We start from the raw sequence: 285,992 nt of genomic DNA on the forward strand, positions 1-285,992 counted from the left end.
TGTCCCAGAAAAAAAAAAAAAAAAAAAAAAAAACCTAACACAACACACACACAAACACTTACACAAAACATGAATGAATGCTGTCAGCAGCTTTAATGGCACTGCACTTTTGCAAAATATTATCTGAGGGGAAACTGGGTGGTATGCGTGGGCTGTCTCTGTACTGTGTCCGTACTGTGCCTGTCTCTGTACTATGTCTGTCTCTGTACTGTGTCTGTCTCTGTACTGTGTCTGTCTCTGCACTGTGTCTGTCTCTGCACCGTGTCTGTCTCTGCACCGTGTCTGTCTCTGTACCGTGTCTGTCTCTGTACCGTGTCTGTCTCTGTACCGTATCTATCTCTGTACCGTGTCTGTCTCTGTACCGTGTCTGTCTCTGTACCGTGTCTGTCTCTGTACCGTGCCTGTCTCTGTACCGTGCCTGTCTCTGTACCGTGCCTGTCTCTGCACCGTGCCTGTCTCTGCACCGTGCCTGTCTCTGCACCGTGTCTGTCTCTGCACCGTGTCTGTCTCTGCACCGTGTCTGTCTCTGTACCGTGTCTGTCTCTGTACCGTGTCTGTCTCTGTACCGTGTCTGTCTCTGTACCGTGCCTGTCTCTGCACCGTGTCTGTCTCTGCACCGTGTCTGTCTCTGTACCGTGTCTGTCTCTGTACCGTGTCTGTCTCTGTACCGTGTCTGTCTCTGTACCGTGTCTGTCTCTGTACCGTGTCTGTCTCTGTACTGTGTCTGTCTCTGCACTGTGTCTTACAGCAGCATGTGAATCTCCGACCATTACAGTAATATGTTAGAAACAGGCACTCTTCATTTTGCATGATTCTGATATACAGTAGTGTCAGTGCCAGGGTTGAGTTAATTAACACCTGTCCCCCAACCACATGGCTGAAACTTAATTTACCACGGCACATTAAATGTAATTAAGTGCACAGAATACAGAGTGTGCTGCTGGGTTTAGCCCACACATCGCTACGTAAAGAACTGACGCAATGATGACGGGTGACGAATCCCATCACTTCAGCCGACGTCCCTCAGTGGAGGCTCTCTGCACCTGCTACTTGGTTCACACCCACGAGGCCAAGCGTGTACGTCAGCTGCCCTCTTATCTCTTACTGAAACGAAGCAGAAAAAGATCAAAATAAGCCCAAGACAAAAGGAAGGAAGAGCAAAAAAACCAATGAAATTGTAAACAGAAAAACAACAGAGAAAATCAATGAAACGGAAAGTTTGTTCTTTCCCCCCAGCTCTATTGAGATACAATTAACAAATAAAAATTGTATGTATTTATGGTTTGTAACATAGTGTTTTGACATAACTTGATATGAATGTATTTAATTTGTGAGAAAAACAGTTGATTCTTTGAAAAGATCAGTGAATCTGACAAATTCTAGAAAGACTGAAAAAACAGTGAAGAAACAAATTGCCACTATCAGGAATAAAGCAGGGAATATCACTAAGGACCCTGCAAACATCAAAAGGGTAATCAAAGGATGCTCATAAACAACTCTCCACACAAATTTTACAACTACATGAAACGGGCCAGTTTCTTGAAAAGCACAAATTACCATAATTCGACCCAACATGAACGAGATCATTGATTATTTCTATACCTATTAAAGAAGTTGAATTTGTAATTAAAAATTGTTGAAAAAGAAATTTACAGGGAAGATTATTCCACTGGAGTCTCCTATCAAAGGTTTACATAGGAATTAACACCAATTTAAAACAATGTTTCCAGGAAAGAAAAGGTAAAGAAACACTTTCCAAATCATTTCAGGAGGCTGGTATGACCAGACACTAGGTAATAGACAAAGACAATACGGAAAATAAAACAAAGGCCAACAACCTTCAGGAACATAGAGACAAAGTATTAGCAAATAGAACTCATCAATACCGGGGCACGGTGATGGGGAAGGGAGAGTATTTAAGGGATGTAAGAGCAGCTCTGAGTTTGAAAATCAATCAGTGTAACCCATCACACTGTTAGAGAAGCGACACCATTTCAGTTCAGCTCCATCTGGAGACTAACAAGGCAGCTCCTCACCCGTCACGGTCCATGGTCCTAAGATGCTTGCAGTTGAGGAAACCACCTAAAAATACCTCCAAGGACACACTCCTCCAACAGTGAAGGGTCCAGACATCCCGGTACCCATAACAACATGCGCTTTCCAGATAATAACAGTTAGCTTTGATGTACTCACACGCTAAAATGTCAAGGGTAGTTTCTTTAAATCAATAGAATAATAAATTTGGTTGCGCAGTCTGCTCACCATCACGTAGCCACAGCTTACTCTTTACAAAGACGAGACCCCATATAAGAAAAACTCAAAAGAAAGACGGTGTGGGCCGGGCGCGGTGGCTCACGCCTGTAATCCCAGCACTTTGGGAGGCCGAGACGGGCGGATCACGAGGTCAGGAGATCGAGACCATCCTGGCTAACACGGTGAAACCCCGTCTCTACTAAAAAATACAAAAAACTAGCCGGGCGAGGTGGCGGGCGCCTATAGTCCCAGCTACTCGGGAGGCTGAGGCAGGAGAATGGCGTGAACCCGGGAGGTGGAGCTTGCAGTGAGCTGAGATCCGGCCACCGCACTCCAGCCTGGGTGACAGAGCGAGACTCCGTCTCAAAAAAAAAAAAAAAAAAAAAAAGAAAGACGGTGTGTTCCTCTGCTTGCTTTCTGAGGGTGTCCTCCTCTACAATGAAGGAGTTTCTAAGAAGCCTGCTCCTTTCACTTCTTTCACTGGCCTGGAATTCCTTCCTGCACAAGATCCAGGATCCCTCTCTTTGGGTCTGCCCTTTTCGGGTAACAACACTAGTAGATTAAAGAATGAGGATATGATCATACCAACTGATTCAGAAAAAGACCCAGGAGTGGTGTTAGGAACTGTGTCCTCTCAAACTTCGTATGTTGAAACCTAACCCCCACGGTGATGGTTTTAGGAGGTGGTGCCTTTGGAGGTGAATATGATGGCAGCAGTGACTTTCTGGAACAGGAGCACCTGTGGGAGCAACAGTGGTGGTGGTGGGACCCCTGTGTCCTGTGTCCTCTGAGCACCATTCCCACCCTTGCACGGCCAGGCAGGACCTGCCCTCAGGCTCAGCGCCTCCACTGCTCCGGACCCTGGCCCTGCCTCACCACTCTCGCCCACCCTACTATGAGGAGGAGGCCTACAGTCCCCAGAGTCCACCCCTGGGAGCCCCCCAGAGCCTACTACCCTGGGGACCACTGCAATGGGGACCAGGCCAAGTCACCCTCCTACAGGCGAGCAGCACGGTCAGGCACTAAGGGGCCAGCAGAGAGGGTCCCCAAGGCAAAGCTGGGCTCAGAGTGGTGCTGCGCGTGCACACGCAGCGTGCCGGGGCTGGGCCCAAGGCGTGAGCTGGGGCTGCACTTTGGGGGCCTGGAGTGGGAAGTGGGAGTGGCACCCATGTCAGGGACCCAGCCAGTGGCATGGCCACAATGCTCACCCTGCCAAAGGTGCTGGATTCCTGCATCTTGGGAGGCAGCTCTGTGCAGGCCACCCAGGGCTGTTTCCCAGGGGTCCAACCCACATCAGGGGGGCTGCCAAGCCGGATGCCCCCAAAAGGCTGGGCCCGGGGTCCATGATCCACTCCTGAAGACGCCCCTTCCCAGGCAGAACCACAAGTCACGCAATGGGGAGCCCCTGGCCACCCCTGAACACTGGGGCCATGGGAAGAGCTCACAGCCACATGCTCCTGCCCTGAACCAGAGAGAACCTGGAGCTACCACCTCAGGCCTCAAGGGAGCACAGTCGGGGCTGCACGCTCCACAGAGCCAGGAGAGCCGGGGACAAACGGGGAGCCCCTGGGTGCAGCTGCAGCTGTCCTGCCACCACCACAGACCCAGGCATTTCTGCACTCGCAGGGGCCTAGGTAGGTCCCCTGCCCCACTGTGGGATGGAGGTCACCTGCTCCAGCTGCTTGATTTCTCCTCACTGTCAGCACCTGCTCCAATCTCAGAGCAAGGTCGGGGCTGAGCTGGGCACTGTCACAGCCGAGCTAGGTGTGCACATGCTAGGGAAAGCACTGACACACCAGCCCCTGTTGCCCTGGACCCCTCCAAACTTTGGGTGCCAACAAGAGCAGCGGGGAAGCCAAGTCGGGGGCTGCTCGGCCCTGGCTTGCACGTGCTCCTTGACGTCAGCAGCCTGGGTACCATGGACAGTGACCAGAGGCAGAAGACTCCTGGGAGGAAGGGGCCCCTGGTGAGGGCCTGAAGGCTGGGGGCCGGGCTGCCAGTCCCATGGACCCAAGCGGGAACTTGTGGTGCCTCTTCCAGGCCAGCCCATGGCTGCCCATGGACCAACTGGTACACGCTCACTCCTCTCTCTGAGGCCCATAAAAGCCCCAGGCTCAGCCAGAGCAGAGCAGGCAAAGGGACGACCAGCTGCAGACAGGAGCTGCCTCCCTGCTGACAGCTGAACACTCATCGGGACACCCCGGCTGTGGAAAGGAGCTGCCCCTGTGGGTCTCTTCTAAGCTGTTCTATTGCTCATTAAACCTCCTCTTTGTCTCGCTCACCCTCCACTTGTCTGCATACCTCATTCTTCCTGGTCACAGAACAAGAACTCAGGACCCGCTGAAAGGCGAGGCTAAAAGAGCTGTAACACACACAGGGCTAAAACATGCCCCTTGCTTGCCACATTGCGGGCAAACAGGAGAGAAAAGCTACAGCCCTCAGGGACCCCAACCTGGGAGCTCCCCACATCAGGGCTATGACGCCCTCTTTGGGGCCCTGTGGTTCTTGGTGTCTCCAAGCTGCCAGTCACCACCACATTCCCCCGTGCCAGCCAGGGAAGCTGCTTGTGGTGTGCCTGGTCCAGCCGCAGCTTCACAGAGAGCTAGCCCCCATGCCAGCACCTGAAGCTGCCTGCCCCGCAGCAGCAGCCGACATGTCTGACTGCACAGTGGCCAGACCCCACACTCACTCACACACCCCTCACCGCTCCATGCCTGACTCGAAGTCTCCCTTGGAGGCCTGGGATCCAGGCCGGGAGTGTGAGCCAAGTGCCGTCTGCCAGGCTGAGTGGGTGGAACGAGCCCAGCAGGCCCCAAAACAACTCAGGCAAAGGCACTACCAGCCACAGGTTTCTGGCCAGAAAAGTGACACCCCTAAGATCTCGTGACAATTAGATCATGAGCACTGAGCCCTCATGATGGGATGAGCAACCTCCTGAAAGAAGCATCGTAAAGCTCCTCGTCCCTTCCTCCTCGGGAGGACATAGCGAGATGGCACCGTCTATGACCTGGGAAGGGTGGGCCCTCGCCAGATACCAAAGCCCTTCATCTTGGACTCTCCAGCCTCCAGAACAGTGAAAAATAAGTGCTTGGTGTTTAAGTCATCCAGGCTATGGTATTTTTGTTATATTAGCCCAAACTGACAAAATGAATACAATGGAATGGAATGAAACGGAACAGGATGGGATGGGACGGGACGGAACGGAACAGAACGGAACGGAACGGAAACGACCCTTGCAGCATACTTCTGTGATATCACTTCTATCCATGGCATATGTTGGGATTCTCTTTAACAACTATCTCGGTAAGATCACAACCTTAAAGTCAACAAGCATTTCGTGAACATGTTTGGCTCTGTGAGTTGCTTTTTCAATAAGTGCAACAATAGTCACACGATTTCTGTGAGTATAATTACTCCCTCAATCAGGCAGGAAGAAACTTTTAAATTTTTATTTATTTATTTATTTATTTTTAGAGACAGGGTCTCGCTCTGTCACCCAGGCTAGAGTGTGGTGGTGTCACCACAGCTCACTGCAGCCTCAAACTCCTGGACTCAAGTGGCCCTCCTGCCTCAGCCTCCCAAATAGCTGGGACTACAGGTGAGCACCACCACACTTGGCTAATTTCATCTTTAGTATAGATGGGGTCTCACTATGCTGCCCAGGCTGGTTTTGAACTCCTGGACTCAAGCAATCCTCCTGCCTCAGCCTCCCAAAGTGCTGGGATTACAGGCGTGAGCCGTCCAGCCCAGAAGGAAACTCTTCTAAAGTGAGTAGGTCGTGCACATCCACATTACCAGTAACGTGGTCATTCTCATTCATGGAAAAATAAAAATTCAACGTGGAAAAGAAGTGGAGTTACGATGCAGCAGAGCAAACCTAAGCTCTCACACGTGTTTCTCTAGGGAAAAGGCGTTGCTTCACTCACCATCAGGGATTACACAAAAAAACTGAGAATTAAACTATTTACCCCCACTTCCCAAAAAAGCCTCTCTCCTCTAACCACACGCTTTCTATTCAGAGGAACACTCCCAGTTGCTGCACAAACCATATGAAAGCTTCAGTCTGGCTTCAGATGCTTTTTACTGAATGCCAATACCCTGAGACCAGCCCTTATCACCAATTGCGGGGCTTCTGTGCCACAGATCGAGAAGATGAAAGACCTCCTGGGGGAGAAGAACAACAGTTCAGGCCAGCAGCACCACCATCAAAAATTCTTTCTAAGATCACATGGAAAACAGGCTCAAAGAGAAACTCACCTACGTGTGCGTGAGATGGCTGGTGATAAGGGAAGCACCTCATAAATTCTGGAAGAGCTGGTTGGTGGTGATTCCTTCAGAGAAACACGGTAACTGGTTGCAAGCACTACATAGCCGCTCCAATTCACTGCCTCAGCAATCCTTGGAAATAAAAGGGAAATTATTACAAAATGGCAAAGGAGGGCACTCAGCTAGAAACTGGGTTTGGAATTTAATATTAAAGTTCAAATTATTGAGAGAGTGATCTCTTCTGGGTGAAACGTTCAGTGCTGTTATTGAATACCTACTCCACTTAAGCCTCTATTCTGGCACCTGTAGGGGATACCAAGAGGCTGAATTATACTTGACCACAAATAACAGACACTCTAAGTTGAGGCCCAGCAGGAAGGCACAGGCAGCTGTCAGGGAACAGAAAGGGTCAAAGCAATGGGGAACAGAATCTAAGCAAAGGAGCAGGCTTCCAGGAAGCACACAGGGACACCCCACGGAGACAGCACTGGGGCCCCTGGCCACTGGTTCACTGGGGGACTGGACTCAGCCAGGACAGTAGCAGAGTCCAGAGCCCCTGAACAGGCAAAGCCCCTCATCCAGCCCAAAGCCAGGCTGTTTAGCAAACACTCCTAATGATTAAATATTGTAAAACCATCCTTTGGAGTTACCCAAGCCAATATAAAGTAAGCTAATGAGTTGTCTGGATTCAGGAAGGTGTCCTTACCCTCCACCCCCAGGGCAGATTCACATGCTTAAAATGTACATTCCCAGGCCCTCACATTCCCCTTCTGTAGGTCCGGAGGGGGGCTGGACGCTGCACTATTTTCGCAGGTGCTTCTGATGACAGCATACTGAGGACACACTTTGAGAAATGCTAGCCCAGAGCCACCCCTGCAGGAATAGGTAGGACAACCTGTGGTCACATCTGCAGGCATCAACTGGTTCCTGAGGGCTGGAAAGTGAGCACTGCGGTGTCACAGTGGGTGTGTCACAGGGAGGACCCTGGAGGGGGGGATGAGAGAGGCAAGACTGGCCTCGCCTGGGGAGATGAGCTGCCGCCAAAACCAATTCAGGTGAAGCAAGCCAGCTTATGTTCCCCGATGGTCTCCTGCAGGAGATGTGAGCACTGACACTTGCTATATAAACTTAGAACAGAAGGGCCGTGGAGTACCAGATTGTCTCACGATACCTTGGAAAAGCAGGTTTAGACCAAGTCGACCCCAGCTGACACTAGGAACCCGATTCTGCCCCATTGATTCCAGAGACACTTGAAGGAGCTGCTGCTTCTCAATTCCTACCCTGGTAGTCACACAACATGAACTTGGCTCCCAAGTTCCCAGGAAATGTTTACCGGATCCTGAGTGCACACCATGACCAAACATACCTGCCGTGATTCTAACCAATGCCTTTTCTCCAAAATGTGGCTTTGCATGAAGAATACATTACGAAAATGGAGAGACTGATCTCAGCCAATGATGTGTGAGGCGCCTGTGTCAGGGTTGGGGTAAGGAACTCTGACCAATAGCCGTTTTTTCTCAGTTAATCTCCTCCCCTCTCTCTACCTGCCCCTGCCCCCTGCACACCTGGGGCTCAGAGGATGCTGAAGACAGTTCCTCCCTGCTGGGAGGAGGAGACCTGGACAATCATCTTGGGCTCACTGCAGGTTGCTGCCTGGAGACACACACATGACGGTGTTGACCACTTCAGTCAAGCCCAGCACAACAGGACTGCCCTGAATAACAACTACAAAAGACTGAAAATCACACTTGCTTCAGAATCACAACAGCTGGATGCACTGAATGCATGAAAATAAATTTAAAGGTTTTGTCCACATCCCGCTGAAGCAAACAAAAAGAACGAACAGCGGCATTTATTATGCGTGTGGTGTTTACCGCGGGTCAGGCTCTGCGCTCCCAACGACCAGATGACGCGGGGGATGTCTGCACCACTTTCTCAGGTCAGGAGGGGGCCACAGAGGAGTCACACAGCGCAGTTACCAGGACCATGCGGCTCCACGGCCTCTACACTTGGGTACTGGGGACCAAAGGGTTCAATCAGGACCTGATCCCAGCTCCAGTCCAACCTTGGAAGCCAAGTGTTGGGAAGGAGGCATCAGAGGAAAGACGGAGCCAGGGCCCCTGGGTCACTGCAGGAGGACACCCCGCTGAGGGGCCGGTCTATTTTCTCCTGCAGCAGCCCTGGGGCCGGAGCTGCCAACACCAGGGAGACGCGTTTTCTGCACTGACTCCTCTGCTCCCTAGGAGCAGAGTGGACATCCCTAGCATTTCTGTCTCCACCCGCTTTGCACACACCCCGCCCCCGCCAGATACCCCCAAACCCACACAGGGTCCAGGGGCACCGCCCTGGCCTTGGCTGTGGCTGTTGCACTCGCCTGTCTGGCCTTGGCCCCGAGTCCTGCCAGCTCGGCTCTGTCCCCGCCCCACTCCCGGGCTCTGCCAGCCCTGCCTCTCCCACCACACACAGCTCAGGGGCCTGCAGCTTGCACAGGGATACCTTCTAGGACGTGGACTTCCGGAAGATTCTTTCCCAGCCAACACTGCCCCACCCTTCCGGTGGGAACCCCCAAGTGTACAGGCAGGAGAGGAGCTTCCTTATGATTGGCTGAGCCATCCAGCCAATCCCACTCCCCTTGGTTAGTGATTGGTCCAGGGATGGTCATATGACTCAGCTAAGCCCAATGAGATGCGAGGGGCTATCTGCAAGAGGAACCATGAGAACAATGTACCCTGGTAAGGAGGAAGGCCCAGCCCACCGCTTTTTCTTCTGCTGGCCATTGTGGGTGGGGGCAGGTGCTGGGGGGCAGGTGCTGGGGGCCTGCAGCTGGGTGGAAACGGTGTGGCTTTACCTGGGACTGAGTTCCCCCAGGTGGTACTTCCAGTGCTAAAACCATAATTCCAGACAGACCTGCAAATGGGCCCCGGGCAGGAGGCAGAGGCTGGTAGCAAGTGAGACCCTGCCCCACCCCCAAGGACTGGATTCAGGCCTCCCTGGAGTCACCTGCTTCTGGGCTTCTTGTCAGGCAGAGTGAGCAAATGACCTAAGCCTGTTTTAAGCATATTGTCCCGTTACTTGCAGCCAGAAGCATCTAAGACCTTATGACTTATGATCTAACGATCCCCTTGTCACAGGTGTTAAAACAGGTTTGCAGAGATAAATAACTTGGCCGAGGATACAGACCTGGGAGTGATGGAGCTGGGAGTTAAACCCAAGGCTTTCTGACTCCAGAACCACTGGACTCCCTCAGCTCCATGCACGGCCCTTTGCAGCACTTCTCAGTGTCCTGCCTTTGGCCTCAACCCTGAACTTCTTGAGCCTCTTCAAAGCAGGAAGTGGTGCTTGGTCGTCCTGAACCCCCAGAACCTAGCACGTTCTATGTCTAAATGAGTGAATGAAACCTGAGCAGTCTAACTAGCTTCCCTGGCCTCACGGAGGGAGGTTTATGAGTGCCTCTCACCACGCTGGGCCTATTGAACGCATGGTTCGTCATGTGTTTCTTTGGATCCATCTTCAGCGAGGAAAACAGGAGAGAAAACCCTTAAAAAGTGTTCATTTGTGTGGCAGACACTGATCTATGCCTTTTACACTTAGGGACCCATTTGATCATCACAATAGGCAGATGACATTTGGGATTAGAATGCATCTAGACTGGGCTAGGAAAGGTGCAGGGAATATGCTCCCCTGGGGATGTCAGTGTTAATAGAACTCTCTCCTGAGTCCCCCAATAATCGAACATCACCTTCACCAAGTGCAGGGACTGAACTGCGTGCATGATTGAGTAGCAGAAGCTTCCTGAAATGCTGCATTGCGGAGAGGGCACTGAGGCTCTGTGTCCTTGAGCCGAGATGTCCCAATGACAAGGGTTTGCTGTGACAGTTACACAAACCAGAAACAATGGCACCTCTTCCCAGTGTTATTAAAACAGTAAACTATCAGGAAAGGATTTGAGACTTTCCATAACACAAATACAGGTGACATCTTGGTCACAAAGTGACAATTCTCCAAATGCTAGGCAATAAAATACAGTAGATTGATATCCGGTTTTCTTTTAAGGACACTATATTTTGCTCTTATGTCACTTCTGTGAAAGGAAATGAAATCTGTTTTTCTCAGTGGAAGCTGGAAAATGAGAATGTCAAAGGCTATAATGGACACATGCTGCCTCTCCCTGCCAGAGGCTGTTCCCTCTTCTGAGACTAGTATCTCTGGTCCCTCTCTGAGGAGTCCCCTTTCCTCCACATCTTTGGGATGAGCCTGACTGCAGGACCATGTCAGAGGTGGATTTTGAACCAGGCTCACACCAACCAGCATCTACATTTCATCCCACCTCTTCCTCCCCAGTCAAGGTGACTGGCTCATGGAAGACACACGGGCAGTTACTGACAAAGCTGGACCCCCAAAAGATGGGGCCTTTCCCTGTTAGTATTGGGTGTCACTAACCCAATAGATGAAACTGAAAGTGTCAAGTAGTACAGGTGTTATTCGATGGCCATGGAATTGACAAACGGAAGCATCACTCACAGGTCAACTTCTTGACAAGTGAGGAATGAAGGGGTTAAAATATAGGGTTTCTCTAATGAAGGGGTTTGACATTAAAAGCCAGAGGAAGGCTGGGCGCGGTGGCTCATGCCTGTAATCCCAGCACTTTGGGAGGCCGAGGTGGGCGGATCATGAGGTCAGGAGTTCGAGACCAGCCTGGCCAACATAGTGAAACCCCATCTCTACTAAAAATACAAATAAATAAATAAATAAATAGCTGGCTATGGTGGCACATGCCTATAGTCCCAGCTACTCAGGAGGCCAAGGTGAGAAAATCACTTGAACCCAGGAGGCAGAGGTTTCAATGAGCCAAGACCATGCCATTGCACTCCAGCCTAGATAACAGAGTGAGACTCCATCTCAAAAAAAAATAAATAAGCGAGAAGAGGAATATTCAAGTCTTTTCCAAAAATGGGCAGGGAACGTCCCAGAATGAGAGTGCCACCTTCTTTTTGTGCTTTTATGGTTTCTTCTGGTCACTATCATGGCGATTGTCAACTGTCATGATACTGGTGGGCATATCATTGAACATGGAAATGAGATGATAATGAAGCCTGAGGTCTTTTTGAAGTTGTTTGGCTGGCTATCTTTGTTCTAACCAGTCTCAGCTGGTCTGGTTACAAAGGTAAATTTTTATCGATGGTGTCCTGTTTCTTAAAGATAAGCAAAGTTAGGGCAGTGTGGAAATTCATCTACATCACATAGGCATTACACCACGTAACAGACCACTTTAGCCAGTAAAGCTGAGGCCCAGCCCTTCGTAGCAGCAATTGGAGAAGCTCTCTACGTCCTGCTGAGGCTGCTGAGAAGCAAGGATAGAAGCCAGGAGCACCTAGCAGGCCTCTCAGCTCCACAGAGGAGATCACCGCCCCCACCCAACATAGTACTGCTTAGAGGAAGGAAGGAGAATTCTCTGGTGATGTCATTTGAGCCCTTGGAGGAAGCCATGCCAAAAGCAACCTCTTCCTTTTTCACCTAAGTCATTTTTCAGATAGGTTTCCTGTCACTAGAAACCAAGAGTCGTGACTCAAGTTCAGAACCTGAGCAAGGGCGAGCCAGGTCTGGAACCCAGGCCTCCTTCCACCTCCTGGCCTGAACTTCCCCTGTTCTTCTGAATGTCAGAACAGCAGGCTTTTTGGCAGGTTAATGCATGTGGAAATTAAGAAGCAGTATCAGGGTTTTTTAAATATATGCATTTATCGCTGGTGAAATTAAAACGGAACTGTCGGAGCAGAGAGGCCTAATTAACAGAACCACAGCTGCACTGAGTCCTGGGCTGCTCTGCTGGGGCCTGGCATGCAGCCTCCCGTTGTATTTTCGTAGACCCCATGGTGGGGCCGGACAGCCTCCTTACTGCCATTGGGGGAACTGAAACCTGGAGAACCGACAACTGACTTCCCAAGTCCCATCGCTCTTCCTGGCAGGACAAGGATTTGAACCCAGGGCCACCTGCCCCAGGCCACTGCTAGGAACAGCCATTGGTACTGAACAGGAAGAGGCGTCCTTTGGGCTCTCCAAGGACCCATCAGAGGGTCTGGAATTCAGGAGGCTCCAGGTAGATGTTTGTGGATCAAACGAGGTAATAAACCTAGAATGTTTGCCACCCAGAGCCTTCCGTCATCATCTGTCACACACACCCTGAGACCCTGCCACCCCCAGGAGGATATTCATCCTGGTGTCTCAGGTAGGTTGTTGGTTTCTCCATTAGGGAACAGGTGTTCCAGTAAAATGACTGTTTAATGAAGTTCATTAGGACGCAGCTCTTGCCTGCAGTCCTGATGGCTATAACAGGAGAGCGGGAAGATGAGAAATGCTGGGAAAGGGGGGAAGATACCAAGGTGCCCCCCAGGAATGTAGCCAGCAGATGTGCCCCAGCCCTTCATCCCTTACTGACCAGCAGCAGCTGTGAAGTACATGGTGCCCTCATCCAGAGGTAGGGCCATCCCTGGATGTTGAACTCATCCAAAGCTCTGTTATCATAATGCTGGGTCCGGTCCTGCTCAGTTCCCATCACAAGATTGACATCAGGATCCCCATAGGCATGAGACGCTTTCCCTCTTGTGTCACAGGTGCTCAGGGTCCCATTGGCATAGACTCTCAGACCCGTCTTGGGTGTCCACATGGCCTGTAAATGAATCCAGTAGGAGCCTGGGAAATCACAAAGATCACTATTCTGAGTGCTGTGGGAATGAGCCCACGGAATCTGGTGTTTCTGCCCTTTAAGCACGTTCCCCTTTCTGAAGAGGATGGGTCACGGTTGACCTTGTTGAGTCCTAACGTAGGTCACGTTACAGGCCAGACTTTTCCCTAACCTTTGTGCACAGGAGAGACATTGCCCTTTACCCACATCCCACAGTCTCAAAAGCAGTTCAGACAGTCCTGGCTATTCTAACACAGAGGCACAAACTCAAACACCAACAAGCAAAGGTGATGATCAAAATATCTGAGAACTGGCAGGGCACAGGTACTGGCCAGTCAGGCTGGAACCAACACATCCGTGCTCCCATGCCCAGAACCTGGAATGCAGGGGGGAGGCAGAAGTCAACACGAGGATGTGGTCTCCATGGTGACAGTGATGCTGACGAGCACCTGAGGACCCTGGGGGCAGCCAGAGTTCAGCCCGGCTGCTGTCATCAGGGGAGAGTAAACCCTGCACACCAAGCAGTACTATTCCCAACAGAAGCTCAAAAATTCTGATTCTTATGTGGGATTTCCTAGTTGGGAGTGTTCACCACTAATTCAAATGTATGAAACAAACAGCCAATGCACAGGTTGAGGCCGTGCAGGACAGTAAAACCCGTCTCTGAGCAGCCCCTGCTCTGTGTGACGTATGTTCGATGAGCCTTATGTGGAGGGGCCAGGAAGGGCAAGGCCAGGCTCAGCCTCACTGGGGACTCTCCATCAGTGAGCTTGGCTGTTACTCTTCTGTCCACCCAGAGCGCTGTGCTCATCAACAGAGAAATGAATGATCATCCGACTTCCACGGCAGCTTCCGCCATGAAGGACCCCCTGGATTTTGTGAGCTTTTATGTGCAGACCTTATCATAGACTCGCTGCTGGAAAGAACAAGGAATCTTTTTGGAAGGCACACACCATGGGCCTCTCTGCCAGTCACCCTAATCGCCCAGCAATTACATTGGAAATCTTGCTCAGGAATGTGGAACTTTCTAGTAATGTTGGGTGTCTGAAGAGACCTTGGGTCCTAAATAGGTCCAGATAGAATTGGCCTTGATTCTGGAAGCAGGAGCAGCAAGGATCCCTCCAGTATACGGTAAGGAAACATTGCCAAGCGGAACTGTTTTCCATGCTTCCAACTTCTGGGTGAAAAATTCAGCAAGAGCTTAGCAGAGTTCACCCCAAAATATGTTCTAGGAACCTGCCAGGTGCTGGAAATGTAGTCTGGCCTGCCAGCTCCAAGAACAGATAGATGGCTCCATCCCAGGATCTCTGACACCAGGTAGCACTTAAACGCCACAGACAAGACACCACTAGCTCTGGGGATGGGGAGACAGATTGTCTCCGGCCTCAGGATCAGAGAGCAGAACAAACAAGACCCAGTCAATGAACTGCACGTTGGACAACCTCTAAGCGATACCACCCCCAGCATGGGCTGGAGAAGGCCCCCCTCAGAGCCGGCAGCTTCTGCTGGAGGCGCTTCTCAGACCCCACTGGCCTTCTGTCTTGGTTCCAGGCATAACAGGGCCTCCCCCAGAGCCTCCCGGGAACACTGCATGCCCAGTCACCTCCCAGCTGCCCCACAGCTTCAGGCCTCCTGCCCCAGCCTCTGACTTCAGTCCCACAGGTGACCTGGTCCCCACTCCATGGAGAGAAGGGAGCCCAGCAGGCAGAGCTCCGCCCTCCTCACCTCAGCTCCACCCTCCTCACCTCCTTCCTGCCCGTCACCACATCTGCATCCGGGGCCACCAGTCCTCCTCAGGCACCTGTGCCCCAGCCCTCCACTCCCCTCCTGGGGTGGGGCCCTTCCTACCGAATCTCAGCCACTCCTCCCTGCATCTTTCCCATCAGCCTTTAAAGTCTCCCACCCAGATCGCTTGATCTCCTTACCGAGTAGTTCCAGTCCTGTCTGAAGGGATTCCCCGCAGGCATGTCAGATCCAACATTTCCAGGATCGAATTCATCAACTCCTGTGCACAACTAGAAGGAAACCCTTTCTCTCCTTCACTCTAACACTGAGCCCTGAAGGCCCCCTGCCCGCATTTCTCACTCTGTTAGTTGCCTTCTCTCCATCCCTGGAGCGACCCCTGGTGTGAGCCAGCACCGCCTCTAATCTAGGTCACTGCCGCACCCTCCACCCCGTGCTTCCGCAACACCATGTACCATGAGTGTCAGGGAGCTCGAGCTGGGTTCCGATCCAGACTTCCGGGTCCTGCATTTCTATCGAGCTGGGTTCCGATCCAGACTTCCGGGTCCTGCGTTTCTATCGAGCTGGGTTCCGATCCAGACTTCTGGGTCCTGCATTTCTAACCACCCTGGTGTGGCAGTGACACTGGTCCAGAGATGCCCATGGAGCAGTGAGGTTCTGACCCATCTCCTTGCCTATGGCATTGCTCACCTCTGGGTGCATGTGCACACACACACACAAACACACATACACAGACGGCATCCCAAGAGCCCTTCTGGTGTGCACGCTGGGTCACAGCCCTCTCTGCCCCGGAGCCCCTGGTGTCTACTCAACACACGCTCTGCTCTCTGGAAAAGCACCTCTGCTGTTGCCCTGCTCAGAGCGTCCTTCCTCCTCCCTCTGTAGGGCTGACTCCTCTGTGTCCCTGAGGCCTCCCCTGATGTCACCTCTTGGAGCCTGCACTGGGCCCCACCCCCAGGATGGTCAGGCGCCCCCCGCCCCGTGTCCATGATGCCGTCCATCACATTGTACTGCAGGGGCTGTATTACGGGTCTTTCACCCCAGAGAGACACTAAGCTCTGCAGGGCAGGCGCCCAGCCCTGCAACGCCGCCTGGAGCAGAGAGGGCCTTGCTGTGCTGGTCACTGCGGAATGAGCAGAGAGGCCCTCACCACACGGTTCACTGCGGAATGAGCAGAGAGGTCCTGGCCGTTCTGGTCACTGCGGAATGAGCAGAGAGGTCCTGGCCGTTCTGGTCACTGCGGAATGAGCAGAGAGGCCCTGGCCATGCTGTTCACTGGGGAATGAGCAGAGAGGCCCTGGCCGCGCTGTTCACTGCAGAATGAGCAGAGAGGATCCTCGCAGGGCATCTCCTGTCCTCACCTTCACTCTTCCTTTGGCCTGAGATCCAAAGGAAGGCCTGGGGCCAAATTCAGTCTTTCCCTGAATCCATGCACTAGGCATTGTCAGCAGGAAATAAAATGCCCATTTTCCTAATTAGCTAGCAGAAGCAGGAGCCTCCCGGTTACCCCACCTGCAGACTTCAGGCTCCAAGGCTCAGAGCAATATCCCTGATTGCAGTTGATGCTAAATGTAGTAAATTATATCATTTCAGATGAGTCACACTTCATCCCACTAAGTTTACTTGAAGTAAGCGGGTCGTTATGAAGTACTTCTGATAAAGGAAAATAGATACACGTGAAGCCGCTGCGTGTTTGCTCCCGTTTGGGTCACAATTATTCACTCGTTCAGCAATGCATTTTGAGCACCTGCTGTGTGCCGGGAAGGCAGCGGCGAGCAGAGCAGATGAGGTGTCTGTCTGGGGAGGTCCACCTGCCAGTGGGGGTGGGAGACAACACCGTTGGATGATGTGTTGCCCCCTCCAATGCCCGCTGCATCCGTCCTGCCACAGTGCTGCCTCCCCACCCCTTCCTCGCCCTTAAGTCAGGGCCCTGTCAACGGTAGCACCCCCACTCTCACAGCTGCCCCGTAGAAAACACACCGTGGGCATCGTCAGGAGTGTGGCAGGGCTGCAGTGAAGGGAGGACCCCACGGGCACCCCCAAGGCTTGTGGTGGTCATGGGAAATGGGGTCATTCATGTGTCATAAAAGTGCTGCAGCATGGCCTAGGTCAGGTACCCCAGAGTTTCCACAGGGCCTTGGGGCCTAGATCAGCGTATTGATCTGTTCTCATGCTGCTAATAAAGACATACCCAAGACTGGGTAATTTACAAAGGAAAGAGGTTTAATGGACTCACAGTTCCACATGGCTGGGGAGGCCTCACAATCATGGCAGCAGGCAAAGGAAGAGCAAAGTCGTGTCTCACATGGTGGCAGGGAAGACAATGTGTGCAGGGGAACTGCCCTTTAGAAAGCCATCAGATCTCGTGAGACTTATTCACTACCATGAGAACAGCACAGGGGAAACCGCCCCCATGATTGAATTCTCTCCACCTGGCCCCACTCTTGACACATGGGGATTATTACAATTCAAGGTGAGATTTGGGTGGGGACACAGCCAAACCGTATCAGTCAGTCAGCCCCTCCCAAATCTCATGTCCTCACATTTCAAAACCAGTCATGCCTTCCCAGCAGTCCCCCAAAGTCTTCATTCATTTCAGCATTAACTCAAAAGTCCACAGTCCAAAGTCTCATCTGAGACAAGTCCCTTCCACCTATCAGCCTGTAAAATCAAAAGCAAGTTAGTTACTTCCTAGATACACCAGGGGTACAGGCATTGGGTAAATACAGCCATTCCAAATGGGAGAAATCGGCCAAAACAAAGGGGCTACAGGCCCCATGTGAGTCAAATCTTAAAGCTCTAAAATGATCTCCTTTGACTCCATGTCTTGCATCCAGGTGATGTTGATACAAGACGTGGGTTCCCACAGCCTTGGGCAGCTCTGCCCCTGTGGCTTTGCAGGGTCCAGCAGCCCCCGTCCTGGCCGCTTTCACTGGCTAGCATTGAGTGTCTGGCTCACAGTGCAGGCTGTCAGTGGATCTTCCATTCTGGGGTCTGGAGGACAGTGGCCCTCTTCTCACAGCTCCACTAGGCAGTGCCCCAGTGGGGACTCTGTGTGGGGCCTCCAAGCCCACATTTCCCTTCCACACTGCCCTAGCAGAGGTTCTCCATGAAGGCCTCACCCCTGCAGCAAAATTCTGCCTAGACATCCAGATATTTCCATACATCCTCTGAAATCTAGGTGGAGGTCCCTAAACCTCAGTTCTTGACTTCTGTGCACCCACAGGCTCAACTACACATTGAAGCTGCCAAGGCTTGGGGCTTTCCCTCTCTCCAGCCATGGCCTGAGCTGTACCTTGGCCCCTTTGAGCCATGGCTGGAGTGGCTGGGATGCAGGGCACCATGTCCTGAGGCTGCACACAGCAGGGGGGCCCTGAACCCAACCCACAAAATCATTTTTCCTTCCTAGGCCTCCAGGCCTGTGATAGGTGGGGCTGCTGTGAAAGTCTCTGACATGCCCTAGAGATATTTCCCGTTGTTTTGGTTATTAACATTTGACTCCTTCTCACTTATGCAAATTTCTGCAGCTTCCATTTCTTTCCAGAAAATAAGGTTTCCTTTTCTATCACATCTTCAGGCTACAAATTTTCCAACTTTTATGCTCTGCCTCCTCTTGAATGCTTCGCTGCTTAGAATTTTCTTTTCCTAGAGACCCTAAATCATCTATCTCAACTTCAAAGTTCCACAGATCTCTAGGGCAGGGGTAAAAAGCCACCAGTCTCTTTGTTAAAGCATAGCAAGAGTGACTTTTACTCCAGTTCCCAACAAGTTCCTCATCTCCATCTGAGACCACCTCAGCCTGGACTTCAGTGTCCATATCACCATAAGCATTTTGGTCAAAGCCATTCAACAAGTCTCTAGGAAGTTCCAAATTTTTGCACATCTTCCTGTCTTCTGAGCCCTCCAAATTGTTCCAACTCCCGCCTGTCATCCAGTTCCAAAGTCACCTCCACATTTTTGGAAATCTTTACAGCAGCACCCCCACTCCACCGGTACTGATTTACTGCATTAGTCTGTTCTCTCACTGCTAATAAAGACATACCTGAGACTGGCTAATTTATAAAGGAAAGAGATTTAATGGACTCACAGTTCCACACAGCTGGGGAGGCCTCACAATCATGGGGAAGGAGAAGGAAGAGCTAAGTCGTGTCTTACATGGCAGCAGGCAAGAGAGCTTGTGCAGGGGAACTGCCCTTTATGAAACCAAGAGATCTCATGAGACTTATTCACTATCATGAGAACAATATGGGAGAAACCACCCCCATGATTGAATTATCTCCACCTGGCCCCACCCTTGACCTGTGGGAATTATTACAACTCAGGGTGAGATGTGGGTGAGGACACAGCCAAACCGTATCAGTCAGCTACTCCAGCACTTCCACATGGTCTTGGGGCCCAGGTCAGGCACTCCAGTGTTTCCACACGGCCTCAGGGCCTGGGCCAGGTACTCCAGCATTTCCACATGGTCTTAGAGCCCAGGTCAGGCACTCCAGTGTTTCTGCACAGCCTTGGGGCCTATTTTAGGGGTCTATGTTGTATACAAGTCGTCACAAACTTAGCAGCATAAGACAACACATTTTCAGTCAGGTCTGAGTCCTGACCCAGCCAACCCGGTCCTCTGCTCATGCCTCGCGAGGCTGAAACCAAGGTGCTGTCTGGCCTTGTTCCCATCTGAAGGCTCAGCTATAAGACCTGTATACAAGCCTCCCAGGATGTTGGCAGAATTCACTTCCTTGCAGCTGTAGAGCTCACAGCAACTTCCTTCTTCATACCCAGCAACGGGGAGAGACTGCGGCTTTGAATCTCCAACTCAGGGAAGGTCCAGACCTTTATTTTCCTTTTATAACAGCCATCATTGGACCTGTTAGCTGAGACACCTACTTGTGGCCTCTTCGAGGGCCTGAATTTGCCCATGGCCTGGAGGCTCCGTTCCAGGAGTGAGTTGTACCACTTCCAAGGAGCTCATCTGATTCGACCAAGAACACACAGCATAATCTCTATTTTGATGAACTCAAACTCGACTGATTAGCAACTATAATTACATCTGAAAAATCTCTTCTTTGCCAAAAAAGCCATAACCTAATCACAAGAGTGAAATTGTATCCTGTTCATAAGTCCTCCCACACTCAACAGAAGGGGATTTCGCAGGGCGTGTACACCAGAAAGCGGAAATCTTGGGGCCAGGCTTCCCAGCCTGGATTCATTCCTCCACAGCACTCCAGGGAAGATCTGGCAGCTCAGGCTCTTTAAACGCAGAGTCTCACTTTCAGTCACCCAAGCAAGAAAGTGGTTACAGCCTCTGCCTGCTGCAGCAAAGACCCTGCTCCCATGCTCCAGCTCCCCGAGCCCACCCTCCTGACAGCCACGGAAGCCTGCAGACAGGACTGAAGCCCAGGATCTCCAACCCACACCCCTGCCTGCCTGGCACTCTTACACTGCTGAGCCCGTCACAAAGCCCTGTGCCCTCCCACTGTCCCACCATGCCTCTCCACTCAGCATCAGCCAGCTCTGCAGGGGCCCACCACAGCTCGCTCTGCAACTTTTCAGAAAGAGTAAAAACAAATCCTGGTGAGATCCAGAGAACCTCAGCTGCATTTAAGAATTCCTACTATACCCTTCAGTATGACATTCTGTCTCATCCAAATAGCCTGTTGCCAGGGAAAAAAAATTAAATTTTAAACACGAGCTGCAGAGTAGGTGACGGTGGATGACAAGTAATGGAAACCACAAACAAGGCTGTGCATCGTCGTCAGCCCGAACTGCAGAATAATTGCTTCTGGTGGAGGAAGCAGCTTAGATCTAAACATCAACTCAGCTCCAACAAAGCCTCGCAGAAATCCAGAGCTGCCTCTGGGATCAGAATTTTGAGGAACTCTGCTTCCTGCACTTGGAAGATTCTTAACGCAAAGAACAAAAAAATTTAAAAGTCTGAGAGAAGAAGGAATAAACCCCACCTTCAGAATTTTCTTTGATTTTTAAAAAATTGTAGTGTTTAATCCTAGTTCATCCAAAATAAAAGTGAGAGAGGGGTTTTCTCTGCATATCAAAATTTCTAGAAGGCTCAAGAGAAAACATGGCTGTGGGTGGGCACTGAGAACCGTTTGCTGACCCACTGGGAGCGGGGACCTGTCACTCACTCACAGCCCTTCTGTTACCGGAAAGGGGTCCTGATCCAGACTGCAAGAGGGTTATTGGATCTCGTGCTAGAAAGAATTCGAGGTGAATTCATCAAGTGAAAGGAAGTTAATTAAAGTGAAGGAATATAAGAATGGCTACTCCATAGGCCCAGCAGTAGTGTGGGCTGCTCTACTAATTATAGTTTTTTCTTGATTATATGCTAAACAAGGGGTGGATTGTGGTCTAAAAGTCAGGAGAAGCCCTCGGTTCTGGAAATTGCTCACCCCCTTCCCGGAAAACTCATGATTATTCACGGCATTTTAAAACTATCATGTCACTGATAAGCGAGAAGGACGACCCCAGAGGTCCCTCGTAGCCATCTTGGTTTTGGAGGGATTTGGCTGGTGTCTTTACTGCAACCTGTTTTATCGGCTGGGTTTGTGACCTGTATCTTGTGCTGACCTCCTCTCTCATCCTGTGACTCAGAACACCTTCACCATCTGGCAATGCAGCCCTGTAGGTCTCAGCCTCATCTTTCCCAGCCCCTGTTTAAGATGGAGTCGCTCTGGTTCCAATGCCTCTGACACTTCCCTCACCTTTAACCCTGGACAGGGGATTCCCTGCTGACCCCACAGAGCCCACGCCGAGTTCAGTTGCCTCTTTCCTTCCCCTGCTCTACTTTGTTATTTTTAGAAGAGCAAACCTCAGAAACAAGAAAGTCCCTGCACCACCAACAATAATATTTAAAAACCTCAACTCCAAGCAACTTTTCAAACTTTTCATCCCCTTCTTTTCCCAGCGAGACTTTTCTAAGGTTCGAAAACAAGCGCAAAACAACCACAGAAATCATCATCATCTCCAGGGTTTTTGTTTTGTTTTTCATTATTCTCCTGGAGCTTTCCCGTATCTAATATTTTCCAACTTTTTCCTTAAGGACATTCCCCCGGGTTTCGGGACAGAAGCATCTCAACAGGTGAGGGAGGTCTTTTCTGCTAGCGAGTGTAATTTTGGAACTGCGCTCACATTTCTCTCCCCTCCGGGCCAAGGTCTCATTCAGATGCATAACTGAAAATCTGGGTCCGCTAACAGTGCCTGTGATCGTCCAGTGGATTCTTCCTGCTCACTGCACAAATAAAGACCATGGCATTGCAGTCAAGAAAGAGTCTCATTGACGTGAGGCCAGCCGCGCCGTGTGGGAGACGGAGGTTTTACTCAAATCAGCCTCCCCAAAAATTCATGGATTAGGGGTTTTAAGGATAATTTGGTGGGTAGAGGTTTTGAAAGTGGGGAGTGCTGACTGGTAGGGTCAGAGATGAAATCATAGAAAGTCCGGCCGGGCGCGGTGGCTCAAGCCTGTAATCCCAGCACTTTGGGAGGCCGAGACGGGCGGATCACGAGGTCAGGAGATCGAGACCATCCTGGCTAACACAGTGAAACCCCGTCTCTACTAAAAATACAAAAAAAAACTTAGCCGGGCGAGGTGGCAGGCGCCTGTAGTCCCAGCTACTCGGGAGGCTGAGGCAGGAGAATGGCGTGAACCCGGGAGGCGGAGCTTGCAGTGAGCTGAGATCCGGCCACTGCACTCCAGCCTGGGTGACAGAGCGAGACTCCGTCTCAAAAAAAAAAAAAAAAGAAATCATAGAAAGTCAAAGCTGTCATCTTGTGCTGAGTCAGTTCCTGGGGAGGGGCCACAAGACCAGATGAGCCAGTTTATTTTTCTGGGTAGAGCTGGCTGGTGCATCAGAATGCAGGGTCTGCAAACTATCTGGAGCACTGATCTCAGGTTTTACGGCAAGTGACCATAAACCATAATTTCTAATCTTCTAATTTGTAAGTCCAGCAAAGGCAGTCAAGTCTCTAGGCAAGAAGGGGTTTTGTTTTGGGAAAGAGCTGTTATCGTCTTTGTTTCAAAGTTTACGTTCCTTCCAGAGTAAGCTCAGCCTACGCCCAGGAATGAACAAGGACAGCTTGGAGGTAAGAAGCAAGATGGAGTCAGTTAGGTCACATCTGTTTCACTGTCGTAATTTTCTCAGTTCTAATTTTTGCACAGGCAGTTTCATGCCCAGACAGAGGAACATTTGACATTGCTGTGCAACCTAGAATACTGTTGTGAAACTGTTCTTGTGCCTCATTTACCAACTGCACAAGTTCACCAACTTTCTCAAACTATAGTCGTTCCTCAGTCCTCCAGAGGTTGGTTCTGAGGCTCCCGTGGATACCAAACTCTGAGGATGCTCAAGTCTCTTCTATAAAATGGTGTATTATTTGCATATCCTCCTGTATACATTAAATTGTCTCTGCATTCCTTGTAATACTTAATGTAACATAAATACCATGTCAATAGTTGTTATCACTGCTTTTTTATTTACTTTTTATTGTTTTATTGTTATTTTTAATGGGTTTTGTTTGTTTGTTTTTTGTTTTTCGAGACAGAGGCTCACTCTGTTGTCCAGGCTGGAGTGCAGTGGTGTGATCTTGGCTCACTGCAACCTCCACCTCCCAGGTTCTAGTGATTCTCCTGCTTCAGCTTCCCAAGTAGCTGGGATTACAGATGCCCACCACCACATCCAGCTAATTTTTGTATTTTTAGTAGAAACGGGGTCTCACCATGGTGGCCAGGCTGGTCTTGAACTCCTGACCTCAAGTGATCTGCCCACCTTGGCCTCCCAAAGTGTTGGGATTACGGGCGTGAGCCACACCACCCAGCCCTGGGTTATTTTTTAATATTTTTGATCCGAGGTCCAAGGATGTGGGGCCCACGGACATGGAGGGCCACATCCATCTGTTTCCCCTCTCAAATTCTTCCCAGTCTTCCTCTCAAACTTGCCAATTAGTATTCTATTGCAGTTTAACTCTGGCATTAACTGTTCTCAACCTAACCTCAGTGGAATCATAGAGGTACATTTTGGATCCGACATTACCTGGGGAGTTCTGTGGGAGTTAAGAGGAAGAGAAGTGAGTGTTTGTACATCCACTGACGACTATTCCTGTTCTGCCTGTGTCTTCATTGTTTTGAATTTCTGTTTCATCTTCTATTTTTAGGCACGTCTTGAGTCAGTTGAAATAAGATTAGCTGTCCTCTGAAGTTCCTTCCAGTTCTGAGAATCTGTGATTTCATTTAATATTAAACAGGCTTGTGAGCAAACATGATGGATGGGGAAGTATTTTATGAACTATAAACATACCAACACCAGTATGAGATTACTAATTCAAACTTTGTGTGTCTTGTGTATTCACACGGAGTGCAGGTGCCCCAGGGCAGGGACTCTATGGTGTTGGGTCACTGGTTTCGATGTATGCTCAGTGTGACGGCCATAAGATCTCCCTTTGCATGCGGTGGCTGGTCGGGTCTTGCATCTGTGGTCACACTGGACCAGGGATGCCTGCAGGAAGGCTGTCCAGACCTTAGAGAAGCATCTTCCCCTGCACACAGAATTCCTTTTCTTTCTCACCCACATGGTCCTTCAAGTTGTTTTCCTGACTCTTTTGTGTATAGGCCACAGATTCCAGCAGTGGCGGAGGGTGAGTCACTGTCACCCGTGGTAATTTATCATAGTTACCACTTTGGGAGGTTAGGAGGGGCTGGTTGTCTTTCATTCATCCTCAGGCTGTTTTTGTGATTTATCTCAACATCAGTAGGTTGGGGGTTTTTTTTGATGAATTCTGTTTGTTTGTTTGTTTTTCTACCTTCCGAAAGTCTTTGTGGGATACTTCATTTTGGCCTTTTCATGTGTCTGGATGGTCTGACATTTTTGTTTTATTACAAAATTGAGTGGTAGAAACTATAAGTGAAGAATTTCATTCTTAGAAATGTTCAACAAAGATCATTTAAATAGATGAATAAAGAATTGAAGGTCCTCAACTAGTAACATTACAGTCCGAGCATAAATTCTTCCTTAATTCTATGATGGGTTAGTTCTGATTACAAATACCACTGGGGCTTGAGATTTTTGCTTCTCTTCAGTTGCATTCGATATCAATTTTGTTTTAATTGTTTTATTTGCATTTCAGAGGAAATCAATGCAATGGACAAATGAGAGAGAAACAAAAACGTATTAATGGCATTTGTTTTTGCCATGTGACTGTTTTAAGCAATTCTGGGAATAAACAGTTTAAAATCTGTTACTGTTTAGAATTAAATACTTTATATTCGGCATGTACTGCCTTCGTCTGATTTCTGTGTTGTGTCCATGGAAACGCACATAATTTATGTTAAAGCACAACACCATGTGTGATCACTTATGTTTAAGCCCAGTTTAGGATATTGTCTCTCGTTTCCCCACACCTCCTCACCACTATTTTGTCTTTGGTATGGAGCAGGTGTTGGCTAATGCAGGAACATCATTAAGGCAAATTCCGCCATAGACAACGCAGATATTTTGCCTGGGAAGTTTCTACATTTAAAATCTTTGGGGGAGCCAAGCCAACACCCCATATTCGCACTGAGACGTGGCTTCTGTGGTTCTGAGAGCAGAACCACGCAGTTCCGTGAGGGGCCTCCAGGGGGAGGCTGGGGCCGCCCCTCCTGCTCAGCCTGCAAAGGACTCCTCTGGCCAGACAGACTGTGGTCGGAGACCTAACAGGCAAATCAAATTTGTTGATTTTCAAAAAAAAAAAAAAAAAGAAAAGAAAAATTTTTGGTTTGTTTTTTGTATTTTACAGATTTTTTTTTTTAATTTCAGTCGTATTTTGGTGGTTTTTGTTACCTGCATGAATTGTGTGGTGGTGAATTCTGAGATTCTGGTGCCCCCGTCACCTGAGGGGTGTCCACTGTACCTAGCGTGTAGTCTGTTGATCCCTAGCCCCCATCCGGCCCTCCTCCTTCTGAGCCTCTCAAGCCCGTTACGTCACTCCGTATGCTTTGCATAGTCAGCCTAGCTCCCTCTGACAAAAAAGAACATGTGGTTTTGGTTTTCCACACCTGTGTTCCTTCACCCAGAATAATGCCCCTGGCTCCATCCGAGCTGCTGCCCATCGGCTACTGAGTGGATAAAGAAAATGTGGTGTCCATACACCACGGGGTCCTACTCAGCCACTAAAATGAATGCAATCCTGTCTGTTCCGGCAGCGTTTTGAGCAGGGCTCGCGCACCTAGCTGATCCATTTGAAGCCCAGTGCAGTGCTCTGTTGTCTCAAAAATCAGTACTTGGAGGCAGGAATGTGGCTGCCTGCAGCAAACCATGAGAGACCCTGGGGACCTCGCTGTGGGGTTTTGGTGGGCAGGCCACCCTGAGCCCTCCCTGGCTCCTTGGCAGCATTGCAGGGCATCCCAGGGAAGCAGCTGGTGACGCTGGCACCTCTGATCATGAGAGGAGGGTGATGGGGCCATCATGGAAAGCTTTAGAGAACTCAGCTCCAAAACAGGTGCCGTGGGCCTTGTGTTCCTGTAGCCTTAACTCGAGCAGCATGAAAGAAACAGCCGTGGCTTCACCTGCCCAACGGGCAGGGGACAAGGCGTAAAAAGACAACACTGCCGCCCTGTTGGTGGAGGTCGTCTCTGTCTTCGTCCACGAATGTGAAGCTTCTGACGGTCAACCTCAGAAATTAATCAAGCGCCTGCAGAGCTGCAGTGGGACGGGAGCGTCTCCACTGCTTTACGGCCCATGGCAACACTGGGTCTGTTGGAGCAGGTTTGTCTGAAGGAGCTGGAAAGTGTCTGCCCGCAGTGGTCCCAGATCCCACCTGTCTGTGAGGAGGCCCCACCCTCCAGGGCACAGTTGACTGGACCTTTGGTGACCCCTGACACAAGTAGGCCTCTCCCCCTGGCCACCTGGCCTGGGAGCCAAGAGTCTTGCTTCGGGTTGAGCCTGCCTCGTAAGCAAGATAAGAGGAACCTCAGGGGCTGTGTGCTGGGCGGGGAGCACGTTCTGCCTTATGGACAGAGGTGCAGAGAAGTCAGACCAGCAGAGGAAAGATGACAAAGCCACCTGCAGGGGAGAGCGGGGGCAGCCGGCCGCCTCTTCCCAGCACCCTCTCTTTTCTTGCCTTTTCTGTCGTTAAACTTTCCTGGTTTTCTCCCCTGTCTCTGGACGCCCCTCGGGCCCCCTTGCTAGCTCCTCTGCCTTCTTGTTTAAACAGCATCCCTTCCCACACCATAGCCTGCTGGATAGAGTCCTGGGGCCCTAAGATGGGGACAGGATGCAGGAAGCAGGCAATGTCCCTACACACAGCTCCAGCTCCAGAGCGGAAGCTCAGCGATTTTGCCCAGGAGAGGGTAAAAGTGAGGGCTCCAGGTCTCTTCCCAAGGGAACTAACTTCATTTGCAGCACAGTATGGAGAAGTTGAAGCCCAAGGATGCTCCCAAGAACAGTGGAGGTGTGGCCAAAGGGGCCAGTGGACAGCAGATTCCTGGAGACGTGAGCCACACTGCAGGCTGGCCAGTTCGCAGGTCGGGCTGTGGGCTGTTTCTTGGAACAGGAGCATCATGTGGGCAGGGCAGAGCCTCCGAGGCACCTGCTACAGCTGCAGCAGCCTTCACAAGGCAGGCTGGTGTGCCTGTGGAACGAGGGCAGGTGCCTGGGCTCGCGTGTGCACAGTGGAGATGGGAGGGAGACAGTGTCTGGGACAGGAAGACCATAACGAAGCCATCTCCTCTATTTCACTCATTAAAAATAACCTGGGTCTCAGTTCCTCTGCAGCCAACCAAAGTCTTGGTGCTTTGGGTAGGTGGGTATTTGGGGTCTAAATGAGCCTCTGCTTTCTGCAGATCTAGCTCTGGGGCTCAGTAGAGCGGAGGCTCCATGCTAGTTTGTTCAGTTCATGCTGACTATGCCTCGCATGGGCTGGGGCAGAGGGAAGCCAACCAGAGGCCCTTCGGCCACACGGGGGGGTGTGGGGTTCCGTCCAGCCTGCACCCAGCTGCCCAGACACGGCTGTGATGTGGGCTGAGTCCACTCAGGGGCCCTTTGTTCCAATCCATTGTACCGGCAGGGGTGCCTGCTCGCCTTGCCCAGCATGGCGCCACCCACCTGCACAAGAAGGCCCAGGCTCCCTGTGCCCTGGCTCTGTGCCCCCAGGCCCTGTGGCCATGCCGCATGATCCATGGTGCACTTGTTTCTGGCTCTGTGCCCTGCCAAATGGCCCACCAGCCCAGGGGAAACGCAGGGCCACGTGTTCCAAATCGTGATGGCGTGAGCCTGCGGTGCTGTTGAGACCCTGGAAAAATCCCCCGGGGTGGGGCCCCCCCTCAGTCTCCCCCACCTGGCGGCTGACATCGTGGGGGTCCTGCCCCTTCCCTGCTCCGCTGGAAGCCGCCCACCCCCTCTTGCCACCTGCCTGAGTCTTGAGTCATGACACTTTGCAGAATTAAGTTACTTTGCCACTGGCTCTCTTCTCGAAAGTAACCTCTCTAATTGTTCATTTGGGGACCAGACCTGACCCTCTCTTGCCTGGGGCCTGAGGCTGCTATGTTAGCAGAAATCCAGCGTCTATGTCCATGTATCCTGTCTGCACACGTACACACAGCCCAAGGTGTCCTTCCTGCCACAGGCACCGTTCTCTTTAGGGTCCTGCTGCGGGGCCACTGGCTCTCTGGTTACCGCTGGGCTGGGGGGATCTACAGCACGGGGGGAAGATTTTCTCATTTTGCACTTCGGGGCCCGCACTCGTCCACACTGTGCTGATGACACGGAGTGGAGGGAAGGGCACAGGCCCTGTGCCCACGCCCGGGGTATGGCACCAGTGGGGCACCTGTGCACCACCCCGAGAAGCCACATTAGAATCCACGTCTGTCAGTGCATTCGAGCCGCTGAAACAAAACCACAGAATGGGTGGCTTAGAAACAACAGAAATTTATTTTTCACAATTCTGGAGGCTGGCAGAGTCCGCTTCTGATGAGGGCCACTTCCTGGTTCATGGAAGACGCCTTCCGGTGACGTCATTGCATGGTGGAAGGGATTGGGAGCTTCCTAGGGTCCCTTTTGGAAAGGCACTAACTCCAGAAAAAGCGCTCAGTCCTCACAACCTCGTCACCTCCCAGAGTTCCCACCGCCTGACACCATCACCTTGGGGGTTAGGATTTCCGCAGATGCATTTGGGGAGACACAGCATTCAGACCATAGCTGGGTCCCTGGTGGCAGCCGCCTGGGGCCTGCTGGGTCTGAACCTCAGGGACAAGCTGGGCCCTAGACCCTCTGTAATCCAGGTTCAGCGACTCACCACTCAAAAGCCAGACACGAGGGCCAAAGGGTGGCGGGAGGGAAAGCAGTTTTCACTGGAGAGCCAGCAAGCCAAGAAGACGGACTGATGTTCTAAAGCACCATCTTAAATGTGCAAATGCGCCACAGGGAGCTGGGAAACGTGACACAGGGGCCACGCGGGGTGCAGGGCCTGTGTGTCTCACCCCAGTGGCTGGTGTTCTAAAGCACCATCTTAAATGTTCAAATGTGCCATGGGGAGCTGGGAAACGCATGGGGGCCACGCGGGGTGCAGGGCCTGTGTGTCTCACCCCAGTGGCTATGCTAGGTGGACGGAGGTCTGGACGGTGCATGCTGACTTGGGCCCGGTGGTGGTGGACTCATTGGTCATGATCTCCCCTAAGCAGGAGAATCCACAATGGGGACTCGGTGCCTGGCTTATTTTGAGATCAGCCTCTAGGATTTCTTAAGCAAGATTCTAATTAGATAAGTGTGCATCGCTAGAGGGGAGTGTCCAGAGAGGGAAGGAATGAGGGGTGAGAGGGAGGGAGGGAAGAAAAAGAGAGTGTGTGATTTTTAAAACTGAGGTCCCTGGTGTTAAGTTTAGCCTAAAGCTGGCTCCTTACGTATTTTAAGTTCAGCCTAAAGATTTTTCTGTGCGTAGAGAACTGAAACCTAACTGGATGTGTAAACAGACTAACCTACTCTCGTGCCAACCACCGAGTTCTGGCCAATTAAAAATAAGGCAAATGGCCAGGCGCGGTGGCTCAAGCCTGTAATCCCAGCACTTTGGGAGGCCGAGACGGGTGGATCACGAGGTCAGGAGATCGAGACCATCCTGGCGAACACGGTGAAACCCCGTCTCTACTAAAAAATACAAAAAACTAGCCGGGCGAGATGGCGGGCGCCTGTAATCCCAGTTACTCGGGAGGCTGAGGCAGGAGAATGGTGTAAACCCCGGAGGCGGAGCTTGCAGTGAGCTGAGATCCGGCCACTGCACTCCAGCCTGGGAGACAGAGCGAGACTCCGTCTCAAAAAAAAAAATAAAATAAAATAAAAAAATAAGGCAAATGCCCAGCTGCAGCCAACGCCGCGGGTTCCGTCCCAGCTGCAGCCAACGCCGCGGGTTCCGTCCCAGCTGCAGCCAACGCCGCGGGTTCCGTCCCAGCTGCAGCCAACCCTGCGGGTTCTGTCCTCACTCCCTTTTCTGTGGTCACTTTCCTTTTATTCTGTCCATAAATCTTCTTCCACCACGTGGCTGCCCTGGAGCCTCTGAGCCTACTCTGGCTCTGGAGGTGAGACCCAATTCACAACTTGTTCTTTGCTCAGTTAAACTCTGTTAAATTTAACTTGTCTAAGGTTTTTCTTTTAACGCTGGTTACACTTCCACACAGAGCGGCTGCCTGTGCTACCTCCAGGCCAAGTGAGAACGTCACCCTCCAGCAGCAGCAGGCCTGTCGTCCACGGGTGACTTGGTCTGGGAAGCCATGTGTTCACTGCTGACCTCTGTCAACCAAAAATAAAATTCTGAGGCCCCCAACCAACTAGTGAACCCCCCATCTCAGCCACGGGCTTTCCAAAGTCAACCTGAAACACTGGCTCAGGCCCTGATGGAAGGGGGTTCAGACAGGCTTCATGAGACCCTCCTCCCTTTGAATTTCTGACACAACTGACCAGCATTAACATTAAAACAGAGATTTTAAGACTGACCAAACAGACTCTTTGTAACAATAAGAATTTCCAGGCCGGGCGTGGTGGCTCACGCCTCTAATCCCAGAACTTTGGGAGGCTGAAGCGGGTGGATCACAAGGTCAGGAGATCAAGATCATCCTGGCTAACACGGTGAAACCCCATCTCTACTAAAAATACCAAAAAAAATATAGCCGGGTGTGGTGGCGGGCGCCTGTAGTCCCAGACACTTGGGAGACTGAGGCAGGAGAACTGCCTGAACCTGGGAGGCGGAGCTTGCAGTGAGCCGAGATTGCACCACTGCACTCTAGCCTGGGAGATAGAGCGAGGCTCCATCTAAAAAGAAAAAAAAAAAATTCCAACCCTAATCTAGTAAATCATCACATGACAGACAGCAGGCCCTGAAAGAAATCTAAGTATTTTACCCAAAAATATGTTTCTTTAATAGATTTTGGTGTGGCCTTGCACAGCTGTTTCTTGTGCAGGGAATTTGCATTCTGTAGAGAATCCCGTTCCCTTTCCCGGTCTTTTCCAGAGAGTCTAGCATCTTTTAAAGGTCTGAATAGGAAACATTTGCCACCTTTTGCCTCTAAGGGTGGTCATCTGTGAGACTTCATCTATGTAATAAGAACCTTGGTCTCCACAGCCTCTCATCTCCACCCATATATTCCTTTCTATTGATTCCAAGTCCTTCAATAATAACCTCAGTCTCTCAATCAAGTGCCAGTCAGAAAATTTTGAACCCATCTATGACCTCCTATAGCCCCCCAACCCTGCTTCCAGTTGTCCCACCTTTCAGACTAAACCAATGTACACCTCACATGTATTAACTTATGTCTTATGTCTCCCTAAAATGTATAAAACCAAGCTGCAACCCAACCTCCTGGGCACACGTTCTCAGGACCTCATGAGGCCGTGTCATAGGTCATGCCCTCACATTTGGCCTGGATAGATCTCTTCAAATATTTTACAGAGTCTGGCATTTCTCATATGCACCTCTGAGCCTCCTGGAAGAGGCTGCCCCATGCAGTCCTGAGATCTGAGCTGTTGCCTGGGCTCTCAGGCAGAGCCATCTACACCAGCAGAGAACTGCAGAGAATGCTGGAGGAAATTAAAATACTTGCCCCCAAAATACATTTGCTTGACATAATTTGAAACAGCTGCCACTGGCCTCTGATAGAGAATCTTCACTAATGCAGCCAGGCCCCCTCCACTTTCCATGCCTTTCCCAGATCTGGGAGAGATTGAGAGTCTGACACTGTTAAGAGTCTGAAAAAAAAACACTTCCCATCTAACCTCTCCAAGGGAGGCTTCGTCTCCATAGCAAGGCTGCCTGTGCTAGCCAAGCCTCTTCCTTTCTCCCGCTGTTTCCCTGTCTTGTCACTGAGCCTGACTTTGCAGCGTGACCTGTTTCTGGCAGTGCTTAGAGTCCTCTGCCTTCCTCGCTGTGCCTCAGGATGGTGTGGAAGCTTCCGTACCTTATCATTGGGTTGGATCCTTATTCCGAAGACTCCCAGGCATACATTTTAAGTAAATGTGTGTGCTTTTCTCCTGTTACTCAATCTTCCTCATGTCAGTGACTTTCCAGTGAACCATTAGGGAGCCAAGAGCCTGTGGTCCCACAACACCTCTTTGTCGTAAGTATGGGCTTTGCAAGCCAGCCCCAGGCTTCCCCAGATGTCAGGTGAATTAAATGAAGCTCACGGCGGCCCTTACTCCCAACGCTGTCCTCAGAGAGGGCGTTGGGCCTGCAGACCCAGTGACAGCTGAGGGGACACGCTGTGCTCCTGGCCACCTTCCCAGCCCCTTCCAAAGCACACCTGGCCTCACTCTTGTATGTCAGCATCTCCTGCCTCGCAAATAAGTGAAGTCACTGATAAAAGAGTTGCATTAATAATTGTCCATTTCTCAGCAGCTTTTTAAAAATATATATTTTTCCTCCCTGAAAGCCTTAAGATAAATGGCACGTCGACTGTGCCGGCTCCCGCTCCGGGGCTCTCTGTTAGGAGCGGGCTGTTTATCAACTGCCAGTCACCCCGGCCCGGCACAGCGGGGAACAGAGGCCGCACCCCCACGATGTGCTCTGCCCAGGCTGCTCCCTTTCAGCTCAGAACGATGGAACGTGTGTTTCTGCCGCGCGTCGGGTGTGGGCTCCGTTCACCAGAAACATCCAGCTTCACAGTAGCTGGGAAACAGACCTTGGTATAGCTACTCGTGGGTGCATAACTGGAGTCATAAACAACTCCTTTGCGAGGAGACACAGACCCATCCAGGGCCCTCACGGCTGCTGAACCTGCATCTGCCCAAACCAAACTCGTGATTCCTCCACAGACTTGTGTCCTCCTGTCCTCCTGTCCTCCCTCCAGAGAAGGTGGCACCAGCAGCTTCCTCTGCAGCTCAAGCCTCCCAGCCAGGAGTCACGTGTCCCACTCCTGGAACCCGCCCTGTCCAACTCCCAGCCAGGAGTCACGTGTCCCACTCCTGGAACCCGCCCTGTCCGCCTCCCAGCCAGGAGTCACGTGGCCCCGTCCCACTCCTGGAACCCGCCCTGTCCACCTCCCAGCCAGGAGTCACGTGGCCCCGTCCTGCTCCTTGAGCCCACCCTGTCCGCCTCCCAGCACACAGGCTCCTCGGATGTGCCCTGCCCTTCTTGTTCCTCTGTTTCTCATGCCGGGCATGGCACGTGGCATACAGTAGGTGCTCAGTAAATACATTTTAGTGAAATTATGAATCCCTTGGGTTGGAAACTCATCTAAGTTCTGAGTAGCTTTATTGGAAATCCCACAGGAAGGAGCTCGCTCTGTCCCGGGGAAGGGGAGGTCTCCATACAGAGCCAGGCACCCCCTTGCACAGTGGCTCAGATAAACCTTCAGGGTCCTGAAGGCCCCCACTGCCAAGACCCTGGAGTGTCTTCCAGCCCCTGGCTGGTGTCCTGCTCGTCCACCTGTGTACCCAGCTCCTTCCATGGAAAGTTCCTGAATGCACGGCCTGGAGTGGGCTTTCTCCTGACCAGTTAGCCATGTCCTTCCTGGAGTCACAGCTTCGTGGGACAGAGCACCAAGTGGGGGTGGGGATTAGAGTGGAGGCAGGCAGGCAGGAGAGGGCTGAGATTGCAGTGTGGTCTCTGGCTGCACCCCAGGACTGTCGGCTGAGGACCATGGCGGTCCCGCTTGCGTGAGAGCTCCGAGAATGTTCTGGGAATGGAAGGCACTGGGGCAGGAAGAGGATAGATTGTTTGGGAGCCTCATAGATTTAAAGACATCGTTGACATCCTATGGTGTTGGCTACATGGAGGAGTCAGGTCCGAGACTGTGAGGATGAGGGGGGCCAAGTGCCATGTCCTGGGAGCAGCTACCTGGCGACTCACGGGATCCTTCGCAGGGGGCCAGGGCCTCCCCTTACTTTCTCACCAGCACTGATGCCCTCGTTTCTGATATCAGCCCAGGGATCCTCCCATGCCCCTGGTCTCTAAAGTTCAGGTAGGGCTCAGGCTTCCCTGTGCACCCTCACACCGTGGCAGGCACGTGTTCCAGGACAGGCAGTCGGGGACACAGTGGCCAGAGCGAGGGGGCCACGCCCCAGGCATGCAGGGAGCCAGGCTTGTCCTGTGCACCTCCCAGCTCTGGGTCCTGTCCCCAGGGCCTCTGATTGGCCGTTTGTGCTGCTCTGATGATTTGGTGGGTCCAAGTATGATGGAGAAATTCTGGATGCCATCCATGACTGATAACGGGGCAGTGCACTTGCAGGATGCGGCAGCGCCTGGTGCCATGGCCGCCTCCCACACCAGCCCCTGGGGAGTGGAGAGGCCTCCGGCAGTTGCTTCTGCACCACGCTGTTCACAGACCTGTGGCCTGGAAAGCAATTCAGGTTTGCTCTTGGTGAGCCTCGGAATTTCCAGGCAGCCACTAGATTCTCAGACGTCGCCACCCACAGACCTCCTGGGTTTTGCCATCTTGGCATAAACAGCCTCGGTCCCGCCCCCTGCCCTTTATTAAGCCCTCTTCAATTAACCCGTCATGTCCCTTCTGAGTGCTGGGGGACTCCTATGGATACAAGCTGTCTCCTCCACGGGAAGGTGAATGCTGTGAGTGCGGGGCCCTGGTTCAGCACCAGAAACAGTGCTGGCACCTGAAGAGACTCAGTGACGTTTGCTGAACGAGCGAACGGGCAAACGATGCTTCAACTGCGCAGATGCCATCAGCTCTTTCAGGATCATGGCCTTCCCACTTTAGTGACCGTCTGAATCACGTGGGAGGCTGCTGAGACGCAAGTACCTGGGTCTCTCACGCTCCATATTCTGATCCCAGAGTCTGGGCTGGGACCTAGGAATTTGCATTTTTAACTAGGATCTCATACAGGCTTCTAATCTGACAGATAAAGTCTTCAGAAAGTCAGTCTCTGAGAGACAAGCGCTATCCTCAGAGAACAGTGTACACAAAGCTGAAAATAATTTCCCTTTCTGCCTCCTCCAAGGCTCAAGGCTCCTGAAAAACTGCTCAAAATTTTCCCAAAATGTGTGCACTATTTTCCACTCTCCTCCCCTCTCTGCATTCCATTCAGCCATCCCAAGAGATCCACATGAGACGCTGCTCCATCGTTTCCTTATTCTGGAAACTCCTAAGGCCTCCTCTCTACACTGATGATTTTGCAGAGCGAATGAGAAACAATAAACACCTTCCAGAAAGAATTTCTCAGTGACGGCAAATCAGGAGTGAGATTCGCATTCGGGGAGGCCGTTTGCCCTCAGTGTGGGGGGTCAACAGTGTCAGAACTTGGCAGTGAACCTGAGGACGAGGCCAGGAGCAGATGGGATGTTTGACTTCACCTCCTTTTTTCTCCCTGATGCATTCCAGTGCAGGTCTGCTGTGCTGCACCAGCTGTGTGGCTGAGGAGAGACGAGGAGGAGGTTCTTGGGCACAGGAGGAGCGGGGCTGGGGTGAAAGCAGCCAGCCAAGTGCGGGGGTGCGCTCAGCAGGGGAAGCCAAAGTGCGTGGAAAAGAAAACGAAGTGCTCTCCAGGACCAGCCCTGCCCACGGCCTCCTGGCCCTCAGGGGGACTCACAGAACTGGCTCCACAGGTGCACACACATGTGCATACACACGGGCACACAATGAATGTACACATATGTATGCACACACAGAGACCCACACATGCAGACCTAGACATACATACGTGAATGCATAGGTACAGACACGTGCATGCACACACACACACACACACACACACACAGAGTACTGGAATCACCACCACCACCATGCCACCTGCTTAATCCTGTTCGAAAGGGCTTTCCTTGTCCTCAAGTTTTTCCACACTGGCCACACACTGCAAACCTCCAAGAAGCCAGGCCCCCCCAATTTGACAATGTCTGGTTCCTCCACAGGAAGCTGCCATCTGGACAGCATCTGGACAGCTGTGGGACTCACCTTCTGGGGAACCCTGCTCTCCTGCTGCAGGGGGAGGACTCCCCAGACCCCAGAGCGAAAGTGTAGGATGGCGAAGGCTGTAGAGCCCACACAATCCGATGTCCCAGCGGAGCAGGGTCTGCTTCCTGGCTGCTGCAGCCACTGCCCAGCTCTCCTCTGCCCCTGCCCAGCTCTCCTCTGCCCCTGCCCGGCTCTCCCCTGCCCCTACTCCACATGTGTTATCTGGGCTCTCTTGGAAGCAAGTGACAGAAGGTGCTTCACCAACCCCCTCCCCCGAGCACCATAGGAAGGGGCTGGCAGCATCAGGACAGGTCCAGGCTCAACCTGCCCTCAGACAGAAAGCAGCTCAGCAGTTCCCCAGCTCAGACTCTGCAGCCAAACTCAGTGCTCAAGACCCAGCTCTACCACTTTCAAGCTGTGTGGCTTTGGTTGCGTTGCTTAACCTTTCCAGGTCCCACTTTCCCCGTCTGTGAAATGACCATGGTGAGGTGCTGCGGCGCTCTGATGAGATTGCCCACGCCGGTGCACACACAGCAGGACTTTGTGGACGACTGGCACCGCCCCGGCGTCACCCTCACCCAGCCCTGGGCATCGGCTCCCCATCCTCATCTCAGGCCCCCTCCCGTACAGCGGCAGAGACAGACAGAGCTGCCCTGTGGCTTCCATGGGCCCTGGGCCCTTTGGCATTCGTGGGCTCCTTCCTCCATAAAATCACCTTTAAACTTCTATTTTACAACTGGTACAAAGATGAGTAGGTTAATATTTTATATTAAAATGCTTTCTTTGACCTAAGAGCTCATATTTTCTTCTAATTTTAAAAGAAATTAAAACATTTTTGTAGCCCTGGAAATGCTCAGGACTCTTGCACTTTGCCTGTGTCCCTGATGGGGGAAGGCGGCCTGGAAATGGCCCTCAGAGAGCTCCTTTTTTTTTCTTTTTTTCTTTTTTTTTTTTTTTTTTTTTTTTGAGAGCTCCTCTTAACTGAGCAACTGCGAGAAAAGCCTCCCTTTCCCAGGGGTTTCGGAAAAAGTCCCAGGCACATTCTGATTGGACCAGCTTGGGTCACATGGCCATTCCTGAGCCAATCCCAGGACCACAGCAGGAAATATGCTGATTGGAAGGCGTGGCTCCCCACCTCTGAATCACGTGCACCAAGTGGGGGTGATCTGGCAGAGAAATACAGAGACAGGCAGGTGAGTGCTGGATGGACCCAAGGGACATCTGTTGTGCCCCTCAGGACCACACAGCAGAGCATGATACGGTGCCTGTCCACAGCCCAGGGACCCTTTTCAGGGGATGGCAGAGCTGGCTGTCCGGGGATGGGGCAGAAGGTCCAGTCTGGTGCACGGAGAGCTCCATTCCTTCACTGCAGCCCTTCGGGGGCGTCCTCAGCCCTGTCCAGAGCCCCAGGGCTGAGGCCAGACTTAACCACTGGGACCCAGGCCTGCCCTGGGGCCACCTCCCAGGCCAGGCTCTGTTACTCACTGGGACACTGTCCCTGGGGGAGGCAGACACAAGGGCCCTTATTGTTCCTGGAGGAGGAGGTGGCGGGGAGAGCTGTGCAGTCACTGTGGACTGAGCCAGCACTCTCCTTCCTCCCCAGTCACTCCCAGGATGGCCAGATCCCTCCCAGGCCTGGAAATTGCTCCTCGGCCTCTCCTCGGGGCAAGGGAGAGGGGTCAGGGCTCCCCTGGACAGGGAGGCCCAGCATGGCCATTTCCGCTCATGTACCCACTGCACGATTAATGCACATTGCAGCAATTTCCAGTCTGGCGCTCACGAATATGCTGCTAAGAGCACCTTCTGGTGAACACACATGCCCCTGTCTGTGGTGTAGACACCCCAGAGTGGAACTGCTGCATCCGGATAAGTGGATCTTCAGCTCTGGGCAACGCTGCCAGGCTGCTTCCCAAGGGGTCCACTCCACTGGCCATTCCTGGTCAGAGTTCACGCTCCACCACACCCCCAAGGGGTTCCAGCCTGCAGCGGCGGCAGAGACCCACCACTCTGCTGTGTACCTGAGAACGCACACAGGCACATGCACTCACACGCACACTTTTCCTGAATTCACACTCATGATATGTGGGCGGAGGCTGTGTACACACACATGCATATGTGCACACACAAGCACGCACGTGTACCCTCACATTTCCTAAGACCACACCCGATACGTGGCCCAGGACTGCATACAGCCGGCGTCTCTGCTTGGCTGGGCAGCAGCCACAGCCTCCTCCCAGCTCTCCTGCTGCCACAGCTCCTGCGCTTCACGGGGCCTTGCCTGGCCACTCTCCCTGCACGGGGCAGCTCAGGGGCCTCGGCATCTGGGAGGAGAGGCTGCAGGGGAGGGACTGGCAGGCGGCTGGGGTCCCTGTAGTCCGGCTCTTTTCTCCTCACACACTGCTGTCTGCTCCCTGCTTGACTGGCCCCGAGGCGAAGGGCCCAGGGGTCACTGGTGAGGAGGGGCTGCAGCTGGGCTGTCCTGGGGGAGGGAAGAAGATTATAAAAGGCCCTCAGAGAGCTACACAAGGCGGCCTTGTTTGGGGAACAGCCTCCCCCAAGCTCAGGGTTCCCTCCCACGTGAGCAGGAAGGGGTGGCCCAGGACCTGTGGTCAGGAGGCCTGCACTGTGTGGCTGGGGTGGGGGTCACTGTGGGTCTATTTCTAGCTCTGGCCTCTGCCCCGCAACAGGGGGTACTGGGCGAAGCCGTTTGCAACCTGAAGCATCCGGCCCCCCGGCCTTCCCTGCAGCTGTGACCTCACCAAAAACAGAGGCCACACTTCCTAGGGCGGGAGGGACCGGAGGGCCCAGCTGTGAGGGTGGACGTGGCTGAGGCCTCAGCTCCCTGGGGGACCTGGGACAGGATGACCTTCCTCTATAACCTTCTGTGGCTCCCCATTGATGTGCAGAATAGTCCATGCCCCTCCTCACCCGGGGTTATTGGTGTCACTGCCACCCTCAGTCCTACCCCTCTACCAGCACCCCCACCACCTTGCCCTCCCTCTCTGGGCTGTGACCTTGCCCACCTCCCCTGCGCCCTGGTGGAGACCAGCAGCCTCCCAGGGCAGGGCAGGAGGGCTGCCCTTTGTACCTCGGTGCCCAGAGTAGGACCCGGCAGGGCCCTCACCCTGCAAAGACGGGCACGGTGAGTGCACAGGGTGAGGACGATGACACCTACCCTCGGGCATGCTGTGAGCACCCATGCCTTCGAGCCTGGAAAGTGCTGGCCACGGTTCCTGAGCGGTCAGGATGCAGTGGGGCTGACGGCCCTGGGGAGTCAACTTAGCCCAGCCCAGCCAGCAACAGGCTCTGCCCCAAGGCCCGAGTTCAAATCCCCTCCACGCTCCAGTTGGGAGGACGGCCCACTCAGCCTCCCGGGCCTCAGGGACCTCGTCTGTGAAATGGGAGTGAAAGTCACAGTGGGCGAGCCTGGGAGGGCTGCTGCGAGGTTGAATGAGGGACCAGCTCCTGGCACGATGCCCACGCCCCCCAGCCGGTAACCGTCACAGGGCGTCAGCAACAAGGACCATTCCCCTTCCTCCCACCAAGCCGCAGAGGGCCTCTGAGTCACAAAGGAAAGGAACGGAGAAGACGGGCTGTGCTCCCGGTGACAAAGTGTCAGCTCTAAAACCCAAATCCGCTTTACAGACTGGAAACAACCACCACGGGCTGCAGGCGCTGATCCTCAGGCCTGTGATGGGCCGAGAAGCCCAGGGACTCTGCAGGGAAACGCAGGGCCCATGGCCCTGGCCTTGGCGTTGAACCGCACGCTTTGCCCGGGTGCGTTAACACCCAGGGAGGCTGAGGGCGAGGCCAGACTGTCCCGGCACTCACTCCTGGGCCTCGGGAGGTGAAGGAGGCATCACCCCACTCTACTCCCTCTGTCCCTCCTGCGCCTGGGCTGAGAGGCGGGGACGTCCGTGGGGCTCAGACCCCAGCATGGCGGCCAGGAGCCGAGTGACCAACAGCAGGGCCAGCAGCAGACGGCAGGACTGATCTCATGTGTCAACAGCAGCAACCCAAAGGCTCCCAAAGGCTCCAGAGACATTTCTGGGGAGGAGGCCCCTGTTGGGGAGCAGGGTCCCAACATCACACAGGAGGAGAATTCAGCACCACATCACTGTCCTTGGGTGGCCACAGGTGGCTGCACTGGGTGTGAGAGTGTCCACATCCACCCTCTTCTACAGGCCACAGGGGGCGCTCAGGAGTCAGGACTCTGGGGGTGACAGAAGCCCCAGACCAGCCCAGGCACCAGAGGAAATGCATTGAAATCCTCAGACCAGGACAGCTTCAGGCACAGCGTGATCCTGCAGCTCAGGCATGACCTCAGGGCTCTGGTTTCCTGTGTCCGGGGCCCTCCCAGGCCAGTGTCTCCTTGGGGCTAAGTCCGCTGAAGCTGACTGACTTCTCCAAGCAGGTCCAGTCAAGTGCCCACCCCTGAACCCATCGCCCAGGCCATGGGAATGGAATGTTCTACTCTCATAGGTCTGGATCACAGGAGCACACCTGACCTGGGGGTGGAGTCAACCCCACCCAGACCAGACCACGTGGGCAGAGTGAGGGAGCCAGGGACTCCCAGATAAGCCAGGTATGTGGCCTGCAGCAGAGACAGCCCCTCAGCTGTTCCCTCCAGGACTCCCAGGCTGCTGTCACCAGGGCTCATCCAAGCCTCTGGCAGATGGGAGGCCCCACCCAGCACCCGTGATGCCCACTGAGCTTCTCCTGGCACCGTGCCAGGTTCCACAGGGAGGACGGTGCCAGGAAGCCCAGAGCAGGGAGGGGCTCGCAGATGCCCATGGGAAGACAGCTGGGTGCACCTTGCTCCCACGGGATGTGGACGTGTCCCCTGTGTCCCAGGCTGTGGGTCCATTTGTGTCACTCGTCACCCTGGCCTCATTTTCTGAGTGACTGTTCCTCTCCCTAGGAGCCCTGAGAAGAGACAGCCAGCACGTGCTGCTAATTCAGGAGGCTCAGCTGGAATCAGCTGTTTGAAACTTAAAAGGCTGTTAATGGGACTTCTAATTTCCGGAGGTGGAAAGAGTCAAATTGTATTGCGAACCAGTCCTATAATCCAAGATGTTTTCTGATTCTGCGTTTTGTTCTGGTAATTAATTGGATGGAAGCTGTCCAAGTCTGTGGATGAAGCAGAGCTATTGCAGGTTTCACTGAGTCTCTGGAAGATTCAGTTACTTTGTCTCCCCGGGGAACTCCCAGAACCGTCCACATTGGTGCTGTTTCAACAACAAAGGGCTGAGCAGCTTTCAGAGCGTGTGTCCGTTGCTTTCTAATTCCAGAACCGTGGAAGAGCAGCAGGCTGTGTCTGCTCAGAGCAGGGCTCTGGGCTCACCCAGCCTGGACTCCAGGACCCCAGGACCCAGGAGCCCCGCTGAGGCGCTGGCTGGGGCCTCGGGCAGGTCCAAGCCTTGGTTTTCTCATCTGGAGAAAGGGGCTGAGGGCGGCGCCTGCTGTCTAGGGTCTCTGTTGGCTGCAGGAGAGAGTCCAGCAGGTGTTTGGTCCCAGGCCCGGCACATCCTAAGCCTCACAAATGTCCAGGAAATGACCCCGTGGGTGAATCACCACTCCTCTGTCACAGCTTGTGATGCCTTCCCACTGTCCTGAAAGTTCCAAAGTCCCAAACCTTTAACGCTCCACAGAACAGTCCCCAGAAGGCAGGCGAAGGATGTGTTTACGGAACCGAAAGTGGAAGAAGTTTTTAAATAGGGAGAGAATCTGTGTTTGGGCTTTCTAAAGAGTGTGGTGCTCATGAGAGATTCGAACTTCACTGGGCTCCCGAACCTTCCCAGGGGAGGGACAATCGTCTTTGGTTTCAGTAACACAGGGGGCCCCACAGCCTCAGCCAACTCAGACCTGGCAGCCTGGATCCATCCAGCCCTGTGGGACCAGCCCCACCTCCCATATCTGCTGTCCTTCATCCTCCGGAGACCCTGGGTCTGGGCTAGGGCGGGCTCCCACCCACCACAAGGTCCCCCACAATCAGCCACCCCCCAACTTCACCTGCAACCCCTTTAACTGCTGCTCCTGTCTTGCAGGATTTGCCACCTGTGCTTGGAGGCGCCCCTACCACCTCCATGCTGGTGGGCTTTAAACCATTTCCATGAAGTCTCCACCCCCTCACTCTTATCTCCTCACTTGTTCACAGCAAGTATTTTCATTTAAAATGTAAAGAAATGGTTGCAGAAACGTAATTCCCCGTGTATTATAAACTGTGATATTTTAGGAACTGCCCCGGCCTCTGTGTCCCCAGTAACGCCGAGACCACAGCCACTCCCTTCTCACCATCCACATTTACAAGTACAGCGGGAAAACCCCAGCGTCCTTTCTACTCAGATTCTCCATTCGCTGCGTCCCGTTTCTCCATGGAGTGAGTACTCGATGCCTGGAAGTATTTGCTAATTGCCAGATTACATTCCCCACAACAAAAAAACGTGTTTGAAATTTAAATAGCAACGTAATTGTTGTGTCTAAAGAGCTCCAAGTGTTAACATGCTTTTCTGGATCCAGTTATGGTCCCATTTTTAGTAATAGACAATTCTTCCAAACAACATGAAGGGATCAAATGTTTCTATCATGTCATGTGTCCATTTCCGTCGCATATACATGCTTACATCTGTATAAATATATGGCATAAGTCTATTTACATAATGCATGTGTAAATATTGACATATGGGATATGTAATATGGTGTATGTTATGTATTTATGTAATTAATATATCAAACTTTTTTAGAGTTATTTTAAAGGAAATGGATTGGAAAACTTCAGGAGTCTCATTTGGAGGGCGCCCGGGGTCTCTGCTCCCCCTCCCAGGACGTGCCTCTGGGGGATGCGGGATGGGGGGTTGTCCTTCCTGGGAAAAACAGGAGCTGGGAAGCCATAACGGGGAAGGGGAGACCAGGGAGCCGACCGCAGGCTCCTTCCAGGCAGGTATTTTTAGGACTTCAGGCAGCCGTGCTGATGCCCTGGGTGGTCCCTGAGGGAGTGCCCACCTCGGGGTCCCGCAGACTCAGGGGCCCTGGCTGAGCCATGCCTGGGATTTTCCTGCCACGTCCATGGTCTCCTTGGGCTCCTCCCCGACTGTGCCCTGCATTTCCTGTCCTCATCCCACACGCAGCCTGGCCCCGAACACCGTGGGGCTTTTGTTCAGGGGCCCTGCACACCGGGCCTCAGGATTCCATCCTCCCAGAATCATGGCCACAGAATGAGGTCCACAGAGACAGGTACTGAAAGCATCTCAAACACCGGGGGGCGGACAAGTGAGGAGCCGGCCTCTCTCCACCCTCAGCCGCCCTCCAGCCCGGCCTCCCTCTATCCTGGATGCCTCGGCCCCTCCTCACTCTGCACCTGCGGGTCCTCGGCCCCTGGGTCCCCCCCTTCCTGTGCCCTCCCAACTCCACACCAGCAGTGTGGGGCTGGGGGCTGCAGGACCACTCTACCCCCAACCTCATGCTGTGAGGGGCTGAGGGGGAGCCGGGTGCCCTTTGGCTGCACCCCATTTGTGGTCAGAGATCCCATGTTCTCCCTGGCTGGGCACATGGGCTCTGTGGGGTGTGTGAGTCCATTGAATTTGAACACCAGGTCCCAGGACTTAGAACTCAAGGACAGCCCTGCCCAGTGCAATGCTGAGTGGTGCCTGGGGTATTGAGGAAACAGCTCCCCTGAAGGCCAGACTCAACAAGGTCCCCTAGGGTGACCTGCTGATCCCAGGACCCCGCTCCCTGGGAAGCCCCCCAATGCAGCCCCTGCCCCTCTGCTGACACCCCTTGATCTCCACCCTGGCCTTGGCCCTGTCCCTGCCTTGTTGACAGCTCCTGGGTCATCTCAGAGGACCTCAGACTCATTGAGTCCCAGCTGCACTCGTGACTCTCCCAGAACGCTTTCCTCTTCCAGTGTCCTGCCTCAGCCTCCCGACGCTGACACCAGAAACCTGGGACATGCTGGACGCCCATCTCCTCTCCCCATCCAACAGTCACTGAGCCGCAGATCCTGCGTCCTGAAGGAACCTACCACCAACCTTGTTCCCCCGTCTTCACAGCTCCACCTCCTTCCTGCAAGGCTTCCAGACCCGCCCTCCCTCTGCCCCCTTCTCTAGCACTCAGTGAGGGGCCGGTGCTGACCCACTCTGTGTGGCCACCTGTGTGTGAGGCCCTCACACGACTTCTCCCCACATTCAGAGACCCCATGACCTCTGTCATAAACCCCAGGGCTCTGCCACACCCCACCTCATGGGGCCTCCCCACTCACCTCCTCTCTGTTCTCCCCACACCATGTTCCTGCCAGGCCCAGGGACTGGGCACCTGCAGTTCCCCGGGTCCGGAAGCTTCCTGAGCCAACTCCTCCCCTCCTCCCAGGTTTCTCCACACATCACGTCCTCAGAGGAGCCTCCCGAGGCCAGCCCAGGATGGGTGTCCTGTACCGACCAAGGAACTTATCAGACTGGGGGCTTGAAGTTAATTCTTATATCATATGGCAAGAGCCACAAACACACAGGATGTCCCCACACATGTGTTTGTGGCTGCTCTGTGTGTGGTGGCTGAGAACTGGGAATAGTGACCCGATGTCACCCTTGGGAGGGCAGGCGAGACGTGGTGGTCCATGGGCACTGCGGGATGTTCGGCAGCTGCTACACAGAATGAGCAGAATTCCCGGGCCTGGGAGCCTGTCCCGGACACACAAGGGGTACAGTGAGAAGTGAAAATGTAAACTACAAATTCAGATGCTCCTCGACTTACAGTGGGGCTGTGTCACGAGAACCCATCCTAAGTTGAAAATATCATAACTCAACATGCATCAATGCACCAAACCTATGGAACAGCATGGCTTTACCTGGCCTACCTTAAATGTGCCCAGAACAATCTCCTGTAACTTACTGAACACAGCACGGAAAATGAAAGGATGGCTGTACAGATAATCAAAGTACAGTTCCTACTGAAAGCAGATCATTTTCACACCATCGTAAAGTCAAAAGTTCCTGCATTGAACCATCAGACCATCTGTTTGTATTTATGATAATGGTACAAACTTGTTACAAAGCAAATGGTCCCGTGGACAAATATTACAAAATAATATGGACAAATGAAATTACAAATCTGAGGCCAAGCGCAGTGGCTCATGCCTATAATCCCAGCACTTTGGGAGGTCGAGGCGGGTGCATCACTTGAGGTCAGAGGCTCGAGACCAGCCTGGCCAACATGTTGAAACCCCATTTCTACTAAAAATACAAAAATTAGCCAGGTGTGGTGGCGCACGCCTGTAATCCCAGCTACTCAGGAGCCTGGGGCAGGAGAATTGCTTGAACCTGGGAGGTCAGGGACTTTGTTTTTCTTCCTAAGGGCTCTATCCCCAGCTTCAGCAGACAGTCTGGCCCACAGCATGTGCTCAGTGAACTGGATGAAAGAATGGGTAGGTGGGTGGATGGGTGGAAGGATGGATGAATGGGTGGGGGACAAGAGGTGGACGGGTGGAAGGATGAAACAACGGATGAATGGGTAGATGGGTGGAAGGATGGAAGAATGGATGAATGGGTAGATGGGTAGAAGGATGGATGGATGGATGGATCCAGGGATGGATGGATGGATAGAAGGGTGAATCGGCAGATGGAAGGATGGATGGATGGGTGGATGGATGGATGGATGGATGGATGGATGGATGGATGGATGGAAGGGTGAATGGGTGATGGAATGATGGATGGGTGGGTGGAAAGATGGATGGATGGATGGATGGATGGATGGATGGATGGTGGATAGGTAGGTGGGTGGATGGATGGATGAATGGATGCTGTTGGCCTGGTCAGGGGATCACTGACCCATGCTGGGAACCTACGTATTTCCTGCTCCTACAGGTCAGCCCTGTGCTGACCTTTAGAGCTGAGTAATCTTAACCTGCATGTGTGGAACCGGGATGGCTCCTTGGATGCCTGGGCTGAGGCTTCTTCCTATAAGGTTGGCAGGAGAATGGCAATTCTCCTTAGCTGCAGCGTTACAGGCTGGAGCAACAACTGTAAAATACATTTCCTTTTGAACAGACAAAGCATGCTCCAACAGTTCAAAGGACACTCACTGACAAGCGGGTCTCCCACGCCCTCCCTCGGCCTCCAGTTCCCTCCCCAGATGCAGCTGGTGTTATCATCTTCGTTCATCCTTCCAGAGAATACTGTGTCACTAACAAGGAAACACACGGCTATGTCTCTTCTTCTCACACAGATGACGGCGGTCTGTGCGGCTCTACATCCCTTTCACACATGGGAAAAGTCCCTGTCAGTCATCCGTGATCTGCCGCATTCTTTACCCACGGAATGGAGGATTCCAGGCCTGGAAGCTCCAGCCTCATTTAACCCGCGCCGGCAGCGGGTCCCTCACAGGCTCCCCATCCTTTGCTAAGACGCTCGTGTGGGTGCGTTCGTGGGAATCATTCCTGGAGAACTGCTTGGTGGAGGAGGAAATGCATTTTAAAATTTGTCTTCTAATTTGCATGCCCTCGTTGGCGTGCGGTTCTGTGGGTTTGGACAACTGCCCAGACTCATGCGAGCACCTCCAGAACAGCCCCGTCACCCCCACATCCCTCACACTCCCCTTGTCCTCGCCCCTCCCCTCCGCCCTAACGCCTGGAACCCACAGGCCTCTTCTCTGACGTCCAGAGCGTCCCATGAAGGGGCTCCTGCAGCGGGTGGGCTCCCGGCCCTCAGCCCGGGTCACTGAGGGTCGCCCGGCGGCTGTGCGCGCCCACGGCCTGCCCTGCCCGGCCCCGCGGAGCGTGTCCACCGCACGAGGCCTGACGGCCGGTTCTGCGCTCGCTGGTGGGGGCGTTTGCGTTGTTCCCAGTTGCTGCAATTACAAATAAAGTCGCTTGGAACGTTAACCGGCATTTTTCTGTGCGCACGTGGCTTTTCACCCACGCGAGCGGGTCCCCGCGTGGGGCTGCGGACTCCCGTGGTGAGCGTGCGGAGCGCTGGGCTGGAGGAGCCGCCGCCCTGTTTCTAGAATGAAGTGGCCGCTCCGCTTGCTCCGCAGCCTCAGCAGCGCCTGGATCGGTTCCTTCTTCTTCCTTTGCTTTCCTTTTTCTGTTAATTTTAGCATCCTAATAGGTGTGTGCTGTGACCTCATCGCGACTTTAATTTGCATTTTCCTAACAATTCGTGACGTTGCCCATTCTTTTATGTGCTTATTTGCCACTTTTGTATATTTTATTTGGGAAAACGTCTGTGTACATTTTTCCTCATTTAAAAAATATTGTGTCCTTTGTTTTGTTATGGTTGAGCTTTAAGAGTTATTTACATATTCCAGATATAGGACCTTGGTCACATATATGAATTGCAAATATCTCCTGCCAGTCCGTGGCCGGTCTGAGCATTGTCTCAACTCTCTTTTGCAGAGCAAAAGGGTTTAATTTTGATGAAGTCAAATTTATAGATTTTTTTTTTTAAGGATTGTGCTTTTGCCATTGCCTAACCCAAAGTCACAAAGCTTTCTCCAATGTTGCTTCTAAAATGTTTATAATTTTACTTTTTACACATGGGTCCCCGATACACGCTGAGGCAGTTTCTGCGTGAAGTGGGAGGTGTAGGTGGAGCTCACTGTTTTGCTTGCGGACCTACAATGGCTACAGCCTCATCTGTTGAAAACGTGATTCCTTCCTGTTGTGTCGTCTTTGTGGACAGATGCATTTAACATTGTAGTGAGTAATCAAAAGCCCTCTCCAGTCAACACACATTTATTCCACTGTGAATGAATGCACTGCGGGCGGATGGGGCTTTGTCATCCTGGCGCTCAGTGCACGGGGTGGGGGAGGGGGATGGGTTCTGTCTGTGGGGGGAGGTGTGGGCCTCTGTGGGGGAGGCAGAAGGTGCCCGGGAAGGTGGTCACCAATCAGTTGCACATAGTTACCCCTGGGGTCTGTGCTGAGTCCCACACCCACCTGCATCTCTGGGGGTGGTCTCCAGGCACGAGCATTGTCTCAGGCTCCTTGGGTTCCAGAGTGCACCAGGATTGAGAACCCCTGTTCCTGGGGCAATGCTGCTGACACGGCTGCTGCTCAGGCCGCTGGCTGGCCAAGGTCAGGGTCCAGGGGCCTCTGAGTTGGAGGAGGGGCTCCTTTTCCCAGGCAGCCGCGCTGTCCCAGCCAGGGCCCAGGAAGCCAAGGGTGGTCCCCACTCACTGCTGCTCCAGCGGCTGGCTGGGTGGGCCTGGGTCCTGCCACTGCTCCCCAGGGAGCTGTAATTAGGCTTCCCATGCAAGGAGTTGATGGAAATGGCATGTCACAACACTAATGAACTTCTGCTTTCTCTCCAGAGCCACTTAGTCTATTTAAAATGCAAATTGAAATCAATAGGAAGTGGCTTGTCTGAGTTCCATCCAGGGATGTGGTAGGTTTGTGTTGGAGGAAAGACGGGCTGTGGTTCCCCTGAGGGAGAAGACAGGAATGTTTAGACCTGTCTGTGCCTAGGGCCAGCTCAGCATTGCCCTCTGCAGGGGAGGGGCTCCCTGGGTCAGGACCTGCACAGGGATGGGGAGGGGAGCGACCCAAGGATCGTGTCCCACCAGAGCCCATGAGGCCCGAGTCCTCTGGGTTCTTGAGTGGAGTTGTTTTTATCCCAATTATCCATGTAACTGCCCGAATTCCTCCCCCGTGGCCTGTGTAGGTTCAAGTCACCACCCACGTGTGGGCTGCCTGGGGCATCCACACCGCTGGCCGGGTTGGCTGACCTGCTGACCCAGGTTGTGACCCCCTCATTCCCTGACTGTCTGAATCGATCGGAGAAGTGGTGGAAACAGGAAGTGTGGGCTGCTGGGAACAGCAGGTGAGGATTAATGCACCACCTGCGTGTCTCCTGGGAACGTGATGACCCTAAGATTTAAGTCAAACATTCGCTCTCAAAGTTGTCATTTTTGTGTATGTCCATCCACCTTCTCACTAATCCATCCACCATCCATCCATCTGTTCATCTGTCTGTCCATCCACTTATCTGAACTTATACTCAGTTTACTATCCAGTCTTCTCTCTTCCGTCTATCCATCCGTCCATCTGTCCATCCATCTGTCCATCTGTTCATCCACTTATCTGCACATATGCTGAGGGTACAATCCATTCTTCTCCCTTCATCCATCCATCCATCCATCCATCCTTCTGCCCATCCACTTATCTGAACATATACCCAGGTTACTATCCATTCTTCTCTCATCCATCCATCCATCCTTCCATTCATCCATCCATCCATCCACTTATCTGAACATATACCCAGGTTATTATACATCTTTCTCTCTCTTTCATCCATCCATCCATCCATCCATCTGCCCATCCATTTACCTGAACTTATACCCAGGTTACTATCCATTCATCTCCCTTCCATTAATCCATGCATTCATCCTTCCATCCATCCGTCCATCCACTTATCTGAACATATACTCAGGTTACTATACATCCTTCTTTCTTCCATCCATCCATCCATCTGTCCCTCTGTCCATCCATCATCCATCTACCTTCTCATCCATTTATATACCTATCCCCCATTTAACCAATCATCTGGATTTTAACCAATTATACCATTTGTCCTGCAATTATCCAGTCATCCATTGCACACCCATCCCTGTTTGCACGAATTCTCCATGTATTTGTCTGCCCACTTGCTCCTCTGTTGCTTAATGACCCCGTCATCCATCTCTGGTTGCCTCTGCCCATCACCTGACAGCACCAGCTATTTCCCTGGAGACTTTACCAAACACTGGAATAAGGATGGATTGATGAATGCATGGTACCTGGCCAGCATCAGAGGGAGCTTGATGAGTATATTAGGGCTAGGACGTATCTGTCCATGTTTGTCACTGGCCTATTTCTTACCTTGACATTTCCACTGGAGGGAGCCTGGAAAAGAAAGTGAGATTTATGCCTCCTGGTCTAGGAGCTACTGTCCTTCCATGATAAGAGAAGCAATATGGTCACTTAATCAGATGCCACTTTGTTTAATTGCCACATGATCACACCAGAACCACTGTTCCTCCCTGGACCCAGCCTCTGCTCCCCAGGGGAGTCAATGAGCCGCCTGAGGGGCACCCGACACATGATGGGCAGAGATGGGAGGAGACGCGCAGAGCAATTTGCTTTACCCTGGGGCTGGGAATGCTGTGAAGTCTGGCTAAGGGTTTCTGTCCACTGATGGTGCTTTTCACACGATGCATGTGGTTCTGCTCCTGCCTGAGTCCGCCCTGAGTCTGCCTTTCTTCTACACCCGGAGCCCCTTCCATGCAAATGTGCCTTTCCTGACAGCCAGGCTCGTGTGAACAGAGGAGAACTAAGCAGCCACATACAGGGTGGTGGAAACATGTCTTCTCTGGAAACATCAGCCTTCGCCCCCACACCAGGGAAGTGCTTTGAGTTTCACTGTCCTAGATGCCTTGCTGTGGGCTGTCCGCAGGCCTCTCTCTGATGGATAATACATTAAATCGTTCTTAGAATAGGCCCCAAAGGGATTTGCTCGGATGAGAAAGAAACACCAGGGGGGCTGGGAGGGTGTGCAGACCTGAGAGGTGAATCTGAGAATATTCAGGAGCTGCCACTCCCCCTGCAGGGGCGACCACGGGAGGTGCAGGAGGGGACCACGGGAGACCAAGGAAGGGACCACGGGAGACCCAGGAGGGCACCCCAGGAAAGCCCGGGGCTGGAGGTGTGGGTGAGGAGTGAGTGCAGGAAGGGGCTGAAGGTAACCATGGAATCCTCTTCTACTTTCTTCCAGGCCCTCTTGGGCCCTGTGTCTAGGGCTCTGTACCCAGATCGATGAGAGGAAGATGGTGCCATTCATGGAAATAACAGGAATAGGTGTGTGAGGAGGAGCTGGCAGGGTGGGAGGTGAAGGCTCTGTCTGGGGAATCCACTCAGTGAGGAGCGCCTGGACATGGCCTCAGCTCCCACCCTCCGGACACCCACTCTGTTCTACCAAGTTGAAGGTAGAGACACCTTTCTCTTGGCAACAGGAGGTCCAGCAGGGCTTTTTCTGTTACTGTAACCCCCGTACACACACACACATACACACACACACACACACACACGGCTTAAGAAGAGATGGAGACGGACCCAGTGAGTACAACAATCACTCACTCTGGGCCTGGACAGGACCGGGAAGGGCAGGCACGGACAGGACCAGGGAGGGCGGGCACGGACAGGGGCATTGCTTGCCTGATGGGGAGGCTGTGTAGGAGTGAGTGCTGACTCAGCTAAACACAGTGAGGGTCTCTTGGGGATCCTGTGTGAACATCAGGGTCCCTGCAGGAGAAGGAGACCAGTATCCCACCCCATGCTGGACGCATGATGAGCAGAAGAGCCACAGGCCACCTGCGGCCGGCAGCCCTGTGCCAGGAGGGCTGGGAAGGGCTGCACAGTCGTCCTCTGAGGGGTCAGCCTGAGTCTAGAGCTGGTGCCAGCTCCCATCTGTAGACTCAGGAGAGGTAGACCACACGGCAGGCCCTGAAGGACCCCAGTGTGCGGGACCACCCTCCACCCCAACGTGCCCTTGGGTGGCCACAAGGGGATCGTCCAGCACAGCCCCAGGCAGCCCGAGGCCGTCCCTGGTGGACACACTGGAAGGCGGGTGGGCCTGGAAGCAGCCAGTCGGTGACTATCTCCATTCTGCAGCAGCGTCTGCAGAATAAGGGTGGTGAGGGGACAGATAAGGGCGGTAAGGGGACAGATGAGGGTGGTGAGAGGACAGATGAGGGTGGTGAGGGGACAGATGAGGGTGGTGAGAGGACAGATGAGGGTGGTGAGGGGACAGATGAGGGTGGTGACGGGCTCTGAGAGCACTGTGCATGACCAGCAACAGACTCTCCAGTCCCTGGGTTCATGTGGGGACATTGATGGTGCTCAGCTCTTGTGTCTTCCCTCTAGGAATCCACCCTGCAGGAAATACACCTGTGGGAGCTAAGGCGTGGACTACAGGATGTCCTCCCTGGCTCTGTGGGGTTCAGGGTCACATTGAACTGCCCTGGATTCCATCAGCAGAAAGCAGATTAGGTGAACGACACCGCATCTCTACCACAGAACGCTGGCAAAAAAAAAAAAAAATCGATTAGTTTTAGGGGGGTTCTGTGTGCTCTGATGTTGAAGGATTCCATGGGCTAAAGCTCCACCTGGGAACTGGACTTGACCCATCAAGCACTGTTTGCAAGCCCTGCCCAGGTGGCGGGGCTGGTGACCCTGCTGCTGCATCGACCCCTGCAGTTCTAAGGGGACGCGGACCAGCCAAGTACTTCTCGGTGAGGTAGAAACAAGTCCCGGCAGGTGTTACCTTGCTGGAGAGTGGGCAGGAAGGGAAGGGCATCTCTAGCTCTGAAGACTCCACAGACAGGTGAGGGGTGGGCACAGGGGGTGGGGTGGAAGGAAGCTCTGATGCAGGTGTTTTCCTTGGTTCTGTACCAGCCAGCCCTGGGGGCATCAATCTGACTCCGTCCCCAGGGCTCTGCTAGCTGGTCAAGGCCAATGTCCAGCCTTCTGGATCATGTTCAGGCTTTCACCTTCATCCCTGCCGTCCTCACCTCACCTGTGGAAGCCTTTTCACTCAGACCTTGGGTGAAGTGGTCCCTTCTCCACCCCAGTCCCTCCAGTGGGTAGGACCTGGGGTGTCTGTGCTGAGCTGAGGAGCCCGAACACAGAGCCTCCTGGGAGGGCATTCTGGACACATCCCTCAGCCGTCCCTGCCGTGGGCAGCAGCTGCTTCCGTGGGTGGGTGCTGGGAGGAAACTGGGAGGGGTCTCCAGTCTGGAGGTGCTCCTTGTAAACTGGAGGTTTGTCAAAGCATCTCCGTCTCCCCCTCTGATGTCTTCTCCATATTTAGGACTCTGTGGTTGAAGGAGACAAAAAACTCAACTCAAGCCAACTGAAGGGTCCAGGGTTGTGCACTTTCAGGTACAGCTTGATGGAGGGACCCGGGAGAAGCCCCCAGGACCTCTCTGTCTCTCTGTGTCTGTCTCTCTGTCTCCTTCTCTCTGACTCTGCTTCCTGTCTGGCTCCTCTCCTGGTTGAGCTCAGCCACGTGGGGCCAACCCCTCCACCTGCAGTGCCAAGCCCACTGCCCTCCTCTCAGGGACATTTATGAAGAGATGCGTCTTCCCAGTCCTCTGTCAAAGCCCAGATGTGGGTCCCTGTGGCTTTCACTGTCTGGGGCTTGTGTCTATCCAGCATCAGGTGCCCTGATCAAGATGCTGTGATTGGCCAGGTCTCATCAACATCCATCCCAGAGCTGGGACAGACTCGTGATCTGAGAACTGGGGGTGTCATTTCCATGGGAAATCAGTGCGCTGTTGGTGGAATAAGAGGGAAAGGTTCTCGGGGCACCATAAAAAGCAGATGCAAGCACTCGGTGACATTGAGAGCTGGGTTGAGTTCCCTGGCAGGTTTTAATTGTAAAAGAGCTTCCGAGGGGCAATGCTTACCTAGAGGAGGGGAGGTGTGCCCCTGGGATCTGGCACTGTACTTGGTTGCAGAGGAGACATTTTGGGGTGGGTACAGGGGAACTCCAAGTCTGAGAGTCGCTCTGTGAAGGGGAAGGGTTGAGTTGAGCTCAGGCTGGGGAGGGGCCTCTCAGCTGCAGAGCATAGTGTGAACACAGTTGCATATCATTATAGGATTAGAAAATGAGATTCCAGAACCAAGCAGCCTTCCCTCTCTAGGTGCCAGCAGTGAGCGTCTGTTACTGAAGCAGTGATATGGCCCTCGGCACAGTCAAGAATTGTGCCATTTGGGAGGCAGGAAATCGTTTCCAGGAGAGTGCTCCATGCAGATGGCTAAGCATCTGGCCCTGGAGAATCTGCAAATGCTGAAAACTTCAGGATTTAAAAGAAACCCAAACTTGTTCCCAACCCTTCCCTGAGCCTTTTCTCCTTAGAGACAATGGAATGGGCTAGAATGTGCTCAAGGATGCAGAATGCTGAGCAGGAATCTTCAGGATGAACAGCAGAGAGGCGATGGGGTGGGGAGAATTTCCCAGCCATTTCCAAACCTGTGGGAAGTTCCAACTGGTAACATATTTCAGATATGTTCAGAATTGACCACAGACCACACAGACTGGAGTATGGGCCATTCAAGATGAAGGATTTGCCAATCAGGATGGAGCATAGATCAATGAGGATGGATCATGAACACAAAGATGGATCATGAGCTAATCAGGATGGAGCATGGGCCAATCACAATGGAGCACCGTCCAATCAGGCTGGAGCATTTTTCAATCAGCATGGAACACGGGCCAATCACAATGGACACCTGTCTAAAGACCCAGCACGCAGGGAGCACTGTGTCCAGCTGAATGTCCCTCCTGGTGCTGCACTCACCAGGCCCTTCCCCTTCTTATCCCACCACCCCAGGCTGTGGGTCAGGAGACAGAGGTGCCTGGAGGAGACAAGACCAAACCCCACTTCTGCCTGTGCAATGGGACACCCACGCAGAGAGAGGACAGTGGGGGACAGAAGGACAGGAGCCCAGGGATGCGCTGCGTCTGTCTGTCCAGATATCTGTCTGTGCAGGAGCCCAGAGACCTCAGGCAGCCTCAGGCCTCCAAGCTAGCATTTGTGCTTCTCAGATCTGGGGTCGACTCCAGGACAAGCTGATACTTACAGAGACAGAAGGCGATTTAAATGTGTCCCCAGGAGCTGACAAGGTAGTCTGGGGTGAATTCATTTGTAAGAGTCTGTTGACATTCATTGTAAAAGATGCGTACTTCTCACTGGTCCTCACATGTCTCATCCCTGAGACGGAGAGGGAGAACATCATTTTAGCCATACGGTATGTGTTTCCTGAAGACTTTATGGCTGCTTTGCAGTTTACCATCGAGGGGTAGATTTATAGCACTGTCTGCGGGTCCTTGCCTGTGCTGGGCTCGTTGTCAGGTTGTGGGTAAAATGGAGAGGGTCTAAGGGGCGCGCCTTTGCCACCCAGGCATCTCCAGAGCTGACCTGCGGCTCAGGGCCAGAGGCAGGCCAAGGACAGTTCAACCAGCGGTCAGAGTCAGAGTCCCGGCCTTCCAGGCAGGTCCAAATCCCAGTGCGACCCTGACAGCTGTGCTATGTGACCCCGGAGCCATCCTCACCACTGACATGGTTCCCTCCTCTCTAAAGCAGGGAAACTGATGCTCTCCCAGGGACACCACTCGGCAGCCATTCCCCCAGTGCCTGGAACAGGCCGCTGAGGACCGCCCTTCACCCAGCCTCAGTCCACGTGGTTCGGGGACATCCCCAGTCCAGGGACAGATCACATGACCGAGTCACAGCCAATCAACACACGGCTGTCCCAGGGCACGTGATTGGCTCAGGCATAGGGGTGTGACTCCATCAGAGCCAATCAGATGCAAGGAAACGGGCTGAGAGGCTCTGGCCTTTCTCATTGCCTGTGACCTGTGGGGGCGTGGCACAGGTTGCTCCCCTGGGACCAGTGGACAGAGCCTGCTTGATACTGGAGTCCACGTGGAAGAAGCAGAGCCAGGGGTGGAGCAGGCCTTGGTGATTGTGACCTGAGCCCTGGATACACCCAGACCTCAAATCAGGTGGCTCTGCCCCTCCCCTAGATTCAACCATTCATCCCCGTTTGGGGTTTAGGTTCTTCCAGTGGGGTTTGTGTCACTAACACCAATGAGGACAAGATACGTCTATTTCAGAAACAGGAGGTGATGAGGGTGCCTGGCCACAAGAATTCTTAAATAGGGGCTTCTGTTAGTATACGGAGCTCTCCTGCTGCCGGGGTGTCCCTCATTTCCCCGAGACAGAGCAGGTAGAAGGACCCCCTTCAGCCCCATGATATCCGGATGGAAGTGCGAGTCTCCGGTGTGGGCGTTGTCCTCCCCAGTGCTGGTGTTGCTGCACTGCCCCCGGCCCCAGCCTGGCCAGGGTCCTCGTAAGGCTCCCACCGGGTCTCCTTGGTGGGCGTTCCTCTTCCTGCCAAGTTCATCCCAGGCCTCCTCCTCTCCACCTGCTCCCGTTCCCCAGGAGTCAGCTCCTGTGGCTCGAACACCTTCTACTGCTGCTGACCACGCATCTGAAGGAGCCTCGCCCACACCCCTGCTATATCACGCTGACTTTCACCTATTTCATTTTTTTTCCCTTATCACCACCCAGTGCTTTACCGCGGATTATTCTGGTTACTCTTTGTCTGCAGCACAAACAAGCCCAAAGAGGGACAGGACTTGGTCTTGGTCTGTCTCAGTTGTCCCCTATTTGTTGAATGGAGAAATGGATTGATGAATGAACAAAATGACTGATGGATAGATGGATAAGTGGGAGGATGAATTAATGGATGAATGCATAGGTAAATGAATGAATGAATGGATGGATGAGTGGGTGAATGGATGAATGGACAGATAAAGGAATGGATGGATGGATGAGTGAATAATGGAAGAATAGACGAATGGATGAATGGATAGGTGGATGGATGGATAGACGAATTGATAGGTGAAAGAGTGGATAGATGGATGGACGGATGGATGGGTGAATGAATGAATGGATGAGTGAATGGATAGATGGATACAAATTTGCAGAGCTCAAATTCTCCTCTCAAATGAGTTTTCTAAGTCCTTCCCACTCTCACTGGCTCGTGGTCACCTGCCCAGTGTCCTGTCTGCTGTGTCCCCACAATGCCAGGAGGACCCTGTGGCCTGCACTGGTCAGCGAAGGCTTCTTGGAGGAGGGGACTCAGGCAGAGTATGGAGGAGAGAAGAACTTGGGGGTGGGGTGGGGACACAGCCAGCAGATGGTGGGGAGGGGGCTCCATTCCCAGGTGGTGGGTGGGGTCTCACAGCCTCGCTGTGGCTCTGTTGGATCTGTGAGAGTGCTGGTAGCTAAAAATGCTTTTTCCCAAAAAGTCTGTAACTGGGAGACAGAAAGTAGGGCAGGTTCACAGTCCAGCAGGAATGAGGCCAGGAAGAAAACAGGATCCAAACCCGAGCATGTGCTGCTCATTTGCATATCATTTGTATGGAATTGTTAGTGCTCCTCCTCTCCCCACCCCCTCCCTGCCACCTTCTCTGGGACTGAACTCACAGCGGGGCTTGTCTCAGCCCCATCAGACACCAGAGCAGGCACAGGCAGCACCATGAACACAGACGGGTCCCCAGTGAGTGTGGCCCTGAAGAGAGGAAGGGCCTCCTGGGGCTGGGCCATTTCCCAGTGGGCTCAAGAAGACAGAGGGGGCCTTGGACTGGGGACAACCAGCAAGCCTGGTATGCCCCTGCTGAGACTGCCCTGCTGAGTCTATTGTTAGGGTACCCTTTGTTTGCCTGACCACGGGGGGCCTGCAGGACAGGAGGGTCTGGGGACAGCCTTAGGACAGGAGGGTCTGGGGATAACCTCAGGACAGGAGGGTCTGGGGACAATCTCAGGACAGGAGGGTCTGGGGACAATCTCAGGACAGGAGGGTCTGGGCCCCTTCTCCACTTCCTTCCTTGAAGTTTCTTGTGTGAGAAAGGAAAGAGCTACCCAGGCTGCACCACAGGAACTGTGAGGCCATAACTGGGGCTGCAGGGGTGTGGAAGTTGTGGTGCAGGGACAGAACCTGGCCCAGCCTCTGGAACAGAGGATGGGGAGCTTCCTGGGCCCTCTCCTGTCCCTGAAGTCCACAGCCCATGGGTCAGAACAGGTCACAGGGCACAGGCACAACCCCCTGCAGGGATCAGGGGCCCTGGGGAGCACACAGGCCCTTGGGGAGGACAAGGGCCTCCTCTGCTGCCATTGAATGGCACAGGTTCTGTAGGGCAGGTGTAGCCCCTGTGGGGCACAAGCAGAGAGTGAAACCCTCTAACACAGGCTGGGGAGGGACCCCAGGCAGCTGTGTGGGGAGTGTAAGGCCTGGGTGCAGGCAGCAGCCTGGGGTGTGTCCCGCAGGACCCCAAGGAGAGGCCACGAGTGCGGAAAAGAACCCCAGGGCAAATTGAAGAAGAGCGGCACTGGGACGTGTCTCCCGCTAAGGTTATTCAAAGGTGGAAGCACAGGGACATCCTGAAAAGCTGCGCAGGAGCTCCAGGCTTGGGCTCGGCTGCCTGGAAGAAGGGAGGTGCTCCGTGCTTGGAGGCCAGAGGATGAGGGCGAGGCAGGCTAAGGAGGAAATCATGGCCCAGCCTGAGCCTGGGGCAGGGCCTGGCTGGGGAAACTGCTGGCTCAGGAGCAGAGCATGGGAGGAGAAGTACAGCCGGCCCCTGCTCTTGAAGCCTCTGGGAGGTCGGGAAGTGCATGAAAGCACCGCTGAGCCTCGGGTTCTCCATCTGCACGGTGGGCAGGATGATGCCGGGCCCTTCTTCCCTAGAAGGAACTTGTTAGGCACAAATGAGGAAATAACATAGAAAGACTTGGAGGCTTTGCCAACACAAGGCAGGAGACCACTCCAAGGTAGGATGACTGCTATTTTAACTGGCTGTAATCGAATGTAATGTCTCATTTTCATGATTTGGATTGGAGGTGGAAATATTAATTTACGAATCATCTATCCTGCAGCCAAGGGACCTCCCTGATGGTGGCTTCTCCCGTTCCCTGTAACTGCTGTGACTGATGAGCCGTCAGCAGGGATGGGAGGGATGGAGCCTCGGACATCATGTACTCCCTTCCGCTTGTGAAATAACTCAGGACCTGGGGCTGCTTCTCGGGCCTGGGCCGAGTCTCCCGTGCCCAACGTGGTGCTGGGCGTATCTGCTGTCTCTGGGGAGACAGACACAAAGCAGAAAGGCAGGAGAAGGAAAAGGTGTCAGCCCAGGCGCTCCTGTCCCACTCCGGCCTGCAGGCCACCTCCCTCTGCCCATCCCAGAAGGACGTGTCTTCCTCTTAAACACCTGAGCCAAGAGGCTGGGGTGCACCTTCCCCTCCGCCCTCGTGCTCAGCTGCGTGGCTGCGTTGAGGGGGTTTTTCTTTCTCTGCCATTAAACAAATCCTGGCAGGTTAATTAGCTACGGGAGGTTTCAGGTGCTTTCGTTTTCAGAAGAAATCAAAACAAGCACATATTATGCTTGGAACAAGCCTCGCTTTCTAATGAAAAGAGACTGCAACTGGATCGTCAAACAAATGTAAACAAACAGATCAATAAACATGCGTGCACACACGTGTTCACAGTGGACGATTTGAAGGTGGAACGTGAAATGAGAGCCCGCACGGAGGTCCAGCCATGAGATGTGCGGGGGCCAAGGGCGCAGGGCCAGGGCCAGGAGGATGTGCAGTGGAGCCGAGTTAATGTTACTGCTGTGCCCTAAGAAATGGGGAGGGGAGGGGAGGCAGGTCCGGAACCACCTAGGAGGCAGATTTGGCTGATTTGTTTCAGGAATCCTTTCTGCCTTGTGATTTAGGAGTCAACGTTTCCTTCTCCTCTTTCTGCTCCTCCTCCCTCCAATAAATCAGTGCACACACAGGTGGCACTGGCTCAGGGCCCATCGAGGGCCAGTGTCCTGGGCCCTGCAGGGCATGTCTGTGGGAGGGCCACTAGGGTCAGGGGACAGGGTCGTGGGGAAAACCTGCCCCGTGGACGGATTTGACGGCAGCCACGCTGTTCTTCTGGGGAATCAAGGCGGAGCCTTCCCTTGTCCCTGGGACAGCAGGGCCTTCCCCGGGTGGTGGCCTCTCAGAGGCCCCTCCCCAGCGTGCTTCCTGCCCTCCCACTGCTCTGATCAAGTTCCTCCCGCCCACCTGCTGATTTCATTCCTGTTCCCCTCATCGTCCTGGGGGGGCCTTTCTGAGCTGCTCCCCTAACCCTGAGGAGCTTGACCAGCCACTGGTGCCTGGCCCTCTCCAGGGTGCTGAAACCTGCTGCCGCTTCCTGGGTGGCGATGGCGTGACTGTCCCAGGATGAGCAGATGTGGGACCCCGTGGCAGAACTACAGTTGTTTCTATGTTTCCATCGTGCCCTAAGTCCAGCCAGAAGCAGCGTGAAGATACCTGGTGCGGAATGTCCGGCCGACAGCACGCTGCCAAGCAGACGCCCGGGAGGAGCATCGTTACCCTGGATGGGCTCAGAGGACCCTCAGAGTCCAACACACACCTCTCCAGAATCCATTCAGGCGTCTGCAGGCTGGAGACTGAGGGCAGAGGAAACAATGCCCATGGGATCATCACCCAGCTCAGCAAATGCTCATCAACCCCTTTCTGCACACGGCACTGCGCTGGGCACCTGGGCGCTTTAGAGGGTGAGATGTGGCCTTTGAATCTGGAGAGTCATCGCTTGGTTGTGAGCCACACCATAGCCACACTATAGAAACAGTGAGGAGGCATCATCAAACAGAAGAATCTCGAAGACGAGGCAGGAGCATTGAGGTACCGCCACCGCCTCCAGCCAACTCTCGCCGCAGCTGATAAACGTGCAGTATTGGCGTTGTCGGGAACGGGCTTTCTGGGGCCTCTGTCACCTCCCGTCTTGGCGGAGCTTGTGATTGAGCCTGTTCGCAGGACACCTTTGTGCTCGACACAGTTTCCTGTTGTGATGCAGAAACTCACTGAATTTAATCTAAGACTGCTTTTGTTGCGAGTTTCTTGGGGCTTGGGAGAGGATAATCAGGAGTGGTGCTGCTCTCGGGGAAATGAGAAAACTGTGTCAGTCCGGGCTCAGCTTCAGCTTAAAGTGGCAGAAATGCGGCTGGCACTGGTGTAGGTCAGGGAAGTCCACATGAGGGGAAGAGCGAGGTGTGACTGGGTCTCTGTGAGGCTGGAATAGGGAGCGGGAGCTCAGCACGGCGCTCTTGCGTCTTTCTCTGTGCAAACTTGGTTCCTCCCCTCACACTGGCTGAGCCTCACACTGACCACTGTGGACCCCATTCCTCTGGCATAACAGATACGTGGGTAACCGACTCCAGCATTCCCTCCATGATGTCTGTTCACTGTCCTTGTAGATCTCAAAAGAGCTAGAAGAGAAGAATGTGAATGTCCCCCACAGAAAGGAAAGATAAATGTTTGGGGTGATGGGTATCCCAAGCATCTTGATTTGATCACTACGAATTATAGGAATGTATCAAATATCACACGCACCCCCAAAATATGTACATCTATTTTGCTTAATTTTTTTTTTTTTTTTTTTTTTTTGAGACAGAGTTTGGCTTTTCTTGCCCAGGCTGGAGTGCAGTGGTGTGATCTTGGTTCATTGCGACCTCTGCCTCCCAGATTCAAGCGATTCTTGTGCCTCAGCCTACCTAGTAGCTGGGATTACAGGCACACACAACCACAACCGGCTAATTCTTGTATTTTTAGTACAGACGGGGTTTCACCATGTTGGCCAGGCTGGTCTCGAACTCCTGACCTTGTGATCCGCCCGCCTAGGACTCCCAAAGTGCTGGGATTACAGGCATGAGCCACCACACCCTGCAGGCCAATGCTTCATAGGGTGTAAACAATCGGAGGCCTCTAAAGGGCACCTGGGGGTGTTAGCAAATTCTTTTAGCTTAATAAAAACCCTGAAGAACACTGTAATTGGGGCTCTTGAGCAGCTTGCGATCCCACTCCCCCTCTGTGGAGTGTACTTTTGCTTCAATAAATCTCTGCTTTTGTTGCTTCCTCCTTTTGTTACTTTGTTCTTTTGTTGCTTTGTTTTTTGTTGCTTTGTGCTTTTCATTTAATTCTGTGTTCAGTGTGCCAAGAACCCGGACAACTCACAGTCAAGACCTTCCATCTGGTAACATCTCCTTCGAGTTGTTTCGTCGTTGAACTTGAAGCTTGCCTCTAAGAACTTGCGTCTTCCTTCAGCATGGACACCCATGGCTGCCTGCAAATCGTTACACAGATTCGCATAAACTGCAGCAGGTTCACATAGTGGCAGCCGCCTCTCATGAACCACTGCTCACCCCCGCCACTTGTGTCATAGGAAGAGACAACATGTGACCCTTGTTCCTTGAAAGGGTGACCATGCACACACACATGCACACTCATTTACACACATGCTCACACTCATGCCCACTCACATTCATGTGCACACACTCATCCACTCATTTACACACCCTCACACCCATGCACACTCAGTTATGCACACATACTCATTTACACACATGTGCTCACACTCGTGCACACACTTTCATCTCATTTACACATGCTCACACTCGTGCCCACTCACACTCATGCACATGCTCACACACTCATTTGCACACACACATGCACACTTGCATGCTCACTCACACATGTTCACATTCATGCCCACTTGCACTCATTTATACATGCATGCTCACACTCATGCTCACACATTTTACACACACATGCTCACAATCATGCCACTCACACTCATGCACACACTCACACACTTATTTACAAACCCACACTTATGCACACTTGCACAGTCATTTACAAACTCACTCATGCATGCGTGCACATTTGCACACATGCATGCTGACACTCATGCCCACTCACACTTGTAGACACATGCACACTCACACAGTCATTTACACACTCATACCCACTCACACACACACTCACGTGCACATTTACAGGAACATGCTCACACACATGCCCTCATGGCCACTAACATTCATGCATGCACTCACACTCATTTATACACAAGCTTATACCCATGCCCACTCACATTCATGCCCATATGCACACACTCACACACTAATTTACACACACGCTCACACTCATGCCCACTCACACTTGTGCCACACATGCACACTCAAACATCCTCACACACACTCACATACATGCACACTCACACACATTCAGGCACCCTCACACATATACACTCACATTCACTAACACAGCATGCACACGCACAATCACAACCACATGCACACTTACACGCTCACTGCCCTGCACACTCTCACACACGCTCGCACCCACACACTAACACACGTGCACACTTACACTCTCACTCTCACAAACATGCACACTCACACGCTCACTCATCCCCGTGCTCACCCCACACACACACACACATAGGTTTGAGAAGTCGCCTCCCATGCTCACCCCCCCACACACACACACAGGTTTGAGAAGTCGCCTCCCATGCTCACCCCCCCGACACACACACACACACACACACACAGGTTTGAGAAGTCGCCTCCCATGCTCACCCCCCCGACACACACACACACACACACACACACACACACAGGTTTGAGAAGTCGCCTCCCATGCTCACCCCCCCCCACACACACACACACACACAAACACAGGTTTGAGAAGTCGCCTCCCATGCTCACCCCCCACACACACACAGGTTTGAGAAGTCGCCTCCCGTGCTCACCCCCCACACACACACACACAGGTTTGAGAAGTCGCCTCCCATGCTCACCCTTCCGACACACACACACACACACACAGGTTTGAGAAGTCGCCTCCCATGCTCACCCCCCCTGACACACACACACACACACACACACACACACACAGGTTTGAGAAGTCGCCTCCCATGCTCACCCCCCCCCCCACACACACAGGTTTGAGAAGTCGCCTCCCATGCTCACCCCCCCACACACACACACACAGGTTTGAGAAGTCGCCTCCCATGCTCACCCCCCCGACACACACACACACACACACACACACACACACACACACAGGTTTGAGAAGTCGCCTCCCATGCTCACCCCCCCCAACACACACACACACACACACACAGGTTTGAGAAGTCGCCTCCCATGCTCACCCCCCCCCCACACACACACAGGTTTGAGAAGTCGCCTCCCACGCTCAGCCCCCCGACACACACACACACACACACACACAGGTTTGAGAAGTCGCCTCCCATGCTCACCCCCCCCCACACACACACAGGTTTGAGAAGTCGCCTCCCATGCTCACCCCCCCGACACACACACACACACACACACACACACAGGTTTGAGAAGTCGCCTCCCATGCTCACCCCCCCACACACACACACACAGGTTTGAGAAGTCACCTCCCATGCTCACCCCCCCCCCACACACACACACACAGGTTTGAGAAGTCACCTCCCATGCTCACCCCCCCCGACACACACACACACACACACACACACACACACACACAGGTTTGAGAAGTCACCTCCCATGCTCACCCCCCCCACACACACACACACAGGTTTGAGAAGTCGCCTCCCATGCTCACCCCCCGACACACACACACACACACACACACAGGTTTGAGAAGTCGCCTCCCATGCTCACCCCCCCGACACACACACACACACACACACACACACACACACAGGTTTGAGAAGTCGCCTCTACCTCCTTGCTTCTCCTCCATGTGTGCTGCCTTCTCCCAACATTTCCTCGTGGAGCCGGGCCTCAGCCACTGGCCCATGTTTCTGCACCTGGAGGAAGCAATAACCTGGTTGGATGGAAAGAAGGTAATTTTGATCAGGGGAGACATTCTTCCTTCTGTACAACATCCCACTATTTGGGTTGCAACTTACTTGCCCTTCCCAAGATTGGCCTCTGTTGTGAGAATAACACTGCACAGGCAGCGTGATCTGGGAAAGAAGAAATTCCCTATTGTGTGAGTGCCCAGCTCTCTGGGCCACTACTGAGATTCTGGGGTCTTTGGACCATTCTATGATCCACCCATCCATCCACTAATTGCGCTCCCATTATGTGCAAGGAAATGCTAGAGTTTTGGGTCCCCCAAAGAGGAGAAGAATTAGAGGTGCAATAGTCAGCATCAGCTAAGCTCTGCTTCAGTGACCAAAAAAAAACTGCCTTCGGTGGTGTAAAAGCATAAAGCTTCTGCCTGACGCATGCTGCACGGCCACCACATGCCAGCAGGGAGGCTCTGCCCACGGCAGGAGGACTTATGAACCCTGCTGGCTGCTGTGCCTGAAGGAAGGGGTGTCCCACGGAGTCTCACGTGGACAATTCGTTGCTTTGACATGGATATTGTGGTGTCATTTCCACTCAACACTCATTGGTCAGAGCCTGTCGCTGGCCCCACCCAACCACAAGGAGCCAGGACATGCAGTCTTTTCCTTGTGCCCAGAAGGGTGAGAACCAAACGTATCTGACGAGCATCACTGCTGACAGCATGTGGAGAGGCGGGACCACGACCACAGCTTCCCCACTGGGCCTTCCAAGGTACGCACCTGGCTCAGACTGGGAGCCCAGAGCTGGGAGCATCTTTCTACACCTATAGTCTCATCCTGAGACCCTTGCCAGAAAATGGGACCTGATCCTGCTCCCTCTGTCTATCCACAGGCCTGTGGGGACCACATGGGGGTTCTTGTTGGTGATCTACACACAATGGGCCACTCACTTGTGACGGAGAGGTTGGCAATGCTCCTCACTTGCTCCCATGAGATAAGACGCCCCTGAGGGCCACAAGCGACTGCTTCCCCCTGGGCCAAGTAGTTGGTATTAAATGACTGGGATGTCCACTGACCACTGTCTGCATAGCCAGGACAGTGACCATGGAATAATCTTGAGGTCAGCATCTCAACTGCAATGAGAGAGTGAACTGAAACCTGGAAATCGCTTTTTAAACGTTTTACTTTTATTACTTTTTTTTTTTTTTTTTTTGAAACAGAGCCTTGCTCTGTCACCCAGGCTGGAGTGCAGTGGCACAATCTCAGCTCACTGCAACCTCCGCCTCCTGGGGTCAAGCGATTCTCCTGCCTCAGCCTCCCAAGTAGCTAGGACTACAGGCATGTGCCACCACACCCACCTAATTTTTGTATTTTTAGTAGAATACAAGAATCCTCTTTCACCATGTTGGCCAGGTTAGTCTCAAACTCCTGACCTCAGGTGATCCACCTGTCTCGGCCTGCCAAAGTGCTGGGATGACAGGCATGAGACATCGTGCCCGCCCACTTTTACATTTTTTCAAATCATACATTCTTGGTTCATGCTCCTCTAAAACACTAGGGAGAAATGTGTCCCTTGCTGCTCCACCAAAGTGGGAGCCTTGTGACTGCACCTCCCCGCTCCTCTCTGTCCTCCTCCTCGCCATTATTTTTGCTTCTCCACCAAAGCAGTAGCCTTGTGACTGCACCTCCCCCCTCCTCTCTGTCCTCCTCCTCACCATTATTTTGGTGGATGCCCTGGTGCCTGGGTTTGTGTATGGTTCTCTCCATGGGAACGGCACAGGAGTCGCTGAACTCCTTGTCTCTCAGACACATAGCTTCCCCTTGGCTGGGCAGTGGCCTTGGCCAGTCCCATGCAGGATTGGGTGTGACAAGTCTGGGCCTTCACCAAGAATTCCCTTGGGTTCTAATGATAATGTCTTCTAATGATAATACTCAGTTATTTTCCAGAAATGTTGCCAGACACTCAGATTCCTCACTTACCTTCTACCCAGTGGTGGAAAGAATCGTGATCCAGGCAGATGTGGGTTCCTTCTCCACAGCTCACTGGCCGCGTCTTGGCTGAATGGTTGAACACTGTGGAGACCAAGGTCTCTCATCTGCACAGTGGCCTTACAGCAAGTAGCTCCTGGGCTGTGGGGTGAGGGGCAGCAGCCGGTCAGCACGAGCAGAATTCAATTTGTCTTCCCCGAGCTCTGACCACGTTTCCCCCTAGAGGAGCCCCGGAGGCTGTGAGAGCTTGGAGTCCTCCAGAATCCTCTTTAGTTCCTTTCCCCAGGAGCAAAGGCCACTCCTTCCTGCCCAGAGTCAGGAACCTCGCTGGGATTGGGGGAAGAAGCTCTGGTTTGTTTTACTCCAGCATCCTTCTGGTCTGCAAGGAATTGGATTATAATTTTGAAACCATTTTTTGGCACTGAACAGGAATACAAACCAGGGTATTGTAAACATGCAGCATTCAGAAAACTGGGAGAAAATGGTTATTGTCACGTGTCATTTAGAAATATCGGATGCTGGGCCAGGCATGGTGACTCAGGCATGGTGACTCAGGCATGGTGACTCATACCTGTAATCCCAGCACTTTGGGAGGCCAAAGCAGGTGGATCGCTTGAGCCCAAGAGTTCAAGACCAGCCTGGCCAACCTGGCAAAACCCCAGCCCTACCCAAGAAAAAGTACAAAAATAATTAACTGGGTGTGGTAGTGGGTGCCTGTATTCCTAGCTCTCAGGAGGCTGAGGTGAGAGGATTGATTGAGCCTGGGAGGTTGAGGCTGCAGTGAGCCATGATTATACCACTGCACTGCAGTCTGGGTGACAGACGAGACCCTGTCTTAGAAAAGAAAAAACATACCAGAAGCTGTTCCTTTGACGTCAAGAACATAGTAAAGATGCCTGATATCACTGTCACAAACAGTATTTAATATAGGTCCCCCACCCAGGCCACAGTGTTTCTCTGGAAATGAAGAGGAATGTGGTGAGCAGGAAGGAAAGGACGGGGTGGAGTCAAGAATGACTTTCACTTTAATCTACAAATGCACAGTTGATATTTGCAATGATCTTGAATCCATGTATGGGGAAAAACAGCAAAAACAACGTCTTTGCTCTAGGGGATGGTGTGTGGCTGGGAGATTAAGGAAAGGGTCTATGTGAGAAGAGGGGCAGGGCAGGAGGAAATGGGGTTTGAAGGATCAGGCAGGATTTACCCATCACCCCTTTTTAGTAGTTATTTGAGGCATCACTTACACTCAGTAAAATAACAAATCTTACGAGCACAGATGGATGGGACTTCACATATGTACAGGCCTTGTGACCACTCCCAAGTCGAGGCACAGACATCACCACCCCCAGGAAGCCCCTCACGCCCTTTCCAGTCCACACCCAGAGGTCACTGCTCCTGTGATCGGTTTCCACACAGTCTTGCCTGCTCAGAAACCTAAGTGACATGAACTGGATATAAATGGAATTCTGTGACGTGTAGTATTTCATGTCTCCCATTTTTTTTTTCTCAACATAATTTCTTAAGATTTCTCCCTAAAGCTGTCGTTCTCAGGAGTGATCGTAGAATAACATTGCATTGTATGAAGATTCTGCTATTTGTTCTACATTTGCCTGGGTTGTTTCTGGGTTTCACTATTTTGAACAAAGCTATTGTGTCATTCTTGTGCAATTGCTTTTTGTAGACATATTTATGTATTTTTCTTATGTTCCCAGAAATGGATTTTCTGGGTCATGGGGTTGTTCTATGTGTAATCTTCTTAGAAGCCATCCAAGAGGGTGTCTTAGGGGTGCACCATTGCACACTCCTCCCTCAGAACCCATCAAAGAAGGTGTCTTGGAGATGCACCATTGCACAATTCTCCACAGAACCCATCCAAGAGGGTGTCTTAGGGGTCCAACATTGCACACTCCTCCCCAGAAGCCATCCAAGAGGGTGTCCTAGGGGTGCACCATTGCACACTCCTCCCAGCTACACACAGGAGTTGCAAGGGCCCCACTTGGTCTTCAGCAGGAGGTCAGCTGTTCCAATTCCAGCCATTCTTGTGGGCATGTACTGGAGTCTGGCTATGGTTTAATTTGTACTTCCCTGATGCCTGTCGATGCTGCACAACTGTCCCTGTGCTTATGAGACATGTGAGAATCCTCTTTTGTGAATTGGCTAATCTAAGTTTGTTTTTTTTTTTTTACCAATTTTAGTCATCACCTTAAAGCATCTAATTAATAGGGTCTCAGGTCACACACTCATGATTCTAAAATCTGGACAGAGCAGAGTGTAGAGAACACTTTCTCTGTTCTGTGAGTTTATCTTTGCTTAAAGCTGTGTCTGTTTAAGTCTGCGTAGCTCCTCCCCTCTCCCAAACCCGGTTTCCTCTTGTGTGAAATAGTGCAGGCCATGACTGAGTGCTGCTCTCCTGCAGCATCTGGGCAGGTGTGGCTCCCCTGGCTGGGCCTTGGAAGCCTCTAGAGGCTCTGGGTTGATTCCTTTGCCTGTCAGTCAGTTTGCTGAAGGGCAGGATTGGAGGTGGGAGGGGCACTCGGCCTCCAATTGCAGAAGGAAGGTGCCCAACCTCCCTGAGATGCCATGAGGCTGAATCAGGAGAGTCTGCGAGTCCTTCAAGAGGTGGCCACGGTGCAGAGAGTTGAATTCCAGGAAAAATCCCATTTCCTTCCCTGGCTCAGCCAGAGAGCAGCCAGAGGGCAGGGGCCTGAGATCTCTTGGTGTGTGCAGTGCTCAGCCTTTTGTGCAGTCAGGGATTCCGTGGCCCCCTCACCCTTCACAGGGGAGGAGCAGACATTTGACTGCAGATGTGAGTAAAGGGTTGCTGGGTTGGAGGTGATGGAGCTGCTGTCCCCACTGAGAGATGTATCCCATCCATGGCCCTGTGGCCAGGTTCATTGTGGGGTGATCCCCTGCCCCCATGGTGCCTGTGCACTAAACACATAAACTTCTCTGCCCAGGATGCCACAAAGCCCATACCCTCATTTTGGAACTCAGCGTCTTCTCATCCCTGTCCTGGGACTCAAATTCATTGCTCACAGAAGTTCAAGGCAGAGAGAGATATGGGTGAGGATAATGGCGGTTTAAGCTCCCATCTCTGAACACATTTGACATTGTGATGAGGCAGGTTCAGCAATACACTGGAAGTGATTGATATCAACAGGAGAAATTCCCGTCTTCCAAGCCAGCTCTGCACTCTTATCCCAGGTACCACATCAGCAGCAGGAAAACAAAGAGAGGCACAGGCAGCCCGGTGCCACATTCTGGGGGTGAATCCAATGCAGGAAATGTTGCCACAATTAGCTGAGAAACCATACAGGTCTGTCCCTGGGGGTCAACCGGGGGCTCTGCAGAGAGGACCCTGAGCAACAATTAGTTATGGGACAGAAGGGACCCTCCCATGGCCCCTAAGCAGATACCTCTCATGGTGAAGGAAAACAGGGAATTGGAGCCCCTAAAGCTTTGCTACTCTGGGACCAGCAGCATCAGCATCACCAGGAGCTTCTCAGAACTGCAGACTCTCAGGCCGTCCCTCCATATCTGCCCCACCTGTGGATTAGAGCCCCGCGTGGGATCTGGACCCACGGATATCCAGAGTGAGGACAATCTTCCCCAGCTCTCCTTGTGGCCTTGTGTGACCAAGTGACCCATTTCTGACCAATGCACTAAGATAAGAGGCCATGGGAGCCACTTCCTGGTCATTTCCTGACAGAGGTGAGCCCTCCCCTTCTCCTCCTCTCCTCCACTTCCTCAGCTGTGACATAGGAATGATGATGATGGTGATGATGGTGATGATGATAGTGATGATGGTGATGAGGATAATGATGGTGTGGTGATAATTATGTTGATGATGGTGATGAGTGTTATGATTATGATGATGATGGTGTTGGTGGTGGTGATGATGGTGATAACGATGATGGTGATGATCATGGTGGTGATAATGATGATTATGATGGTGATGATTGTCATGACGATGATAATGATGATGGTGGTGATTATTATGATTATGATAGTAATGATGGTGGTGATGATGATGGTGATGATGGTGGTTGTTATAATGATTATGGTGGTGATGGCGGTGATTATAGTGATAATGATGTTGATGATGATGGTGATTGTTATGATTATGATGATAATGGTGATGGTGGTGGTGATGATGGTGATGATGGTGGTGATGGTGGTGATGATGGTGATGGTGGTGGTGATAATGATGATTATGATGGTGGTGATGGTGATGATGATAATGATGATGATGATGATGATGGTGATGGTAATGATGGTGATGTTGGTATCTCAGAGAGAGAAGAGGATGTGGTGAGATCAGGACAAGGTTCAGAGCACAGACAATCCCACCACAAATGCTGTATGAAATATACTTATTATTGCTATAATCATCTCAAATTATTAGGTATGTGGAGACATTCCCCTCCCAGGGGCTCCCTCTTTATAAACAGAAGCTGAGCTCCCCTATAGAAAACTTCCCTTCTGGTCTTCCCCTCAGCAGCATGCCCTCCATAGAGCATGTAAACATCCCCCAGACAAGGAGGAGACACAGGTGGGTCTCCTGACCCTGTACCAAGGGGGTCACTGTGCCTGGCATCCTGGAAAGAGTCATTAATGTAAGGAAACTTGTGTCCCTGAAATAGGCCATGATCAATGGCATTTGAGTTGCGCTTGGCTAAGGGATGGGAGAACAGACATCAGATGGCAGGTGCTGAACCATTTTACTAATGAAGCTTCTGCCTTGCCCACATCATGAGAAGTTTTCCAGCGGCCTTGGAGCTGCCGCTTTTTTTGTTTGTTTGTTTTTTATAGAGATGAGGGGGAGGTCTCACTATGCTGCCCAGGCTGGTCTTGAACTCCTGGCCTCAAATGATCCTCCTGCCTTGGCCTCCTAAAGTGCTTAGATGACAGGTATGAGCTGTTGTGCCTGGCCCAGGGCTACTGCTTTAAGGGAAGTGCAGCTGGTCTCCCCAGGCTGCTGTCTGCACGTCTTAGTACATTAGTGTGGAGGGGGCAGGCAAAAATGTCACAGACCTGCTGAATTCACTGTTTGGCTGATTATTAGTGAGGTGGGACATCTTTTCTTTTGTTTAACTGTTTTTCGATGTTCCTTTTCTGTGAATTACCTGCTCATGATATCTGCTCATTTTTCTATCACTCTTTCTGTTTGTTATTCACTTATGGAAGTCACTTAGATGTTGCATATAACAAACTGTTGACTATTAAGCATAAGGCAAACATCGCTCCTCAATCTCACCTATGTCTTTTCATTTGCGTATGGTGGTGGTGTTTACAGGAAGAGGTCTACAGTTCATCACAAGGCTCTAGAGGGAATCAGCATATGCCAACCTGAGGTACGCCGTTTTGGCATCAGAATTCTTTTGAGCAGAAAGCACTAGAGTTCCTAAAATTCTTTATCTGCCTAAAACCAGAGCCTCCCCAAACAACTCCATTGTCCTAAGTCTCTCCCCAGGAGCAACTGTAATCTCTTCTTGGAGGTGAGAAGCGCCCCCGCCACATCCCGGCAGACATTGTCACAAAGGACCATGTCTCCCATCTGCCCTCCTGAGGGCCCATTTATCTTTCTTTTTTTTCTTCTTCTTCTTTTTATTTTATTTTTTTATTATACTTTAAGTTCTAGGGTACATGTGCACAACGTGCAGGTTTGTTACATATGTATACTTGTGCCATGTTGGTGTGCTGCACCCATCAACTTGTCAGCACCCATCAACTCGTCATTTACATCAGGTATAACTCCCAGTGCCGTCCCTCCCTACTCCACCCTCCCCATAATAGGCCCTGGTGTGTGATGTTCCCCTTCCAGAGTCCAAGTGATCTCATTGTTCAGTTCCCACCTATGAGTGAGAACATGCGGTGTTTGGTTTTCTGTTCTTGCAATAGTTTGCTAAGAATGATGGTTTCCAGCTGCATCCATGTCCCTATAAAGGAAATGAACTCATCCTTTTTTATGGCTGCATAGTATTCTATGGTGTATATGTGCCTTATTTTCTTAATCCAGTCTGTCACTGATGGACATTTGGGTTGATTTCAAGTCTTTGCTATTGTGAATAGTGCTGCAATAAACATACGTGTGCATGCGTCTTTATAGTAGCATGATTTATAATCCTTTGGGCATATACCCAGTAATGGGATGACTGGGTCATATGGTATTTCTAGTTCTAGATCCTTGAGGAATCGCCATACTGTTTTCCACAATGGTTGAACCAGTTTACAATCCCACCAACAGTGTAAAAGTGTTCCTATTTCTCCACATCCTCTCCAGCACCTATTGTTTCCTGACTTTTTAATGATTGCCATTCTAACTGGTGTGAGATGGTATCTCATTGCAGTTTTGATTTGCATTTCTCTGATGGCCAGTGATGATGAGCATTTTTTCGTGTGTCTGTTGGCTGTATGAATGTCTTCTTTTGAGAAAAGTCTGTTCATATCCTTTGCCCATTTTTTGATGGGGTTGTTTGTGTTTTTCTTGTAAATTTATTTGAGTCCTTTGTAGGTTTTGGATATCAGCCCTTTGTCAGATGAGTAGATTGCAAAAATTTTCTCCCATTCTGTAGGTTGCCTGTTCACTCTGATGGTAGTTTCTTTTGCTGTGCAGAAGCTCTTTAATTTAATTAGATCGCATTTATCAATTTTGGCTTTTGTTGCCGTTGCTTTTGGTGTTTTAGACATGAAGCCTTGCCCATGCCTATGTCCTGAATAGTATTACCTAGGTTTTCTTCTAGGGTTTTTATGGTATTAGGTCTAACATTTAAGTCTCTAATCCATCTTGAATTAATTTTCGTATAAGGAGTAAGGAAAGGATCCAGTTTCAGCTTTCTACTTATGGCTAGCCAATTTTCCCAGCACCATTTATTAAATAGGGAATCCTTTCCCCATTTCTTGTTTTTCTCAGGTTTGTCAAAGATCAGATGGCTGTAGATGTGTGGTATTATTTCTGAGGGCTCTGTTCTGTTCCATTGGTCTATATCTCTGTTTTGATACCAGTACCATGCTGTTTTGGTTACTGTAGCCTTGTAGTATAGTTTGAAGTCAGGTAGCGTGATGCCTCCAGCTTTGTTCTTTTGATTTAGGATTGTCTTGGCAATGTAGGCTCTTTTTTGGTTCCATATGAACTTTAAAGCAGTTTGGATAGGAAGAATCAATATTGTGAAAATGGCCATTTATCTTTCAACAAAGTCCTTTACGTTTCTGTAAGTGCGCCTCTGCCCTCCCCACCCCCATTAGGACGAGGTGTGAGCTCCAGAATCTCACTGCTCCTCTGGTATTTGTTTATTTCTGGGACACTCTCATGCATGTGAAGTTTAAAATGTCCAACTGCATGCTTTTTTGCTGTTTTTGTTTTTGTTTTCTGTTTTTATTGAGACAGAGTTTCACTCTTGTCACCCAGGCTGGAGTGCAGTGGTCATGACGATGATGATGATGATAATGGTAACGATGATGGTGATGATTATTATCATCACAGGACACTCGGCTCACTGCAACCTCCACCTCCTGGGTTCAAGTGATTCTGCTGCCTCAGCCTCCCAAGTAGCTGGGATTACAAGCATGTGTCACCATGCCTGGCTAACTTTGTATTTTTTTTCAGTAGAGACAGGGTTTCTCCATGTTGGTCAGGCTGGTCTCGAACTCCCGACCTCAGGGCATCCGCCTCCAAAGTGCTGGGATTACAGGCGTGAGACACTGCGCCTGGCCACTTTCTTCCTGTTAATGACTTTCACCAGTTAGGCCCCCACCCACTGAAGGTGAGACAGTAGAGGAGAAGTTTTTCTTCCCCTACAGTTCTTTGAAATTAGTTTTCTCACCTAAACCTCCACTCTGCTCTCCCAGCAACCAGTGAAGGTTTCTCCATTAAATTTAGTTCAAGACTTTGTAAAAGCAAAAACCCGGGAGGAGAAGAAAGTCTGAGCAAAACCATCTTCCTAGCAGTTTCTGTTTTAATAAATTTCCCCAGGAGATGGGTTTCAGTTAGAGGCCCTTTTAACCAAGTCGATCTTTGCCCAGAGGGTGGGGGGAGATCCGTCCTTGCCAGGTTCTTTGAGGCTCTTCCCAGTGTGAATTAAAGGGTTGGGGCTAGAGCTTGGGAAAATCTCCTGGAGAATCCACGGAGCTGGAGCTGCTGCCAAGGTCTGAGGTGCGGCCTCTGGAGGGGAGCCCTGCAGACCACAGCTGCCCTGGGCTGGGCCTCCCGCTCGGGGCTGTCCTCCCTGCTGACCCACCGCGGTCAGACTCCAGTCTGGGTGGAGCAGCCACAAGACCTATGTCGGTCTCAAAGGCTCCTCTCCTGTGCTCCTGGGGAATAAGGCGGGAGCGGACCCTGCTCTTTTCCTGCCTGGGCCACCTTCTTTACCAGGTGAATGCATCTCTTTAAAGCCTGGGATGGAGGCTGGAGGCTGGGGGATGGGAATGGAGAGGGGACTCCAGGAATCCCTGGGAAGGAGGAGGAGGAGAAGGCCCCGGCCTTCGGAGCCCAGTGAGGCCCCATCCCCTGTGAAGGCTGCACTCACCCTGAAGTGTGCCTGTGCCCCAGAGATTTGTTTCCACGTCGGGATCTCATCTGGCCAAATTCAGGAGCCTCCAGGTGAACCAGGGAACGGGAACCTGTCATGGAGGGGATTCCCCATCCCGGTTAAATATTTCCCACCCCCACGTCCTGAGCTGGAACTGGGGCCTCCTGTCTACGTGGTGGGTGTTCTCATGAGGGGAACCCTCCTCCACTTCCTGCCAATCATACACTTTTTAAAAACAAATCCACAAATTAAAACATTTTGACAAGCCAAAGAGTTGTGCATGTAATGCCCAATGAATGAGAAAAGAAATGTGAAAAATTCAGCCTTATTTCACTCTGTGTCACAAAAATGAATGTGTTGCTCAGGCTCATAAATTTTAGAAGGGAGTTTTTGCTAAAAAACAAAAATTGCAACCTTCAGAAATGTTGTCTACTCCCACAGCTCTGAAACAAAAACACGCCCTCCTCCAAGCAGGAGAGAGCCCAGCTCTGCTCCCGGGCACACCCAGGGCCTTCACCCCAAATAGTGGATCCTGTGGGACCCTTAGCACTGGGGCCCTGGGGCCCTGGGTGCTGGGCCTGCATGGATTTCTCAGGCTTGCTGGAATTCCGTGCTTTGGAGCAAACTCCTTCATGCGGGGGAAGCCAAAGGAGAAGGCCCAGGGAGAATGGGGTCTAGAGAAATGACAGGTGCCCTGTCCTGGGGGAGTCAGGAAGGGGTCCTACAGACCCTGGTGTGGCGCTTCCCCCATGCACAGTCCGAGCCCCCCACGGCTTCTGCAGGGCCCACCTCAGTTCCGGGTCCAGGCTGAGCCAGCGCTCTCTGTTTCCTCAACTGTGAAATGGGTTGCTCAACCCACTTGCAGGGTTGTTGAAGCTCAGGCCATATCCTCGGGGACAGTCAGTTCTGGAAGCCACAGGCTGTTGTCTGCAAATGTGCTCCTCAGATCGCCTTCCCACCCACAGCCCCTCAGCCCACCGTGGTACCAAGTGGCCAAAGTCTAAGGCCATACCACCCTGAACACCTATGATCTCGTCTGATTTCCGAAGCTAAGCAGGGTCGGACCTGGTTAGAACTTCGATGGGAGACCAAATGGCGAAGGCGCTGGGCTTTCTTCCTCAAACCCCACGACCGCAGCGCGATCCACAGGGACACTGTTGGAGGCCACGTGGCTCACAGGCCTGTCCCGGACCCAGCACTTTGGCGAAGGCAGTGGGGATCCCGGTTGGCCGCCCAGGGCCACAGACCCTCCCAGAGCCAGACGCGGAAGGGGAGGGAGCTCTCCCAGGAGCCTCACGCGGGACACTGAGCACAGCCCTCCCCGCACACGCGGTTATGGATAAACGGAGACTTGACACATTCGTGGATTCTGTTTTCCCGGGAGGGTCGCTGGGACCGGTGTGAATTCTCCCGTCTCACCCCACAAATCCTACTAACAGGCATCCGCGAGCTTTCTCGTCTCCACTTTGGACAAGTAAATTGTGTTTTCTCTTTAAAATGACAAATAGCGCGAGCTTCTGGCGCCCGTGTCAGACTGGAACAGACGCTGTCCCACGGGGGAGAGACGCTGGCGGTTGAGAATTCTCTGGAACCCCCAGCGGCGCTGACATCCCAGCGCGGAGCCCGCCCCGCGCCTCCCTCCCCGGCTTCGGTCCCGCTCGGCCCTGCCCGCCCGGGCTGCGCTCCTGGCGAGTCTGCGGCCCCCACGCGGCCCTGGGACCCAGCGCGGGTCTTCTGCGGACGCCTCCAGCCAGCGCCGGGTCCCCGCCCGGAGGACGCTAGTTCGTGTCCTGGAGCAGGAGAAGCAGGTGGAGACAGAGACGCTTCCTGCCCTCCCCGCCCGCCGCCCCACAGCAGCCACCGAGCCTCGGCCTGCGGCTCCCGAATGCACAAAGTCCACGCTCCTGCCCGGGACCCTGAGTCAGGGCCTGTCCCGCCCGCCGCCCCCTCTACGGCCCTGACCCCTCCTGGGCACACCCGGCCCGTCCCCGGAGGCGCCTCGGGCTCTGCCCTGCGGTTCCCCATCCCGCGCGGCTTCCTGCCCTCCGCGGGGGCCGCTCTTCACCCTGCAGGCCCCGCGGCTGGAGAGGCCCTCGCTGGCGCCCCCCAGATGCCCACGAGGCGCTGCCCGGTTCTTCCCTTCCCACCCTCCACGCCTCTGGCTTCGTCTCATCCCTTCTTTAACGGATACACTTATTTCAGGGGAGCTCCAGGAGGGCAGGGATTTTCTTTCGCTTTTGGATCTGCAGAGCCCAGGACAGCACCTGGCACCTAGTAGGTGCCGCAAGAAACGCCTGTTAAAGGAAGGAAGGAACGAACCAACGAGCATTGCAGAAGGACTAAATGAAAGATCAATTCATCCCATGTCATGATAACAGGCACCCTGTTTCCTCCCGGCCCGAGATTGGAGAGTTTGTTTTCATCCTCCTGTTGTCTGACACAGCACAGAGCAATCCTGAGACACAAAGCAGTGAGCCTTTCAAAATTTTTAATAAACATGGAGTCTTGCTATTCTGGCCAGGCTGGTCTTGAACTCCTAGCCTCAAGCGATCCTCCCTCCTTGGCCTCTCAAAATGTTGGGATCATAGGCATGAACCACTGTAACCAGCCTCAAGGCAGGCTTTGTAAGACAAGATTCCGCCTGTCAACTGTAACCACGGAAACCATTCCTTAGTTCATTGTCACCACCATTCCTAACTCTGATGTGAAAATCCCTGCTTTCCTCAACATAACCCAGTTAGGGTCGCACTCATCACAAAGCACACTAATATGTAAAACAAACTGACGGAACTGAAGGGAGAAATACACGTAAATGCAGCAGAAGGCTCAATACCCCATTTCCACTAATGGATAGATCAGCCAGACAGAAGAACAGGGAAGGAGAAGACCTGAGCAACAGTGTAGACCAATTGGGTCTGACAGACTCACACAGAACGGAGAAGACCTGAGCAACAGTGTAGACCAACTGGGCCTGACAGACACACACAGAACACTCTCCAGCAGCAGAACACACATTCTTCGTAAGCACACAGGGAACATTCTCCAGGAAAGATCATATGTTAGGCCACAAAATAAATCATAATACATTGAAGAAGGCTGAAATTATGCTGAGTATCTTTTCCAACAATGGGATGAAACTAGAAGTCAACAACAAAAGGAAAATTGGAAAATCCTACAAATATGTGGAAAACAAACAGCACACTCTTAAATAATCAATGAGTAAAAGAAGAAACACAAGGGAACTAGAAAATACCTTGAGGCAAATGAAAATAAAAACACAACATACCAAAGTTATACATTAGGTACAAATATACAGTACTAAGCAAAAGCAGTACTAAGAGGGGTGCTTACCATGGTGAATGCCAACCTTAAAAAGAGAAAAAAATACCTCAAATCAACAACCTAACTTTACACCTCACAGAACTAGACAAAGAACAAATTGAATCCAAAGTTAACACAAAAAAGAGATAATAGAGATTAATGCCAAAATAAAATAGAGAATAGAAAAACAATAGAAAAAAATCAATAAGACTACTAGCTGTTTTTTGAAAAGATCAATAAAGTCAAAAACCCTTTATTACACTAAAAAAAAAGAAAAAATATTCAAATAACAAAAGTCAAGAATAAAAGAGGAGACATTACAACTGATGCCACAGAAATAAAAAGGATCATAAGAAACTAGCATGAGCAATTATATGCCAACAAATTGGATAACCTGGAAAAAAAATAAATTTCCAGAAACATCCAACCTACCAAGACAGAACCATGAAGAAATAAAAAATCTGAACCAACCTGTAACTAGTAAGGAAATTGAATTAATAATCAAAAACATCCCAAAGAAGAAAAGCCCAGGACCAGATGACTTCATGGAGAATTCTACCAAACATTTAAAGAACCAACGCCAATCCTTCTCAAACCCTTCCAAAAATTGAAGAAGCGGGAACACTTCCAAACTCATTCTATGAGGCCAGTATTACCCTGATACAAAAATCAAAGATACTACAAAAAGAGAAAATTACAACACCAAATATCTGATGAATATTCATGCAAAAATCCTAAACAAAATGCTAACAAACAAAATTTAATAACAGATTAAAAGGATTACACACCGGCCAGGCATGGTGGCTCACGCCTGTAATCCCAGCACTTTGGGAGGCCGAGGCAGGCGGATCACAAGGTCAGGAGATCGAGACCATCCTGGCTAACACGGTGAAACCCCATCTCTACTAAAAATACAAAAATTTAGCCCGGCATGGTGGCGGGCGCCTGCAGTCCCAGCTACTCGGGAGGCTGAGGCAGGAGAATCGCTTGAACTCAGAAGGCAGAGGTTGCAGTGAGCTGGGATCACGGGGCCACTGTACTCCAGCCTGGATGACAGAGCGAGACTCCACCTCGAAAAAAAAGAATGAATAAACCAATTCAACAAAGTTGCAAGATATAAAATCAACATGCAAAACTCAGTGTCATCTCAATATACTAACAATGAACAATCTCCAAAGAAAATTAAGAAAACAATCCCATTACAACTCCATCAAAAGAAAAAAATTCTCAGGAACAAACTTAACCAGAGGCAAAATAGTTGTACCCTGAAAACTACAAAACACTGCTGAAAAAAAATTAAAGAAAACACAAATCAATGGAAAGATATGCTGTGTTCATGGATTGGAAGACTTAGCAGCATTAAAATGTCCATACTACCCAACGCGAGCCACAGATTCGATGCAATCCCTATAAACGTCCCAATGGGACCTCTTACAGAAATAGAAAAATTAGAAAGCATCCTAAAATTCATATGGAATCTTGAAGAACCCTGAATAGCTAAAACAATCTGGTGAAAGAAAACCAAAGATGTGTTACGAAGCTACAGTAATCAAAACAGTATGACATAGGCATAAAGACAGACATACAGACCAAGGGAACAGAATAGAGAACCCAGAAATAAGCCCTCACAGGTGTGGTCAAATGAACAGTGTGGTGTTCTTCAAAAAATCCCTATGATCCAGCAATCCCACTTCTGGTTATTTATCCAAAAGAACTGATCACAGGATCTCAGAGATATCTGCATACCCTCGTTCACTGCAACCTTGCTCACCATAACCAAGAGGTGGAAGCAGCCTAAATGTCCTTTGAAGAGTGAGTGGACAGAGAAAGTGTGGGATTATACACAGCAGAATCCTCTTCAGTCTTCAGAAGGAAGAAAAATCCTGCCGTGCACTACAACATGGATGAACCCTGAGGATATTATGCTAAGTCAATAAGCCAGTCACAAAAAGACGAACACAACATGATTCCACTCATGTGGGATTCCTAAAACAGTCAAACTCTTAGAGACAGAAAGAATGGCTATTGCCAGGGACAGTGGGGAGGGGGAAGAGGAGTCACTCAGTGGATAGAGTCCGTTTAGAGAAATCAAATCGTGTGCTAGCTTGTGCATTTGGTTAACACTGCTATATATACACTTAGAAAAAAGGTGAAGATGATACATTTTATGTTATGTGTCCTTTATTACAACTAAAAAATAAAAAAAGCAACCTCCAGAGAAGAAAGCCAGGCAGGAATGGGGGAGCCGAATCCCACAGCCTGGGAAGATGTCCTGGCCGAGAGGCCCTGCCCCAACCCTGAAATCTCAGCTCTGTGGGCCCTGGAATCCCCCACGACCACCTGAGCCCCTGGGGTGGGCTCCATTACTGTTACCCAAGGTCTTTAGGATGCACTCAGCCACTCAGACCCTACAAGGGAGCCCAGCCCGGACCTTCCGCTGGCAAACCCAGTTCACCTGCTGCCCCCAGCCCTGGCCTCACAGGACCCCAGGGGCCCCTCCTGTGTGGATCAAGAGACCAGCATCTGAGGCTGGTCATGTCATCAATCACTGCTGCAGAGACAGAAAGTGCTGACGAGGGCCACGTGCAAAGACAGAAGGAGCTGATGAGGGCCACGGGGGCCCCGCCTTCCCTTCTCATTAGAGGCCTAACGAGACTCACACCTTGAGATTTCATTTCAGTGAATTATCAGCTCTAATCTGAGGGAGTAATGGCCAAGACCACCCGCCCACAGTCAGAGAGACAGGACGGAAAGAACTCTGCACCAGTGCAGTCCCCAGAGCCGGGATGGTGTCAGAAATGGCGAGAACGGCAGTGGAAATCCTGCCCCGACTCTGCCTGGACCCACGGGTGCTGGGCGTGACGTGGAAAGTGGGGGACAGGAGGGTGAGCGTCCTAAACACCTTGTCCCTTCCCTTCTCAAAGCCTCCGAGGTTTCTCTACATATTCAGAACAAAACCTGGGTCTGAGCCTGGGACACAGAGGTATACACAGGCCATGCAAGTTCGGCTGCTCTGACATCCTGAATTGATGTCCCACGCCCTCCTCCAGCAGGTGCCCCTGCTGTGCCTGGAACACATCAAGTTCCCCTGACCTCAGGGCCTTTGCACCCCCATTCCCACTGCTGGGAAGGCCCTGTTCCGAGTGCTCACACAGCTCCCTCACTTCATCGGGCATCTGTCCAAATGTCACATCCACGTCCCTGCTCTGAGAGGTCACTTTACAGAGGGGCCACGGAGCGTGGAGGGCGGGCACCTGGCTCCTCGCCTCGGCCTCTACTCCTCACTGGCTTCAGGCCACGGCCCGGTCTGAGCTGTCAGCATCCCCGCACCACATGCCGGCCCTCAGATCCTGGGCCTCAGTGAGTCACAGATGCTGTCCTTGCTTTAGATGTAGGGGTCACTTGTGGGGAAAGACTGACTTTAATCATGAGGATCGTGTGGGGAGACGCTCACAGCGTGCAGCGTGTGGACACCAGGATGGAGGAGGAGGAGGGGCAGACCCAGGGCCCATCTCGGGTTCGCTCCTGTCGGGGGCTCCCAGGCCAGAGAGCGGGCAGTGGGTGCTGGGGCTGACCAGTCATGAAACACAGCTGTTGTCATAAATTAAATCCTGTAAACTTACAATGGAATAAATTGTGTGAAAACGAAGGGAATAAACTCTCACAGTGTCCCTGTGATGACTTACTACATTCCACCGTGGTCTCCGCCCTCAGGGTTCCCGGCGTCTGTGGTGTCTGCATGGTGGAAACGGTGGTGCTGGGCTGCACGCCTCTCCCAGCTCTGTTCAGAGACCTCCGGTGACAGCTTGAACCAGTCATGGTGAGAATACCTAAACAGTGGCACTCATCAAATGGTGCAAATGAGGGCCTAATTTATTCTTTTGCTGAGTTTCTAGATTTAAGAAAGTACAGAAGAAACATGTTAATTGTGCAGATTCAGATTAAACATGTGTTGTGTCAGTAGCCAACACACTGTGAGTGGCACAAAAAAATGAGAAAATGTTCTTCCAGTACTGGAAAACCACGAACCATTTCCTTTTTTTTTTTTTTTTTTTTGGAAGCAGAGTCTCACTCTGTTGCCCAGGCTCAAGTGTGCAGTGGTGCAATCTCGGCTCACTGTAGCCTCAACCTCCAGGGCTCAAGCAGTCGTCCCACCTCAGCCTCCTGAGTAGCTGGGAATACAGGCACACACCACCACATCCAGCTAAATTTTTAAAAAATCTTTTGTAGAGACAGATGGGATTTTCCAGGGGCCTCAAACTCCTGGAATCAAGCAATTCTCCCACTACAGCCTCCTGAAGTGCTGGGAATACTGGCGTGAGCCACGCACCCGGCCTGAAAGTTATTTTCTGATTAAGTCAAGAAGCTGCTCACTTCATTGATGACAAGTGGGACTCCAGCGTCAACTTCCGTCTGACCTGAGCCGACGCACGTGATGTCATCTCACTTAGGTCAGTGTAATGAAATTACAGCCCACACGCACGTCAGAACTGCACCCATTTGCCAGTCCTGCGAGTCTCTTGCTGAATCTGACAGTGAAAACATTTACTCATTGTCTATCTTTGCCAAATCTTGCTTGATTTGCAGCCACAGTGTGTCAGCCTGGGTTCCATCAGGAGAGAGAAATCCCACAGTGATTTGAACCAGGCAGGTTTTATTTAATGGTTTGTTCAATTTAACAGAGGACTGCAGAAAGGAGGAGTTGAGGATTAAGGAGTACAGAGAACTCCAAAGAACATGAGAAAGCTCATACAGGCGCCTGCACTGGAGAAGCCACCAGCCCAGCACGACCCTGCAAGGGAGCCCAGCCCAGACCTTCCAGTCCAGCCACTGGAGCTGGTTTAGGGACCGGAGAGCAGCACCTTTCCTCCTGCCAGGCCTCCTCGGCGCCCTCTGCTGACTGTGCTCAACACTGCACCAGCTGACACAGGAGAGATGCTGCCGGGCCCAGACGCATTTCCACCGAGCAGACAACGCAGGACAACTTTGGAACCCAGAGGCAATAAATCAATAGCCGGCACCCAGAAGTCAACTATGAATAGAACAGTTCAGTAAGAATCAGTGAGAACATCCTGCAACAACCGCTTGCAATTTGGAATTCACAATAAAGGGCGTGGTGTATTTCACTATTGAAAATCTGGGTGCTGCAGAGCCTCTGTGTCAGTAAAAATGAAAATCTGTGCACACGTGTGTGAGCATACACACATGCCAAGAGATCCCGTTGTTCCGCCTCTGCCAGCACACCACTGATTATGGGGGGAAGGTATCCACACATTTCTGCCATCTTCCTTCTCCCCTTTCCTCCAGCCCCTTCTTTTCTCCCCATGGTTTCTTTGCAGAAGGACAGGGCTGTGCCATTTGTCCTGTGAGTCCCCTGTCCAGATGGTGCTGATCACATCCCCAGGCATCCTTGGAGATGCTCCTCCCTTCCCTGCATTTCATGTAAGTTCCGGGGTTAGAACCAGCAGCTTGATTTGATGGCATTTAACTGTAGTTTGCTAGGAAGGTGAGTCATTCCTCAGGGACACACAGCACCCGGAACTCTCACTCCCAGGGTCAATGAAACAGTCTGGTTCTGTGTGAAGAGCCCGTTGTTGGTCCCCCATCCCCGGGCCGGGGCACGTCCCACAGAGGAGAGAGGAGGGGGCCTCCCCTGGGCTCAGACATCAGAGGAGAGAGGACGGGGCCTCCCCTGGGCTCAGACATCAGAGGAGAGAGGACGGGGCCTCCCCTGGGCTCAGACATCAGAGGAGAGAGGAGGGGGCCTCCCCTGGGCTCAGACATCAGAGGAGAGAGGACGGGGCCTCCCCTGGGCTCAGATGTCAGAATAGAGAGGATGGGGCCTCCCCTGGGCTCAGACATCAGAGGAGAGAGGACAGGGCCTCCCCTGGGCTCAGACATCAGAAGAGAGAGGACGGGGCCTCCCCTGGGCTCAGACGTCTTGGAGGGGCTCCCACCCCCAGCTGCCTCTGATCCCTTGCGGAGGGAGGGGTGAGTAGATGCGGAAAAACAGGGCCTGGGCTCTGTTTCCACTTTGAGTTCCTGACGAAGGGTCCCTGCATCCCCTATGCTCTAACTTAACTGGTGCCTCCTAACTTTCCCTCAGGGTGGCCCAAGTAAGTCAGCGGCCCAAGCACATTCTGTTTCCAGTGCTGAGTGGAGAGTCCTGCGAGGCGCTGATCAGTCCCTCAGCGAGGCAGGCGTGGGCTGGCTTTGCAGGGCGAGAGCTTTTCCCTCGCAGTCCACAGAGGCTGAGTCCACGGTGGCCATCCAGCCCCTTCCCCCTGCAGGGAGCCGGGGCCCCAGGCTGATTCCTGCTGACCCCTGACTTGGAGACTCCCAGCCTGTGGTCTCCATCTGATCCTTCTCGGGGAGAACCTGGAGCTCTGGTTTCCAGCTCAGGCACCTCGTCCTCACCCCACACGCATCCTTTCCCACAGCCATCCCACAGGGGATTTCGATGCCTCTCCTCTCTAATGCCACCGGCCTCAGTGGCCAGTTGTCCAACCCCATGGGTGCAGGGGACACTGGATCCAGCCATGTCAGGGGAGCTTCTCATCATCCCCCACTGCACTTTCTTTCCTGCAGCAGACTCGGGGTCTGCACGGCCCTGCAGAGGGGTTGAGTGTAGTCATGGATTTGGGAACCCTGAAGGGGGAATGTCATTGTCAAAGGGCTGGGAGACAGGCTGGGTGTGCAGGTGTGCAGGTGGCATGTGTGTGTCCAGGTGTGCAGGTGTGTGTACAGGTGTTCATATAGATGTGATGTGAGCATAGGTATGCAGGTGTGCGTGCGGGGGTGTGTGTGGGTATGTACATGCATGTGTGTGGAGTTGTGTGGATGTTAGTGTGCCTGTGTATCTGTGTATCCATGTGGGTGTGTGGATGTGTGCATGTAGTACACATGAATGTGCAGACATGTTTTCGTGTGCATATATGTGTATGTGTGTGCATGGATGTGTTTTTGGTTGTATGGATCTGAGTATGTGTATATGTGTGTACATGTGTTATGTGCCAGTGTGTATTTGAGCATGTGTGTACACACAAGTATATGGGATGTATGGATGTGAGTGTGCATGTGTGCATATATGTGTACATGTATGTGTTATGAGTACTTAAGCATGCATGTGCACACAGGTACATGGGGTGTGTGGATATGAGTGTATGTATATGTGCACATGTGTTATGTGCAGCTGTGTATTTGAGCATGTGTGTACACACAGGTATATGGGATGTATGGATGTGAGTGTGCATATGTATGTACATGTATGTGTTATGAGTATTTGACCATGCATGTGCACACGGGTACATGGGATGTAGAGATGTGTGCATATGTGTACACATGTGCTATGTGCAGGTGTGTATTTAAGCACACATGTGCACACATACATGGGGTGTGTGGGTATGAGTGTATGTACATGTGTGTACATGTGTTCTGTGCAGGTGTGTACTTGAGCATGTGTGCATAAGTGTGCACACGTGTCTGTGGGATGTGTGATTGTGAGTGCACATGTGTGTGCATGGCATGTGTGTGCTGTGCATCCGTGTGGGTGTGTAGCTGTGTGCAGGTGCGTGCAGATGTGTGTTTTAGTGTGTGCGTGTGTGCACACGTGCATTTTGTTTAAACTCAGGGGGAACCTGTGGTGAGAGGCGTCCCCACAGCAGGCTGCTCCCCACTGAGCTTACTCCGGACGCCCTAGACCTCTCGCTGGGGGAGGGGGGCTCAGGGCCTCGGGGGCAAAGGCCCAGGTCACATCAGGGTCACAGCACCAATGCCCAGGGCTGGGTGGACGTGGCTGCCAGTCCAGCTGAGCTGGTGGGAGCTGGGTCACTGGGGAGCAGCCCCCAGCCTTGACTCTGACAGCCGACTGTGGCCGGGTGCGCCTGGAGCTGCCAGGACTTCCGGTTCTCCAGGAGGAGGTGGAAATCCAGGTTTTACCTGGAACATCCCGACTTTGATCTACTGGCAACAGACTCAGAATTTCACAGGACGACATATGGACCACATGGAGCGTCCCAGGTTGGGTGGAGCCCCCGCCCCACTGGCTTTCTCAGGACTAATGGTGGCAGCAGCTCACAGCCCTGAGGCAGGAGCCATCCATGCTCAGGGTTTTAAGCGCTTTTTCTCATTTTGTGCTCCCTGGGAACTGCAATTTAGAGGTGATGGAAACCAACAGAATGGCTGACCTTGGGGGATTGGCCCAAGGTCACCCGGGCTCAGGAGCGGGGCCGGGATGGACTCTCCTGGACTCTGTGCTGCAGCTCCCCCAGCCCCTGCACTTCACTGGCTCCCTGCCTATTAAATCATAATGCTAATAATTAGTAGCGTAGTCATCATCGTTACCAGATGCCACTGCTTCCGGCTGGAAGGTCTGAGGCTGTGCAGGGAGGAGGGAGAGGCCCCTGTCTTCCTCCCTTCCCCACCCGCCTCCCCTGGAGAGCAGGGAACGGAACAAAGCGTCCCTGGGACCGGCTTGCACCTGCTCAGAAGCTGGGGATGAGCTTAAAGCTTTCCTTGAGGAGCTTGAACCCGAGCTTGTCCTGCCGCGGTCAGCATGGGGACCCTGCTGTCCACACCTCTGGGCACCCGTCCACGCAGGCATCTTTCTCTCTGTTCCAGGGGGGCCGACACCCCGGGCCTCTCCTCTGGGGTCTCTCGCCACCTGGAGGAGAGGTGGGCTCGCCGCGAGCTCCCATCAGCTGCTGCTTTTGCTGGGCTGCCTGTGCCTTCCCTTTGAGGTTACAATTCACATTCATGGTGTCTGTGCACATTCCTGGTTCCAACGTCTTCTGCAGAAACTCCTCACCCTGTAGTCTCCCTGCCTTGCTATGCTGTGTTAGTGATCACCCACAACGACGGTGACAGGTTGCATTAAAGTCATGAAGAGCAGAGCCCCTTGTGAGTGGTCCAGGATGCTCCACTTGGCCGGTGGATGGAGCAGCCACAGTGCAGGACTTCCGGGGACAGCTGTCTCTTCTCTCAAGGTCCTGGCTCAGTCTGGCTGCTGGATGCCCCATTTTCCCATGTGTGTCCCCGAGGGGCCTCTTCCAGGACTGTCCCAGATGAGAAGGCCTCCTGGGCCCCTCCTCCCTACTCCCCAGGGCAACTGTGAGCTCCGTGGAGCCCAGGACAGCCCCACAGGTTTCCCCGCAGAGAACTGGGCAGAGGCTGACCTCCTCAGGCACCCTGGGCCCCTGACCATTTGACGCTGCTCACTGTTCTCCAGACACTCATCCGACCTGAAGTCACGGGTGCTGGTGCCATGGCGACTGGTGCATAGCAACCCACACATTCTCCACGCCAGGGCAGGTGGCTTTATTGCTCTTAGGCTGGGTTAGTGACGGCAGCACCCGGGACAGTCACTGTCGAAGCCTCCTGGAACACAGGGCCTGACCGTCTAGGAGCGGCCATGAGAGGACAGCCCCGAGCTCTGTAGAGAGGACATGAGGTCACACGTGGGGACACGATGGCACCCACACTCCGAGCTCTGTACAGAGGACATGAGGTCACAGGTGGAGACACGATGGCACCAGTGTCCCAGCTCTGCGCAGAGGACATGAGGTCACACGTGGGGACACGATGGCACCAGTGTCCCAGCTCTGCGCAGAGGACATGAGGTCACACGTGGGGACACGATGGCACCAGTGTCCCAGCTCTGCGCAGAGGACATGAGGTCACACGTGGGGACACGATGGCACCAGTGTCCCAGCTCTGCGCAGAGGACATCAGGTCACACGTGGGGACACGATGGCACCAGTGTCCCAGCTCTAAGCAGAGGACATCAGGTCACACGTGGGGACACGATGGCACCAGTGTCCCGAGCTCTGCACAGAGGACATGAGGTCACAGGTGGGGACACGATGGCACCAGTGTCCCGAGCTCTGTGCAGAGGACGTGAGGTCACATGTGGAGACATGATGGCACCCACACCCTGAGCTCCTAACAGAGGACACGCATCACACATGGGGATATAATGCCACACATGCCCCATCTGTGATCACTGTCACCTCCCCGGAATGGCCTCACTGAGGACAACAGAGTGGCCTGGGAGGAACATACAGTCACGTCTGCACAGCCCGTGTGACTGGCGGCCGGCACGTGGGGTGGGTCAGGTGAGAGTCACCCTGGGACCCAAACCCCACAGGCCCCCCAGACCCAATCCCCGATCACATAGAACAAGCCAGTAAGCATGTGTCCTGGATGAGCCAACCGCGCTCTCCCCACTTGGGATGTGGCTGCCCCGCAGGGGTGGGTCCCAGAGGCTGACTTGGGTTGACCAGATGGACTCTGGAGCAGGGCATCAGCTCCACTCTGAATGGAGTTCAGGGTTTGGTTGGAAGAAGCTGGAGCCAAGAGATGACACTGGGAAAGGGGCTCCTGGGAGGGGCCGACGAGAGGGAGAGAAGTGGGAGGACACGTATTGCTGGGGTCCAGGAGCAGGCTCCTCACGGGACGTGGGCAGCCAGCTGGGTCAGGAGCAGGAGGTGGGGCGGCAGCTGAGGGGCGTCTGCTGTGGATGACAGGGGCCAAGGGAAGAAGGAGGGAAACGTGGAGGGAAGCAGAGGTCAGTGTTGAACCCTGAGCAGGAGGTAGAGGCCAGGGAGGGTCAGAAGAGGTGGGTCTTATGGGAGGAAAACGGAAAGGGGAGGGGGAGGTGCGGGATCTGGACTGTGGGACGTGGGCTGAGGGGCGGGAGCGTAGGGAGGGGATGCAGGGGTGCCTGACCTGGAGCTCTGTCCCTCCAGCTGGCCGGGCAACAGGGCTCCAGAACCCACCTCCTGCGAGTGTCTCCGGACGGCTTTGCAGCAGCGGGAGAGATTTAGGATCGGGGAAAAGGGAAGATTCACGGTGGGGCTTCAAAACAATCAGCAGAAACGTCCCGGGTGGGGTGAACAGCAGCTCCCAACCTCACGTCGTTGTATTATATTAGCACTGCCCATCGTGATCGAGAGCTGGGATGTGTCCGCGCCATCTTCACAGGACGGCCTCGTTCACCTTTCGAGGAAATCATGTCAATACGACAGTCATCTGCATTTTACAGGTGCGTAAACTGAGGCCAGAGCCGCACGGCTGTGGTGTGGAATCCAGCCGCAGGCCTGCCTGACCTGGAGCTGAGCTCTTGCCTCTGACGGCTCACCTGGGCTCAGTCCCCGAGACACGGGTCACGTGGCACCTGCCAGGGCTTCTGGGTTGAGATGGTTGCAGTGGACACCAGGTCAGGGAGTCCTGCCCGCCTCTCCCGGGAAGCTCCAGCGCCCCCGTTCCCGAATCCCAGCCTGCAGGGCTTCCCTTCCAGACGCAGGCGCCAGCGTTCGCGAAGCTGGGAGCAGAGCTGCCCTGGTCCACGTCCGTCTTGGTCTCTCTGCACGCTCTCAGTCACAAGCAGCATTAATCCTGGGCAACAAACTGTGGTAGACGCACTGCAGGAAAAGTCAGGGCCCGCCCCGTCTCAGCTCTGGGGTTGGGGTCCTGAGTGATGGAGCAGACGGAAGCCCCCTCGGGAGTCAGCAGCCTGGGTCGTTACCACTGAAGTCCTCACGGATGAAAAGACTTAATTTTTCACTCAGGTGTGAAACAGACCAGGGCTTTCAGCCTTTCTGCTGCTGCGTGTGCATGACGGACGCGGTCAAGTGTGCAGCACACACACTCCTGGGGCTGACGCGGACTCTGACCAGCCCAGACAGGTTCCCTGGGGGCGTGAATAGAGACGGCAGCCCCCGAACACCAGGACAGACGGCTCTGCCGGGAAGGACCCCCCACGCGGACACGAGGCTCCTCCCCAGCACCTTCCCTCCCTCCCATGATGCTCTTGGCTCTCCCTGGGGGGCTGCCCCTCCCCACGTCCAGTCCCTGTGGGCCGGGTGGGGCCCTCGCCTTTTCACACACGTGAATCATGTGATCGGGCCGCAGAGTAAAGGCACAGCCTCCCTAGGACAGCACTCTGTGGGGTAGGGGTCACATGACCCCATCAGGGCCAAGCAGAGCAAGATCAGGACCACTGCAGAAGCTATTGGGGAAGGCGTGTGCTGTTTCTTAAGCACAGGTGAGCTGGGAGGTGCTGCAGCATTGATGGGGTCACAGTCAGAGGGGATTCCAGGGGACAGCATGTGGGGCCTGAGATGGAAGCAGCACAGGAGGGAAGAGCTAAGAGCCAGAGAGAGTGAGTGCAGCAGAGAGCAGGGGGGAGAGAGAGAGAGAGTGAGAGCAAGAGAGAGAGCAGGAGAGAGGAGACAGCAGGAGAGAAAGAGAAAAAAAGAGGCCGGGCGCGGTGGCTCATGCCTGTAATCCCAGCACTTTGGGAGGCCAAGGTGGGAGGATCACGAGGTCAGGAGATTGAGACCATCCTGGCTAACACGGTGAAACCCCTTCTCTACTAAAAATACAAAAAAAAAAAAAAAATTAGCTGGGCACCGTGGCAGATGCCTGTAGTCCCAGCTACTTGAGAGGCTGAGGCAGGAGAATGGTGTGAACCCGGGAGGCGGAGCTTGCAGTGAGCGGAGAACAGACCACTGCACTCCAGCCTGGGGGAGATAGCAAGACTGTCAAAAAAAAAAAAAAGAGAGAGAGAGAGAGAGAGAGGGAACAGAGAGCAGGGAAGAGAGAGAGAAAGAGAGAGACCAGGAGAGAGAGAGAGAGAGCAAGGAAGAGCAGGGGAGAGACAGAGACAGAAACAGAGATGGAGAGATGGAGAGAGATGTCTCTAGAGGCCAGAACGCAGCCACACCTGAAACCAGCTAGAATAACCTAGATTTCCTCGCGATACCTGAAACCAGCTAGAATAACCTAGATTTCCTCGCGACACCTGAAACCAGCTAGAATAACCTAGATTTCCTCGCGACACCTGAAACCAGCTAGAATAACCTAGATTTCCTCGCGACACCTGAAACCAGCTAGAATAACCTAGATTTCCTCGCGACACCTGAAACCAGCTAGAATAACCTAGATTTCCTCGCGACACCTGAAACCAGCTAGAATAACCTAGATTTCCTCGCGACACCTGAAACCAGCTAGAATAACCTAGATTTCCTCGCGATACCTGAAACCAGCTAGAATAACCTAGATTTCCTCGCGATACCTGAAACCAGCTAGAATAACCTAGATTTCCTCGCGATACCTGAAACCAGCTAGAATAACCTAGATTTCCTCGCGATACCTGAAACCAGCTAGAATAACCTAGATTTCCTCGCGATACCTGAAACCAGCTAGAATAACCTAGATTTCCTCGCGATACCTGAAACCAGCTAGAATAACCTAGATTTCCTCGCGACACCTGAAACCAGCTAGAATAACCTAGATTTCCTCGCGACACCTGAAACCAGCTAGAATAACCTAGATTTCCTCGCGACACCTGAAACCAGCTAGAATAACCTAGATTTCCTCACGACACCTGAAACCAGCTAGAATAACCTAGATTTCCTCGCGATACCTGAAACCAGCTAGAATAACCTAGATTTCCTCGCGATACCTGAGATTTCCTCGCGATACCTGAAACCAGCTAGAATAACCTAGATTTCCTCACGATACCTGAAACCAGCTAGAATAACCTAGATTTCCTCGCGATACCTGAAACCAGCTAGAATAACCTAGATTTCCTCACGATACCTGAAACCAGCTAGAATAACCTAGATTTCCTCACGATACCTGAAACCAGCTAGAATAACCTAGATTTCCTCGCGATACCTGAAACCAGCTAGAATAACCTAGATTTCCTCGCGATACCTGAGATTTCCTCGCGATACCTGAAACCAGCTAGAATAACCTAGATTTCCTCACGATACCTGAAACCAGCTAGAATAACCTAGATTTCCTCGCGATACCTGAAACCAGCTAGAATAACCTAGATTTCCTCGCGACGTGAGCCAACACTTCCCGGGCATCTGCTGATTGGCATCAGGGTTTCTCATGCTCCGCAGAGAACTGCCCCCAGCTGTTCGCCCTCTCCTGACTGTGGACGGCCAAGCCAGGCATTTGCCCTGCCAGTGTGATCCCAGCTCTCCTCTCTGGTGACACAGCGAGTTTGAATGCAGCAAAGGTGAAGTCACCCACCGTCAATTACTCTAATGACCTTTCATTTATTAAAAAGTGAAACATTCCCAATCTGTGGCACTTGGGTATTTAGAAAAACATTACTTGTCACACCAAGAAAACCGTGGTGACACAATGGTGTGCTTCAGCGCTGTGGAGAAGAGCAGAGTGAACCTGGCTCTAGTGCTGGGCTCTGGCGCTGCCTGAGTGTGTGCTCACCACACGTCCTTGTCTTCTTCTCCGGGGAGAGCCCTGACTTATCCGAGGGAGCCACGTGCCCCTCTATCCTGCTGGTTAGGACATAAATGTCCCTGCTGCACCCGGGACTGCCTCCGTGGTGATGACGCTGGAACCTCGGGTGGGGGAGGGAGGCTCGGAAGCGCCTGTGTCCCGAAGCCTGGACCTCCCGGCGCCCTGCCTGTGGGTTAGTTTCTGCATCAGTTGCTGATGTCCGTCTCAGGCACTTCCCACCAAGGGCCTGAACCTGCACACCTGGGCTCAGTCCCCGAGACACAGGTCGCGCGGCACCTGCCAGGGCTTCTGGGTTGAGATGGTTGCAGTGGACACCAGGAGAGTCGTGGGTGATGGTCGAGAACCGCCCAAGAACAATCTTAATCACACACTAAGAGCCTTGTCATTGAAAGAGGGTGACATCAGGTGGGGGTTCCCCTCCCCTCCCTGGGAAGGGTGCGCAGAGCTCACTTGTGGATGCTGGATCCTCATGGCCTCCTCTGCTTCTAAAGGATGGGGGAGGCAGGAGAACAGGTGGGGCCCAGGCTGGGGCAGGAGGAAGGTGGAACAGACCCCATGGCCTCCAGTGGGGATGGGGCAAGGGAAGAGGTGGGGCCCAGACTGGGGGAGGAGGAAGGTGGAGCAGACGTCATGGCCACCAGGGGATAGGGCAGGGGAAGTGATGGGGCCCAGACTGGGGGAGGAGGAAGGTGTAGCGGACCCCATGGCCACCAGGGGATGGGGCAGGTGGCTCTGGGATCCCCACTCCCCCAGGCAGCCCCTGGACTAACGCAGTTGAGGGGGTGGGGAGGGGAGGTGAGATGGGGGAGGGGAGGGGAGAAGGGGGAGGGAAGAGAGGAGAGGAGAGGGGAGGAGAGGAGAGGAGGGGAGAGGAGAGGAGAGGAGAGGAGAGGAGGCCAGGCTCTGCAATCACTCACCCTCTTGTTTTCCACCCTTCCACCACAGGATGACCACACCAGAGGCCAGTGCCATGTGCACGGAGCCTCCAGAAACATAAGCAGAAGAAATGTCTCGTCTTGATAAATTACCATCTGTGATATTCTGTTACAGCAGCAGAGAACAGCCTAAGACACTCCATTTCTACTAATGGGCATTTGATGCAACAGTCGTCCTGAAAATTCATGGAGAAAGTCTGCTCCGAAACCAATTTTCTGCTCCATAACATCTGCCTTTGGGGAATCTCATATAAATAAGGAATGAGGTGCAGATGTCGAAAGACAGTGGGTTCTGACGGTGTCATTCCAAATGGAGAGGGGTGATAAACGCCCATCAGAATTCAAATAAAATATGAACTTCAGAGAAAGGGAAAATGTGATGTGACCCTGCACGCTCAGCTGAACGTGGCAGAAACTGTCCTGTAGAGAAATGGAACAGGGATTAAAAAAAAGTCACCTTCCTTCATTTGCATGTATATATATAATAATTCATTTCCAGACGTGAAGGTAAGACCGAGATTTCAGCTGCTGAATTATACATCTTGATTCTGGCATACAGAGGACTCAAAAACTTTCCCCCGAAGGCCTAAATAATGATGTCCAGCCTTATTTTTCCTTCAACATACCTCACACACAAACGAGGATGGGCCATCCTTTCTGGAACTCTGTCCCCAGGACATGCGGTGAAAGCCACAGATAAAGAACCAGTGAATAGCCAAGGGTGTGCAGAAGTGTAGGCTTGTGACTCAGTCGTGCAGCCACAGGGAAGGACAGAGCCAGGGCAGCCGACAGCACCGTTCCCTCTGGGCAGCACCACCAGCAGGGACCACTCTCACCACCTTTACTAGAGACACGGATCGAGGCTCTGCATGGCGACTTCAAAGAGCACAGAATGGAAAAAGGAGCAGTCACTTTAGAGTGGAGAAACCCGGCAACCAGGCTCAGCCAGGAATCAAGGTCAATGTCAGCCATGATGTCCGATCCATGACAGGGGCCCTCAATACACCGTGAGAGACAGCCACCTTACCTCTGTACACCCCAGGCGAGTCACTGGACAAATCCCAACGGAGCGACCATGCACGGAACACCTGGCCAGTCCTCCTCACAACGGTCAAGGTCATCAAAGCAAGGAAAGTCTGAGAAACAGTCACAGCCAAGAGCAGCCCAAGGAGACACGATGACTGAATGTCACATGGGATCGTGGCTGGGAGCCTGGGATAGTAAAAGGACGTTGGGAAAACTAATAAAGTGTGACTGAAGTGTGGACATGGGTTAAGAGTGATGTATCCATGCAAACTCATTAACTGTGACGAATGTACCGTGGTAATGAAAGAGGTTAGTGACAGGACACGGGACAGGAGCTGCAAGGACTCTGTACAGTCTTCATACTTCTCAGAAAACCTAAAGAAAGCCATGCTAAACTAGGAAAAGTTTCTTTTAAAACACGGGAAACAGTGGGTGTTGAGGCTGCAGAATCAGAGATGAAGAGCTGTAACCCTAAAACTTTATTTCCCAGCTGAAATCGAACGTTTTACAAAAGAGGACGCTGGGCCTGGTAGGGCTGGCATTTTCCCACCACGGCCAAAGTGCTTTCACCCCAGGACAACGTCTGTGTGCACTGGGCTCTAGGGCCTTTTTGGTTTTTTTAGTTTTTTGCTTTTATGTCCCCAAAATAAGACATGTCTGTGGTTTAAAAGTGTAGAGTATAAAATACACAGTGGGGAGGAAAAGAGGTTTCTTCTTTGTCATTTTGGCCACAATGTCTCCATGTTAGCCCTCAAAGGCTGCCGCGGTCACCTGCTCTAAAAGGTCTTTCCAAAGATAGTTTCCGCCGGGCATGGTGGTGTGTGCCTGTAATCCCTGCGTCTTGGAAGGCCAAGGTAGGAGGATCGCTTGAGCCCGGCAGGTCAAGGCTGCAGTGAGCCATGATCATACCACTGCACTCCAGCCTGGGAGACAGAGCTAGACTGTCCCAAAAAAAAAAAAAAAAAATTCAAAGATAGTCTGTACAGGAACAAGTGCACGGGACCTTACAGAACCCTCATTATTTTTAATGGCTTCAGCCTGTGCTACTGTATAGGGGCCTCGTAATTTGTTTAAGCAATTCGCTATCAACAGACATTTATCTTAGTCTTTTATTACAAATCGCTCCGTAATGATATCTTCGTTCAGACGTCCTTGCACACATTACAGCATTATTTTTAATGCCTGCTGGATATGCAATGAGAATGATGTACAATAACTTACATAAGGCATCCTCTATTTTAAACGTCTAGATTGTCTCCAATGTTTTCCACCATTACAAACAATGCTGTTACAATATAAATCTTCACACACACCTCTGATTGCTTTTCTTGGATGAATTTCTGGAAGGAAGTGCTGAGCGAAAACGTTTTCACTTTAAGGTTGCTTCCAGCCCTTTCATGAGGGCTGAGTCTGGGCTGTTCGCATGGCGGGGTGGGCAGGCGCCCACGAAAGGGCAGGAGGAGAGTCCTGTGAAAGAGGGGAAGGCCAAGCCGCCCCTCCAGGGTCGGGGAGGGAGGGCGGTGCCCGGGGCCCTGCGGGTTGTCCTCTCACAGTCCGGCTGGGCCCATCTGGGGTCCTTTCCCTCACTCTTCAGGGTGGTGCCAGACACCAGGATTCCTAGAGCTTTGGCTGCTGTCAAGGAAGAAATGTCTGCAGAGGCTTCTTCTTTTTTATTTTTTCTGAGACGGAGTCTCGCTCTGTCGCCCAGGCTGGAGTGCAGTGGCCGGATCTCAGCTCACTGCAAGCTCCGCCTCCCGGGTTCCCGCCATTCACCTGCCTCAGCCTCCCAAGTAGCTGGGACTACAGGTGCCCGCCACCACGCCCGGCTAATTTTTTGCATTTTTAGTAGAAACAGGGTTTCACCATGTGAGCCAGGCTGGTCTTGATCTCCTGACCTCATGATCTGCCCGCCTCAGCCTCCCAAAGTGCTGGGTGCAGAGGCTTCTTTAAAGAGAACCCCCATACACCTGGGAGGTACAGTGACGCATCTGACCCCGCCGAGGAGGGGGAACCAACCTGCATCGCTGAAGGTCGGCCTGAGGTGAGTTGGACCCAGCACCTGCAGCTCAGGCCCTTGGGAGTGTCCTCCAGCTCTGGTGTGTGGGAAACAGCACTGCCTTCACGATTCCACCAATGGCTTTCATCTCCACCTGCCCCCGTGGCACACACTGGATCTCAGCTCCCCCAGGCACGGCAGCTGAATCTCAGGGTCTGTGATGTGCTGCAGAGGTGGGGAGGCGGACAGGAGGCCACCAGATCCCTGACGTCACCTGCCCATCCAGGACAGGAAAGGATATCATCGTGCAAGGGGCCTCCGTGGGGTGTGCTGGAGTTGCCCTGTGAGCTTTCAGAGCCAGTCATTAGAGCTCTGGGAATGCACAAGCCGGGCGTTCAATGCTGCCTTTATCACAATTGCATCAGATAAACTTACCATGAAGTAAACTCTATTAAAGCAAGGGTAATAGTTACAAGCCCTCAGCTCCCAGTTATTTTACAACTGTTGCAGTTAGCTGTTGAGTCTGTGGTGGCAGCGCCATGCAGTAGAGACCACCAGCATCGCCCCCAGCTCCACCCTCAGGGGCATTACAGTGCAGTGGGAGGTCAGCCCTGGGCAGTGTTTGCACCACAGAAGTTGGCAAATGCCACATATCCAGGCTGCTTTCTTTAGTTTACCTGAAGGGCTGGCTGTTATACACCTGCCTGCGTCCACAGAGCCTCCGTCGTCCGTTGGGGTGGGGGCTCTGCAGTGTCACTTCTGCCCGTCTCCCCAGGGTTCTTTCCCTCCAGAGGATCACTTGGCCTCCCTCTGCCACTCTTGGGGCATAGAATGACTCGCACTTGAGCCTGGGGGGCTCAGCCAGACCCTCTCTGCCTGCACACTCAGCCTTCAGCTCCTTCCGGGTCTCGCTCCCTCCCTGGCCCTCCCCAGGGGTGAGTCCAGGTCCTCGCTGCTCTGATGCCCCTTGAGCCTCGCGGGGTATCCCCTTCCTCCTGCCTCCTGCAGGGCTCACACCAGGCAGCCAAGGCAGCCCCCGTCATGTGTCTTCCGGGGCCCCTCACTCTGCAATACCACACTCCCCACCACGCACACCTCCACACTTGGAGAATCTCCTGGGTCCCAGCAGGGGCTGATTTCCCAGGAGCTGGAAGAGGGACCCCACGGGGCTAAGACCCAGACTCTGAGGGCCCCACACAGGAGGATGATGCAGTGAGGCTGGCCAGGGGTGGGCTGGGCTGAGCAGGCAGGAGCCCGGAGCTGCCTGCACTGCTGGTAGAAGTGTGGCTGCTGGGGGGTGGCGCTCAGAGGAGCAGGAAGCAAACTGGAGGCCACCAGTCCTCTGTCATTCCACCGTAGGCAGGTGTGTGCAAGTCCACCCCAAAGTCCTCTGTCATCCCACCGGAGGCAGGTGTGTGCAAGTCCACCCCAAAGTCCTCTGTCATCCCACCGGAGGCAGGTGTGTGCAAGTCCACCCCAAAGTCCTCTGTCATCCCACCGGAGGCAGGTGTGTGCAAGTCCACCCCAAAGTCCTCTGTCATCCCACCGGAGGCAGGTGTGTGCAAGTCCACCCCAAAGTCCTCTGTCATCCCACCGGAGGCAGGTGTGTGCAAGTCCACCCCAAAGTCCTCTGTCATCCCACCGGAGGCAGGTGTGTGCAAGTCCACCCCAAAGTCCTCTGTCATCCCACCGGAGGCAGGTGTGTGCAAGTCCACCCCAAAGTCCTCTGTCATCCCACCGGAGGCAGGTGTGTGCAAGTCCACCCCAAAGTCCTCTGTCATCCCACCGGAGGCAGGTGTGTGCAAGTCCACCCCAAAGTCCTCTGTCATCCCACCGGAGGCAGGTGTGTGCAAGTCCACCCCAAAGTCCTCTGTCATCCCACCGGAGGCAGGTGTGTGCAAGTCCACCCCAAAGTCCTCTGTCATCCCACCGGAGGCAGGTGTGTGCAAGTCCACCCCAAAGTCCTCTGTCATCCCACCGGAGGCAGGTGTGTGCAAGTCCACCCCAAAGTCCTCTGTCATCCCACCGGAGGCAGGTGTGTGCAAGTCCACCCCAAAGTCCTCTGTCATCCCACCGGAGGCAGGTGTGTGCAAGTCCACCCCAAAGTCCTCTGTCATCCCACCGGAGGCAGGTGTGTGCAAGTCCACCCCAAAGTCCTCTGTCATCCCACCGGAGGCAGGTGTGTGCAAGTCCACCCCAAAGTCCTCTGTCATCCCACCGGAGGCAGGTGTGTGCAAGTCCACCCCAAAGTCCTCTGTCATCCCACCGGAGGCAGGTGTGTGCAAGTCCACCCCAAAGTCCTCTGTCATCCCACCGGAGGCAGGTGTGTGCAAGTCCACCCCAAAGTCCTCTGTCATCCCACCGGAGGCAGGTGTGTGCAAGTCCACCCCAAAGTCCTCTGTCATCCCACCGGAGGCAGGTGTGTGCAAGTCCACCCCAAAGTCCTCTGTCATCCCACCGGAGGCAGGTGTGTGCAAGTCCACCCCAAAGTCCTCTGTCATCCCACCGGAGGCAGGTGTGTGCAAGTCCACCCCAAAGTCCTCTGTCATCCCACCGGAGGCAGGTGTGTGCAAGTCCACCCCAAAGTCCTCTGTCATCCCACCGGAGGCAGGTGTGTGCAAGTCCACCCCAAAGTCCTCTGTCATCCCACCGGAGGCAGGTGTGTGCAAGTCCACCCCAAAGTCCTCTGTCATCCCACCGGAGGCAGGTGTGTGCAAGTCCACCCCAAAGTCCTCTGTCATCCCACCGGAGGCAGGTGTGTGCAAGTCCACCCCAAAGTCCTCTGTCATCCCACCGGAGGCAGGTGTGTGCAAGTCCACCCCAAAGTCCTCTGTCATCCCACCGGAGGCAGGTGTGTGCAAGTCCACCCCAAAGTCCTCTGTCATCCCACCGGAGGCAGGTGTGTGCAAGTCCACCCCAAAGTCCTCTGTCATCCCACCGGAGGCAGGTGTGTGCAAGTCCACCCCAAAGTCCTCTGTCATCCCACCGGAGGCAGGTGTGTGCAAGTCCACCCCAAAGTCCTCTGTCATCCCACCGGAGGCAGGTGTGTGCAAGTCCACCCCAAAGTCCTCTGTCATCCCACCGGAGGCAGGTGTGTGCAAGTCCACCCCAAAGTCCTCTGTCATCCCACCGGAGGCAGGTGTGTGCAAGTCCACCCCAAAGTCCTCTGTCATCCCACCGGAGGCAGGTGTGTGCAAGTCCACCCCAAAGTCCTCTGTCATCCCACCGGAGGCAGGTGTGTGCAAGTCCACCCCAAAGTCCTCTGTCATCCCACCGGAGGCAGGTGTGTGCAAGTCCACCCCAAAGTCCTCTGTCATCCCACCGGAGGCAGGTGTGTGCAAGTCCACCCCAAAGTCCTCTGTCATCCCACCGGAGGCAGGTGTGTGCAAGTCCACCCCAAAGTCCTCTGTCATCCCACCGGAGGCAGGTGTGTGCAAGTCCACCCCAAAGTCCTCTGTCATCCCACCGGAGGCAGGTGTGTGCAAGTCCACCCCAAAGTCCTCTGTCATCCCACCGGAGGCAGGTGTGTGCAAGTCCACCCCAAAGTCCTCTGTCATCCCACCGGAGGCAGGTGTGTGCAAGTCCACCCCAAAGTCCTCTGTCATCCCACCGGAGGCAGGTGTGTGCAAGTCCACCCCAAAGTCCTCTGTCATCCCACCGGAGGCAGGTGTGTGCAAGTCCACCCCAAAGTCCTCTGTCATCCCACCGGAGGCAGGTGTGTGCAAGTCCACCCCAAAGTCCTCTGTCATCCCACCGGAGGCAGGTGTGTGCAAGTCCACCCCAAAGTCCTCTGTCATTCCACCGGAGGCAGGTGTGTGCAAGTCCACCCCAAAGTCCTCTGTCATTCCACCGGAGGCAGGTGTGTGCAAGTCCACCCCAAAGTCCTCTGTCATTCCACCGGAGGCAGGTGTGTGCAAGTCCACCCCAAAGTCCTCTGTCATTCCACCGGAGGCAGGTGTGTGCAAGTCCACCCCAAAGTCCTCTGTCATTCCACCGGAGGCAGGTGTGTGCAAGTCCACCCCAAAGTCCTCTGTCATCCCACCGGAGGCAGGTGTGTGCAAGTCCACCCCAAAGTCCTCTGTCATCCCACCGGAGGCAGGTGTGTGCAAGTCCACCCCAAAGTCCTCTGTCATCCCACCGGAGGCAGGTGTGTGCAAGTCCACCCCAAAGTCCTCTGTCATCCCACCGGAGGCAGGTGTGTGCAAGTCCACCCCAAAGTCCTCTGTCATTCCACAGGAGGCAGGTGTGTGCAAGTCCACCCCAAAGTCCTCTGTCATTCCACCGGAGGCAGGTGTGTGCAAGTCCACCCCAAAGTCCTCTGTCATCCCACCGGAGGCAGGTGTGTGCAAGTCCACCCCAAAGTCCTCTGTCATCCCACCGGAGGCAGGTGTGTGCAAGTCCACCCCAAAGTCCTCTGTCATCCCACCGGAGGCAGGTGTGTGCAAGTCCACCCCAAAGTCCTCTGTCATTCCACTGGAGGCAGGTGTGTGCAAGTCCACCCCAAAGTCCTCTGTCATCCCACCGGAGGCAGGTGTGTGCAAGTCCACCCCAAAGTCCTCTGTCATTCCACCGGAGGCAGGTGTGTGCAAGTCCACCCCAAAGTCCGAGGAAGCTGCTGATGAAAGAAGCCGACATGTTCAGTTTCTTTAAAAGAAACATCTAATAGTGACTTACGAACAGAAGCCAGGTCTGTGTCTCAGACGACAGCGAGACGAGATGGTGGATCCCTGCCCCATCACTCCCAGACCCAGGGCTCATAGACCACAGGGAGGGGTGACTCAGAAGAGACAACTGAAGGATGGTAACCTTAAGACTGTTTGATCCAGTGGCAGGATTTAGAGTAAGTACCTGCTCCTGTACAAGGAACAATCAATAAACTGGAAACGTCACAGGCCTTCCCAGAACAGGGGTTAATCAGAAGCCAACATGGCACATTCACATCCAACATGGAGCTGCTTTGACCTCCACAGCCCTCCAGTCTCACCGCCTCCCCCTACGGCCCCTAAGGCAGGGTCCAAGAGGGGTGTGCAGAGACCATGCCCCATGGTCACAGGCCAGCAGAGGACAGTCCCCAGCTGAGACACCACAGCCCAAAAACACACATGCCTACCTTATGGTCCTGCATCCAGGGGAGAGACCAGGGGCCCACCGACCTGCCCACCCTGCAGCAGACACACCCCCTTGAGGTTTCTGATCCCAGGACTGGGAAGTGAGGAGGGGGCACCTGCTGAAACCCTTTGACAATGACAGTGGGTGAGGCAGAACAGGACAGAGCAGGGCAGAAAGGATGCTGTAAAAAGGCCGCGCACAGAGTCCACGGCCCGCACAAGGGAGCCCGTGCACAGAGGCTGCCCACGGGCTGCAAACACAGGCTGCACACAGGCTGCAAACAGAGGTCACGCAATGGAAGCTGCACAGAGAGGCTGCACACAAAAGCTGCACACACAGACTTCTCACAGAACCGCACAGAAACTGCAAGAGACGCTGCATACAGAGGCCTTACACGGAAGCTGCACACAACTGCCTGTGCCTGGGGAGAGCCAGTGAAGCCTCCACTGTGAGGGTGAGTGGAATAGTCCCTTCCCAATGGAGGTGATTCCTACAAAGAGTGCCTGCTCCCTGCACGCAGACGGGACCATCGGAAGGGGCTGTGGGGCTTTTCCCAGTCTAAGTGCTGAGCTCTCCGTGGTCTCCTTGCCAGAGCTGGTTGCTTTAAACACGATTCTGTTGGTTCAAATCATGTTTTAAAATATTTAGAACAGAGATTGCAAAGCAGTGGCCTAGCAGGAAGGTGTGTTTTCTTTGGGCTGCTATTCCAACTTTTTTCTTAACGGGGGATTTCACATAAAAATCCATACTCTGAGCTTCTCCTCAGGCATCCCCAGCTGGCGCTCCTGCAGGGTGCAACTGGTGCACCCACCCTGACGCTCACCACCTCCACCTCTGCAGCAGCCTCACCTACAGGCCTGGCCCCTGGCGGTACCTGAGCTTAACACTTCTGGTGTAGGGAAAACACTGCGCTGGGACTCTTGAAGAGTCAGGCTGTCTTCAGAAAGATGTAAACATTTTGAGGTTCAGAAAAGTGGAGGTTGGATGCAGAGCAGGTTGACTCGGGAACTCAGTTGCCAAGACCACCTGTTCCTCGTGGAAGGAAATCATGACAGAGTCGGGCTTGATGTCATAGGGAAAGAAAACCTTTTCCCCCTTCGCTTCTGCCTCTGACATGGAAAAGCATCTTGGGTGTGGGAAAGGATGTCCCTGAGTAACAAGGGCAGTTAGATGCCACCTTCCCAACATGGTCCTTTCATGTCTGTTCAACCCACCACAAAGATGTAACTGGGCAACAGCAGTAAATACTGCACAGCTTCACACCAATTCCACAAGTCACCAGGATGCCCGTACACACGTAAGTGATTACACGTGTGCCTAAGTTAAATCCCCCCAATAGAGACTCCGAATGCTTTTGCAATGGTGTCGGCCACAGAGCTAGCACTAAACACCTTGGCTCACTTGTCTTGTGGTCGCCACTCCCCACCCCTGGTGTCCCTTCCCTGGCCCTCGCCCCTTCCCTGGTCCTGGTTTCCAATCTTGACACTCACCTCTTCCTCCATCCTTTCTCGTTTCACTAACCTAAAGACGACAACGTTGGCCACACTGATTAGCAACAGGGTCCCTCGGTGTGGCCCCCACGTGTGAAAATGCCCATGGTGCAGGTGCCTGTAATCGCAGCTACTTAGGAGGCAGAGACAGAAAAATCACTTGAACCCAGGAGGTGGAGGCTGAAGTGAGCCAAGATCGCACCACTGCTCTCCAGCCTGGGCAACAAAAGCAAAACTCTGTCTTAAAAAAAAAAAAAGACATGTGCACACAAGCTCACAGCAGCGCTATTTACAATTGCCCTAAAGTAAAATTACTCAAATGCCCACAGACTACTAAATAAACGATGGTGCTATCATAATGGGCCATTATTCAGCAATGAGAATGAATAAACTAGAAATAACTGTTAACCCAAAAGGAAGAAACTGAGGCAAAATTAATACAAGTAGAGAGTTTATTTGGGCCAAACCTGAGGATTGTGGCCCAGGAGCACACATTCAAGTTTCCCGAATATACACTCTGATTAGCAACCATTAAAAGTGGATTTTTAAAGGCAAAAGGGAACAAGGAGTGGGTTGATAAAAAGGTATATCAAGAATTATCTGGCCAGGCGCAGTGGCTCATGCCTGTAATCCCAACACTTTGGGAGGCCGAGGCAGGTGGATCACCTGAGCTCAGGAGTTCAAGACAAGCCTGGGCAACATGGCGAAATCCTGCCTCTACAAAACACTAGCTGGGCGTGGTGGCCCATGCCTGTAATCCCAGCTACTCGGGAGGCTGAGGTAGGAGAATCGCTTGAACCTAGTAGGTGGAGGTTGCAGGGAGCCGAGATCGTACCACTGCACTCCAGCCTGGTGACAGAGCGAGACTCCGTCTCAAAAAAAAGGAAAAAAGAATTCTCATTAGTCTACAGAAATAACATTGATTAGTGATTGGCTGTACCATGTTACAAGGTAGGGTGTGGGTCACAGTGTCCAGTGTGGCGTTACTAGCTTAATTTACAGCTACTTGTGGCGACAGCCCACAGTTTGAAGAGTCGAGTACACAATTCAAAGCAGGGAGGAGCATGTGGCTGCCGCTCATTCTACAGTCTCTCTGGGCCTGATCATTAAAGGGACTTGCATTCCTCAGCCTAAAGTTCTTTACTTTTCTCATAACATACCATGATTTGGGAAAATCTCACAAACGTAAGTAAAAGACAACGGATTTAGAAGCATGCATACTATATAATTCCATTTACATAAAATATAAAAACAGGCAAAATCAACTTACCATGGTAAAAGTCAGGGTAATAGTTACCTTTAAGAAAAAAATTAATCAGCATATCAGGTAATTAGCATATCAGGTAATCAGCATATCAGGATATACGAAAAGTCCATAACTTTGTTGTTGTTGGTTTGTTTTGGAGACAGAGTCTCGCTCTGTCACCCAGGCTGGAGTGCAATGGTGCGATCTCGGCTCACTGCAACCTCCAACTCCCAGGTTCAAGCAATTCTCCTGCCTCAGCCTCTCAAGTAGCCGGGATTATAGGCATGCGCCATTCGGATAATTTTTTGTATTTTTAGCAGAGACGGGGTTTTGCCATGTTGCCCAGGCTGGTCTCGAACTTCTGATCTCAGGTGATCTGCCCGCCTCAGGCTCCCAACGTGCTGCGATTACAGGTGTCAGCCATCTCTCCCGCAAGTCCATAGCTTTTAATGGGTAAAAGATTTTAATAGACACTTTGCTGCAGAATATATCTGGATGGCTGATGACCATAGGACAAGATGCTCAACATCATCAGTCACTAGAGAAACGCAAACTAACACCACAGAGAGACACATAGCCACTAGAATGGCTACAGACCAAAGGACTGCCCACACCAAGTGGTGGTGGAGATGGAACATGTTACAGCCAGCTGGAAAACAGTTTGGCAGTGCCTCAGAAGCTTCAGCATGGAGCCGCTGTACACACGGACTTCCCATCGCTGCTGTAACAACTGAAAACGATACAGCTTTGCTTTCTTCCCATTTGGAAGGTCAGAAGTTCACAACGAGTCTTCGAGGAGTTGAAACCCAGGTGCTGGCAGGGCTGGTTCCATCCAGAAGCTCTAGGGCAGGGGTCCCCAAGGGGTCCCCAACCCCCGGGCCACAGACCGGTACCAGGCCTTTTAGGAACCAGGCTGCACAGCAGGAGGTGAGTGGCAGGCAAGCGAAGCTTCGTCTGTATTTACAGCCGCTCCCTGTCAATCACATTACCGTCTGAGCTCTGCCTCCTGTCGGATCAGCGGCATTAGATTGTCACAGGAGGCCGGGCGCGGTGGCTCACGCCTCTAATCCCAGCACTTAGAGAGGCTGAGGCAGGCGGATCACCTGAGGTCAGGAATTCAAGACCAGCCTGGCCAACATGGTGAAACCCCGTCTCTACTAAAAATACAAAAATTAGCCAGGCGTGGTGGCACATGCCTGTAATCCCACCTACTTGGGAGGCTGAGGCAGGAGAATCGCTGGAACCCGGGAGGCGGAGGTTGCAGTGAGCCGAGATCGCACCATTGCACTACAGCCTGTGCAACAGCGTGAGACTCTGTCTCAAAAAAATTAAAAAAAAAAAAGATGATCACAGGATCATGAACCCTAGTGCGAACTGCACACACAAGGGATCTGGGTTGTGAGCTCCCTATGGGAATCTAATGCCTGGTGATCCGTCACTGCTCCCATCACGCCCAGATAGGACCATCTACCTGCAGGGAAACAAGCTCAGGGCTCCCACTGACTCTACACTGTGGTGAGTTGTACAATTATTTCATTATATATGACAATATAATCATAGAAATAAAGTACACAATAAATGTAATGCACTTGAATCATCCTGAAACCATCCCTACCCCATCCGTGGAAGAAAAGCCTTCCACAAAACCAGTTCCTGGTCCCAGAAAGGTTGGGACCACCGGTCTAGGGGAGAGTGCATTTCCAGCCTCTTCCAGCTCCCAGAGGCCACCCCGCATCACTCCAACCTCCGCTTCGCATCATTTTCCCCCAACACAGACACTCCTGCCTCCCTCTCATTAGCACCCATGCGATTATATTGGACACATACGAAGAATCCAGAATCATCTCCCATCTCAAGACCCTCAGCCACATCTGCAAGGTCCCTTCTGAGTGAATTCAGAGTGAATGTGTGTATTCTGGTTCACTAACGAGGCTAACAAGGAAAGACGAAATGAGAATTCAAGACAGTAGAAGACAAAAGACAGTCCATGATCAATTGCTGATGGATTGTACAAACAGAACCGCATTCCTTCTTCTTAGTCCCACAGAGCACATCAGGCTCGAATGTTTCCAATCCCAAATGTACCATCATGACTCAACTGAGATTAAATAGTTCATAAATGGTGCTGCAGAGTTAAACTGGAATATAATGCCAATTAGTGAGAGAAATGATGACTGAGGACAATGTGGTGAGGAGTGAAATAGACACAGCTGCATTTTTAAATGGCAAACTTGTGCAGTCAGTGAGGGAAGGGAGTGAGAACAGAGCCTCCGGTACAACTGGCTGAGTTAAACATCAAGGTCAATCGATTGATCTAGCCAGGGTACTGTTATCAGGAGTAAAAATTGCCAGTTATACATCTGAGTCAAGCCTTCGCCCAAGTGGGAAAGAAATATAAAGCTGTTTTCAAAAAGGCTTCATCATAACTGTTTACAAGCTTTCACTCTGAACACTGGATTTCAAAGAAACTTAGAAGAAAGGCTAGGTGAAGAAATATGTTAGCTGTGAAATAGCCCAGGAAAATGGGAAAACTGGAGATGGTGCTACTCATTTTGTCATCATGAAAGCAATAATCCCAAAAAACTTAAATACATAGGTTTTGGGGTTTACTGTGGGGCTTGACATCCATGGAGGGATGGACCCTGCAGGCGACTTTGCTATGCAGCTGTGACATGATTCCAAACACATCGTGTGCTACATGAGTGGAACATGCTTTGCTGTGATGAGAAAATGGAGAATAAGCCCCAGCCCCATGAAGATCTTACATCACACCTTGTCAGACCACGTATGTGACTACTGGACCCCAAAACACATACACATCCATAATTTCAACAGACACATTGACAGCTCAGGCTGTGGCCAGGCTACTCTGTCAGCCTCTGATCTGTGCTTTGAAGCCTCGTCCACAAGCAACACCACTCACTCGTGTTGAGGGACCTGGAGAGTCACCCCAGATCTCTGCTGTGCTGGTCAAACCGTCTCTTCCAAGAACTTCTCATAGAAAGGTATACCTAAAACTTCAGTTAGACTCTACATCCCCAGCAGCCTGCTTCCACCCTAGAGCAACTGGACTTTAATAACTGAACCCTAACAAAATGTACCTCATCTGTTGAGTGTATTCCCTGAGAGATTTGTTCTCATCATCCTCCCCATCTTTGAGCATTGTGACAAAAGGAGTCTGTTTGTATAGCAATTAAATCACGTTATTTGTGAAATCACACTTTGATCATGGCCTTCGTTTAACCACAGAAAACACATACACATGGGTCAGAAGATGGCTGACTAGAAGCCCCTCGTGCTTGGACCCCCGTGGAGACAGCCAGAACAATGAACACACAACAGCATCAGAATGAAAGTAACTGAGAGAGAGAGAGCGGTGGAGTGCATCAGAAGAGTCACAGAAACGCTGGTGAGCACAGAAACTCAGGATGGCCACATCGAGAAGGAAATGCTGGGCCTCCACCACCCCATCCCCCAACTGGGACCAGCTGGGACCCACAAGGAGCTTCTCCCTTGGGTGGGGAGGAAAGCAAGAGGACCCCAGCAGCCCCCACCACCACCATGGACACCCACAGCCCTCACCACTGGGGTCCCTGTAGTCCCCACAGGCACCAAGCTCAGCAGAGGGAGCTGCCTGGAGTCTACATGGCTGTGATCCCCCAGAGAAGGAAGCAACACGGTGCCCACCCCCATGGCCCACATGGCTACTGTGCCCCGCCATCTTGGAACTGGAAGCATGGCTGGAGTGTGTCATGGTCTGGAACAATAAGCGCAGCTCCTGTGGAACACCACAGCCCAATGACCCAACATCCCCAAGCAGAACTGGGGCAGCTGTCACAGCCTCTTCCCGTGGGGCCAGGCAGATGTGAAGCCACCTGCCTACCCCTCCCTCTACCCCTCTGGGCAGCTGTCACAGCCTTCCCGTGGGGCCAGGCAGATGTGAAGCCACCTGCCTACCCCTCCCTCTACCCCTTTGGGCCAGAGCTGAGAAGGGCCCTGCATCCCAGGAAACAGGGCCTGGGCTGCCCAGAGCAGCCATGCTCCCCAAGCCTGAGGTGAAACAGCACGCTGCTTCCTGAGGAGTCAGTGCCCTGGCCAAGCTGCACAGCTTCACATCCCAGAGCAGAGCTGAGATGGTGCCCCGCATTCCAGGGAAACAGCAGTGGCTGAGCGGAGACACCCACCCTACAGGCCAAACAACTTTAGTACCTGCTTCCCTGCAGCTGGACTAGCACTCTAGAGTCTCAGCAGCTGAGACAGCCCTCTACCTGGGAGGTGGAGGCATTGCTGTGCTATTCCCTACCCCTCAAGGGCCCAAATGACAACCTTATACTACCATCCTTGCCACCTCTGCACCTGGCCTCCCAGAGTCTGGGGTACTGCCAAGCCTCACCATCCCAGAGTCTAGAGTCACTACCACCTAGTGCCTCATCCCCTGGGACCCAAGTTACCACTGAGCCTTATTGGCTGAGGTTATCGAATTGCAGTCATGCCCTGATCCTGAGGCCCAAACCCCCAGGACAAGCCTTCTTCCCCAGAGTTGGGCCAGTGCTGTGCCCTGTCTCCCAGGGGTAGAATCACAGCTACAACCCAGGCCCCAGGCCGGAGCTGCTAGGGAGTGGCTCAGAGTCACAGATCTATTGGCAACCAACATCCAACCCTGCCACAAAGAATGAACCTAGACACCAAAACCCACGTGCCATAATAGGCTTGTGAGACCCTAAGCCTAGGACCCTGGATTCACAGCTGCTGCAAGCATCTACACCTGGAACCCAGCACCACTGGAGCTGCTTACAGGCCATGTCAGACTGACATCAAGAGAGATGCCCTGACCTGAGTCCCCTATTGTGGGGAAAACAGGAATAGGAGGACTCCAAAAGCCTTTGATACCAAGGACATTAACAGCCTATGCTGGCACCACTGCTACCACAAACTTTACAGCCTAGACAACTGAGGCACCTACAGTTACTGCTGGCATTCAACACAGCTGAAGAAGCTGAGTGGGGACTATATCACTGCACTTATCTGGAAACAGAGTCACCACATCCTTTTTAACCAGCACGTTTAAACCAACCCAACTACATGTGAAAGTCTTTCTCTATGCAAGGCACTCTCAAAATTTGGAGGAGGTGGTTTTTCCACCAGATGCACAGACATCAATGCAGGGGCATGAGAAACATGAAAAAGCAAGGAAGTATGACACAACCAAAGGGATCTAATAACTCTCTAGCAGCAGACCAAAATGAAAAGAAAATCAACAAATTGCTAGAAAAGGAATTCAAAATAATGATCTGAAGGAAACTCAACAATATACAAGAAAATATAGATAGACAATCCACCAAAATCAGGAAAACAATTCAGGATATGAACAAGAAATTCCAGAAAGTGATAGAAATCATAGAAAAAAACCCCAACTGAACAGAAATTCAGCAGCTGATGAATTCAATGAATACAATAAAAACACAATAGAAAGCTTCAACAGCAGACCTGATCAAGCAGAAGAAAGAATTTCTGACTATGAAGATAGGTCATTTGAAATTATCTAGCAGAGGAAAAAAAAAAGAAGAATGAAAAATATTTAAAAACCTGTAAGACATGGGACACTATTACACGGTGCCTCACGCCTGTAATCCTATCACTTTGGGAGGACAAGGCAGGTGGATCATATGAGCCCAGAAGTTCAAGACCAGCCTGGGCAACATGGTGAATCCTCATCTCTACCAAAATAATAATAATAATAATACACACACACACACAGAATTAGCGGGGCACTGTGGCATGTGCCTGCAATCCCAGCTACTCAAGAAGCTGAGGTCAGAGGATCACCTGAGCCTGGGAGGTCAAGGCTGCAGTGAGCTGAGATCACCTCCAGCCTGGGTGACAGAGTGAAACCCTGTCTCAAAAGAATAAATAAAATAAAATGAATAAATAAAAATAAAAACATCAAGAGAAAAGCATCAAGTCACATATAAGGGAATCCCCACTAGACTAACAGCAGGTTTCTCTGCAGAAGTCTTACAGGCCGGATCCAGAGAACAGGATGATATATTTAAAGTGCAGAAAGAAAAAAAACTTGTCAACTAACAATACTATATCCAGCAAAGCTATCCTTCAGGAATGAGAGAGAAATAAAGTCTTTTGCAGACAAGCAAAAACTGAGGAAATGCATTACCACTAGAACAGCTTTATAAGAAATGATTGAGGGAGTCCTACATCTGGAAGTGAAAAGATAATCGTCACTATTGTGAAAACATGCAAAGGTATAAAACTCGCTGGTAGACCAGATACGCAAAGGAGAAACACAAAAGAAGAAAAACTTGGTTGGGTAGGGTGGTTCACACCTGTAGTCTCAGCACTTTGGGAGGCCGAGGAAGGCAAATTGCTTGAGCCCAGTAGTTTGAGAGCATCCTGGGCAACATGGTGAAATCCCATCTCTACAAAAAATACAAAATTAGCCAGGTGTGGTGGTGCATGCCTGTGGTCCCAGCTACGCAGGAGGCTGAGAGAGGAGATTCATTTGAGCCTGAGAAGTTGAGGCTGCAGTGAGCCATGGGCATGACACTATACTCAGCCTGGGCAACAGAGTGAGACCCTGTCTCAAAAAAAAAAGAAAGAATAAAAACTTGCTACTATAGAAATACACCACACCAAAATAATAAACAATAAGCAAGGAAAAAAGGCACAAAGGATATATAAAACAGCAAGAAAACAGTCAAAAAATGATAGAAATAAGTCCTCACATATTAATAATAACCTTGAATTAAAACAGGTTAAATTCTCCCACTAAAAATACATAGACTGGCTGAAAGGATTTTTTTTTAAATGACAAAACTATACGCTACCAACGAGAAATTTACTACACCCATAAAGACACATAAAGACTGAAAGTGAAGGGATAGAAGAAGATATTCCATGCAAATGAAAATCAAAAGCAAGCAGGATTAGCTGTATTTATATCAGATAAAACAGGCTCTAAAGCAAAAATTGTAAAAAGAGAAAAGGTCATTATGTTATAATAAAAGGATCAATTCAGCAAGAGGATATAATAAATATATATGTACGCAACACTAAAGCATCCAGATACATAAATACCAAGTATTATCAGATCTAAAGGGAGAGATGGACTCCAATACAGTAACAGTTGGGGACTTCAACACCCGACTCATAGCACTGGACAAGTCATTTAGACAGAAAATAACAAAGAAACATTAGATTTAAACTATGCTTTATGCCAAATGGACCTAACAGACATTTATAGAATCTTTCATCTAACAGCTGAAGATTACATTTTCTTTTCATCAGTACATGGAACATTCTCCAGCATAAAATTCTCCATCAACAAGTGAATGGATAAAGAACATGTGGTGTATATATACACAATGGAATTCCATTTAGCCACAAAAAAGGAATAAAGTTCTGGGCTGGGTGTGGTGGCTCACACCTGTAATCTCAGCACTTTGGGAGGCCGAGGCAGGTGGATCACCTGAGGTCAGGAGTTCAAGACCAGCCTGACCAACCTGGAGAACCCTATCTCTACTAAAAATACAAAATTAGCCAGGCGTGGTGGCTTATGCCTATAATCTCAGCTCCTCGGGAGGCTGAGGCAGGAGAATCGCTTGAACCCGGGAAGCGGAGTTGCCAGGAGGCAGAGGTTGCGGTGAGCCGATATCGCATCACTGCACTCCAGCCTGGGCAACAAGAGTGAAACTCTATCTAAAAAAAAAAGAAGAAAGAAAGAAAGTTCTGTCATACCAGCAACATGGACGACCTTGGAGGTCATTAAGAGAAATAAGTCAGGCACAGAAAGATAAATATTGTATGTTCTCACACATATGTGGAGGCTAAAAAAGTTGATCTTATAAAAGTAGAGAGTAAAATAATGGTTACTAGTGGCTGGGAAGTGTCAGGAGAAGGGGGCATAGCCAAAGGTTGATTAACAAATACAAAAGTATTCAGCCAGGCGCGGTGGCTCACACCTGTAATCCCAGCACTTTGGGAGGCTAAGGCAGCCAGATCACGAGGTCAAAAGAACAAGACCATCCTGGCCAACATGGTGAAACCCCACCTCTACTAAAAATACAATAATTAGCCGGGCATGGTGGTGCGCACCTGTAGCCCCAGCTACTCGGGAGGTTGAGGCGGGAGAATCGCTTGAAGCCGGGAGGCAGAGGTTGCAGTGAGTCGAGATGGTGCCACTGCACTCCAGCCTGGGCGACAGAGCGAGACTCTGTCTCAAATAAACAAACAAACAAACAAACAAATACAAAAGTACATCTAGTTAGGAGGGATGAGTCTAGTGTTCCATAGCATTGCAGGGTGACTATAATTAACAATTTATAGTATATTTCAAATAGCTAAACGAGCACATTTTGAATGTTCTCAGCACAAAGAAATGATAAATGTTTGAGGCAATAGATAAGCTAATTATCCTGATTTGATCATTACACACTGTATACATGCAATGGAAATATCACACTGTACTCATAAATACGTACAATTATTATATGGCAACTTAAAATAATTTTACAAAACACACATTTGCATGTTGATTCTTAGGTTTTTACAGTTCTTTAATCTTATTTATTTACCTGTTTTTTTTTTTTTTTTAAGACAAGGTCTTCACAGGGTCTTGCTTTGTCACCCAGGCTAGAGTGCAGTGGCATAATCACAGCTCACTGCAGCCTCGACCTTCCAGGCTCAAACAATCCTAAATTTTACCTTTTGACATACACAGACTAATTTTATTAGATTTTAATGTAAAGTCTCCACCCTGAAGTGAACGTGGGACCATGTAACATAAATGTTCACTTGCCACACATCCTCACAAGCCCCTTTCACGAATATTCACACCTCCTCCTATAACCTGTTAAATATGTATGTTTAGCCAACCTGTTTATCATAAAACTCCTGTCCCACCCTTCTTCCTTCAAAGTGCCTCCTTTCTGTCCCAGCCAGAGGGTCTGCTTCCCAGGCTGTGGGTTGCAACCCTTCTCAAAAATAAAGTTCTCCTTTCCAAATTTAAGATCTTGTGATCTCTTTACTTTGACATATGAGATTTCCCTAGCCATTTTTTAGTCCATCCCTGAAAGACCAAACGGTTAGATCTTTGATATCTTTTTCAAGTACCTCCCATCTGGCCTCAGCCATCCATTTACAAGTATCACCAGTCCCAATATCATATGAATAAATTGGGAAAGATCAAGGAATCATGGATCATGTACTCCATGAGAATTTTTTACCTCTGAGAAAATTTCTGGGGGCTTTCCTTTGAAACCTTTCACTATTGCTCTGAACTCAAAAGATTTCTGAACAAGGCATAACAGTAATTAAAGAAGCAGACTTATTGATCTGAGGGCCTAACTATATAAGGCATTTGTTTGGCTTTCTTTTTGTCTTTGGGGTAGGAAGGTAACTGAGATAAGAAGTTAGGAGATTCTGAGTAGGCAGAGAAGGATAGAAAGACAGAATGCACAGTGAGTTCAATCCACCAAAATACAAGTTTTTTCTCATAAATTAGCTGCTTAAGTTTTTCATTTGCTTTTTGTAAGAAGTCACTTAGAAAGGCAATTTTTGGTTCATTTAACCTTTTAGAAGTCTCTGCATGTCAATCAAAATACACCCTGTTGTTTCTGAGCTGCTTTTTATCCTTTTTTTCTTAATATTTTATTTTATTCCTTTCAGACCTAGTCCTGCAAAGATCCTTTCTTTTCTAATGCCTTGCAAGTGAACAATTTTATCTAGGTTAAAACTTCCTCACTTTGACCACTGCTAACTCTTAGATAACCTTTGGTAGGTTCACCCATTTCTCTGCAAAAGTGCAGACTCTGGGTTGATAGTTTCTTACATATGAAACTGGCTGGAGTTCCAGGTGAAGGAGTTTCAGACTCCTTGGATCCAAATGAAGGCATCATTCCATGTATTCTCATACCCTTTCCAACCATAAGCCTCCTACTGGACTCAGTCCTGTTCCCATAGGCCTTGTACTGGATCCAGTCCCAGTTTCTGTCGTAACTTCTGGACCCAGCTCAGATAAAAAATGCTCAAATAAACTTTAAGAATTTGACACAAGTTGTAGTTTGTATCCAAGCAGGGCCTACAAGTGGCAGCTTCCAAATGTGCAGTGAGAAGCTGTGAGCACTAACAGCTCAGCATGTGAAGCAGACCCACTGGGCACTGGTTACCAGCCTGTTCTGAATTATCATAAGCAACAATTTACACGCAGTGCATTTCGTACCTATAGACAAGTGGTAGGGACGAAGGCTAGGACTCACTGTGAGTCAATCCCCCAAAGCTCAGAAAGTTACCCAGGTGGATGAAGTCTCCACTGCACATTCCTCACTCACACCACAGATAAGAGATCGCAAAGAGCGGCCCACCCAGATTACACACCGCGTGTTCACATGAATCACTGGGCTAAAGTGCTGAAGGACCTTCTATTTCCAGGGGAGAACTGGAACAGAGCCTGGGCTACTTCGGCCAGTCCCTCCCTATCTCAGGATGTTGCATCCCAGCATGTTATGCAGTTACTCTTGAAAACTACGAAGGAAAAGGAGGGAGAACTGGGTAGGCCCAAGGCTATCCAGAAAACTGTCCTGCGCAATGAAGCACCTACATCCGTTTAGTCACTGTTCCCAGAGGTCATGATTGAGGGGATGCGGGGGCCTTCAGACCCCATTTCTGACACCAGAACTGTTAAAAGAAAAACTTTACAGAAAACCAATTCAAGTTTATTTGAGCAAAAAAACAATTCACGAACCAGGCAGCATGCAGAAACAGAAGAGGTTCAGAGTTCCACTCAGCAGCATGAACAGCAAGCTTTTATAGACCCAACATGAAAGCACAGAAATTACGTGATTGGGTTTTGGTTTGCTTGCATAGGAGCTGGTGCTACAGAGTTGATCTCAAGCTAATGGCCTCCTTATTCGCTTTAGCACCCCACACCTAAATCCAAGGGAAAGCTTGAAGGGAGCCCAGCACCCCAACAAACTAGTATATGCCTGGGGGCAACCAACAGTGTTTTTACCAAGTAACCATGACACGTACATATTCCTCAGCAGTGGCAGAGCAGTCTTGTAGAGTCAGATAGAAGACGATGGCCTGGCCATGCATGCTTAGCTGCTGGCAAAGCTCATTCTACAGGTATTAAATGGTATTTGGCTCACAGCGTGCCAAGCACCATTCTAGGCACTGAGGATGCTAAGGTGACCCCCAACAATGTCCCTGATCTCTTAAAGCTAATTCTAGTGGGATGCTGAACACAGGATGTAACCTAAGGTGGTGATGAGTGGTACACAGACAAATCGGAAGGCACAAGTCAGCCACGAGGGAGGGGAAACTCCAGACAACATAGACACAAAAGCCCAGGTGGAGAGATGGATGACTGAGTTAAACTTGGGTGAGGAGCCTGACAAATGAAAACACAGAAGCATGACCCAGTCAGGGGAAACCACAACAAAAGACTTTTGGTGGGAACTGCCTGTTTCTTAATTTCCAAAAGTCAGTTAAGGTTCATACACATTATCTCATTTCAACATCACTAGTAGAAAGATGCCATTTTTATGGAAAGGGGATCTGAGGCCCAGAAAGGGGATTATCTGTCATCGTTTTCCAGTCAAGGGCAAACATGGGGATATCCCATCCTAAGATTTTGCACTCCAGCCCCTTTGACCTGAAATTACTGAGCTAAAAGGGACCGAAAGATCCTAATGGAACCACCGATGGAAAAACTGCGGCCCAGGAGGAAACACACCAAGCAAAATCGCACCGCATCAGGGTGGCCAGTCTCCAGACCCGCCAGACCACCTCCCCTCGACAAGGGTCTCAGGTCTCCGAAATCTCGCCACCTGCGTGTGATTTGCGGCGCAGGGGCCTCTGCTGCCTCGGAAACCTTCAAAGGTGGGCGGGTGGGGGGCCAAGTCCCCCTAGGGATGAAGAAGGGGGCCAAGGAAAAGGACATCGCCGCCCTGGGCAGAGCACGCATGGCCCCAGCGACCCGGACACGGTGAGGGGCGCGGCGGCCCGGGGTGGACCCGAGGCCTCCACACCCGCTGCAGGGCCACCCACAAGGACTCGCCCAAGGCCTAGAGCGCGCAAGGCCCCTCCCTCCGACTCCGTCGCCGCCAGACTGGCCGCAGCGGAAGCCGGCGCGCGATCCCACGCCGCGCTTTCGTCACTCACCTGACGGCTGCCCGATAAAACGAACATTAAAATTGCACTTTGCACTGAATACAGCAGCACCTATTGTGGCGGCGCATCTGAATGCGAAAATTAACGCCAAAATATTTCCTAGCGGCTAAAAGAGCTTTGAGCCATGACGAATCTGCCTGTCCGCTCGCCGGAAATGCGGGCCCTCCTGCCGGAAGCTGCCCCTCCACCATTTTGTGGCCCGCTATGGCGGCGGTGTTGAGGTTGGGTCCGGGATGCGGGGCATTTGACTGAAGGGGTAGGCCAAGTGGAGGTATCAGGGACGTCGCGCGGCACAGAAGAGGACCAGCCTGGACGCCGGGGACGCTGTCATGTACGGCGCGGGCGGGGGCCGCGCCAAACCCGAGAGGAAAAGTGGCGCGAAGGAGGAGGCCGGGCCAGGCGGTGCCGGCGGTGGGGGCAGCCGAGTGGAGCTCTTGGTTTTCGGCTATGCCTGCAAGCTGTTCCGGGACGACGAGCGGGCCCTGGCTCAGGAACAGGGACAGCACCTCATCCCCTGGATGGGGGACCACAAGATCCTCATCGACAGGTCGGTTCCTCCCCCCACCCGTCGATCCTCCCCTTCCCTCACCCGCTTGATCTCGTCTGATGTTGACTTGACTGCAAGGACTGCAGAGGGTTTTCTGGAGCCAGCGGGGATCTGGGGGACACCCCCTCCCCTGTCCCCACCTCCTGCTGGTGTTCTGGTGGGGAGGGGGACGGTGAAACCTGCCCTAAGGCGCTGGCTGGAATTGCGTGCCGCGTCCGTCTCCGGAGGGATCGTCTTTGGTCCCGCAGCCCCCTTGACCCCTCACCCTGTCGCTGGGCTGCAGTTGGCGATTCCGCGCGGTGAAAGCTGCCAGTGCCCAGGGTCTGCTTCTGAGCGCACCTGGGCCTGCCGCCCGGCGATGCCATGGGGTCGCGCGCTGCTTTTCTACTCGCCGCGCTCCCACTGCTCGGTGTACTGGGAGGGTAGCCTGGGAGGCGTGCCTTTATTCTTCCGAACCGCCGCTCACTGAGACCGTGGCTAGAAGTCTCTTTTGGACCCTGTGAGTTAGCCTTAACCTGTTACGACCCCAGCGCCCTCAGTGGAGCGCCGGTACTTTAACGGCATGACGTTTGACTTCCTGGTGATAATCCGACGAGTTCGACAGATTGAGGTAGTGAGCGAAGTTGCCTGTCAGTTGGCGGCCAGTTGACTTCGTGCGGACCCTGGCCTTGCCCTTGGAAGAGATAGTGTTCTTAGGGCTGGTTTCACTGTCTCTTAAAACCGAAGGGTGGAGCTGGGATATAGATGTGTTGTTTCTTTTCAAATCAAACCTGCTTTAGGTCGTCACTCGAGGGTGTCTAGCCATTATGGGCAGTGGGGGCCTGGGATTAGGGATTTCTAAAGGCGTTTGATTTGAAAAGGATAACGTTACATGATGTAGGTGGTTTGCTCCCCTCTTCCCATTTTTTCAGTCCCTCTTCCCCTCGTCTCTGGGTTTTGGGGTTGTTGTGGGGTGGTATTTTTTCTTTTTTGCCTGTTCGGCTACTTCTGGGGCCCGGACTGAAAAGCTAACCATGACCAACCATTAAACTGTGGAATAGTCTCTCCACGTGAAGAAAGCCCATCGTTTGAGACCATTAAAACTGGATTCTTCAAAGCCCTGGATCATGACCGTAGGGATGACCTCTGAGCTGGCCAGAATGGACACATTTATGACCAAATAGGCCTTTTTCCATCCCTGACGTTTCCACTTGGAATTAGAGCTAGAAAACAAGAACTGGTGAAGGGAGGGCTGCGGAATCAGATCATGCCTGGATCTGATGGCTCCGTGCTCCGCTCAAGCCTGCTGTGCCTTCACACCATGGTTTATATTGAATGTGTCACCTGAGTTATCAGGCTTGCTTTTCCAAAGTGTCACTTGTGATATTTATCATTAAAGTTTGGTAAGCAATGAAGTCTGAGCTCTTTGTACAGTTTTCCTATCATTCTGTACATGATTTGAGTTAGGTCTTCCAAAACTGGTGGGGAGCAAACGCCGCACATGTACATGTATAGTATTTTTAATAATAATCTACATTTGTAAGTTAAGGAGGTTTACATCAAAGTCCAATTAATTTTGAAATTTAATAAAATGCAGTAACTTGACTACCCTGGAATTTTGGGCCTTTTTCTTGTAAATGTCTTTTTTGGTCTACATTAATATTTTTGGTTCCCATTACAAAAGTCAGCATTTAAAAAATAAGCAGACTTTTGTTTGTTTCTCTGTTTGTTTTTGAAACCCTAAATCTGAGTGTTTTAAGTAAAGTTCACTAACTCACTCATTTATTATCTGACAGTTTTACACGTTGACAGCATCCTCATTGGATCGTTTATGTTAAAAGCATAGCAGAAAGTGCTCCCATTGTTTGGCTAAATTACTGATTGGTCCATGCAAGAGAAACATGGAAGTGTCTTCATGTATGTTACTTCCTGCGGGTATAAAGTTCAGAAGGAAATATTGATACCGTATCTTCTAATAGTTTTGCTCTGTTGCCAGTGAACCTCCTTAAACTGCATGTATATGTCACTGTTCCGATGTATGTGTGTCTCTCTATCACATAACCCAGCACTTATTTCCTCAGCCAAGTGGCTAGGGGGCGAGCCTAGCCAAGATTTTACCTCCAATGGACGCAAGTTTCTTTGGTGAAGATCTCTCCTGAGAGTTCGGGACTAGCAGAAAGAAGCGAGGAAATTTCGACCGTTTGGTTCTTACGGATAGGTATTTATGTATTTGGTTTGTGTGAATGTAAGCTATGATATTTAACTTTTCAGAAAAAAATAATAATTTTTTGCAAGTGGCATTGAATGGTTGACCAAACCATAATGGTAAGAACTGCCAGTGAAGTGGATACCATTTTTCCTAATAATGGATTGTTTGCCTTTAGTTATAAATGTTATCTTACTGTGGAAAGGAATTTAGACTTTGTTAAGATAACTTGAGTTTAAAAGTAGGTGAGATATGACTATCCAAATTAAATGTAAACCTGGGAAGAGTTTTTATACTTGTTTTAATATTTTTATTTATTTTAATCGGTAAGTATGTGTGTATATATATATATAAAAAACACACACACACGCCAGTCTAGACGTTAATTTCCTTTTATTGACCAGTTTGTTCACATTACAGATATGATGGACGTGGTCACCTGCATGACCTTTCTGAGTACGATGCTGAGTATTCCACGTGGAACAGAGATTATCAGCTGTCTGAAGAGGAGGCGCGAATAGAGGCCCTGTGTGATGAAGAGAGGTATTTAGCCTTGCATACGGACTTGCTTGAGGAGGAGGCAAGGCAAGGTACTGCTCAAGACAAACTTACTTCAGCAACAAACTTTTTAAAATTTTTAAGTATTTAAAAATTTACTCCCATTCATTTTTTTATACTCACTCTTTCTGATATTATCTTGACAGTACCCAGTGGATTGGAAAAACAGGAGTCTTTGCGTTCTGAGAGGACCTCAGGATAGTTTATAAATAGAGCCACAAAGAATTTTCCCAGCTTTTGAGGGCAGACTGGGATTTGAAAAAAACAAAAACCAAACTCTTTAACTGTTCTTCTTTAACAGTATCGTATAAATAAAATTGATGTTCTTGTCTTTGCCGTAACAATCTTTAATACAGTTCTTAATCCCAAGATTTTCTCAGCAGGAAGAAATTTTCCACAAAAGACGTGTATTCAGCTGTCTGTGGGTAAACATGTACTGACAAAAGTACATATTGATAGATATAAAGTGTGAATTTTAAAAACTATTTTACCTCAAAAGGAGGTTGAAAAAAGTATGTTGTATGCTTTACTGATAGCTACAACTTTAGAAATAAAAGTTTTTCTCAGTAATTTTCTATTTTTGTTGATAAAATTCTCATTTTTATTCAAGAGGAAGAATACAAGCGATTGAGTGAAGCACTAGCAGAGGATGGGAGCTACAATGCCGTGGGGTTCACTTACGGTAGCGACTATTATGACCCGTCAGAGCCGACGGAGGAGGAGGAGCCTTCGAAACAGAGAGGTGAGCGGGAACTGCCTGGACTGCTGGTGTGGGGCTACCTGTGTACACACAGGCTGCATGCACCATGGTCAAGTCTGCAGAACACATCTCTGGACTCATGATAACACCACTGTGACCACAGGGGAAAACGGGAGGAAGTGGTATTCCTGCTTTTGGTAAAACAAAGTTAAAAACTAGAACAGGAATGATTAGTGGAGGTGGAAAGTGGATGCATTGGATCATTTATTTCTCATTGATTCGGGTAACAGAATTACTCGCTCCAGATTATTTGTTTCTAGATTGTTAACGTGTTCATTAATATCCTCAGGGATTCATTCTTGAGGCAGTGAAAGAATAGGTGTGAGCTGGGATACATTAACCTCACCGCCCTCTCACCAATCTGCTTCTCCATATCCCTGCACAACTGAGACAGTGACACATGCCCAGTGGAAGGACACAGTGAGTGAGTTACTACTCCCCAGAGAACAACACAGCTCTCTGGTAGCCTTGGTGCCACCTAGGGCATATGCTTATCACAGTACTTTAAATTAAAGATTTGGAATTTATGCTTTTCTGGATTAACATGGAAAACTTTGGATATAAAAAATAGTGCTGCTGAAAAACCTGGGCTCATGTGGTGTAGACACAAATATCCTTAATCACTTCAGTAAGCGTTGAGAGCTCCACTACCACAGCACTGCATCATGGTCAGTCATTAGTTACCAATAATGGTAACATGAACCTGACACATTAAAGACGGATCACTATATTCAGGATGTTCTGTTTAAAAAGAAGGAGAATGTTAACTTAGAAACTGACTCAAATGTTTAGTAAAGTGGAATTACATCAAATGGAGATTCAGTTTTAGAGCTAATTTAATCTGTTATTCGGAACTTCATTGGTTTCTCCTTCAGTAACACTTTTTTGTTATCTTTTTAAATTTTTTTATTATAAAATACACAATAATTTTTAAAAAGAGATGGGGTCTCACTGTGTTGCCCAAGCTAGTCTCAAACTCCTGAGCTCAAGTGATCCTACTGCCTTCGCCTCCAAAGCACTGGGATTACAGGCGTGAGCCACCACGTCCAGCGAAGTAACACATCTTTTAACAAGTGTGAAGCAATTACAGCATTTTAGTATTAAAGCAAAATGATGTCTGCCACTCCGTGCTGTGACTGCACCAGGGTTCTACCCGTCGGCACTCTCCAAGGGCTGCGGTCGTAATGGAATGATAGAATGTGGGGCAAACGCACACAGGCTTTCCTTTTGCCCTGCCTTTAGTCCTGCTCCTTACTTCGTGGGCACAAGAATTACTGTTGCACAGCTCTATTTTATGAGCTTTTAGAGAAACTTTCAAGTGTAATTGTAATTATACCAAGTTAAAGGCTAGTTAAGGTACTTAAGACTTTTTGCATTAACTTTCAAACCTACCCATCCCTCAGAAGTTACAATGCACTGGAAATGTTCTATCAGGTCTAAAAAGTAAACACCCATTTATTTATCCAGCATAAGCCCTCCTTCCTAGGGTTCTGGATAGTTGTGATTTTGTTGTCTTATCTCTAAGCGACACACATGAGTTCGACTTTCTATCTGTGGTGTTTTTATCAGAAGGAAAGAATAGATACTATAACCACTTCACAAATAAAGAGTTGAAATACAGTCAGCTTATCGGGTCCACATCTGTGGATTCAACCAACCACAGATCTAAAATATTGGAAAGAAAATAACAGAGTTTTACTGGAACACAGCAGTGCTCATTTGTTTACATATTGTCTGTTGCCACTTTCGCACTTCAACAGCAGAGTTGAAGAAATGAAACAGACCATATGGCCCACAAAACCAAAAATATTTATTGATACTGTCTGGCATTTTATAGAGTTTGTCAGCCCCGGTTCTCACTGGTGGACCGTTGTCTCAGTGTAATTATTGGGCTAAATGGTGTTCAGTTTGTTACAATTACTGAATTTTGAGAACTTCAGCATGACTTAGTTTATCTTCTGAGTATTAGTTTGCTTTCCCCTTAAGATAAAATTCTCTTTAGTATTTTACAGTGTTACTTCTTTTCTTTCTGTAATCATGTTCTCAGAACATTACCTTATATGCTGATTAATTTCCTTAATGGAAATTGGGCCCACAGAAAACTTAGAGCTTGACGTTTTATGTTTAACTTGCATTAATATAAGTGAAACACCTAACACACACACACACACACGTGCATATTGTGATAGAATCCAATACCACTAACAGCCACATTGAGTGTCACATTCTGTTAAAATAATTTTTTTTTCCTGAGCCGTCAATATGTCTACCTATGTCTTGATTTTCAAAATTACTCTATTGTATTGTTTGTTAGTATTTTAAAGCCTTGTGATACTAGCCAAAAGCAGTTGATGGTGCCTCCATCTCTGCCATCTTTACTATTTTCAGTCAAGTTTCTTTTTTTTTTTTTTTTTTTTTTTTTTGAGACGGAGTCTCGCTCTGTCACCCAGGCTGGAGTACAGTGGCCGGATCTCAGCTCACTGCAAGCTCCGCCTCCCGGGTTTACGCCATTCTCCTGCCTCAGCCTCCCGAGTAGCTGGGACTACAGGCGCCCGCCACCACGCCCGGCTAATTTTTTGTATTTTTTTAGTAGAGACGGGGTTTCACCGTGTTAGCCTGGATGGTCTTGATCTCCTGACCTCGTGATCCGCCCGTCTCGGCCTCCCAAAGTGCTGGGATTACAGGCTTGAGCCACCGCGCCCGGCCTTCAGTCAAGTTTCTATCCTTTAGATGTTCATAATTTTTCATCATTATTCTATATCCATTTTTTTCCTCTTTTTTAGGGGAATAATGGGGCGGGGACAGGCCCTCACTGCTATATATCTATTTTTTAAACAAAAGATTATTTGAATTTATTTAAATCTGAGTTTTTATTGCAATGGTTGGTTTTTATTTTATGCTACTAAAGCTGGGTTTTTTTGTAAATAAAGGTATATATAAGAATAGAACAAATCTATTTAACCCATCCATCCCAAAAGGCTATTTCAATTAAAATGCCTTTATTTTTGTGAATAACTTAACATTAAGGAAAGGCTTTTTGCCTAGACAATGTTTTAATCGTTTTTTTCATTTTAGGAAAATATAGTAAAAGTTGTATTTTAAAATTTATTTTATTTTATTTTTTTGAGTCAGAGTCTCGCTCTGTCACCCAGGCTGGAGTGCAGTGGTGCGATCTCAGCTCACTGCAACCTCTGCCTCCTGAGTTCAAGCAATTCTTATGCCTTAGCCTCCCGAATAGCTGGAATTGCTGGCGCCTGCCACCACACCTGGCTAAGTTTTCTATTTTTAGTAGAGACAGGGTTTCACCATGTTGGCCAGACTGGTCTCAAACTCCTGACCTCAAGTGATCCACCTGTCTCGGCCTCCCCAAGTTCTGGGATTACAGGCATGAGCCATCGTGCCCAGCCTTACTTATTTTTTTTAAGGCAGTCTACCTTGGAATATAAAAAGTTGCATTTTTAAACACACACTCCTGCCTCATTCCCAAAGAGATTTTGAGAAAGAGGAAACATCTGCTGCTTGGCATTTTACCAATAGAAAATCGCTGCAGACCAGTGTTTCTGGTATTTTCTAATCTTACTGTGTCGTTTGGTTACTGAAGCTGAATGACAGGATTACTAATTACAGAGAGCTTTTTAAAAAGCAGTAGTAAATCTCTGCCCTCTCATTCATCTCTGATTGATTGATTGATCGATTGATTGAATTTTGAGACAGAGTCTCACTCTGTGGCCCAGGCTGGAGTGCAGTGGTACAGTCTCAGCTCACTGCAACCTCTGCCTCCTGGGTTCAAGCAGTTCTTCTGCCTCAGCCTCCCAAGTAGCTGGGATTACAGGTGTGTGCCACCATGCCGGGCTAATTTTTTGTATTTTTAGTAGAGACAGGGTTTCACCATGTTGGCCAGCCTGGTTTTGAACTCCTGACCTCAGGTGATCTACCTGTCTCGGCCTCCCAGAGTGCTGGGATTACAGGTGTAAGCCACTGCACCCAGCTTTGTCTCTGATTTTTGAAAGAACAGGGGACTCAAACAGAAATGGATGGGACAGTGTTAAATAACTGTAACTTAATAGGGATTGTAATCAACTTGTATCTGATCAGACTAGAATACCCAAGTTTTTATATACCAGGAAACCTGCTTAAAATTCCTCCTTGGTTTCACAGAATGAGGCTTGACAGGAGATCTTTGCAAATTATTGATTGCTTCAAGAGCCTTTACTGTGTATGAAAGAAACATTTATTTTCATGAAGATTTAAGGTTTGCTTCTTTAATGTCATCTGTTTTTAAATAAGAACCTCAATAGATCATTGAAATCCTTAAAAAAGTTAGCTTTTTAAAGTTTGCTGTGGTATTTTTGTACATTTCAGTGTGTCTTTTTAAACTGGTAATCATCTGAGTTTTTGAGATGTACTTAGGTACCTTAGAATACAGAAAGATAATGTGTAGTACCTTGTCTACCACGTAGTAGGCAAATACTTGTTAAGTGAATGGTTAATGAATAAACAGAAATGGAAAAATAATTGATTATTTGTGAAAGAGGTAATTTGCTTGGGTGGAGGAATCTTGACAGTTATACCCAGGTAGTTTACAATTCAAAGATGAAAATCATTTATCTAGGAATTGATTACCTTGTGTTGTGTCATGCTGTCAGGAATCCACAGAAATAGTTGGAGAAAAATCTTAGCGATACCAATGAAATACTTACCTACATACCTGAAAGAGATGCGGAGGGGAAAAGGAACATGGACTGAGCATCTGCTAAGTGCGGAAGATTATGGTAGAGATGTTCAGGTGGGCTATCTCACCTGAGCCCCACTTGGCCCTGGGAGTAGATGCGATGACTTCACAGCCTGTGACAAAACAGAGAACAGCAGAATCCTGGGGCTAACAAGTGGCAGGGCAGGAGTTTAACTACAGTTACCCTTGAACAACACAGGTTTGAACTGCATAGGTCCGCTTATATGAGGATTTTTTTCAGCCATACAGGGATCAGATTGAGGGATGTGAGACCCGCATATATGGAGGGTCAGCTTCTTTGTATATGTGGGTTCAAATGGACCAAAAGCGGAATTCGCGCACATGTGGATTTTGGTGTCCGCAGGGGTCCTAGAACCCTGTGTATACCAAGGGAATGCCGTGCAGTCTGACCCTAGACACACTCCTGCTGCTGCACCACACCTCCCTGCCGCAACCGCCCCTGCCACCCCCCGCCCCGCCTCATTGGGAATTTTGTAAAGTGAGTTTCACTTGCGTTGTAGGTAGAAGAGAAAGCTGAAACTGGCTTCTAGAAGTAAAACAGAAGGTAAAGAAGCAGGAACAGCCAGTCACATGCTTCCGTCTTGCTGCAGGTGCCTTCCTCCCTGCATTGTTCTGAATTTTTAAATTTTCTTTTTATGCAGAAAAAAATGAGGCTGAAAATTTAGAGGAAAATGAAGAGCCCTTCGTTGCCCCCTTAGGATTGAGCGTCCCATCTGACGTGGAGCTGGTATGTGTCCTTCATGAGCACTAGTTGTCGTCATTATGATTTATCATGATTCAGTCCTGCTTGTGGGAAAGCTCAATGATGATTACAGCTGCTTTTTAGGCATGTAATGCTTTAAAATGGTTTGTGAGTTAATGGGTAAAAAGATCACACCCTACTTATTTTCCTCAAAGGAAAAGGGAAGACTTATAGCAAAATTTGAACTAGACTGGAGCATTAGGGACTTGAGGACTTGGGTGTGTTTCAGCGGCCATATAGTTGAATCCCCAAGTCAGAATCAGTGGTGAGTGGGCTGTTAACCACACATAGATGCAAAAGCACTCTTGCTCAGGACAGCATTGATTTCAGTAACGTTGCTTTGTTCTGGCTTTTTAAAGTGTGATTTTTGGGGGCACTTCACGTTACATTTTCTTGGCAGTTTTCTGTGTTGTGATTAGGTCCCTGTGGCATCTCCAGGCCCAGGCCGCCCTTCCACTGATGAAGGGGAATTCTACCCTGGTTTTCCTCATCTGAGGGCTTTGTAGCTGGTTACTGTCTGTTCAGCATTGACCTTTCCTGCTATTTCAGTTATGTCACATTAAATTAAGTTATAACAGGTGTTAAAGCCCACACCAGGATTTTTCCTTTTTTTCTGAATGTTCATTGAGGGAGTTCCACATTCTAGTCACGTGCTAAGCTGCTTTTTGCATATTAATCTTATTTAATGCTAACAGTCCTATAAGTGAGCTGCTGTTTACTCTCCCTCTTGTGCCGATGAAGAAACTGAGACTTAGGAACGTCAAGAATTTGGCTATTAAATGGCAACTGGGAACCGTGGTCTTAACTATGATGCCATCTTCAGTCACCGTGCTTTATGGGGTTTTTATATGTTTACTAGGGAAGTTGAAAATCTTTCTGCTGCGTGTGTATACTTGGGAAGGAATCTTAAGTGTTTGTGCCTAGCAGGAAGTTTTTTCTTGGACATTTTTGTAACTGGACTGCAAGTGGCATAGACGCAGGCATTCTCGATTCTTTTTGTGTCCCACATCCTGAATCACCTGCACAGTAGATGCCGGGAAAGCTCAGCACAGAAAGAGCATCTCTCACCTCCCACTGCGATCACTTGCTGCCAGTCTCATTGAGTTCAGCGTGAATTTGATGGTTCTTACCCTTCATTATGTGATGAAGGGCAATATAAAAATAGCCCTTTTAATTCGTGCCTCCAACACTTTCCTTCTCTTCTCTTATTCATTTACATATCCTCTCTCTCTCTTTTATTCTTGCAAATATGGGTAAAATAACTTTTTGGATTTTGCCTAGTGTAATTACTACTTGTATTGGTAGTAATTTCTCGCATGGCTATAAAAAAATACCTGAGACTGGGTAATTTATAAAGAAGAGGGTTAATTGGCTCACGGTTCTGCAGACTGTACAGGAAGCCGGGCAGCATCTGCTTCTGGGGAGGCCTCAGGAAGCTTTAACTCATGGCGGAAGGTGAGGAGGGAGCAGGCATGTCTTAGCATGTCCAGAGCAGGAGGGAGACAGGGAGGTGCTACATGCTTTCAAATGACCAGATCTCACAACAGCTCATTCACTGTCTATCACGGGAGCAGCACTGAGGAGATGGTGCGAAACTACTCATGAAGGATCCACCCCATGATCCATTCATCTCCCACCAGGCCCCACCTCCAACATTGGGGATGACAATTCAACAGGAGATTTGGGTGGGGACACAGATCCAAACTATATTACTACATCTGTTTGTTTCTCCATTTCTAGTATTGATGATTTTGCTATAGTTAAAGCTAAAATTACCCAAAGATTTGATATCCTGAGACTTGTATTAATATATTTTCCATGTATTAGTATATGTCGTATTTCTGTTTGTTCTGAAATATGTTTATTATGCATGACACATTAACATGAAGCTTTAAAAATCAGTTACTCCATTTTTATTAAATGCTAAGTGCTGCATCTAATATTTAATGCTAAAAAGTTTATGTGAAGTTGACTATATGGAATTTTGTTTTTAGTGTTAAAGATTTTTTAAATTTTATTCAAATTTAAATATAGAGGTACAATAGAATTTTGTTGCCTTAATTCCTATTAAAATATTTAATAGCTTTGTGTTCTCAGCCAAACTAAGCATCACTAAGCTCTTGGTAGTCTGCCAGATCAAACATACTTGTCACTCATTGGAGAACAAAGTAAGTCTTAGTGTGTAGCAACTTGCTATCTTATCATTAGAGTTTCTTCTAATATTATAAAAGGTCTCTTGAATGTTGTTTTGACTGTGTGGAAACTGAGGGCTTGATTGAGTCTCTCATTTGCGTCTTTCATTTACTTTGTGGTAGTGTCAGTATTTCATTCTCATAATTATTATGATTTTTTGGCAGTAATTCATTGTGTAAATTATACACTGTGGTGTCCATGTTAGTGGAGAAAATGTAGAAAACAGAAGTGTCTGAATTATAAGGTGTTTTGGTGACTAGGCCTCAGGATTGTTGAATTGTGGTTAAGTAGACTATTGCTGCCTCAGGGGCAGGACATGGTTTGACTCAATGACGAGGTTGGAGTGATTGGGAAAAACAGCAGGTACTTTAGGAGGTTCTTGGTTTTTGAACTAACTTGGTTTAGAACCTAATGATGACAGGATCCTTGAGGCTTTTGGATGAAAAGTAAGAAGTAGTTAGAAATTACAGCACCCCAGGCTGGGAACAGTGGCTCATACCTGTAATCCCAGCCCTTTGGGAGGCTAAGATGGGAGGATCACTTGAGGCCAGGAGTTCGAGACTAGCCTGGGCAACATAGTGAGATCCCGTCTCTATAAACAAGTAAAAATAACAGGCCAGTGTGGTGGCGCATGCCTGTAGTCCCAGACCTGTTAGGGCATGGTTCCAAGGGAAATGTGCTTGCTCCAACACATGTTATGGACAGAAGAAAAGCAGGGAAGGATTCGATAGTTGCTGTTATGTGCAACGTTTACTCCATTAATGAATAATAACATAGAACCAGCCTTTATGGAGCACTTACTGTGTACCAGACACTGTACTAAGTGCTTCTTTAGGCGTATCTCTCAGTGAATACTCAAAGTAACTCTACAGGCCGGGTGCAGTGGCTCATGTCTGTGATCCCAGCACTTTGGGAGGCTAAAGTGGGAGAATCGCTTGAGCCCAGGAGTTCAAGGCCAGTCTGGGCAACATGGTGAAACTCCGCCTCTACAAAAAATAAAAAAAATTAGTCAGGCATGGTGGTACATGCCTGTAGTCCCAGCTACTCAGGAGGCCGAGGTGGGAAGATGGTTTGAGCCCTGGAGGTGGAGGTTATAGTGAGCCGATATGGTACTGCTGCACTCCAGCCTAGACAACAGAGCCAGATCCTGTCTCAAAAAAATAAAAATACAAAAATAACTCTATGAAGCAGATACAGTTGTTTCCAGATGTTAAGGTTTAGAAAGTTAAGAGTAACTGCCCTAAGTTAGATATGTTAGAGTAAGGCCTGGGGTTCCAGCCAAGGGACCGACTGCAGAGCGCTGAACCACTGAAGTTAAGCTTTATCAAATCTGTGCAGATTAGAGTGTGATTTCATCATAATTTAGGTACTATATTGTCACGGAAGGTGGGTGGGGAGGGAAAAATGTTGATTCATTCTTGAACTGCTGTGGAGTGATTGGCCTTTTGCTCAGATTCGTAAGGACTCTTGACGTCTGATGAGCAGTAACTCTTGGTCCCCAGTGTGTCCTCCAGCTGTTTTCTCCCCACGCTCTGTCTTGTAAGTGATTGTGCGACTCTGTGCAGAACTTAGGTGTAGAGTGATACATGTTCCTCTATTCCTTATGGCTTCAGAATTTTAAAGCTTATGTTGGAAGACTTTTCCCACTCGCAAGAGTTTGAAAATATTTTCCTATATTTACTGCTAGTACTTCTGTATTTGTTTTTGTTTTTTGTTTTGTTTTTGTTTTTGTTTTGAGATGGAGTCTTGCTGTGTTGCCCAGGCTGCAGGGCGATGGCGCAATCTCGGCTCACTGCAAGCTCCACCTCCCGGGTTCATGCCATTCTCCTGCCTCAGCCTCCCGAGTAGCTGGGACTACAGGCGCCGCCACCACGCCTGGCTAATTTTTTGTGTTTTTAGTAGAGACAGGGTTTCACCATGTTAGCCAGGATGGTCTCCATCTCCTGACCTCATGATCCACCCGTCTCGGCCTCCCAAAGTGCTGGGATTACAGGTGTGAGCCACCGGGCCTGGCCGTACTTCTGTATTTGTATTTTTGCCTTTGAATTTTGGCTCAATCTGATACTTATTTAGGGCTCTGGGCAAAGCAGGTATTTGATTTTTTTTCTCCCCTAATCCTGTGAGGAGAGGGCTGGCCCTGCTGCCCCTGGGGTTCCTTGCTAATTTCCCTGTCTTCATGTCATGCCACCTCCTTCCTGGTTCCCCGATGGGTCTGAGCTCAACCTTTTTCCAAAGCTCTTAGGAAACCATACATTTGTGTGGGTTTTCTGACCCGTAGATACCTGTCTCCCGTTTCCCATGCCTCCCCTGGAGTTTAAATTCACATTAATGGAATTTCCAGGGAGGGGGAGAGGACGTGTTAGACCCTTTCCGGAGCTCTGTCAGCTTCCTTAAACAGAAGCCTTCCCCACTGGATTTAAATTCGAAAAACAGTTTCCTTTTCTCAGGCCATTGTAACATGCATATTTATATGTTGACTGTATTTTTTAAATCTCATTGTGTAGTAGGAATGATCATGATATTCTTAAATGGAAAATGATTTACCTAAAGTCTGCATAATAAAGAAAGTAAAGAATGGCTTTTTCCAAACCAGGTACTTTTTAATCTCATTCAGGGTTGGTAGCCAACCTTGAAATATGTTCATAAGATGTTTTGTTTTTTTGTAAAAACCTACACGTTGCTTTTTAACCATGGTAGTAGTAATATTATATAACAAATAGGCCGACTTTTAAGAAATTTTAGATCAACAGGTTGATTTGGTCAATAAAGAAAGCCTCAACTGGGAACATCATATTTTCCTTTAAGGGTGGTTGTTATGAAGTGATCATTAATTATTGATGTGTTTATGGAATATTTTGTTTTAACAATCAATAACCAAAGCTACTGAAAATCCAAGTCATGATCCATATGCACACAATGGGCCTTTAACATGGAATTTAAATTATTTGGGGATTAATGAATAACTTTAATTGTAGACATTTATCCTTTTTAAGTATGAAGGATGTTATTAGTTCAAAAATTAAATTAGAGAACTAAGCCATTTATATTTTATGAAGGATGAAGCCCTGAATTCTTAACCATCCATTTTTAATGAGAATAATTGCCAGTTTTATTTGCAAGTAATTTCCTAGTGTTAATCTCTTTGTTGATATGAAAAGTATTTTAGACGTGTGGCTTTCAGCCTTTAGTCTAACAAGATCCTTTTGGGGGCAGGAAATGCTAAGAGCGTGAGGGTCGGGTCGTCAAAGTGACTCCTTAGCAGCACATGAAAGGATGAGGGAGGGCTTTGATGCTGGGAAGAAACTCACCTGGAGTGTCTGGAGTGTCCCGTCTGCTCTGGCCAGACAACACCTAGGTGGTCTTCAGCTTGGGATACTGCTTCTAAGTGGGAATGGCAGTGAGCCAGGAACTGTGCAGAGGCTGAGGAGAAGGGGTCAGGAGCAGAAGACAAGACATGGTGTATGTGCTCTTGTGGCTTTTGTTGGGTGTCGAGAGGGCTGTTTTTTAAGAGGGAGCCTCCAAGCTGTGAGAACGAGTCCCCGCTAAGAAAAAGGAAAGAGCGGTGATTCTGATTACTGAGAACCATGGGATGTGTATCCTCTCCCTAGAAAAATGTTCGTATGTAAAATTTGCATACACAAAGGATTCACAAACCCCCTGAATTCCATCATAGAACCAAACTTAAAGACCCTTGATATATAGAAAAATGTTGACTTGGTGCAAAAAGAGGTTGCCTCCCATGGATCTGTACCACCGTGGAGTGGCCTGCCTCAGCTGGCGAGTTTTCTCCCCTGCAAAATCCTGACGAGATTTGGAGATGAGGAGTCTGAACAGCCTTGGCTCTTCCAGCTTCAAGTCTCGTATCTCTTAAAATTGACAGTAAAGCTAGAGTCATTTCTTTGTTTTAATGAAATCATGTGGCCGGTGGACAAGAGCACAGATGGGTAATGTGAATATGTGTGTTTTCCCGTAGCCACCAACTGCTAAAATGCACGCCATCATCGAGCGCACGGCCAGCTTCGTGTGCAGGCAGGGAGCGCAGTTTGAGATCATGCTGAAGGCCAAGCAGGCCCGGAACTCCCAGTTCGACTTCCTGCGCTTCGACCACTACCTCAACCCCTACTATAAGTTCATCCAGAAAGCCATGAAAGAGGGACGCTACACCATCCTGGCGGAAAACAAAAGTGACGAGAAAAAAAGTAGGTCCCACTGCATCTGTTCCATCCAGACTTTGGGCCTGTGTTGTGGGGGTGGCAGGCAGGGGGTGGTTCTGGGAAAAGTTTGAAGATGTACATTCTTACAGATGCATGGTTGAAAGCCAGACTTGAATTTCTAGAATGTGTCTGAAATCCTGCAGCTAAGGCGTGATCATTATCCCTGCTGGTGCACCTTTATTAAATCCTTGGTTAATATTTTATAGATAAATGAAATATAATTAAATATTGATGCTATCAGAACATAATCATCTGGGTGGGAAATTTTTGCCCTCATTTTACCCACTTAACGTTTCAGAGAGAAAACAGTTATACCCTCTCTTGGATTATTCATGTACCATAGTGTTCAGGGCTGTATAGCTCTATACATGGCCACAAAAGTGAAAATTTTACTTGGATTATCTATTTTAAGCTATTATTTTTATAACAGTGTTTCTCTTTTAGAGTTCTTACTGCAAAAGCCAGTTAGCTGTATTTTGAATAAAGATGGTATTTTGACAAGTCTGTTCATATATGTGTGTATATATATACACACACACACACATATCTTCCATTGAATTTTTTTTTTTTTTTAAATTAGAGACAGAGTCTCACTCTTGCCCAGGTTGGAGTGCAGTGGCATGAGCGCGATCTTTGCTCACTACAACCTCTGCCTCCTGGGTTCAAGCAATTCTCATGCCTCAGCCTCCCGAGTAGCTGGGATAGTGGGCACGTGCCACTACGGCCAGCTAATTTTTGTATTTTTAGTGGAGACAGGGTTTCACCATGTTGGCCAGGCTGGTCTCGAACTCCTGACCTCAGGTGATCTGTCCGCCTCAGCCTCCCAAAGTGCTGGGATTATAGGCGTGAGCCACTGTGCCTGGCCCTTCCACTGAATTTTGTTCTCTTCAGCTAAAATAAGTTTCAAATCAGTTGTGTAAATCTTAATGCAGATCTCATCTTCAGGTTTGTTGTAGTTGTTTATTTCTGTTTGTTATTTTACTTTTCATAAATTAGTACAATTTTTGCCCTTTTTTAAAAAAGAAAAAAAAAGAAAGAAAAAAGCATACAGAGCCCCAGACCAGCTGGTGTTCAGTGTTGGCAGGAGTCACCAAATGGCCAAAGGTTGCAGTCCTTTCTAGCTGGCCTTCGTCTGAGCAACTTGGGTGACTCTAGGGAAAAATTACTAATAGTGTTTTTTGGACAGATAACCAAGAAGCTCTACCTTTGGCTGCTTCTAAGTTTTTGCATAATTTTTGTACTTTTTTTCTCACCAAACACCAAAATCTTGAAATGTGATTTTGATTTCAGAATCAGGAGTCAGCTCTGACAATGAAGATGATGATGATGAAGAAGATGGGAATTACTTGCATCCCTCTCTCTTTGCCTCCAAGAAGTGTAACCGCCTTGAAGAGCTGATGAAGGTTTTTATCTCATTGTTGAACTATATTTTTTATGCCACCACAAAACTGCTAACGTAATTTTGGAAAATTTGAAGCATGTCATTCTTGTGTGTTACAGTTGTATCTTATTTTATCATCATTGAGGTGTATTTGCATTTTTGTTTTTAGCTGGGTGACAAAGCATCTGCTTCTTTGGTTTCTTACCTATCTATCTTATAAAATTCATGAGCATTTGCTCATGATAATTTTATCATTTCATTAGAGTTTTACTCTCTGAGATACTTAGAATAAGTAGAGTGTTGGTTAAGACTTGGAAATTGTTCTGTTGTCCGGGTGCGGTGGCTCACACATGTAATCCCAGCACTTTGGGAGGCTGAGGCGGGTGGATGACCTGAGGTCAGGAGTTCAAGACCAGCCTGGCCAGCATGGCGAAACCCCATCGCTACTAAAAATACGAAAATTAGCCAGGCATGGTGGGTGCACTTGTAATTCCAGCTACTCAGGAGGCTGAGGCATGAGAATTGCTTGAACCTGGGAGGTAGAGGTTGCAATGAGCCAAGATCACACTACTGCACTCAAATCTGGGAGACGGAGTGAGACTGTGTCTCAAAAAGAAAAAAAGAAAATTGTTTAGTTGTGATTTCATCATAGGATTAGATTTTGTAGGTGATTAGAATGTATGCATCTTCAAGTCCTCTGTTACCATCATAGATTGTTTTTAAATAAATGTTTCCACTTCTAATTCTCCTCTCATCTGTGTGAAGAAACCACTCAGCAGTATCTTGTGGTTAATTCACACCACTCTGCCATTTGCGACCGAAAAAACTGGAGTCTACTAGATTTAAGTGTCTAGTTTTCAGCAGTTGTGCAGTGTGGGTGACCTTTTGTGGGAATGATTGCTGATTGATGGGACTGGAAAAGCTGTTGGTGATTAAAAATCAGAAACTCCTATAAGGAAAAACAGTTTGAAGTTTTGCATGGGGTTTAATTGGTGTCAAACTGGACTTAGTTGTTCATCTGTCCTTTTCTTGATAGTTATTTTGGAAATTGAAACCCTGTGTTTACTCAGTTCCTCTGAGACAGCCAGCTGGGGCATTTGGCCACAACTAGTTAGGACCTACATGGGTGCATGCGTGTGTGTGTTTTTTCTGAGGCATGTACACTGTGTCCTAGAGGTGAGCGTTGTGTAGCAGAAGAGTTCCGTGTGGTTCCGAATACTGAACGCTAAGGCTGTGTCTTCTCTGTTTTCAGCCCTTGAAGGTGGTGGACCCAGATCATCCCCTCGCAGCGCTTGTTCGTAAGGCGCAGGCTGACAGCTCCACTCCCACCCCACACAACGCAGACGGTGTGCCTGTGCAGCCCTCCCAGGTGGAGTACACGGCAGACTGTGAGTACTCACTGTGTGTATCCTGACCTGTGTTCAGCTGCCTGTGACAGAGCCAGCTGCAGGGCTCTAAACCCCAGGTGTTCTGTCCTCAGTGTAGCAAGTTTGGAAGCAGGCAGCCCAGAGCCAGCGTGGGCCCCGAGGGAGAGTGCCATGAGGCCTTACTTGGCCCCGTGTCAGCAAGATGCTGCCCTGTTCCAGCATTAGCTCTGCATTCCAGGAAGGACTGGCAAAGGTAGTTGGCTGCCTCCTCTTTCTTTTTTTTTTTTGAGACAGGGTTTCACTCTGTTGCCCGGGCTGGAGTGCAGGGATGCAAGCATGGTTCACTGCATCCTTACCTCCCAGACTCAAACGATCTTCCCACCTCACTCTCCCTATTAGGTGGGACTACAGGCACTATAACTCTGGGCTGATTTTGATTTTTTGATAGGGATGGGATCTCACTGTGTTGCCCAGGCTGGTCTCGAGCTCCTGGGCTTAAGCAATTCTCCTGCCTTGGCCTCCAAAAGTGCTAGGATTACAGGCGCAAGTCGCTGCTCCTGGCCCTGGCTCTGCCCTTCTTTAAATATCTCCCCCCAAACCATACCTAGTGGCTTCCCTTACCTCTCAGTGGCTAGCGTGGTGTCACGTGGTCTCCCCACCTGCAGCAGAGGCTGGGCAGTGGGGCCTCCGTTAAACATATTGCTGCCCTAAACAAAGTCAAATGCTGTTAAGAACAGGGAGAATGGGAGACACATAGTGTTGTCTAACACAGTTGCTTCTTTAAAAAGGCTCACGGCAGGCCAGACATGGTGGCTGGTGCCTATAATCCCAACACTTCGGGAGGCTGAGGTGGGAGGATCACTTAAGCACAGGAGTTTGAGACCAGCCTGGACAACATACTAAAACCCCATCTCAACAACAAATAAAAAAAGTAGCTGGGCATGGTGGTCTGATCTGCTTGGGAGGCTGACGTGAGAGGATGGCTTGGCCCCAGGAGGTCAAGGCCGCAGGGAGCTGTGATTGCACTGCCGCACTCCAGCCTGGGCGATAGAGCAGTACCCTGTCTCCAAAAAAAAGCCTTACAGTGTAAGGCAGCATATTATATGCATATGTAAAGGAATTACATTTCTTTTTCTTGCTGATTGCAATTATTTTATGGTATTAATCGAAGGTAAGTCTTGAAGGTCCATGCAGGAGATCATTTGAAAGTGTTTGGCCTTGGTTCCAGCGTCAGGTCTTTTTGTAATTGTTTTATTCAGAGGTTAAATATGGAATGAGGAAGCTTTAGCAGAGCCAAGGAACCACCTGCTGAATCTGCTTCCCAGGCACATCCGGTGCCCTGACTCCATTTGTAAAGCTTATATTCTTCAGTTCAGCCAGAGATGAATTGTTAAAACATGAGCTCCTCTTTATTTGATACAATATTTTGTAAACATCACAGCTGTGTTCTTCGCTCTTCCCTTTTAGCACTGGCATATACTAAACGTTTTTAGACTTTAAAAAATTAGTTATTTGAGTGAACTCTCTGCATGTGTCCCCCCAAAAAACTTTTAAAGCTGAGATTGTCTTTAAATGATTAAATCAAGTCATATCAAATTTTATTGAATATTCAAATCAAAGATCAGCTCTACTGCTACAGAGGTGCGTGTTGAATGGTGTAGGCAGCCAGCTAGCTGAGGTGCTCTGTAGATCTCTCCTAACGCCCAGTCCTCACTGCTTCACTGCATGGATTTTTGGATAGACGGCCGCACACCTTTAAGTCCTGAGCCCCACTTGGCAGCCTGTGAAGCTCCTGCCCTGGCATCATGGGGTGCTATGCTCTGCCCGGGATGCCTGCCCACTGAGGGACTATCCCTCTGCTTCCTCCTTTCCTTTTTCCAAGCCTGTCGTTGAGTTTGCTTGAGCCACATGCATTGTCTGTGCACGTCCACTAGATCCCTGAAGCTGTTGCAGAGGAGAGGACTACAAATTCAGGGCAGGCTGACCTTGATTATTTGCCGTGTTAATCACTAGTAGAAGAACAGCTATGTGCAGACCCCACAGGGCCAGGCAGGATGGTGGAGCTGGCTGATAGTGGCCGTTCTGTGACACACAGCATCCCCTGGTCTAGTGGGAACGTGATCTGAACCGAGGCATGCTGGGGCGGCATTGTGAGCTGTCTGGGTCAGAAGGCTGGGCACATTCCCAAGGGTTCACCGCAGGGCGACCAGAGCCCACACACCTTGGTTTCTCCCCACCTGCTGTTGGCTCCCAAGACCACTGATGAACCATGACAGCCTCTGCAGGAACCCCAAACTTACTCTGTTCAGGCCCCCGACTACCACCACCGTGGGCACTGACGGCACCCCACCCCATCCTCCCAGCTGCAAGTGCTCCAGCAGGGGGCGCCCTCTCCTCCCCTCAGTACAGTAGAGTTGTTTTGAAACATTATCTCCCCTCAACACAGGGAGAGCAGTGGACACGCACATGTGAGAGTAAGGCGGCTGGGTGCCTGGAGGCTGGGGAAAGCATGTGTGTCTGATGTTAGGGTCTGTGGGTTTTAGACACACGCTCCTGCATCAGCCATATGGGTCAGAGCCCTTAGCACAGTGCCTAGAGCTTCCTCGATGAGCACTCAGGGCCACCACCACAGTCCCACCCATCTTGGATCTGGAGGCTCAGAAGGTGGGGGAGGTGTCCTCATCCAGTTTCCAAGAAGAGCCAAGAGCTAGAACTTTGGCTCTAAATCACTGTAAAACCCAGCAGAAATCAGTATAAACCTGTACTCAGGCGCTCAGCCTTATGGGATGAGTGGCTGTGGTGTGGCAGTAGTAGGGTCCTCCAGCACCATGCAAGCCCGGGCTGTGCGGCTGCTGCAGAATCTGCAGAGGTTCCAGGGTGCCTCACTCACACACGCCTCCCTACCCGCCGTCTTCCTCTGCTACCCTTTGAGTATCTTGTTCTGCCTGCCTCGTGCTTCTGTGTGCTGTTGAAGTTTCGTGGGTGGAAGTCCCTCATGACCTCGTCTTCACCTTCCTGGGTTTTCAGTGAAGTTGTTGCGGAATTTGGGGTCCTGTGTGGCGGGTTGTTGGCAGTTGCAGGTGGAGACAGCAGTCATTGCTTTACCCAGGTTTGTCATAATTAGGGAACTACCTGTAATTCATGGACTGACTACTCTGGTTATTGGTTTGTAATCAGTCATTGGTAACAGCATTTATTTACAAATGCAGTTCAAATAGAGGGAACACTGGTCATAGTTTTTGGGTTGAGTTCCGTTGTGCTAAAGTTCAAGATAATATTTTTACATTCATTATATGTAGTTAGTTTCCAAAAGTATTAATGCCGTGGGATCTCAACTATGCTTAAAATAATAAACTGAAGAGAGCTGTACAAAAAATACTGTGAGGCTCAGAGCTACCTCTCAGATTGGCATTTGGTTGATTTTTTTTCTCTGCATACTTTTTTCATTTTCCTAATGTTTTTGGGTATGCGTTGCTATTTTACTTTTTTTTTTTTTTTTTTTTGAGGTGGGAGTCTCACCCCGTCACCCAGGCTGGAGTGCGGTGGTGCAATCTCGGCTCGCTGCAACCTCTACCTCCTGGGTTCAAGCAAGTCTCCTGCCTCAGCCTCCCAAGTAGCTGGGATCACAGGCGCTCGTGACTACGCCCTGCTAGTTTTTGTATTTTTAGTAGAGACGGGGTTTCACCATGTTGGCCAGGCTGGTCTCAAACTCCTGACCTTAGGTGATCCGCCCACCTCAGCCTCCCAAAATGCTGGGATTACAAGCTGAGCCACTGCGCCCAGCCATGTGGCCATTATACTTAAGAAACAAAGTAAAATACAAAGTTCATAGAATAACTGTAGTGTTTGAAACGCCGTGACAGTGAGGACAAGAGCAGCCTGTGCCTTGACCTGAGTTTGTGGCAAGCCCAGGCCTGTACAGATCTCCCGAAGTTCCTTCTCAGGCTTCTGAGCTGCTTGAAGGAAAGACCTTACTCACGGGCTGTGTCTGGCGAGCCTTTGTGAATGCAGTGTATGAAGTTGGGCTTTGTGAATGCAGTGTATGAAGTTGGTGGGCTGTTTTGAAATTCCTGCTTCAGCCAGCACAGAGGAAGGTTTGAGGGGCCCCTTTCTGTCTTGGGCCCACCCAGCCCTGCTCAGGAGAGCTTGAGAAGCAGGTCTGCGGGTTGTGCTGCCCTTGGCTGCTCTCAGCTTGCTCCTCGTCTCCCCCTGATGTACCCAGTGCGTTCACAGAAGTGCTGCCCCACGGGGTTTCGTATACAGCCTGTTATTCCTGTATCTCTAATGTGTGATTTTCCATGCTCTGGGCATGCATGGGTTTGTTTCTTAAACAGCCAGCTTTCTACAGAGAAGGCACAACCGTCAGAGGCATTAAAGTAATTTTCAGAAGAGGACTTAAACTGTGGGCTTTGCACTTGGGGAAATAGTAGGATACTGGAGAGAAAGCTATCTGGAAAATTACTAACATTACTGATAACATTTTGGGAGACTCACAGCTGGGGCAAACCTGGGGCCCCGTGGGGTCTGGAAAGGGGTGGGGCTAGTGTCCGTCAAGCACGTCAGCTTCCACAGCACCCAGTTACTTTTCCCGAGAACAGAGGAATTGTGTGTGAGGGAGGAGGCGTGGTTTAAAGCCTGCAGAGACTCATGCCCCACGATGAAAGCAGAGCTCTGTGACCCACGTTTCAAACCACTGCCAACTGTGGACACCAAAGACGAGACAAAGGACGTTTTGGCCGTAGACTTGAAACATCCTGGGACTTACTGGGAAGGTGCACCTTCCAGTAAGGACTTACACCTTCCCAGTAAGTCCCAGGATGTTTCAAGTCTACAGCCAAAACGTCCTTTGTCTTGTATCGTCAGGAGCTCCTCACCCTGCCCTGCGAGAACTTTCTTGTGTGCGTCTCTGCCATCTCCTCCTCCCATTCCTGACCTGTGGAGCCAGGGGTGGACTGGCAGGCCTATAAGGTGCCTTTCACATTGAGGGTCTTAGGATTTTCAGTCCAGCTTTGCAGGGAGCGGCAGTTTGTCGTTTGTGGGAGGAAATTTCACGATCATAAAGCACGGCATGCATCCTGAGATCCAGGCAGCGACCCCTCCTGCACTGCCCCAGTGCTCAAAGGGTCACAGGAGCAGGGCTTTCGCCTCGCCTCTGAGCAGTGGAGCCGAGGCTGGAGGTGGGCGCGGCTCCGTGTTCTCGGGGGATTTCTTCACTGTGTTTCTCGGGGGCTCACAGACTGCAGCCGTATTCTTGGAGAGAGGAAGAGGCCTGTCACAGCGTCTGTGACAGCCCAGAAGGAAACAGCAGTCCATACAGTCTCCTCGTGACGGGCACAGAGGACCTCGCCCTGGGGTCACAGGCTTGGTGAGGTAGGGGGACAGGCAAGAGTGGGCCCTGAGGTGTGCAGAATGTGTGTTTGGGCTTGTCTTCCTGCCACAGTGCAGTAGCCCTCCCAGGCCTCGATCCTGGCACCTGCCCCTCCACTCCCCTTGCAGCTTCGTCCTCCAGGGCATGGTCTCCAGATGACTTACCTCCTAGATACAAATAAGACACTAAACACACACATGGGAGCAGCTCAGCGCCCTGTGCGTGGCTTTGCCACCACCATTCGGGAACTTTGCTCCTGTCCTAGGTGAGTGCCCACCATGTGGCACTGAGACCCGACAGCTCAGGTGACAGTGACACCTGCAGCAGAGGCTGGGGAAGCTCAGAGCCTCTGCCACGGTGGACGCCAGGTGGCCCCTGGCACAGAGAGCGTGTTCATCGCTGGCTCCTGCCGCCCTCGAGGACTTGAAGGCTGATGTTGGGCTGGGTGTGGCTCGTACATAGGACAGGGCCCACACACTGGATTCCTGTTTTTCCCCACAACTTAGAATAACAAAGTTACAGACTTTGGGTTCTTACAAAGACAAGAATGAGTGTCTTGGCTAGCCATGATCTAACCCAAGAGGACTTTAAAATGAATGTGCAGGGGAAATGAGAAGAGGACTTATGATCAAACAGAGAGTGACTAGGAGGTCAGAGAGGCAGCCACCCTGCCCCGCACTCCCCGCTTATAAGCTGGGGCCCCGTTGTTGTGTTACCACGCTTCTGTTGTAGAGCCTGTTACGGTTTTGAGTTACACAGTCGTGTGTGCTTGTGCATGTGTGAATGCCCTGTGGACCTGGAGGTCCGTGAGGCAAAGGCTGGGACTGTCTTACTGGCCAGTGTGCTCCCTACACCTCGATCCAAGGGGCCACGGGGATCCCAGGAACATTCACCAAGTAACTTCAGAAAAGTGAAGAGCAGAAGTTCCAAAAGTACCTGGTGCTTCCTGGGAGAAATCACCTGCACAGGTACCTTGGATCCAACTGACACGTGAGATGAACCGGCTCTCTCTCCGTGCGCACGTGTACACACACGTGTATGCTGAGGAGCAGGCATTCAAACATGACGAAGCTGCTGCCGCAGCCGCAGATACCACCTCAGCTGGCATGGCGCATGGGGGCGGGGTGGGGCAGTGCGGGGGACCTGCTCCGAGAGACAGACAGGTCAGGCCGGAAGCAGCTGTCCGTGAAGGTGACGCTCATACCATAACCTTAGCAGCGAGCTGTTGCCACACAGTCACAAAAGCGGGAGGCAGCAGTGGAACCGCGTGGCCACAGGCACTCGGACTCCCCAGAGAGCTGGCGAGAGGCTTTGCTGGCTGGAAGCAGTGACAAGTATTTGGGTTTGGGGGACAAGGGAAACTTGGAAATGACAAAAAAGCTGAAAAATCAAGTCCCCACAACCTCCCCTAGCGAAGAGAGCCGTCGTAGCCATGGGCTGTGCATCATTCCTGCGCGCCCGCGACAGAAGATTTGCGCGCTTTCCCAGGACGGCCTTTGCAGTTGGGCTTTGCTGTGGCTGGATGACGCTGAGCCCTTTGCTTTGCTTCTCTGGGCCTCAGTTTTCCCATTTGTACCATTAGGGTATTAATTTAAATAGCAGAAGCACTCTATCGTATTCTGAATGGGACACCAGTTAATTCTGGAACGTTTGGGAGGTTTCCCATTGCTCCTGTGAGCCCCAGGGAGAGTTTGAGAAACAAATGATGGAGGGTCCACGTGATCATAAAGTGTATGCTGCCACCGAAGGTCTCTCGAGCCTTGTAGTTGGCGCTTTAAGCAAAATAGGTGGTTAAAACAGGTCTGCACATGCTGTGTGTGGACCCAAACCGTGAACATCTGCTGGGCCTCAGCTCGTCTATTGCTGTTCCCTTGGTCTTGGCGTCCTGTGGTCCTCATGTGAGCTGCACCCAGCCAGCAGAGCCCTGACCTCCAGTCTGGATTTCTGTAAAGTGATGCTGGACTTACAGTAGTTCAAGGACTTGATGGTTACTTCTCCCTCTTCAAGTTGCACTATGGCTTCTTAAAGCAGGTGACTTTTTGTCCATCTTCTCAAAGTATTCAGCTTCATTTTCACAGAAATGATCATTCTCATCTCTCAAGTTTTACGGTTGCATAAATTTTCATCAAACATGTAATTACAGTAAGTTTAACTGGAAAAAATAAGAGAAAGACTCTAATGTTAAAAGCAAAAAGGCCCAGGCTTCTGAAGAGACGCCCCTTCTACCCTGGTGTTTGTCATGGCACCGGCCAACCCAGCAAGATGGAGCTGTCATTCTAGCCAGGAAGCTTCTGCGTGTGTCTCACACAAGGCGGCACCAGCACAGAAATCCACAGGCCCTGCAGTGGGAAGGGATGAATGAGTCCCCAGAAACAGATCCAAATAAAAATAGGGACGGAGAAAAGGAAACACCAAGCTAACAGGAAGGGATGTTCTAAGACACGAAGAGCTATTTGGAAAACATCACATTAAAGCCTCACTTTTACCCATATCAGAGTCACTTCCAGATGTAAATGCCAGTTGTGGAAATTCTTAGGAAAGTAAGGATGCTTCAGCAGAATGAAGAATCATCTATTTTCAGTCAGCAGTTATGTTCAACTAATTAAAAAAAATTTGAGGGGAAAAAAAAAGCCTGTATGTCTAAACAGCTTTTACAATCAAATAGGAAAAAAGTCTGATAGTCCAGTAGAAGCATGATCTGCAGTGTGAATAAATCACAGACGTAAAAATGCCCGTACGGTTTTACAGGCTCACCCTCACTGCCTCTCACAGACATTGTGTCTGTTGACTGCAGAGCCTGAAATCCGTAGTGACCACCACTCCAGCGCTTTGGTTCAGCTCAGCTGCAGCGAGTGTGTTAGGATGGGAGGCTTCGTATTACAGTAGAAAGGAGCGCGCTCACAGGCACACAGAACACTCTAAGACTTAGGAGAAGACGAAGATTTCTAGGCTGTTAGAATGTTATTTTGTATATGCGAGTTTGGGTACCTTAATAATAGAGATTAAATAAATGCAGAGGAAACCTACAATGACGTGCCATTTTTCAGCTGTCACTTAAGCAGAGAGAGAAAAGGTGACAGACGTTTATTCTTGGTGGGGGTGTAGATTTGTACCAGCGATGTGGTACATGTGGAGGGCCAGCGGGCAATCAGTCTAAAACACACATGCCTCCAACCCAGGATGTCTACTCTCATTTACTAATGTGTGGGTGAACATGGCTTTGTTCAACATAGCGAACATAGCCACTAGATATTCATCATAGTACGATTTTAGTAGTAGCAAAAGCCTGAGACGACCCACGTCCTCAGTGGAGGACTAATGGAGTCCCTCTGGTGCGCTCTCAAGGCGGGCTGCAGGGCTCTGGGGGTGAGCCAGGACCCGAGTATTGCAGGGCTGCCCGCCGGAATGCCTCTTCCTGAGGATGAAGACGAGGTGACTCAAGAGGAGGGCAGCACAAGGCAGTCTGTTCACGTCAGAAGGGGAGGGAAGTGTCTGTACGTGCTTCTGTATCAGCACCTAAAAGGACAGGTAAGAAGGACCGGTGGCCAGCACAGAGAGGGGAACTGGAAGGATGAGGTCGCAGTCTCACCTGCCCGTTCGTGCTGCTTGAATTTTTTCAGCGTGACTCGTTGCCTCAAAACATGCAGATTGACGTGGTGCTTATTTTGAGACTAAACTAGTATCCTGAATTAATTCCTTACAATTCTGTATTTTAATAATACATGCTTTTATAATTTTGAGGTGTTTCATCTGCTCAGTGTATTTTGTTTAGGCGGAAGCGGTCCCTGTAACATCCTTTTCCCCGTGAAGACTGGCATGCCCAGTACTGCTGTGTCTCGCGGGGGCTGTTGGGTCACTAAGCTTTTCTGGCTTTCATGTGGCCTGGTATTTAATAATTACCTTAGGATACACTCAGTCATTCTTTCTTACTTACTTCCTACCGATAGAGATTTTCCTACATTTTGGCAGCCTGGAAAGAAAAGCATCTTTTTTTTTCCTTAAAGTCCAGCAGAATTTTACATATATATATGTATATAAAATGATTTTTCTACAAGCTCATTAAATATGGATGTGTAAAACTAACAATTTATTTCATGTGTTAATTAGCCTGACAATGAACCACTTTTCATGCTCTTTATTTTTCATTACTTAGTTGTCTCCTGCTATTTACCTATAAATCCTTACAGAAGAGTATAAATAATAAAATTAATTATGCAGGCGGCAGTAATAGTGAAATACTGCCCACTGTGATAGCCTATGGTTTTTTAAATAAAATGCCAACTCAGTTTTTCTTAATATTTATTTTATAAATATCTGCAGTGAAATTAAACCATTGCACGTGGCTACTATAGATATTTTCTAGCTTGGTGCCGGTTTTTTAAATGTGTCTTTGCTGTTTATGGTATATTTTTCCTGCAAATCATGACCTTGAAGTTCTTACTTTCCAAACCCGTTTTTAAAAATGATTTTATTGTATGTCAAGAGAAGAAGAAAGAAAGCAAAAATATTACCCAAGATTCCACCATCCAGAAATAGCCATTAGTGAACATCATTAGCAAAGTGGAAAAGACTGAGGTAATCGTGCTAAATAAAAAGGAAAGAAAGAAGCTTGTTATCTGTGGAACACAAAGATCATCTTTATGCACGAATATCAAATAAAATGTTGGCTGTGTCTCTAGAAATACTTACGTTAAAGTGAAAATAAACTTAATTTTACTTAAACAGAAGAGCCTGCAATCTAAAAGTGAAGTAACTGTGGAACTTCGGATGAAAGTTTCCTTTATGCCTAAAGAATTCAGTTCTGAAAAAAGGTCAGGAGACCATTGAGAGGTTGTCATTGTAGATGTTTTATAAAGCTGTGTATTTTTCCTGATTTTTGTTAGAATTTTTCAACTTTTTCTTTGCATTTAATATCTATCGAACATCTTTGTGTAACAGTGCATGTAGATTTCTCTCTCGCTGTAGCAGCTGCTTAGTATCCTGTCATATAGATTTATTATGAAACAGCCCTCCATTAATTGATAATTTGATTATTTATGATTTCCAATTATTTCTGCTTTTCCAATACTGTAATGAACACTCTGTGTTTTTTTGTGTGTGTTTTTTTTTTGAGACAGAGTCTCATTCTATCGCCTAGGCTGGAGTGCAGTAGCGGGATCTTGGCTCACTGCAACCTCAATCTCCCAGGCTCAAGCTATCCTCCCACCTCAGCCTCCTGAGCAGCTGGGACCACAGGCATGTGCCACCACACCTGGCTGATTTTTTAGATGAATTTTCTAGAGGGTCTTGCCATGTTGCCCAGGCTGATCTTAAACTCCTGGGCTTAAGTGATCCACCCACCTTGGCCTCCCAAAGTGCTGGGATTACAGGCATGAGCCACTGTGGCCTGCCAATTACTTATTGCTTTTAAGCACTAACACGGTATAATCCTATATGCAAGATAAAAATCTTAGAAAATAAACAGCTAGTTCAAAGAGTATATGCATTTGTTCAAAGTATTACCAGTGACTGAGCAGTTGCCTTCTGAAACATTGTGCCGTATGCATTGCTGCATTGTCACCACGGGGATATGAGAGCTGCCTAGTTGCGTAACCATTTAAAATGTAAGATTGATTTGAATATGCTGATACAGAAATATATTGAAGAGTGAGTAGAACAGTTAATATACTATATATATGACTTTGACTTTGATTCCTTTATAGAAATATTTTTAAATTATGAGAGTTTATAAATAGTATTTGCATTCTGTTATTTCCCAGTTGCTTTTTTTTTTTTTTTTTTTTGAGACAGAGTCTTGCTCTCTCGCCCAGGCTGGAGTGCAGTGGCACGATCTCGGCTCACTGCAAGCTCCGCCTCCTGGGTTCACGCCATTCTTCTGCCTCAGCCTCCCAAGCAGCTGGGACTACAGGCTCCCAGCACCATGCCCAGCTAATTTCTTGTATTTTTATTAGAGACGGGGTTTCACTGTGCTAGCCAGGATGATCTTGATCTCCTGACCTCGTGATCTGCCCGCCTTGGCCTCCCAAAGTGCTGGGATTACAGGCATGAGCCACCGTGCCTGGCCCCCAGTTGCTTAATTTTATTTTTATGGTTGACTGGATTTGTTTTTTCCCCACAGCTTCTCCTTTTGAGTTATTTATTCAATTCATCTTTTCTTGGTCATTTGAATTTCATAAACAAGCACATTTTTACAAGGGCTGTAGTTCATGAATTTCTGCCTCTTGAAAAATGCCTGCGTTTGACCTTTATGTGAACAGGACAGCTTGTCTGGGTATAAAACTCTTTAAGTAATGCTGTGGGCCTCTCAGGTCTCTGGGAACTGGCATCTGATACTGTTTTCCACGGCTCGGCAGGGTGGCCCAGGGCAGCTGGGTGGGTCATGACTGCTTATTTGGGTTTGTTCATTGGTTGGTTTGCATTCATTGCTCCTGTGCCGCTCTCTGAGTTTTTTCATGCTTGAACATCTTTCTCAGCTGCCTTGTAACATAAATAGCAATTTGCAGGGAATGATGCACCGAGTCGCTTGCCTGGGATTCAGAAGTGGAACTGAACGTTGCTATGGAAAGGGCGAGGCCAGCCCTGTCTTCCCTACCCTGCCCTGGGAGGCGGATGCTCTTTCTGACCCAACATCTGAGGAAGTCTCGCTTTGCCCTTAAATTTTATTAACTTGATTTCCCATTTTTCAGGGACTATATTGTACACCTTTCAGTCAAAGATTCAGTTCTCATTTCCGGGAAGCTCTTTTCTGTTGTGCCTCGAGCACCTTTCCTGTCCCATGCATTGGTGCTTCTGCTTGAGGGCCGCAGTCTCTTGGTTCGGGTCACCTTTCTTCTGTGTTTCTCTTTGACACTCAGCAGGACTGTGTCTGTCTTCCCTCTCAGCGACTTTTTTCAGCCATGTCTATTTATTCCTTGTAGTTTAAATTCCATTGGTTCTGCAATGGTATTGTTTGGATGCTCGGCTGGTTTTCTAAGCTTTACAGCAAAGCTCCGCAGCCTTTCTATATAAAGGTGCATGTCTTCAGCCCTGCAGCTGCCCAGCCTGTATGCAGCCCCTGCTTTGTCCCTGGGGTGTGGAGGCAGCTGCAGATGGTCGTAGACCCGTGTGTGTGGCAGGGCTTCACTAAAGCTTAATTGATGGATACGAGGGTTTTCATTTCTTTTTTTTTTTTTTTGAGATGGGGTCTCACTCTGTCGCCCAGGCTGAAGTGCAGTGGCCGGATCTCAGCTCACTGCAACCTCCGCCTCCCGAGTTCAAGCAGTTCTCTGCCTCAGCCTCTCGAGGAGCTGGGATTACAGGCGCTGCCACCACACCCAGCTAATTTTTGTATTTTTAGTAGAGATGGGGTTTCACCGTCTTGGCCAGGCTGGGAACTCCTGACTTCATGACCCACCCGCTTCGGCCCCTCAGAGTGCTGGGATTACAGGCATGAGCTACCGTGCCCGGCCTAAGGTTTTAATTTCATGTAATTTTGACGTCATAAAATATTATTCTTTTGTTTGTTTGTATTTTTTTCAACCATTTAAATATGTAAAAACCAGGCCAGCCATGGTGACTCACACCTATAGTCCCAGAACTTAGGGAGGCCAAGGTGAGTGGATCTCTTGAACTCAAGAGGTCAAGACCAGGCTGGGCAACATAGTGAGACTGTCTCTACAAAAAAATTAAGAAAATTAGGTGACCATAATGGCGCACACCTGTGGTCCCGGCTGCTGGGGAAAGTGAGGTGTGGGGGTTGGCAGTGGAGAGGACATTGAGGAGTTCCAGGCTGCAGGGAGCAATGGTTGTGCCACTGTGCTCCAGCCTGGGTGACAGAGCAAGACCCTGTCTCAAAAGAGAAAAAAGCCAGTAAACACCGTTCTGCTGATGGCTGTACAAGAACAGGGAGAGCGCCTGCTGGACCCTGCCTCACAGCCTCCCCCTCTATTGCATGTGGTTGTGTTACCTTATTTTTGTGTTTTGTTGAACTCCTGTCTTCCCAGATTCGTCTGTGGCTCAGAGAGCTCAGAGGTTCCTCGGGTTAACGCTTCTTCAGCCTGAGTTGCCATTCACGTGCCATGCTGTTTCCCTCTGCTGCTTTTCCTGGGGGCGTGTGCGGGGTCTCATGCCATCTGGCGCTCTTCCTTCCCTGGTGTGCGAGCCTGTGTGTTCTTGGTATGGGTGGATTCTCCTTGATGCTCTCTCACCTTCTCTTAGCTCCTTTGTCTTCCCTTCCAGCAGCCTTCTTGGGAAGACCTGTCCTCTGCTGTCTTCTGTGAGATTCTAAAAATGTCCTGGTGCATTTCCTTCCCCCAGAGAGGGACCCACAGAGAGAGACGTTCTTGAGTATCACAGCTTGTCTGTCAAGCAGGGCCCACAGTCCACAAGCCCCCTTCTCCTCACTGGCAAGATCCCCACTGCAGGTCAATGGCATTTCTGCCTGCTTCTCTCTGTGGTGGGGCCCAGGTCCCACTTCAGCCACTTGCTCTCTGTACCCACAACTATTTTTATGTAAGAAATCTTCAAAACCTCAATACAGCATTAAAAATTGAAAACTTTTTACTGAGGGTCACTGATGAAAATGGTAAGTAACGTTTAGAGACAGGCCTTTTTTTTTTTCTAGAGGAAAGTTTTATTTGCCAAAAAGAGGTGACTTTTAAGCACAGTGGGCTAAAATTCCAAATAGCTGGTTAAATGCCCAAAACAGATTCATTTTTGTAGTTTCCCAACTTGACAAGTAGAATAATCTTGCATCACTACAGAATTCATTCGGGTTTCCCAAATCCAATTCGGTGATGTCAAAACGAGTCTTCTCTTGTTGGGGAACTTTTTTTTTTTTTTTTTTTTTTTAAGATACTAGGTCATCTGGAATTTGCAACAGAATACAGTGTGGTTGTGATGGACTGCGTGTTAAGTGTTGATTTTCTCAAGTAGGTCTTGGCATATAAGAACCCGTTAACAGATCATTGGAAACCATTCTGTGTTGTGATACGGATAGCCTTACGGTTTATATTAGTCTGTTTTCACACTGCTGATAAAGACATACCAGAGACTGAGAAGACGAGGTTTAATGGACTTATAGTTCCACACGGCTGGGGAGGCCTCACAATCATGATGACAGAAGGCGAGGAGGGGCAAGTCATGTCTTACATGGATGGTGGCTGGCAAAGAGTTTGCGCAGAGAAACTCATGTTTTTAAAACTATCAGATCTCATAAAACTCATTCACTATGACGAGAATAACGCAGGAAAGACCTGCCCACATAATTCACTCACTTCCACCAGTTTCCTCCCACAGTATGTGGGAATAGTGGGTATTAAAATTCAAGATGAGATTTGGGTGGGGACACAGCCAAACCATATCATTACCCCCTCCCTGACCCCTCCCAAGTCTCACATCCTCACATTTCAAAATCAGTCATGCCTTCCCAGCAGTCCCCTAAAGTCTTAACTCATTTCAGCATTAACTCAGAAGTCCACAGTCCAACATCTCACCTGAAACAAGACAAGTCCCTTCTGCCTATCAGCCTATAAAATCAAAAGCAAGTTAGTTGTTTCTTAAATACAATCGGGGTACAGGCATTGGGTAAATACAACCATCCATATGGGAGAAATTGGCCAAAACAAAGGGGCTGCACAGGCCCTGTACAAGTCCAAAATCTAACAAGGCCATCAAATTGTAAAACTCCAAAATGACCTTTGACTCCATGTCTCACATCCAGGTCACGCTGATGCAAGAGGTGGGTTCCCATGGTCTTGGGCAGCTCCGCCCCTGTGGTTCTGCAGGGTACAGCCTCCCTCCCGGCTGCTTTCACAGGCTGGTGTTGAGTGACTGGCTTTTCCAGGCACATGGTGCAAGCTGTTGGTGGATCTACCATTCTGGGGTCTGGAGGATGGTGGCCCTCTTCTCACAGCTGCACTAGGCAGTACCCCCGTAGGGACTCTGTTTGGGGGCTCCAACCCCACATTTCCCCTCCGCACTGCCCTAGCAGAGGTTCTCCATGAGGGCCCTGCCCCTGCGGCAAACTTCTGCCTAGGCATCCAGGCATTTCCATACGTCCTTTGAAATCCAGACAGAGGTTCCCAAACCTCAGTTCTTGACTTCTGTGCACTCGCAGGCTCACCACATGGAAGCTGCCAAGGCTTAGGGCTTCCACCCTCTGAAGCCACAGTCCAAGCTGTGCATTGGCCCCTTTTAGTCATAGCTGGAGCAGCTGGGACACAGGGTACCAAGTCCCTTGGCTGCACACAGCACAGGGACCCTGGGCCTGGACCACAAAATCATTTTTTCCTCCTAGGCCTCCAGGCCTATGATGGGAGGGGCTGCCATGAAGACCTCTGACGTGTCCTAGAGACATTTTCCACGCTGTCTTGGGGATTCACATTTGGCTCCTGGTTACTTATGCAAATTTCTGCAGCCAGCCTGCATTTCTCCCCAGAAAATGGGATTTTCTTTTCTATTGTCAGACTACAAATTTTCTAGACCTTTATGCTCTGTTTCCTTATAAAACTGAATGCCTTTAACAGCACCCAAGTCACCTCTCGAGTGCTTTGCTGCTTAGAAATTTCTTTCACCAGATACCCTAAATCATCTCTCTCAAGTTTAAAGTCCCATAGATCTCTAGGGCAGGGGCAGAACGCCACCAATGTCTTTGCCAAAACATAACAAGTCACCTTTGCCCCAGTTCCCAGCAAGTTCCACATCTCCATCTAAGACCACCTCAGCCTGGACCTTATTGTTCCTATCACTGTCAGCATTTTGGGCAAAGCCATTCAACAAATATCTGGGAAGTTCCAAACTGTCCTGTTTTCTTCTGAGCCCTCCAAACTGTTCAAACTCTGCCTGTTACCCAGTTTCAAAGTCACTTCCACATTTTGGGGTTATCTTTTCAGCAGTCCCCCACTTCTGGTACCAAATTACGGTATTAGTCCATTTTCACACTGCTGATAAAGACATACCTGAGACTGTAGAGAAAAAGAGGTTTAATGGACTTAACAGTTCCACATGGCTGGGGAGGCCTTACAATAATGGCGGAAGGCAAGGAGGAACAAGTTATGTCTTACATGGATGGCGGCAGGCAAAGAGAGCCTGTACAGGGGAACTCCTGTTTTTGAAACTGTCAGATCTTGTGGGACTCATTCATTAACACGACAACAGTGCAGGAAAGACCCACCCCCATAATTCTGTCACCTCCCATCAGGCTCCTCCCACGACACATGGGAATTGTGCTAGTTACAAATCAAGATGAGATCTGGGTGGGGGCACGGCCAAACTATATCACTGTTTTATCTCAGTTGGAAAATATTTGGACACAATGTGTGATGAGCCAAATAATAAATGCTTTTAAGTATGGGAGGATGGGAAGGAAGTCATATTTTCTTAAAAACTGTGGGCTTACATCTTAAGGAGTTTTTGGTTTGTTTTACCATTTTTATTCTTGCAATATGAGATTTATGTTATAGAGAGCTAATAGGTAACCACCCTGCCTGAAACAAACTATTGCCAGAAGGGGTCTTTTAGGAATTCTTGAAAATTATCTGAGTTCAGGAGATGAAGTCAGAAGTCTTGAGAATGGAGATAATTGAGTGGAAAAGAGAAACTTGCAGAAGGAGAAAGAGTTTCTCAGCCCTGTTTTCTCTCATTCACTTCTAGAAGACCTTGAAGGTTTCTAACATCCCCTGGGTGTATTAGGCACTGCCTCACTCTTGAGAATGCAGAATTCAGTAATAAAATCAATTATTCTTGAATTGTGTTGTCAATGCCTGACATTTCCATGCATAGAATTTGAACCTCTCCTGGGGTGCAGGTCTTCACTGTGAATAAGGCAGCACTCTAACCGTAAGCAGAGTAAGAGTCTCAAATCAACAGTCTGCCACAGTCTGAAGGAACTAAAAATACCTCTTTCAGGGATCTGTATCTTCAGATGGTAGTAAAACTTTTAGTAAGGCTTTTTTTTTTTTTTTTGTCAAAAAAAAAAAAAAGTAGTATTGTAGAATTTTACACTAAATAGTGGAATTGCCATGATAACAATGTATTCTGACATTGATCCAGCAGTCGAATAAGCCTGCCGGGAACAGTGGCTCTTGGCAGCAGGTCAGGCTGTGGGCTTCAGAGCAGGCGGCTACCTGGCTCACCAGCACTGCTAGGGTAAATCTGCTCTCAGCAGCTTCCTCCTAGAATCCAGCTTGAAAATTAAATGGAAATAAACGAACATCGGTTATGGTCTAGGAAATTTGCTGCATATTGCATGTTCTGTTTGACACACTAATACATGTACATGCCTAGTATTACCGATGACTGCATATGTTGGTGAACCATTAGCCTGAACTGGAGAGATCTCAGGTGAGTACTGGGAGCGTGCACATCATCTTCGCAATGCAGCCCACTCTGTATCTCTGAGAAGTCAGTGTGCGTGTGGACAAAGAATGGAAGGGAATGCAGGCAAGTCCAGATCACCCTTGAGGGGCAGTTCTCAGATGGAGCTGTGCTGACTTCCTCGCTGAGGACCTACAGCGCTGTTGTAGTGTAGACTCACGTAATGGTGCCATCTTTTAAGCAGGTCTTGACTTTTGATGCCTCGTTTGCTGCTGCTGGATCCAGGTGGAGCCAGCTTCTCTGGTGTGTGGGTCATTTGTTTGCAGTGTGCATTTGGTGAAATTGACAGCTGGGTTTCTGTGTCCCCCTCCTGGAACAGTGGTGTTCTGAGCCTGTAGCCAGTACTTTTCTGTGACTTGTCTTTCTTTCCTGTGTTCGTTCCTGTTACTGTTGTTTGTATGTTTACTTCTGTATTTTGCTGGAGCACATCCTCCAGTAGTTTGCCAAGGAAGGGTACATAGGAACACAAAGTTTTTTAAATTCTTGGATATCTGAAAATGCCTTAATGTTGCCCTCCCATTTGACAGGTAGTTTGGAAGGACCTAGAATTGCTGGATGGGTATGACTTTCCCTAAGAATGTGGGTGCTGGGTGCCACCATCTGCAGGAGCCTTTACTGCCATGGAGAAGCTCATGCCGGCCAGACGCTGTGGCTCACGCCTGTAATCCCAGCACTTTGGGAAGCTGAGGCTGGCGGATCACGAGGTCAGGGGGTTGAGACCATCCTGACTAACACAGTGAAACCTTGTCTCTACTAAAAATACAAAAAATTAGCCAGGTATGGTGGTGGGCACCTGTAGTCCCAGCTACTGGGGAGGTTGAGGCAGGAGAATGGCATCAACCCAGGAGGTGGAGCTTGTAGTGAGCTGAGATTGCACTACTGCACTCCAGCCTGGGCAACAGAGCGAGGCTCCATCTCAAAAAAAAAAAAACAACAAAATCTCATGCCATGTTCATTCCCATTCTCTCCTGTGTAACTTGTACAGGCTTTGAGCGATTTGCATCATGCTCTGCCATGCCAGGAACACAGTGGACAAAGCTCCTTCTGCCATGGAGCTTATGTTCTGGAGGGCAGAGCCAGACAGTGACAGTGGACACGTGACTAAAAGCGATGGAGAAAGTGGCCATGACAAGGGGACCAGGGTTCTGGGGAGGCTAGCAGTGCTGGCATCATGGGTTGGGGAGGCCTCCTGTGACCAGAGACCAGAGGAAGTGCAGGTGAGCCCAGCAATTACCATGTGCAGGGTGGGGGATGGGACAGCAATGGGACATGAGGTGGGAGAAGCAGGCAAGTGGGTTTGCAGGAGGGCTTCCCAGACAAGGGACTTAGCTTGACCCTGGTTGAGAGAGGTCACCGTGGGAGGGATTCAGGCAGAAACTGTGGAGGCAAGGGTGGAAAAGCCCGGGGCAGAGCTGTGCACGTGGAGGGCAGGAGGTGCTGGAGCTGGAGGGCAGGTCGCAGAGCTGAATCATGGGGCATCAGCCATGGGGTCTGACAGATGGACTGGATGGACGAGGGGTGTGGCCACCTCCTGTGTTGAGGGACTACAGAAGAGAGGCATGGGAGAAATCAGGGGCTCTGTTCTGGACACATTCGACTTGAAATATGGGAGAGACGTCCCAGTGGGAACATTGAGTAGGTGGTTAACGCACAAGTTCAAGTTCAGCTCAGGGCTGGAGATGTGAATTCTGCAGCCATCAGGTATAAATAGAATTTAAAGCCATTGAACTTAGAAGAGTCCCTGTCAACAGGATTTAGAGATCCAGGAAAGGAGATAGAGGCATGGCTGGTGCTGAGGAAGAGCCTGGGGCTGTGGGAGCAGCGAGGCCACGTCTGGCTCTGGATGGCTGGAGAGCCAGGAGACAGGAGGGCTGGCTTGTTGCTGCCTCTCAGATATGCTCAGCTAGTGACATTTGCCTGGCTGACACCCAGGGGCTTACTCGGATAGGTGTGTTTTTTCAGAATATCTATACTTATCTCCATAGAACTCTTAACTATTTTAATTCTTTTTTTTTTTTTTTTTTTTTTTTTTTGGAGGCAGTCTGTCCCTGATCTCAGCTGGCTGCAGCCTCCATCTCCCGGGTTCAAGTGATTCTCCTGCCATAGCCTCCCAAGTAGCTAATTTTTTTGTGTTTTTTAGTAGAGACGGGTTTCACCACGTTGGCCAGGCTGGTCTGGAACTCCTGGCCTCAAGTGATCCCTGCACCTTGGCCTCCCCAAGTGCTGGGATTTCAGGCATGAGCCACCTGGCCAGCCTATTTTCATTCTTTTCTTTTTTTTTTTTGAGACGGAGTCTCGCTCTGTCGCCCAGGCTGGAGTGCAGTGGCCAAATCTCAGCTCACTGCAACCTCCACCTCCCAGGTTTATGCCATTCTCCTGCCTCAGCCTCCCGAGTAGCTGGGACTACAGGCGCCCGCCACCACGCCCGGCTAGTTTTTTGTATTTTTTAGTAGAGACGGGGTTTCACCGGGTTAGCCAGGATGGTCTCGATCTCCTGACCTCGTGATCCGCCCGTCTCGGCCTCCCAAAGTGCTGGGATTACAGGCTTGAGCCACCGCGCCTGACCCTGTTTTTATTCTTAATGCACACATTGTTCATCTTCCCTGACTTAGTTCTTCCGGAAAGGTGGTTGCTCACCAGTCTCCTCCTCTCTAAGAACCTTCTCAGCACAGGAGTTCTGTTCTGTCTGTTGAATTTACACGAGATTAAGATCATGCGGAGATACCAGGAAACTGGCTCTGGTTTTTGTAAGAAGCCAGCTGAATAGAGGGGCCTTGGGAGATAATTAGGCAGATTTCTCTGACCTGTGTTAAGTAGCTCTGCATGTTTCAGAGGAGGCAGTATTGGGGAAGAAGGACTTACAAATGTGCTTCCTGCTTTTAAGCAGCTTGGTTCTCTTCGTACAGCTATACTTGCCTTTAGGGACTGTGTAGGTACCTGTTGGAATTCCTTTCTTGGATTTATTTGGAGTAGGCTTTCGTAGTACTCATAGTGTTTATTAGAGTAACATTACATCAGCATTTAACTTACTTTAAAACCTAGTCCTTTTTTGGGAAATTCAATATAAAATCCTGAGAACAGCAACAAACCTAACAAAATATATGTGGTCCCAGCTTACTGAGGGTTCAACTTGATGGTGGGGCAAATGCAATTTGCATTCAGTAGAGCATCAGTAAATTACTTGAGATGCTAAAAACTTTATTATAAAATAGGCTTCGTGTTAGATGATTTCATCCAGCCATCAGCTACTGTAGGTGCCCTGAGCACATTTAAGGCAGGGGAGGCTGTGCCATGATGTTGGGTAGGCTACAGGTGGATTCAGTGCATTTTCCATTTCACGGTGTTGTCAGTGTATGGTGAGGTTGTTGGGAAGTAGCCTCACGATAAGCCCAGGAGATTCCCTGCATGTCGTGGCAGCCTGAGGACAGCAGGAGCCCCTTGGCACGCTGTGCCCGCCCCCATTTATGACTAGTGATAGCACAGTTATTGTAAAGCTGATGTGACTTTTGCCAGCCCAGACTTCAGTTTCTAGACTACAGCCCAGCTCGTAGATTCTAATTCTGTTCTCACCCTGTTCTAGTCCAGAAATTCTTAAAGTTTAGTGTTCATGAGAATTGCTGTATACAACATACAAGGGGCTGTGTACAAAATCCCTGTGTGCTGTAGTTGCTAGTCAGTTTAAAGGGCTTCAGTCCAGTTAAAGGGTTCTGTCAGCTGTGTGGTGCTGCCACTGTGTGGGGCATGTGTCAAGCAGCTTCATGGTCACTGCGGGATATTTTAGCACTGAGGCATTTTAGAAGCAGCCCAGGCCATGCCACCAGCTGGCATGAACTCACTCATTAGACACTTACTGAGGGCCTGCTCATGCCAGGAGCTGTGCGAGCTGCTGAGGTTTTGTGGTCACTATTTGGAGATGTGGAGTCCTTGGGGCCATAGCTGCACCCCAGTCCTGGTGGCTGGCACAGGAGTCGCCTTAGGGCATTGTGTACAGGGTCCCACGTGAGGTCCCACGTGAGCCCAGAGCAAAGGCCTCCTGAGTCTGCCAAGGAGGCAGAGGCTTCCCAAAAGAAGTGGCACTGGAGATAAGCTGAATAGGGGCCTCTCGTGGCAGGCAGAGACCCTGTGAGGCCGTGCCAAGGACAGAGACCTGGGGACCAGAAACCAGGGCAAGGGGCGGGCTGGGCAAGCGGCAGAAGCCCTTCAGGAGACTGGCCCTGGGCTGTTCCAGATGCCTTGTGCCCGTCCTGCCTCCCACCAGGGCCACAGCATCTGGGGAAGGATGGATCTGATGTCCTCCCTCAGATCTTCACATCCCTGATACCCTACGAAATGGGAATCTGGGAGAGGCAACCCAAGAGCAGTGTAGCAGAATTCATGCACCCCTGCGGCACTGGTTCCCGGGCCACTTCGGAGCATGGCAGTGCCACAGGACACGCCCCACGTTCCACATTCCACCGTCTGCCGACAGATGAGTGTTTTCATCTCATTGAACAGCACATACTTTATTTCTCTTGGAGTCCTTTTGAGAAGCAGGACGATTTTCAAATTTGATTAAAACCTTGGAGAGAATCACAGGGAAGAGGTCACAGCAGCAGTGGCTAGTAGCAGACCGGCTCACAGAGGCTGCGCGTATCTCGGCTTCACAGCTCTCCTCCATGAGAATCTCCTGGGTCTGGGTCAAGGGTGTGCCCAGAGCATGGTCAGCCTGGGTGGTTTTTGTGTGGAGCCTCTGAAGCAAGTTGGGGACCCAGGCTAGGATGTCCCTGGAGGTGTTTTCAGATTTGGGGATTTGTTTCATTTTTACACCTAGAGACAGCCTTTTTTTCTTTTTGTGAGCTCAGCTCAGGGCTTCACTCTATCACCCAGGCTGGAGCGCAGTGGTGCCATCACACCTCAATGCAGCCCCGAACTCCTGGGCTCCCGCCATTCTCCTGCCACAGCATCCCAAGTAGCTGGGACGATAGGTGTGTACCATACCCAGCTAGTTTATTTTATTTTTTGGAGATGGGGTCTGACAATACTGCCCAGGCCTGAAGCATCCTCCCACCTCAGCCTCGCAAAGTGCCAGGATTATAAATGTGAACCACTGCACCCAGGCTAAATTTTTCATTATATTTTAGCCAACGTTTTTGACGTTTGTAGTGGATGAGTCTCTGAGTAGTCTGCCATTTTGCCAGCACTGCTATTTTTTTTTAACACTTCGTTTTTATTTAACAAGATGGAATGCTCAGGAAGGTCATATAGTCTAACAGTCTGCGGGTTCTTTCAAAGAAATGGCGCTTAGCTTTGAAAATAACTTCTTCATCTCTGTTGTGTTCCAGGGTGATTGCACTTTACACAGTTACATAAAGAATGCAGGTATCAGGTTGGAGTTGCGTAATATGTACTTACTAGTTGAAATAATTATAAACTGTTTTGTTTTGTTTGTTTTTATGAATTCAGATCCCTTCCTTTGTGGCCCCAGTTTAAAACATATTTGGGCTTCTTCTTAGGGATGAGACTGACTGTCCAGGGCAGGACATGGGGTTTCCGTCCTTCCTGCTGAGGTGGGAGGCTTGAGACCTGACAGTAGCCAGTCAGTAGTGGCGTCGGTTCCGCCCAGCCCTCCCCAGAGCCAAGCACACAGTGGGCTGCGCTGTCTCCCCTGGAGTGCTGGCTTCACCCTGGCCCATACACAGTAGCCTGATGGCTCCAGCAGGGAGTGGATGGAAGCAGCAGCTCCCCTCTTCCAGGGACGATGTTGTCTCTTACAGAAGCACGTGCTTATATTTGGATTCCTGATTTTGATAGGAAAGCCTGTGCTGGACTATCAGGTCGGCTCGCCGGTCCAGCACGTACTCTGCTCAGCGCAGAGGCTACCGAGGCAGTGAAGACAGGACCTGCCCCGTAGGACCTCAGAGACGGGGCCTGCCCTGCTGTCAGCCTCCTCCCATTGACCTCCAAGGGTTTCATCCTTGCCCCCGGCCTTTTCTCAGAGATGGTACTCAGATATTTCTGTGTAGACGATAATGTGGAGTACATTGAGCCCACTTATCTTATTTTGAAAATTTGGAGTATTGCTGTTTCTGTGTCATGGTGGTTGGTATATAACATGGAGCTACAGAACGACGGTTTAGGAGTTCATCGTGTGTAATTAATTTAAATAAGTCATTGGCAGCTGGAGAATATGCCGACAGTACGTAGGAATTATGCTGCCTCGCCAATCTATGACGGAAAGGTCAAGAGAGTCTAAGTCGTACTTCTGAAATGTTTCTCTGCATAGCATACATTACTGGAAACCATGGTTAAGCTTTCACTGTTTTTCAGTGTTATCGTTTCAAGGTGAATTATTTGAAAATGAAGATAAAAGTTCTTAATTAGAAAAATAATTTTGCCATCTCCTAATAAAGAGGAAATTAAATCTGTGTGTAGTCAGAACTACTTGCTTATCTACAACAGGACTGGAAATTAAATTTCATAAGTAATCATTGAATCTTCTGCGATTCATGGTTCTGAACATTTAGCCCCAAAAAGGATAAATGTACAGGATTTTTAATTGTTAAGACAGCGTGCCACTGCCCTACAGATACCTGCATGTGTACACAGAATAGGGGGGAAGATGGCGTACATCACTCTCTGTGATGGAAAGGTCCAGACGCAGACTCAGTGCCCCTGGGAACTTTTATTTACTGGATAAATTCCCGCACAGCCTGTGTTGCTGGGGCCGGGGGTTGACACCAGGGTTGCCAGGAGCACCTGCCTTACCGAGGGGGTAGTTTCCGGATTAACGTGTGAACGAACGGAGGGAGCAGTGTGCCTGGAGAATGAAAGCTGATGTCAGCGCAGGCAGCTAGCCAGAGGCGTTTCCTCACATGTGCGTTTAGGAGCATAGGTGGCCTTCGTGAGCCGTGTGAGCAAAGGGGTGACTGGTTGCTGCAAGAGAGGAGACTGTTCCCAACCTGCACATTTTGAAGTTAAGGAGAATATTAATTTGTCTAGAGAATATTCACGTCTGGTGGCTTTGAACATCCTCATGCTGTTCACTTTCCATCTGTCTTTGGATGTGTGTTGTGGCTTTGCCTGGTTCTTTTAAATTGCGTATGGCACAGACAACATTTTTGTATCAGAAAAATCTAGAAAACAGCATGGTTGGAAGTGAGCAGAAGCAAGGCTGCATCTTGCCGGGGGACAGGCTCTTGTGACTGTGTTGCAGACTCACGGACCAGTCTGTCGCTGGCCACGCTCACTCCCGGGCAATGTGTCTCCACAGCGACCGTGGCAGCCATGTATTACAGCTACTACATGCTACCGGATGGCACTTACTGCCTGGCGCCGCCCCCTCCCGGAATCGACGTGGCCACTTACTACAGCACCCTTCCTGCTGGTGTGACCGTGTCTAACTCCCCCGGAGTGACGACCACTGCCCCACCGCCTCCTGGGACCACGCCACCGCCGCCCCCAACCACGACGGAGACAAGCAGCGGGGCCACCTCCACAACCACCACCACAAGGTAGGAGCAGGGTCCGCCGGTGCCTGCTGTGTGGGTCACTTAGCACTGCAGTCACTGGAGCCGTCTGTGTCTCCATGGGGGGCTTGTAATCTGGATCACATATAGGGGTCCCCATTATCTGAGTAGTTATTATTCCAAATCCCCAAGTTACAAAGTTGACAGGAAAACAGAAATGGTCGTAGCACAAACTTTTTAGCGTTGAAGTTAAACCTCTTATAAAGTTGAGTTCATTTCACGTTGCACGCTGGCCCCAGATCTCCAGCATCTGTTCTTGCGCTTTGTGTCAGAGTCTCAGTTGAGCTGTGCTAGGCAAAATCAGTATGCAGTGAAACTGCAGTTGTTTGTAAAACATGCAGGTTCGTAAAGTTGAGGAAGGTGATGTTGGGGTGCTTCATGAGTCTCCCAAGCTGTTGGCCATTGCAGGGGCCTGGCAGCTACTTCAGTTAACCTGTGAAGCCATCGGCAGAGCCCTAGCTTCCCCAACAGCGAGGGCCCCCAGTGTTCGTGGGACGAGGAGGAGACAGGTGCTTTACCAGAGGGCCTGGAATGCCCGGCCTTGAAAGGAGGCTCTTGGGAAATGTAATAAAACACGGGAGTTTCTGTAAAAACGACTCTTTCTGGTCATGCTGAGCAAGTCAAACAGGAAATGAAGAAAGCTGAATCATGCTTGCTGACTTTTTTTTTTAATATAACAGCAACAACAACAAAAACTTACTCTTGTTTATTTCTAAGAATTAGCTTGTGATTGGGGAGAAATGTTAATTACTAGGAAAAATGCACCTTTTATCACTAAAATCCCCATTTTCACTCGACAATAATCCTGTCTAGTTGACTTTAGTTTCTGTCGTATGCATCACCTTCAACAAGAGCCTCCCCTATATACTGTAACTCACATGTCTCTCTGGACATCTGAGGCGGTGAGGACCTCCGAGCAGCCAGGACGGAGCTTGGCGAGCCCCTGAGGCCCAGGGGCCTCACAGACTCTTCTCCCACAGTGCACTTGCCCCCGTGGCCACCATCATCCCCCCGCCCCCCGACGTCCAGCCTGTGATTGACAAGCTAGCCGAGTATGTCGCCAGGAACGGCCTGAAGTTCGAGACCAGTGTTCGTGCCAAGAATGATCAAAGGTCAGAAGAAGAATTTTGTATGTTAGGTATATGGCATTTGGGGATTTCGTTTAGCCTTTTTTAAAAAATGTAGGTACAGAATGAATTTTTTTTTTATGTATTTTTAATCCTTTTCTTGGCTCAAATGTCTTTTTTGAGATGGAGTCTCACTGTGTCACCCAGGCTGGAGTGCAGTGGCGTGATCTCGGCTCACTGCAACCTCTACCTCCTGGGCCCAAGCAATTCTCCTGTCTCAGCCTTCCAAGTAGCTGGGACTACAGGTGCGCACCACCACACCAGGCTAATTTTTGTATTTTAGTAGAGACAGGGTTTCACTGTGTTGGCCAGGCTGGTCTCAAACTCCTGACCTCAAGTGATCCACTTGCCTCGGCCTTCCAAAGTGCTAGGATTACAGGCATGAGCCACCACACCCAACCAATGTCTTTAGATAAATACATTTTTTAATTGGCTTGTTAGGCCGGGCACGGTGGCTCAAGCCTGTAATCCCAGCACTTTGGGAGGCCGAGACGGGCGGATCACGAGGTCAGGAGATCAAGACCATCCTGGCTAACACGGTGAAACCCCGTCTCTACTAAAAAATACAAAAAACTAGCCGGGCGAGGTGGCGGGCGACTGTAGTCCCAGCTACTCGGGAGGCTGAGGCAGGAGAATGGTCTAAACCCGGGAGGCGGAGCTTGCAGTGAGCTGAGATCCGGCCACTGCACCCCAGCCTGGGCGACAGAGCAAGACTCTGTCTCAAAAAAAAAAAAAAAAAAAAAAAAAAAATTAGCTTGTTAAATTGCTTAGACTTGGGGTGGTGGTTTTAAATTATGTTACCTGTTTTTTGTTTGTTTCATTTTTTAAGTAAGAATTTTGGGCCGGGCGCGGTGACTCAAGCCTGTAATCCCAGCACTTTGGGAGGCCGAGATGGGCGGATCACAAGGTCAGGAGATCCAGACCATCCTGGCTAATATGGTGAAACCCCGTCTCTACTAAAAAATACAAAAAACTAGCCGGGCGAGGTGGCGGGCGCCTGTAGTCCCAGCTACTCGGGAGGCTGAGGCAGGAGAATGGCGTAAACCTGGGAGGCGGAGCTTGCAGTGAGCTGAGATTTGGCCACTGCACTCCAGCCTGGGCGACAGAGCGAGACTCCATCTCAAAAAAAAAAAAAAAAAAAGAATTTTGAAGCTCCCTAAAATAAAACCCTATAATTCATGGTTTTCAAGAATCTGCCTTAAAAATCTAGACACAAACCCTTCTTTTTAAAAACCAAGTAATGTCCCATGCTTCAGTGCTAGTAAAGCCTAAAAATATATTGTCAGTTTGCCGTGTGACCTGTGTAACCCCGGGCAAGCGATTTCGACCCCTTGTATGCCGTCTCCCTCGTCTATGAGTAGCTGTAATAGTAACCACCTTGTGGGGTTGTGGAGATCAGTAAAGAGCTAGGAGAACAGGGCCTGTTGTTACTTCAGTGTGCTTATGTTGGTAAATGACCCATTTTCTTTCTCCTTCTGCTCAGATTTGAATTCCTGCAGCCATGGCACCAGTATAATGCCTATTATGAGTTTAAGAAGCAGTTCTTCCTCCAGAAAGAAGGGGGCGATAGCACGCAGGTACGTGTCTGCACACCGGGAGGCCGTGAAGCTGTTACAGGTAGCTCTGCCTTCCAGATCAGAAGTCACTTTCTGTTTATTCTCCTACAGGTGAAAGGGCTGGGTGATTCTTCACCTTTCTTTAATGTGTGTCTGGCATACTCCATCTTTCACGTCCCCCTTAGCTCTGGAACTTGATCTATTGAAAGCATCTGCCCACATTCACAGTACTGATGATTGTTTGTCCAGCACATTCTAAACAAAAAAAATCCTGTTCCTTCAGCTGTTCAATGTTTTGGCTGTCTACAGTTTTTAGCTACATTTCCTGACAGCTGGGTACCCTGCATGTGTTGTGTTAACATGTGTGAAATATATAAAATATGGCCAGGTACGGTGGCTCATGCTTGTAATCCCAGCACTTTGGGAGGCCAAGGCGGACGGATCATGAGGTCAGGAGATTGAGACCATCCTGGCTAACATGGTGAAACCCCATCTCTGCTAAAAATACAAAAAATTAGCCAGGCGTGGCAGCAGATGCCTGCAGTCCCAGCTACTTGGGAGGCTGAGGCAGGAGAATGGCATGAATCCCGGGGGGCGGAGCTTGCGGTGAGCAGAGATCATGCCATTGCACTCCAGCCTGGGCAACAGAGTGAGACTGTCTCAAAAAAGAATATATATATATATATATATATGTGGGCGCCTCACACCTGGCCAGCTGCTGCTGGGGGTGTCCTGCAGCATGGTCTCTGCCTGCTCCTGCACGCCCTTCCCCCTCACCAGGTCCCCGGCGTGGTGCTGGTGCCCTTGGAAGTGCTTTTTGTCCCGCAGCCCCGTCTTCTGCCTTTGCTCTGCTCTTCTCAGTTATACAGACACCCTGACATTTTTGTAAAGCCAGTTTTGGTGAAGAGATGACATGGACCTTGCTTCTCAGGAGATTTCTTCAGACCTTTATCTCCGATGGCATGGCCCACACTGAAAGAAACTGACTCCTCTGTAGGTGATGAGGATAATTTGGTATTTTTAAAGAATTCTCAGTAATCAGCGTCCAAAGAAAAGGTACCGAAGATTGGTTCCCAAGGCAGTATTAGGGCTTCAAAGAGTATAGTGTTTTTTCAGACAGGAGAAAATCTTCTGCTCCTCTTTGATACATTCTATTGTAAGAAAAAATAGCAGATCTGGATATGGAAGTCTATTCCCAGTGCTGCTTGGGCAGTAATGTACAGTTGCCGTTGTCCAGTGAAACATACATACTGTATACATCTCTCTTTTTTGAAAATGTCTGTATAATTTCTTGCTGACAGTTTATAGTGACATTTCATCTCTAGGCTGTGTCCGCACCGGAAGAGGCTCCCACAGACTCTGCTCCTGAGAAGCCGAGTGACACTGGGGAGGACGGCGCGCCTGAAGACACGGCCGAGGTGGGAGCACGGGCAGGCTCAGGCGGGAAGAAGGAGGCGTCGTCCAGTAAGACCGTCCCGGACGGGAAGCTGGTGAAAGGTACGCTGCCACTTGCATGTTGGCCTTGCACGTTCCACCGTAAGTCGGCAAGCGCAGGATCCTCGGCGACCTCACCTGCAGGCTGGGTTGGGGTTGGCGGCCCCCGCAGGTGGCTGTGGCGAAACCTCCACCTTCTGCGCTGTGTCGTGCTTGCCTAGCGTGGCACTGGAGGTAACGTGGGTGTGAGCAGCCCTTAGGTATGTGTCTGTTTAACAGTCTGTTCACTGTACTGGACGTTTGCAGAAAGTTTCAAATAATCCTTCATACTCCCTGGGACTTTCTGAAGCTATTTATATGCAAACTGTTGTACCAATGAAATTCATTTACTTACTTGTCAAAGCAGGTTCCTTGAGAATCTCTGCCAGGCGATACTTCGCTCACTCGATTTCAGTTACTTTATTATGTTCTTGGAGGGAGACTTTCATGTTGCAGAACACACATGCACGTAAAAATAAAAAGCCAGTGCAATTAAAAAGCAGACAGAAGCAAAGGCCAGAGCAGGCCCCGTAGCCAGGAACCTCATGGAAGCCCGTGTGGAGCAGCGGTGGGCTCCCCCACAGGAGGGAGGTTCTGTGGAGGAGAGGCGTTCAGCTGGTGTTGCGAGAGGAACGGGAGGCACCGAGGCGGGGGTGCAGCCCTAGGCAGGAGCCCCGTGGTGCGAGCTGCCCGGCCCTGTGCTGAGATGCGGTAGGTAGTCAGCAGTGACTAGGGGGGTGGCTGGTGAAGGATCCTTGGCCAGCTTGTCCAGGCGTGCCCTTTGGGGGAGGGGCCGGTACATCTGACAGGTTTCAGGTCAGCAGAATAACTTTATCCAGTCTGGTGACTTTGCGATGCAATTAAGCCACTGGAGCGACTTCAGAGATTTCTGGTGGCATTGGTGGCCTGGAATGGAGTGTGACAGGTGTGGCAGTGGGGCGAGGTGACAGCTCTTGGGTTAGAAGGAAAGGCAGAGTGGAGACGAGAGATTGAGGAAGTAGGCTGGGGTGGTAAGAGGACCATTCTTTGCATAAAGATGCCTTGCTGTATGAGAATGGTGATCATTTAGCAAAACCAAATCCGTGTGGATGAACTGTTAACTAGGCAATTCACTATGTGTGTCTTTGGGCCTCTCATTCCAGGAGGTTACCTGAGCACAAATGATCCATCTCTCACCCTTCCCGGCCACCCGCAGACTCTCATTGGAATAACCAAAGGATTGTAATAAGTAGAGGATGAAAATGGTTATTGCTCTAGAAAGCAGGGGGAGGTACTGTCTGTATGTCAGGGTAAGGCAGCACACCTGGAGCTCGCAGAGAAGTGCCCTTGAGACTCAGGGCGGTGACCCCAGGGGAGTCGACCGTCAGCCGCAGAGGGGTGGTCAGGAGGCTGGAACAAGCTGGGGGCATCCCAGAGGCAGCACTACCTCATCCGTTCTCACACCCAGAAAGAAACCACAGCCCGAACCTGCCTCCTGCCCCAGGGTTTGCGAGCGCAGGGAAGGCGCCTGACGCAGCCAGCTCTGGGGCGTGGAGAGGGGTTGTGAGCCCAGGGAAGGCGCCTGACCCCTGCCAGCTGTGGGGCTCGCAGAGGAGCAGCCCTGCACACAAGGCTGCTGCCAACCAGCATGGCCTTCTCCACACCTCCCTGATTGTCCTGGCACCTGGCAGACAAAACAGCACACCCAGAAGTTTCCCGTCTCCATCCACCCAAGCCTGAGACACCTGAACAGAGATCTACTCAGTATCTGACAAAACTCATGCTAACTCTCAGTTCTCAAAAGCACAGGCCAGCCTCTCTCTGAATAGATGCGGAGACAGAAATGTCATTGCGCCCACAGAGATTCCAAAGTTCGGAAGACACAGCTGAGCCTCCAGGCATATGGGCATCTCTGAAACAGACTGCGTAACAGGAGAAAAATCTTTAAGTCTCTAATTTGTATTCTACAAAACTGAAAATATAAAACTTGTGCTACTGATTATCAGACGTGGAAAAGATTGCTTAGAAATAAATTGCTGTGGAGTGTGGTGGCTCACGCCCATAATCCCAGCACATAGAGAGGCCAGGGCAGGCAGATCGCTTGAGTCCAAGAGTTCGAGACCAGCCTGGGCAACATGACAAAACCCCGTCTCTGCTAAAATTACAAAAATGTAGCCAGGCATGGTGGTGCATGCCGGTAGCACCAGCTCCTCACAGAGGCTGTGAAGTGGGAGGATCACTTAAGCCTGGGAGGTAGAAACCAGCCTGGACAATATCGTGAGACCATGTCTCTACAAAAAAATTAAATTAACCAGGCTTGGTGGCACACATCTGGCCTCCCAGCTACTTGGAGGCTAAGGTGGGAGGATTGTTTGAGCCTGGGAGATGGAGGTTGCAGTGAGGCAAGACCACGCCACTGCGTTCCAGCGTGTGTGACAGAGGAAAAAAATTATAGGTATCTTTAAAGTATATGAAGAACATATATTATTTCAAATTTGAATGAATTTGAAAATCAGTGAAAAATAACGTTTTCTAAGAAAACATGAGTTGCTGAAATTATTTCATAAATAAGGAACCGACATAGATCTATAGACCTGAAAGAATTTTGAAAATAATTGGTTAGTGAAATACCTCTAAACCCAGGCAGTCAGCCAAGACAAATTAAAGGTCAAGTTAATTCACCCTCAAGAAATAGAACGCCTACATCATTAAAGCCACTCCAGAGCATTAAGAAAGATGGAAAAGAATGAAGCTCTCAAAGCTTGGCAATCTGTAGACCACGATCACTTACAAGTATAGATGTTAAGATAAGAAACTGAATTCAGCTATGTATGAAAATAGTAATAAGTTACGAGCAAGTAGGATTGTTCCAGGAATCCCAGTATGTCACAAAATGAGAAGATCTTCTAGTACAGTTTATCATATTAACAGATGAATGGCTTTCTCAGATGCTGAGAAAGCAGCAACATTCTCTCACATTTTTATGATGAAACTTCTTTAGTATAACAGTAATTGATGTTGGAAAAACAGGCTCCGTTTTGAAAAATAATAAGACATCACATATTTGACAACCATAATTCCATATAAATCCAGTATTTAAATGTAAAAAATAAAACTAGAAAAGTAGAAACATATAAAGGTAATTTTTTGAAATAATCTTGGAGCTGGAAAGAAGTGTCTAAGAACTGAAGCTGTAAATCATGGGGAAAGATTAGTAGGTCTAATGGGGGCTTGGCCTGAATAAAGTTAAAAGACAAATACAGAAATGGCAGTAATTGCTAACACATAAAAATAAAGGTTAACATCCTTACTATAGAAAGAGCTTTTATAAATCAATAAGAAAAGACAGTCACTGACCTAGAGAAATAGACAAAGGACATGAAAAGATGGTTCCAAAAAGAAGAAAAATCGATGGCCAGTAAATATATTTTTTCAATGTATCCTCATTAACAGGTTTTTATTTTTTGCCTCTCAAATTGATAAAGTTTAAAAAAAGTAACAATGATAGGCTGTGGGCAGTGGGAGTACTGGTTTTGAAGGAACAATGATAGAGAGGCTGTGGGCAGTGGGAGTACTGATTTTGAAGGAACAATGATAGGCTGTGGGCAGTGGGAGTACTGGTTTTGAAGGGACAATGATAGAGAGGCTGTGGGCAGTGGGAGTACTGGTTTTGAAGGGACGGTGATAGAGAGGCTGTGGGCAGTGGGAGTACTGGTTTTGAAGGAACAATGATAGGCTGTGGGCAGTGGGAGTACTGATTTTGAAGGAACAGTGATAGAGAGGCTGTGGGCAGTGGGAGTACTGGTTTTGAAGGGACAATGATAGAGAGGCTGTGGGCAGTGGGAGTACTGGTTTTGAAGGAACAGTGATAGAGAGGCTGTGGGCAGTGGGAGTACTGGTTTTGAAGGAACAATGATAGGCTGTGGGCAGTGGGAGTACTGATTTTGAAGGAACAGTGATAGAGAGGCTGTGGGCAGTGGGAGTACTGGTTTTGAAGGGACAATGATAGAGAGGCTGTGGGCAGTGGGAGTACTGGTTTTGAAGGAACAGTGATAGAGAGGCTGTGGGCAGTGGGAGTACTGGTTTTGAAGGAACAATGATAGGCTGTGGGCAGTGGGAGTACTGGTTTTGAAGGAACAGTGATAGAGAGGCTGTGGGCAGTGGGAGTACTGGTTTTGAAGGAACAGTGAGAGAGGCTGTGGGCAGTGGGAGTACTGGTTTTGAAGGAACAGTGATAGAGAGGCTGTGGGCAGTGGAAGTACTGGTTTTGAAGGAACAGTGATAGAGAGGCTGTGGGCAGTGGGAGTACTGGTTTTGAAGGGACAATGATAGAGAGGCTGTGGGCAGTGGGAGTACTGGTTTTGAAGGAACAGTGAGAGAGGCTGTGGGCAGTGGGAGTACTGGTTTTGAAGGAACAGTGATAGAGAGGCTGTGGGCAGTGGGAGTACTGGTTTTGAAGGAACAATGATAGAGAGGCTGTGGGCAGTGGGAGTACTGGTTTTGAAGGAACAGTGATAGAGAGGCTGTGGGCAGTGGGAGTACTGGTTTTGAAGGAACAATGATAGGCTGTGGGCAGTGGGAGTACTGGTTTTGAAGGAACAATGATAGGCTGTGGGTAGTGGGAGTACTGGTTTTGAAGGAACAATGATAGAGAGGCTGTGGGCAGTGGGAGTACTGGTTTTGAAGGAACAATGATAGGCTGTGGGCAGTGGGAGTACTGGTTTTGAAGGAACAGTGATAGAGAGGCTGTGGGCAGTGGGAGTACTGGTTTTGAAGGAACAATGATAGAGAGGCTGTGGGCAGTGTGAGTACTGGTTTTGAAGGAACAATGATAGAGAGGCTGTGGGCAGTGTGAGTACTGGTTTTGAAGGAACAATGATAGGCTGTGGGCAGTGGGAGTACTGGTTTTGAAGGAACAATGATAGGCTGTGGGCAGTGGGAGTACTGGTTTTGAAGGAACAGTGATAGAGAGGCTGTGGGCAGTGGGAGTACTGGTTTTGAAGGAACAATGATAGGCTGTGGGCAGTGGGAGTACTGGTTTTGAAGGAACAATGATAGAGAGGCTGTGGGCAGTGGGAGTACTGATTTTGAAGGAACAATGATAGGCTATGGGCAGTGGGAGTACTGGTTTTGAAGGAACAATGATAGGCTGTGGGCAGTGGGAGTACTGGTTTTGAAGGAACAGTGATAGAGAGGCTGTGGGCAGTGGGAGTACTGGTTTTGAAGTGTAAGTTGATACAACCCAGTAATATGGACTGAATTTTAAATGAAAATGACCTTCTACTCCTAGAAACGTGTTTTACCAAGATGTCTATACATGGATGTTTGTTGTAGGGCATGTTTGTTTTTTTAAATAAAAAAAAAACCTTGGAAGCAGTTATGGTAAATTGTGAATTGGCATGTCCATACTACTTTTTGCTGTCTAAGTGGTCTGAGTTGACACGGAAATGTGTCTACACAGTAAAGAAAGGAGTTGCTGGGGCCGGACGCAGTGGCTCACGCCTGTAATCCCAGCACTTTGGGAGGCCAAGGGGGGCAGATCACGAAGTCAGGGGTTTGAGACCAGCCTGGCCAACGTGGTGAAACCCTGTCTCTACTAAAAATACAAAAATCAGCCAGGTGTGGTGGCAGGCACCTGTAGTCCCAGCTAATTGGGAGGCTGAGGCAGGAGAATCACTTGAAACTATAAGGTGGAGGTTGCAGTGAGCCTAGATCACGCCACTGCACTCCAGCCTGGGTGAAAGAGCAAAACTCCGTCTCAAAGAAAAAATAAAAAAGGAGTTGCTTATTAAGTGAAAATAGCAGGTTATGAAACAAGGAGCTGTGCCCTCACTTTTCACACGTGTACCATTGTACACTTCTGCCAAGGAATCCACCAATGATGTTCAGATGATTTTTTTCCGTATTGGGATTGCAGCTGATCTTTTTGCTCATATGCTTTCAAAATTTCCCATAGAAAATGTATATTACTTTTGAAGTTAGAAGTTAGCAATAAGAGTTGTTAGCTAAAAAGCAGAAACCTATTTGCTACGGAAGACGGAGGGTTCACTCAGGGGTGCCTGATGCCATGTCAGCCGTGCATCTGTCCCCGCTTGGTCCCGTCCTCCACTGCCTGGGAGATAGTGGGCCGTCATCGCCTGAATGCAGATCGTAGTGAGTGGTGTGCAGGAAAGAGGTGGGGCAGGTCTGTCTGAGGAGGCCTCGTAGGGGCTGGTCCTTGAAGAATGTGAAAGGGACAGGAGAAGAGCAGGCAGCTCTCAGGCAGAGGGCAGGCCGGCAGCAGAGGTGAGGGGCAGTGCAAACGTGGAGCAATGGCCCCGGTCACGCAGGGACGTGGCAGCCTTGGGAAGGAACTGGGTTTATTCTGAATGCAGCATGAGACCACTCGCTGAAGCGGTAGGACATGCATGTGTTGTCACGTGATCTGCAAGGAGGATTCTAGGCAGAAGCAACAATTTTGTGATTGAAAAATTCCACATAAAGAAGTAATTCCTGATTCCCTGCACTGACCTGAGGTACCATGAGAAACTTACTTAATCTTTTCACCCTCAGTTTTCCCATCTGTAAAATGGGAAGCCTCTCAGTGTCCGTTCTGTGGAGCTGTAAAGGCTGAGTAAGGGAGGCCTGTGGGCCATGTGCCATAGGCCACCCTTAGTGTAAGTAGCTGTGGTTTTGGCTTTGTGTTTGGTATGTATAGATACTAGCTTTAAAATGTCTACTTGAGAGGCCGGACAAGGTGGATCACCTGAGGTCAGGAGTTCGAGACCAGCCTGGCCAACATGGTGAAACCCATCTCTACTAAAAATACAAAAAATTAGCTGGGCATGGTGGCGAGCTCCTGTAATGCCAGCTACTCAGGAGGCTGAGGCAGGAGAATCGTCTGAACCTGGGAGGCAGAGGTTGCAATGAGCTGAGATTACGCCTTTGCACTTCAGCCTGGGCGACAGAGTGAGACTCTGTCTCAAAAAAGCAAAAAATGTCTACTTGAGGCTGGGCACAGTTGCTCATGCTTGTAATCCCAGCACTTCGGGAGGCTCAGGCAGGAGGATTGCTTGAGGCCAGGAAGTCAAGACTGCAATAAGCTATGATTGCACCACTGCACTGCAGGCTGGGCAATACAGTGAAACCCTGTCTCAAAAAATATTAAGAAAATAAAATGTAAAATGAAATAAGCATCACTAGAAAGTGTTCCAGAAGCTTTCATCTTAATACTCTTATTTGTTGATTGCATATTTTTCTAATTTGGGGAGATGGTTTGGAAATAATTGTTATTAAATCATTTCGTGATATGTTTTAGTCTAGCCCCTTGTTTTTTTTGTTTTGTTTTTTGAGACAGAATCTCACTCTGTCGCCCAGGCTGGTGCAGTGCAGTGGTGTGATCTCAGCCCACTGTAACCTCCACCTCCCGGGTTCAAGTGATTCTCCTGTCTCAGCCTCCCAAGTAGCTGGGATTATAGGCACCCGCCACCGCACCCAGCTAATTTGTATATTTTTAGTAGAGACAGGATTTCACGATGTTGGCCAGGCTGGTCTTGAACTCCTAACCTTGTGATCCACCCACCTCGGCCTCCCAAAGTGCTGGGATTACAGGCATGACCCACTGTGCCCTGTCAGTTTTTTTTTTTTCTTATGGAAAATCTCAAATATGTACGAAAACAATATCATATAATGCCCACTCACGCCCCACACATGTGCTCATCATCTGGCTTCAGCTGCCGGCCCTGCTCCTTATTATTTTGACGTTATAAAGTACTGTTCTCCCGGTATTAGTGTCTTGGTGTGTGCCCTGTCCCTTGAGGCAGTTGCTGATGAAAAGTGGTTATATTTCAGAGGGTCCGGGCTATCACATACTTAACTGTCTACTTCACGTCACACCGGGTTTGAAGCCGTAAATTGCTAAAGCGGGAGGACCTCCCCCAGGGGCCGGCCAGGTAGCCCGCCGTGTGCCGCAGAGCATCACAAACATAAGTTGCAGCCCTTCCAGAAGCTTCCTTGTTTACCCAGAACCCACCTCCCTCTCAGTCACCTGGTTTGCGGTGCACTTAGCATCCCCTTCATTGTGGGTTACTTGAATATTCTTCATAAATAACAACTAATGGTTTTTTAAAATACTGTATCTTATTGCAACCAGTTAGCTCTTGTCAAGAGCCATTTATCACAGCATCTGAAAGAGAAAGGGACTCTGTGTTCACTGAGTGGTGGGGCAGGGAAGATGATTTTTTTTCTTCAGGGCCTCCATATTTCCCTTAAATTAAACTTTCTGGATATTCTAGGAGGAGGGATTGCTTCTAAATTTTTGTTACGCTGGGTTTGAAATTTTCTTACAGGTGTGGAAAATGGTCTAACATAATGCCTGTCACAAAGTAGGTAAAAATGTTTGCTGAATAAAGGCATGGATTCTGTAATTTTTGGTTTGTAAGAAAAGGCTATTTTGTATCATGGGGAATTTTTGAAAGAGACCTGTTTATAGTGGAGTCACATCATATGCCTCCTGAAGCAAATTTAGATATATGCTGAGCCGTGAGCTTTTTTTTTTTTTTTTTTTTAAAGAAAAATGAGGCCGGGCACAGTGGCTCACGCCTGTAATCCCAGCACTTTGGGAGGCCGAGGCGGGTGGATCCCAAGGCCAGGATATCAAGACCATCCTGGCTAACACGGTGAAACCCCATCTCTACTAAAAATACAAAAATTTAGCCGGGCGTGGTGGCGGGCGCCTGTAATCCCAGCTACTCGGGAGGCTGAGGCAGTAGAATCGCTTGAACCTGGGAGGTAGAGGTTGCAGTGAGCCAAGATCGTGCCACTGCACTCCAGCCTGGGCAACAGAGCGAGACTCCATCTCAAAAAAAAAAAGAGAGAGAAATGACAAGAATTGGCCATTTAAAATTGCAGGTGACTGCCCTGGCATCAGCAAGTGTGCCCTTGCCATGCAGTGCCCAGTCAGTGTCGTTCTCACAGCACAATTCAGGGGCTTGCCCCAGCCCAGCGCCGTGCAGTGCATGTCTGTCCAGGTGTGCTTTGATGGCACGGCATCCCCACCAGAGACCCTGTGTATGATGTGGCTCCATGCTGGTCATCCCCTTCCCAGCAGCCTGTGCTCAGGTGGGTAGCAGGGCCTGCAAAGATTTCCACTCTGTAACATGTATCATAATTCTCACCTTTCCTCAATAGCTTCCTTTGCTCCAATAAGCTTTGCAATCAAGGCCAAAGAAAATGATCTGCTTCCCCTGGAAAAAAATCGTGTTAAGCTAGATGATGACAGTGATGATGATGAAGAAAGCAAAGAAGGCCAAGAAAGTTCTAGTAGTGCTGCAAACACTAACCCAGCAGTTGCCCCACCCTGTGTAGTTGTTGAGGAGAAGAAGCCTCAACTTACCCAGGAGGAGCTAGAAGCAAAGCAAGGTTTGTTGATAGCTTTTAAACTTCTTGAAAGAAAGGAAATACATAAATATAAGATTTATCTGCTAAGCCAAAAAACCTCAAGGCTGCCAACTAGAATCTGAAGCCTTTGGAAATCAGACCCATTTGGGAGTTGTGTAACATGTCTGAGGTTTTGAAACGTTCTCTGTTAGAGGAATGAGCTCTGCTCTTCACTGAACCTCAAATGCAGTGCCGTTGGCAGTTTGTTTTCGAAGAAACTGAGTTGGCCGTCTTAGCCCTCATGCGCCACAGTGGAATGCATTAATGGAGGCTCACTTTGCGCTTGGCTGGCAGCCCCAGGGTAAAAGGCTCAGCCTTGCTTCCCAGCTCAGGAACCAAACTAGGAGATGCCCTTTCGTGAGGCTGCCTCCCAACAGAACCATTGGGCCCTTGAAGGTGGTGTGTACCCAGCTGGTTTTCGGGCTGCAGCTCATCTTCATGGGCCACAGCGTGGCCACCACACCCGCTCCAACACTGCCGGTAGCATGGGGACAGCATATAGTCTTCCCATCCTGACTCCAAAATAAATTCTATTCTGCATTAAAGCAGTCAAATAATGGTTGCTGCATTGTGGTTGTTATCTATTCTAACTGATTTTCTTAAATTGCTTTTCATGTATACACACATTCAGATCAAGCAACATTTAAAAGAGGCCAATTTTCAGGCCGGGCGAGGTGGCTCATGCCTGTAATCCCAGCACTTTGGGAGGCTGAGGTGGGTGGATCACCTGAGGTCAGGAGTTAGAGACCAGCCTGGCCAACATGGTGAGACCCCGTTTCCACTAAAAAAAAAACAATTAGCCAGGCATGGTGGCGCACGCCTATAATCCCAGCTACTTGGGAGGCTGAGGCAGGAGAATTGCTTGAACCCGGGAGGCAGAGGTTGCAATGAGCCGAGATCGCGCCATTGCACTCCAGCCTGGGCAGCAAGAGCAAAACTCTGTCTCACAAAAAAAAAAAAAAAAGGCCATTTTTCAACCACAATCCACCATCAAGAACTTCCATTGTGCTGTGGCGTTCTCCCTGAGCAAACTTGTACTCATGCCTGTACATCTGAATCTGTACTTCCTGTGTGTAAACTAACCAACTGTCGGATCATTTGGAATAAAACACTTCTCATAGAGTATCCATTGCCTGGTGTGAATATTTTGGATATATGTTGAGAGCCATTCTGAGGTTTTCATTATTCCAGCTTTCGTTAGTATAGAGTCTCATCAGCCTTCTAACTCTAAAAGTAAAATATCCAAAAAAGGGCACGTTATAAACTAATTCTTTCAAAATTTGATTTGTCCGATGTATGTACCTATTCAGAAACTTTAACTGACTGCATCGTATGACGCTTTTGCAACCTGTGAAAATTAAGATCAGATAAAATACTGCTTGCTCTAAACTTCTCTTTTCTCTTTGTTTATTCCTTAAGCAAAGCAAAAGCTGGAAGATCGCCTCGCAGCTGCTGCCCGGGAAAAGCTGGCCCAGGCGTCTAAGGAGTCGAAAGAGAAGCAGCTTCAGGCAGAACGTAAAAGGAAAGCGGCATTATTTTTACAGACCCTCAAAAATCCTCTGCCGGAAGCAGAAGCTGGGAAAATTGAGGAGAGTCCTTTCAGTGTTGAGGTATAGTAAAGAAATCCCACACTGGTATTTGCGGGGCTGCGTGGTACATAGAAGCAGGGAGGATGTGTCTCCCTCCAGCTGCCTGTCTCTGGCCTGAGTGAGGGATATGAGCCCCCAGCTCTTCCTTCCTACGTGGGTTGGCTTTTGCTTTATAGCTGTGAATCGAACAATTTGACAAGAGTTTGCCCCGTAAGTGCACGTTCACATAAACAGCAAATACTGCCTGCGATTTCGGGGGAGCCTCTGCTTCATGGCTGCCCTTATGGGGCGGGCAGGAGGGCCTGGGGAGTCACTCCCATGGGTCCTGCTGGGGAAATGTGGTGGATACACTTCCCTGGAGCCCCGCCTCTGCAGCAGCACCAGTACTGAGCTCACACTTAGGGCAGAAATCCTTTTGCCACAGTCTGTATCAATGTCAACACTTTAATTAAAGAGAAAAAGGAAGAGGGAGTTAAGAGAACAGATTCCGGGAGTACATGGCTCCTTCCTCAGTGGTGTGAGCAGAGATATGGCCTTACATGGGGATCATCACATGGCTGCCTTACAAGTCTCCTGCACCAAGGGAAGGTGCTCAGAACAGAGGCCTTCAGTAGACACTGGCTCCTGTGCCAGGGGAATTGCTCACATGGGTGTCTGAGACCAGAGGCCTTCAGGAAACACTGATGCCTTCAGCAGCAGCAGTACCGTAATTAATCATATTCAGCAAAAACACTGCTTTTTTTTTTTTTTAGTCACATCAATTTAGAATCTTTTAAGTTTAATTTTAGATTTTTTATAGCAGTTCTGTCTCTGAATTTTATTTTGTATTTAAACTACAAGAATATCCAGAAATTCTTTGGGGAGTTTAGGAGCATTTTGGAGACATAACTCTTTTAAAGTAAGAAAAATAATAGAGTAGGACACATCCTTTGAGGATTAAAGGAGGATTGTCTTTGTATCAATAAACTATGACAAAACTGGGCATTTTAGTAACTAGTCCTATAATTGTAGATAAAAGCTGACTTAACATTTGAACTATAATATTAGGATGGGTTTAGATCTACAATTAGACAATAGCTAAAAAGTTGTGGTTTTATGTTATTTCAAGAGCACTTAAAAAATCTTTTTATAAAATCTTTCTCAACCTAATCTCTCTCCTAAAAAAAAATGAATGAACACAGGAACAGAAAATCAAACACCACATGTTCTCGCTTATAAGTGGTAGCTAAACATTGAGTGCACATGGACACAGAGAAGAGAACAGCAGACACGAGGGCCTCATTGAGTGGGGAGGGAGGGAGTGAGGAAGGTAAAGATGAAAAACCTCCCTATTAGCTACTGTGCTCACTGCCTGGGTGATGAAATAAATAAAAGTTGGAAAGAATAAAAAAGATAGTAACTCTGGGAATTTTACTTTTTGAAAAGTTTGCAAACCTTCAAAAAATTGGAAAGAATGGTAAGATGCCCCCAGTGCCCAGGCAATTGCGTGCGCATGCTTACTCATCTATATGTGGGCACGTTGACCCATGCGTGCTCACCCTCTCTGAGAGTCGTTTGCAGACGTGGTGACCGCCCTACCCTGAATACCCATGAAGGGCCTTCTCCTGGGAAACACAGTGCCGCACGCAGATTGCCCACTGATGGTACATCACTTCCTCTGCAGGCCGCAGTCACATTGCTCCAAGTGGCCCCACGTGTCTTTTGTAGCTCTTTTTTTCCCGTAGTATAGAATGAGCCTTTCACTTTAATTATGCTGACATTTCTAAGAGTCCAGGACCATTATTCAAAACTGATTCTCTGCTTGAAGTCACTCCGCTTGTTTTTGTGTGGAAACAACATTCTGGGCTCAGACTTTTGAAATGATGCAGAAGGCTGAATCAGCTTTCCTGTTTTGGGAGTCAGTCTGAAATCCCCTCACATCTGGCAGGAGGCCTCAGAAATAATATGATGAGCAGGGAGGGGAGAGTTACATAAGAGGAGCAGAGAAGATGAGTCTGTGTGAGACCTGTCGAGTGCCCGAGTGCCACAGGGTGGGCTCCTGCCCCTGATTCCGGAGTGCCCGGGCCACCCACTGTAGCCTCAGCTCCACAGGTCGGTGGTGCCCAGTCTTCTGAGCCGTTCGACTTGCCAGTCCCAGAAATGAACATTTTCAGGGAAGGTAGGAACCCCCAGCAGCCCCGCAGGACACCATCTCACAGCCTTTCCACGGCTCTTCAGAGTCGGGGCTGCCTCCTGGCTCCTCACTTCAGCCCGTTATGGCAAAAGGATCTCTGGTCATTCCTTAGCTTTAATAGGATTTCTTGGCTGGGTGTGGTGACTCACACCTGTAATGCCAGCACTTTGAGAGGCCAAGGCGGGTGGATCGCCTGAGGCCAGCAGTTTGAGATTAGCCTGGCCAACATGGTGAAACCTCGTCTCTTCTAAAAATACAAAAAATTAGCCGGGCATGGTGGCGCATGCATGTAACCCCGGCTACTCGGGAGGCTGAGGCAGGAGAATCTCTCGAACCTGGCAGGCAGAGTTTGCAGCAAGCTATGATCCCGCCACTGTACTCCAGCCTGGGCGACAGGGCGAGACTCCATCTCAAAAAAAAAAAGGATGGCCAGGCATGGTGGCTCACGCCTATAATCCCAGCACTTTGGGAGGCCAAGGCAGGTGAATCACAAGGTCAGGAGATTGAGACCATCCTGTCCCACATGTTAAAACTCCATCCCTACTAAAATACAAAAAATTAGCCAGGCATGGTGTTGCGCGCCTGTAGTCCCAGCTACTCCGGATGCTGAGGCAGGGGAATCGCTTGAACCCGGGAGATGGAGGTTGCAGTGAGCTGAGATCACGCCACTGTGCTCCAGCCTGGTGACAGAGCAAGACTTTGTCTCAAAAGAAAAAAAAAGATATTCGGCAGCAATAAGGGGATGAAATACACAACAACAAAAATGATCATGAGGACGCTTGTAGCCACACAGAAAATGCTTCTGATGTAATAAGCAAGAGAAGCACAATATAAAATACATCCACTTCTGTGGTTACAGCCATGAAAATATGCATGTGGCAAGAAGGGAAGGGAATTTAAGAAAGTAAGCGACCTGTTACAGTGGCGTATGGGTTATCGTGTTTTGATATCATTTGTGCAGTGGATAAAGGGGTTCATCAAAAGACATTCGTGAGAATACTTTAACCATTTATATTACATGACTGTATCTGTATGTTGTAATAAAATTTCCGGTGAAATTCAGTCACAACTATAATTTATCACTAACCCAGTTTTTCCCAATCTACTGTAGTTCCACATCACAGCAACCAGAATTATTTCCTTATAAACACAAAATATGTTACAGCTTAGGCCTTTGTCCTATTTATTTATTTTATTTTACTTATTTGTTTTTTTGAGACAGAGTCTCACTCTGTCACCCAGGCTGGAGTGCAGTGGCACAATCTCGGCTCACTGCAACCTCTGCCTCCTGGGTTCACGCCATTCCCCTGCCTCAGCCTCCCGAGTAGCTGGGACTACAGGCGCCTGTCACTGCGCCCGGCTAATTTTTTTGCATTTTTAGTAGAGACGGGGTTTCATCATGTTAGCCAAGATGGTCTCAATCTGTCCTATTTATTTTTATACGTACATTTCTCTCACCTCTCCTGTTTGCAGGCATTGGTTTTTGAATCTGTAGAAAATGGAAACGAGTGTTTAAATCACTAGAATGCTCTCCCTGGATATATGTGTGTGTATGTGCAGATTACAGCTACCAAGCCATTTCAACAAAAGTGTAATGGTTGTAGCAGATGATGATAAATGTCTTTATTTGCTTCTGAAACAAAAATACTTGTAATTAAATTGGCAATTGTCATAAATAAAAATCAAACTCAAAAATATTTTTAGCCTAAAACAACTTCTGGGACAGGTTACCCTTGACTTTACTAAGTATTCTAGCATCTACTTTACTCACTGATGTTGAGACATTTGACCCAGCTGTGTAGTTGTAAAATTCTCGGAGTCCAGGAGGACTTGAGACAAAACCATGTTTGGCCACCGCACACCCTGGGTGAGGGAGCCAGCGTGGCTGAGGGCACATCAGCACCAGGAGGCTCATGGCACCCCCAGGTCTGTTGGAGCCATGGCTAGCTCAGGCTGACTCTGCAGGGTGGCATGAGGACACTCCCTTATACAAGGCCTGGCGTAACATGGCAGGAATTTTACTGTCACCTTAAAGTTAACTAAAAACAGCCACAGAGCAGCTTATGTGCCTGAAGGACAGTCACTTCTCTGTCTTTACTTTGCTTTTTATAAAACTGATGTATACATATTATTTTTAAAGTTCAAATGCTACAGAGAGGTATAAAAGAGAAAAGGTCCTTTCTTTCTTGTGTATTTTTTTAAATTCCTGTGGAAATGGCACTTTTTAAAATTCCTCTCAATTCTCTCCCTTCTGTAGTTTGAGTTTTTAACATAAAGGTTACCATTTTACCTTTTTTAACTGTGCCGTTTATGCTGGCATTAAGTGTATTCACACTGTGCAACCATTACCACCCATCCATTCCCAGAATGTCCATCTTCTAAAACCAAAACTCTTTAGCCATTAAATAGTAACTCCCTGCTCTCCCCTCCCCCAGCCCTGACACCCACCTGCTTTCAGCCTCTGAACGGGACTCCTGGGGACTGCCTGTGAGTGGGATTCTGCCGTGTCTGTGCTTCTGTGCTTCTGTGCCTGGCTGACTTCGCCTAGCGTGGTGTCCTCCGGTCCAGCCATGTGGCAGCCGCGTTGGACCCCCTTCCTTTTTGCGGTTGAATGATGCTCCGTCGTGTGTATCCCCTCCCTTTGTTTCCTGTGAATCCTTGAGGGGAAAAACTCAATTCGATTCATGTATGTAGAGATGTAAAACCTCACAGTTATGGGATCATACCCTACGTATTTTTCTGACATCTTCTTTGACTTACAGTAGAGATCCTTCTGTTATCAATGCTTACAGTAGTGTTTGGTGTGTTACAGGCACTTGGTAGATATTTATTGACCGAATGACTGTAAGTAGTTTACCTGTAAATCACCCCCTCTGTGTGTGCCCCTCCCCTGCTGTGGGAAATGTGAGCCACGTCTCAGGTCTGTCTTTGTGAACAATGCCATCACCCATCTGTGTCCTGTATCTTGTGTACTCCAGTGAGTGCACTCATGGGGGAAATCCTCACCATGGAGTTCTTTTTTTAATTTGAGATACTGCTCAGTTGACCTCTGAAGGGATTGTAGCAGTTTTATTGGCGCCCATGGAGTATGAGAACTGTTTCTTCATGCCCCTGTCGGCATTGGGTACCATCAGCCTTTCAGTGGGAAAGCAGCATCCGCTTTAACTGACATATTTAATGATAAGTAATACTGAGTCACTTTGCTGATGTCTTTTTTTTTTTTTTTTGAGACGGAGTCTCGTTCTGCCTCCAGGTTGGAGTGCAGTGGTGCGATCTCGGCTCAGTTGGCTCACTGCAACCTCTGCCTCCCGGATTCAAGTGATTCTCCTGCCTCAGCCTCTCAAGTAGCTGGGGCTATAGGCGGGTGCCACCACGCCCGGCTAATTTTTGTATTTTTAGTAGAGACAGGGTTTTACCATGTTGGCCAGGATGGTCTCGATCTCTTGACCTCGTGATCCGCCCGCCTCAGCTTCTCAAAGTGCTGGGATCACAGGCCTGAGCCACTGGCCCGGCCACTTTGCTGATGTTTCTTGGCCTTGTCTGCTGCCTTTTGAACTGACTTTCCCTTAGCCTGGGCCTGTGTTTCTTCCGGCCCCAGGAAGGGCCCTTTCTTTGTCTGTGCTGCTTCATGTTAGCTGTTTGTCATCAGTGTCACAAACTTTTCTTCCTCTGGTACGTTTTTGACCTGCCACACTTGGAATTAATTTCAGTTTGAGGAGCCTGTCGCTAGATGCAACACATTCACTAAGTCATACATGTTTTCCCCAGTGACTCACAGAGCCTTCTTTACGACGCGCTGAACTCCCATTTGTACTCGATCTTTCTGCGTATGTGTTCCTGTTCAGTCCCATTGATCGTTAGGAGAGGTGATTTTACGTATTGAGATACAGTTGTAAATGATGTCCTAAAGTGTGCCTGTTGGCATGGAAAGATATTGGCAGTACTCTTAAATTTTTCAAGTGGAGTATAAAATTTATAAAAGCATATGCAAAAATAGTGCATATAAACCTGCATATGAGACTGGAGAGTTCCCTTGACCCCTTCCCAGGACTCGCAAAGGGGGTGGCTCGTTTGCTCGGCCGCCACTCAATCTCTTACAGGAGGGACCACATGAACAGACAGGTGCGGGAACCAGAGCAAAGGAACGCTCCTCTCTAGCGGGAGCAGGCTCTGCGCTGGCCTCACGGCATCCTCCAAGCACATTACAATGCTCTTTTAGCTTTGCCGTCCAGGAGGGGGTGTCTGTGACCCCTGGAGCCCCAGAAAGCGTGTGTTACAGTCAGCGTTGAGTGTTAATCAGCTCTGGAGGGCCAGGGTGACAGCCTTTACACCCTGCCCTCTTGGTACCTGAGTTCTTGTCCAGCGTCCAGCAAGAATCAGGTCACACGAACAAATTGAAGGATGATGAATGTGGAGGACTTTATTGAGCTGTGGAAGTGGTCTCAGCAGAAAGGGAAGCTGACAAGGGGTTACAGCAGGAAGATAATTTTCCCCTGGAGTCTGGCCATCCTCAGCCAAACTCCTCTCCAACATCCAGCTGCTTCGTATCCTCTCTTCGCTCAGACGCGTCTCTCTTCTGTGTGTGTCCCCTAAGTCTGGAGTCTGGGGTTCTTATGGGCACAGGATAGGGGGCAGAACAGGCCAAAAGGCAACATTCAGGCGGGAAAACAGGGATAGTTCTCACTTTGGGCCGTGGGTCCAGGCTTGAGTGTGAAGCCCTCGCCAGTATTTCCCTGCCTCCTGTCCGTGTCACATATATTCTCTCTCCATTCCTAGTGTGTGTTCTTAATCCAGGATGAAGAGAAGGCAGAAGTCTTCACTGAGCCCCTTTTGCCATGCAGTCATTTACATAGTCGTGCAGTCATTTACATAGTCATGCAGTCATTTACGTAGTCATGCAGTCATTTACATAGTCGTGCAGTCATTTACATAGTCGTGCAGTCATTTACATAGTCGTGCAGTCATTTACATAGTTGTGCAGTCATTTACATAGTCATGCAGTCATTTACACAGTAGCAACAGACTGCGGGATGGTTTCTTGGATTCCACACATTTTTTTCTTTTTCTTTTTTGAGAGAGTCTCACTCTGTCACCCAAGCTGGAATGCAGTGGTACCATCACAGCTCACTGCAGCCTTGACCTGCCAGCCTGAAGCAGTCCTCCTACCTCAGCCTTCAGAGTAGCTGGGACTTACATACATTTGCCGCCACGCCCAGCTAAACGTTTTTTGTATTTTTGGTAGAGATGGGATTTTGCTATATTGCCCAGACTGGTCTTGAACTCCTGGCCTCAAGCAGTTCTCCCGCCTTGGCCTCTCAAGATGCTAGGATGACAGGCATGAGCCCCTGCACCCAGCCCATAGATGTTTTCAAGTTACAGATCCTGCCAAGTTTACGATTCCAGTAAGAGTTTGACAAGGAAATAGGAACTGAAACCCGCCTGTGTTTGCTGAATCTGCTGTGTGCTAGGTGCTGAGGCACTTTGGGATATGCATTAGAAGCTTGCTTGTTCACCAGTGACCGTGATGGCATTTGAGCTGTTGCTGTTCACACATGGGCATTTCCATCAGGACAGCACAGCCAGGAGGAGAGTGGCAGCTCCCGGATCTAGGGCTCAGGCAAGGCCTTGAGGCGCTTACAGAATAGTGAGGACCCACGAGGACCAAAGACCCACAAGTGGTAAAGGACAGGTGGCCCCACTCGAGAACACACGTTCTCAGGCAGGACGGGTATGACAATGGGAGGCCAGTTGTAGAGAGCCTGGGACGCCAGGATAAGTGAGCATGAGCACGAGAGCACGAGAGCTGCATTTCCGCTGAAAGAGTGTGGCTGTGGGGCAGGGGGCGCTGGAGCAGAGTAGAGGCAGGGGTGGGAGGACGCACCTGGCCAGGAGACAGTAGGGCAGTGGGGCTGGGTGAAGGGATGGAGAGGACGCTTTAGTGTTTGCCATCCGTCCGTGGGATTGGCCCATTTCATAGTTAATGTAATGCCCTTCACAAATAAGATTTCTTTTATTTTCCAATACAATCAGATACACAGTCGGTCTGCTTTTGAGCAATTTGTTTTGCCACAGTAGGAAATAATAGTTGCTAGTTCATGTGCTAATTTGTTGCCAAATACTTCATTGTGATAAAAGGGGGCTAATCAATGTTATTTTCCAATGTTACAAAAGTGGCAGGCAGTAAGCTTTTAATGCTCTCATAAATGACCATTTTTCAGAAGTTCTTTGCTTTGTCCTCGACTCTACCTGAACCAACGTACGTCTGCCCCCCCACACTCAAACATGACTTCGGTTTTGATCATTTTTGCTGGAATATTAAAATTGCATCTCAAAGGCAGCTGTGGTTTCTGGAAAGCTGTGTTTGGCATCAGTCCTTGTGCACTTTTAGCACTTGAAGCTGAAAAAAGCGGTCATGTCAACATCACAGACCATCTTAATTCCGCCTGGCAGAGCTCGCGGCAGCTCTGGTCTTCACCTTCGTGGTGAAGGATGATCGTGTTGTTGGAGTAAATAGAACTGGGCTTCATTACAAGTGACATTTGAAAGTGTTGATTCAGATTGTCCCCTCACTTCAAAATGAAGCCCTCGTCTTTAACCACAGTGGTGAGATAAGTTTTGTTTTTTGTTTTTTGGTTTATTTTTGAGACGGAGTCTCGCTCTGTCGCCCAGGCTGGAGTGCAGTGGCCGGATCTCAGCTCACTGCAAGCTCTGCCTCCCGGGTTTACACCATTCTCCTGCCTCAGCCTCCCGAGTAGCTGGGACTATAGGCACCCGCCACCTCGCCCGGCTAGTTTTTTGTATTTTTTAGTAGAGACGGGGTTTCACCGTGTTAGCCAGGATGGTCTCAATCTCCTGACCTCGTGATCCGCCCGTCTCGGCCTCCCAAAGTGCTGGGATTACAGGCTTAAGCCACCGCGCCCGGCCAAGTATTATTAATGACAGGCATTAGTTAGGATAAAGGCAAAAAAAAAAAAAAGTTTAGAGGTTCAAATCGTTGGCAGTAAAAACAGGAGTAGAAACTCAGCTGGAGAGTTGACTCCTCGCACCCCTGTTTGTCTTGACTATGCCTCAGATGGCGTCTCGCGCCCCTTTGGTTTTGTCTTTCACAGACGTTTGCCAGGGACCGGGTTTTTCCATCTCCCCTCTGTTTTAACGCCATGTGTTATCAGTCACATGCCAAAATAGTGCAGTGATTTTGTGAGAGAGAGTAAATGAGGAGAGTTCTTCACCAGAAAAAGACAACAAAGACGTGTTTCTCTTCCTTCTCGCCACAGAACAGACTCCTCACTCGAGGGTGGAGTCTGCGTCTCAGTCTCCTCTTCAGCCTTCTCTTTGTTTTCCTGGGGAGATCCCGGGCCTTGTTAAAAGGACCTGCAGCAGCTCTGACTTCCCCAAACACTCACAGGTGCCCGTGCTGAGGTTCCCAGTGGAGTCTTTCATCCCCGGGGCTGGCTGGCTTTCTCCTGGTTTAGAGTCCATGGATATTGGGATTTTTTTTAGTGCCTCAGCTGATTTCTCTGGTCCCACCCAGGGCTCACCTCAGAGGATGTGCTCAGCTCACAAACCTTTGTTCTTTGCTGTTTGCAGAATGGAAGCCCTTGCAGTGTGTATGGGAGAGGCCATAGCTAGGATGTTGAGCCTCTGAAGTTGTAAAGCTTACTGGCTTTTATTTATTGTCTTTTTAATTTAAAGGATCATTTAGCATTGCTCATGGGCAAATCCTGACTAATGCCAGAGTGGAGTGGGTGTTCTTGGATATAGAGCTTGGCTTCTCATTGGACGTTTGTGTGTTAGAATTATGTAAGCAATAAAATATTTTAGCTGAGTGCGGTGGTTCACGCCTGTAATCTCAGCACTTTGGGAGACTGAGGCGTGCAGATCACTTGAGGTCAGGAGTTTGAGACCAGCCTGGCCAAAATAGCAAAACCCTTTCTCTACTAAAAATACAGACAAAAAAGAAATTAGCTGGGCATGATGGCACATGCCTGTAATCCCACCTACTCAGGAGGCTGGGGCACAAGAATCACTTGAGGCCGGGAGGCGGAGGTTGTGGTGAGCTGAGATCACGCCACTGCACTCTACCCCAGCGACAGAGCAAGACTCTGCCTCAAAACAAACCAAAAAACATAAAATATTTAAAAGTTAGACCTGAAAAATATTGTTACACTTACAGAATTTCAAATGAGAAAGACCTTTTTGATAAGAACTCTCCCACAGTAAAATGGATTTTTTTTTACCAAAGTGTCCCTGGAGATAATTTAGGCAGAGCCGTAAAGATGAACTTGGTAGCAGTGAACTTGGTAGCGGCCAAATGGGAGGGCCATCAGATTCCGACGAGGAATTCGTCCCTGCCCTCCTGCCTGCAGCACACCCACACCCAGGGAGGGGCATCAGAGAGCATGGTGTAAACGGAAACAGCAAGGAGGCTGAACAGAGGACTGGGAAATCACAGTGCCATCATAAAGCAGCCAGCTCGAGTGGAATCTCATCTTAAATTGGGGCCTGCCCCACCAGGGCTCCGCTGAATTGCTTTTGATCTCAAAGCCAAAGTAAGAAGCATAACTGTAGAAGAATCATTTCTACAGTGTTTTCCCTCAGCCAGTTGGCCTTGCCAGGGCAGACCTAGGGAGCGGAAAGAAGGAAGGGAAGCCCCCTTAGCACTTTGCCTTTCACAGACGCTGTCCTGCGCACACTGTGCCGTCTTGCACACACTGTGCCATCCTGCACACTGTGCCACGGGCTGGGCTGGAGCTCTCTCCCTGGGGAGCAGCTGGGGGCAGCCTGGGAGACTGGGTCCTACCCCAGCACCTGACCTGAATTTCTTCGAGGCACTAAATGATGAATTGCAGATTTTTTCACTGTGTCTAAAGGTGTGAAATGTTTAATGGCTGTAGTTTAAAATTCACTTAAAGTGAATTGAGGAGAGAGTGAGCTTTCCGGGGAAGAGGGCCAGGCTGCAGGCCCACACTGTTGAAGGGTGTTGTCTCCTGACCTGGTTCCGATGCACTGTGGTGGAAATGTGTCAGGATGCATTGAAGATTCGTGTGCTCTTCTGCATGTATGTGACACTCAGATGGAGAGGTTTTAAAACATCAAAGGGGAACCTAGACCTTTAAAAATTATTGTCAGAGTAGTGCAGAGATTCATTTAAAAACCTAATATTGGAGGTTTGAGGAATCTCTCCGTTGGTAGTTAAAACTATTAAAAAGAAACGTATTTTTTTCCAGCATAGCATCTCTATTACTGTGCTCCTCTTATTGGCTCCTGCTGTCCACAGCCTGGGGGCTGGGAAGGGAGTGCTGCCTGTGGAAAGGCTCGGGAACCAAAGGGGGTTCCCTTTCTCCCTTTGCATCCTGGGAGGTGAAAAGGAGGTCACTCTGGATAGCTACAGGAGGAGACGGGTCTTTGTAAGGGATGGTTGCTATGTTTGTTGGTGTGAGGGGCCCACAGTTGAAACTTTATACATACACTTCAGTGTTCTGTTTTCCCTGTTAACACCCAGATTTCCCTTTTATTCTTAGGAACCCAGCACTACGCCCTGCCCTCTACTGACTGGAGGCAGACCTCTGCCTACGTTAGAAGTTAAACCACCCGATAGGCCTTCGAGCAAAAGCAAAGATCCACCGAGAGAAGAAGAGAAAGAAAAGAAAAAGAAAAAGCACAAAAAAAGATCTCGAACAAGATCGCGTTCTCCCAAGTACCATTCGTCATCCAAGTCCAGGTCTAGATCACACTCAAAAGCAAAGCATTCTCTTCCCAGTGCCTATCGGACAGTGCGGCGGTCGAGGTGGGTGTGCAGGGGGCAGCACCTCTGGTGCCTTCGTGACCCCTGTGTCCTTCACAGGATACCCAGTAGAGCTAGGTAGAAAGTTTAAAATCAGTGCCACTCTCATTGAGCAGACGTGTGTATGCGTGTGCTTGTGTGCCCTGCAAGTCCAAATGGAGGCTGAGGCAGGAGAATGGCATGAACCCGGGAGGCGGAGCTTGCAGTGAGCTGAGAATCCGGCCACTGCCCTCCAGCCTGGGTGACAGAGCGAGACTCCGTCTCAAAAAAAAAAAAAAAAAAAAGATCTTTTTTGGTTTTTTGTTTGTTTTGTAGTTAACTTTTGTTTGTTTTTTGAGACAGAGTTTTGTTCTTGTTGCCCAGGCTGGAGTGCAGTGGTGCGATCTTGGCTCACTGCAACCTCCGCCTCCCGGGTTCAAGTGATTCTCTTGCCTCAGCCTCCTGAGTAGCTGGGATTACAGGCGCCCACCACTATGCCAGGCTAATTTTTGTATTTTTAGTAGAGATGGGGTTTCACCATGTTGGCCAGGCTGGTCTTAAACTCCTGACCTCAGGTTACCCACCCACCTTGGCCTCCCAGAGTGCTGGGATTACAGGCCTGAGCCACCGCGCAGGCCTATACTTAACTACTGCCAGGTTTTTAAAAATTGGTTTGTTTAAATTCTAATGGGTCCTGGAAGTAAGCCTACCAGGACCTTGATTCACAGGGTGGTGTGCTGATTGTGTGAAAGATTCACAGGGTGGTGTGCTGATTGTGTGAAAGATTCACAGGGTGGTGTGCTGATTGTGTGAAAGATTCACAGGGTGGTGTGCTGATTGTGTGAAAGATTCACAGGGTGGTGTGCTGATTGTGTGAAAGATTCACAGGGTGGTGTGCTGGGGGGTCTTTTGTTTTATTTGTGTAAGTGAAGTTTCCCATGCTAATTTCTCTCAAATGTGTAAAGTTGCAAGACAGGAGAACTCTTTAGCACTGGTTTTGGGTTTGGATTCCCTGCTCTGCACATACACTCACCGGTGCCACACTCTGCACATACTTCATGTGGCACCGGTGAGCATGTGTGCAGAGTGGGTGTGAAGAGGGCGGCGCGGGTGAGCGTGTGTGAAGAGGGCAGTGTGGGTGTGTGTGAAGAGGACCGGCAGGTGTGTGTGTGAAGAGGCAGCACGGGTGAGTGTGTGTGAAGAGGGCGGCGCAGGTGAGCGTGTGTGAAGAGGGCCTGCGGGTGTGTGTGAAGAGGACGGCACAGGTGAGCATGTGTGAAGAGGGGGCACGGGTGTGTGTGTGTGAAGAGGGTGGCGCGGGTGTGTGTGAAGAGGGCCGACGGGTGTGTGTGAAGAGGGCAGTGCCGGTGTGTGTGTGAAGAGGGTGGCGCGGGTGTGTGTGAAGAGGGCCGACGGGTGTGTGTGAAGAGGGCAGTGCCGGTGTGTGTGAAGAGGGCCTGCGGGTGTGTGTGAAGAGGACGGCACGGGTGAGCGTGTGTGAAGAGGGGGCACGGGTGTGTGTGTGTGTGAAGAGGGTGGCGCGGGTGTGTGTGAAGAGGGCAGTGCGGGTGTGTGTGAAGAGGGCGGCGCGGGTGTGTGTGTGTGAAGAGGGCGGCGCGGGCGTGTGTGAAGAGGGCCGACGGGTGTGTGTGAAGAGGGCAGTGCGAGTGTGTGTGTGTGAAGAGGGCAGTGCGGGTGTGTGTGTGTGAAGAGGGCGGTGCGGGTGTGTGTGAAGAGGACAGTGCAGGTGGGTGTGAAGAGGGTGGCACAGGTGTGTGTGAAGAGGGCGGCGCCGGTGCACACTGTTTCCTCTCCACGCTCCTTCCGGAAGTCACTATTAAACCAAAGGCCTTCCTGGTGAGGAGCCAGTTTTTCAGAAAGCAGGTTAACATTTCTGGGAGCAGAAATTAAAAATGTAAAAACATTTAAGAGTCACAGAATTTACATCTTGGTGAAAACCATTTTTTAAAAACAAAACAGTGGCCGGCCTGTGGGAGGCTGGCACAGCTTGCTGTGTTTCAGGGCCCCGTTACACCTCGGGTTGTTGCTGAGCACTGACTGGCTCTCTCGGTTTCTGTAGTGCGGCACTGACTGTGCTTGTCTAGTTTTTCTTCTGGAATTGCTGTTAGCTCTTACGTTTCCATGGGACAAATACAGATGCCTTGGGCGCTCTGTGGGCTTTTTAAGTATAATTTTACACGTTTGCCTCTCTGAATATATCCTAAAAACAATATGCTTTATTTATTTGTTTGTTTGTTTGTTTATTTATTTAGAGACGGAGTTTTTGCTTTTGTTTCCCAGGCTGGTCTGCAATGGCGTGATCTCGGCTCACTGCAACCTCTGCCTCCCAGGGTTCTAGTGATTCTCCTGCCTCAGCCTCCCAAGTAGCTGGGATTACAGGCATGCGCCACCACGCCCAGCTAATTTTGTTTTTTTAGTAGAGATGGGGTTTCACCATATTGGCCAGGCTGGTCTCTCTCTCTCCTGACCTCAGGTGATCCACCCATCTCGGCCTCCCACAGTGCTGGGGTTACAGGCACGAGCCACCACGCCCAGCCTGCTTTCTTTATTTTTACCGCAGCCAACACTTAAAGTTTGACAGGCATTTACACTGACTTCTCTGCAGTGAAATTGGATTTGACTCTATGATAAATCAGTTTGATCTTTCACTCTGCATTTTTGCGAGTGTTTTAAATGTTTCATCACTTCATACCCTTATACACACAAAAAAGAAACCTTGCTATTTTCTAATCAAATGGACAGTTTTGCTAACATATCTTCAATTTCTGAAGGCTCCCAGGAGCTTATATATCAAAGCTTTTTAAAAATTTCTCATTTGAGGCCAGGCACAATGGCTCACACCTGTAATTCCAGTGCTTTAGGAAGCCAAGATGAGAGGATTACTTTGAGGCCTGGAATTCGAGACAAGCTTTGGCAACACAGTGAAGACCTATCTCTACAAAATTTTTTTTTTTTTTTTGAGACGGAGTCTCCCTCTGTTGCCCAGGCTGGAGTGCAGTGGCCGGATCTCAGCTCACTGCAAGCTCCGCCTCCCGGGTTTACGCCATTTTCCTACCTCAGCCTCCCGAGTATACAAAATATTTTTTAAAATTAGGCAGGCGTGGCAGTGCGTGCTTCAAACTCCTGAGCTCAAGCGTAGAGTCTGATGTGGGGGGATTGCTTGAGCTGAGCTCAGGAGTTTGAGGCTGCAGTGAGCTATGATCACACCACTGCACTCCAGCCCGGATGACAGAGCTAGACCCTGCCTCTACATGCAATTAAGTGAAGATTAAAATAAAAAATTTCCCACTTGAAAATGTTTCTTATGACATTACATAGCTGAAGACAGGCATAAACAAGCCCTCCTAGTGACCAGATGCAGTAAAATTCTTCCCAGTTTTCCTTTTCTACAGGCTCCAAAGAAAGCATAATTCCTTCCTAAATCCCAAGCCTTGGGGCCGATCCTTGTAACAGCTGTTCGTGGTTCTTTAGTGTAAGAAATTAGCTCAGCTTTCACGTGGGGAGTTTTTGCAAACACAGTGGATGCGGCATCTGATATTTCCAGGTCTCCTACCATTCACTTCTAAGGACAGATGATGCCGTGGCCGCCAGCTTTTCCCACATTGGTGTATTCAGAGCTGAAAGGCTTCACCTCACACTTGGAATTTCAGGTTTCTAGGCTGTGCCTCCTTTTTGTTCACTAGACTATAGGAGAAAAGGTCATTTTACATCTTACTTGAGTGATTTGTTTTAGAATAGATTTAGAGTTACATATTTTTGAATAATGTACTTTAGAATAGCTTTAGTAGCATATTACTTTATATAAAAATATATCTTTATATTATTTTTATGGATTCATTGCTGACAAGTCCAAGAAACCAAACCCTACTCATTTGTTTGTAACTTTCAGTTAAAAGAAAAAATTAAGGTAAAAATTACCTGAGTATGGTTTCTATTGTGATGGTAGGCTACCAATTTTAATTTGACCTACATTTAAAATGTTTTACAGTGTCAACAGAGCAAAGTGTTTTCAGAACACTCAAATTTTTAATTAATCTCCATGGCTGAGGAGGTAGTATCTACATACTTTTAGTTAATTTTAGTTAAATAACTGATTAGAAAGCATTCGATTTTGCAACTGAGACAAAATATGAAGGCAAAGTGCACGTTTATTATAAAATGAAAATAAGAGTATTATAAAACAAAACCTTCCAGGTGTTGGATTGTTGAGCAAGTTCTACCGTAGGTGCTGGCCCCTGGCAGTTGTTTCCTCCACAGGGCCAAGGGCATGGCTGGGTGCAGAGACCAGCAGTGCGGGCCAAGGGCAGGCTGGGTGCAGAGACCAGCAGTGCGGGCCAAGGGCAGGCTGGGTGCAGAGACCAGCAGTGCGGGCCAAGGGCAGGCTGGGTGCAGAGACCAGCAGTGCGGGCCAAGGGCAGGCTGGGTGCAGAGACCAGCAGTGCGGGCCAAGGGCAGGCTGGGTGCAGAGACCAGCAGTGCGGGCCAAGGGCAGGCTGGGTGCAGAGACCAGCAGTGCGGGCCAAGGGCAGGCTGGGTGCAGAGACCAGCAGTGTCGTGGGTTCTGGAGTCCGAGGACATGAGTTAAACAAGCTAGTCAAGCCCCAGATGCTTGGGAGGCAGAGGCAGGAGGATCCTTTGAGCCCAGGAGTTCGAATCTAGCCTGATGGACATGTTCTCTATGACAAAAGAAGAAGAAGAAGAAGCTGATGGTTTCTCACCATAACCTTTTCTTGTGGAATTCTGCCTCAGCTCTTCTGGGAACAGGGAGTGTGTGTTTTTTTGAGTAGGATTGCATTTTTCTAAACTGGCTGCAAACCTGCGTCCTCCATCCAAGCTCTGCCAGCAATAATCATTTCCAGGGATCCAAGTGGCCTTAAAAATGCAAGTTAGAAATGGGAGGGGTGGTGGTCTCCTCAGTCATATGAATTATTGGAGTATAAAAGATAACTAAATTTTAACCAAAGTATTGAAAGTGCTGCCGGGCGCGGTGGCTCACGCCTGTAATCCCAGCACTTTGGGAGGCCGAGGCGGGCGGATCACAAGGTCAGGAGATCGAGACCACGGTGAAACCCCGTCTCTACTAAAAATACAAAAAATTAGCCGGGCGCGGTTGTGGGCGCCTGTAGTCCCAGCTACTCGGGAGGCTGAGGCAGGAGAATGGCGTGAACCCGGGAGGCGGAGCTTGCAGTGAGCCGAGATCGCGCCACTGCACTCCAGCCTGGGCGACAGAGCGAGACTCCGTCTCAAAAAAAAAAAAAAGAAAGAAAGTGTTAATGCGGTTGTTATCAGATAGAATAAACTGTTAACAAACATAGCCTCCACTCAGAATGGATCAGACTTGTCACCTGGGCCTGAACAGACCTAATTGATCATTTTTAATGACTGCTGCCAGCCCACAGTAGAATACCACAGTTGTTAATATTTCTAATTGTGGTAGGATGCTATGTGGAATATGTTTTTTGTATATATTAAATTACTAAAGTTCTATGTAAAATACAGAAAGTTAAGATTAGAAAGCTTTCTTACAGCACAATGAATATTTATTTAATGGCCATACTGTTCCTGTGGTTGAAGTCCCATTTATTTAGTATGTCTAAGTTATAGGTGACTTTGGATCTCCAAAGACAAATTAGACATGTAAAAATCTTTAGTTTTGGGAAATCACTATGTTACTTCTCAAAAAGTATACTAGTTATGACCAGGTAGTATTTAGTGTCTTTTATATCAACATTGAGGTTGGCACAGTGGCTCACGCCTATAATCCCATCTCTGTGGGAGGCCGATGCAGGTGGATCACCTGAGGTCAAGAGTTTAAGACTAGCCTGGCCAACATGGTAAAACCCCACCACTACTAAAACTACAAAAAACCAGGTGTGGTGGTGGGCGCCTGTAATCCCAGCTACTCGGGAGGCTGAGGCAGGAGAATCGCTTGAACCCAGGAGGTGGAGGTTGCAGTGAGCCAAGATTGTGTCACTGCAGTCCAGCCTGGGCAACAGAGCAAGACTCCATCTTAAAAAAAAAATTAAAATACTTTTGTTGTCTTGTTTTCTGTTTTCATTTGTATTTTGATATCGTATCTGGTTCTCTATCTTAATGGAATGAAGAAGTACTCATGCAGTTCATTTACAACCTAAAATTAAATTTTAATAAGTATCAGTTTGAAACTAAGTTTATTTTTAAAACTTTTGCTAAGATGGTCTCTTGTGTTCATTTACTTATCTAAATACATCTTCAGAGTTAGGCTGGGCTTCTGGGAGTTCTAGATAGATCTCTGCATGTTATCATTTTAAGATATCTTCTAGTGTAGAGACCTATATGATAAAAACATATTTCTGGCTGGGTACGGTGGCTCACGCCTGTAATCCCAGCACTTTGGGAGGCCGAGGTGGGCAGATCACAAGGTCGAGAGATCGAAACCATCCTGGCGAACACTGTGAAACCCTGCCTCTACTAAAAATACAAAAAATTAGCCGGGTGTGGCAGCGTGCGCCTGTAGTCCCAGCTACTCAGGAGGCTGAGGCAGGAGAATGGCAAGAACCCGGGAGGTGGAGCTTATAGTGAGCCGAGATTGCGCCACTGCACTCCAGCCTGGGCGACAGAGCGAGACTCCGTCTCAAAAAATATATATAAAAAATATATATATAATCTATTTATTTGTAGAAATTAGCTTCCTAAATACTTGGGGTTGGTGAAGGAGACTGGGGATGGATTTGGAAGACTTTTCTTAGGAGTCTTGTTTAGCATTCAGAAGGGACTCAGGCAACATTGGGCTTCGACTTTAGGTTGAAAGTTGTGGCTTCTCATTGCCCTTTTTACCCACGATAAACTGCATAGCAAATCAGTCAAAGCGATGACTCATCTCCTAATCCTGCTCCTTAAAGGAGGAAACCAGATGCTTGCAGTTTCGCGAGTGGCAGTGTTGATCATGCTGAGGTGAGGACCGTCTTCCCATCACTTGCAAAGTGAATCAAAGTGAATCATAGCCAGACACAGATAAGACCAGAGGGTATCTGCACTGAGCAGTCCAGGAAGGAGGGGAGCTGCAGCGGCTGTCACTGGGCTGGGGACATGAGGAGGAATTGCATGTGAAATCAGATCCAGTTTCAACTTGAGAAAAATTAAGCCCCGGGAGCTGCTGGTAGAGCCCAGATCTTGCTGCTGAGTTATCTGCAGAGATTATTCCGGGAGCTGCTGGAAGTTCCAGCTGTGGCAGAGCCAGACCCTTGCTGCTAAGTCGTCTGCACAGATTATTCCGTGACTGAAATGCCGTGGGTAGGGACGCGAATGGAGGAAGTGGAGTAGATGAAATGGTTACATGTCGGAGAAGAGAGGCTATTTATAAATATGACCACTGTCATTCAGATAAAATATCTGGAGTTTTGTCATTGAAAAAAGTCTCATTATGTTTCTTTTTTTTTTTTTTTTTTTTTTTGAGACGGAGTCTCGTCGCCTGGGCTGGAGTGCAGTGGCCGGATCTCAGCTCACTGCAAGCTCCGCCTCCCGGGTTTACGCCATTCTCCTGCCTCAGCCTCCCGAATAGCTGGGACTACAGGCGCCCGCCACCTCGCCCGGCTAGTTTTTTTTTTTTGTATTTTTTTTTTTTAGTAGAGACGGGGTTTCACCGTGTTAGCCAGGATGGTCTCGATCTCCTGACCTCGTGATCCGCCCGCCTCGGCCTCCCAAAGTGCTGGGATTACAGGCTTGAGCCACCGCGCCCGGCCTATGTTTCTATTTGAAAGCAAACCATTATGCTTTTTTAAGAAAAAAAAACAAAACTGAGTCACGTTATGCTTGAAAGTGTTTAATTCAGACCATTTCATCTTTAAGAAGGCCTCTGGTCACATTATATGGATGATTTGCTTATAAAATGGAATTCCTGTTTCTTGCACTATGTTGTGGTATCAATATGAGAAGCCTAATTAGCAGAATAAAAGCATTAAAGCTTCTTTAGCTAAAGTCAAACTTAGAGAATTGTCTAATGGTATGTAACCCCCTCATTCTGAGATGGGCGTTTTCCCCCGATAACTTGAAAATCTACTGGTAACAGCCATTTCCCTTTAAAGAAGTCTATTACTAATAGCCACTACAAATGGTATTGTATTTCAAACTTATGAATTTGCAGGCCTTACAAACTAACTTATCTTTCCTGATTATTGAGTTTATTGTAGAATTCTACGTGTAAGCATTCCCTAGCCGCTATAGCTTTGAATAAGCAGAGCTTTTTTCAGAGTTCTGGTAGCGCCCAGCCCAGCACCTTTTATTCTGAGTGTGAAGTGCGTGCCTCCGTGTCCCAGAGCCTCAGCCTCCCCAGGGATGCTGCGCGCGGAGCCCTGTCAGAGCAGCGTGTCAGTGACAGCGGCAGCCCAGCCAGGAAGTTATCAGCCAGCCTCGGCCACCAGCAGATTTGACTCCGCGAGTTCTTTTGAGGGAAAACCTGGTAAAATGTCAAGGTGTCTAACTGACCTCGCCTTTATCGTCTGTTCTGTAAATCTTAGGAAAGGTCCGGAAAAGAAATCAAAACCATTCTGTCAGTTAAAGGATGGCCACCCCCGGCTCTCCAGGATGCCGGGGGCTGAGTGATCCCGAGCTGATCTGCAGAAGCATAGCCTGTGGCGTGTGCGGTTTATTGTCATGAAAATGATTCAGTGTAGAACTTTTTCAAATGGCAAAATCAGACCACTCTTCTTATATTGTTTTGAATGAGTTGTCATGGAAACAAAATGGAAATAAATGGAGTTTTTTTTTCCAGATTTGTGCTCATTGCAGGTCTTCCCAAAATAGTAGCTTTCCTGAATGAACAAAGAACTAAAACGAAGGTCCCAACTCATCGCTACGGGGCCTCCACTAAGGAGCATCACCCCGGAGGGGCGCGGGTCTCAGGGTCCTCGTGGCCACGTGTGCGTTGTATCACCACAGGAGAGAAATTAGTCCTTTCCAGGCACATGAGGAGGAGGAGGAGTCAGTGTTCATGGGTGGCTTTGCATCTGTGAAATCTCATAAACTTAAGTTAGCCGAAACTGTCGTAAGACTGGCATTTCCAAATTGGATCGAAGGTTTCAGGCTTCATGCCAGTGCCCCACAGCCTGTTCCTGAGTGTCTGTGCTGAGAGGCTGTAAGATTAGTGTGAACAGGAGAAATTTCCAGGTAGGCCTCTAGCTTCATTACCGTTGAGTTTCTTCTTGCTGTTACTCAGACAGGTAGACCCGACTCGCTAGAGTCTGATTTGCCTTTTCTTACCTCGTGCTGGTAGAAACGTCAGTGAGCTGAAATGTATAGGGAGATAAAATGGGCAAAGGCAGGAGGAAGGAAGAGAAAGCGGCAGCCTAAGGTGGTCATAAATTGCATACTCAGACCATGGCTTGTGGGGAATTGGTTGCCATTGACCATTTGAAGCAGCTCCAGCCTCCACGCCAGTGTATATTGGTTAAAAGTTTATCCTTGGTGTGAGAAGTGTGTGGAACGAGAGAGACCATCTCTGCCTCTGAGATGGGATTCGGGGTTTCAGTTCGTTGTCGGTAGAGTAGTGGAGCTCGGCAGGGGTTCTCTGAAGCCTCAGGGTCTACACGGGCACCATCCTGAGGAGCAGCCTCTGCAGACGGGGCCTGATCTCTGCCAAGGCAGTCGGAAGCATGACACGTCCCGCCAGCCAGGCCACAGAACTGAATGCTGCCTCCTCCTCTGTCCAGGTCCCGCTCCCGGTCCCCTCGGAGGAGAGCCCACTCCCCTGAGAGACGGAGAGAAGAGAGGAGTGTGCCCACTGCCTACCGCGTGAGCAGCAGCCCTGGGGCCAGCAGGAAGCGGACCCGCTCCAGGTAGGCCACTGGGTGTGCGCACAGGTGCCGGATGCGGGCCAGGTTTCCCTGGGCGGAAAGGGCGTCTGAAGGTCGGGTATCTGTGAGCAGAGCTGTGGGTGACCAGAGGGAGGTGCTGAGTCCCTCCCCGTGGCGTGGCCATCCCTGTTGACACTTGATCACACTGAGCTCCTGTGTCTGGTGGGCGGGGCTCACTTACCCCCCAGGCTCTGCATGGCCTGGCTTTGTGTCCAGCTTTCCACTGTGCTGGTACCTTGACTGGGTCCACATGCAGCTGCTGCCCCTCTACCTGCTGGTGGAGAGGACAGGAAGGCACAAACATAAGGAAAATGCAAGCTTCCGGTCGCAAAGCCTCCTGGTCTCAAGGACAGTCACCGTAGTTGCCTGGGTGCTGTGTGACTGTGACCACAGCCCAGGCTGGAGCTCCCAGGAGAGGCCACAGAGTCCTGTTGGGGCCTAGAGGGCAAGGAGCATCCATCCCTTACCTCTTGACCACTAAGGAGAACCTGTCTTGGTTGGAGCAGGAGATGGAGGGAGGTTGGCGTTCATGTTTATCAAGCGGAAGCGCCAGCCGTGGTACCTAGCAGGGCCTCTGACAGCCCAGGGTGCCACGGGCTCACCTCTCACTCAGTGCCTGGCACTAAGTAGAGGTTCCACCTTTCACTTCAGGAAATACATCCACCATCTGTCCTCTCGCCCCGGCTTCCAGTAGCTGTGGACGGCCACCTCCATTGGTGCCGCCAGTGAGCACCGCCCTCTCGACCATGAGGGTGCCATCTCACGAGCGCCTCCTCTGGTTCTCACCCACTGATGTCACCACCCAGTGCCTTGCATGGGCCAGCCCTGCATTTCCACTCTTTCCAAGCACAAGGAGCTTGTTTTGTGTCCCCACGTGGAGTTTGTGCAGCCTCCTGGCTGTGTGGGTGGACCGTGTCTGCGTCTGGAGCCACACAGAGAAGGATGGAGCGTTGCACGTCGTAGCCTTGAGTTTCTTAACACGGTTCTGCTAAGTGCATGGGGGTCAAGACACTCAGGGTCCCAGAGCCTTCCAGAGGACGAGCCTTACATTGCCAGGATCACCCACACACTGGGACCCTCCTGCTCCTGGGACAGATGGCCCCAGCCGTCACCCACACTGCCCAGCCGCAAGGCATACCCTAGGCAGAGAGCCGCAGCAGGTCCTCCCCACAGCACCCTGGGCAAGAAGACGCTGCTGCAGTTGGCCAAGTACCACAGTTCCCTCCGTTGACAAGATATGGTTTTTTCTTAAAACAGAAAAATTAGCAAAAGAACTATAAAGCAGATAGATACTAGCAAATGTTTCATGTACAACTGGCTCTGTTTATAAATTACATTTTGTTCCTTAGTAATCCTACACTGAGCGTTCATGTCTACTCTCATACAATCTGATGAAAATTAAAATGTTAGAATCCATCCCTTAAACAAGTAATTTCACATCAGAAATTCACCATCACCTTTGGTATATGTGAAGGGCATGGTTAGAAATTAATTCCTTCTGTCTCAACAGAAGAGGCCTTCACATTAACCTTTGCTTTAAGAGAGAGCTTGTGGGAGCAAGTAGCGATCGTATCTGTAAGTAGCAGCGTCCTGACGGCCAGCCAGCACACTCAGACGCCAGACTCGCGTGAGCGGCTCATATTCTCACCGAGCGCTAACAGGTCACACAAGAGAAGCGAAGCGTTAGACTCGGTGCAGAGCTGAGCCCTGAGCTACCCTGCCTGGATAGACGGAATTAAACCTGCAAACCTAACTCTGTGGAATGTTAAACTGTGATTCACTAGGAACTCAATAGAGGTGAATATGTCGGTAATTACTGGTCAGTTTTGTAGTTGTAATTATAAGCCCCCAGTTAGTCTATAAATCCAGAATATGGATTTGGTTTTGTTTTCTTTGGGGGGTGGTTTTTTTTTTTTGAGACAGGGTTTCACTCTGTTTTCCAGGCTGGAGCGCAGTAGTGTAATCACAGCTTCTGCTTCTGCTTCCTGGGCTCAAGCCATCCTCCCACCTCAGCCTCCTGAGTTGCTGGGACCACAGGCTCCCACCACTGTGCCTGGCTGGCTGCTCTCAAGCTCCTGGCCGCAAGTGATCAACCTGCCTCAACCTTCAGAAGTGTTGGGATTGCAGGCATGAGCCACCGTGCCTGGTACAGAATATGTTTTATTAGCAATCATATTAATCCTACAGCCAGGCTGTGTCCCCGTCTCAGAGTGGGCATCCACTTCCTTGCCGTGGTGCAGTGCACGTAATCAGCTACCGAGTTGCTGTCACTTTAATGCTGGGACAGCACCAGACCAGACCCGGGGATATGCCCACTACCCAGATTTGAATTTTTTTCTTTTTATTTGAGATAGGGTCTCACTCCCATTGCCCAGGCTGGAGATTGCCCAGGCTAGAGTGCAGTGGCACGATCTCAGCTCACTGCGGCCTCAACCTCCTGGGTTCAACTGATCCTCCCACCTCAGCCTCCTCTGTTGCTGGGACTACAGGCACATGGAACCATGCCCAGCTAATTTTTTGTATTTTTAGTAGAGATAAGGTTTTGCCGTGTTGCCCAGGATGGTCTCAAAATCCTGAGCTCAAACAATCTGCCTACCTCAGCCTCCCAAAGTGCTGGCATAAACCACTGTGCCCGGCCCTGATGGGTCATTTCTGTAAACTGATTATAGCCTGATTCTTTCACTGACTTCTTTGAAAATGTTTTTAACTTACAGGAAAGTGTTTAAAATAGTACAATGGGGCCAGGCTCAGTAGCTCACACCTATAATCCCAGCACTTCAAGGCCAAGATAGGAGGATCACTTGAGCTCAGGAGTTGGAGGCTGTAGTATGCACTGTGATCGTGCCTGTGAATAGCCACTGCACCCCCTACGTGGCCAACAGAGTGAAACCCTCTCTTTCAAAAACAGTTGTACAATAAACACCCATATGCATAAAATCTGTAGCTCAGTTCCACAAGAGCTGACATTTTGCCACATTTGCTTTCTCTCTCTCACCCCTTCCCATCGCACCCATCCCATCCACTCCCATCCCTCCCTCCTTTGTTCGTGTGTGTATTTCATGACCTTCACATTCCTGAAAATTCCAGGCCAGCTCTACTATAGATGGTCCCACAATCGGGCTTCGTCTTGCTGTGCCCCGTGGCTGGGTTCAGGGCGCATGTTTTGGCTGCGCAGGCGACGTTGCGTAGCTTCCCACTGCACCACTGATCAGCAGACACAGGAGTGTCCGCTCGTCCCATCATTCATGATGCTGAGTTTGATCACTTGATTAAGGCTGCATCTGCCCCTTCGTCTCCCCAGCAGCGAGGAATCCAGGAGGTGACACTGTGAAGCAGCACGGCTCTGCTGCTCCCAGCAGCTCTCTCCTCATTTGTCTCAGCACACGTCAGGCAGGGTGGCCCCTGCCTGAATCAGCTCTTACACTGCTGACTGCCAAATAGTGACTTTCTCCCTCTCTTCTTCCTTCTGTGTGTATTAGCTGAAGACCCTGCCCTTTTGTTGAAATCTCACCATGGACTCAGGAGCATTTTTGGTTTTGATTTTTGATTTGTTGTGTGATAATCCCATTGCTATTATTATTCTATTAGATGGTGACATGGTCTCCAATTTGGCCAGTGGCAGCCCTTTCAAGTCAGTTCTGTTCTTTTGACACCTCCCATGGTTCTTTGTGTTCTTGCTTTTGGTACAGGAAATTCCAGGTTTACTGGGCATTTTCCCTGTTCCAGCCCTGGAATCTGCCATTTCTTCAAGGACCTCTGGTTCCTTTTAGTGAATATTTGGAAAACCAGATGTGGACGTATTGAGGAATTTTTAGGAGTAAAATTTGGTACTATGTGGATATATATAAAACAACATTCATGAAAGTTACTTTGAGTACGTCATAGAAGTGTTTTTCAGCGAGGCACAATGGCGGGCACCTACAGCCGCAGCTATTTGGAGGGCTGAGTGGATCGCTTGAGCCTAGGAGTTCACACCCAGGGCTTTCCACAAGAATATTGACCAAATCTTACAGTAGCACACTTCAACAAGATGTCCCAGTTATCTTATTGTAGCAAATACAATGAATGATTAGTTACAGGTTTTCCCCATTGAGTTTCTAGTACTTAACACTGCACAAGGCACATGGACAGCTATTTGTTGAGTGAGTGAATGGGAGTTTACTGCTGCAGTAAAGATCTTTCTTTATCCATGAAATGTTAATTCAAGGTAGACTTTGCTAACTGAAGGATGCGTAACTTAATTCCCTAGAGCAACCACTAAAAACAAAAATGTAGCTAAAAAGCCAATAGAAGATATAAAGTAGGATTCTAGATGCTTTCTTAAATTCATGAAACAGCAGAAAAGGGCAGGTGGGGGAAAGAACAAATGGGACAAATAAAAAACAAGATTGTAGGCTTAAAACCATTGTAAAATAATTACATTAAATGTAAGAAGACTAAAGACTAGTTAAAAGGCAGTGATTGTAGAGTGGATTACAGAGCAAGACCTGGCCTGGCGCGGTGGCTCACACCTGTAATCCCAGCACTTTGGGAGGCCGAGTGCACTTTGACCAGCCTGGCCAATATGGCAAAACCCCGTCTCTACTAAAAATATAAAAATTAGCCAGGTGTGGTGGCACATACCTGTAATCCCAGCTACTTGGGAGGCTGAGGCAGGAGAATTGCTTGAACCTGGGAGGCGGAGGCTGCAGTGAGCCAATATGGTGCCACTGCACTCCAGCCTGGATGACAAAGTGAGACTCTTACCTAAAAAAAAAAAAAAAAACCTTTTCCACCAAACTCCAGGCCCAGATGGCTTCACCAGTGAATTCTAACATTCAAGAAAGGAGGGGCCGGGCGTGGTGTTTCATGCCTGTAATCCCAGCACTTCGGGAGGCTGAGGCGGGCGGATCACAAAGTCAGGAGTATGAGACCAGTCTGGCCAACATAGTGAAACTTCATCTCTACTAAAAGTACAAAAAATTAGCTGGGTGTGGTAGCGTGCGTCTGTAATCCTAGCTACTCAGGAGGCTGAGGCAGGAGAATCACTTGAACTTGGGAGGTGGAGGTTGCAGTGAGCCGAGATAGCGCTCCAGCCCAGGTGACAGTGCAAGACTCCGTCTCAGAAAACAAAAAAAAAGAAAGAAGGGGTACTCTATTTAAAAAAATAGATGAGGGAACACTTCCCATCTCATCTCTTGAGTCCATCATCTCATACCTAAGACAGATAAAGATTCTGTGTTTGGGGAAAGGTGTGCACGTGCACCCGTTTCTGTTCACGACCAGTACTGTCTGCGCACATGTGTGTTCACAGACCAGTGCTGTGTGTGCGCGCGTGTGTATTCACAGAACAGTGCTGTGTGTGCACGTGTGTATTCACACATCAGTACTGGTGCTCATGCATGTGTGTTTACAGACCAGTGCTCTGTGTGTGCACGTGTATTCACAGATTGTACTGTGTGTGTGCACGTGTGTGTTCATAGACCAGTGCTGTGTGTGCATGTGTGTGTTCACATACCAGTGCTGTATGTGCACATGTGTTCACAGATCGGTACTGTGTGTGTGCACGTGTGTGTTCACAGATCAGTACTGGTGTGCATGCATGCATGTCCACAGACCAGTGCTGTGTGCACGTGTGTGTTCACAGACCAGTGCTGTGTGTACACACACACGTATATGTTTCCAGACTAGGACTCTCAAGAACATAGATGCAAAAATACTTCATAAAATATTAGCCAACTAAGTATTACTGAGATGCCTGTTCTCCACAAGTTGGTGCAGAGATGCAGTGCAGTCCCACTCAGAGCTCCCATGGCTTGTCTAGAAATTGGCACAAACTCCGAAGCATGTGTGGAAATGCAGATGACCTGGGAGAGCCGAAACAGCCTCCTTGACAAAGAGCAAGATTTCAAGACTTACCAGAAAGCTGCAGTGACCAAGGCAGTGTGGCCTCAGCATGAGGATACAGCAGAACAGTGGGATGGAATAGAAAGTGCAGAAAAAATTCATCACCCAAAGGGCAGGGGGCTGGGGCCACAGCCACAGTGATTCAGTGATGGAAAAAAGAAAGGAAAGTGTTGTTTTTTTTTTTTAAAGAGACAGGGTCTCACCCGGTCGCCCAAGCTGGAGTGCAGCAGTGGTGGGATCTCGGCTCGGCTCAGCTCGGCTGACTGCAGCCTCCTGGGCTCAAGGAATCCTTCTGCCTCTGCTGGGACCACAGGCACACGCCACCATGCCTGGCTAATTTTTTTTTATTATTTTAGAGACGCGGTCTCGCTATGTTGCCCAGGCTGATGTTGAACCCCTAGGCTCAAGCAGTCCTCCTGCCGTGGCCTCCCAGAATACTGTGGCTGCAGGCGTGAGCCCCAGCACCCAGCCGGGAAAGTCTTTCCGGCAAAACTTGCATGGACAGCCGGACACCGGAACGGGAAAGGTGCGGCGCACACCATCTGCAAAATTTAATTCAGGTCGGATCAGACTGTTACGCTTTTTGAAGAAAACACAGAGTATGTTCATGAATTTGAGGGTGGCAGAGATTCCTTAAGATGTGGAAAACCCTCTTGATAAGAGGAAAAAATCAATTAGACTTCATTGAAGTGTAAAAACTTCTCTCAAAAGGCACAGTGAAGAAGATGAATAGGCAGGCCGCAGGTTTTGCCGCGTGTATCTCTCGACAAAAGCCTGTGTCAGTACCAAAGAGACAAAGGACCCAATTAAGAAGGGGGCAGAGGACGCCAGCCGACTTCACAAAAGGATCTACTGAAATAGCCAGTAAGCACATGGAAAGATGTGGAACGGCACGAGTCAGCAGTCAGGGCCGTGCTGATGAAGCCAGTGAGACAGGACTGGACGGGAATCGCCCGTCCCAGAAAACCGGGACGGGCTCTGGGGAGAGTGGGCACAGGCCCAGCGGCTGCACTCTCAGACACTGGGTTGGGAAATATTTGCAGTTTCTTGTAAAGTTAAGTATACACCTACTCCCTCACCCAGCTGTCCTGTTCCTCGCTGTGACCTCCTCTGTAGGTCAACATTGGACCAAAAACACTTTGATTGATAATTGCCGAAAACTGGAAACAACCAAATCTCTATTAACAGGAGAATTAATCAACAGACGATGGTAGCGTCCTGTCATGTAATACTATTCATAGGTGAAAGAAACACATTGAGGATCACCCTGCTTCATGGAGGACTCTCAGACATGCTTTGCTAAGCAAAAGAAGCCAGACACAGGGCAGGTGTGGTGGTTCACACCTGTAATCCCAGCACTTTGAGAGACCAAGGCAGGAGGATTGCTTGAGCCCAGGATTTCCAGGCTTTTTTTTTTTTAAGTAGAGACCCCCATCTCTACTTAAAAAAAAACGTTTGTGGTGGCGTCTGCCTGTCGTCGCAGCTACTTGGGAGGCTGAGGCAAGAGGATCACTGGAGCCTGGGAGGTCAAGGCTACAGTGAGCAGGGATTGTGCCCCTGCACTCCAGCTTGAGCAACAGGGAAACTGTCTGAGAAACAACAGAAAACCAAGAAGCCAAACCAGCAAACAAATACAGGCATAGTGTGGGGTTCATTTCCATAGAGCTTTAAGCTGTGCCCTAGAAATCAGAGCAGTGGGGAGCGCTCAGGGTGGAGAAGGTATAGATGAAGTGGCATTGAGGAACTTTCTGGAAGGAAGAGACACCCCTGCGTGGATAGGGCCCAGGTGTCAGGGTGTGCGCACTTGCCAGCACCGAGGACATCGTTTCACCCAATGGCACCTTAGTGCTTTAAAAAAATGAATGAGTTACTTCATTCCTTCAGCAAGGGCTTAGGTCAGATTGTAGCAGAATTGAGCCAGTTTACAGTTAAGGATTAGTAACCTGCTTTTTGTTCATTATGCAGCCACATAAACTCAGCTGGATTTTGAGAGTAAGTCATTTCGGACACATGTCACATGCTGGTATATATTTTATTTATTTGCTGCTTCCTTTGAAATCCTGGCATGTATTCATAGACAAAAATTTCACAAAACATTTTGCAATTTAGAAAAATGACTCTTGTGTACAGATCCCACATGGGCGTATTGAACAGTAAGAGCAACATCTCCATTTACAACATTTTGTCCTCACTGGGCACGTCAGGCAGGCTTCCAGAAGATGCCAGGTCATCTGTCCGGGCCCAGCTCACCAGGGACAGCCCCTCCAGCAACTGGATTTAAGCTGCCAGCCAGCACCGCCTCTGGCAGGTCCTGCCTTGTTTGAATGGAGCTGGGTGGGAGTGCCCCAGGCCTGGCGCTGCTGCTTTAGGTCACTTCATTGTCACCAACACAGTCTGCTCATGCCCAGAACCACACAAGGGAGCCTGGACAGAAACGCTCAGTCCCCCTCTGCATATCGGGGCTGTCCCTACCAGGGCATGCTGTGGCCCCTCCTCCCACAGCTCTGTCTGAGCTCTGCAGGGCCATGCACTAGTGGGGTCCGAGAGATGGGTAGAGGGTATGGCCCCTTGATGGGGGTCTGCACCCCAGACTGTGAGCACAGCCCCAGCCATTAAGCAAGAATGTTCCAGATCTTGGGGGTTGGCACAAAAGAAATGCATGAAGTCGGGAGACCCTGATGAGGGGCAGGGCTTGGGGTAACTGGGCCTGTGCACAGACCCTGGGGGTCTCCCTGGAAGACAGAAGAGGCCAGGCTGGGAAGGGGCTTCGTGGCACGCAGAATCATAAGGGAGGCCAGACGCTTGCAAGCTGTGCAGATGGCAACCCCAGGAGAGTCAGACACCAGCAGAGAACCACGGTTCCCCCTTCAGGTTGGCAGATTGAGCAGTTTGGGTCCACCTGGATAGCGAGGGTGAGGCTGAGCCAGGAGGCCTCTGGCAGCTTCTGCGGCAGCGGACCCTGCAGCCCTACTCCTAGGATCTGTCCTGTCCAGGCCCCAGCAAGTAGGACAGGAGGGAGGGAGGGAAGGAAGGAAGGAAATCCTGTCCAGGCACCAGCAAGCAGGACAGGAGGGAAGGAGGGAGGGAGGTGGGGGAAGGATAGAGGAGGAAAGGAAGGAAGGAAGGAAATCCTGTCCAGGCCCCAGCAAGCAGGACAGGAGGGAGGGAGGAGGGGAAGGAAGGAAGGAGGGAGGGGAAGGATGGGGAGGGAGGGAAGGAAGGAAGGAAGGAAATCAGTGATGCAAATGACCCATGCAAAGACTCTCCAAGAAACTCTGTACTCAGGGCCCAGAAGCGCAGGCTGCAGCGTCTGTTACAGATGAATTGTGAAAGATGCCAGGTAGGGCACCTCAGGGCTTGGAGGGCCTCATGGGAAGGGCTCAGGCCTGTCTGCCTTTACCAAGTACGTGTTCACTCTCAAGTGTTTGTAGAGGAGTGGCCAAGAGGGCCACGTGGCTCAGGTGTGGAAAGGAGCTAGACCAGGCGGAAGCCAAAGGGTCGGCCTCTACAGGCAGGAGAGAAGGATGGTCTAAGGGCAGGTGCAGGCCGGAATGTCCGGCAAGCATTTCTGGTACGGGATTGTCAGTTTGGTGATGTGGACTCTGGGAGGCAAGAGGACAGGGAACGACAGCAGTCAGAGCTGAGCTGCTGCCCACAGAGCAGGCTCCACTGCCCAGAGGCTAAGCAGCATCACCAAGCGGCGGGCAACTGGCAGGTCAGAAAGAAGCACCGCTCTGGCCTGGACAACAGAGTGAGACCCCATCTCTTCAGAAAAAGGAAGCAGCAGCACCAGAAGCTGCGCCCCTAGCCTCAACTGTCTGAGAGGCTGAGGCAGGAGGTTGCTTGAGGTCAGGAGGTGAAGGCTGCAGTGAGCTGTGATGGCACCACTCTCTCCAGCCTGGATAGCAGCGTGAAACCCTGTCCGCTTTTTTAAAAAAAGGAACGCTAAACTTCGATGTATTGATACTTTAATAATTTCCTGTATCATTTTGGAAATTTTTATTGATGAAACGTAGCGGCAAAGCGCTGTGAACTGCCTATGGTTGCTTATCTTACGTATTTTGCATGTGAATAAAATGCTGGTTGCATCTTAAATACCACAAGTATTTTACTTGAGGTCCTAAACTGGGACGAAGCTTCTTCCAGGGAGACCATACCGTCTTCAGTGTGCTGGGTGGCTTTTGTTAAACCCATGGATCGATTTGCCGCGTTGTCAGTTATCAGTTCAGTGAAATAAGTTGCTTTAAGAAAAATTCATGTGTTTGGAATGGTTCCATCCCTGAATTGTGCCTTGACGAACTCTTACCCAAAAACTGGCTCAGGTCTGAGCTTCTCCCTTTGTGCTCTGCCTTTAAACCAAAGGTCCATCTCTCACAGAAACACTTGCCTTTCAGAAGTCCCCACGAGAAGAAGAAGAAGAGGCGGTCCCGGTCGCGGACCAAGTCCAAGGCCAGGTCTCAGTCGGTGTCACCCAGCAAGCAGGCAGCTCCCCGGCCCGCGGCCCCCTCGGCCCACTCGGCCAGCGTCTCCCCTGTGGAGAGTCGGGGCTCCAGCCAGGAACGCTCCAGGTAACCCCTGTCCTCCAGCGGCTCTCTTTGGGGAAGGGCAAGGGGTGGCCGGCAGGACTCTCCCTCCCTCCCTGAGTCCCTGCCTGTGTCCTGGGGGGCACCAGCCACGAAGCCAATCACACTCCCTGTAGCAAGGAAGTCCCCCAGACGAGGCTTCTCACGATCCATGAGCGCTCAGAGGAGTAGGTCCTGTACTGGGGAGACCCTCCTGCAGAGCCCAGGAGTGGAGCAGTCCACTTCAGGCAGCCCGGGTGTCACACACGTGCCTGATGCTCACCAGGCATACTGGGCTCTGCAGTGACCAGTAGACCTGGAACTGTCAGCAGCTCCCCAGGCTGCCATGGCTGGAGCAGGTCCCCAGGCTGCAACGGCCGGGGCCAGATGACGCCAGCCTGTTGCTGGGCATCACACCTGGGCAGCAGCACAGATGTGGCATCCCAGTCCTGGGCTAGGTGATAATGACTTCAAGTCAGACACCCTCCACTGCCCAGGCACCCACACCCTGGAGGGACCAGAGGGCGGCATCTGGGAACAGCCGCTCCCTTTAAACTGATTGCTTCCGTAAATGTGAATCATGGGACGTGCGACTCTTCCATTCAGGTGGCAGAGGCCTCAGCTCATTTGAGATGGATCCGAATCTCTAAGAGGTGGCAACTTTAGAGCTAAAATGTCAATCGGGCCGGGCACTGTGGCTCACACCTGTGATCCCAGCACTTTGGGAGGCCAGGGTGGGAATTTGAGACCAGTCTGGACAACATGGCAGGACCTTGTCTCTACTAAAAATAGGTGGCATGCATCTGTAATCCCAGCTACTCAGGAGGCTAAGGCGAGAGGATTGCTTGAGCCCAGGAGGTGGAGGCTGCAGTGAGCCGTGACGGCGCCACTGCACGTCAGCCTGGGTGACAGAGAGAGACCCTGTCTCTGAAAATGTGATAATGGCCAAATGCACATCAGTGCGGGAGGCTGAGCATCGCTGGGGGGCAGGGGTGCTGGCTCCCCACACAGACGCCTCGTGCACAGGCCGAGGGCACCCACTCAAGGCCATGGTTCTGGGAGGGCTCCACTGTTCTGCTGCATCTTTCCTTTCTTTGTTTCTTTTTTCCTTTGTGTTTAAGGTAATTTTATATGAAAAATTTTTTTTAGTTAGATTGCAGTTTGTACACATTTCAGATGCGTGTAACAGCATGTTTATGAAGCCTGTTTTTATTGAAGGATATGCTCACGCCTATAATCCCAGCACTTTGGGAGGCCGAGGTGGGTGGATCACCTGAGGTCAGGAGCTGGAGACCAGCCTGGCCAATATGGTGAAACCCTGTCTCTACTAAAAATACAAAAATTAGCCGGGCGTGGTGGCGCACTCCTGCAATCCCAGCTACTCGGGAGGCTGAGGCAGGAAAATCACTTGAATCCTGGAGGCAGAGGTGCAGTGAGCTGAGAACCTGCCATTGCCCTCCAGCCTGGGCGACAGAGTGAAACTCTTGTCTGGGGGGGCAAAAAAAAGGATACTGGAAGCAGATGCAGTGGGCTCTTCTCAGTCCTCGAGCTGGGGTTTGGAGGTGGAGATGCTGTTCGCTGGCCTTGGCTCAGCGTCTTCACACGGTGGTAAGCTCTGCTCTCTCTCTCTCTCTCTCTCTCTGCATCAGGGGAGTCTCTCAGGAAAAAGAAGCCCAGATCTCTTCAGCAATCGTTTCTTCCGTGCAGAGCAAAATCACTCAGGTCAGTGGGCGTGCCCCTCCCGCTCCCAGCCTTTCATCAAGGGGCCTCACGGATTTTCTTTTGCTAATTTTCATTCCCTGTCCCTCCCGTCATTGACACCAGCACGGGACAGGGATCTCAGGCAAAATGCCGCAGGCCCTGGGTGAGGCCGAGGGCAAAGCCGTGTGGCCCGCACCATACACAGCCAGGCTCCTCCGCCACCCCCACTGTGCTAGAAGCACTGTCTTTGGTCTTGACCACCAGCTCGTTGATGAATTTCTTCACCGCATGGATTGTCTGGCCAGGTCTTCACAGGTTCTCCTCTGTGTCTCGCCCTGCACAGGATCTCATGGCCAAAGTCAGAGCGATGCTTGCAGCTTCCAAAAACCTGCAAACCAGCGCCTCCTGAGACGGGGCCAGCGGAGGCAGAGCTGGGAGGCTGCGTGGGCTTCTGGGCAGGCTCACGCAGACGCTGGCCACACCATCCACCTGGCCGCCTCCGTGGACCCTCGGTGGCTTTTGTAAATTAATTTTTGATGACATTTTCAGTTTTAAGATTTCTGACCAGCAGTCTCTTACCTGTATATTTGTAAATATATCATGTTTCTGTGAAAATGTATTATGAAATAAAATGGGAGGAAACACCTTTTCTAGCTAGACCCTGGCGTGGTTTCTTCCTTCTCTCCTTGGTTGGCTTCTGGGTCTGTTTGACTGTTTGTCATCTATTATACGTGTGGTCATGGAGGTGTGGCGGGGACAGATGGGCAGCGCTGGGCCTCCCTGTCCTGGGCCCCCAGCCCTCTGACAGCAGCCGCTGGACTCCCTTCCCCATCCCATGCCTCCTGCGATCACCGCACGCCCCTTCCCAGGCCGTCAGCTCCCCGTGGGCGTGTGTCCCTGCCGGCACCCATGCTGCAGCTGCTGGACAGGCCCTCCCTGCACGGTGGCACACAGCAGGGGAGCAGCCCGGCCCCGCGCCGAGCACCGCGTCCCCACACGGAGCACCGCGTCCTCGCGCCAAGCACCGCGTGTTGCCTTAAGCGCTGGCTGCTTGCTCCTGGTGCCTTTCCTGACGTGCGGATGCCCGGGACTCCACTGCAGCCTTTGGCCGCCCCAGTGGAAACATAATTTGTGTGTAGCTGAGGGTCCGGCCACCTGGAGTTGGGGCTCATAAGGTCCTTACACCAGAAATGAGGATTTGCTGCTTGTCTGCTGCAGTCAGGTCACAGTGATAGTTTGGTCCCCACGGGAAGGAAACTCCCTGGCGTTCACTTAAACCCCTGCTGTGCCGAGGTCGTTCCATTTTCAGTTCTGCCAATTTACCAAAACCCAGAAAGGGAATTACACTTTTTCCTCCTTATGGTACTTGGGGTCCAGACACTGCCTGCCACAAAGGCCAGTGTGGGTGAGGTGAGGCAGGGCAAACTGGAGCAGGTGGGTGCGTGGGGCCAGGCACACACATAGGCACAGGCCCCACAGCTGCCCACAACGACTCGGAAATGCCACAGGCCCTGGACGAGGCAGAGAGCAAAGCCGTGTGGCCTGCACCCTGCACAGCCAGGCTCCTCTGCCACCCCCACCCCCACGGTCCCATATACCTGGTTCCTCTCACAAGCGGTGGCTGACTTTATGTAGCACTCTAGGCGTCTCCTGATGTGTTGGTTTCTGAGATGACGTCCCGCGGGGCCCCCTGCCCCCGCCCACGGCTTGCAGTAGCCGTCCATCCCACAGACGCTCATCGGCCCCCTGCACCTGGACACGAAGCCGTCTCTGGGAAGACGCTGGCTTCCTCCCGCCGCAGCGCACTGCGGTTCAGTTCCGGCTCCCCAGTGGCTGCTCGGGGTCGCAGGTGGCCTTTGCTGCCGGGGCAGAGCCGTGGTGACCGTCCTCAGGCAGATGTTACCCACATCCTCCTGGTGCAGCGTCTGCAAACATTTCTATCTTTGCTAAATCAGAAAGATGGAAAGGGCTTGATTTTACTTGCATTTCTTTAGTGATGAGTCAAATGGCACAGTTTCTCTTCTGTTTAAAAATGCGTTTATGTTGCTTTATGAACTCAACCGCATCCATGCCTGTGTGTTGCCATGGACTTCTTTTTCAGTCATAACCACTCTCTACATATTAAGGGACTTAGCCTTCTGGTATTATTTATTTTGTAAATGTTTGCCCCAATTTGTCATTGCTGTTTTGACTTTTTTTTTAAGGTTTTTTTTACATGGAAAAATTTTTGTATGTAGTGGTTTTTTTTGTTTTGTTTTGTTTTTTTACCAAAAGCCTCCAGCACCTGGTATTCCCAGTTGGTCTCCCATCCAAGTACTAACCAGGCCCAACCCTGCTTAGCTTCCTCGATCAGACGCAACCAGCATGTTCAGGCTGTTTGTGTTTGCCGTGGTTCCTGGGCGCTGCTCCTGAGATGGGCCCTCTGTGCAGAGGTAACCTTGCTTTGCCTCGGGTTTGCACCTCCAAGTTTTACACACATCCTCCTTGTTTCACTGGGTCATTTTCCACTGTAAAGCGTCGGGGATCATGAGCCAGACATCGGCGTCTTGATGCAGGGAGATCGTTACGTGGGACCAGACGTCAGCAGGACCGTGGTTTTACCCATGCACTGTCAAGGCGACGTTTATGCCGGCAGCAGCCAGGATCGTCGGCGAGGGCAACACAGGCTTGGCCAGCGTCTGGAACGTCGGGGAATCCTGAGGGGCCTGCCACGTCCTGATAACGGTGATGTTTTTGTTTGGTGCGTTGGTGCTGGAAGGGTTGAGGCACTTCCCTGATAGATGGGAGCAGGCATCAGTGCCTGGAGCAAGGAAGACCACCCACCCGGCCTCCAACCACTCCAGTCTCCAGAGCGGCCATTCATGATGGCCAGTGTGCCCCGGAAATGGGTGTCCCCCGGAAATGAGTGCAATGGTGTCACATTCGTGATGGCCAGTGTGCCCCGGAAATGAGTGTCCCCCGGAAATGAGTGCAATGGTGTCACATTCGTGATGGCCAGTGTCCCCTGGAAATGAGTGTCCCCCGGAAATGAGTGTGCCCCGGAAATGAGTGTGCCCCGGAAACAAGTGCAGTGGTGTCACACTCTGCATAGACCCCCCGGTAAACTCAGCAGCACACGTGCACTCTAAATACCGGAGCCAGGCGTGCTGCACGCAGTTGAGGTTCCAGCTACTTGAGAGGCGGAGGCAGGAGGATCACTTCAGCCCAGCAGGTCGAGACTAGTGAGCTGCGATCACGCCACTGTACTGCCACTTGGGTGACAGGGAGACCCCATCTGTTTTTTGTTTTTTGTTTTTTGAGTTGGAGTCTCCCTCTGTCACCCAGGCTGGAGTGCAGTAGCAGAATCTCAGGTCACTACAACCTCTGCCTCCTGGGTTCAGGAGGTTTTCCTGCCTCAGTCCCCTGAGTACCTGAGACTACAGGCATGCACCACCACGCCCAGCTGACCCCATCTTTAAAAACAAAATACTGGGTCAGGCACAAGTGATTCAGTCCCAGCACCTTGGGAGGCCAAGGCAGGAGGATCACGTGAGGCCAGGAGTTCAAGACCAGCCTGGGCAACAGAGCAAGACTCCGTATCTACAAAAAACACAAAAATTAGCCAGACGTGGTGACGCCTGTAGTCCCACGTACTCAGGAGGCTGAGGTGGGAAGATAGCGTCAGCCTGGGAGGTCGAGGCTGCAGTGAGCCATGAATGAGCCACTGCACTCCAGCCTGGACAACAAAGTGAGACCCTGTCTCAAAAAAAAAAAAAAAAAAACAAAAAACCTGTAAAATTAGACTTTGCATAGTGTATACAAGACACATTACTGTGTGTATGACACAGTAGTAATTCCGTACCATGGGCCAGGCACACAGTGGCTCATGCCTATAATCCCAGCACTTTGGGAGGCCAAGGCAGGAGGATCACTTGAAGCCAGGAGTTCAAGACCAACCTGCAACATGGTGAAATTCTGTCTCTATTAAAATTATAATTAGCCGGGCGTGATGGCGGGCACCTGTAGTCCCAGCTACTCAGAAGGCTGAGGCAGGAGAATTGCTTGAACCCGGGAGGCAGAGGTTGCAGTGAGCCAAGATCACGCCATTGCACTCCAGCCTGGGCGACAGAGTGAAACTCCAGTCTCAAAAACAAAAAAAGTCTTATCACGGCTAAGGACTATCATGTTAAACCTCAAATGTCCTACTTTATGGGTGATTAAAGAGATTTCCGGCCGGGCGCAGTGGCTCACGCCTGTAATCCCAGCACTTTGGGAGGCCGAGGCGGGCGGATCACAAGGTCAGGAGATCGAGACCATCCTGGCTAACACGGTGAAACCCCGTCTCTACTAAAAATGCAAAAAAAATTAGCCCGGCGAGGCGGCGGGCGCCTGTAGTCCCAGCTACTCGGGAGGCTGAGGCAGGAGAATGGCGTGAACCCGGGAGGCGGAGCTTGCAGTGAGCCGAGATCGCGCCATTGCACTCCAGCCTGGGCGACTAAGCGAGACTCTGTCTCAAAAAAAAAAAAAAAGAGATTTCCAAGGGTGACTTTGGCTGGACCCCTCACCCGTATGAGATGCAACCCCACCCTCCCCAGGCCTAACTCTCCTGCCGTTGGACATCTAGACAGCTTCCTGCCTTACCATCGGCAAGGATGCTGCTGTGAAATTAGAGTTTTTCCCCTTTAAAAAGAGTCCTTCTGGGGCCGGGCGCAGTGGCTCGCCTGGAACTCCAGCACTTTGGAAGGCCAAGGTGGGCAGATCACTTGAGGCCAGGAGTTCGAGACCAGCCTGGGCAACAGTGAAACCCTGTCTCTACCAAAAAATAGAAAAATTAGCTGGGCATGGTGGTGCACGCCTGTAATCCCAGCTATTCAGGAGGCTGAGGCAGGAGAATCGCTTGAAACAGGAGGCAGAGGTTGCAGTGAGCTGAGATGGCACCACTGCACTCCACCCTGGGCAACAGAGCAAGACTCCGTCTCAACAACAACAATAAAAATATTCTTTCCTTCTTTAGGACAGATTTACAGTAGTTTTACTGTATCACTTCTAAGGTTCTTAAACTGTTAATAAAATTGTTCTCCAAAGAATGTCTCCTTCACCTGTGTTTAGTAAGGCTGGCTTTTGTCAGAAGTCATTTGCTTTGATGTCCTGGTGTGCAGCTTGGATCCCTGCCCCGTGTGTCCCTGGGTGTGACCCGTGTCTGGATCATTCAGCTCTCTGAGCCCTAATGCAAGCTGAGAGGGCTGGGTTGCTCTGCCAGATTCCGGGAGCCAGACAGGCACTGGGGGTTGTGAGCAAGAGCGGGGCGAGGCCGGGAAAGGGCTTGGGAACGAGGAGCTGAGGAGGCCGGGCAGGCCTTTGAGGAGCAGGCATCGCTAGGAATGCTGAGAACTTCCACCTCACGGCCAACATTTGGGGTTTTATTTGTCCGAATACGTGATTCATTCACGTGGCTACATAGGAATTTCTTGTGAATCTTTCCAAGTTTCTTTGTATAAATACAAGCAAATATGCAAATATATTCTCCCCCTCCAGCCCCAATACACATCTTTATACACAGAAAGTGTGTATCATTTCTATTCTGTGCCAGCATCATCTTGCTTTTGCGGTTACTGTATGTCTCGGAGTCATTTCCTTATCCGAACATAAAGAGCTTCCCTATTTTTTAAATAATAAACTCTTTTTTCTTTTCTTTTCTTTTTTTTTTTTTTTTTTTTGAGATGGAGTCTCGGTCGGTCGCGGTGGCTCAAGCCTGTAATCCGCACTTTGGGAGGCCGAGACGGGCGGATCACGAGGTCAGGAGATCGAGACCATCTTGGCTAACACGGTGAAACCCCGTCTCTACTAAAAAATACAGAAAACTAGCCGGGCGCGGTGGCGGGCGCCTGTAGTCCCAACTACTCGGGAGGCTGAGGCAGGAGAATGGTGTGAACCCGGGAGGCGGAGCTTGCAGTGAGCTGAGATCTGGCCACTGCACTCCAGCCTGGGCGGCAGAGCGAGACTCCGTCTCAAAAAAAAAAAAAAAAAAAAAAAGAGATGGAGTCTCACTCTGTCGCCCAGGCTGGAGTGCAGTGGTGCGATCTCGGCTCACTGCAATCTCTGCCTCCTGGGTTCAAGCGATTCTCTTGCCTTAGACTCCTGAGTAGCTGGGACTACAGGCATGCATCACCACGCCCAGCTAATTTTTATATTTTTGTTCAGACGGGGTTTCACCATGTTGGCCAGGCTGGTCTCGAATTCCGGACCTCAAGTGATCTGCCCGCCTTGGCCACCCAAAGAATAATAAACTTTTTTTTTTTTTTTTTGAGATAGTGTCTCACTCTGTTGCCCAGGCTGGAGTGCACTGGCGGGATCTCAGCTCACTGCAAGCTCCACCTCCTGGGTTCACGCCATTCTCCTACCTCAGCCTCCCCAGCAGCTGGGACTACAGGCGCACACCGCCACACCTGGCTAATTTTTGTATTTTTAGTAGAGACGGCATTTCACCAGGTTAGCCAGGATGGTCTCGATCTCCTGACCTCGTGATCCGTCCGCCTCAGCCTCCCAAAGTGCTGGGATTACAGGCGTGAGCCACCGCTCCTGGCAACACCTTACATTAGGATGGTACATTTGTTATAATCAATGAACCAATATTGATACATTATTATTATTGAAAGTCCATACTTCAGATTCCCTTTGTTTCCCTAATGTCCTTCTTTTGTCCCAGGATCCCATCCGGCTTCCAACCTTGTATCGAGTCCTGTCTCCCTGGACGCCTCTGGGCTGGGGAAGTTCTTCATTCTTTTCATAGCTGTATAATATTCCATTTTATAAATGGCGCATTGCTGATTAACCAGTCCTCTTCTGGAGCACATTTGGGTTGTCTCTGATCCTGCTGCTACAAATAACACTACTCTAAAAGCCTTGTACCTAAGTCATTTCTCATATCTGCACAAACATCTTTAGCATAAGCAAACGTTCAGCAAAAGCCAGATGGTAAACATCTTAGTATTTGCAGAGCATCCAGTTTCTGTTATTCAACTCTGATGTTGCATAAAAGCAGCCAGAGACTATATGTAAATGAGCAGGTGTGGCTGAGTTCCAATAAAATTTTATGTGTGAACCCTGAGATCTGAATTTCATAGAATTTTTACATATCACAAAATATTCTTTTTCACAAATTTTTTTAAATAAATTTGTTTCAAAATTTAAAATGTATAACCTGGCCAGGTGCAGTGGCTCACTCCTGTAATCCCAGCACTTTGGGAGGCTGAGGCAGGTGGATTACCTGAGGTCAGAAGTTCGGGACCAGCATGACCAACATGGTGAAACTCCATCTCTACTAAAAATATAAAAATTAACTAAGCATGGTGGCGCGTGCCTGTAATCCCAGGTACTCGGGAGGCTGAGGCAGGAGAATCGTTTCAACCCAGGAGGCAGAGCTTGCAGTGAGCAGAGATCACACCACTGCACTCCAGCCTGGGTGATACAGCAAGACTCCGTCTCAAAAAAATAAATAAATAAAAGCATTTGTACCCAGAATAGCCAAAACACTCATGAAAAAGAACAAAGTTGGAAGACTCACAATTCAGAGTTGGAAAACTTACTGGACGGCGCAGGGACCCGGACCATGCAGAGCTAACTGATGGGGCAGAACTGAAAGCCGAGACAATTCAGGGGACAAAAAAGTGCTCATTTCAATAAGCGCTGCTGGGAAAGGCATGTGTCCACGTGCAAAGAACGAAGCTGGATCCTTCCCTCACACCATGTGCAAATGTGAACTCAAACTGGCTCAGAGGCCAACAGGTAAGAGTGGAAACTGCGGACCAGCGTAAGAAGCTAAACCTTTGCGACTGTGGTGGCCGTGGTGTCTTCAACAGGACCACAGAAGCACGACCAACGAGAGAAAAAATGACAGACTGGACTTCATCAAAACGTACAACTTTTGTGCGTCAAAGGACACCATCAAGTGAAAAGCTCACAGAATGGAAGGAAAACTGCAAATCGCGTGTCTGGTAAGGGATTTGTATCCAGCATATGTAAGGAACTCTTACAATTCAATAATAAAAAGAAAATAACCCAATTAAAAAATGGTCAAAAGATCTGAATAGACATTCCTCCACATAACAGATACAGATGCTAGTCAGCACAGGAAAAGAGGCTCAACACCATTAGCCGTCAGGGAAGGGCAACGCAAATCGCAGTGAGGCGCCACCACACACCGGTTAGGACAGCTGGATCAAGAAGACAGCACAGGTGCTGGCAAGAGTAGGGGGTGTTGGAGAAATTGGAACGCTCATACACTGCAGGTGGGATGTAAAATGGTACAGCACTTTGGAAAACAGTCCGGCTCTTCCTCAAAAGGCTGAACATGCAACCTGGCAATCCCACTGCTCGGCATCCACCTAAGATCCCATTTATGTGAAATGTCCAGAATAGGTACATCCACAAGCAGTAGTGGTTGCCTCGGGCTGGGGGGATTGGGGAGAAATAAGGAGTGACCGCTGATGGCTGTAAGGTTCTTTTTGAAGTGCTAAAAATATTCTAAAGCAGGCTGGTGATGGTTGCACAAATCTGTGAATACACTGAAAAACTTTTTTTTTTTTTTTTTGAGACGGAGTCTCGCTCTGTCGCCCAGGCTGGAGTGCAGTGGCGCAATCTCGGCTCACTGCAAGCTCCGCCTCCCGGGTTCACGCCATTCTCCGGCCTCAGCCTCCCGAGTAGCTGGGACTACAGGCGCCCGCCACTGCGCCCGGCTAATTTTTTTCTATTTTTAGTAGAGACGGGGTTTCACCGTGGTCTCGATCTCCTGACCTTGTGATCCGCCCGCCTCGGCCTTCCAAAGTGCTGGGATTACAGGCGTGAGCCACCGCGCCCGGCCTTTTTTTTTTTTTTTTTTTTTTTTTGAGACAGAGTTTCTTGCTCTTGATGCGCAGGCTGGAGTGCAATGGCACGATCTCAGCTCACTGCAACCTCCACCTCCCAGGTTCGAGCAATTCTCCTGCCTCAGCCTCCTGGGGACTACAGGCACACACCACCACATCCCACTAATTTTTGCATTTTTTGGTAGAGATGAGGGTTTCACTGTGTTGACCAGGCTGGTCTCGAACTCCTGGTCTCAAGTGATCCACTCACCTCGGCCTCCCAAAGTGATGGGATTACAGGCGTGAGCCACCAAACGGCCTAAATAAACTTTTTCGCCGGGCGCGGTGGCTCACGCCTGTAATCCCAGCACTTTGGGAGGCCGAGGCGGGCGGATCACGAGGTCAGGAGATCGAGACCACGGTGAAACCCCGTCTCTACTAAAAATACAAAAAATTAGCCGGGCGAGGTGGCGGCGCCTGTAGTCCCAGCTACTCGGGAGGCTGAGGCCGGAGAATGGCGTAAACCCAGGAGGCGGAGCTTGCAGTGAGCCCAGAACGCGCCACTGCACTCCAGCCTGGGCGACGGAGCGAGACTCCGTCTCAAAAAAAAAAAAAAATTAAATTAAAAAATAAAAAAAATAAACTTTTTCTTTTTTCTTTTTTTGAGATGGAGTCTCACTCTGTTGCCCAGGCTGGAGTACAGTGGTGCAGTTTTGGCTCCCAGGTTCCAGCAATTCTGGCGCCTCAGCCTCGGGACAGAGAAGCTGGGATTACAGGCGCGTGCCCCACGCCCAGCTAATTTTTTTTTTTTTTTTTTTTTTTGTACTTTTAATAGAGATGGGGTTTCACCATATTAACCAAGCTGGTCTCGAACTCCTGACCTGAAGTAATCCGCCCACCTCGGCTTCCCAAAGTGCTGGGATTACAGGCAAGCACCACCGCGCCCGGACCTAAATAAACTTTTTTTATTTATTTTTTTTTTTTTGAGACGGAGTCTCGCTCTGTCGCCCAGGCTGGAGTGAGTGGCGCGATCTCGGCTCACTGCAAGCTCCGCCTCCCGGGTTCACGCCATTCTCCTGCCTCAGCCTCCCGAGTAGCTGGGACTACAGGCGCCGCCACCTCGCCCGGCTAGTTTTTTGTATTTTTTAGTAGAGACGGGGTTTCACCGTGTTCCCCAGGATGGTCTCGATCTCCTGACCTCGTGATCCGCCCGTCTCGGCCTCCCAAAGTGCTGGGATTACAGGCTTGAGCCACCGCGCTCGGCCGGATAAACTTTTTAAAGAGACTTTTGTGGCTGGGCACGGTGGCTCATGCCTGTAATCCCAGCACTTCGGGAGGCCGAGGTGGATGGATCGCCTGAGGTCAGGAGTTCAAGACCAGCCTGGCCAATATGGTGAAACCGCGACTCTACTTAAAATACAAAAAATTAGCTGGGCATGATGGTGCGCGCCTGTAATCCCAGCTACACGGGAGGCTGAGGCAGGAGAATCACTTGAACCCGGGAGGTGGAGGTTGCAGTGAGCCGAGATCGCGCCACCGCACTCCAGCCTGGGTGAGAGTGAAACCCTGTCTCAAAAAAAAAAAAAAAAAAAAAGGGAGACATTTGTATTAGATCTTTGAACTGTTGGCGTCTTGGAAACGTTACTCAACCCAGACAGACGACAGAACCCTCTCCAGGGCAAAGCGCGCCCCGCTGGGACCCGGAACAGAAGGAGCGGAAGGCGCTGCGGGCGGAGTGTGGGGCGGGCAGGGACGCCCCGCCCGGGCCTCTTCAGCCTCAGTTTCCTCAGCTGCAGGGAGCGGCCGGAGAACCAGGCGCCCCCCGGTTGCTGGCGCCCCCCGCGCTCTCTCGCCGCTGCTCCGTTTTGACTGGAGACTAAACGCTGCGTTCGGCTCCTTTCCGGTGAGCAGCAGACGCCAACTCTCCGCCCCAACCACGGGAATCACGCCAGGCAGCGGGCGGTTCCCCCAGGGCAGGGGGCGCTGGGCCCCGGCCGCTCCAGAGGGTCCCAGAGCCGGGGTGGCGCATGGACGGCCGGGGTGGCGCGTGGACGACCCTCCCAGCGCCGGTGCAGCACGAGGCCCAGGCTGCCTCCGCCTTTCTTCAACTCCTTTCGCAATCCACAGTGCAGGGAACTGGGCTTCCACTGAGCGCGATACGGCCACTCATCCCCCGGCTGAAAGCGGCCAGCACCCTGGTGCACCTCGTGGGCCAGGTCCGCCCCCAGGAAGGTGTTCCCACAAGAAGGTGCACAGGGGCGGGGTCCTGGAGGGCAGCCGTTCTACCCACTCCATAAACATGAGGGTCCGGGATTGCACAGCTGCTGCGCCGGGCTGGGTTCCAGCCCCGGACTGAGAGCCCGAGCCACGGGTGCTGGAATGCGGCTTTTCACCATGTGAAAAGTTGCTTTAATTACAAGTTCATTAGCTATTCAGCGGGGGCAGCTTAGGGAAACATGAAAGTCAAATGTTGAAAAAGAATTTGAGAAAGCACTGCCGACGATTTTTCGTTGGTTCAGATCTCAAATTCTGCAGAGCTGAGCCACCTCTGTCTTCCCCTTGGACAGATTCTGCCGTGGGTTGCTAGACTACCATGGAAACAAGGCCAGCTGATGCCTCTACTAACCTGGAAATAACCCAGGTTTCTTTCTGAGTACAGCAGGTCCTGCCAGCTCTTGAAAAATTGTGCAGCTGGGTGCGGTGGCTCACGCCTGTAATCCCAACACTTTGGGAGGCCAAGGCAGGCGAAATCACCTGAGGTCAGGAGTTTGAGACCAACCTGGCCAACATAGTGAAACCCCGCCTCTACTAAAAATACAAAAATTAGCTGGGCATAGTGGTGGGCGGCTGTAATCCCAGCTACTTGGGAGGCTGAGGCAGGAGAATCACTTGAACCCGTGGGCGGAGGTTGTGGTGAGCCAAGACTGCACCCCTGCACTCCAGCCTTGGCAAAGAGTGAGATTGCATCTCAAAAAAAAAAAAAAATTGTGCAAAAGCAGAAACAAGCTTGCAGTAGCCAGTGTCCCTTTTGGCCACCACCACCCAGGACCCACCAGCTTCTGGAGGGTGGCAGCTCTGCTTTCTTCGGAGTTTGGCCCCAGCTCCCAGGAAGCAGAGAGCCTGGCACCTCACAGGGGCTCAGCATACACGCAGAGGAAGTGCCCTCTGGATGCCAGCCCTGCACCACCCGACCTCCATTCAGCTGACAGATGGGTCCCGAGCATGTCCTTTCCCCAAGCAGTATCCTGGGAAGACAGGGACGCAAAAGAGGGCTCAGCCTCAGGCCTCCATGTGCTTCAGAGAGCTCTCAGAATGTGCTTTGGGGAGAGTAGGGTGGGGAGGCTGAAAGTAGAGTCAAGTCCACAGCAAGGGGGCCTGCGCGAGAGTGCACAGAGCCGCGGGAGGCCCCAGAGGGACTGAGGAGGCTGCGTCCTGGGCTCCACGGTTGGGAAGAGGGAGAGCAAGAGAGAGGGACAAGGCGACTCCCAGGATGAGCAAGGGGAGAGGCTGGCGTGGTGCATGTGGCGATGGACGAGGGTTGGAGATGTCAGTGTGAACTCATGCAGCTGAACACAGCTACAGGTAAGGTTGCATAGGAAAATATTTGTGTATGTGTATGTGCAGGGCTTCGTACACACACGTTTCTTTCACTGACCAATGAGGCCCAAGCAGCAATGAACAAACCTAGTGCCCAGGTCTTGATTTCATGAAAGTTGTCAGAATCACTTCTGTTTTAAAAAACAAAATAAAACAAAACGCCCTGACAAACAGGCCTGAGGAAGGCCCTGAAGAGAAAGGCTCTCACACATCAATGCCTGAAAACAAAATGATCAGAAAAGACTGCAAAAATGGACTCATACGGACTCATGAAAAAACAAAAAGAGGCCAGGCGCGGTGGCTCAAGCCTGTAATCCCAGCACTTTGGGAGGCCGAGACGGGCGGATCACGAGGTCAGGAGATCGAGACCATCCTGGCTGACACAGTGAAACCCCGTCTCTACTAAAAAATACAAAAAAACTAGCCGGGCGAGGTGGCGGGCGCCTGTAGTCCCAGCTACTCGGGAGGCTGAGGCAGGAGAATGGCGTGAACCCGGGAGGCGGAGCTTGCAGTGAGCCAAGATCATGCCACTGCACTCCAGCCTGGGTGACAGAGCGAGACTCTGTCTCAAAAAAAAAAAAAAAAAAATGAAAAAATAAAAATGCAAAAAAACACAACATTGCACAAAGGCCATTGAAACCTACACAAAAGCTACCGTGAAAACCTCTACCCAGCAACTGCCTGTCTAACCTTGAACTGGCATTGCCTTTGTTATTGATCTTTGTAGCCAAAGATAAATTTTTGATTTTTTTTTGAGATGGATTTTTGCTCTTGTCTTCCAGGCTGGAGTGCAATGGTGCAATCTTGGCTCATCGAAACCCCCACCTCCCAGGTTCAAGCGATTCTCTTGCCTCTGCCTCCCAAGTAGCTGGGATTACAGGCACCTGCACCACCACACCTAGTGAATTTTGTATTTTTTAGTAGAGACGGGTTTCTCCATGTTGGTCAGGCTGGTCTCAAACTCCCGACCTCTGGTGATCCGCCTGCCTCGACCTTCCAAAGTGCTGGGATTACAGGTGTGAGCCACTGTGCCCAGTCAGCCAAATAGAATGATCTCAAAACAATTATGTCATCTTCCTCATTCATTCTGTAAAGGCTTCATCTTCTTTCACCCCTAGCCCTCACCCCCAGTAATGCACATAGTTCACTATGGCACACGTATTCCCACTGCAATTCCCCATTCCCAAATGAATACCATTTTCTTGCCGGGCACAGTGGCTCACGCCTGTAATCCCAGCACTCTGGGAGGCCAAGGTGGGTGGATCACCTGAGGTCGGGAGTTCAAGACCAGCCTGACCAACATGGAGAAACCCATCTTTACTAAAAATACGAAACTAGCTGGGCATGGTGGTGCATGCCTGTAATGCCAGCTACTCGGGAAGCTGAGGCAGGAGGATCTCTTGAACCCAGGAGGCAGAGGTTGCAGTGAGCTGAGATCACGGCACTGCACTCCAGCCTGGGCAACAAGAATGAAACTCCATCTCAAAAATATATATATATATACACACATATATACACATATATATATACACACACACACACACACACACACACATATATATATAATTTTCTTTTAAAGAGCCTCTCCCTGATACTTCAGTTGAGATAAATGGTGTCAGAAGTGGGACCTGAAAAGCAGTCACTGTTGGAAGGAAACCGTGGCTCTTAGAACCGGCGATTCCCACCTGAGCTGCTAACTCCTGCCTCTTGCCTTTTCTGCCCTGCTGAATCTTCTCTCAGGCCAGGCCTCCCTCTTTTTAGGTAGAAGCTCTCCACTTTATTCAGGATTTGGTTTGGTTATAAGGTTGCCTTAATAAAAGCCCTTACATTCCTCCTAGGATCAAAACAGAAAAACAAGTGTCTTTCTTGACAGAACTCAGATTCCGTCTGGAGGTGTGTCTTTCTGGTAAATTCACTGTTGATCACTGCTCCTAGCTGAATGTTTCATTGGATCTACATGCCTGGGTCAAAATTTTTTTGCAAATCCTGATTATAGTTTGGTCACATGCACGATTTGGCCATTTTCCCTTTTTTGTTTCTAAAAATCTTCCAAGAACAAAAATAAACATTCTAAATGGTGGACACAGGGTGGCTAATTAAAAACCACTGGGTTTCACATTGAATTCATAATTGGAAAAAATACATACTAGGAGATACAAAGAAAAAACTTTTTTAAAGCTGCTAGGCCAGTCACCACCATCTAAAAACACTGGTCGAACTCCTAACATTCTCTGACAGGATTTACAGAATTTTCTTTGCTCTAAAGATATTAATAAGAAACAGAATGGGATTCTTAAATATTAAGACATGCCAAGTTTTCTGGGACTCCAGCCACCTACATATTATAGCCTATTCTCATGAACATTTTTTTAACTGGTGGACAAATTACATCAAGAAAAATTAAGAGCTCACATTATCATTATTCAAACAGTCTTTTCAAAAAAGAAAAAGCCTTCAACTATAGAGCTAATGTGGAGAGCCTTCTAAGTTCTCTATTTTTTTTTTCTGCTTACTTTGAATCTGCTAACTTTTCTAATGGGTTTGAGATAAAACTCACAGCTTTAGCATTCCAGTCAATATTTTTTGTAATTATTATAAGAAAGAGGAGTGGATGTGGTAGCTCACACTTGTAAACCCAGCACTTTGGGAGGCTGAGGCAGGAAGATTGCTTGAACCTTGGAGTTTGAGACCAGCCTGGGCAACATAGTGAGACTCCATCTCTACAAAAAATAAACAAAAAATTAGCCAGGTGCGGTGGTGCAGAGCTACTTGGGAGGCTGAGGTGGGAGGATCACTTGAGCCCAAGAGGTGGAGGTTGCAGTGAGCCGAGATTGCAGCACTGCATTCTAGCCTGAGCAACAACAGATTGAGACCCTGTCTCGAAAAAAATGAATAAAAATAAATAAAGGTTACATCCATGTAACCTTTTTAAAAAAACTTTTTTTTTTTTTTTTGGTAAGACAAGGCTTGGCTCTATTGCCCAGGCTGGAATGTGGTGGAGTTTAGGACATTCACAAGGTGGCATCTGCACAACTTTTGTTTTTTTTTTTTTTTTTTTTGAGATGGAGTCTCGCTGTCGCCCAGGCTGGAGTGCAGAGGCGCGATCTCAGCTCACTGCAAGCTCCGCCTCCCGGGTTTACGCCATTCTCCTGCCTCAGCCTCCCGAGTAGCTGAGACTACAGGTGCCGCTACCATGCCTGGCTAGTTTTTTGTATTTTTTAGTAGAGACGGGGTTTCACCGTGTTAGCCAGGATGGTCTCGATCTCCTGACCTCGTGATCTGCCCGTCTCGGCCTCCCAAAGTGCTGGGATTACAGGCTTGAGCCACCGCGCCCGGCCCGCACAACTTTGTAAATGTCCTAAATGCATGGAAGTGCACACCCTGAAATGGTGGGTTTTTTTTTTTTTTTTTTTGAGATGGAATCTCGCTCTGTTGCCCCAGCTGGAGTGGAGTGGCACCATCTCTGCTCACTGCAACCTCTGCCTCCTGGGTTCAAGCGATTCTCCTGCCTCAGCCTCCCGAGTAGCTGGGATTACAGGCGCCACCACACCCGGCTAATTTTTGTATTTTTTGGTAGAGACCGGGTTTTGCCATGTTGCCCAGGCTGGTCTCAAACTCCTGACCTCAGGTGATCCGCCCCCCTCGGCCTCCCAAAGTGCTGGGATTACAGGCATGAGCCCCCACACTTGGCCAAAAAATAATTTTTTAATATTTATAATTTTATTATTTTAAAAATATGGAAGGCTTCACGAATTTGCATGTCATCCTTGCACAAGGGCCCTGCTAACTCCTCTGTGTCACTCCAATTTTAGTGTCTGTGCTGCCGCAGCCAGTGCTGTGTAACTATCTCTGTCTTGCTTTCAAAGTCTTTTGATTATCACTTCAGTGAAACAAACGACTATTATTTCACAGTGACCTATGATCACCTTTCGTTCAATTGTTTTAAACCTTTTGACATCTTTAGCAGCTTCTCCAAGAACAAAATTCTTGGAGAAGCCTGGCCAACATGGTGAAACCCCATCTCTACTAAAAATACAAAAATTAGCCAGGCGTGGTGGCACACGCCTGTAATCCCGGCTATTCAGGAGACTGAGGCAGGAGAATCACTTTAACCCAGGAGGCGGAGGTTGCAGTGAACCGAGATCGCGCCACTGTACTCCAGCCTGGGCGACAGAGTGAGACTCCGTCTCAAAAATAAATAAATAATGTTTCAAAATTGTATAAAACTTAAAATCTAATATCATTAGTCATAATTTTAGCTGTTATAGTAAATCTTCTTTAAAGTTATATTTATGTAAATATATTAATGTGAATATCCTACAGATTATGTACAGCTTATCAGTCTGATGGCCCACGTGAACCGTAGAGATCCGTCATTCCACACTCTTCATTTACAGCGATCTGCAGTGTTGAGAGGCTCCAGCCATCACACTCACTCATAGGCAAGTCCCTTAAAACCTGATTTCCTGCCGGGTGTGGCAGCTCACGCCTGTCATCCCAGCACTTTGGGAGGCCAAGGTGGGCGGATCACCTGACATTAGGAGTTCGAGACCAGCCTGGCCAACATGGTGAAACCCTGTCTCTACTAAAAATACCAAAATTAGCCAGGTGTGGTGGTGGGCACCTGTAATCCCAGCTACTCAGGAGGCTGAGGCAGGAGAATCGCTTGAACCCGGGAGAGGGAGATTGTAGTCAGCTGAGATTGCGCCGCTGCCCTCCAGCCTGGGCAACAGAGCAAGACTCCATCTGAAAAAAAAAAAAAAAAAAAAAAAAAACCTGATTTCCTGCAGCAAAAATGAAATGACTCAAGAAATTACCACTGGCAGAGAACAAAGAGGGTGGAGAAGTGGATGTTTCACACAAGTCACACAAGGCCAGGCTCAACGTAGAAACATGGAAAAATACAGTATCTGAGGCCAAACTAACCAGGAGCAAGTCCTAGCAACAGCATTCACTAGATACAGAACTATGGGCACGGCGCGTTTGTTATTGTTCTATGATAAAAAACCTCAGTGAGGTCAGGCACAGCGGCTCGCGACTGTAATTCCACTGCTTAGGACGGCCAAGCTGGGAGGATGGCTCAAAGCTAAGAATTCAAGACCAGCCTGGGAAACATAGCAAGAGCCCAACTCTAAAAATAAAATTTAATTTAAAATTAAACAAAACAAAACAAAACTTGGCCAGGCATGATGGCTCACACCTGTTATCCTAGCACTTTGTGAGGCTGAGGTAGGTGGATAGCTTGAGACCAGGAGTTTGAGACCAGCCTGGACAACGTGGCAAAACCCCATCACCATAAAATTAAAAAAAAAAAAAAAAAAAAGAGCAGGATGTGGTGGTGTGCGCCTGTAGTCCCAGCTCCTTGGGAGGTTGAGGTGGGAGGATTCCCTGGGTGACAGAGCAAGACCCCATCTCAAAAAGAAAAAAAAAAAACTTAAACGCGTCGTTGGGTAAAACTTTCAGTGTTAACGGAAGGAAGACACGCCACGCTGGAAATGAGGTTTTCCAGGCGCTCCACTCATCCTGGCGCGGGGCTCAGGCTTGGCTCTGCCACAGTCCACACCATCTCCTCAACACAGAACGACGACAGGCCCCGGCCCGAAGCCTGCACATCTCTCAGCCAGAGCTCCTTTCACAGGCACAGGTGGTGGGAGTTGACCGTCCACTCAGCGTCCCAACAGTCTAAGGAAGGCGTAGCAGCGTGGGCTCCACGGCAGGTGCAGTGAGGTAAATCACACTCGCCCAGGCTCCCCCATTCGTGGTGACAGAAATCCAAGCGTGGGGCCATTTAAAAGAGTAGTCGTGACAGCTTAGGAAGGAGGATCTGAAGCTTTCTTTGTTTTCTCCCTGGCAATATCTTTAGGGGCTTCTCCAAGTTTCTTGCTGAAGACATGTACAGGCCTTAATGAGGCTGGTCCACCATAGTCTTCCGATTCGAGGCACAGTAAGTGGCCCCTTTCTTTCCTTCTCTGCTTGACTTTTCCGGATTCCAAAGAGTGTTTGTCAAACTTCCGAAAAGATGATGACTGATGATTTTTACAAGGATGTGAACCGTGAAAAGTGATCCCATGCCCCGCAGGATGGGGTTTCACACTGACATTGCTACAGATCTACATTAGGTGGCAACAGCCCTGAACCCCCAAAGGAATCTAACAACATACAAGACAGGATTGTTTCTGGCCGGGTGCAGCGGCTCCCGCCTGTAGTCCCAGCACTTTGGGAGGCCGAGGCGGGTGGATCACGAGGTCAGGAGATCGAGACCATCCTGGCTAACACGGAGAAACCCCGTCTCTACTAAAAATACACAAAATTCAGCCGGGCGAGGTGGCGGGCACCTGTAGTCCCAGCTATTCAGGAGGCTGAGGCAGGAGAATGGCGTGAACCCGGGAGGTGGAGCTTGCAGTGAGCCGAGATTGCGCCACTGCACTCCAGCCTGGGCGACAGAGTGAGACTCTGTCTCAAAAAAAAAAAAACAAAAAAGACAGATTTTTTTTTTTTGAGGCAAGGTTTCGCTCTTGTTGCACAGGCTGGAGTGCAGTGGTGTGATCTCGGCTCACTGCAAGCTCCACCTCCCGGGTTCACGCCATTCTCCTGCCTCAGCCTCCTGAATAGCTGGGACTACAGGTGCCCGCCATCTCGCCCGGCTGAATTTTGTATTTTTAGTAGAGACAAGGTTTCACTATGTTGGTCAGTCCTCAAACTCCTGACCTCAAGTGATTCACCCTCCTCAGCCTCCCAAAGTGCTGGGATTACAGGTGTGAGCCGCTGCGCCTGACCTTTTTTTTTTTTTTTTTTTTTAAACACTGGGTCTCACTCTGTCGCCCAGGCTGGGGTGCAGTGGCACAATCACAGCTCACTACAGCCTCGGCCTCCCAGGCTCAAGTGATCCTCCCACCTCAGCCTCCTGAGTAGCTGGGACCACAGGTGTACACCACCGTGCCTGGCTAATTTTTGTACTTTTGTAGAGATGGGATCTCACCCTGTGGCCCAGTTTGGCTAAAAGCAGATTTTAAAGAGCAGTAAAGGTTTTTAAAACTTAATTGGTCTTTTGAACCAAAGTCCTCCCTTCTCCAGGTTTCTCTAGGTCATCTAGCACTTTGGTTGTTTGGTTAAACTGTCTTCATCCAGCCTCCTCAGCAGTCGAGCCCGGGCTCCTTGGCCCCATAGGCAGCTGCCCGCACTCACTCACTGCTCCACCCTCCCGCAAGGCCTCCCCAGCCCTCCCTTTTAAACTACCTGTAGTTTAAAACAGTTTGGTAAAGTAAACTTTTGTAAACAAAGATGAAAACGTTTGCTTTTTCTTCCTACTGATTTCTCCAAAATTCAAACTATTTGTGAGTACTCTTAGGACAATATGATCATTTGCATCGGTCCAATTAAACTCCATTCTCTCTTTTTTTTTTTAAGACGGAGTCTCATTCTGTTGCCCAGACTGGAGTGCAGTGGCGCGATCTCAGCTCACTGCAACCTCTGCCTCCCGAGTTCAAGCGATTCTCCTGCCTCAGCCTCCTTAGTAGCTGGGATTACAGGCACCTGCCACGGCAGTTGGCTAATTTTTTTAGTTTTTAGTAGAGACGGGGTTTCACTATCTTGGCCAGGCTGGTCTTGAACTCCTGACCTCAGGTGATCCGTCCACCTTGTCCTCCCAAAGTCCTGGGATTACAGGCACGAGCCACCACGCCTGGCCCCACATGGTCAAGGCACTGACTAAAATGTGATATTTGAAAATGTACACAGGGCCGGGAGCCCTGTAAGGTCCTCTGAGCTGGCCACACTATGGTCAAGCCATCCTGACATTCCCCCACCCTTGTGATAATGTACATTGTGATATTCCCAGTTCTTGTGAATGTACTTTGTAACATTCCTCCCTCCTCTTGTGACAATACACGCTCGCCGCCCTTATGAATGTACTGTGTAACATCCATCCCCTGCCCGCAAAAAATTGCTCCTAACTCCACCGCCTATCCCAAACCTATAAGAACCAATGATAAGCCTACCACCTTCGCGGACTCCTTTCTCAGACTCACCCCCTTGCACCCAAGTGAATAAACAGCCTTTTTGCTCACACTAAGGTTCAGGTGGCCTCTTATACGGACGACGCACGTAACACCTACATTCTTCTAGATTCATCTAATCTTTCTTTCTTCCATAGAATTACTAAAAATGGAAACTTCTCTGTTCCTGAAGTCCTATCAGCTAAAACTAGATGAATTCTCCAAAAGCAGCCTTGCGTCTGATGGGTGGGCCACACAAAAACTTCACAGTACCCCCTAATGCCATAATCAGAGACATTCAAACTGCAAACCAGGTTGCGAATCGGACGTTTCGTGCTGTAGACGGCTTTCCCCGGATGCCAGAACAGGACTCCTGTCACGACGAGGCTCTTACCCATCTCAGTGCCCACCTCTTCCATGGGGCAGGACACTGGTGTCGCTGAACCTTCACGATCCATGGCTTCTGCTGGCAACTCCACAGAACCTGACCCAGGAGATCCCTTAGTCCCGGCTGGTTAAGTAAGGAAATGCCTGTGCTGTTGCTGACACCACGTGCTGCACCTGGAGAAACTCCTCTGGGAAAGCTGAGACCCACATGCACAAAATAAGAAAACAGGTCACAGGGTCGCAGCTGGTCTCACCCACCCTGTGGCCATCTGATTTATTCCCCTGGTTGCCTTTACGCCTGGGTTCATGACTCAAAGCCATTACGCAAACTGGGATTGCCACATTACTATTAATTTTACCTTGTATTTCCCCTTTTCAAGCTTTGCGTTCGTTCCTTGTTAAATTTTGAAGTACAACTCCTAGCAGAATCATGCTGGCCCAGCGTGTCAAGATGGCAGCAAGAGACTCCAAAGCAGAAAAAACTGAACTCAGTAACGGGCCCCAGGGGGACTTAGCCCGGGAACCACGCTCTCCAAACCTCTCTTATTGCTCAACTGTGGCTAAAAGGGTTTTGACATTGACTCCTAGTCACCACCCACAGTAACCTCACCCAGTGTGCGGCAAGACCAGCAACCAGGACATCCCCAGGACATCAAAACCTAAGTACAGGGCCGCGCGCAGTGGCTCACACCTGTAATACCAGCACTTTGGGAGGCTGAGGCGGGCAGATCACCTGAGATCGGGAGTTTGAGACCAGCCTGGCCAACATGGTGAAACCCCATCTCTACTGAAAATACAAAACTTAGCCGGGTGTGATGGCGGGCGCCTGTAATCCCAGCTACTCAGAAGGCTGAGGCAGGAGAATCACTTGAACCCAGGAGGCGGATCGGAGGTTGCAGTGAGCCAAGATTGCGCCACTGCACTCCAGCCTGGGTGACAGAGTGAGACTCCGTCTCAAAAAAACAACAAAAAACTAAAAAGCTAAGTACAGAAAGACTGATCAGTGATGCCTGAGAAAGTTTTTTGTTTTTTTTTTTAAACAGAGTCTCACTTTGTTGCCCAGGCTGGAATGCAATAGCACGATCTTGGCTCACTGCAACCTCTGCTCCACCTCCTGGGTTCAAGCAACTCTCCTGCCTCAGACTCCCAAGTAGCTGGGACTGCAGACGCACACCACCATGCCCAGCTAATTTTTGTATTTTCAGTAGAGACAGGGTTTCACCATTTTAGTCAGGCTGGTCTCAAACCCTTGACCTCAGGTGATCTGCTCGCCTCAGCCTCCCAAAGTGCTGTTATTACAGGCATGGGCCATCTCACCTGGCCTCTTTTTTTTTCGAGACAGTCTTGCTCTGTCACTCAGGCTGGAGTGCAGTAGCGCAATCTCAGCTCACTGCAGCCTCTGCCTCCCAGATTCAAGCAATTCTCCTGCCTCAGCCTCCAGAATACCTGGGACCACAGGCGTACACCATCATGCCTGGCCAATTTTTGTAGTTTTAGTAGAGATGGGGTTTCACCATGTTGGCCAGGCTGGTCTCAAACTCCTGACCTCGAGATCCACCTGCCTTGGCCTCCCAAAGTGCTGAGATTACAGGCATGAGCCACCACATCTGGCTGCCTGAGAAAGATCTCCATCAAAGGGGGAAATATGGCCGAGCACAGTGTCTGACACCCGTAATCTCAGTGCATTGGAAGGCTGAGGCGAGAGGATCTTTTGAGGCCAGGAGTTCACAACCAGCCTTAGCAACATAGTGAGACCCCTGCCTCTGCAAAAAAATCCTTAAAAGTTAGCTGGGTCTGGTGGTGCACACCTGTGGTCCTAGCTACTTGTGAGATGGAGGTGGGAGGATTGCTTGACCCTGGGAGGTGGAGGCTGCAGTGAGCTTTGATTACGCCACTGCACTCCAGCCTGGACAACAGAGTCCCCTCTCTCAAAAAAAAAAAAAAAAATTGCCCGGGTGCAGTGACTCAAACCTGTAATCCCAACATTTTGGGAGGCCAAGGCAGGAGGATCCCTTGAGCCCAAGAGTTTAAGACCAACCTGGGAAACATAGGGAGACTCCATCTTTATTTATTTTTTAAAAATTTAAGAGGCCGGGCACGGTGGCTCATGCCTGTAGTCCCAGCACTTTGGGAGGCCGAGGCGGGCAGATCAAGAGGTCAGGAGTTTGAGACCATCGTGGCCAACATGGTAAAACCCCGTTTCTACTAAAAATACAAAAATTAACTGGGTGTGATGGCGCACGCCTGTAATCCCAGCTACTCAGGAGGCTGTGGCAGGAGAATCGCTTGAACCCGGGAGGTGGAGGTTGCAGTGAGCTGAGATCACACCGCTGCACTCCAGCCTGGAAAATAGAGCGAGACTCCATCTCAAAAAATATATATATTAAAAAATATTTTTAAAAAGGGGAAATAGGAAAGTTTTCAGAAGCAAAATGGAGTTATTAGTGTAAAAATAAAATCACCTGACAAATAGAGCCAGGGAAGATTATGAAGGGAGGGTTCTCAGCCTTGTATGCCTGATAAAAACTACCACAAAAGAGATGCAAAAACAACTTTGCCCAGAAAATACTTCTGCGAGGAAATCTGCCCAGCGACGGCCTGTCCAACCCTGGACTGGCATCATCTTGTCATTCATCCTCGTAGCCAAGGACAATCATTTCAAAACAATTATGTCATCCTCATTTTCCTTTAAAACCCTTTTTCTTCCTTTTCCCTCCTTAATATACACACAGTTTACTATGGCACACATATTCCCTCCCAAATAAATATCCACATCCTCTAGAGAGCCTCTTTCTGTTTCATATTTAGGTTAGGAGGTTCTAATTCCATTCTCCAATACAAGGAACTCAGGGCCAGGCACGGTGGCTGTAATCCCAGGACTTTGGGAGGCCAAGACAGGAGGATCACTTGAGACCAAGAGTTTGAGACCAGCCTGGGCAACCTTGTTCCTACTAAAAATACAAAAATTACCCAGGCGTGGTGGCATGCACCTGTGGTCCCAGCTACTCAGGAGGCTGAGGTGGGAGGATTGCTTGAATCCGGGAGGTTGAGGCTGCAGTGAGCTATAATCACGCCACTGCACTTTGGCCTGAGCAACAAAGTGAGACTGTGCCTCAAAAACAAACAAACAAAAGCAAACCAAGCAAACAAAAAAACACAAAACAAGGACTGGGGCAGGAAACACACAACCTTATAGTTGCAGAAGGTAAGAACGTGCTCAACACAAATAAAATCCCCAGTCAAGGGCAGGGCATGGTGGCTCATGCCTGTAATCCCAGCACTTTGGGAGGCCGAGGTGGACGGATCACCTGAGGTCAGGAGTTCAAGACCAGCCTGGCCAACATGGTGAAACCACATCTCTACTAAAAATACAAAAAATTAGCCGGGCGTGGTGGTGGGCACCTATAATCCCAGCTATTCAGCAGGCTAAGGCAGGAGAATCATTTGAACCAGGGAGGCAGAGGTTGCAGTGAGCCGAGATCGTGCCATTGCACTCCAGCCTGGGCAACAAGAGTGATACTCTGTATCAAAATAATAACAATACACTTTATAAATAAATAAATGTCACATGAGATCCAGACAGGGCCCTTGCACAGAAAAAAGGACATTAGAGAAAAACTCAGGGAACCTGAATAACATGCGGATTATGCTTAATGACAATGTATCATTACGGTTCATTCACTGTGACCAATGGACCATGATGAGATAAAATGTTAATTACAGAGGAGAGTGGGTATAAGGTGTATGGGCACTTCAGCCATTATGGAAACAATGTGGCAATTCCTAAGAAATTAAAAATAGAACTGCCACAGGGCCCAGCAGTCCTTCCCCTGGGCCTGTACCCAAATGAATCAAGCTCACCACCCATCTAGGTGTCCACACTCACACACGTCCACCACAGCACTACCCACAGCGGCCAAAGTGGGGAACCACCTGGGCATCCATCAGTGGCCGGACAGATAAGGAGAATGTGGTGTATATGATCACATGGAGGGAGATGAGGGACTATTGTTCAGCCTTAAAAACAGATCCTGCATTTGCTACATGGATGGACTGGGGGTCACGATGCAGCAAGACAAGCCAAACACAGAAAGAAACATCACAGGATCTCACAAATATGCAGAATCTTAAAAATAAATAAATAAGTAAAGGCAGGGGTATTGGGTGCGGTGGCTCACACCTGTAATCTCAGGATTTTGGGAGGTCAAGGTGGGAGGATCACTTGAGCTCAGGAGTTTGAGACCAGCCTGGGTAACATAGTAAAACCCCATCTCTACAAATTTTTTTAAAAATTAGCTCAGTGTGGTGGTGTGCACCTGTGGTCCCAGCTATCTGGGAGGCTGAGGCGGGAGGATTGCTTGAGCCCAGGAGGTCGAGGCTACAGTGAGCTGTGGTCGTACCACTGCACTCCAGCCTGGGCAAGACAGCAAGAAGCTGTCTCAAAATAATAAATAAATAAAAAGGCGGGGATCAAATATATAAAGACAGAATAAAACAGTGGGCGACAGGGTGAGCCCCTTCAAATGGGCTTGTGTGCACCTGAGGGCTACAGAGAATAATTATGTTCCAGGTGTTTGCTAATGCGTGGATCACGGCTGCTCTGACTGTGGGAGGAAGACGGGTGCCTGTGAGATGATGCAAAACACCTGTTCCACTGTGGTCACCAATTTACTGCATATACGCACCCTACAACACCACGATGTACACCTTAAATGCACACAATAACATTTATTTTAAAAAAAGATACGTGGGGCCAGGCGCAGTGGCTCACACCTGTAATCTCAACACTCTGGGAGGCCGAGGCGGGCAGATCACCTGAGGTCGGGAGTTCGAGACCATCCTGACCAACATGGAGAAACCCCATCTCTACTAAAAATACAAAATTAGCTGGGTGTGGTGGCGGGTGCCTGTAATCCCAGCTACTCAGGAGGCTGAGGCAGGAGAATCACTTGAACCCGGGAGGTGGAGGTTATGGTGAGCCGAGATTGTGCCATTGCACTCCAGCCTGGGCAGTAACGGCAAAACTCCATCTCAAAAATAAAAAATAAAAAGATACATGGGAACTTTCCTATATTTATAGTTTTTCTATAAATTTAACTTCTAAAAATTTAGAACTTTATTTTTAAAAAAACAACAGACTGCTCACTTCAGCAACACCTATCCTAAAACTGGAACGACACAGAGATTAGCGTGGCCTCTGCACGAGGATGACACAAAAATTCATGAAGTGTTCTGTAGTTTTATATTATAAATAAAAATAAAAAATAACACACACATACAAAACCGTGCCTCAAAACATGTCATCTAGGGGCTGGGTGCAGTGGCTTACGCCTGTAATCTCAGCACTTTGTGGGGATGAGGTGGGTGGACCACCTGAGGTCAGGAGTTCAAGACCAGCCTAGACAACATAGCGAAACCCCATCTCTACTAAAAACACAAAAATTAGCCGGGCGTGATGGCGCATGCTACTCTGGAGGCTGAGGCAGGAGAATCGCTTGAACCCGGAGGCAGAGCTTGAAGTGAGCCGAGATCGCACCACTGCACTCCAGCCTGGGTGACAGCGAGACTCCGTCTGAAAAAAAAACAAAAATATGTCAACTAGGAACACCTGTGTTCTGTGTTCTGTTCTGCCTGAGTCTGCTGCAAGGCCTGCCGGGGTGTGGCTGAGCTGCCTACGCCTCCGCCCACCTGCCCAACCTGCTCGCACACCACAGCCCATGGGTCCACTGGGAAAGCACCTCGGGTGCAGTGAGACCTCAGAAGCCGACCTCAGTTGCACGCAGGTGGGTGACAGGGCACGCAGCGTCATCTGCAGAGCGCCCAGTGGGCACTGCCTCCCGTGGCCCCTGGGCCTCAGGGTTTCCCAGGCTGGGTCAAAGCTAATTCCCCCAAATGCCATACAAAGTGACAGCAGATTATTTCCTCTGCAACAAATAGCTGAAATTAAGGAATGTGAAAATTTTACAAAGGCAATATTTGTTAACTTTAATAAATTCGAGATGAAGAGATTAATTTTGTTTTCTCATTATTGTTCAGAATGAGCACTTCTGGGATAAAGACATATTCAGCCGTCCTGAAATAAATAAATAACGGCACCCAGTTTTCTAGGTGGAGAGCCTGCAGAGAGGCGGCCAGGCTTGGACTCTGGTGTGAGCGCCCGGCCTGCGGCTCACCCTGGGATGTCCAGGGCGCCTGGGCTGCCTGGGCACCTGCTCTGGGTTGGAGTGGACAAACCTAGGCAGCGCTTGGCCAGCAACAAGGAGCTGGTGAGTACAGATCTCGTGATGGAGGCCAGCTAGGGGGGACGCTGAGAGCAGGGGGCCCAGAACCCACCCATGCGGGGCTACAGTGCGTGGGGATGAAGGGGTTTGGTTCTGTGGCGCCGCCCAAATCTCCTGTTGAAATGTAAGCCTCGTGTGTTGGAGGAGGGGGCTAGTGGGAGGTGATGGGCTCATGGGGGCAGATTTCCCCCTTGCTGCTCTCATGGAAGTGAGTTCTCACGAGATCTGGTTGTGTAAAAGTGTGTAGCACTTCCCTCTTCGCTCTGTCTCTCCTGCTCTGGCCACGTGAGACGTACCTGCGTCCTCTTCACCTTCCACCTTGAGAGCTTCCTGAGGTCTCCCCAGCTATGCTTCCTGTACAGCCTGTGGAACTGCGAGTCAGCTAAACCTCTTTTCTTTATAAATTACTCAGTCTCAGGTAGTTCTTTGCAGCGTTGTGAGAACGGACTCACATAGAGCTGAAATGCTGCCAAAGAGGTGCTGAGAAAGGGGAGAGCATCGTTTACCAGGAAGGGGGTGCACCCAGGAAGGGGGTGTAGCATGTTCACCACGGAAGTGCGAAGGCAGCCCAGGCGCCTGCCACGGGGGAATGCACAGAATGTGGGCCGAGCACGGTGGCTCATACCTGTGAGCCCAGCACTGTGGGAGGCTGAGGTGGGCAGATCACTTGAGATAAGGAGATCGAGACCAGCATGGCCAACACGGTGAAACCCCATCTCTACTAAAAATACAAAAATAGCTGCGCGTGGTGGCGGGCGCCTGTAATCCCAGCTACTCGGGAGGCTGAGGCAGGAGAATCGCTTGAACCAGTGGGGCGGAGGCTGCAGTAAGCAGAGATCGCACCGCTGCACTCCAGCCTGGGCGACAGAGTGAGACTCCATCTCAAAAATCAATTAATGAATTAATAAACATTCAAAAGTCAACAACAAGGGGTTGAGGACCTCCACTGGTGGTGTTCATGGCAGCAGGGAAGCCAGGTACCAGTGCATGAGGATGTGGAACCAGGACTACAAAGACGCTGGGCTGAGGAGAAGACCAACCAGGCTGGGGCTGGCATAGGGTCCAGGGAGGGCCCATCTCTGAAATGGGTGACATAAGCCAAACACAGTGCTTTGTGCTCAGGCCTCTCTTCATTGGGCTTCCTGTCACTTACACACAAAGAGCCTTGAATGGAATTCACCGTGAGTGATACAACCAGGGGCACAGCACCCCCTCCTCACTGCCTGACCCAAGGGTCCTGGGTCCCCACAGGAGTGACCGTGGGCAGGGCCACCCGGGGGCTGCCCATCAGAGTGTCTGCACCCGGATGGCTACATTCCAGGGCTGGGCACCTCTGGCTTTCCTAGAACCTTCATGTCACAGCTAGGAGCCGCAAGTGTGTGCCCCACAGAGCCCCAGCAATAGTGCCCAACTGTCATTTGCCCATCTTCATGGTCCACAGACATCGCTACCTGAGTCTCCAGGCAGGGGCAGGAAATGAGCTGATGGGCCCAGCCTAGGTTTAATGGTCCAGGCATGGGGCAGCGTCACTAAACCCTGGGCTGACAGGGACAAAGGTGGCTTTTCTAAAGGAAATTGCAGGATAAGGGAGATGGATAATAGGCAAGGCTGGATCAAGGGGCTCAGAAGATATGAGGCAATGTGTGTGTGCGTGTGGTAAACACAAATACAGTATATGGTTATTGTGGGCCTTTTCTGCTTTCTGCTTTTCTTGTTTCTCATAAATTGTTTAATTTGCTCAACAATATGTCTGAGGCTGGCCACAGTGGTTCATGCCTGTAATCCCAGCACTTTGGGATGCCGAGCTGGGTGAATTACCTGAAGTCAGGTGTGGCATTTGAGACCAGCCTGGCCAACATAGTGAAACCCCATCTCTACTAAAAATATAAAAAGTAGCTGGGCGTGGTGGCGTGTGCCTGTAATCCCAGCTACTTGGAAATCTGAGGCAGGAGAATTGCTTGAATCTGGAAGGCGGAGCTTGCAGTGAGCGGAGATTGCGCCACTGCACTCCAGCCTGGGTGACAGAGCAAAACTCCATCTCAAAAAAGAAAAAATCCAACAATATGTCTGAGTGGCCCTGCTGATACACTTGGATCAAATCCCTTCTTCCTGGCTTCAAGGCAGTATTCTGTCTTTGGGACAGGTCCCAGAGTGGTCAGCCCAGGGCAGCCACCAGCTGACACAGCAGCTTCGTGGGTCTTGGAAAGGTGCCTGATTCCTCACGGGCTATGGCCCCACCGTGGGGCCATGGATCCATAAACAGGGTGCAGGTGGGACTCCAGCCTCTACCCACGCCCTTGGCCACAGCCAGCAGGACACATGGCGCTGGATCAGCCAGTCGGCCATGGGTGGGCACGTGGGCAGTTTCCGAATTCTTTCCTATTACAAATCACACTGCAACACCATGCTTGCATTAGCCTTCCCGTGCAAAGACGGGAGTGTCACTCCAGAGCAGACACCAAGAACGCAGGCCGCGGAACACACGCTTCTTGAATTATAATAGCTGCTACCTGGTGGCCCTCCCGAGGGGCTGTACCAGGAGCCCGAGTGCCCACTCCCCACACCCTCCTCTGCACATGATAATATGTGATTTTTCGCCTCCCTCCCTCCCTTCCTCCCTCCCTTCCTTCCTTCCTCTCTTCCTCCCTCCCTCCCTCCTTTTTCTTTCTCTCTTTTTCTCTTTCTCTTTCTTTCTTTTTCTTGGCAGGGTCTCGCTCTGTCTCACTGGAATTCCCGTGCTTAAGTGATCCTTCCACCTCAGCCTCCCAAGTAGCTGGGACCACAGGCACACACTACCATGCACGGCTATTTTTTTGTATTTTTAGTAGAAACATGGGTTTTGCCATATTGGCCAGGCTGGTCTCAAACTCCTGAGCTCAAACGATCCGCCAGCCTCGGCCTCCCAAAGTGCTGGGATTACAGGTGTGAGCCACCGTGCCCAGTCATGATATTTCACCGTTGCAGAGCTGATGGGGGAAGAGCGACTTCTTGTGAGGCTTGGATCTCAGCTGCTTTCAGACGTCTGAATCAGGTGGCAGGCTTGAAGGGAACACAGCAGCCACGGTGCCACACAGCTGCTTTGAAGAAGGCCACATTCCCGATGTCTAACCAAGCATCTCCAGGTCACCAGCCGCCACCAGGCCTTTCTGGGGAGAACTGTGGCCTGCCTGTAAGGCCCCTTCTCACATTTGTACACCCCAAGCCACTGTCGCCCATAAACAAGCCATCTCCCTTCACTGCCAGCAAGCCCCGTGGTGAAGCCTCTTGCCAGCACCGAGCCACAGCCCCTTGACAGCGTCCTGTTGCAAGTCTCAGATGCGTACGAGCCCCGTGACGCAGTGGGGGTGGTGGCCGCATCGCCTCTTCTGAGCCCTTGACCCAGCTTTGCCTGCCATCCACCCTCCCTTCCTCTGACTTCCTGTAGAGAATCCCTTCCAGCCCAGGGCTGCAGCTCACTTCCCTGCCCCTGGCCCCACAATCAGTTCCTGACCCAGAATCCAGAAAGAGGTGGCCTTGGGACCGTTGGTTGAGAAAGCGTCTGTCTCTGGCTGGGCCTGCTGCGCAGGAAGGATGACGGGAGCTGCCCTGGGCCGTCTGTGCCCCACACAGAGCTGGAGTGAGAGAAATCCCGTTCTGATGCTGTTGCCGTGTGACTTGGTCCGGCCCTGCCTGACTTTAGCACACGCTGGGACACCACCGTTCCTGAGCCCCACACACTTCCTTTCCTTGACTACAGCCGCTTTGGCTGGGTCTCTGCTCTGGAAACAAGGGTGTCCTGATGCACTTGGTCAAAATCCCGGATGAGGCCAGGCGTGGTGGCTCACTCCTGTAATTCCAACACTTTGGGAGGCCGAGGTGGGCGGATCACCTGAGGTCAGGAGTTCAAGACCAGCCTAGCCAACATGGTAAAACCCCGTCTCTACTAAAAATACAAAAATTAGCTGGGCACGGTTGTGCACACTTGGAATCCCATCTATTCAGGAGGCTGAGGCAGGAGAATCATTTGAATTTAGGAGGCAGAGGTTGCAGTGAGCCAAGATCCTGCCACTGCACTCCAGCCTGAGCAACAGAGAAAAAAGAAAGAAAAGAAAAGAAAAAAGAAAGAGAAAGAGAAAGAAAGAGAGAAAGGAAAGAAAGAGAGAAAGGAAAGAAAAGAAAGAAAAAAGAAAAAAAAAATCTGGGATGCGCTGTGAAAGTCCCTACATGCCAGGGCTCCTCCTACAGGTGATCTCCATCAGTCCGAACCAAGGTCGTCTGAAGCAGGTGTGGAATCCTCCTGTTCAGACAGGGCCAGGGAGGCTCTGAGGGCAGCAGGGACAGGATTGACCAGAGCACCCAGGGAAGGTGTGGGGTGGGGGTCGGCCCGCACAGGAGTGGGGGGGCACCACTCCCTTAAGACCAGTTGTGGTAAAAGGAGCCAAGCCTCAGTTTCCCTGTCCGTAGAATGTGACCTCAGTCCTGACAGTAACAGCTGTGATTTGGGGTGGCAGAGCAGAAGGGCTTGGGAAGGAGGGGAAGCCATGCTGTCCAGCACGAGGAGAAGCTGAATAAAGGCTAGGGTTACACTTGAACCTCACCCCCCGCCCTCTCCCAAGATCTCCCACTCGGGGGGCAGCCTGTACGCAGCTTACACGAGTTCAATCCACACCAGCACCTGCTTGAGCTCTGACCCTGGCTCTGCCACTTGCCCGCTCCAGGACCTCCCATAAGTTACTTCATTTCTCTGGGCCTCAGTTTCTTTGTCTGCAAAATGGAAATCATAGTTTTCATCTCATAAAGGTTGTAAGTAAATGAAATTATTCATGTAACCCCTGGGCATGCCCAGGCACACGCTGAGCTCCACCAAACGTTACAAGTTAACATTGTCCCTCCCAGGCCCGCAGGGACTGCAGAGCCTCCCGAGGACCCCAGCCCCGCAACAACCGCCCTCGCCCTCCAGTCCCCCGCGCTCCCACAGCCCCCACCCTCCCTCTCCCGCGGTCCGCGGGCTCCACCAAGCGCCCACCAGCTGCGCTGCGGCGACGGCTCCGGGGCCTGAACCCGGTTCCGAACCCAGGCCTCGGGTGCCGTGGGGGGTGGGGCCGGGAGCGCGGCCGGAGAGGGAAGTCAGGGTCAGCTCCCCGCAGACGCCCCGGACCCCTGCCCCCGCGGCCACCCCGCGCATCCCCGCCGCCCCAGGACCGTCCCGAGACACTCGGGGAAACGCCTTCCCTGTGATGCCGCGGACCCGGTCCTCTCGCGGACACGGCGGGGCGGGACGGGGGTCGCAGCGTCCAGGGCGGCGCGGGCCCTTTAAGGCGGCTGGCCTCGTTAGCATATATTTGCATGGCCCCGCCCCGCCGCTTGAGGCTGCCGCGCGGGGCTCAGTCCGGCGGGGGCGCCGCGGAGAGCGGAGGGCGCAGGGCTGCGGAGCGCCGAGCGGAGGGCGCGGGACCCTGCACGCCGCCCGCGGGCCCATGTGAGCGCCATGCGGCGCCGCGCAGCCCGGGGACCCGGCCCGCCGCCCCAGCCGCCCCCAGGGCCCGGGCTCCGGCCGCTGCTGCTGCTGCTGCTGCTGCTGGCGCTGGGGACCCGCGGGGGCTGCGCTGCGCCCGCGCCCGCGCCGCGCGCCGAGGACCTCAGCCTGGGAGTGGTGAGCGCGCGGCCGAGGGCGCGGGGCCGGGACGGGCGCGGAGCTCCTGGGCCGGAGTCGGGGGTCCCCGCGGGCCGGGTGGCAGGGACCGGGAAGACCCCAGCAGTGCGCGTCGGCGTCGCGCGGGAGCCCGGGCGCCCTGGACCCATTTCCTGGGTGGGGAGACTGAGGCTGGGGCGTGGGCTGAGCGGCCGGGCGAGGGCACGCGAGTCCTAGGGAGGCGCCGGCTGCCGTCCCGGCTCCGTGCGCTCGGAGCGCGCCGCAGCCTCAGGAGCCCGTGGAGTTGTGAGGGGGTCGCCTACCCGGAGCCCGGGTCCCTGGCTTGCAGCAGCCCCAGAGCAGCCGGGGTGGGCGAGAGCAGGCATCGCGGCCGCTCCGAGCCCTGCGCGCTGCGTGCGTTCTGGGTGGAAGTGGTGGGGGCAGGAGCACGCACCTACAGAGCGAGGAAGGGCAGGGGCTACGGAGTGGGGGCACCCCAAAAGCCTTGAGCCCCAGAGTTTGCTCGGTTGAGGGTGTTGGGGGCACAGGGAAGCCGGCCCCCAGCTCACCACTGGGCAAGGACCTGGCCTCCAGCCTCCTTCCCCTCCACCCCAGGTCGGCCAGACTGGCCCTGCCTGGCCCTGGTACAGTACTGAGCCGGGGGCGCGGGGAGAGCCTTCCTCACCCCACACCGAGCCGCTGTCAGCTCAGCTTGGGAACCCTGCCTGGGGGCAGCGACGTGGCCTCTTCCCACAGCCCCCTCCCCTGTTCCGCAGCCGGGACTTGCGTCTCTTGTGGACCCGGAAGATTTAGAGCAGAAGTCGTGGGGTCAGTGCCCCCCGGCTGGGGCGGCCGGGTGGACTCGGGCTGGGTTCAGCGGTTCCTTCTGAGGCTCCTACCCACCGCTGCCTTCACTGCATTCCTACCCAGGGAGTCGGGCCAGGAGCCGAGGCCTCCCTGCCCCGCACAAGTGTTTGGCCCGGCCCTCGTCCGCGGACAGTCTCCCAGTGGGGTCCTGACAGGGCCCCTTGCCCAGCGCAGTGGACATTCAGGAGCTCCAAAACCTTGGGGTCCAAGCAAGTCAGCGCAGGTGGATTTCGGGCAGTCGAGGCATTTGGAGGGGCCGCTTGGGTGGCACCCGCAGCCCCTGTGGTTGGCAGGACTTGGCCGGGGGTCTGGATGGGAAGCCGGTTTGGCCACCGTTTGCCCCAGGCCCCGAAGCCATTTGGGAGGGTGCTGGTCACTGTCCCTGCTGCCCGCCTCCAGATGCCTGCAGGTCCCCACAGTGACTTCCAGCCAGGCAGCCTGTGAACTTGGGGTGCCTCCCCACCTCCTCAAGACCCCTTTGTATCTGGGGGTCTCCCGGATCCCCCACCGAGAAGCACGCCCTGGGGACGTGGTGTTTCCAGCTCTGGAGGGAGGTGAGCCCAGGCCGGCCTTCCAGGTCCAAGGGTGCTGCAGAAGGGACTGGGTCAATGCCAAGGGAAGACTCAAGGTGGTGCCCACACACTCAGGAGGATGGACCCCTGGCCGAGCCATATTGGCTGATCAGACCCAGCACGGTTTGGAAGTTTCTTGCCACCCACCTGCCCACCTGCTCGGAAAGAGTGGGTCAGGCGCCCTCCTCTCGGCTGGTACCTGTGCCTCGGTCTCTCCTGGCACTCCGGAAGTCACCCGCCCCGCGCCCTGTGACAGCACCGAGCGGAGGATGTGGCTCCCCAGCCTGGCCGGGGGCAGTGAGTGGGGCCCCGGTGTCCAGCCGGAGAGGGAGGACTCTGCGGGCAGCCCCCTGCATGGAGCCCCCTCCGGGGTCCCGCCCGGCCTGGCCTGGCATGGAGCCTCCGTCCTGCTTCAGCCTCCTGCTCACACTGGCGGTGCGGGGCGGCCTCTGCTGGCCCTCGGGGGAACCGCGGGCCGAGCTCAGGCCCAGGGGCGGGCGGCTTCCCCTGGGGAGGGATGGGGAGGCCGGGATCTGGGCGGGAGGGGGGACTCCTCCACCGCCCCCTCTCTGACTGAAATTCAGGTCTGGGCGCCAGGGAGGAGAAGGGCTCCTTTGTCTCAGGGACCCGCTCCTGCAGACAGAGCTGCACCCAACAGGGCTGGAGCCGCGGCTGGAGGGGAGGGCCCGCCCGGGAGCGCCCCCCATTAGCACGTGAACAAGGCCGGGATTCAGACTGCTGGGCGGCGGGAGCCGGGCTTTCAGGAGCCCTGGGTGGGAACAAAAGAGCGCACTGTCCCCCCGGGGGTCCTCAGCAGGGCTGTGCGTCCTTGTGGGCCTGAATTTTTTGTCTTCCTGTGTTTTGAGTACAACGTACAACGAGCAGCCCAGGGTCTCCACAGGCGTCCACCTCCCCCCCGCCCCGGCTCCTGGGCACGGATGGGACGTGGCTCTCAGTGCCTTATTTTGCACGGTGGCACCGTGCTGCCCGTGGGCCGTGCCATCTCCGCTTCACACGCTATCTGGAGTGTCTGTGCCGGAGCCACCGTCTCCGGTTCAGCCAGGAACCGGAGTCACCTGGTTCAGCCAGGCCGGCCTGCAGCCCGGTTCTGGCCGGAACTTCCCGGACTCCCCGCGAGAGTGTCTTGGGTTCTGGGTCCTGGGTGGCAGTTGTGTGGTGGCAGATTTTGACAAACTGTGCTCTGAAGTTTCTGTTCCATTTCTCCTCTCGGCATCACAGCCTGTGGCTGTCATCACCGCCCCCACGGCACAGTGGCAGCTCCCTTGATCTTCTGCATGAGGTGGGGTGGGGCGGGGTGGGTGGGTATTGCTGAGGTTGTGGGATGCTGGGCCACATGGCACCAGGTGGCAGCCGCCCTCCATGTCCTGGCTTCTGCCGGTGGCCTCTGTGTTCCTGGCCCTCAGGACCTTGTCATCGCCCTGGCCGGGGCCAGGGTGTCCCCTGCAGCTGCTCCCAGAGCTTCAGGCGAGCACCCCCAGCCAAAACCAAGACAGGCAGGAAGGTTAGACCACAGCCTGATTTCGCCGTGAGAGACGTCTGAGTGTCCCTTGCTCCGCGGTCCCCTTCTGACAGCCATCTTCATGGCTCCAGAGATGTTGTTTCTCTTGGACGTGGGCTGTGCGACCCGACTAAGTGTCAGGCCTCAGTCTCCCTGTCTGTACAATGGGGTCAGTGAGGACAGGCTGCCGTAAGATCAGCGGAGGTGCTTCCGATGGCTCAGGGACAGGAAGGGGGAAGCTGGAGAGGATCTGGGGGGGATGGGAAGGGGGAAGCTGGAGAGGATCTGGGGGGGATGGGAAGGGGGAAGCTGGAGAGGATCTGGGGGGGATGGGAAGGGGGAAGCTGGAGAGGATCTGAGGGGATGGGAAGGGGGAAGACTGGAGAAGATCTGGGGGGATGGGAAGGGGGAAGGCTGGAGAGGATCTGGAGGCACGGCAGGGTGTTCCCTGACACAGTGTCTTCCTGGGGGTTCCAGGGGCACTTTGCGCATGCGTGAGTTTGCCTCCTTGTTGGCAGCAGATCCAGTGGGACGCTTGCCCTGGCTATGGACACATGGTGGGTGTCAGACGCATGCAGGATGGCACTTCTGTCATGCAGTGGCTGTGAGCCTCCTGGGCACCCGCCTCTGGGATTTGGGCCCTCCTGGGCACCGTCTGGGTGGGACAGGACTTCAGGGACAGGACGGGGTGGTCTGGGCAGGGTGTGGAGCCCGGCTTCCCCTGTGGACCCTGCAGTAATAGGCAAGTCCCCTCCTCATGTGGGCCCCAAGGGCTCCACGAGACCTGGCCCACCTCCTTCTCTGTCCCACCCCTTGACTCTGTCCCACTGGCTCCTCTGCGCTGTGCGTTTCCCTGCCTAAGCCTTTGCACTTGCTGTCCCCAGGACTGTGAGCACGTGAGCACCGCCCCCCGTATCACCTGGACAGCTCCTTCTGTGCCCCCCGGGATGTTCCCCGAGCACCCATTTCATCAGCCCTCCAGCCCGTCCCTCACACCCGCATAGCACAGTGGTTACAAGCGGAGACCCTATAGCCAACAGCCTGGGCTGTGTGGCTGAGGATAGATGTCCGAACTCCCTGTGCCTTGGTGTCCTCATCTGTAAACTAGGAGTAATAAGAGCACCCGCTTCATAACGTTAGCCCTCCGTTGTCTGTGAGCACCTGCTAGGCACCCTCCAGCAGGGGCCACCCCAGCCTCGCCGTGCCCGAGGGACGTGGCACCAGTGACGTGGATGTGGTTGGGTAGTGCTGGTAATTGTTGGCTATTAGGGTCGAGTAGAGCAGTTCTTCCTATTCAAGATGTAACAACCACCTGAGACTCATGTATGTGTTCAGGTGTTTGCTATTTATCCTCCTCACAATCCCATCCTCCGCTGTGGGCAGTGGGATGGGGTCCCGTGGTCTCAGCCTCTCCCCAATTGCTCAGACAGACAGACTCAGGAGATCTGGCAGTGTCCCTGGGGAAGAGGCTGGAGCAAGGGTGTCACTCCAACCGAGGGTCAGCCCCCAGAGGAGGCTGGTGCAGGGGAACCCCGCATGGCCAAGTGGGTCAGACATGGTTGCTGGGACCAGACCACGGCTCCATCACTGACCGTGTGCTATGTGACCGTGAACAGGTTATCCACACTCTCTGAGCCTTAGTTTTCTCATCTGTAAAATGGGGCTGATGACACCTGCTCTCCCCACCCCCAGGCCCCGTGCAGGTTGGGTCACAGATGAGTATGGGGGTTGGGCCCAGGCACCACCCCCATGGCACAGCAGGGCCACAGATGCACCCGCCAGCCAGGGTGCCCTGGGCGGGAGAGGCCGTTACAACCAATCAGTGCAACCCAGAGCCCGAGGACAGTGGTTGCGCTCCATAAACAACTCCGTAAAACCATAAACTCCCTAAAAACTGTCAAAGGGAATTCTGTGCTGTGTGCATTACGCCCCCTTGAGGCTGGAGACAGATGCGCGTTGTGTCAGACAACAGGCATGGCTGAACGGTAGATCTGGAGCAGGCCAGGGCGGCTGCACCCGTCTGCACCAGAGTCAGGGGCTGCGGGAGCCCAGTTCCTGCCGGTGCCCCCCAGGCAGGGCTCTGCCTCTGGCCTCTGTGTCCCCATCTTTGATAATGGCCCAGCCCATGGGAGGAGCAGAAGAGCGGCCGCCTCTCTTAGGCAGCTCCAGAAACTATCATCAGCCAGGGGGTGGCTGCCGTGGGTTGGGCTCCCTAGAGCTCCCGGCGCCCCCTCCCGCCTCCCTCCTCCCGGCAGCCCCTCCGCTTCCCCAGTGGCCTTCTGGAAGGTTCACCCTGCTGCTGCTGCAGCACCCTCCCGCCACAGCCTCCGTTGCCCTGGAGACAGCGGTCTCCATGGCGACAGCAGAGGGAGGACCAGGCAGCGGGTGGGCGTGGAGGGGAGCAGGTAGCAGGTTCCCAGGATCAGACGGCCCCCAGCCTGCGTGGGATCCACAGGCTCTGTAGGTACTGGGGGCAGGAGGCAGGGAGGAGGATACCTGGAGGGCGGGGTCTGGGCCCTCACCCCAGCGGCCATCCTACAGCAGGCGTCCCTCTACCCGCTGTGGGTGGGAGTGGGTCAGGGTAGAGCCTGGGGGGGAGGAGGGGCAGGGAGGGGCCGCCACATTTGCCCTGAGGTGCTGTCTCAGGGGCTTTGCCCCAGGACCATGCTCCGGGCCTGGTTAACCCCTCCTCCTCTTAGCTAACAAGCCCACCTTGCCGCCACTGCCACCCCATTACCTGGGTGGACATTTCCAAGCCCTAGCCAGGAATCGGCCACCCCTCCCAGATGGGCCTGAGCTGCCTGGTGAGCTGCTTGCCGCCTCTTCCCTGCAGGCTCAGGAGTCCCCACAGCTGCGCCTCTGCCCCCGCTGGGAGCACAGGACGGGTCAGGGCTGGGCGAGGGCACCTGGTGGGCTTAGGAGGCCCCCTGGGGCAGGTGGCCACTTCTACCCGTGTCTACCCGAAGGCTGGTGGCTCCCAAACCTGCAAGGCTTGCTCTGTCGGGGTGCCCCTGGCAAACTAGGAAGTAGTTCCCACCCTCCCACTCCAGCCCCCCAGACGGCCCCTCCCAGGATGCCTAGCCTGAGATTGGGGGCACAGCGCCCTGAGCACAAACTCGTGTTAGGTAGGAGGCACCCGCCAGCCCTGCCCCACAGACCCACCGCCCCCCAAGATTCCACGGCATTCTATGCTCAAATTCCAGTGCCCGGGGGGCCACGGTGACAGTGCCTGTTGACAGTGGGCGGGGGTACCTGTCCTGGGCTGGCCCCAGAGCAGACTGCCTGTTCACACCTGCGGCTAAACCACCTGCTTCCAAAGTTGGGCAACATTCCACAGCCACCGGGAGTGCTGCCTGCCAGGCCCAGCTCCGCTTTCTTGAAATGCATGTGGCTCTGCGGCTGCCCAGCTCCCCAGGGACCAGAGGGAGGGGTGCTCCAACCCACTGCCATGAACCCCACAGAGTAAAAGGGCCACTTAGTGCAGCCACCAGCTGTTACCCCACTTATAGATAGGAAGGCTGGGGGCTGGGTTGTCTTCCCAAGGGGTCTCAGCGCCCGCTGGCCCAACGTGGGCAGCAGCTGGCCTGGGTGGGAAAAGCACCTGCCTGTATGGACCCTTCCCTGGTGAGGGGGCAGGGAGTCATCATCCAGTATCATAGATGGTGTGAGGAAACTCCAGAGGGCTTCCTGGAGAAGGTGACAGGCTATTGTAACCATGAGGCACAGCGGCCCTGTTGAGCTGTGATCTTAACAAAGGACTAAAAAGTGCACGTATTTAATGCAGAATGTGCTGATGGGCATCTCTAGCACCTAGAGCAGTGACTGGCCATGGGACACCCTCCGTAAACCCTGTGAGTGCATGGTAGTGTGGGGCCGGACGCTCAGGGCCAAAGATCCCACACCCTGGAGGTCGGGGTGGAAGTGGGAAGCCAGCCTGTCGAGGCCAAGGCTGTCACCCTCAAGGCCCCTCCAGAGAAGCTGCCCTCCCCAGTCATGAATGCCCACGTTGATGTCCTGTCATGCCTATAGCCTCGGAGGGGCCCCCAGACCCGAGGGCTTTCCAGGCTCCCCCAGTTCTGTACACACTCTTGGCTTCCCCTCGGGGCTGAGGGGCTGGGCTGGGTCAGTAGGGTTTGGAGAGGGGGTAAAGGCACAGAGGGAAGGCCCCGGGAAGGACTCAGTGGTTCCTAGAAGGGGGATCTCGGGGTGTGCAGATCCCATGCAGTGTCTTGTGCGGCCCCTCCTGGCCGGGACGGCCTGTTGCTGATGCCCCTGGGACTCCCAGGTGGATGGTGCCTCGCTCCTCTGAGCACTGCCTGCTGGTGGGCAGGAGGGTTGCCCAGGACCACCCTGTCACCAGCTCCTGCAGAGCAGAACCCGGGTCCCAGCAGGTGGCATAAATGAGTCACAAGCATTTTCTTTTTTTTTTCTTTTTTTTTAAGGATTTCTTTAAAAAGTTATTTTTTTTCATTTATGCATTTTTTTAGGTTAAGCCACATGAAACTACTAGTATTTATTTTAAATCAGAGAAATGATCAAAAATGGGTGCTTTCATATGGTTTGGCCAATGAATCCATGAGAGGTGGTAAATAATAGCGATTCACAGGCCGAGCGAGGTGGCTCAAGCCTGTAATCCCAGCACTTTGGGAGGCCAAGGCGGGCGGATCACAAGGTCAGGAGATCGAGACCATCCTGGCTAACACGGTGAAACCCGGTCTCTACTGAAAAATACAAAAAACTAGCCGGGCGAGGTGATGGGTGCCTGTAGTCCCAGCTACTTGGGAGGTTGAGGCAGGAGAATGGCGTAAACCTGGGAGGCGGAGCTTGCAGTGAGCTGAGATCCCGACGCGACACTGCACTCCAGCCTAGGGGACAGAGCAAGACTCCGTCTCAAAAAAAAAAAAAAAAAAAAAATATATATATATATATATATAGTGATTCCCAAGCATTTTCTAAATGCCCAACAGAGAGAGAAAAAAAAAAAGACAGGTCTGCAGGCAAGGCAGAGCCCCCAGCACATCACCCCTGGCTTGTACCTTTCTGGAGCCCGCCTCAGCCGTGCTGTGGTTCCCTGGGCTGGCGAGTGTCCACAGGGCGGAGCTGGAGCTTCATGGCAACCTGCAAGTGGGCACAGGTGCCATTTGGTGGTTGAAGAAACTGCAGCTAGGGGTGGAGGTAGCCCCCACAGATGGCATCCAGGCCCCCCTATCCCCAGGTCCCCATGATGGCACCCAGGTCCCCACAGATGCCATCCAGGCCCCCCTGTCCCTGGGGCCCCTCCAGGGTAGCAGAGGTGACTGGGGTATGGGGCCAGGGCTTGATTTGTGCCCAGGTTAAAGGGCTGCCCCCATTCCTGCTCCTGCTCAGCTCCAGTGTGGGTAGCCTCCCACTCACCCCACTAGACCCTTCAGAGCGGAGCTGTCCCCTACGCCAGGTGCTGGTGTGAACGTTTTCCACATCCTGGCTCACATCCTCACCACCAGCCTGCCAAAGACTCTCAGGAAGGAGCCCAGAGGGTTGGACTGCCCTGCCCCAGGCACACAGCGGGGAGGTGGCTGAGTGGGATTTGAACCTGGGCAGCCTGGCTAGAACCTGGCTTTTGTTTCTGAGACAGTCCCGCTCTGTTGCAGTCACAGCCTCCAACTCCTGGGCTCAAGCGATCCTCCCGCCTCAGCCTCCCAAAGTGCTGGGATCTCAGGCATGAGCCACAGTGCCGGCCAAACCTGGGCTCTTATCTCCCCCATGAATGTACAGCATGGCCCAATTCCTTAACCTGGTGTCTGAGCCACTGCCTTTTTCAGCTGGGGTCCCAGACCTTGGGTCCTAGACTGCTCTGTCACAAGTCAGCTAAGAGCCTGCGTTTGACACTGGCCGCATTTAAGAGCCTTTTGAAGGTTCCCTAGCATTTTGCGGTCTCAGGAGGCATGGGGTGGGGTAGGGTTGCCATGAGTGGTTGCACAGGTTGTGCACTGCACAAGCTCACATCATCTAAGGTACATCAGGTTTATTTTATTTTTTATTTTTTAGATGGAGTCTTGCTCTGTTGCCTGGCTGGAGTGCAGTGGCACTATCTCGGCTCACTGCAAGCTCCGCCTCCCGGGTCCACGTCATTCTCCTGCCTCAGCCTCCCGAGTAGCTGGGACTACAGGCGCCCGCCACCACCCAGCTACTTTTTTGTATTTTTAGTAGAGATGGGGTTTCATGGTGTTAGCCAGGATGGTCTCGATCTCCTGACCTCGTGATCCACCCGCCTCGGTCTCCCAGAGTGCTGGGATTACAGGCTTGAGCCACCGCGCCCAGCCAGGGACATCGGGTTTATTAAGACAATTTTCTGGCAGCTGCCCAGGGAAGAGGCAAGAGGTGCCTTGTGGGCAGATAGGGGTCTGGGGTGGTGATCAGGGCTGGGAGGGGCCTGCCCCAAAACAGTGGTGGCCCGTGGCAGGCTTCTTGTTGGGTAGGACCGGGCCCTCTATTGCACTCCCTCACCCTGCTCTCTGCCCTCAGGAGTGGCTAAGCAGGTTCGGTTACCTGCCCCCGGCTGACCCCACAACAGGGCAGCTGCAGACGCAAGAGGAGCTGTCTAAGGCCATCACAGCCATGCAGCAGTTTGGCGGCCTGGAAGCCACCGGCATCCTGGGTCAGTTCTCCAGGGGGCAGCGGGAGCGCTGTGGCCCCCGTCAGGTCTGCACCAGTTGGCCATGCCCCCTCTGATCAGACACAGCCCACCTTATGCTTGAATGAACCTGGGTCCTGGCCTGGGGTAGCTCGGGGCCTGGGGCTCGTCCCCCGAAGATGGCGTGGGAGGAGGGGGCAACTCAGAGGCTGGTACCAGTGCCAGAGTCAGGGTTGGGGGTACTCGGGATCCTAGGGTGGGGAGCGAACTGGGCTAGGCTCTGAGCTCCATGCACCCCTGCAGACGAGGCCACCCTGGCCCTGATGAGAACCCCACGCTGCTCCCTGCCAGACCTCCCCGTCCTGACCCAGGCTCGCAGAAGACGCCAGGCTCCAGCCCCAACCAAGTGGAACAAGAGGAACCTGTCGTGGAGGTGGGTGCGTGGCCAGGGTGAGGAGCAGGGTCTCCATGGAGGTGGGTGCGTGGCCAGGGTGAGGAGTGGGGCCCCCGTGTCTCCGTGTCTGGGCCTGCTGTAAGTATCCACAAATGGGGAGACTTTGGACAGCAGCAGGAGCTCTCTTCCCGCCCTGGAGGCCAGGAGTCCATGCAAAGGAGTGGGCAGGATGGTGCCCTGGGGAGGTAGAGGGAACATCTGTCCAGGGCTCTATCCAGCTGTGCAGCTGCTGGCAGCCCTCGGTGGAATCGCCAGCTCCGCCTCTACCCTGTCCTGTCTGTGTGCTGCCTCCTCTCCCATGTCTCCAGGACGCTCCTTGGATTTGGGGCCCACCCTAATCCAGTGTGACCTCATGTCAGCGCCTCATGACATCCACAAAGACCCTGTTTCTCTTTTTTTTTTTTTTTTTTTTTTTGAGACAGAGTCTCACTTTGTCACCCGGGCTGAAGTGAAGTGGCACAATCACAGCTCACTGTACCCTGACCACCTGGGCTCAAGCAATCCTCCTGCCTCAGCCTCCCGAGTAGCTGGGACTACAGATGCACATGACCACACCCAGCTAATTTTTTTCTTTTTTTTTTTGACACAGTCTCGCTCTTTCACCCAGGCTGGAGGGCAGTGGTGCAGTCTTGGCTCACTACAACCTCTGCCTCCTGGGTTCAAGCAGTTCTCCTGCCTTAGCCTCCCAAGTAGGTGGGATTACAGGCACGAGTCAGCACGTCCGACTAATTTTTTGTATTTTTAGTAGAGACAGGGCCAGACATGGTGGCTCATGCCTGTAATCCTGGCACTTAGGGAGGCCAAGGCGGGCAGATCATATGAGGTCAAGAGTTCGAGACCAGCCTGGCCAACATGGTGAGACCCCATCTCTACTAAAAATACAAAAATTAGCTGGGTGTGGTGATGTGTACCTGTAATCCCAGCTGTTCGGGAGGCTGAGGCAGGAGAATCACTTGAACCTGGGAGGTGGAGGCTGCAGTGAGCCAAGATTGTGCCACTGTACTCCAGCCTGGAGACATACTGAGACTGTGTCTCAAAAAAACAAAATAGTAAAGACAGGGTTTCACCATGTTGGCCAGGCTGGTCTCGAACTCTTGAGCTCAAGCAATCAGCTCACTCTGGCCTCCCAAAGTGCTGGGGTTACAAGCATGAGCCACCACACCCAGCCAACCCTATTTCCAGGTCACAGTCTAAGGTTCCGGGTGGACATGAATTTTGCGAGACGCCATGTGTCCCACACACCACCTGCTGACCCCGGGGTCAAAACTGGCTCATAGGGGCCCTGGCTAGTGTGAGAGCTGGTGACCAGAGAGAGCCCCTTCAGCAGGCAGCACGGGGCTGGGGCAGACGGGACGCACCGCTGAGGGCCCTGGGGCTGAGGGCTCCACGTGGGAGCTGACGTTTGCCTGTGGCCGGGGGGTCTCGTCGTGCCTGGGCTCTCATTTCCCTCCCTCCCTTGTCCATCCTGGGTGAACCCCTGGGACCTCCGTGGGCGCGTCGGATGACTCCTGGCATGGGGAGAAACGCAGAAGATGGGGGAGACCCTCACAGCGGCACCCCCGGCTGAGGAGGGGCGTTCAGGGAACCTCGGCCTGGGGCCCGTGGCCTGTTCTCCGTGACTCTGGGCTGACCCCTGCCTGCAGGGTCCGGACGTTCCCACGGGACTCGCCGCTCGGGCGGGACACGGTGCGGGCGCTCATGTACTACGCTCTCAAGGTCTGGAGTGACATTGCGCCCCTGAACTTCCACGAGGTGGCGGGCAGTGCCGCCGACATCCAGATCGACTTCTCCAAGGCCGACCACAATGATGGCTACCCCTTCGACGGCCCCGGCGGCACCGTGGCCCACGCCTTCTTCCCTGGCGACCACCACACTGCCGGGGACACCCACTTTGACGACGACGAGGCCTGGACCTTCCGCTCCTCGGGTGCGTCTGGGGCAGCCCTTGGGGCGGAGTCAGGAGCCCCAGCGGCCTGTGAGGCCAGGGAGCAGCCATGGCCCCCCCATCCCCAACCCCGCGGCTGAAAGCACACACAGCTGCTGAGCACGGTTGGGCGTTTCCCACTAGGTCGACCTCACAGCATCTGTGCTCGCCCGGCTGACCTCGCTGGGTGCCGGCCTGTCGGGCGGGGACACCGCGGCTGAGCCGAGCTTGTCCTCATCGCGTTCTCAGCACCCGAGGGAGGGAGCAGGAGGAGGCCTGCGAGGCCTCTGTGGCCCCGGCTCTGTCTCTCCCGCTAAGTCCTGTTGTCTGTAGAAGTCACGGCTCTGCAGAGCCCGTTCCTACCCCTGGACTGTGGCCTTGGGGACCATGCAGTCCTGGGAGCCCAGGCCCGTCGCGTGGGGCCAGGGGGGCTGTGCCCACAGCATCGAGCCTCAGGTCATCCGGCCGACACCAGGCTCCACGTAACCCAGGGCCCAGGCACAAGGTGTTATCTGTGTGGCCTTGTACAGAAAAGGTTATCAGCCCCTCCATGAATGCTGCAAAGACCCCAGGCCTGAGAAGCCCAGCAGGCCCCACAGAGCCCCCAGGGGAATTGCGTTAATTCCCAGTAACCCTGCAGAATCCATCTGGTGAAGCAGGCACCAGGGCATCCCCATGGGCACCCCAGCCCGGGCCCACCCTGACCCCATAGCATGGCGGGGGCCTGCTGGTCCCTCCCCACAGGGACAGGGCCCTTCCTGCCCTTGGTTCACATGGCTCCCTATGTCCCCAGATGCCCACGGGATGGACCTGTTTGCAGTGGCTGTCCACGAGTTTGGCCATGCCATTGGCTTGAGCCATGTGGCTGCCACACACTCCATCATGCGGCCGTACTACCAGGGCCCAGTTGGCGACCCGCTGCGCTATGGGCTCCCGTATGAGGACAGGGTGCGCGTCTGGCAGCTGTACGGTGAGTGTCTCCCTGAAGCCAGACACAGGGCCCCTGGAAGAGGAGTCAGAAATCCCAGGCACCCCTGAGCAGAGCCCCCCAGGAGGGTTTGCTGTCCCCGCCGTTCACTCCACGTGTGGTGCTGTGCCAGCTGGACACTCCAGCCTGTCCACAGAGCCCATCCCTGATGTCCCCAGAGCCCCTGGGTCAGAATTCCACCTCTGTGCCCCAGACACTGATGGAGTTACGATAGGCAGGGTTGATGGTATCCCAGGCCTGTGCAAATCACATTTCAGGCCTTAAATCATCTGATTTTTGTGGCCATATAAGGTAGCACTACTGTCCCCACTTACAGATGAGAAAACTGAGGCACCCAGAGGTATGTAGATTGCCTGGGAAACCCAAGAGTAGCCGAGTCAGGCCCCAGGGACCCCTCTGCTGGGTTCACATTAGGAAGTGAGGCAGAGCCCCTGTCCTGGGAGCTGGTGCCCCAGGGAGACAGCACACGTGCATCAGAGGCCAAGGCGGTCACCTCACTTATACCCAGCCCCAGCTCCCACGACACCGCCCACCACACCTTGCAGTAGTGCTGTCCCCGCCACCCGGACCCCTCCTGACCTCAGCATCGTCCTTGCCACTTCATATGCTCTGACATCCATGCGTCATTTCCATTGTAGTAAAATTCACATCCCATGCAATTTGCCTGTTTGGCCGGGCGCGGCGGCTCACACCTGTAATCCCAGCACTTGGGGAGTCCGAGGCGGGCGGATCACTTGAGGTCAGGAGTTTGAGACCAGCCTGACCAACATGGTGAAACTCCATCTGTACTAAAAATACAGAATTAGCTGGATATGGTGGCAGGTGCCTGTAATCCCAGCTACTCGGGAGGCTGAGGCAGGAGAATCACTTGAACCCGGGAGGCGGAGGTTGCAGTGAGCCGAGATCGCACCACTGCCCTCCAGCCTGGGTGATAGAGTGAGACTACCTGAAAAAAGAAAAAAAATAGAAAGAAAGTCACCATTTCAACATGTGTACTTCCATGAGTTCAGGACATTCACAAGGTTGTGCAGATGCCACCTCTATCTGGTTCCAGAACTTTTCATCACCCATTACCACCAAAGGAGACCCAACACCCATCCCATCGCCCCAGGCAGCCACTGACCTCCTTTCTATCTCCACAGATTGGCCTCTAATGCAGCCGTGCAACCTTTTGTGTCTGGCTTTTTTTTTTTTTTAAAAAGAGATGGGGTCTCACCATGTGACCCAGGCTTGTCTCAAACTCCTGGGCTCAAGTGATTCTCCTGACTCAGCCTCCCGAGCAGCTGGGACTATAGGCATGCACTACCACATCTGGCTAGTTTTTAAATTTTTTGTAGAAGTGGAGTCTCACCATGTTGCCCAGCTGGTCTCAAACTCCTGGGCTCAAGTGATTCTCTTGCCCTGGCCTCTGAAAGTGCTGGGAATACAGGCACGAACCACTGTGCCCGGCCCGGCTTCTTTCACTGAGCCTACCGTGTTCCAGTTTCGCCCCGTGGCGGCGTGGATCTGAGCATAGCATATTCCAGGTTCGCCCTATGGCGGCGTGGATCTGAGCATAGCGCGTTCCAGGTTTTCCCTGTGGCAGCGTGGATCTGAGCATAGCGTGTTCCAGGTTTGCCCCATGGCGGCGTGGATCTGAGCATAGCATGCTCCAGGTTCTCCCCATGGCCACGTGGATCTGAGCATAGCGTGTTCCAGGTTTGCCCCATGGCGGCGTGGATCTGAGCATAGCATGCTCCAGGTTCTCCCCGTGGCCACGTGGATCTGAGCATAGCGTGTTCCAGGTTCGCCCCATGGCCACGTGGATCTGAGCGTAGCGTGTTCCAGGTTCGCCCCGTGGTCTTGTGGATCTGAGCATAGCATGTTCCAGGTTCACCCCGTGGTGGCGTGGATCTGAGTACAGCATGTTCCAGGTTCACCCCATGGTGGTGTGAACATAGCCTGTTCCAGGTTCGCCCCATGGCAGCGTGAATCTGAGCATAGCATGTTCCAGATTCACCCTGTGGTCGCGTGGATCTGAGCATAACATGTTCCAGGTTCGCCCCGTGGTAACGTGGATCTGACCATAGCGTGTTCCAGGTTGGCCCTGTGGTCTTCTGGATCTGAACATAGCGTGTTCCAGGTTCACCCCGTGGTGGCCTGAACATAGTGTGTTCCAGATTCACCCCGTGGTGGCGTGGATCTGAACATAGTGTGTTCCAGGTTCACCCCGTGGTGGTGTGAACATAGCATGTTCCAGGTTCACCCCGTGGTGGCCTGAACATAGTGTGTTCCAGATTCACCCCGTGGTGGCATGGATCTGAACATAGCGTGTTCCAGGTTCACCCCATGGTGGCGTGGATCTGAGCATAGCGTGTTCCAGGTTGGCCCTGTGGTAGCGTGGATCTGACCTGGATTTCTTCTCGTGGCTGAATAGTTTTGTCATCGTGCAGCCTTGGCAGGCACTGGGTTGCCACCCCATTGGCTGCGGTGAACAGTGCTGTGAAGGCTGGTGTACGAGCTCCTGTGGGAACGCCTGTCTTCAGCTCTTTAGGGTGTACACCAGGGTGGAATTGCAGGGCATTGCTCACACACTGAGTGTTTAACTCGGCGAGGGGTCTGACTCCCACCTCTACGTCAACTCTGGGGGCGGCAGTCTCGCTGATTGCAGCTGTGCCCCCGCAGAGCCTGTCTGCTGAGTGGCCTCGGTTTCATCCCTGGGATTCAGAGGGGCCGGTGGGATGTGGGGGGAGGCGGGCGTCTGGGGTTTGAAGCTGTCCTCCTCCTTGTCTCCCATAGGTGTGCGGGAGTCTGTGTCTCCCACAGCACAGCCCGAGGAGCCTCCCCTGCTGCCAGAGCCCCCAGACAACCGGTCCAGCATCCCGTAAGCCCTGGGCCATGGTCACCACCTACTGGGGTCTGTCTATCCTCATCCCCATCCCAGGCAACATTTGCCCCAAATCGTGGCTCGGAGTCCTGGAAAACGCACAGCTCTGTGGCCAGATGAGCCCCCAGTGACATTGTGTCTTTTCTTAGACCCCTTCCAATACCAGCCCTGCCCTGCCAGGGGCCCCGCACAGAAATGACAGCTTCAAACAAGGTTTCCTCTCCCCCTCGTCCGTGTCAGCTACTGCCACGTGACAAGCGGCCCAGCTTGATGAACGTTTCATCAAGCCCATGGATTCCCAGCGTCAGGAAGTCAGATAGGGCCCACGAGTGTCTGGTCTGTGCCCCCAGTGGCAGGGACGTTCACTGCCTGGGCTCACATCTGAGGCCAGGGCTGGGCCCAGCTGGGACAGCCATCGGGGCTGCTCCACGAGGCATGACCCTCCCACGGCAACTGGATTCTGAGTGAAGTTGTCCTGAGAGCTGGTGTTGCCAGAGGCCGGTAGAAGCCGTGACCTTGTGTCACCCAGCCTCAGATGTCACGTGTGACCCTACCGGTTAAAGCTGTGAAGGAGCCACGCTCTGTGTTTCGCGTTATCTCTCGGTGGACATGCACCTTGTCCCTGATCCTCTGTTGTTACAGCCATGTGGCTGTGAACACGCTTCTTGTAGGACCGAGTTCTAGGCCTGGGCTTGGGGTCCCGTGGCGTGGGTGTTTGGCGCTAGGCCCTGGGTGCTACACCACACCAGTCTCCACCCCTGAGCTCCTGCCCTCCCCGCAGCTCCCTGGGGCTCTGTATGCTCAGAGCATAGATCTTGCTCCCCGCCCCCCAGTGAAGCAGTGGACAGGCACCCCCGTTTTAATTCGCCTTTCTCTTCAAGAGCAGACCCCCAGGCAGGGATAGGGGCTCCCCCCAGGAATGCGCAGTCCCACGCTGCTCAGGCCCCGCCTCCCAGCCCACCTGGCTCTCTCCCCGCAGGCCCAGGAAGGACGTGCCCCACAGATGCAGCACTCACTTTGACGCGGTGGCCCAGATCCGGGGTGAAGCTTTCTTCTTCAAAGGTACCGCCGGGGTCCCCGTGGCGGTGGGCAGAGAGGCATGGCCCACTGTGGGTGCAGACCCTCTCTGCAGCCCGGCCCTCCCCCTGTGTCCCCAGGCAAGTACTTCTGGCGGCTGACTCGGGACCGGCACCTGGTGTCCCTGCAGCCGGCACAGATGCACCGCTTCTGGCGGGGCCTGCCGCTGCACCTGGACAGCGTGGACGCCGTGTACGAGCGCACCAGCGACCACAAGATCGTCTTCTTCAAAGGTGGGCGGGCCTCCCCCCCGCACTCCGGGCCTCCCGGGCCCTCTGCCCGCCTCACAGAGGGGGTCCAGCCTGCATCCCGCTGCGTGTAAGCCCCACGGCTACCCAGAGGCTGGTCGAGCACAGAGTGGCTGGTTTGCTTGTGCACTCAGCAGGCACATACTGAGCACCTACTGTATGCCCCATCCTGAGGTAGCCACTGCAGGCACACAGAGGGCGAAACGATGGAAAGCCCTGCTGTCGTTCTAGTCGGGGCACAGTCCACCCACAAGTCAGGAGGAGCTGATTGCTGGTGCCGTTCAGTGTGGTCAGAAGTGAAGGGCAGGCCGGGTGTGGTGGTTCATGCCTGTAATCCCAGCACTTTGGGAGGCTGAGGCGGGCGGATCACGAGGTCAGGAGATTGAGACCATCCTGGCTAAGGTGGTGAGACCCCGTGTCTACTAAAAAGTACAAAAAATTAGCCAGGCATAGTGGCAGGCGCCTGTAGTCCCAGCTACTCAGGAGGCTGAGGCAGGAGAATGGTGTGAACCTGGGAGGTGGAGCTTGCAGTGAGCCGAGATCACACCACTGCACTCCAGCCTGGGTGACAGAGTGAGACTCCGTCTCAAAAAAAAAAAAAAAAAAAGAAAGAAATGAAGGGCAATGGGAGGAGGTCTCCTTAAGGAGATGCTGTACAAGCAGAAACTAGGGAACAGTGTTCCAGCCCAGGGAACGGCCGTGCAAGGCAGGAGGAGTCCTGCTGGATCCCAAGAACCTCAAAGACGGGGCCGCAGCTAGAGCACCGGGGCCTGGAGGAGGCTCGGGACAGAAGCGTGAGGGGCGGTGGCTGCTGGGGCCGGGCTGCCTCTTCCCGGTCAGCCCCTTTGCCCACCGTTCCAGGAGCGACCTTGTGGTGGTGTTACAGGAAGCACTCCTCTTGCCTTCAAGTCTCCATGAAGGGCAGGAAAAGGAGACAGGAGCAGGGGCAGGCAGGGGCAGCAGGGTTGCAGGACAGAGGCCCCCATGCTGGGCTGAAACACCCGGAGTTTCCCTCACTGTCTGGAGGTCACAAGTCCGAAATCAAGGGGTAGGCAGGGTGTGTCCCCTCTGGAGGCTGTCCCAGGCCTCTCCCACGTCCAGTGTCGCCCTCAGCCACGTCCCTCCTGCCGCCGCCTCTGGCTTCACACCAGGCTGTCTCCTCCGTCTCCGCCTCTTCTCTTATAAGGAAGCCAGGCCTTGATTCAGGTCCCCTAATCCCATTTGGTTTTTATGGGGTTTTTTTGTTTTTTTTTTGGAGACAGAGTCTCTGTTGCCCAGGCTGGAGTGCAGTGGTGTGATCTCGGCTCACTGCAACCTCCACCTCCCGGGTTGCAATTCTCCTGCCTCAGCCTCTCGAGTAGCTGGGATTACAGGTGCCCACCACCACGCCTGGCTGATTTTTGTATTTTTAGTGGAGACAGGGTTTCACCATGTTGGCCAGGCTGGTCTCGAACTCCTGACTTCAGGTGATCCATCCACCTTGGTGTCCCAAAGTGCTGGGATTACAGATGTGAGCCACTGCGCCCGGCCTGCCTAATCCCATCTTAACTCATCTAAACTAACACAGCTGCAAAGACCCTCTTTCCAAGTAAGGTCACGTTTTAAGATTCTGGGTGGATGTGAGTTTGGGGTATGTCATTCAATCCAGTGTGGCAGCCACTCCCACAGTCACAGGTGGGACCCTGTTTCCCGGTGGAGGTAGAGGGTGTTCTGTGTGTCTGCCAGGGGAACCGCTTCCTGTCACTCCATTGCCTGCCCAGCCCTTAGCATTTGACTCGGTCACCCTCGTCACTTGGGAGCCCTCAGGTGACTGTTCCTGGAGGCCTGATCCCTTCTGGAGATACCTGGGGGGCTGAGGCAGGAGGACCACTTGAGCCAGGAGGTCAAAGCTGCACTGCACCATGATCGTGCACTGCACTCCAGCCTGGGCAACAGCACGACCTTGTCTAAAAAAAAAAAAATCCCCAAAGACAGTACCTGGACTAAAAAAGAAAAACGAAAAAAAAGGAAAAAAAAGAATGACTTGCAAACCTCCTAACCCTAACCCTAACCCTAACCCTAACCCATTGCTCCTCACCTCCCCCAGGCGACCTTGCAGAAGGTCCCAGGGTGCCCTGTAGAGCCTTCCCGAGCAGGGTCCCGTAACGTGCGGCTCCCCTGCCTTGCATGGGTTAGAAGTATTCGGGCCACTTCCCCCAGGTGGACCTGTCTGGTCTGGTGTCTCCTCCGGATCAGGTTCTGGTTTTGCACATCTGGCAGACATGCCACCGACGGCATGTGTTCTGAGCCCCGAGCCGCCCTGCCTGGTGACGTTCGCTGTGGTCACCTGGATGTGTGTCTGCAGGTTTCTCTTGAGAACATGTGGGTCTCTTGCCACAGCCTGTCCCACCCCTGCGTCAACTCTGTCCCCTGCACCCCCTGCCCCTGCCTGGTTTCCTAACAGGCGCACCTGTCCTGGTTCCTACTCAGCCGTAGCAGGGCAGGGCCCATTGGTCATCCCGTCATCTCCTTAATACCTCCCCTGCTTACAGACATCACAGCCCTTTCCAGTCTCCAGCATTGGACGTTTTTTGGTCATTTTATATTATTTTTATTTTTAAATTTTATTTTACTTTACTTTTTTGAGACAGGGTCTCACTCTGTCGCCCAGGCTGCAGTGCAGTGGCATGATCCCGACTTACTGCAGCCTCGACCTCCCAGGTTCAAGCAGTTCTCCTGCTTTAGGCTCCTGAGTAGCTGAGAATACAGGCACTCACCACCGTGCCTGGCAGATTTTTTGTGTTTTTGGTAGAGATGGGGTTTCACCATGTTGGTCAGGCTGGTCTCCAAATCCTGACCTCAGGTGATCCACCCGCCTTGGCCTCCCAAAGTGCTGGGATTACAGGCGTGAGCCACCATGTCCAGCCCTGTTTTTGTGGTCATTTTAAATTGTGGGTGTGGTAAATACAATTTACTGTTTTAACCATTTTTAAGTGCACAGCTCAGTGGCATGAAGCACATTCACGTTGCTGTGTAGCCGTCACCTGCATCCACCTCCAGAAGATTTCCAACTTCCCAAATGGAAACGCTGCCCCCATGAAACACGCATGCCCCTCCCCTCCCCTCCCCTGTGCACCCCCGCTCCGCTTGCTGTCCCATGGCTCTGAGTGCTCCAGGGACCCCATGTCGGTGGGACAGACAGGATCTGCCCTTCTTTGCCTGGCTCGTGTCACTCAGCGGAAGGTCCTCGGGGCTCATACACGCGGTGGCACGTGGCAGGATTTCCTTCCTCGCTAAGGCTGAGCGTCGTTCCGTGGCATGGACGGACTGCATCTCATTTGCCTGCTCACTTGGGTTTCTTCTACTCTGGGCTCCTGTGAAGGACGCTGCTGTGAGCATGAGTGTGCAAACGTCTCTCCAAGACCCTGCTTTCCGTTCTTTTGGATTTATACCCAGAAGCCAGAATGCTGGATCATGTGATAATTCTACTTTTGATGTTTTGGGGAGCCTACGTCCTGTCTCCCGCAGCGGCTGCACGATTTCACACGCCACCAGCAGCGCCCAGGCTCCACCATCCCCACATCCTCCCGACACGTGTGACTTTCCATGTACTTGACAGTTGGGGCAAGGGGCGTCTCATGGTGGTTTTGAGGGCGTTTCTCTAGTGACGACCATCTTCAGGGTGCTCAATGCCATCTGTATTTCTTGGGAGAAATGTGTATTTAACACAGGGCACAGTGGCTCACGCCTGTCATCCCAGCACTTTGGGAGGAAGGCGGGCGAGTCACCTGAGATCAGGAGTTCGAGACCAGCCTGGCCAACATGGTGAAACCCCGTCTCTACTAAAAATACAAAAATTAGCCAAGTGTGGTTGTGGGCACCTGTAGTCTCCAGCTGCTCAGGAGGCTGAGGCAGGAGAATCACTTGAACCCAGGAGATGGAGGTTGCAGTGAGCTGAGATTGCACCATTGCACTCCAGCCTGGGAGACAAGAGCAAGCCTGTCTCAAAGGAAAAAAAAAAGACTCACACAGTTAGGCCTTGAAAGAGGTCCTTTCTGGTCTTTTCGGTGAAGACGTTCTAGCCCCTTGTGCAGAAAGAGTGGTCGGCCAGGTGCAGTGGCTCGCACCGGTGATCCCAGCACTTTAGGAGGCTGAGAAGGGAGGATTGTTTGAGCCCAGGAGTTTGAGACCAGCCTGGGCAATGTAACAAGATTATTTAAAAAAAAAAAAAAAAAAAAAGGCCGGGCACAGTGACTCATGCCTATAATCCCAGCACTTTGGGAGTCTGAGGCAGGCGGATCACCTGAGGTCAAGAGTCCACCACCAGCCTGGCCAACATGGTGAAACCCCGTCTGTACTAAAAATACAAAAATTAGCTGGGTGTGGTGGTGCGTGCCTGTAGTCCCAGCTACTCAGGAGTCTGAGGCACAAGAATCGCTTGAACCCAGGGGCGAAGGTTGCAGTGAACTGAGATCAAGCCACCGCACTCCAGCCTGGGTGACTGAGTGAGACTCCATCTCAAAAACAAATAGTAATAATAGAATGGCATGTCATGGGCTGTAGTTTAGCCCGAGTCATTGTTTCCATCGATAAAGGGGTGGCCGGCAGTGTCCGCAGGCTGGATGGGACGGCCCGGGCCGGGCACAGTAGGTGCTCACTGCGTATCCATGTGGCTGCTGTGATGTGGGGTGATTGCACTGTAGCCGCTGTCCCATCAGGCCCGGGTGAGGGGTCAGGACAAGGGCGGCCGACGCAGGGGAGAAGGAAAGGCTGGAGCCCCCTGCCCTTCGGGGTGGGGCCGAGCCCCGGCCCACAGCTGTTTCTCTCGCCCCCAGGAGACAGGTACTGGGTGTTCAAGGACAATAACGTAGAGGAAGGATACCCGCGCCCCGTCTCCGACTTCAGCCTCCCGCCTGGTGGGATCGATGCTGCCTTCTCCTGGGCCCACAATGACAGGACTTATTTCTTTAAGGACCAGCTGTACTGGCGCTATGATGACCACACGAGGCGCATGGACCCCGGCTACCCCGCCCAGAGCCCCCTGTGGAGGGGTGTCCCCAGCACGCTGGACGACGCCATGCGCTGGTCCGACGGTGAGTGCCAGCTGCGGGGACGGGCCGTGCGGCCTCAGTTTCCCCACCAGGAGATGGAGATCATGACAGGGCAGCCAAGAGGTTCCCTGAAAGGAGGACGGCCCCAGTCGGTGTGGGCTCTGAGGGTCCCAGCCCCTCGCCTTGAGCAGCCCACCCTGCGGGGGTCCCAAGTCACTCCCCAAAGTGAATTCAGCCTCCTGAATGAGCCGCACTTGGTCGCGCTGCCCTCAGCACTCACTCGCCCCTGCTGCTCTCCCAGCCATGCTGCTGCCCCAGGGCTTTGGCACCTGCCATGCCCTCGTCTGGGCACACTTTCCTAAGATGTCCATGCAACCCCTCCCTCACCGACCCAGCCCTGCCAAACGCCCTCCTGAGCATCACCCCGTGCTCCCTGCCGTGTCCCACAGGGTAGAAGAAACCTCCCCACAGGGTCAGCTCCAGGGACGGCAGCATCCTCTGTTTTGTTTTCAATGCTGCATCCCCATCACCTGGAACAGCCCTGCACAGAGTGGGCCCTCAATAACTATCCAGTAAGGGAAAGAGACTCTGAGGGTCTCCTGGTCCATCCCCTGCCCCAGCGGACTCCTGCAGAGCTTCCCAGGCCTGTGACCTGCCTGCAGAGCCGCCGCAGCTGAGCAGATGCTGACGCCGTCTCAGATACGATCTGGGTGCCCCCTGCCGTCTAGCTCGAGCTGCCCCTCACCTGGCCCGACCCCCACTGCAGTCCAGCGCAAGCCCCCTGCTGTCTGGCCCCACCCAAGCCCCTCCCGCTGCAGCCCTCCCTGAGCTCAGTGCTCCCTTCTCTTCTCAGGTGCCTCCTACTTCTTCCGTGGCCAGGAATACTGGAAAGTGCTGGATGGCGAGCTAGAGGCGGCACCCGGATACCCGCAGTCCACAGCCCGGGACTGGCTGGTGTGTGGAGACCCACAGGCTGACGGCTCTGCGGCCGCGGGCATCGATGGGGCGGAGGGGCCCCGCGCCCCTCCGGGACAGCATGACCAGAGCCGCTCGGAGGACGGCTACGAGGTCTGCTCATGCACCTCCCAGGCCTCCTCTCTCCCGGGGGCCCCGGGCCTGCTGGTGGCCACCACCTCGCTGCTGCTACTGCTGCTGCTGCCACTGTCACCAGGCGCCCTGTGGACAGCGGCCCAGGCCCTGGCGCTATGACGCACAGCACAGGCCCATGAGAGGACAGAGGCGGTGGGACAGCCTGGCCACAGAGGGCAAGGACTGCGCCAGAGTCCCTGGGGGAGGTGCTGGCGCGGGATGAGGACAGGCCACCCTGGTGCTGGAAGGCCAGCAGAGGGCACTGCCCACCAGGGCTGGGCAGACTCAGGCAGCTGTCCAGTAGCGAGTGACTGCGTGACTGGCAAGCCAAGAGGTGGCCGCTCCAGAGGGGTGCCCAGTCAGGCCGCACCGGCCACCAGCCTCCCCCAGCCCTGGAGGGAGCATCCTGGGCTGGGGGCCTGCCTCTGTCTGTGCCGGCGCCACCAACCCTACCCACACGACTGCCTGGTGCTCCCGCCAGCCCACAGGGCCTCCGTGCCCAGGTCCCCAGTGGGGCAGCCCTCCCCACAGACGAGCCCCCACGCGGTGCCACGGCACGTCCCCCTTGTGACGCTTTCCAGACCAACACGACTTCTCCCTGCTTTGTAGCGGCTTCGCCGGGCTCCCTGTGCTCCAGGGCCATCGGGTGGGCGTCCTCGGGCCTCAAGGGGCTTGGCCCTGACCAGGGGCCCACACGCCTGCACTTGGGGTGGAGGCTTCCAAGGAGGTCTGGCCAGTCGTATCTCCCTTGTTCATCAGCCCTTCCCGCCCTGTGTCTCTTCCCGTCCTCGTGCCCCGAGGGGTCCCCGAGCCACTCTCACAGACGGGAGAGTTGAGGCCCTGTGAGGGGTGAGCCTCGGTGCTACAGGCAGGGGCATCACGGGTGGGCGGCGGGATTCTCAGTGTGGGAGGTGCCCAAGGAAAGGCACTCGGTTCTTGGGTGAGCCACTTGGGATGCTGCCTGCCCAGCAGCACTGGACCATGATGCCCGGCCAAGCACCGGGACCTGGGTGCGCCTCAGAGGAAGGGCAGGTGCTCCCTGCGTGGGGTTCGTTCTAGCTCCAGCCACTCTTTGTCGTTTGCTCCCAGCCTCCGGATCCACAGCACCTGGGGTCCCTCACCCCGCCCCCACTGTGACCGGCGAGCGACGTGTCTGTCCTGTGGGACCCTCCTGTTCAGAGGGTGCAGCCGAGCCGCTCTGCGGGGCCCAGTCCTCCCGCCGGCGCACGGTCCTCTAGTCTCCACGGCACAGACATGGGCTGGCGGGCCTGCCTGCCTGGCCACATTTCACACCCGCCCATGGCACATTTCACGAGCCCCCACCTTTCGATACGCACATGCAGCTGAGGCCACATTCAAAGAAACCCCCCAAAACCTAAGACCTTTTGGGCACTGACGGGCTTGGGGTGCACACAGAACATTTGGGATTTCACTTTTTTGTTTTTTGAGACAGAGTCTCGCTCTGTCGCCCAGGCTGGAGTGCAGTGGCGAGATCTCGGCTCACTGCAACCTCCACCGCCCAGGTTTGAGTCATTCTCCTGCCACAGCCTCCCGAGTAGCTGGGATTACAGGCAGGCGCCACCACGCCCGGCTAATTTTTGTATTTTTAATAGAGACAGGGTTTCACCATGTTGGTCAGGCTGCTCTCAAACTCCCGACCTCAGGTAATCCACCCGCCTTGGCTTCCCAAAGTGCTGGGATTACAGGCATGAGCCAGCATACCTGGCCAAGAGGTAGTATTTGAAAAAAAGAAAAGCAGAAAAAAAAAATGCTCAACCTGTAAGTATAATGCAAATACAGTGTTCCAAACTCCAATCTGAGCTCCAAAACACTTTTCTGGTCCTGCACATCTCGGATAAGGAACACTCAGGCAGGGTGTGTTGTTTTGTGGAAAGGATCTCATGTTCATAGAAAGCTGCACACACAGCATGAGAGTCCTCTGCATCCTTTGGGAGGCGCTGACCACCCTGAGCACGCTTCTGTGTCTCCTGGAACCCAGGGTGTCCTCCCAAGGTCAGAGTTGGGAAAGACACGCAGGCAGTGGATCTCAGATCAGAGGATGCTGCAGGGACAACCTCACCCAGGACGGCCTTCGTCCCAGCACAGCTCTCGGGCCTTCCCCGACCCCCGTGACCTCAGCACGTAAGAGGGCTGCCAGCCCGTCCTTCTGTGGTCCATTCCCCCGGCCCGTCTGCCTGCACATTCCTCGTGACGGGACCTCGGTTCTGTGTCTTCAGCAGACAGTCTTCCATCTTCGCCTGAGTTACCATCTAAACCCCTGGAGACTTCACGTGACGTTCTGGATTTTCAGTCACTGCTTGTACCCCAGGCTGGGCTGGCCCAACTTGGAGAAGCTGTGCCCCCATGCCCAGGATACAGGGCATCGCCAGCCTGCAGCCACGGTCAGAAACCCTCAGAAGGAGGTCAGAGGACCCGTACCACCCCAGTGAGGGGCAAGGACCTCTTCCCTTCTTCCCTCCACCCCGGGGAGGTCAGACTGGGGGCCCAGGGTCTCTCTGAGCCACGCGGCCAGGCCCAGGCCCTGGCTGCCTTCAGCATGACCCAGCCTTGTGACCAAGCACACCTCTGCATGGGAGACCCCCGGGGACAGGACACCCTCTCCAGCTCCCGTTACAGGGAGGGAAACTGAGGCACGGTGTCTCAGCTCAGCTTGCCGTGACAGGCTGCTGTAGACTGGGTGGCTTCCACATGGGAGACCTCCGGGGCCAGGACACACCCTCTCCAGCTCCTGTTACAGGGAGGGAAACTGAGGCACAGTGTCTCAGCTCAGCTTGCCGTGACAGGCTGCTGTAGACTGGGCGGCTTCCACACAGGCATTTTCTTTCCCACCACTCTGCAGGAGTCTGAGGTCAGGATGCCGGCAGGGTTGGGTTCTTAGAGGCCCACTTCCCGATTGAAGGCTGGCACCTTCTCACTCTGCCCTCACAAGCCGGAGAGAGAAAGTTCTGGTCCCTTCACCCCCTACCAGGGCACCAATCTCATTGTGGGGGCCCTGTCCTCATGACCTCATCTAACCCAAATCACCTCACAAAGGCCCCTCCTAACACCATCACAAGGGGGGGGTCATGGTTTCAAAATGTGACCTTGGTGGCCAGGCACGGTGGCTTATGCCTGTAATCCCAGCACTTTGGGAGGCCAAAGTGGGAGGATTGCTTGAGCCCAGGAGTTCAAGACCAGCCTGGGCAACACAGCAAGACCCAATCTCTACAAAAAACTTAAAAACCACACACACACACACACACACACACATGTCTTTGAGGAGACACAGACATTCAGTGCATAACATCCAGGGTGGATGGGCCGAGGCTGCCCAGCGGGTGGGTGGCCCCAGATCCCAGCCATACCTCTACCTCCCTGCCACCCTCCTGGTCTCCTTCAGAAACCCTGCGGGGAGCGGATTGTGGGGGTTAGGAGGCTCTGACGGGACCCAGATCACCCCAAAGCATCATGAGTGACAGCTAACACGCCTGCTCTGCGATCTGCGACTGCAAACTCACTGAATCCTGGCAGCCACCCCGAGCGTAGGGGCTAGGTTACTTCTGTCTCCCAGATGAGAAAACTGAGCCCCGGAGGGGGCAGAGAGCTGTCCAAGCCCAGGCGTTCAGTGAGGGGCAGAGCCCGAGCTAGGTGTGAAGCCAGTGGGCACACTCTGAGGTCAGGCTTAGAGCAGCACGTCCCGTGCCCAGGTGGAGGGACCACAGGTGGCAGGACACCCTTATGGGAATCCTAAGGACGCCAGGGGACACTGCTCCAGGGCAGCCGAGCTGGACCCACAGGTGTGACTGCAGCGTGAGCTGGGGCCACCCCTCCCAGCTTCCGGGTGGTCTTTAGGGCACCATGGCTTCATGGGGGTGCCTGGCTCTGGGCCGCTTCACCCCAAGCTGTGATGGGCCAGGCTGGCTCTGCGCCCGCTCTGCACCCTGCCCTCCTGAGCCCAGGCCAGGCAGGCAGGACCCCGCTGAGGCTGAGAAATGGGAGGAGACAGACCCACTGCTGGCCACTCTCCACCTCCACCAGGTCAAGGGCCTTCCACTGTGACTGCAGGACAGGGCCCCCCTGGTTTCTCCTCTTAAAGCGGCAGGATCCTCGCCTTCTCGCTCACTCTGTCACCCCCACTCTATTTCTCTGTCTCTAGCTCTCTGTCTCTTTGTATCTCTGTCTGTCTCCATCTCAGTCTCTTTCTCTCTCCGTCTCTGTCTCTCTGTATCTCTGTCCCTCTCCCTGTCTGTCACTCCTTGTTTCTGCCTCTCTGTCTCTGTCTCCCCATCTATCTCTCTCCCTGTCTCTGTCTCTCCTTGTCTCTGTCTCTCTCCCTGTCTCTGTCTCTCTCCCTGTCTCTGTCTCTCCTTGTCTCTGCTTGTCTCTGTCTCTATAGCTCTGTCTCTGCATCTGTCTGTCTGTCTCTATCTCTGTCCCTCTCCCTCTCTCTCTCTCCCCCTGTCTCTGTCTTTCCTTGTCTCTGGCTGTCTCTGTCTCTATATCTCTGTCTCTCCATCTGTCTCTCTCTGTCTCTCTGTCTCCCTCCCTTTCTCTGGAGGTCTCCTGGCCTCTGCCACTGGTCTCCCCTGCACTTGCACAATGGTGGGGACCCTGGCTTGCTCCTGTCACGTAGCATTGGCACTGGCTCTGGCGGGAGCCTCCATGGGGCCTGGGCTCCTCCCAGCACTCGGCCGGTGCCCTGCGGGTGCCTGCATTTCTCTCACTCTTTTTTTTTAGACGGAGTCTCGCTCTGTCGCCCAGGCTGGAGTGCGGTGGCGCGATCTCGGCTCACTGCAAGCTCCACCTCCCCGGTTCAAGCCATTCTCCTGCCTCAGCCTCCCGAGTAGCTGGGACTACAGGCGCCCACCACCACGCCTGGCTAATTTTTGTATTTTTAGTAGAGACGGTTTCACCATGTTGGCCAGGCTGGTTTTGAACTCCTGACCTCAAGTGATCAGCCTGCCTTGGCCTTCCAAAGTGCTTGGATTACAGGTGTAAGCCGCCGCCCCCAGCCTCCCGTCACTCTTTATTCACTCAACAAACACCTGTTAAGCCACAGGCACTGTTTCAGGTGCTGGGGCCACATCCTTGAACCAAACAGGCCAAATCCGTAATCTTGTGAAATCTTCTGTAAAGCTTCCTGTATTCCAGCGGGGAGACAAGGCAGCCGAGCAGATGAGGCTGTACCTGTGAGAGCGTGTCACCCGTGGGTGGAGTGTGCAGTGATCAGATGTTGGTAGGAAAATGAGGCAGGGGGGCGGTGTTTGTTGGGGAGGGAAGCCGAGCCTGCAGGAGCTGAAGGAGGCTGCGCACAGGCCCTGGCAGCCAGCGGCGCTGGGTGCTCCGGGTAGTGCTGGGTGCTCTGGGCGGCGCTGGGTGCTCTGGGCAGTGCTGGGTGCTCCGGGGAGTGCTGGGTGCTCTGGGCAGTGCTGGGTGATCTGGGTTGTGCTAGGCCCTCTGCTTGATGCTGAGTACCCTGGGGAGGTGCTGGGTACTCTGGGGCAGTGCTGGGTACTCTGGGGCGGTACTGGTTGCTGTGGGGAGGTGCTGGGTACTCTAGGAAGGTGCTGGGTGCTCTGAGGAGGTCCTGGGTGCTGGGTGCTCTGGGGAGGCCCTGGGTGCTTCAGGGACGTGCTGGGTGCTCTGGAGAGCCTGAGGACACGCCGGGGTGTCAGGGATTTCTGTGTTTACTGTGCAGGCTCAGGGGAGCCACGGGAGGGTTTCGGGTAGAGTGGGGCCTGATGAGACGGAGCTTTCTGCAGGTCCATCTGGCTGCTGCCCTGAGAACGGGTGGATGCAGGGCCAGTAAGAGTGCAGGGCTGGGATTTTCCAGGGAGAGGCAGTGGCCTGGACGAGGGCGGTGAGGGAGACACATCCGGGTTGTATTTGGAGATTTGCGGGGACTGTGGCAGAGCGATGAGCCCTCCCCTGGGCACGGGAGGACTGGATTTGCCGTCTCTGCCTGCGGGAGGCCGTTTGACGGTGGTGGCCTGGTGATTCCCACGCGGGAGTCAGAGGGGTGCCGATGGGCTTTTCCACGACGGGTGGAAGATGGCTGGTCCTGCAGGGCTTTCTTAGACTTGACATGATGCTCCCGGTGCAGAGGGCGGAACTGTGTCCCCCGCTGGACACCGGCAGGCCGGAGACTTCGGCGAGTCCTTGAGGGCTTCCCGGGGAGGCAGACGTAGCCTCCACCAGTCCTCTGAACCGGGGAGAGAGTGAACGTTGTTGTGTTTTGTTTGTTTTGTTTTGTTTCAGATGGAGTCTGGATCTGTCACCCAGGCTGGGGTGCAGTGGTGTGATCTCGGCTCACGGCAACCTCCGCCTCCCAGGTTCAAGTGATTCTCCTGCCTCAGCCCCCCGAGTAGCTGGGATTACAGCCACGTGCCACCAGGCCTGGCTAATTTTTGTATTTTCAGTAGACACAGGGTTTCAACATGTTGGTCAGGCTATTCTCAAACCCCTGACCTCATGATCTGCCTGCCTCGGCCTCCCAAAGTGCTGGGATTACAAGCGTGAGCCACCGCACCCGGCTGAGAGTCTACGTTTTTTAAAAGATGTGGTGGAAGTCTTTTTGGACATACCCAGGCTTTGAGAATTTCTTTGGCCATCTAAAGGCTGTAAGAGCTTTGTTCTGTTCACAACCAGTTGTATAACAGAAGACTTCCTGTGTATAAAGTAACGAATCATTGATTATGTGACTTGTCCTGAATTCTGTTAAATACTAAAAAATAGGCTGGGCACCGTGGCTCACGCCTGTAATCCCAGCACTTTGGCAGGCTGAGGCGGGTAGATCACTTGAGGTCAGGAGTTCGAGACCAGCCTGGCCAACATGGTGAAACCCTGTTTCTACTAAAATACAAAAATTAGCTGGGTATGGTGGCAGGTGCCTGTAATTCCAGCTACTCGGGAGGCTGAGGCAGGAGAATTGCTTTAACCTGGAAGGCAGAATTGCTTTAACCTGAGGCAGAGCCGAGATTGTACCACTGCACTCCAGCCCAGGCCACAGAGCGAGATTCCATCTCAAAAAAATTTTTAAAATAAATAAATTAGCCAGGTATGGTGGTGAGCGCCTGTAATCCCAGCAACTCAGGAGGCCGAGGTAGGAGAATCGCTTGAACCTGGGAGGCGGAGGTTGCAGTGAGCTGAGATCACACCACTGCACTCCAGCCTGGGCAACAAGAGCAAAACTCCATCTCGAAAAGAAAAAAAAAAAAAAAAACGCAAGTTAGCTGGATGTGGTGGGCACCTGTAATCCCAGCTACTCAGGAAGCTGAGGCAGGGGAATCGCTTGAGCCCGGGAGGTGGAGGTTGCAGTGAGCTGAGATTGTGCTACTGCCCTCCAGCCTGAGTGTCAGAGAGAGACTCTGTCTCAAACAAAAGAATAAAACATAGGCCAGTGCAGTGGCTCATGCCTGTAATCCCAGCACTTTGGGAGGCCAGGGCGGGCGGATCGTGAAGTTAGGAGATGGAGGCCATCCTGGCTAACGCAGTGAAACCCTATCTGTATTAAAAGTACAAAAACAAAATTAGCTGGGCGTGGTGGCGGGTGCCTGTAGGCCCAGGTACTCAGGAGGCTGAGGCAGGAGAATTGTGTGAATGAACCTAGGAGGTGGAGCTTGCAGTGAGCCGAGATCACGCCACTGCACTCCAACCTGGGTGACAGAGCGAGACTCAAAAAAAAAAAAAAAACAGAAAAAAGAACTCCTTTAAAAAGAGAGAGAGAGAAAGAAAGAAAAAGAAAAGAAGTAAAGAAAAGAAAAAGAAGAAAAGAAAAGGAAAAGAAAGAAAAGAGGAAAGAAAGGAAAGAAAGATCAAAACTAATCCGATCGGTCTCAGCCAAGCTGGGTCCTGGGGCCACACGAGGATCCCTGGAGCCTGTTGTGTGAATCAATCAGCCTTCCCTGGAACACAGCCAAGCCCATTTGTTTAAATAATAATACACTAAACCAGGCAACTGAGTGGTGGGCTGGCCCCTGGGAGAAGTGACACAGCAGCTTTTATTTATTACAACACTCATTTCCCAAACACAAACAGAAACCAAAGGGCGCGCCGCCACCGCCACTGAGGAAGGGTGGTCTCCCAGCTGGGGAGGACCTGGGATATGAGGGAAGAGGGAGGGAGGGAGCAGGGATGCATGAGCCAGGATCTGGGGCTCCTGCAGCCCTCAAGGCAGGCTGAGGCCAGCCTCGCCCCGGTTGCATCACCCAGGACGCCCTGGGGATCTCCAGGCCACTGCGGCAGCCGGGCCCCTGATGCAATCCGTGGCTGTCTTGCAGCATGACCTGCCCTGGTCAGCCTGGACTCTGTCTTGCCTGGGGGCCCAGCCCTCACCGCAGCCTCCAGTGATCCCTCCCTTCCCAGGGTCTGTTTAGAGGCGCCTGGAGCATCAGGCCCTTTTCTACCATGAACTCGCAGTGTGGTGCCCAGTGGGTGTCTCTGATCTGTGAACTGGGTGTGGTGGCGTCTACCCTGTCTGTGGGGTCGCAGGAGCAAGCCACACGCATGTGGGGAGCCACGCCTGGCACACAGTGGATGCAACAGGAGAGTTTGCATGTTCTGACCGTATTTCACCATATCTCTGATGCGTATCTTCTCACATGAAATCAGGATGTGTCTTAAAATTGACAGAGAGTAGAAGTTCAGCTAGCAACATTGCCTCTCATCCCAGCACTTTGGGAGGCCAAGGCATGAGGATCACTTGAGCCCAGGAGTTCAAGACCAGCCTGGGCAACATGGTGAGACCCTGTCCCTAAAAAAATTAAATTAGCCAGGAGTGGTGGTGTGCACCTGTAGTCCCAGCTACTCAGGAGTCTGAGGCAGGAGGATCACTTGAGCATGGAGATTGAGGCTGCAGTGAGCTGTGATCCAGCCTGGACAACGGCGCAAGACCCTGCCTCTGAAAAACCAAGTTAATGGTGGGTGTGTTGTGGACGGCACCCAGGCTGGAAGGAAAGCAGAAGGATCTGCAAAGCTCAGCTGCACAGCGTTTCACAGAACTCATCCAGGCAGGGGCTGGAAAGTGCTTTGTGAACCAGAACTGGCAGTGATGCTTGGGTGGGCTGGGCCCTGCACTCCCATCTCCCACCTGTTAGGTGCCCCAGAACAGGTCTGGGGTGCACCAGGGGCTCTGTATCCCCCTCATCCAAGGCTGCCAGGGGACCGGGCTTTCCTGCCATCTCAGGGACTCTGAGGAGCCATCGGACAGTCGGAGGGAGAAGAGAGAAAGTCAGGAAGTCACCTACGGTGTGACTGACATGAGACTTAGGTAGTTGGGGTCAAGGTGGATGCAGGGGCACTTTAGACGGGCAGTCAGTGCGGGATTCCTGGAGGAGGTGGCATTTGAGCTGGGACTTGCATGATTGGGAGAGCACTTGGGCGGAGGGAACAGCCGGAGTAAGGCCTCAGGCTGGGGAAACAAAAAGAGGCCAAAGTTCACGGTCCACTGCTCCGGTGGACAGAGCAGGGATTCAGACTCAGGCCACAGGTCCCCAGGGTCAGGGCACACGCCCTGCTCCTCACCAAGTTATCGACAGGAGGATGGCGGGGAGGGGAGGCCAGTGTGACGGTGGGCAGGGGCACTCTGGAGGCAGGGGCTGGGCTCGCTCTGCTGCCCAGACTGGAGTGCAGTGGCAGCATCAGAGCTCACTGCAGCCTCCACCTCCTGGGCTCAAGCAATCCTCCTGCCTCGGCCTCCTGAGTAACTGAGACTATACAGGCTTGTGCCACTGCACCTGGCTAATATTTTATTTTTATTTTGGTAGAGATGGGGTCTCCCTCTGTTGCCCAGGCTGGTCTTAAACCCCTGGGCTCAAGCGTTCTTCCTGCCTCAGCCTCCCAAAGTGCTGGGATGACAGGCGTGAGCCACCACAACCAGCTAAGACTATATTTTTTAGAACAGTTTTGGTTTCACGGCAAAATTGAGCAGAAGGTAGAGGGAGTTCTGTGTGTCTCCCACACACACAGCCCCTGCCGTCAGCTGGCCACCCCAGGTAGCCCTGCTCTGACCATCATTGTCACCCGGAGTCTGCAGTTCATGCTGGGACTCACTCTTGGCGCTGTACCTGCTGTGGGTTTGGGCAAATGTACCAGGACACGGATCACCATGGTGCCATCACTTGGGGTAGTTTCACTGCCCCCGGGTCCCCCATTCACTCCCTCTGTTCACCCCCACCCGCTGGCAGCCACCACTGTCTTCCTGCCTCCAGGGTTTGGCCTTTCCCAGCTTGTCCAACATTGGAATCATCATCTGCGGCCTTCGCAGGCGGCTTCTGTCACTTAGTAACGTGTGCTGTCGTTTCCTCTGTGTCTTCGGAGCTTGGAAGCTCCTTTCTTCTTGGTGTTGAATAGCGTCCCACTGTCTGGATGCACCCCGCTGACCCACCCACTCACCAACTGCAGGGCATCCCGGTTGCTGCCAGGTTTGGGGGATGATGAATAGAGCTGCCACAAACCCAGCTGTCTTTGCTGACTCTGCAGTCATGCCTGGGGAGGGAGGAGTGAAGGGGGGAGGGAGGGGTGAAGGGGGAGGGAGGGGTGAAGGGGGAGGGAGGGGTGAAAGGGGGTGGGATGGTGAAGGGGGAGGGAGGGGTGAAAGGGGGTGGGATGGTGAAGGGGGAGGGAGGGTGAAGGGGGGAGGGAGGAGTGAAGGGGGAGGGAGTGTGAGGAGGGAGGGTGAAGGGGAGAGGGAGGGGTGAAGGGGGAGGAAGGGTGAAGGGGGAGGGAGTGTGAAGGTGGGGAGGGAGGGGTGAAGGGGGAGGGATGGTGAGGGGGGAGGGAGGGGTGAAGGGGGAGGGATGGTGAAGGTGGGGAGGAAGGGGCGAAGGGGGCGGGAGGAGTGAAGGGGGAGGGATGGTGAAGGTGGGGAAGGAGGGTGAAGGTGGGGAAGGAGGGTGAAGGGGGAGGGAGGGTGAAGGTGGGGAGGGAGGGTGAAGGGGAGAGGGAGGAGTGAAGCGGCGAGGGAGGGGTGAAAGGGCTGGGCCTCCCAGCTGACCCCAGATCTCTAGGATGGTGCAGGGGAGTTTTTACCCACGAGCCTGTGGGGGTGGGTTTGTTGCTCAAAAGCATAAATGCACAGAACTGCCTTTGCCTGGGGCTGGAGGGATTTGGCAGGCTCTCTTCATCTCTGAAGGCACTTGGGTGTGAGACCTCCCTGGGGGCCTGGGAGGGGAAGGGGTTCCAAAGGCCCCACCCTCACCCCTGTATTCCTGTAGGTCCAGAGGTTGCCCAGCTGAGGGACTCAGGAGTGAGGTGAGTCTGGACCTGGCTCCTAGGGGTCACCAGAGTGGCTGGGGTCTGAGGAGGGGACTCATGGGCCGAGAGCACAGCGGGGAACACAGGACCATGCAGGCCCCTGCTGCCCTGTGGCCGAGTGACCCCTGCCGGGGCTGGCGTCTTAGATGGGTCAATTCAGCTCCTGCACCAAAGCTTCCAACGTGTCAGCAAGATCAACACGGCCCCTCAGAGCATCCGAGATGAGTGCCTTGTGCATTTGGAAAACAGTATTTCCACAGCAGCCAGCCAGGACAGATGTCTGTTTTGTGTCACAGGGTCATAAAGATGCCACGTCCCCGTCCATTGCCGCAGGTGAAATAGCGGGCAGGGGCATCTTTCCCGGCATGCACGAACCAGAAATAACACTAGCGTGTCTGAGAAGAAATGGTGAAGAAATCCAGCCTGGCTGTCAGGCAGCCCTGGCGAGGAGGCCGAGTCCACTTACTGCTGTGAATGAGCTGTCCTCCACCCCACGATGGAGACCTCCGTGCCCAGCGCCCCGGCCTGTTAGCTGCATCCAGCCTGTTAGCTGCATGCCTTTGACAGCACCCCCTGGCATGTGCCTGGGCCTAACAGCTATTGGCGGAGTGCCTACTCTGTTCCAGGCGCAGGGCACAGTGGCAACCTTGACCCCCAGGGGTGGCTCCTCCTGCATCCCGGCTTCCTGCTGGAACATGGGCAGGTGATTCACACAAGAAGCCTGTAATCGCCTGTAATCCCAGCACTTTGAGAGGTGGAAGCAGGAGGACGGCTTGAGTCTTGGGAGTTCAAGGCTGCAGTGAGCTGTGATCGCACCACTGCACTCCATCCTGGTTGACAGAGCGAGACCCTGTCTCAAAAAAAAAAAAAAAGAAAGAAAGAAAGAAAAAGAAAAATCCAACAAAATATGAAAATGAGTATGTAAATGAAAGAAAATCTGGTTTTTTTTCCCCAAGGGGTGGGAGGAAAGACAATGCAACCTGTGTGGTTAAGAAAGAATTTCTGTCAGTTGCCTCAGCCTACAACGTGATGTAAAACAGCTCGGAGACAATGAAAGGCTAGAATCTGACAGCCCTGGAGTACCTGCTCTGATTTAAAATGCATAGTTTTCCCTGTGAAACACAGGGTTTTTTTTCTATACTATGTTGCTTTTTTTATAAAGCTTAAAAACAAGCAGGCCAGGCGTGGTGGCTCACGCCTGTAATCCCAGCACTTTGGGAGGCTGAGGCGGGCAGATCACAAGGTCAGGAGATTGAGACCATCCTGGCTAACACCGTGAAACCCTGTATTAGCAAGGTGTGGTGGTGGGCGCCTGTAGTCCCAGCTACTCGGGAGGCTGAGGCAGGAGAATGGCATGAACCCAGGAGGCGGAGCTTGCAGTGAGCTGAGATCGCGCCACTGCACTCCAGCCTGGGCAACAGAGTGACCCCGTCTCAAAAAAACAAAACAAAACAAAACAAAACAATACAAAAAGCAAAGCTGGCTGAAAAAGATAGCTTCTAGGTATACGCATGCATATACATGCTAAGACTGTCTAGTGAAAAGCAAGGAGATGATGCAGTCTCAGCAGGGAGTCTCGCAGCCAACACACGGTGAGTCCTGTCTGACTGCATTTATGTGCAGTCCAGGGATGGGCACGCTAATGTCCAGAGGCTGAGATCAGGACAGTGACTCACTCATCAGGAACGACAGGCACCTGCCAGCTTCCTAGGGTCTGGGATGCCCTACATCTTCAGGGGCTGCGATGACAGGTGCGCATGTGAGCAAAAATGAATCAGGCCGTGCCCTTTGGATTAGTGTACTTGACTGAGAATCAGTTATTCTTCAGTAGAAAGTAACAAAAACAAAGGAATAATAAGCACAAAACTCAGGCATGAGTAGCCTGGTCAGGGAGGTGGGGAGGTTGGGATGTAGGACCATAGATGGTAATGAAAATAACTGGGCCAGGCACGGTGGTCACTCCTGTAACCCCAGCACTTGAAGAAGCTGAGGTGGGAGGATTGCTGGAGGCAGGAGATCGAGATCAGCTTGGGCAACTTAGTGAGACGCCCCCATCTCTACAAAAAGTAAGAATAAAAATAAAATAGCCAGGAATAGTGGTGCACGACGTAGTCCCAGCTACTCAGGAAGCTGAGATGGGAGAATCGCTTCAGCCAGGGAGGTCGAAGCTGCAGTGAGCCAAGATCATGCCATTGCACTCCAGTCTGCATGACAGAGTGAGACCCTGTCTCAAAACAAACAGAAAAAATAAATTATTGGAGATGTTCTTAGTTTTGGGTGAGGTGGTGATTTACAGGGTGTTCCTTAGTTAATAATGCTGTTTATATGTGCTACGTATATTATTATGTATGTGTTACATAGCAATAAAGAAAAAGGTCTGGCTGGATGCGGTGGCTCAAGCCTGTAATCCCAGCACTTTGGGAGGCCGAGATGGGCGGATCACGAGGTCAGGAGATCGAGACCATCCTGGCTAACACGGTGAAACCCTGTCTCTACTAAAAATACAAAAAATTAGCCGGGCGAGGTGGTGGGTGGCTGTAGTCCCAGCTACTCAGGAGGCTGAGGCAGGAGAATGGCATGAACCTGGGAGGCGGAGGTTGCAGTGAGCTAAGATCGTGCCACTGAACTCCAGCCTGGGCGACAGCGCGAGACTCCGTCTCAAAAAAAAAAAAAAAGAAAGAAAGGAAAAGGTCTGAGATTATTTAAGTAAACATACAGGAATTCCCAGTATGTTCTTTTTTCTTTTATTTCTCATATACAGTATTTCTTCTTCGTGAAAATTTTCAAGCTTAGAAAGGAGTTGACTTGGCCAGGTGCAGTATCTCACACCTGTAATCCCAGCACTTTGGGAGGCCGAGGCGGGCACATCACCCGAGGTCAGGAGTTCGAGACCAGCCTGGCCAACATGGTGAAACCCTATCTCTACCGAAAAATACAAAAATTAGCCAGATGTGGTGGTGGGCGCTGTAATCCCAACTACTCGGGAGGCTGAGGCAGGAGAATCGCTTAAACCCAGGAGGTGGAGGTTGCAGTGAGCCGAGATCGTGCCATTGTACTCCAGCCTGGGTGATAGAGCAAGAGACTCTGTCTCAAAAAAGAAAGAAAAAAGAAAGTAGTTGACTGGGCCTGGTGCGGTGGTGCACATCTGTAATCTCAGCTTTTTGGGAGGTTGAGGTGGGCAGATCACTTGAGGTCAGGGGTTCAAGACCAACTTGGCCAACATGGCGAAACCCCGTATCTACCAAAATACAAAAATTAGCCAAGCAGGGTGGCAGGCACCTGTAATCTTAGCTACTCAGGAGGCTGAGGCAGAAGAATCACTTGAACCTGGGAGGTGGAGGTTGCAGTGGGCTCAGATTGCACCACTGTACTCCAGCCTGGGCAACAGAGCAAGACTCTGTCTCAAAAAAAAAAAAAAAATTAGAGTGAGCTGTAATTCCAGCACGTTGGGAGGCTGAGGCAGGTGGATCACCGGAGCCCTGGAGTGCAAGACCACCCTGGGCAACATGGCAAAATCCCATCTGTAAAAATAATTCAAAAATTAGCCGGGCATGGTGGTGTGCACTGGTAGTCCCAGCTACTAGGGAGGCTGAGGTAGGAGGATCGCTTGAGCCTGGGAGTTGGAGGCTGCAGTGAGCTATGCTCTCTCCACTGCACTTTAGCCTGGGGCAACAGAGTGAGACCCTGTCTCAAAAGAATTTTTTTTTTAAAGAAAGTAGTTGAATGAACAGCCTTTTATAAGCACAGCACCTAGATTCCAGCATTGTGAGGACTTTGGATGTTGCTTTATTTATTTTTGTGTTTGTTGCAGCAATTCTGAGGCAAAAATAGGCATCACGACATGTCACTGCTAAATATTTTGTTTCTCTCTCTAAGAAGGTGCACATTTCCTACATAACAACAGTATCACGATCACACTTAACAAAATTGACAATTCTGGGCCAGGCACCGTGAGTCATGCCTGGAATCCCAGCACTTTTCGAGGCTGAGACAATAAGATCACTTCAGCCTAGGAATTCAAGACCAGCCTGGGCAACGTGGTGAGACCCCTTCTCTAAAAACACCAAAAACACAATTATTTTATAATGTCGTGTCAGACTCGTCCATACTGAAATGTGTCCCGTCCCCACAAAATGTCTTTACAATGGATTTGTTTGGACGATTCCCCCATCCATGGCCATGTGTGAGCCACTTCATCTCCAGTGGCTTCCTATGTCCCCCACGTTGTGAGTGAACCTCAGGGCCAGTTGTCCTGTGATGGAAGCTTGAAGCCACGGGGGCCGGGGAAGATGAGGAGTACGGGGGCCCGGGAGGCGAGACTTTGGTCTAGGTGATCAGGGACAGCCCCTTAGGAGGGGACATGGGGCTGAATCCTAAAGTCACAGAGCGCCAGAGCCTTGTGCAGTTCCAGCCGAGTGTGAGCCTGGCAGGGCTGAGGTGGGAGCTCACGTGATTGAGCTTGGCCCGAGGTGCGGTGAGCATGGAAGGATGGTTAGAAGTTACGTCAGGGGATGCTGAATGAGGGAATGGACACGAGCCCCCCCAGGCCTGTGGCTGGCGGGGCCACAGCTGAGTCACTTCCTGGCCCGGCTGCAGGCCTTGCTCTGAGCGCTTTGTGGCATCAGATCCTCCATCCTCGAGGCAGCCCGTGGGAGCTGCGGCCACTCAGCCCCATGCAGGTCTGTCCCCTGCCCCGTGGCCGTGTGCACGGACTGGGGTGCAGCTGAGAATGGTTCCCGCTCAGGTCCAGGGCCCGGGCGTCTGACCCTCAGCAGGGCCACAGAAGGGCCAAGCAGCTGCAAGCCAAGCTCAGAGCTGAGCCCGGGACACCTGCACCCTCCACGGGGCGCTGAGGCCACGCTGGCTCCTGCAGGAAGGGCGGGATTCCCACAGGCCCAGCGGCGGGAAGGCTGGTGCCACGGAACATTCCGCCAGGAGGGCTGTGGTGTGAGAAGGGCAAAGGGAAGTGGCCCAGGCCTCATGGCCCACAGCGGGAAAGGCAGGGGGAGCCGGCCAGGATGCCCACAGGTGTGAGGAGCAGGTGCACTGGGTGTGGCCGCCCAGACACAGCCTGGCTGCTCCCGGGGCAGGAGTCCCCTCCCCACCTCAGAAGGCTGGGACCCGCCACCACACCTTTCCCCAAGGCTGGACCACATCCAAAGTCCCTGCAGGGGCGGCACAGAAGGTGGGCAAGGGCCACTGCCAGGAGCCCCAGCTCTGCCAGGCCCATGCATCAGCTCCCCCCAGCTTCCCTTTCCTGTGCACGTTCTCTGCGTCCCCCAGCAATTAGTGAGGTCTCCCATCTCAGAGCCCACAGTCAGAAGCCCCCGGCCCTCCTCAAAATCCTTCTGTTTTTTTTAGGTGAGATTCACATAATATAAAATTAACCATTTTAAGCACCCAACTCAGTGGCACCGAGCGCATTCAGTGTGTTTCACGATCACCACCTCCATCTAGTTCAAAATGCGCTGGAAGAGAAGCCTGTTAGCGGTCACCCCGCAGGCCCTGGCAGCCACTTACCTTTCTGTTTCTGTGGATTTAGGTATTCTAGATATTTAACATCAACACAGCCACAGGGCGTGTGACCTGTGACCTTCCTTTTCCAAGGCTGCAGTGTATCAAAAAACAAAAATGTCTCCCTATGGTTATACAAATTGTTCCTTAGGAAAAAAAATTCAGCCAGGCACAGTGGCTCACGCCTGTAATCCCAGCACTTTGGGAGGCCGAGACAGGAGGATCACGAGGTCAGGAGATCAAGACTATCCTCCCTTTTTTTTTCCGTCTCGGAAAAAAGAAAAAAATTCACTGGAACCAAACTTCAGGTGCATCCCTCGGGTGGATGTAAATCCTGGAACCAAACTTCAGGTGCATCCCTCGGGTGGATGTAAATCCTGGAACCAAACTTCAGGTGCATCCCTCGGGTGGATGTAAATCCTGGTTCTTGGTGTGCTCTCCGCATCAGCCTGGGCTTCTTTTCCTTTTTTTTTTCTGTGTGACAGTCTCGCTGTGTCACCCAGGCTGGGGTGCAGTGGTACGATCTTGGCTCACTGCAACCTCCGCCTCCCGGGTTCAAGCGATTCTCCTGCCTCAGACTCCAGAGTAGCCGGGATTACAGGCCACCACACCTGGCTAATTTTTGTATTTTTGGTAGAGTCGGCATTTCACCATATTGACCAGGCTGTCTCAACTCCTGACCTCAGGGGATCGGCCCGCCTCAGCCTCCCAAAGTGCTGGGATTCCAGGCGTGAGCTACTGCACCCCACTGCCTGGACTTGTTTGATTTGTAGTATAATGAAAATCCGTGGATTCAGCAGCCCACTCGATGTTAACCATGGCTGCCATCTGCCTCTGTGCCTTCCAAACCCTTGATCCCTCCCCAGGCGGCCACTGTCTTGATTTGTGCTGCCGTCCCTTGCCTTCCTGTGTTGAAGGTTTAGCCCTAGGGACATGCCACACGTATCCATCACAGGTGCATCACAGTGTCGTGTTTAGTTTTTGATTGTTTTTAACTTCGTAAAGAGGATGTCACACCCGCTGCCATCTCCTGAGTTCACTTTTTCCCACTCAGCGTGATGTCACCTCGGAAGCATCCTGTGGGTGCAGGAAGCCGCCATCCGTTTATTTATTTATTTATTTACTGAGACGGAATCTCGTTCTGTCGCCAGGCTGGAGTACAGTGGCACGTTCTCAGCTCACTGCAACCTTCGCCTCCCAGGTTCAAGCAATTCTCCTGACTCAGCCTCCTGAGTACCTGGGATTACAGGCACGCACCACCATGCCCGGCTAATTTTTGTATTTTTAGTAGAGACAGGGTTTCACCATGTTGGTCAAGCTGGTCTCATACCCCTGACCTCAAATGATCCACCCTCCTCAGCCTATCAAAGTGCTGGGATTACAGGCCTGAGTCACCATGCCCGGCCGTGAGCCACCCCACCTGGCCCATGCATTTTTTTACTGCTGCATAATATTCCATTGCAGAAAAATATAACTGAGGGTTTGGATCTTTCCACTTTTTTTTTTTTTTTTTTTTTGATACAGGGTCTCACTCTGTTGCCCAGGCTGGAGTGCAGCGGCAAGATCACAGCTCACTGCAGCCTCCGCCTCCCAGACTCAAGTGATTCCCCCCATCTCAGCCTCCAGAGTAGCCGGGACTACGGACACACCCCCCGCCATTCCTGGCTGGTTCTGTTTTGTGCACAGACAGGTTCTTGCCACATCGCCTAGGCTGGCCTCCAACTCCTGGGCTGAAACAATCCTCCCACCTCAGCCTCTCAAAGCACTGGGATTACAGGTGTCCATCACCACGCCCGCCTCTTTTCTAGTCTTTACTATTATGAATAGTACTGCTATGAACATCAAAATTGATGTTTGGTTTTTTTCTTTTTTTTAATTCTTTTTTTTGACAGGGTCTTACTCTGTCACCCAGACTGGAATGCAGTGGTGTGATCACAGCTCACTGCAGCCTCAACCTCCCAGGCTCAGGCGATCCTCCTGCCTCAGCCTCCCAAGTAGCTGGGACCACAGGGACACCACCACACTGGGCTAATTTTAAAATTATTTGTAGAGATGGGGTCTCCCTATGTTGTCCAGGATGATTTTGAACTCCTGGGCTCAGGTAATCCTGTCTTGACCTCCCAAAGTGCTGAAATTACAGATGTGAGCCACTGGGCCTGGTCATGGTTTTTAAAGCTAACAATGAGGCCGGGCGCGGTGGCTCACGCCTGTAATCCCAGCACTTTGGGAGGTCGAGGCAGGCAGATCACGAGGTCAGGAGATCGAGACCATCCTGGCTAACATGGTGAAACCTCGTCTCTACTAAAAATACAAAAAAATTAGCCGGGCATGGTGGCGGGCACCTGTAGTCCCAGCTACTCGAGAGGCTGAGACAGGAGAATGGCATTAACCCAGGAGGCAGAGCTTGCAGTGAGCGAAGATCGCACCACTGCACTCCAGCCTGGGCGACAGAGCGAGACTCCCTCTCAAAAAAAAAAAAAAAACTTACAATGTATATTGAAGTTCTTTCCAGATCTGCATATAACAAATAAGTTATCTCCTTTTTTGTTTCTTGAGATGTAGTCTCACTCTGTCGCCCAGGCTAGAGTGCAGTGGCATGATCTCGGCTCACTGCAAGCTCCATCTCCCGGGTTCATGCCATTTTCCTGCCTCAGCCTCCCGAGTAGCTGAGACAACAGGTGCCTGCCACCACACCCAGCTAATTTTTTTTTTTTATTTTTAGTAGAGACAGGGTTTCACCGTGTTAGCCAGGATGGTGTTAGCCAGGATGGTCTCAATCTCCTGACCTCGTGATCCGCCCGCCTCGGCCTCCCAAAGTGTTGGAATTACAGGCATGAGCCAGTGTGTCCGGCCATTATCTCCTTTTTAACAGCTGTGTAGTACTCCATGAATGGGTACATCGTAATTTATTTAGTCAATTTCCCCAAATGAATTTGTATTAAGCTGTTGCCGATCTTCTGTTATAACAAAAAATCCTGTATCAAAAAACTAAACAGGCCGGGTGTGGTGGCTCACGCCTGTAATCCCAGCACTTTGGGAGGCCGAGAGGGGCAGATCACGAGGTCAGGAGATCGAGACCATCTTGGCCAACATGGTGAAACCCAGTCTCTACTAAAATACAAAAAATTAGCTGGGCGTGGTCGCGGGTGCCTGTAGTCCCAGCTACTCTGGAGGCTGAGACAGGAGAATTGCTTGAACCCAGGAGGCGGAGGTTGCAGTGAGCCGAGATCGTGCCACTGCACTCCAGCCTGGTGACAGAGCTAGACTTTGTCAAAAAAAAAAAATAGCCGGGCGCGGTGGCTCACGCCTGTAATCCCAGCACTTTGGGAGGCCGAGGCGGGCGGATCACGAGGTCAGGAGATCGAGACCATCCTGGCTAACACGGTGAAACCCCGTCTCTACTAAAAATGCAAAAAATTAGCCGGGCGAGGTGGCGGGCGCCTGTAGTCCCAGCTACTCGGGAGGCTGAGGCAGGAGAATGGCGTGAACCCGGGAGGCGGAGCTTGCAGTGAGCCGAGATCGCGCCCCTGCACTCCAGCCTGGGCGACTAAGCGAGACTCTGTCTCAAAAAAAAAAAAAAAAAAAATTAAACATCGCAGCACTTTGGGAAGCTAAGGTGGGAAGATTACTTGTGGCCAGGAGTTCAACAGCAGCCTGGTCA

At 51.2% G+C, this 285,992-nt stretch overlaps 2 protein-coding genes and 2 non-coding genes across 7 annotated transcripts; 3 read left to right on the plus strand and 1 right to left on the minus strand.

The window, feature by feature from the left end:
• Positions 1 to 116,815: 116,815 nt before the first annotated feature.
• Positions 116,816 to 210,282, plus strand: SFSWAP (splicing factor SWAP). 4 transcript variants are annotated; one of them, XM_077955849.1, is made up of 19 exons: positions 116,816 to 117,168; positions 119,229 to 119,365; positions 119,774 to 119,896; positions 120,522 to 120,653; positions 126,066 to 126,151; positions 132,333 to 132,558; positions 133,864 to 133,976; positions 135,207 to 135,342; positions 160,293 to 160,533; positions 161,529 to 161,660; positions 163,159 to 163,252; positions 164,557 to 164,728; positions 173,852 to 174,082; positions 175,520 to 175,710; positions 187,384 to 187,649; positions 197,333 to 197,458; positions 207,757 to 207,930; positions 209,574 to 209,646; positions 209,969 to 210,282. In XM_077955849.1, exons 3-19 carry the CDS (start codon positions 119,887 to 119,889, stop codon positions 210,032 to 210,034), a joined length of 2,469 nt encoding a protein of 822 aa, XP_077811975.1. In that variant the 5' UTR covers positions 116,816 to 117,168; positions 119,229 to 119,365; positions 119,774 to 119,886; the 3' UTR covers positions 210,035 to 210,282. The 4 variants fall into 4 exon arrangements, with proteins under 4 accessions (XP_077811975.1, XP_001105117.1, XP_014965200.1 ...); XM_001105117.5 differs by lacking the exon at positions 119,229 to 119,365 and having other exon boundaries at positions 119,774 to 119,943; XM_015109714.3 differs by lacking the exon at positions 119,229 to 119,365.
• A 15,492-nt stretch (positions 210,283 to 225,774) lies between these two features.
• On the minus strand, positions 225,775 to 225,880 carry LOC114671147 (U6 spliceosomal RNA). The gene has a single exon (XR_003721043.2). It is a non-coding gene; the product is annotated as a U6 spliceosomal RNA (small nuclear RNA).
• A 9,683-nt stretch (positions 225,881 to 235,563) lies between these two features.
• Positions 235,564 to 235,667, plus strand: LOC114671143 (U6 spliceosomal RNA). The gene has a single exon (XR_003721039.2). It is a non-coding gene; the product is annotated as a U6 spliceosomal RNA (small nuclear RNA).
• A 6,403-nt stretch (positions 235,668 to 242,070) lies between these two features.
• On the plus strand, positions 242,071 to 267,379 carry MMP17 (matrix metallopeptidase 17). Its single transcript, XM_015109717.3, has 10 exons — positions 242,071 to 242,338; positions 251,780 to 251,912; positions 252,192 to 252,321; positions 253,986 to 254,269; positions 255,060 to 255,236; positions 258,033 to 258,117; positions 259,100 to 259,182; positions 259,278 to 259,430; positions 264,260 to 264,517; positions 265,329 to 267,379. The coding sequence occupies exons 1-10, from the start codon at positions 242,174 to 242,176 to the stop codon at positions 265,682 to 265,684; spliced, it is 1,824 nt and encodes a 607-aa protein (XP_014965203.3). The 5' UTR covers positions 242,071 to 242,173; the 3' UTR covers positions 265,685 to 267,379.
• Positions 267,380 to 285,992: the final 18,613 nt, after the last annotated feature.

This window comes from Macaca mulatta, chromosome 11, assembly GCF_049350105.2.
Source record: "Macaca mulatta isolate MMU2019108-1 chromosome 11, T2T-MMU8v2.0, whole genome shotgun sequence".
Lineage (NCBI taxonomy): Eukaryota > Metazoa > Chordata > Mammalia > Primates > Cercopithecidae > Macaca > Macaca mulatta.

Excerpts from the sequence above, each read along its gene's own strand:
- SFSWAP (XM_001105117.5), top strand. The coding sequence starts at position 116,951 with ATGTACGGCGCGGGCGGGGGCCGCGCCAAACCCGAGAGGAAAAGTGGC. Across the intron at positions 163,253-164,556 it reads AAGGGGGCGATAGCACGCAG|GCTGTGTCCGCACCGGAAGA; the intron begins GTACGTGTCTGC and ends TTTCATCTCTAG. Across the intron at positions 207,931-209,573 it reads TCCAGCCAGGAACGCTCCAG|GGGAGTCTCTCAGGAAAAAG; the intron begins GTAACCCCTGTC and ends TCTCTGCATCAG.
- MMP17 (XM_015109717.3), top strand. The coding sequence starts at position 242,174 with ATGCGGCGCCGCGCAGCCCGGGGACCCGGCCCGCCGCCCCAGCCGCCC. Across the intron at positions 252,322-253,985 it reads AAGAGGAACCTGTCGTGGAG|GGTCCGGACGTTCCCACGGG; the intron begins GTGGGTGCGTGG and ends CCCTGCCTGCAG. Across the intron at positions 259,183-259,277 it reads TGAAGCTTTCTTCTTCAAAG|GCAAGTACTTCTGGCGGCTG; the intron begins GTACCGCCGGGG and ends CTGTGTCCCCAG.